Consider the following 288,358-nt stretch of genomic DNA (forward strand, 5'->3'; position numbering starts at 1 on the left):
AATCATTTGGCAGAGAAACATATTTGCATCTCAGGCTCCTTCACCATAAAATATGGAAAGGAATCTCTTCCTCATGGCTCTGTTGTGAGAACTTCATGAATGAATAAGGTCTGTCCTTATTCATTCCTCAGGCAAAATAGACACCTATAATCCTGACCATATTTCACTACTTCTAAGTCACACAGTTGCTTCCATTTAAGAATCTCTGAAACCAGGGACTACTTATAATCTATAGTATCTTAAAATTATAATTGGTGGAATATTTTCTTATTTCTTACCATGAACGACACAAAAATATGTCTTATAATTAGTGCAGTTTCAATTCTATTAAATATAGTAGTTTCTGACTTTCCTCTTTCATATAGTAGGTATGTGTAAATCTAGATTAATCAGTAATGTTATTAGGCTGCTATCTAATCTGTATCGCCAACCCTGAGAAAAGCACTCATAAGAACTTACCTCATTTTAATCAGTCATACCAGCTTTCCTAGAGAAAAAAAATAAATGGGGTTCCCTCCACAGTGGAAGCTTTGGCCCTAGACAGGATGTATCCCTAAAATCAATCATCATACCTTCAACATGTTTTCTGGTTCTCCTGAAAGACTGAAGGTAGGCAAGATAGGCATATCTGAAGAAAGCATTAAGTACACAATAAAGCTGTAAACAAGCCCCAAGCTCATCTTCAGATGTAGTTTCTTAAAAAGCAAGAGAAGTATAGCTAAGCCTTTTTGAGAAATGAGGAACAGTTTGGATAACTTTTGAAACATAAAAAAATGTAACAGGAAAATAAGGTATAAGCCCCAGGAAATGTATATAATAAGAACACATTGTGCTTTATATTTTTTGAAGATTTTTCATCTATTTTATTTGATAGATTATCACGAAAATTCCATGAATTAAAAGAATAAATATTATTCTCCTTTTACACATCAGACAAATTAGGCATGGAAATAAGTGGTTTGTTAAGATCACATAACTAGTATAAATAGGAGTAGAACCCAGATGTTCAAATACTCATTCTTTTTTGTTTGCTTGTTTGTTTAGTTTTGTTTTGTTTTGCTGTAACAGCAACCAAGAAAAAAAAAAACACAAAAAGATTTTATTTGTGTCCTCTTATGGGCTTGCACGCCAAATATTTTATTTATCTTGCTTTTCTGATCACGCTTTCAACCTATCTCATAAGCAACAGCCCTGAATTTCTCTTTTTCTTTCCTTCCAATGTATGGACCCATAAAATCACTCCTTTCAAAAAATCTGACAATCTGCTGTGACAGTAAAAGCCAATGTATTCACTTTTGTCATATCCCAGCCTGGCAATTTGCCTGTGTCTTCTGGCATATTCTAATGAAATTACTGCTCAACTTACAGTGTACTTTCTTACAGCCCTGAGTGAATTCCCCTGCCCCATTAATCTGTATTTTCATCTATCCAAGATGTCAACTTGATATCTTATTTTCCATTCTGCCTAACTCGCTAGTAACACAATCTGTGAAACAACACATCCAGTGGAAATTGCTCCAAGAAAATGTGGTCATAAACCTGTGTCAGGTTTATCATGTGCTAAGGTTTTTTTTTTAATACAGTTCAGATAGGATTAGGATATATGTAATCAAAAAACACATCTGTGTTTTTATTTTCAAACCAAGAGAGATTCCCAGAACTCTTTAAAGTAGTGGTTTTTATCTTCAGCCAACTTGTTGTGGCCCATTGCTAGTCATTCATCCATTATTTTCTTGTGCAGAAATGACAAAAGAGGATTAATTTGTACCCTGTGGAACCTCCAGCCAAAACAGTTGGTCAATAATAATTGCTACTTTTCACTGAATGCCTACTATGCACCAAGTGTTATGCATTACTTGAGGAGATTAAGTATTATTAAACTGGTTTTACAAGTGATGAAGTTGAGATTTAGAGAAGTCAAGTAATTGTCATAGGTCACCTAGCTAATAAGTATAAAGTCAGGATTTGAACTCAAAGCCTATGCCCTTAACTACTCTGATATGAGTTTAATTTGATCTGAACTTCTATCTTTAAAAAAGGGATTGAAGGCTGGGTGTGGTGGCTCACGCCTGTAATCCCAGCACTTTGGGAGGCTGAGGCGGCTGGATCACAAGGTCAGGAGATCGAGACCATCCTGGCTAGCACAGTGAAATCCCATCTCTACTAAAAATACAAAAAATTAGACTGCACTCCAGCTTGGGCGATAGAGCGAGACTCCATCTCAAAAAATATAAAATAAAATAAAATGAAAAGGGATTGAAGATTTAGAAATCTGGAATTCTGACTGAATGTTGAGTAGCTCTTTAATCCTATTAATATTAGTGTGTTTTGGTTTTTACATATTCAGTCAACTGATACCATTTTTCTTTATTCTGCTTGGTCCTGGGGATAACATGGTGAGTAAAAGCAGATATAGTGTCCATCCTTATGGAGTTTACAGCCCAGAGGAGACACCAACACTAATCAAATCACACAGAAAAAGGTAAAATTACACTTTGGCCGGGAGCAGTGGCTCACACCTATAATCCTAGCACTTTAGGGAGCTGAGGTGGGTGGATCACTTGAACCCAGGAGTTCAAGACCACCCTGGGCAACATAGTGAGACCCTATCTACAAAAAATACAAAAATCAGTCAGTCATGGTGGTGTGTGCCAGTAGTCCCAGCTACTCAGGAGGCTGAGGTGAGAAGACCACTTGATCCCGGGAGGTGGAGGTTGGAGTGCACTGAGATCATGCCACTGCACTCCAGGCTGTGTGACAGAGTAAGAACCTGTCAAAAAAAAAAAATACATTTTAACATCCTATACCACATTTAATCCTATGAAGGAGACATCTGGTACCTGTTCAGGGACCCTGACTGAGACCTGGAGGTCAAGGCAAAGCTTTCAGAGTAGGAAATGTTGTGATCCACAATCCATGGAGCAAAGCCTTGGTTGCTGTTTCTAAAGCTGAGGAAACAACAAGAATAAGGATCTTCATCTGAGTCTGTGGTCAGTGCTTTTGAACTGAATCCAAAGTGTCCCCCACTGACTTGGTCTCATAGTAATTTTCTTATCAAAAAAGACACTGTCTCCATCCCTTTTGGCTGAGCGTAAGTATGTTTGCAATAGCACACATCGCATTGATGGCTTGGACATGAAGGATGGCAGGGAGAATAGAGTCAAGGATAACTGCAGTAATATAAACATGGGCAACTAAGAATTGAGGACCATCCCTCACTAGCAGTAGTAGAGCTGAGCAGCAGAAAAGGTTTGGGGGAAACTTGGATTGCAATAATAGGATCCATTTTAGACACAGAGATTTAAATGATGGTAAAATACTAGTAGAAACACTTTGCAAGCGTGGGCAACACAGGGAGACCCTGTCTCTACACAAAGTAAAAAACAATTAGCTGGGCGTGGTAGCACATGCCTACAGTCTCAGCTACTACTAGGGAGGCAGAAGCAGGAAGATCACTTGAGCCCAGGAGTTCAAGGCTGTAATGAGCTGTGATTGCAGCACTGCACCCCAGCCTGGGTAACAGAGCAAGACCCTGGAAAGAAAGAGAGAAGGGAAGGGAAGGGAAGGGGAGGGGAGGGGAGGGGAGGGGAGGGGAGGGGAGGGGAGGGGAGGGGAGGGAAGGGGAGAGGAGGGAAGGGGAGGGGAGGGGAGGAGAGAAGGAAGGGGAAGAGAAGAAGGAAAGAAGAAAAGGACCTTGCAGATTGAGGGGAAAAAAAGATAGCAAAATATAAAAATGGGGATACAATTGGAATTTATCTACAGCCTGTAACAATAACCCTTTATAATTACATGATCATCATCATCATCATTTCCCATGGTGCTTATATAAGTCTACACACCTGTTAACTGTTGAAATCTCAGAACAAGCCTTCGAAGTGAGTATTGTTAACATCCCCATTGAATGGATCAGGAATCTGAGACCCAGAGTGTCTGTGGCACAGCCACAGCAATAATGCTGAGTCAGATCCAAACCCAGGCAAGCTGGTGCCCAAGGTCACATCCCTAACCACCCTAGTGCCTCCCTACATATCATGACAGAGTACAACTCACTTGGACATCTTATTCCACACTTCATCCTCACAGCAGCACCATGCAGGGAAAACTGTTAACTTATCTCTATAGATAGAACAACAAGGCCTTCCTGAGTCACAGAGTTCCAGATCCCAAACCCATGATTTCTGGTTCCAAATTCGGCATTTTTTCTGCTCTACTTCAGCTGCCCCTAAAAACTAAAGAGGTCCTGCTTTAGATAACATGGAGGGAAAAGAAGGAATTTGCACAAGTGTTGAGGGGAAAACAGGTGATGGTAAAGAATGAAAAGTCAGAAGAAAAAAAATCCCAGAGAGCTTAAAACAGATATTTTCCTTGCTAGTAACAATCTGGTCAAATGATAACTGACCACCTGCTGTGGGCAGAACTAACTTTGGTGTTTGATGTTTGCTGAAGGGCAGGTGCAAAGACAATGCTGATTAGACCTGATTCTTGCTCTAGATGAATTGATAATCTTATGGAGGCATAAGTTAGACCTTAAACAAAGATAAGCATTTTACAGGGCAATGCGTGGTCTCAGCCGGAGAACTCAAAGCGAGCAGCAGGATGTCAGCAGAGGCAGAAGTCCCAGCTGAACTGTCAGAAGAGCCTTCGGGAGGGCAGGTGTGGCCTGAGTATTCTATTAAGAGAAGCATTTTGTGCTCTTGCTCTTCTGTTTATTTATACATAATATTTATAAGGCTCCTGAAGCCTTTTCTGACAATTCAGTCTGGGACTTCTGCCTCTGCACATTTAGCTTAATCCTTTCTAGACCAAGATGGGAGAAAACTAATTCAAATCCTTCCCTCCCTCCTACTTTTCACTCTCCAAAATATGAAAGATAATGACAAGGCCACGTGCTCACGCCTGTGATCCCAACACTTTGGGAGGCTGAGGCGGGAGGATCTCGTGAGCCCAGGAATTTGAGACCAGCCTGGGCAACACAGGGAGACCCTGTTTCTACAGAAAATTTAAAAATTAGCCAGGCGTGGTGGCGCACACCTGTAGTCCCAGCTACTCCAGAGGCTAAGGCGGGAGGATAGCTTGGGCCCAGGAAGTCAAGGCTTCAGTGAGCTATGCTTCAGTGAGATATGCACTTCAGCCTGGGTGACAGAGCTAGACTGTCTCAAAAAAATAAAAAAGAGAGATAACAACAAATTATCTAACCACAACACTGAGGCGGTTACTTGAGTGGCCTACCCCAGAGTTAGAAAGTCCTTTGAATGAGTCCAGGGGCCCACACTCCAACTGTTAAACGAAGTCACACAGTCCCTCAAGGAAATAACCTCCCTTTTAGGACTCAGCACGCCTTGCCTGCAGTTAAAGAAACATTAGCCCATCCATGTGATTCCTGGTTCCCAAGAAGAAACTAACCCAACACGGACGTTTGTTAAAGTGGTTTCCTTGTCATGTTACAGGAATCACCAAAAGCTCATCTATAATCAGGAACCTTGGGTTTTATTTATTTTTATTTTTAAATTTTTGTCGTTGTTATTTTTATTTTTTAGAGATGGTGTGGCTCTGTCACCCAGACTGGAGTGCAGTGACTCAGTCATACTCACTGCAACCTTGACCACCTGGGCTCAAGTCATCCTCCCACCTCAGCCTCCCAGGTAGCTGAGATTACAGGTGCATACCACTGCACCCAGCTAATTTTTTATTTTTATTTGGTAAAGACAGGGTCTCACTATGTTCACCAGGCTGGTCTTGAACTCCTGGACTCAAGTGATCCTCCTACCTTGATCTTCCAAAGTTCTGGGATTACAGGCGAGAGTCATCATGCCCAGCCTGAACTTTGGGGTTTTAAAATTCTGCCTATAAGTCCAGCTGTGTCAAAATATATGCCTGAAGTAAAGGTCATAAGTTTTACCAGTTCCTTTCCCCTTAATGTGGAATCCTATTTCTGCTATTGAATGGGATTTGTATACATTGAGTTCATTAAAGGCAATCATATAAGGGACCTAGAATAGGCAAATTCATAGAAACAGCAAGTAGAATAGTGGTTGCCAGGGATGGGAGCAGGGGAATATTGGGAGTTAGTGCTCATTGAGTATGGAGGTTCAATTTGGGATGATGGGAAAGTTCTGGAGATGAATGTTGGTGATGGTTGTATAACAATGTGAATGTACTTAATGCCACAGAGCTGTATGCCTAAAACTGGTTAAAATAGTAAACTTTACATTGTATATATTCACACAATTTCTTTTAAAGAGTGGAATGAAGAGAATTTGTTTCTAAACCAGTTACTAAAATCATCTCCTAAGGTCCATAACAAGACACCTTTTTATGACAGACAAATTTTTAGTAAACTTTTAGAAAATTCCCATAAGGAAGGGAAGGAAGAAATGATGGCTTTGTGCATAACATGAAAAAAGTCAAACTGTTTGCTAGGACCCATAGTATGAGTAATTCAGGTGAATCATGGCTGTTTCCTGGATTACTTAGGGAAAAACTCAGTCCCCAGAATGGTCACTCAGCAGTCTAATAGAAGTGCCTTAAGGCTTCCAGCCAATTGCTATGAGTTTAAGAAACCCAAGTCTTCAAAACTATTAGGTTGGTGCAAACGTAATCGCGGTTTTGCCATTCCTTTTTTTTTTTTTTTTTTTTTTTTTTTGAGACAGAGTTTCACTCTTGTTACCCAGACTGGAGTGCAATGGCCTGATCTCACTCACTGTCACTCACTGCAGCCTCGTCTCCCAGGTTCAAGCGATTCTCCTGCCTCAGTCTCTCAAGTAGCTGAGATTACAGGTGCTCGCCTTCACACCCAGCTAACCTTTTGTATTTTCAGTAGAGACGGGATTTCGCCATGTTGGCCAGGCTGGTCTCAAATTCCTGGCCTCAGGTGATCCACTGGCCTCCCAAAGTACTGGGATTACAGGTGTGAACCACCACGCCCAGCCTTTGCTCTTACTTTTAATGGCAAAAATCACTAATGGCAAAAGCTGTGATTACTTTTGTACCAACCGAATACATTTCGTTACCTAGTACAGGCAACTTCATAGAGACAGAAGTGGAATAGAGGTTACCAAGGGATGGGGGGATATTGTTTAATGGGTACAGAGTTTCCCTTTGGGATAATGAGAAAGTTCTGGAAATAGTGGTGATGGTTGCATAGTATTGTGAATGTACTTGATGTCACTGAACTGTACACTTTAAAATGGTTACATTTTATGTTATGTATATTTTACCATACCTTTTAAAAGAAGGTAGACCACTTCAGCTATTTGCAACAATAAAATAAAGATCCCTTCTGGAAAAAAGAAAAAGTGAATCCTAAGGAAAAAGACCAATAAAGAATTGGCAGACGGCCAGGTGCTGTGGCTCAAGCCTGTAATCCCAGCACTTTGGGAGGCCGAGGCAGGTGGATCATGAGGTCAGGAATTCAAGACTAGCCTGACCAACATGATGAAACCCCGTCTCTACTAAAAATACAAAAATTAGCCAGGTGTGGTGGTGCATGCTTGTAATCCCAGCTACTCAGGAGGCTGAGGCAGGAGAATCACTTGAACCTGGGAGGTGGAGGTTGCAATGAGCCAAGATGGCACTATTGCACTCCAGCCTGGGTGACAGAGCGAGACACCATCTCAAAAAAACAAAAAAAGAATTGACAGACATTGGTGGGGCAGGGGAGGGAGGGTATTATATTTCACAAAACAGGTTGTTATGGACATGAGGCAGCATTTAGTCAGTCAGCTCTGCAGACATGTGTCCCAGGCAACCGACTGGCAAGGCCCTTGTCAGACAGAAGTTTTCCGAGTGGCCCAATCCCTCTCTCGTTGCCCTCCTGTGCCCTTCCTTTTCCTCCTTCTGAACTCTGTTAGAGTCCTAACTGATCATTTTCTGCCTTTTATATTGTCAACCACCCACGTTGAATAAACAAAACACACAGGATGGAGGGGGATGGTGAGGAGGAGGCACATTTCAGAGTTAAGAAAACAAATAACTAGAAAAGCACAGAAGACCACAACTTGATTTAGACAGGTTTAGCTATGGAAATAAGTGTCAGGCGAGTTGATTGTTTCCAGACCTCAACAGGCCAGAGATGGAGAGAGCAAACCGTACCATTTATCACAGCAAGTTCACACGGGGTGGAGTCGAGGTTAAGGAAATGGATGGGAAGAAACAAGAAGGGGAGTTAAGGTCCCTTTTCATTAAGTTGTCACTGAGAAAGCCAAGTGTGTAATAAAGCTCTGTTGGGTACTGATTAGACTCTGTGGGTTTGGGCAGGGAAGGAAAAGGGAAAACCCAGAGAGCCCAGAGAACAGGAGGAACTGCGAAAGGATGACGAAATACCAATCATGACATGATTCTCGATGGAGCAGAGCAGACAGGGTTGACCCAAACCAAACCCAGAGGCCACAGAGCCACACAGCCACTCATGGAGATGTTCCCATGGGCTGCCCAGATGGGAGCATCTCCGGAGGGATGAAGAGGCAAGAGGAAATGTGGACCTTGGGGAAGGTCAACAGGCTCTTCCTCTTTGGCCCTCTTGGCCATCAAGAGATAAAGAAAGACCCAGACGGACCTTTGCTTTCCATGAGCTCTTTACAGTGACACGAGCACAAAGACAACCAGAGCCTTAAAAAAAAAAAAATAGCTGTGGCTGGCTGTATGTAGATGGAATTGATGAAGGCCTTGTTTTCCAAGTCGAATTATTATAACAGAGCTGCAGAATGAGCTACATGCATTGTAAGTCAAGTCTTCTATTTTGAGGGCTATCCATATAAACATTAAGCTCTTTCTTATTGCAGCGGGTCAAAATGCTACATATGCATTCAGACAACACCACTGTTAATCTAGGACAACTCTGCCAATCAAAAGGCCACATGCCTGAGCATCCTGGCCTTTGAAGGGTCTGTTAAACACTGTGAAAGGTGCTGTAGGGGCCATGGCCAGAGAAAGAGAGGGCAGACCAAGCAAATACAAACCAAGCGAACATACTCATGGAGTGCCAATTAGGACAAAGGAATACAGCCCAAAAGGAACCCCAAATTGCTAAAGCAAAAGAAAGTTTAAAGGGAATCAAAAATGGGAGCTTCCTGGAGAACCAGGTTTACAAGTAAAATTGTGAACGTTTGTTATTAAACCAGCAACACTAACATCATTAACCACCATCACGCTGAAAGAAACCTATTTTTGCCACTTCAGAGCAAAGGAACAAAATACCTTCAGCCGAACCAGTCATAGTTTTTTTCCTTCTAGACTTTGTTCCTTTAACTGCCAAATTCTGTACGATTTTTACTGGAGGATTATAATTAACTGTGTTAAAATGAAGACATTTTATTTTAACTTTTTGTGTCCTACATATTATCAAAATGATCGGGAAAGCAGCAGAAAATGAGTCCCCCATCCTTACATATACACACACACACACACACGCTCACACTTCTCAAGTTCATTGAGTACAGTTCTTGCATATGGAAATCATCACTCTCAGTTACCAAGCAACTGCCATGATTCGTTTTTCTATCTTCTGATGGTTCCTTTGTGTCGCCTTTAATGGAGAATTGGACTGGTTAGTGTCCAAGGTCCTTTACAACACCGAGGTGCCGTGAGTCTATGAAGGAGGTGGGGTCATACACTGCCAAATGGGGAGTTCTAACAAAGAGCAGAGGGGCCAGGCAACTCTCACCCTCACCCAATGCTAACACTGGTACGGCCCTCAGGCAATCATGGTGCCAATACTGCAGTGACAGGAAGGGACAGGGCATAGTTGAGGTTTTCTTAATTTTATTTTTTTAAAAAAATGCTCTGCAAGCACAACTTTAAGACATACTCCAGCCACTGTCCACACTGCCCCACTTCTTAGCAGATTGCTGTCCCTAAGGTCCTCCTATATAGATACTCTGTAGCAGTCACGATCTGTGTGCTAGTTTCTCAGCAGTAAACTTGGAATAATAGTAACACCAACCTCTCTTTCCCAGTAGCAGTGGTGTGGGGATTGACTAATTAAGCCCTGTGAAATGCCTGGAAAAGTAGACAATAGGACTATCTGCCTGTCAGAAAGAATTCACACTATTCCCCCAATGCCTGACCCGAGGGTGGCGGCTGTAGTTCATGTCACCCTTTGCTGATATTTTGTCACACTTGGACAAAGGGCTCTGGAGTCAAAGGGCAGCTTAAACCACACACCCCATATCATGCTTAGAGGAATTCCTGGGAACTGGTTTGGTGTTGACAATTGCCCGCTGCTCTGAATCACTTCCTTTCTTCCTATAGATTGGCTCTTTTCCTGATTTTTACTCCCAGATGAACTGGGTGTGCATGTCTGTTGTGGGAGAGGGACCATCGCTCTGACCCCAGGCTTGTATTTCCAGATGACACGAGGCCTCCAATGCTTCTTTTTACTGTGCACCAGGTAGAGATCCCTTCAGAGCTTCCTATTCCTGCCGCTCTCACCTATTTCCTAATCTTGCCTCTGGTTTTCATTGTGATATTGATCAACCTTAGGGAAATCCTTGACTAGCAAGCAGTTCCACCAAGATGAAGCTGGAGAAACCAGAGTGGCTCAGTGCTCACCACCTACATAATTACCCAGGAATGTTGTGTGAGTAATAAGTTGCTGTGGTCTTGGTGCAAACAGGTCCCTGAAAACATCTGGGCTTCCTGCAGATGGTTTACTAATCCACATACATCACTGACAATAAGCTCTTTACAAAACCCCCTCAAAGCATATTGGATGTGACAGGTTTCCAGAATTTTTAGAAGCAGGGATCCTAGGTTTAATGTGCTGATGTTCAGAAAGGCTGGTGGCACTCTGAGCATCTGCATAGCTTCTTCTGAGTAACCTGGTGATGAAGTTATTGCAAAGGAGTGGACTTTTCTTTAAATTTGATGTGACAGAGATTAAAAAAAAAAAACTATGATGAGGAATAAGTTAATGGAGTATATTAAACATGTATGTTCCTGTATTTAAAATGGTAATCTAACTTTTCATTTAGACCAAAGGAAAATAACATAGCCAATTAAATGAGGGCTTAAATTACCTATTTTAGATGGCTGTGTCACAGCTTGGAGTATGAACCTGCCTTGTGTATCTAACACAAGTTGACATGTTCTCTAAATGAATGAAACGCAAATTATATAAACCACTGAATAGATATTTAGTGTAATCAATACCTGAATCCCCCTAATGCTTTCAGTCTTTACGTCATGATGCTAGCTTCTGGGGATACCATGATGAATACACATGGTGTAGGAAGAAGCTACCAGTGCAATGCCTATCTGTCCATTTTCTCTTCTGATTCCTATTGTGACTTACAGACTGTGGAAAGAAGTGACCTTGATAAGGATACGGCAAACGAATTGACTACTTAATACACAAATTCATGACCTTGGCCTCATAAAAGTAGCACTCAATCAAACTAGTAAAGTCCATAAATAGAAAGAAGTAATGCTACTTACTCAGAATTGCTTGTCCAATGTCACATAACTATATATATATATATATATATAACACTAGCCTGAACATACTCATAAACATTATGGAGGGAATATAAAGTGATAAACCTCTCAATTGGAGAAAGTGAGGACAATTTGGCAATGTCCGTCACTTCTATGCACATAACTTTTGACCCAGTGAATTACATTTCTAAGAAGTCCTCCAATAGACATACACATGTGTGTTTGCAAAAACACATATACAAGGCTATCTGTCGGTTTATAGCAGTGAAAAACTACAACAACCTAAATACTCATCCATAGGGAATTGGTTGAATCAATTACAATATCACCACACAATGCAACACCATGCGGTCATTTTTAAAGAATGAAATAGATCTAAATGTAATGATATGGATCAATCTTTTTTGTTTTTTCTGAGACAGAGTCTTGCTCTGTCGCCCAGGCTGGAGTGCAGTGGCGCGATCTCGGCTCACTGCAACCTCCACCTCCCAGGTTCAAGCAATTCTCCTGCCTCAGCCTCCCGGGTAGCTGGGACTACAGGTGCTCTCCACCATGCCCAGCTAATTTTTGTATTTTTAGTAGAGATGGGGTTTCACCACGTTGGACAGGCTGGTCTCGAACTCCTGACCTCGTGATCTGTCTGCCTTGGCCTCTCAGCATGAGCCATCGTGCCTGCCCTGGATCAATCTTTATGAAGTATTATTAACTGAAAAAAAAAAAGGCAAAAATATGGTGCAGGTTGTAATGAATAACATGATACCATTGAGATTTTTAAAGGGATTAAAAGAACTTTTAAAAAAATACACAAATGAGCTTTTAAAAAAATAAAAAGTTTTTAAAAATATATGATACACAAATAAACACATAATATAAGCACATGTATCACAAATATATTATGCATGTGTGCTTGAATATACATAGACGCTTGCAGAAGTAGTAACAGAGGTTGCTTTGAATTTAATGTCAGGGATAACGGGAATCTACTTTTCTCTATATCCCTTTGGTATGGTAATGCTTGAATTTCCTCACCGCCTCCCCCCAGAATTTTAGAATAATTAACAAGATAAAAATGACCTGAAAAGCTTTGTCCCCATGTCCTGTCTCCCACTTCAGTAGCTCCTGGTGCTTATCTGTGCCTACAGCACCCAGTATGTTTGAGTGCCTCAAATAGACTCCAAACAACTTGAGGGCAGGACTATGGCTCATTTGTTTGGACCTTCCTTGGGCAAGCTCTGTAACTTCTGTCAATCTGTTTTCTCATCGGTAAAATGGAAATGAGCCTAATAGTGGTCGCTGATATTTATTAAGTAACTAGCATGGGTCCAGGCTGTGTGCTTAGTGCTTTTAATGTGGATTATTTTATCCAGTCTCAAAACGACCCTGATTAGTTTTGCTATCATCCCCATTTTATAGACAAGAAAAGAGATTTTTTATTTTTATTTTTGGAGACAAAGTCTTGCTGTATTACCCAGGCTGGAGTGCCATGGTGCATTCATAACTCGCTGTCGCTTGAAACTCCTAGATTCAAGTAATCCTCCCACCTCAGCCTCCCTCCCACCTCCCTCTTCCCAAGTAGCTGGGACTAGAGGCATGTACCACCATGCCTGGCTAATTTTTTTAAATTTTGTGTACAGACAGGGTCTCATTATGTTGTACAGGCTGTTCTCGAACTCTGGCCTCAAAGATCCTCCTGCTTCAGCCTCCCAAATCACTGGAGTTACAGGTGAGCCACCACACCTGGACAAGAAGAAAACTTTTATCATCAGACTAACAAGTGGAAGAGTCAGGAAGATGTGTCTGTTTCCACAATGCATGTACATTTATAGGGCTGTGGTAAGAAGTGAGAAAGTACAGGAGAAGTGTCTGGCCCTCAGTAGGTGTTTAGGAAATGCTAGATATGATTACTGGTGTTATTCCTGCCCTACCAAGAAACTCTTCCAGTCATTAAAAACATGCACCTGATTGAACAGAAACAAAGTGGCTTTATCCTGAAATAACATGAAATTTTAGCAGGCACATGGCCACAGCTTGGGCTCAAACATGTGGAAGCATCTCTCTTCTCTTCAGTTGTGAGTGAATCGCCACGGGAGGTCATTAGGGAAAGTACTGTAGCAGGGTGTGTTTTTTTTCCCTTCGGGATATAATGGTTTTACTGCTATTAATAACAGATGTGGCCAGGCAATTACAGACTTAAGATGGGTGATCACATCTTGCATTTTAAAACTTAATCTGATCACCTCCAGGGTCAAGGAATTACATAGCTATCATAATGCATAAAGTCTGTCTTGTGCCACCACTTTGTGGACCAAAGTTCAAGCCTTTGAGATCTGAAACATAGTTTATCTTTGTTCTGCAGTGTGTGTGTTTGGGGGTGGGGGGTGCGGGTGCAGGGGATATGGGGTGAGGGAGAGAGAGAGAGAGAGACAGAGAGAGACAGAGAGAGGAGATTTATTTTCTGTGCATGTGTAAGCTGAGAGAGAGAGAGAGAGAGAGAGAGGAGATTTATTTCCTGTGCTTGTATAAGCTGCTCCAAAGCTCAGCCATGAGGGTGCCCTGTTACCCTGGCTCCCATTCAAGTTTAGCTAGTAAAGCTTCTTTTGGGAAAAATGAGAAGTCAGGAGGCCACAATTCTGCTTTTAGGTCTGCTACAATTCCCTTTGCAATTCTGAGGCTTTTACTCATTTGTGAAATTTGGACAATCTCACAACATTTACTTGTCCTGTCCACAAAACTTAGAGCTCTCTAAAGCAGAAACTCTTCTAGCAACCATTGAATTCTCAGCGTCTAAAATAGTGTCTGGTATATAGCAGACACTCAATAAACACTAAACAAATGAATAAATGACTCTCTGGGTCTCCTTCCAGTTACAACATAACGATTCCATAAAATCATAATCTAGTGCATTGAGTTGACTCCAATGCATGTGGCAGATAACATTTGCTGTCAGCTTTCTTGTTTTTCTCTGCCCACTATTGAGACATCTTCATGAACATTTCCACCAGAATGTAAATAACATGTACAAAAGGAGATGATTTGAGATTTGCCAAATTTTCCTCTTCTCTAGCAGTACTGAAAATGGTTTGGAAAAAGAAGAAAGCATTCATTTGAAGTGTCGGTGATCTGCTGGTTTTATTTACACAGGGTGTGCCTGTCAACCACTCCCATCCATAATTGAGACCAGCCACCCACAGCACCTGTCACCAAGGCCTCTATACTCAGTTCCCCTTAGTGAGATAAGGTGAAGAGAGGCCACTAGCTAACAATGTGTGAAAGCTTCAAGTGACATGACAGTCACTCCAGATCTGGAAGGGGAAAGGACAAAGGAAGACATTCTGGTTTTTTGTTTGTTTTCATGTACATGAGTCAGAGTTCTTGGCTGTAAATAAGACAAACTCACCCTGGTTGATTGAAGTGGAAGAATTTATTGTAAGGATTTCAGGTAAAATGGAATAAGAAGGATACCATCACTGGTTCCACCGTGACTGCTAGGTACTACCAGTCTCTAGAAACCCGACCACGAAGATGAAGTTTAACGTGTCTCTGTCTTTGCACCATTTGATCAAGATTCACAGTTCCCAAAAGGAGAATCTCATTGGCCAGATCACAAGCCACCCTAGCTGTGAGGGGTTGGGAGACCAAGTATCTGGCCCCCTTATGCTTCATGGTGGGAAAGAAGGTCCTAAGACTCTCACAGTGATGGAGTGCCCTAAATATAAAGAATGTTTGCATGCTGGTCAGCCACAGAAAAATGAGAGATGTCCAGTGCATCACAGTTTAATAGTGTAGCGTCATTTATAAAGATGCGTAAAACTCAGTCTGTACAGCCACACATCCAGTGCCCTGAGTGGGGCACATTCATGATTAATGGGCATAGGCTTGTTAGGAATTCTTGCTCTACAGGCTGAAAACTGGCTGGGCATGGTGGCTCACACTTGTAATCCCTGCATTTTGCGAGGCTTAGGTGGGCAGATCACTTGAGGACAGGAGTTTGAGACCACCCTGGCCAATATGGTGAACCCTCGTCTCTGCTAAAAATATAAAGATTAGCTGGGCATGGTGGTGCACGCCTGTAGTCCCAGTTACTCAGCAGGCTGAGGCAGGAGGATTGCTTGAACCCGGGAGGCAGAGGTTACAGTGAGCCAAGATTATACCACTGTACTCCAGCCTGGGCGACAGAGTGAGACTCTGTCAAAAACAAAAATAAAAAAATAAAGGCTGAAAATTTTACCAGCCAAAATTAAATTTAACCAGTTAGCAGTTTCCTGGTACTTTGCCCATAACAATTTTAAAAGTTGTGGTTGAGCACTGCATGCTAGTGGCATATCACAAAACTCCGTGCTGCCATCATAGATGAACTCAGAGGAACTTCTCCTTAACCAAGTTGCCATTTTCCCCTCCTGAGTCCTCGAAAGAGCAAGACGACTTCATGCTTTGCTCCTTCCTAGTCTAGTAGTGACTCAGGAACACAGCTTATAGACTTTAGCCCCAGCTCCCCACAGAAGGGTTTGGAGGCTGAGTATAGGAAGGGCCAGGATCCACGCTGGGAAACTGCTTGGTCCATGATGGTGACCCTCAAGGCAATAAACAGGACTGAGTCCTGCAGAGGAGCTGGCCTGACTGCAGAGGACAAAAGCAGGGGTGTGAGTAGGTAAAGTGGAGGTCACAGCACGAGGCTTCTTCATCCAACCAAGGACATAAAAAGTTGCAGCAATTTCACATCCAGGAATCTAATTCCAGTATTGCGATATAGGAGAAACCAAAGTGTTGTCTCCCACTCTCACACAGCCAGCACACTTTTAACACCAGATGTGTGGGGGATGTTTCCCCATACACCAAGCAATTCTGCAACAGACGCCAGCTGGGTATCCTGTAATTCAATTCAATTCTGGCACTATGTACCTGGAAATAGCAGGGGCTCAGGGTTTGATCCTATGAGACCGCCCCCCGTTTCAGATGCCAATCCCAGGTAGTAGGTTGTCTCCTGTACCTCTGACTGCCCAGCTATAAACTAGAATTCCCACGACCCACTCCTTGTTTGGATTAATTTGCTAGAGTGGATCACAGACTCAGTGAAACACTTTACTTCTGTTTGCCCATTTATGACCAAGGATATTACAAAGCATATAGATGAACAGCAAGATGGAAGAGATGCACAGGGCAAGAAATATGGGAAGGGCTGTGGCACTTCCATACCCTCTCTGGGCACGCCACCGTCTAGGAACCTGATGTTCTGCTCTCCAGAACTCAACAAACCCTGTCCTCTGGGCTTTTATACAGGCTTCATTGCATATGTCTGATTGATAACATCATTGGTCATTGGTGTTCAACTTAACCTTCAGTTCCTCTCCTCTCTGTGGAGGTTTGGGGGGAGGGGGTGGGACTAAAAGTCCCAACCTTCTAATCCTGCCTTGATCTTTCTGGTGACCAGCCCCCATCCTGAAGCTATCTGGGGGCTCCAAGTCACCAACCATCTTATTAGCATACAAAAGGTATTTTCATCACTCTGGAAATTCCAAGGAATTTAAGAGCTTTAGGTCAGGAAATAGGGACTACAATCAAATATATATTTCACAATAGCACACACAGATGTACCTGCACAAGTACATACTGATCTATGTACAGGGATATTCACTGAAGCATTGTTGGCAACCACACAAAAAAACTGGAAATAATCATCCATGGTTATATCAGTTCAATATATTACTGTATAATCATACTATGAGATGTAACACAACTACAAGAAAGATCATATATAAGTGATATGATAATGTTGATACATTAAATTAGAAGAGTATGTGGCAGGACAATTTGCTTACTACTATTCCATTTTTTTATAAGGGAATATACAAATAGTCTTGTATGTGTATAGAAAGCACTGGAAGGGCAACCTAGGAACTGTGGGAACTTTTTGGGCAGGGTGGCAAGGAAAGAGAGACCTTTACTTTTCATTTTCTATCCTATTTCTGTTTGACTATTTGCTGTGTGTATGCAGTCTATTCATAATTAAAACAAACTAATTTAAAATGATGGAAAAGTGAAGCATAGCAGGAAAAAGTAGTCAAGGGTAAAGAAAAATTTTCCCCAAAAGCTCAGTTAAGAACACTTCTTAACTGTACTCAGTGAATGTGGAGACCCAAAGAGAAAACAGTCTCTGTATCTTTTCCTTAATGTCGCTCAGAGCTAGGCCTCTACTTACCTGGTGAGGACCCAGGTCGGTCTCCTGCCCTGGCATTTGGACGTGATCTGAGAGGAGTGAGTCACGGTAAAGGAACCTTCTGGACCACAGACAACAGCCAGGCTCAGCAGGGATCACTGAGGTAGGAATCCCCCCACCCAACCCCTTAAAAAAGAGCCAGCAGTTATTAAAAACACGGGACTAGAGCGGGGCAGACTGGGTTTATGGGCCTGTTACTACGGTGGTGATGCTAACAGTTAAAAGGCCATGGAAGGTTGTTTCAAATTAATTGGCCTGCAGAGTAGGAAAAAAAAAATGACCCTACTAATGATCCTAGGTAATTCTGTCTTCTAAGTTACAGCAAGCAGCCCCCAGAATGGCCTTTATTGAAGCCTGAGTGGTAAGAAGCCTGTAGCGGGGTGAGGGGGACCTGCTTGGAAAAAAGGCCCCGAAAGAGAGGAGCTCTCCCTAACTCTCCAATCACATGGGAAAATTTCACTCATACAAAATTCCCTGGAAACCCAGCCACCCACCCGCTGCAAGAGAAGGCCTAGAGATGCAGAGGCCAGAGCCAGCCTCAGGCCACAGCTCTTCTTCCCCATGCTGGGGGTGCTGCTGCTTGCCTTCACCCCGACCCTGTATCCCCACTTTCCACTGCCCCAGATCGCCCAGGCTGAATGTCTCCTCTTCTCCTCCACTATTCTGAGCTTCGAAGAGCTAACTCCAATGTGTTCAGTATATGGAAAAGTGAGGAACTGAACCCCTTCCACCCCTACCTCCCTAGGCAACCTGTAGAGCTCTTGAGCCCTAATACCAGTGTCTGGGAGGCGCGTAAACGCTCCCATTGTTATCCTTCCACTGCAGAAAATGCCCGGTTTATTCTGGGAGACACTCAGACCCCTCGGGACAAGGGTGGCTAGAGAGAGGTCCAAGCTGCCCTGGGTGGGTGGGGAGTCAAGGCAGGCCAAAGCTTCAGATTTAGACAGTAACCACCAAATCCGACCTGGGCTGCAGGTCCAAGGCCTTTTCCTCTTTCCTGCATGCTCCGCTCTGCCGCTGGCCCATCTTCCAATGTAACCCCTACAACCACCAAAGCAAAAAGGCCTGTCCCAACTCCATCCTCACGGCGCCATCCCCAACCCTCTGAGGATCCCGCTTCATGTCTCCTCTATTTTACAAAGCAGCCCTCCTTACAGCCCTCACGAAAAGTTCTGCAGTGGGGTCCCCCAGCGCGGGGCCCTTCCCCAGACCCTTAAAGAGAACGTTCGTTTGGTGGGCCATACCCAGGCAGCGCGGGCCCTGCCCTGGCCTGGTTCTACTTGTGTTCTGAAGTCCCTGACCACCGCCTTGAGTCCAGCCCTCGTCCAGGGGGCGGCGGTGCAGGGGAGACCGCGCGGCCTGGCCTGAAGTGCGGCCGCTCCCATCCCTTCCCCGGGCCTGGGGTGGGTCCCCCGCCGACAAACTCAGGAGGGGCCGCGCCCCTGTCCCCTACGCGCTCACAAACGCCTTGGTCGCCCGAACCTTCGGCCCCGCAGCGTTCGGCTGCAGGACCGCGACACTGCAGGGCCCCAGCTCTGCGCGCTGCGCTCCGGCCCGTCGGCGCGGGAGGACGCGCGGCCGCGCCTGCCTCGGTGGCCGCGCGGGGTAGGTAGTTGCGGGGACCGGAAGGATGGCGAGGAAGTCGGAGAGGGTTTCCTGAGATGAGAGATTACTTCCGTCCGGGCTGCGGCCTCTCTCTGGAGCCGGCTCGCCGGGGCTCGGGGAGCGGGGTGCGCGTGGCTCCGGGCCGCGCCTTGCCACCTGCAGCGCCCGGGTGGGCCGCGGGGGCCTCGGCGGGACGCGCTCGGCCCTGTCGCAGGAGCTAACGTGGGGGATCCTTGTAGGTGGGAGCATTTCAGAGCGCCCAAGCCATGGTGGCCAAACAGCGGATCCGGATGGCTAACGAGAAGCACAGCAAAAACATCACCCAAAGGGGGAACGTAGCCAAAACCCTGGTAAGGCGGGGTCGGCGCCCGCCGGGCCGAGCCGGGCAGCCGGGCGGGGTGGGGGCGGGGCCGGGCGGGTAGCGGCGCAGGGTCCGGCCTCTCTGCTCCCGGCCCGCCCCTTCTGCGGGGTCCTGCAGAGTGTGGGCTGAGAGCTGGGCTCAGGGCGGCGCGGTCCGCTTGGCGTCCTCGTGGGCGGAGAGGGCCCTGGTTGGTCGTGGCCCCTCTGGGAGTGGCCGCTTGGCTACCAGGGAGGTGCAGAGGAGCCCTCCTCCCCGCCAGGAGACAGCTGAGCCTTGTCCCAGGGAAAGATGGAAAGCCTCATCCTTAGGGGCCACTTAAGTCAACTGCGTGACACAGAGCCTGGAACCTAGTATGTTCTCGACCGTTTGTTGAATGACTGAATGAATGAATCAATGGTTAAATGGAGGCCACTTTTCATCTCCTCCTCCCAGACTCCACTCCTGCTTTCCCTCCCCAACAGACTTGCACCAGGATCAGGTTTCTTTCCAGACCCTTTGTTAGGGTTTCCACGGAGATGTTGAAAGGGCACAAAATGGGGAGTGAGATTTGGACCCATATTCTCTCCAGCCTCCTTTTTCTCTTTTACCTGTCTTCCAGTGAAACCTCCCTCAGCCCCTAGGCTAAAGTCTAAGGGCAGCATTACTATTCCTTCCACTCGGTGAATTCAGACTCATTCTGATGGTATAACTTTAGAGACCAGTTTATTGTCAGGCGTTCGGTGTCCCTAGAACTGTAAATTGAAGGTTTGTAACTGGACTTTTAAGTAAAACCTGTGCGTTACACTCAGGAGTTTCTTTTAGCAAAGCAGATTATCTTCAACAGAAAATGCAAGGCCTGTGACTTTGGACATTCAGAGGCATGAGTCGCATGGGTAATTTGGCGAAGTTGGTCTCCAAGTATATGAGCAAAGGCGCCTGGGATCTGTTACCCCATACAGTTAAGTGGAAATCCAGCTGAAGCTTGGAGTTTGGCTGGGAAAGCTTGCAGATTTGATGAATCAATTCCTTTTAGCCGAAGAAACTATACTGGTTTGATTAACTAAGCAAAAAGCTAGATCTGTAATCACCACACCAGAATTCTTGCAAAACCAAGCAGTATTATGGTAGAGAAACTCTAGGATCAAACTCAACTCTACTTAGAGCTTTATACACAACTCTAGACCTAAGTAATCCTTAAAATTCTCTCATTTAGGAATTAGATCACTTAGTTGTGATTAGGGCAGCAAATGTCAAGATGCCATCAAATTGGAACCATTTTGTTACATTGATTTATGTTTTCCCTATTTTTACTGAGGAAAAAAAATGGCTGCCCAGGTTGACATTGAGAAGCAACTTATAATTGATGTTAAGGCATGCAGGGTTTTATATCCCTAAGAGATCAATTCTTCCTTCTCAAGGGATCAGACCTGCTAACTGACACGGTGAAAAATAACTAGTCACGTGGCTCTTTTTCATGAACTAAAAAAACAGAGTTCAGTTGTCAGATCTCAGTTGACAGCTTATCTGATTACAAAAATAAGAAGAAAACAAGAACTAATTTCTAAGGCTGTTTTATCCATTAGGTTCTGTAGACTCAGTGTCTGCCACCTCAAGTTCTTCCAAAATACTAGAAAACGTTTGGGACCCAAACAAAAATTATTGGCTCCAAAATAAAAGAAGAAAATGGAAAAATTGGGAAAACACTGTTTAAATACCTGGAAAAGGTATTTAATGCCAGTCACCTGCCATTCAACTCAATGTTCAGAGCTACATTTAAATTATATTTAATGTTCAGTGTGAGTTCATTTTAATATGCTCTAATATGTCATGGGATGGCCGCCAAGAAACTCTCATAGTGCCTTGCACCTATAAGAGTTTTTAAATGACCTGGCTAAATTTGTAATGAAAGGTTTCCAGACCAAGTCGCAATCAATGTTTGCTTTGCATTGGTTGGGGGAATTTTGGTTAACTTTATTGTAAATAGATTATTATCCAATAGAAAAATGAAATTTTCTTTCAAAGAGAAACTTGATAAATCCTAAATCTCATTTTCTTAATTACAAGTCAAATATGATTATACTTTGTTAAAAGTAACTTGCAAAAGATCACTATTCAGGATGAAATTCATTAAACGGGAACATATGTATAGATTCCAACTGAAAATTCAGACTAATTATTCAGAAATAAACTTCTTTAATTGTATGCAGATGATTCAGTATTTTATTATTAGCTAATAGCTTATGGATAAATTAATATTATTCTCCCAGATAGCAGACTAATCCAAGAAACAAGGCCGGGCACGATGGCTCATGCCTGTAATCCCAGCACTTTGGGAGGCCGAGGCGGACGGATCACCTGAGGTCAGGAGTCCAAAACCAGCCTGGCCAACATGGTGCAACCCCGTCCCTACTAAAAATACAAAAATTAGCCAGGCATGGTAGCAGGTGCCTGTAATCCCAGCTACTCGGGAGGCTGAGGCATGAGAGTCGCTTGAACCCGGGAGGCAGAGGTTGCAGTTAGCCGAGATCGTGCCACCGTACTCCAGCCTGGGTGACAGGGCAAGACTCCGTCAAAAAAAAAAAAGAAAGAAAGAAAAACAGAGAATTGGAATAATCATTTTGTGATTATACAGTAGTAACTTCTCCAGAATGAAGGGAGAATTTAAATTTCAGAGTTCTGAGTTACTCTACTGGTATCTTAATCACAGGGAAAGCCATTCCCTGACATTTTTGGAGCCTCAAGAAGTAGCAAACTCATGTTTGGAATAAACCATGTCATTTGCAGAACTGCTACTAGTTTTCCCCACCTTTTCCAGCCATAGAGTCAGGTTTATGTGAATTGTCCCAATGGGATTGTGCTGGGCACCCCTTCTAAAAAGCGGTCACCCAAAGCTGTCAAAAAAAGATATATAGGTACTCTGATCAGCCAAAGTCCCCAAATAATGTTGATTCCCTGGAGAATGTCATCCAAAAGGTTTTTGTGTTATATGCTCCAAGCTCTACATGCTGATCATCTGTTTTTTCTGCATATGAAAAATAAAGGACTCTGTTTGGTATCTGTCCTGGGCAAATAATTCATTACAGGCTCCTGAATTCACTTACTAGCTTTACTGGAAATAGAGATAAAATGAATCTTTTTATATAGCATTAGTGGCACAACAGCAACAGAACAGGTTTCTGGACAACTGTGACAAGTTCCTGGGTAGGTGGTGGAAGAGGGTGGGAAGGGCGAATGTCACACTTTGTTCAGGTAGCTTTATGAATGTTGTTTACCGGATCTGATCTTGGCCTGGCCTTAAGGGCCAAAAAATGGCACAGTTACCTTACGCAATTATTTAAGACTGATTTTGTCCTCATCTGATTAAGAGCAGCCACTGATTCCTTTGCAGTGTGACTTGCCGGCATGTGAGTGGTGGTAGATACAGGCTTAGTCAAGAACAGAGAAGTGAATGTCTTAATCCTTAGTCACAGTCTACCTGCAGTTGACACTTTAATCCATATTTCTTGTGTAGGAGAGATACAGGGATAATCCTACACCAATTAGGAAGTATTACTAAAAAGACAATATCCTTCCTAGAACCTGCGTTTACTCTGCCTAACCTAAGAAATCTTATTTAATGAAACTTGTACGTTTATTTGTTTTTCAATGAACGTTTATTATCCCCTATGTTTAACTTCTGTGCCAGGCATTTCTATACATTACTACATGAACAAGACATAGTCCCTGCCCTTGTGGGGTCTACAGTCTCATAGAGAGACAGATATTAAACACACTATCACAGGAATAAATACAGACCTACAAACTGTGGCACATGTTATCAAGAAAAAGTATATGGCCATACAAGTGACAAGTAGACCCAAGTGAGGCAAAATAGAAGGGCTCTTTGGTAAGCTGAAAACTAAAGAACTGTTGCCTTTATCTATGATAAAATAAATTCCTTTTTTAGATGAGAAGCCAGTTTATATTTACATTAGCCTAGAACTTAATTTTATATCTAAATACAACACATCATAGATTTTGCAGTTTTACTATATGATAAATTTTCTAGGAAAGCAACTGCAGTGAAAATCAGAGGAAGATTATCCTTTTTTAAAGAAATTTTTGCCGGGCGCGGTGGCTCAAGCCTGTAATCCCAGCACTTTGGGAGGCCGAGGCGGGTGGATCACAAGGTCAGGAGATCGAGACCACAGTGAAACCCCGTCTCTACTAAAAATACAAAAAAATTAGCCGGGCGCGGTGGCGGGCGCCTGTAGTCCCAGCTACTCAGGAGGCTGAGGCAGGAGAATGGCGTGAACCCAGGAGGCGGAGCTTGCAGTGAGCCGAGATCGCGCCACTGCACTCCAGCCTGGGCAACAGCGTGAGACTCCGTCTCAAAAAAAAAAAAAAAAAAAAAAAAAGAAATTTTTGTTGGAAACATTACTAAAATTTGTTCAACATTTCAAAAACTTACATCCTTGATGATAGCACCACTCATTTTTTTTTGAAACACTATTACATACCTTCAGTCTGAATGTCAAGCTGTCATATTTGTATGGATATGAACATACGTTTTAGCCCGTATTTTACAATGTTGAATATAATGTTTAAATGTCAACAACATTTAATTGAAATCTGGAATTGGGTTTTATGATATCAACCACAAATCAATACTTGTGAACATTCCACTCTACCAACACGTTTTTCTTTGTGTGTTTTGCATGTGAATTATTTAATGTGTATTGAATGCAGCCTATTTTTCAAGCTAATCAGAAAATAATTAGTGAGTTATTTGGGTTGTTTTTTTTTTTTTTTCCAGTCTCCTATTCTGAGAAGTTTACTTCTTTTCTGATGCATCTGTCAGAAAATATTTGTTGTTCTGATTGATTTGGGTTTAAGGACCAAGCCCCACCTGCACATAGACCTGGAGGTGTTTTGTCTGTGCTTTTGGTTTGAAAAAAGCAGGAGGTCTGTAGGGCTTCATTCATGCAGTTTGGACAGTCAGCTTCTGCTTCCCAGAGAATTCAGAGACCTATCCCAATTTCTAGCTTTATTAAGGCTTAGGAGTTTTATTACAAAATACTGCTTCACTCATAACCATTTACGATTGCTGTGGTGCTTCTATTGTTCCAAGGATTTCCACTGTACTGACTTCCTAATTTGGGGGTATGTAAAAGGTTTTGAGAAAATGTCTGTGATCTCTGATCCTGCTTGGAATTCACAGATGCAGAACCTAAATATCGAATCTGTTCATGGAAAACACCCAGTCTTTGTAATGAGGCAGACCTAAATTTGAATCCCAGCTCTTGCTCAAGTTAACAAACTTTGAACCTCAGTTTCTCAACTCCGAAATGGAAATAATAATACTTGCCAGAAATAATGAATACAGACTGCCTAGTATAGTGCCTGGCACGGAGCATACCTTCAGCAGATGCAAAATTATTATTAATATCATTTTGGTTCCTAAATCACCATATTGGTTTATGTATTCATACCATATCTGTCCCCAGTTACAGTTCACTGAGTTACAGGGATGTTAATAAGGTTATTGATGAATTTTTGCAAACCTATCTCAATCCTTTTAATGGAATTCATCCATCTATATCTGTCCACTGAGGGATTGAAATCAAGTCTGTCTCATTCACAGTAGAATCCCTAGCACCTAGCACAATGCCTAGTGATACTCAAATAGTTTCTTGAGTCAATGAACCTAATCTTACTTTTTCCCATTCCCTTTTAGAGGCCGCAAGAGGAGAAATATCCTGTGGGACCATGGCTGTTGGCACTGTTTGTTTTTGTTGTCTGTGGCTCAGGTATGGGAGTTTCACTGAACTTATATCCCATGTTCTCCGCTGGACTTTGAAAAACGTGTTTTCTTCACAAAGCAAATAGATGAAAAACATGTTGGTCTGGGATTCAAGTTTACCACTGCCTTAAACCTTAATCTTAATGGGTTTTGATTTAGTTTCTATTCCAAATATAGGTAGAGACAGAATTGATACACTATCAAATCCCAATCATAAAATGATTACACTGAGTAAAGTGGCTGTATACACTGTAGAGTTCAGTAAGTCTTTTTGTGCAGACATAGCTTTAAAAGGGCGTTGGAACAGAAGGTGAAACACCTGTCTGCCTGTGATAAATCCACATTCCAGAGAAAGGGAGAGGCCTTATGCCTTATGAGAAAGTTCTCCAGAACTCCTAGATACAACTGAGCCTTTGACCCAAGACTTAAGGTGTGGGTCACCTGATACTGTAAGGTGGCAAGTTGAGAGCTTTACTTACACACATGCAGATACACACGCACACACACAAATGCAGGGAAGATGAGCAGAAGCATTGTACCATTGTTTCTAGTTACATGCTGAACTAGCCTTGACATGGTTCCTGATCCCCATATGTTGGGTCTCAGAAGTCCTTGTGAGTGGAGGTCACTTCTTCTAACCACATAGCATATGCCTTTAGGGATTCCCACCCTCCATCAGCTCACTGTTACTGAGGGCAGGAAGGCAGGAGGTCCACATCTTCCTGCTAAGGCTTAGGCCTCCCAGCAAGACAGCGTCTGCCCCAGTGACAGGAGAAGCCCATGACTAAAGATGAATCATGCATTCAAACCTAAAATCATGAAAATTTAAAAAAAAATTTAAGATGGATCAGTTCCTTTTATCTTCAAGAGACCACTCTTCCAAAGAAGCAGAAACTCTTAGGAGGAAGGAAGGATCCAAAGTACTTGGCATTATTGTTGCTTGTGGCTCAAATATTTTAAAGATGATTTGTCATTCCAAGATGAGAAAATCTTCCAAAGAAACACAGTTCTACTCTATTCCCAAAGAAATATCCTTAAGGACGTCTTTTAAACAGCTGTTTACCCAATCCCTGTTTGGATACTTCTGAGGATGGGGTGCTCACTTCTTCAAGAGCCCATTCCATTTCTGCACAGCTGGAATTCTATTAGAAATGTCTCTCTTGTTTTAAATTACACGATGCTTCTTCTCAGTTGTTCAGATTTGAATTCCTAGGATAACACAGAATAGACTCGTTCTTCTCTAAGCACCTTGAATCATCAGATATGTTAAAGATGACTGCCTGGTGGCTCCTTTTGCAAACTAAGCTTCCCTAATTCTCTCAACCTTGCCTCATAAGATGTGGTTTCTAGACTCCTCTTCTGGATCTGCTCAATGACTTTCTTAAAGTATAGCATTTGGCAGCGCATGCCTGTAATCCCAGCTACTTGGGAGGCAGAGGTTGCCATGAACCACGGATCACGCCACAGGCACGGTGGCTCACACCTGTAATCCCAGCACTTTGGGAGGCCGAGGCGGGGAGGATCACGAGGTCTGGAGTTCGAGACCATCCTGGCCAACATGGTGAAACCTTGTCTCTATAAAAATACAAAAAAAATGAGCTGGGTGTGGTGGCACGCACTTGTAGTCGCGGCTACTCAGGAGGCTGAGGCAGGAGAATCGCTTGAACCACTGAGGCGGAGCTTGCAGTGAGCCGAGATGGCACCACCGCACTCCTTCCTGGGCGATCGAGCGAGACTTTGTCTCAATTAAAGAAAAAAAAAGTATAGCATGTACAGTTGCAGAAGGCGGTCTAGAAGCAGCGCGACCACCACAGAAGCAGTAGGATTGTCACTGCTCTTGCTTTTGCTCACCACTCTGCCTCTATTAATGTGACCCAGCCTTGCAGTTACTTTTTAACAGTTGCAGCACATCCTTGACTCACTTCTAGCTGACGGCCAGCCAAGTGCCACCCAGCTCTTCCTTACATAAACTTCCTGCAACCCTGGAGACACGTCTACATACCCCTTTATCCCAGAGTCTCTCCTGCCTCCATCACATGTGATTTTATTTTACTCGTAGCCCTCATTGGCAGTTGCAGCTATTTAGTTTACTTGCTTAGGTTCACTTCCCTCCAGTAGGATATAAGCTCAGGGGAGGCAGTGTTTACTTTTCATTTAATTAGTTTAGTATTTAGCATATAGCACTCAGGATGGATGGATGGATGGATGGATGGATGGATGGATGGATGGATGGATGGATGGATGGATAAGCCAGATGTTCCTCATACTGCAGATATCTAGTTGACCTTTTTGGAGACCTAATATAAAACTCTATTACTTTTTTTTATTCTCAAAGAAGAATGATTACTTCTATTAAAATTTCATTGTTGGTTATCATTTATCTTTTAATGCCATGTCCATAAAGTTCAGAAACATAGATGAACATGTATAATAAATGAATTATTACATTATAATATATAATATGGTCAGTGACATTACATGAGATATTCATGTATTGTCCTTCATTAGTAATGCATAAGTCCAAGCACCGTGCAAAATTGCAGTGAGTATGGTACATTAATGCAGTATTTCCATCAATACCTACATATTCATCTGTGATGCATTGCCTCAGATGATCTGTCTCTGGTATTCAACTAAGAACAAAATAAAAACAAAGCTATGCCTTTATCATACCACAGGAAAATCAAGATAATAAACCTGTACAAAAAAGTTAGCTATGTTTTCAGGCTGTATGACCAGTCTGTAGATTATCAGACCTTGAACTTTGAGCCTCTCATCTACTTACCCTTTTCTCCCAACGTTATGGTCTCTGAAAGTATATTATTCTTCCAAGTCACTGATAAAAGTCTAGACTTGGAGAAACACACAGAACACAATTAGAGATAACCGCTTTCAGGTTGACTTTGAGCCTCTAAGCAAAACTCATGCAAGCAATCATCATGTCTTGAGGGTCCCCCTCTGTGCCCGGCACCGTGCTGGGCTTTGGAAATACAATCCCGTTTGGGTGCTTGCAGGCATTGGGAGAGGCAGATAAGGAAACTGTCAGTTGCAGCCCAGGGAAAGCACACTGCGATAGTGACAGCCGAGTTTACAGGGTGCTTGGCCAGCGTGGATAAGGAACTTCTAAATCGTACTCAGCAGAAGAGAAAGTTTCCAAGGGGAGGTGCTGTTTGAGCGGAGTCTTGAAGAACAGACAGCCAGCCAAAGGGTGTGAGGAAGGTGACTCTGCATGGGAACACTATGTGGCGGTGGCATGGTGGCTTCAGAGAATGTGCTGGGCTCAAGACTATAAGGTGCTCAGAATGGCCGAAGCCTACTCTCAGGCATCCCTGAGCCCAGTGACCATGCCACCTGTGTTGTCAAGGGTCTAAGTAGATAAAGATGTATATCGGCTTCAAGATACACTGTAGCCTTCTCCAGTCTGCCCCCTTAGGCAGCCTATAAGCGAGAAAGCCAGTCAAGTCACTGGCCTGGCTTATTCCTCTCAAACCCATGCCAACTCTCAAAACCCATCTCTTCCTTTTTGAAGGGCTTAAAAAACTATTATATGGCCTAAACTTTTGCCTGGCTTACCAGCCCATACAGGAGGACCTGTATCTTTCCCTCTTGGGTAAATTGGGACATTTGCTAACAAGCATCTTTTGGAACTCTCCTGGTCTCCAGCGGTTTCCCAGGGATTAAGTATGTTAGCTCTGCCTCTCTGGAGGTTTGTGCAGGGCCATGGGATGTGAGCCTGCAGGGCCTGGAGATTTGGATGAAAGAGCCCGAGAGGACCCACTCTTATTGCCATACCACAGCCCCTGCCCTTAGTGCCTAGGGCTCTTTTTGTTTTGTTTTGTTTTGTTTGTTTTTTTGAGACAGAGTCTCGCTCTCACCAGGCTGGAGTGCAGTGGCACAATATTGGCCCACTGCCACCTCCACCTCCCAGGTTCAAGCGATTCTCCTGCCTCAGCCTCCTGAGTAGCTGGAACTACAGGCGCCCGCCACCATGCCCAGCTAATTTTTTTTTTTTTTTTTTTTTCAGTAGGGACGGGGTTTCACCATGTTGGCCAGGATGGTCTTGATCTCTTGAGCTCATGATCCGCCCGCCTAGGCCTCCCAGAGTGCTAGGATTACAGGCGTGAACCACTGCGCCCAGCCGCCCAGGGCTCTTTCAGTGATGCTGATTTAAAGCTTTCTGGTTATAAAGCCATTTTGCTTTTATGGAGAGGTTAGACATGAAACGAGACTTGAGCCATCTTACTTTCTCTGTCTTCTGTTAACATGCTATCATGATCCCTAAGCAATGGGCCTCATGCCTTTTTTAATCATAACTAAAAATAATTACCACCACCGTTTTTTTTTTTCTTGCCAACTTTAGCAATTTTTTTGTAAGCCTCAGCTCAAGTCGGGCACAGTTCTCACAGAAATGTGTCACTCTTCTCAGCTTGTCCTTGGTACCGTGCCCTTCCTTCTATCTTTGTACACGTCCTTTTCTAAACAGAAAATGTCATGAGAAACACAATAGCTCCTTTAGATCCGTCCCTGTTGCCACTTCTCGGGGATTAGTCACGATTCATTTCATCTTGCAGAGCCGACTATTCCCTCTTGAGTTTCTCCCGTTTTAGGGTCACAGGCCGTAAGTGCCTACCCATCTTTTCTCTACATTTAAAAGAATGTACGGTCCTCAAGTCTAGCCCATTTGTCAGCTGCTTTGTTTTAGGTAATGAGCTTTCTGGTAGGTGCTAGGATAGTTGAAGCCCTCATCAGTGGTCTGTCTCACCTCTGTTCCAGCTTTGTAATCTGAAATAGGAAAATTCCCTACATCTCACGTCTGCCTAGCTGTTTGCAGTATGCACACCTGCACCCGCACACCTGCCCTGGCCTGCAACAGTCAGGCCAAATGCACTGGAGTGTCTTGTAGGATCTCCACATCTTTGCAGACAGATAGGCCCTTTTCCTATTCCTTTCTATTAGCTCTCCTTTGAACAAGATACACCCCTATGCCAGGCTCAAGTTCCATTTCACCAAGTTCCAGTGGGACCTTGGAGGTCATATGGCCTTTCTTTGAGTTCATGTGGTTGGTTACTCTTATTTTGTGTGTTTTTATGCAGATGCTAAGGAAAAAGGCGAAATCTTCTAGTATTAATAAAGGCGTTGATCATTGATGTGAGTCTCTTGAAAGTCTCACTTGCTTTCATTACCTTACTCTATTAACCCACTTTTCTCATTGATGATTGGTTGGGCGAAGTGCTCTTTTTAGAAATAGTGCCAGTGTACCTAGGGTAAATAAATATTCAGGTCAGGCAGACAGTAACAAATGCACATTTTATCTGTTTTTCTGGCTGTCTTCTGGGAAAGAGTTAGGACTAGTAAGAAGCTGGCATTTAAGTATGTGCTCACTTATTGGTCAGCCTTTCTACGTTTTATGTGGAAAAACAGCTTAACAAGCCTGTAAAAAGTCTACAGGACCCCTTTCTTATAGAGAGTCGGGGGTCTCTGCGATCACTTGCCTCCTGTTTCTCAGCTTCTCTCCTGTGGCTTCCTCCTCCTCTGCATGTGCTTTTCATGCCTGCCATCCTAGTAAGAGCAAGATAATGAAAAGGAAGGAACAAGGACTGGGAGAGTAGTGAGGGGACGCAGTCCAGGCACCCAGAGACCCCTGGCATAAACACACACTCAGGGAATGCCACCCCTCATTGCAAAGCCAGATGGGAGCAACAGACCTCCCGGGGCCGCCCCACGCCCCCACCCAGATCCGAGCGCAGCCCAGCCCTGTTCTGTCTTAGGCACTTGGTGGCAACCTCTAATACATTGCCCTGGTGAGAGGGAGTTTGGGGAGGTTATCTAAATACACCCTCTTCAGAATAAGCAAATTTCTACTTTCCATGATTGCAAAAGTTCTCTTAGGCAAGGGACTGCTTTGAAAACTGACCAGTTGGCACTCATAGAATAGGAGGCCTCTGAAGGGAGGATAGTTTCAGGATCTGCCAGATGTCAGCTCCGAGCCTAGATTCACTTTTGTCAGCTGAATGACCTTGGACAAGGTGTTTACTCTTGGTATTGATTCCCTTATCAAGAAAATGGGGATAATGAGCAGCCCTCCCAAGGTGTCCTGGCGTTGAGTGGCTCTGGGGATCTAAGTGCAGGCCCATAGCAAGCTCAAAGCCTGCAGCTACAGTCACCACCACCTCTGTCCCTGTAGCCCTCATGGGAAACAGTGGTACCACGGGACTATCGGTTGTGCTGTGGGGTGCTTCAACTTGCACACACCTGTCATCCTTCCAGGCTGTACATTCAGTTGCAGACTCGACCTCTCACATGGGTCTCAGTCTCTCAGCAAGCCATGGGCCCTGCCTCTTCACCCCACAGATGAGTGGAAGCAATGTGAGTGATAACACTTTGGGTGCATGAGACTGTTTTCCCACATGATAAAGCGTCAAGTCTTCCCCACAGAGGGAGAAGGGACACCAACATGCAGATCACAATCAATGAAAAGCAGTTTGTCCTTTAACTTGAATATCAGGGAAAAAAAAACGTGAGTTTCATTTCCTTAAAGCAACCCCAATCCACCACTCTTTTGCTGTAAAAGTTATCTTTATGAGATACAAAAGCTTTGGGAATAGTATATTCTTCTGAGACATGGTATTATCCAATTAGAACATCTCAGGGCTATATCTCGTTTCATTTTGTTTAATTTGATAACCAGTTTTTTTTTTCTTTTTTGAGACAGAGTCTCACTGTTGCCCAGGTGGAGTGCATTGGCACCATCTTAGCTCAATGCAACCTCTGCCTCCTGGGTTCAAGTGATTCTCCTGCCTCAGTCTCCCAAGTAGCTGGGATTACAGGCATGCGCCACCATGCCCAGCTAATTTTTGTGTTTTTAGTAGAGACGGGGTTTCACCCTGTTGTTGAGGCTGGTCTCAAACTCCTGGCCTCAAGTGATCCACCCTCCTCGGCCTCCCAAAGTGCTGGGATTACAGGTGTGAGCCACCACACCCAGACAGTTTTATTAATATATAGATTATGTAAGAAATCAAAAACCTATTTCTTAATCAATACCTGTTATGAGTCTGCTGAGATTATTAACCCAAACAGGCCATAAACTTCTTGTCAAACCTTAGCCTGGGATTTTGTTTTGCTTGAGCCTGTTTAACTGGCTGGATTTGTCTCCACTTGATCTGCTAGGACCCGGATCAACATCAAAGGCCAAGGGATTTCAGTGCCCTCATAAGAGACTTTGTGCTTTTTTTCTCTCCCCCTTTACTAAAAGTATTATCTTCCATTTCTGCAGGCAGTGGGGCCGGTTTCCAGGTAAGCAGCTCATCCTGGCTCTGCCAGTCCCGGGTTTTGAAACCTGCCTCTTTGCAGAGCTGTTTGAGAGCTTCTGAAGAATGCTTGCTTTTATCTCAAGACTCAGAGGCAAGCATTAGCTGGAACGTCTGTCTGAGACTGTTCCCCACAAAGATACTGTCACACAGATAGGTCAACTGCTATCTTCTCAAGGCACTTGCAGACTTGACACGCTTCCCCAGCCCATTCATGGACCTAGTCACTGCTGTTTGTGCTCAGAGCCCTCTCCTCTGGGTGTTTCCTTTCCCTTTTGTCCCCAGCTCTTGCATGAGCCTTACTGAGGACTCTCAGGCTGTACCAATGCTTAGTGGGAAAGTGGGCTGCAGTTAATTGGTAATGTCTGTCCTGAACACGGTATGGCTGACAGCGCCACATTCTCATCTTTGCTATCCTTAGCCTAAATTTTTTATAAGGTTATTGCCACAGTATTCACAAGATAACTGTCTTCGACATTTCCAACTTTCCTCTTTGACCAGAATGCCTCCTGGACTTGGTGAAATGAGGTCTTTTCCTTAATATGCTACCTGTTTGGATAATTTTATTTAGAGTCAGCCTATACATGTTTCTTGTGGTCTTACAGTATCATTTACCCTTTCTGAGTTCTTGGGTGTGATACCCTACGTTGACAGGATGCAGTAATCTGAGATGGCACTCTTTGCAATGCGGTTGTATTTCTCTCTGTCCTGATGCCTCAGTGATAGTTTCAGGCAGCATCAATGGAGTCACCATCTAATTCCCATCATCCTTTGACTCTCAGAGAGAAACTCTTAAATACCAACCATGCCCCAGTTCCCTCCCTCAGACTGTTTCTTCCTCATGTATTCCTAATTTCAATTTTATTTCTCTTTCTCTGGCCAACCCTGATATTCATTTCCTAATTAGAGATTATGAGAATTTTAATGGTGACTAAAGGCTGGCTATTCTTGAAACTGACAAATGTTTATTTCCCATCAAAGGGAAGCCTCTGGGGTAACAGGATTAACTAGTGACTGTTATTTTCTTCACTGTTTCCTATAGTTTCCAAATTTGTCAGTCAGCATATATTACGTTTATAAGCAGGAAAAAAAAATGTGTTTTAAAAAAAATCTAGACTAGTGGTTTTTGGTCTTTTTTTTTTTTTTTTTAAGCTGCAGAACTTTGTTCAAATCTCAGAGAGAAATAAATGAAAGAGCAGCTGTTCTGGTTGAAGTGAAGCCTGTGTATGTTTCTGTTTGCATTTGTGTGTGTGTTTGTATATGTGGGTTTTTTGTGTGTGTTTGTTTCCGTGTGTGTATTTGTGAATGTGTTTGTGTTAGTGTGTTCATGAATGTGTTCATATGTATATGCATGCATATGCATGCTTGCATGTGTGTGTGTGTGTATAGTATACCTCCCTATGTTGCTGGATATTATGACTTTCTCATCCCCAGAAGGGAGCACACATCTGGACTCTCTTTGCCCATCAAATAGGAAATTGTGCCTGGCTCCAGGGCTGGCCTCTGTTATTGCAGTTAATGCCTTTCAACAAAGAGCCTGCGAGGTTTATCAGGCACCATCCGTTGGGAGTCGCTCTGCCGTTTCTGGGCAGGGACATTCCTTTCATCTGTCAGTTAACAGGCGGCACTTTCCCCCTGTATTCTCCAGGGCCTCTGCCTGCTGCGTGGCAGGGGAGGGGAGAGAGAGCATGTCACAGACAGGTCCTTTTTCAGGACAGCCTTTTCAGAACAGATGTGAAGAAGTGATTCTCTGAGATGTCCTTGGCAGGGCCTGAATCCTCCCGTTCTCCCATCCTTGTGTTTTGGATGGTCCAGGTCTCTCCCTGTGTGAATGTGCTGGAGGCCTCTCCATTTCTGGAAGGACCACACCCGAACTTTCCCCAGGACTGGCTGTTCTGTTAAGGATGGTGTGGAAGAAGAAAAGTACAAGTCACAAACATGCCAGGGACATATGAGAGGCCAGAGACATTCTTTTCAGTGCTCTCTCTTCCCACTCCCTGTGTGGCCACCAGTTTTGTGGCAAACTGTCTTTGAGCCCAAAGGTTGAGGAGCCAGAATGGAGCCTTTTGCAACAACTAAGAAACATTTCTCTGTGAACTGTTAGCTGCTCTCTGAAATCTTTTGGGGACACAAAATTTGAGGAAGGTCTGTATTTTGTGGTGTACTGGGTGAAAACCACCACCTTAGCATGTGCACATGCCATAGCGGGGAAGTTAACATGGTTGCTAAGAGCTACAGCTTCAGGGCCAGACTTTGTGGATTTGAAACCACCTACTAGCTATGTAGCCTTGTCTAAGATACTTACACCGAATCTAAGCCTCAGTTCTTCTCTTCTTAAAAGAGAATGGTACTGGTTCCTAACTCCTGGGACCCTCAGGACTATTAATCCTGAGGATTAACTGAGGCAATGCATGTGGAATGTTTAGTAGAGTGAGAGTGTTGGCTTTGTAAGTGTTTGCTGTTCTTGTAATTATGTTTATGGTCTGGCTCACACTGCCTTCCCACCTCTCCATCTCCCTGGGAAGGTCCTCACCAAAGCTCTGAATGCTTAAGAGGGAAGAAATAAAATTTTGCCTATTTTGATAGCTTTGCTTGTTGATGGTGAGAAAATTTGTAGTGGGTGAACATAGCACTGAGATATTGAGGAACCTCCATGAGCCAAGACCAGCGGCCCCCCTGGATAGGTAAAGGATAGGGTTTGTAAATCAGAGTCAGTGGTGTCACCTCTGCAGGGATAGCTAGAACTTCTCTAAGTCTAGAAAGAGTTATTTATAAACTAGCCCATGAGGGTGAGCAAGATCTGTTTGTACAACTGTTTTGGCTACCATTTATTGAGGACTGACTTCTTGTAATGCCAGGCCCTACACATACATCTTCTCCTCTGGTCACACAGTCCCTGCAAAGATGCCATTACACTCATTTTTCCAGATCACGAAACTGCGGCTCATAGAAGAAATTGGCCAATGTCCCATAGCTAAAAAGTGAGAGAGCTAGTCCCCAAATCTAGTTCTTTCAGACTCTAAAACCCATCTGTTTTCCATTACCCTGCATTCCCTCTCTCTTACGGTTTCCCTGAAAGTTCCATGAAGCAAAAGTTTTCCACCAATTTAGGCCTTTAGCATATGACTGTGTATTGAAAAAAGCTCCTGCTAAAACATCCCCTATTTTTCCTGCCAGAAAAAGTGTGTTTTCCAGAGGTTCCTGATGTGCAGCCATCCTGGTTCTTGCTCCCAGATGGAGAAAGACCTGACCCAGCCACAGGCTACCTCTTGGTTGGGCCACCGGTGTCCCCACTCACCCCCCGGACACTTGCTTCAGGACAGACTTGAATTCGCCATATTTGCAGGTCAACCACATAAATTGGCCTTTCCTGGAGACTGCCAGAACTTTCTCAAAACTGTAACATCCAGAGGGAGTCACCCCCACCCAGGACCGGCAAGTGGGATGTTTAAGGAACGGGCCGGCCCTGGACGAAAGACTGAGGCCATTCATCTGCTCTGGAGTTCATCCTCGGGATCTGAGAGGCACAGCCTGGAGAAGACATCTCATCAGCCATCGGCTCCCTTAAGGTGACCTGCGGCCTCCTTTGTGCCCTGGGGGCATTTGGGCTGGTGTAGAGGCTCTCTCTCAGAAGCTCTTTCTGCTATTTTAATGCGGATAGAAAGCTTTACATTCTTTGCTAATAACATCTGGGTTTTAACAGCATCTTGTTGCCCTCGCCTGTCTCTGGCATCTCTCTTTTTTCCCTCTTCTCCATCTCTAGAGAAGCCACCAGAAAATGGCATCTTGCTTTTGACTTTCTTTGTGCTGATTATTTTAGAGAACTTAGTGATCCACTTTGCAATGTCTTGTCTCCTAACATTTCAGCTTGTTTCTTAGAGAACCCATACTTTGCTTTCTACCAGCTCTTTCATCATTTTCATTTTCTTAAATGAAAAATAAGCAAAACGGTATGATTTCTACATTGTCTTCTTCTCCTAAAGGATATTCTTCTTCCGGCCTCTCTTAATCTCTCTTCTCAGCAACTCCCTTGATCTCCTTTAGCATCAATTTATTGTCAATAAAAGTGGCTTTAGGAAGCCTCCTGTTATCTGGCAGGGTTCCAGCTTTCTGACATTTACCTATGGGACCCACTTGTTATGTCATCCCTGTGTCCTTCTGGCACTCCCTCTTAGCTGGGGAGGGTCAGTCCCCAGGGTGAGAGTGGGTTGGGATGGCCCATTCTCAGGCCTTTAGGGGTTTATGGTCTTATACTTCCCCTTCGAAGACTGAGCTTTAGAGACATTTGGATCTAAAGGCAGCCATTTGATGCTGACTCTTTGGGTTTGCAGAGTAGTCATTTGAGGTTTTTAAAATATATTTTCCTCTGTGCTTTTTGCAATCATTCACTTTTCAGTAATTCAATAATATTTACAGAGGACCTACTTTGTGCCATCCCTTGTCCCTGTTATCCTGGAGCTTGTAGTCTAATGGCAAAGAAAGATGAGTTAATCAAGTAATCACACCAAAACACTTTCAATTCAGCCATGAAACTGTACAATTTCAGCCATGAAACTATGTAAAGAAGAGGCACATGGGGCTATGAAATCATATAATGCAAAGGACCTGTGTACTCTCAGGTAAGTGGTTCTCAAAGTGTGGTCCCTGGACCGGCATCTCAACGTCCGCTGTGAACTTGTTAGAAACACAGATTCTCAGTCCCTTAACTCCAGGGCTTGGGGAGAAGGTATCCAGCATTTGCGTTTTAACCTGTCCCCGAGAGACTGTGATGTGTGCTCAAGTCTGAGAACCTCTGCTCCAGGTGATCAAAGAAGGCTTCTCTGAAGACATTAACTTTTGGTTGATGAAGGAAAGTAGGGAATAGGGTAGGGTAGAAGTATTTCAGACAGAAAGAATGGCATGTGTAAAAGCCCTGTGGTCTCACGCCTGTAATCCCAGCACTTTGGGAGGCCGAGGCAGATGGATCACGAGATCAAGAGATCAACAAGATAACAGTTGTGTTTATTTCTTCCTGGCCAACACAGTGAAACCCTGTCTCTACTGAAAATACAAAAAAATTAGCTGGGTGTGCTGGTGCGTGCCTGTAGTCCCAGCTACTCAGGAGGCTGAGGCTGGAGAATCGCTTGAACCCGGAAGGCAGAAGTTGCAGTGAGCCGAGATCGTGCTACTGCACTCTAGGCTGGTGACAGAGCAAGACTCCATCTCCAAAAAAAAAAAAAAAAAAGCCCTGTGGTGAGAACAGGGAGCTTTTGAAAACATGAGGGAGTGCCCCAAGCAAGGAGAAGAGTGATACAAGGTGAGTCTGACAGGTCTGGACAGGGGCCAGGATGTGCAGGTCATGGAGGCCTCATCAGGGACTGGGCAACGGGAAGCTTTTGATGTGCAGTAAACACGGGAGTGACAATATATTATTTGCTTTTATTGAAAGGATAATTCTAGCTACAGTATGGAGAAAGGATGGAAGAAGAACAAGAGTCGAGCACTGGGAGGGCCTCACTGGGGTCTTGGGGAGAATGATGGTAACTTGGACTAGGGTGGCTTCTGAGGAATGGAAAGAAGGGTGCATAATCACAAGATTCCCAGGTGAAATCCACAGGTCTTGGTTATCAATTGGAGGTGTCAGGAAGGACTGTGGTGTTTTGAGTCTACATGCAAGATGGAAGATAATGATGCCAGTTTTAGCAGTGGGAAGAGATCATGACAAGGTCCTGTTGAGTCTGAGGTACCTCTGAGCCACCCAGGTGCAAATATCAAGTAGATAGTGGAAGGTGTGCTGGAGCTCAGAGAAGTTAGGGCTGGAGATACACATTTGTGCATCATCAACAGCTAGGTGGCAATTCAAACTGTGGGCTGGGAGGCATCGCCTAAGGAGGAAGAATGTAATGAGAAGAAAGCTAGTAACGTTCGTTGCAGAATGTCAGCGCCCATGTTTAATGGTCAAGTGGATTGTTTCCTCTAAAATAAGCTTAGAGGAAAGAGCCAAGAGAAGGAGGAAAACTAGAACCTAGAAGACCATGGTTTCACAGAGGCCGAGGGAAGAGAGTTTCCAACAGGAAGTGCCCAGCAGGGGTGAGTAGAGGGTAAGACAAGAGAAGGTGGAAGAACGCCTGTTACACTAAGCGACCCAAAAGTCATTTGTGACTTTAGCAAAAGATGTTCAATGGAGGGAAGAGAGCAGAAGCTAAAATGAGGTGGATTGACACGAGAATAGCAGGTAAGAGAGTGCAGAAAGTGAGCATAGACAGCTCTTTAGAAATGGTTGTGAAGAGGAAGAGAGGGCCCTGTGGATAGGGATGTGGAGTCAGGCACATAGCTTTGGTGTGTTTGATTTTGCAGTGGGAGTGCTCCTAGCATGTTAAAGCCTAAAGACTTCGTTGAAAGGGGGAGGTTGAAAAACGAGAAATGGGATCATCTAAGGTTACCAAGGGCCAGGATCCTTGACACAGGTAGGAGGATGCAGAGGCTTCGTGGGTCTCGTAGCTCCTGCTCTCGCCTGGACTTTTCTGAACCTCTGGGACCTGCCCACGCCCTGATCGCCTGCCCTGGAATGCCTGCTGTCCCTCCCTTTCTTGGCATCTCTCCTCCCCGCTGTCTCGCCTGCCCACAGTTCCTCTCCTGCAGCCTGCTCTGCTGTTTTCTCAGCTTTGTTCACCCACTGTTAAGTTATTAACTTGTCAGGGTCTAGACTCCCCGCTTCCTTTCCCTCTTTTGAACTCACTGCTGGCTCCCTTCCCATTTGCCGCCTCAGAAAGTCAGCATTTGGAAGGCGGAGGTTACTCTGCAGGTCAGTATTGGCAGGTACACAGGATTACAGTTAATATAATTAGTATAAGATGTGTAAGTTTTCTTAAAGACCATGATACAACTGAAAAAGAAATAAACACAACTGTTATCTTGTGGAGGTAAATGGTGAACTTAAAAAATAGACTTTATTCAAAGTAGTGTCTCCAAGAAGGTTCATCTGTGAACATGTTAAGGATCGCTGGACTCTTACACGTTAATTCATGGATTCAATTATGATCAGGAATGATCCTCAGTTTTTAAAGCAAACTCAAAGAACTAGATAAGTTATTTTAACATCAGTATCGCTGTTCTGAGACATACAAACTTTATCTTAGATTTTTTATTATTTTTTTATTTTTATTTTATTTTTATTTTATTTTATTTTTTTGAGATAGTCATGCTCTGTCGCCCAGGCTGGAGTGCAATGGCGCAATCTCGGCTCACTGCAACCTCCCCCTCCCGGGTTCAAGTGATTCTCCTGCCTCCCACGTAGCTGGCACCACCACACCCAGCTAATTTTGTACTTTTAGTAGAGACGGGGTTTCACCGTGTTGGCCAGGATGGTCTCCATCTCTTGACCTCGTGATCTGCCCACCTTGGCCTCCCAAAGTGCTGGGATTACAGGCATGAGCCACCGCACCTGCCCTGTCTTAGATTCTTTAGAGAGATTTGTAACAGTTCCTTAAACAAGAATTGCACGGTTTCTTATTATTACCCAGAACTTTTGAAGTTATGAATTAACTTAATATGGGGGCTATATGGACTGAGACACCGATGGTTTCCTGTTTGTTGACTTACATCCTGCTGATAATTTTTTGTCTAAGGGCAAGAGTAAGTAAGAAGTAATATTTTTGAGCATCTACTTACATCATCCTATTTATTCCTTGCCATCCTTTGAGGTACTTATTATCCACAGTTTTACAGGTAGAGAAAGCAGGCTCAGAACTGTGTAGTAATTTCCCAAAGTTCACAGCTTTGTAGGGTGGCAGATAGTGCTAAGCGCTGGCCTGCATGTGGGACATGGAGAAGCAGCAGTTGTTGAAGTCATGGTAACAGTGATGATAGCAGTAGCTACCAGGCACTGAGTCCTCCATGTGTGAGGACCCTTCCAATACGTCATGTGGTTTAATCCCTATGACAGCCCTGCAGGGGCCATGATCCTCATTTTACAGAACAGGAAGCAGCCTCGAAGAGGTTAATTATTTGTCCAGTCACACAGCTTTTCAGCAAAGAGCTGATATTCAACCCAATTCCATCGGATCCTAACTTTCTGCTCTAAAGTCAACTTGTTGGTCAGGATTAGCAATAGTTCCCTGATCACAAGAACAAAGTCTGAGGCATGGTAGATGTAATTTTTTTTTCTAATGTTGAATATACAGCTGCCTCCTGGCATTCCCATTGAGCCACAATACAGAATGTTTATTTAATTTTTATTCCTTGTGAGCCTTGGTGGGGAGGAAAGGAACATCACATATTTCTGCCAGCTTATAAATTGTTATAGGTACTTTCTCTTCTATCTACCAACTGCCCCTGTTAAGACCTGCCCAAGAACCCAAACTTAGAGCTAAGAAAACATCTGAGCACATCCAGAATTAAATATCACAAGTTGTTGAACCAACAACACCTTCACCATATCTACAGATGAATCCCTGACACTCACATGGAGCTGATTTACTCTGATTTGACTCATAATTCTAACAGTTTCTGTTTTCAGCTTAGTCTATAGCAACAAAATAATAGTAGAGGGCCCACTGCAGATGGGTATAGTAATACCAGAGATGAGAAGAAAGAGACCCAAAAACTGATCAGAAGCAGAAATGAGAGCCCAGAAGTGCAGCTGACCAGAAGCATTTCAGTGTCAGATCAAACGCTGCCTCCTCTGTAGCCAGATCACAGCACATCTCATCAGTTACTGGTTTTCATCATGGTGACACTGAACATTCATGGAAAGTTGGCATTGAAATATGTTGGTATCTATAATTCAGAAAGGTAGTGATGATGGGTGCAGTGGTTTTAGGGGAAAAAAAGCCAAAAAATGCATTCGTGTTTGTCTACCCTTAAAACCCAGCTGTCCAAGAACAATTCCCCAAGGTTCCGTGCATCGTTTCTCTTTGTATCCTCGAAGTGCGGTGTCTGATACATAGAATGTGCTCACTGACGCCAGATGATGAAACGTTGAATGACTTGTTTCCTAGGGTTCTGGATAACTCTGTTTTACCGTGGATCCTGGATGTATTCCAGGATGACTTTATGAAGGCGAGAAGGGGTAAGACCCCTGAGAGCTCAGTGTTTATTCTGTTTTTACACATGGTTAGATGCGATAATACCCACCCTCCTTAAAAAAAAAAAAAATTCAATTTTTTGTTTTGCCAACTTTCCATGAATGTTCAGTGTCACCATGATGAAAACCATGGTAGTTACTCTTATCATTACCGTCATCTTTGTCAGCACTGACCAAGGTTGCTCACTGAGGAAGATGTGAAAAAGAAGTTGGGATCTTCCTCTCCTGGGACACATTTGAAACCCAGTAGCTGGAAGCAGGCCGAAGCTATGTAACCAGCTCTCATCCACATGGGCAGGGGTCCCAGGAGTTCTCTGTGGGCTTACAGGCTACCCAGCCCCTTGACAACCCCAGTTATTAAAGATTGAGCCCTGAATAAATCAGTGCAGCTCTCCATGAGAGACAGCTGCCTTCCAGAGAGTTCCCTGTAGCCGGAAGATACGCACGCATGGAGGGTTCTGGGCAGCCCGAGGCCGGCCCGTGGGCTGCTCAGAGCACCTGGTCTGCCTTCCCAGCACAGGGCTGATTGTTTTACAGGTCACAGCCATTTTGAAAAGGCAGACTCACTGACCTGTTTAATGAGTGCAGTTTCTGCACGAAAGCCCATATCCCTCTCCCAGGCAGCCCCAGAACTTTGCTGGGGAAGGGGGCCAAATCTCCTCTCAATGCCTGAGGGATTTCTGGCCTTAACTGCTGGTGGAATTAGCAGGAGTTATCTATAAATCCCTGAGGCATCCATCAGCCGACTGAGCGAGGCTGCCTTTTTAAAGAAGTTCACTGACCTCTTGTTAACTTAACTCCTTGTTAGGAAATATCTAATCAGCTGTGAACTAACACGTCAGGGCCCGGGGGTCTGCAGAAGCCCGGCTCACTGTGGGCTGGGTTTCCAGCTGTGTGCAGTCTGGTGTCTGAGCTGTTGTGTTTTCCTCTTTCAGCTATCTTTCAGATCATTCAGAGCATAAGGATGGGCATGTGAGAAGGCCAGGGATTTGACACCACCTCCCTCCCACTGGAGAGGGGAGGACCACGGAAGCGGTCAGCCAGTTTCTGCGGGAAGCAACAGGCCACAGGAATAGAAAAAATCGCTCCCCCACTTGTTCCCTGATCACTTCATCGTGGATGTCAGACCAAATTGCCTTCTCACAGGACATCTTGGTGCATCCGTGTTCTCAAGCGGAAAGGACATTTTGCTTTTCTGTTGGCAGGATTAGTAGCCACGCGGGTCGTCCGCAGCAGTGCTGTCTTTTTGGCTTTTCCCTTGGTTTCACTAATGCGTGCATGTGGCCCTCTGAAGGATCACTGGTTTACTTTCTATGGATACAATCTCTCCCCCATTGAGAAGTGGTTTTACAAATAAATGCCTTCGTTCAACCTTATACCATGTGTGGGTTATAGTGAGAAAATGAAAGTGAAGGAAATAGCAGAATAGCTCAAGGAAGGTTGGGAGGTGAAGAGACTTGGTTATGCAGTTGGAGGAGGGGCAGGGAATCTGTGGGAGGGGAACCAGAGCTAGATTTACTCAGCAGGTCCCTGGCCAGACCCTCAAGATCTTTGCCTGAATGAAGCCCTGGGCAGTTCTAATGACCTTGCATTTTCTACACATTTGATTCTTCTTTTTTTTTTTTTCCAATATTTTTGTCTTGTCTTGTTTGTTCTTCTCTTTTTCAGTTCAGAAAAGGCATGTGCAATGTATGCGAAGGTCCGATTAGTCTTTATCTCCTCTGTAGTCGGCCTCGGAGCTTAGCACAGAGCAGACGTCCCAGGCCTCTTGGTGAGAACCATCCAACCCCAGGGCCCAGCCTCAGCCACTCCAGAGCTCTGGGTAAATCAGGAGCCTTGCAGCCCTCTGGGGGATCAGCTGGCAGAATAGGTGGGTGAGGCCCTCTCCCTGGCCGGCCTCCCCCGCAGCTTCTCAAAGCATGGTGTTGCCAAAGGAAGTTACAGGGACAGCCACAGGATCACTGGTAGGATTAGAGGTGGTCACCCTGCAATATGAAGCATGCTTTTGTTTTTATTAATTTCCATCTTTGCATTAGCAATTTTTTTCATTCATTAACTTCATGAGAGCTTTAAAAAGGAAAGTGACAGACATGACCAGCGTCTCTCTAGACCACTTTACAGGTTTTGGTGTTAGTGGCACTGTTTGAATTAGGGGGCTTTTTGTTAATTGGGGTCTTTCACTTCAGACCCTTTAGTGATGTTCTTGAAGGCTTGCTTTTATCCCACCCTTTGAGCTCCCCTCCAAAAGCATCCCTTCCCCCTTCTTCCTTCTTTCTTTCCCACTAAGAAAAGAGTAGTCAGACTGCTCCAAAATCAGCAGCCCTGAGAACAGTCTACCACCCCGTGTTCCCTTGCCACTCCCATTCCCCAGCCCCCAGCCCCTCACAAAGTGGCAGAAGACATTTCCAGCCACTCAAGGGTGGCACACAATAGATGCCCTCCAAACTTGTCCCCTCATCCTGTTGGCTCCGACTATCCTCTTCTAGGTCACCGAGTCAGACCAGTGTGTGGTAAGAGATCAGCCCTAAGGGATCCTGCTTGGGGCCCAGGAGCCCACACTGCCTGCCAAGAGGAGGAAAAAGAAAGGCTCCTTGCCTTCAGGTGACTGGGTCTGTGCTCCCACGTGTCTCTTTCCAACTCCCACATTGCCTAGACTTGATTTGAGTGCAGACTTTCTCTTTCTCCCTTAATGCCCATAAAAGCACACCTCCCAAACCACCAATAGAGGCCATTTCTGACCTGAGCTTTGTGGTTCATCCTTTATTGGACAGAATTTTTTCCCCTAATTTGGCCTTTCCCATAACAGCAATAGTCAAGAGGGTGATTATCCCCATTTCAGGGAAAGGGAAACCGAATCCTGGCCAGAGTCCGTTCCAGATAGACCCTGCTTATCCCCAGGTGACAGGTGCAATGGGCTGAGCGTGGTGGGCTGTTGGCTGCCATCCATAAGACTGTCCAAGATTGATTTCTCTCCCCAGGCTCTGCAATCATCCACAAATTGGTTTTCTGTTAGTTTCCAGGTAGCCTCCCTGAAGTACTTGTATATGGCAGTCTACCCTCCCTGGTGACTTTTTCCATCTGTCCTCTGCAAGCAGAAATGAGAGCTGTCTTAAGGAAGTTAGGGCCATTGTTGATTTATATTGTACTGCAGAGAGGACAGCAGTTTCCCTGTGAAACATAGTAAGAAATACACAGCAGCCCAATGCATAACGTACCCTCCAAAACAAGTTTTACAGAAAGAATTCCACTTATCCCTACCATACGTGATGCATTCTGATTTTTTTCTAGTCTATTTTTTGAATTAAAAATTAAAAATTTCTAGTCTATTTAATGTTTAAATGGTTGCATCCTCAACAATTGATTTTAGAACCCATGAACAGATTTCAACCACAGTTGAAAAAACACTGCTCTTCAGAAGAAAATCAAGCCCTTGGCTGAGGACAGATCAGCAGGGTTCAGAAGGCAGTAAAGTCGGAACCCCACTTTTTATCCTGGTGAGAACTTAAAGTCCCATCTCAGTCACAGCCAATCAAGAGCTCCAGCGGCACAGGATAAGTGACTTCTTGCGGGATTTAAGGCACAATGGCAGATTCTGCAGGGAAAGCTGGGGGGCCAGGTGAGCCTGTGGATCCAGCACCACCTTGAATCCATAGAAAGAGTATGAAATTAATGTTCATTTATTTCATAAATAAATGTCCATGCTGGCAGGTTCAATTTGTCAGCATTCACTTACCGGGAGTCACAATCACTTAGGACGGGCGTGGGGAGTTCTTAAAAGTAGGAATCCACCCCAAGGCTGCTGAAAATCAAACTCTCACAGGAAGACATGCAGAAGTTTTACGTGTTTTTTAAAAGATGTAGACAATTCTGATGCCGCCCATCCACCAATGAACATTTGGGAACCAATTCACCACCAGACTTAGTTTAATTAAACCAAAACAGGGACCCAGAGACAATGTCACACATCTAACCCGCGGCGTTCAACCTGATCTCTGAGAGCGTCTTTCTCCTTTGATGTTCAGAAGCATCTGGGGGTTCCTGGGGGCTCAGTGGTGATGATACCCTTTGTTTGGTTTTGCTCCAGTTCTTGTGTGTATCTGTGGCCCCAGACTGGAGCACAGGGTGCTTACTACTTGACTTGACTTTTGAGGCTCTCTAGAGGAGAAGAATCGTGCCTTATGGGAAGGCTAAGGTCTTTTTCTAGGTCCCCTGCCCCCGGGACATCATCACAGGTCAAACACTGTTTCTGGGAAGACCAGTGCCCCTTGAAGGTGCTCCCTGCTTCGGAAGTGCCTAAACACAAGAAACATGCCCTCAGACGTGGGGGCTGCACTTTGTTATAAGACAGTTCTCATCCTATCCAGACACAAGAACGTTCTAACAGAATATCCCTGCAGTTCTTCCACAATTGTTCCCCAGAGCTTTGGAGGCAAAATGTCATCTGGGTGATGTCCTTTATCCTACAGCCATCATCAGGCTTCAGCTGCAAGCTGTGAACATATATTAATCGCTCTTAGCAGCAGGTCCCTTTCTTTGAGAAATCTTCAGGTCCTGAGGCTTCCATCTGCCAGCCATGGGCCATGACTTTCTCTCCAGGGGTCAGCAAACTTTATCTGTAAAGGGCCAGTAAATATTTTGGGCTTTGCAGGCCATATGGTCTCGAGACTGTTCAGTTCTGCTGTTGTAGCTTGAAAGCAGCCATTGACAATATGTAAATGAATGAGCATGGCTGTTACCCAGTAAAACTCGATTTAAAATACAGGTGAGGCCAGGTGTGGTGGCTCAGGCCTGTAATCCCAGCACTTGGGGAGGCCGAGGCAGGTGGATCGCCTGAGGTCAGGAGTTCAAGACTAGCCTGGCCAATGTGGAGAAACACTATCTCTACTAAAAATACAAAAATTAAGCTGGGCACAGCTGTGGGCACCTGTAATCCCAGTACTTTAGAAGGCTGAGGTGGGTGGATCACCTGAGGTCAGGAGTGCGAGACCAGCCTGGCCAACGTGGTGAGACCCCATCTCTAATAAAAATACAAAATTAGCTGGGGGTGGTGGCACATGCCGTAATCCTAGCTACTCAGGAGGCAAGGCTGGAGAATCACTTGAACCCAGGAGGCAGAGGTTGCAGTGAGCTGAGATTGTACCATTGCACCCCAGCCTGGGCAACAAGAGTGAAAATCCATCTCAAAAAAAAAACAAACAAAAAAATTAGCTGGGCTTGGTGGCACATGCCTGAAATCCCAGCTACTGGGGAGGCTGAAGTGGGAGGATCGCTTAAACCGGGGAGTTTGAGGTTGCAGTGAGCTATGGTAGTGCCACTGCACTCCAGCCTGGGTAACAGAGCAAGACTCTGTCTAAAAAAATAAAAATAAAAAATAAAAAAATTAAAAATAAATTTTTAAAAATCCCCAGGTATAATCCAGATCTAGTGAATCAGAAACTCTGGGGGTGGGGCCAATAGTGTGGGTTTTAGAAGCCTTCCAGGTGATTCTTCTGCAAGCTCAAATTGGAGAACCCTGCTCTCAGTCTGGTGCCAAACCTGTCTGCCCCAGAGAGTTTTCGGTGGTGAGCCATACCTCTGGACAGTCCTCTTCCCCTTCCTCCCTCACAAATTTCACTACACCCTTAGTACTTAATTAACTCTTATGTATCTAGAGATCTGCTCTCTGCTTGTTTCATGTTTCTATATTTGTCTCCCAGTTTGATTGAAACCCCTTGAAGGTAGACTCTGTGTGTGACTCCTTCCATCTCTACCCGGCCACTGATCCATTTTAAGCATTTAATAAAGGCAAGGAAGGCCTTCACCTTTATTAACTTGTTTGAAAAATCCGTGCTTAACTATTTTCAGAATTTTAAGCCCACAATTCACTTTCAAAAATATACATTAAGTGCCTACTCTGTGCGAGGCCCTGTTTTACGGCACAAGTCCTGGCCTTCATGGAACTTACATTCCAGTCAGGGAAACATAATAAGTACATAAATTATCAGTAAATACTGTGAACAAAAATAAAGCAAGGTAATACAATGGTGACTGGCAGGGTGACAGATTTTAAACAGCCTGGTCAGAGCAAGGCCAAGAAAAGAGCACTGCATTTGCAGGACCTGACAGAGAATATGCAGGCCTTTTATGTTCTCCTCTTTATAGATCAAGCCTAGCAGTACTCGTTTCAGTATTAGGCAGGATGGAATGCCCTGTGCTGCAGGAACAACACCAAAAGCTCAGTGGTTTTGCACATAAACGTTCACTTCTGGCCGGGCACGGTGGCTCACGCCTGTAATCCCAGCACTTTGGGAGGCCGAGACGGGCGGATCACGAGGTCAGGAGATCGAGACCATCCTGGCTAACACCGTGAAACCCCATCTCTACTAAAAAAAAAAATACAAAAAAAATTAGCCGGGCGAGGTGGCGGGCGCCTGTAGTCCCAGCTACTCGGGAGGCTGAGGCAGGAGAATGGTGTGAACCTGGGAGGCGGAGCTTGCAGTGAGCTGAGATCCGGCCACTGCATTCCAGCCTGGGCGACAGAGCGAGACTCCGTCTCAAAAAAAAAAAAAAAAGAAATGTTCACTTTTCTCTCATACAAGTCGAATGCAGGCTGGTGAGGGCTTCCCTCCGTGTGTTGGCTCAGTTGTCCACGTTCTGCTGCCATCCCAACACTAGGTCGCCTGTGCACAGAGAAATGCCCGGGGATGACAGCTCCTCCTTTTAGTGATTCACTTTTTCATTCACAAGAAATCTGCAGGTGTGTTTTGCCTCAGCCAGTCCCAGGGTCTGGCAGGTGACACCTCCGACCCTCTCAGAAGTATACCCAGGGCGGAGGGAATGATGTTGGGAGAATAGTAGAAATTTCTTCAGTCCCAAAATCTGTATTGCTTCCTTGTGGGAAAGGACTTATTTTTCCTTGTTTTCCATCTGGCTATTACCATTTTGATAGCCTGTCTTCAGGCTAGATAAGCTGGGGGTGTCAGGGACAGATGAGAGAAGAAAAAAGGTACATTTCTGCTGACAAGGCACAAATAGGATTGTCAGGGAGCGAGACGCACACGCAGGATAAGGGCTGCCCGTGACGTGGAAGGAGCCTGTCTTTGGAGCTCAGTAAGGCAGAAAGCCAGATGGGCAGGAGCCCCACCCTTTCCTGAGCTCCTAGGCTGAGGCTCCTAAGGCTTCAGGGGCACAGCGGCACCTTGTCGACCCGCAGCACCCTGCCTGCTTGGCCGGGTCCCTTCACGCTGCCGCTTAGAGCACAATTGAATTTTCCTCCTGAGGAAGTTGGTGGCTCCTGGAACACACAACAATGTTGTGTGTTGATGAACAAAAAGTATCTGCAATTAGACATACCTCCGCATCACTGGTGTTTGCTGTCTCTTAAAGGAGGTTATTTGGAAAAAAAATGAAGAGGAGCTGATGACATTGTTCCAAGCTCTACATATGGGAACACCTGGACTTTTTACACAGTAGGAAAACATTTCATTTGTCCCCTGCATATACGGCCCAAGCTCCTGTCTGGGTGTTTCTGTCTATTTTTCAGCAAGTGCTGCAAATAGGCTAAGGATGGCAAAGGAACAGCAACCCTCCCCTGTGAATCGGGGCCATTCACGGTCAGAGTCACCAAACCTGTATTTCAGGGGACATCTTTCCAGCTCCCAATCTCCCAGCTTGGCCGGCTGCCCTGAAAAGGGACCGGGACTTGGCTCTTGGAAAGACGTGGATCCCTTTGAGGCTGAGTGAAACCCCTAAGAGTCTCCCCCGTTTTCTAATATCAGGGCTTGCTGCCTGAGCTCATGGTTTGTTAGTGTTGGAAAAGGTTCCTGCTGCTTTCCAACCTGGCCCATCTACCCCGGGGCTGAGAAGGGGAAAAGTCGCTGATGTCATAACCCAGCATGGTTTTGCTGCCAGTGGCAAGGGAGTGGGAGGAAGCCAGCGAGCAGCCTTCCCTGGGGCAGCAGTGATGGCGGCGGGAGGCCAAGGCCGGCCAGCCGTGCAAAATAGGCTGCAAATCTTCATAACAAAAAAGCCACCCTTGACAACATATCCCTAGGGTGCGGGGGGGCGGGGGGGGGCCTCTTTACGCCTTTGTCTATCTGTACGTCTCTCTCTCTGTCTCTCCATTTCTCTGTGTATTTTTCTGCCTCCATCTCTGTCTGTGTGTCTGTTCCTCTCTGTCTCTGTCTCTTGCTAAGGAACAGCTCCTGCCACTTTATAGCTAACACGACTACTTATTCTCTGTTTTGAAATGCAGAATATGCCAGGGATAGGGGTATCTAGCACCATCACCTCTTCAGTCTCCATGCACTGCGCCCACAGGGTCCCTCCGCAGGCCTGTGCTGGGCTGGACGAGCCTTTCCTCTGTCCCTCCCCAGGAGTAGGCAGCCAGCGTGCCCTCCCTGCAGAACCGGCCTCCTTTCCCCTCTGCCTGCACGCTCCCTACTGACCTCTTCCCGCAGCCAGGGAGCCTCTGGGGCAAATGCAAACAGTTCTTGGTCTGCTTATTTGCTTTTCTTAGTGCAAAGGTGGAGGAAGAGTGTGGTTAGTGCAGCCACCATGGCTGCGAGGGACAAAGTCGGTTCTGGGGACGGGGAGCGCCAGATCCTGCCAGCCCAGCCGCCAGCCCTGCCAGAGGGCTCCCCAGCCAGGCTCCTGTCAGTCTCCATCTAGAAACCAGACAGAAAGCACTTCTGTAAATGTTAACCAAAAAGGTCCCCCTGTGATGTCTGTGCTGTAAATCAAAGTAGACAATGTGGGGTGAAGGCGGGGCACACATCTTGTTTCTTTGGAGCCATCACAAAGCAGGGAGGGGGTCTCCTTCAACTCTCAGGTGGGTGCTGGAGCTCCCCACTAGTCCACACTGGGGAAAGGTTCTTAGGGCCTGGAGTCACCCAGGACCCATCTCTGTCCAGGCGGTAGGATTCACCATTAATCCTACACATATGGGAAGCAGTGTTCCTGCTAAAGATAAGATAAAGCCCAAATGATTTGTGCTGGGGGCTGGCTGGGGGGCTGGGGGAGGCCAGGCCTGGAAGGCTGGGCATAGGAGCACCCTAACCAGCAAGCAGGGGACGCAGCCTCCGCGGCAGACTCCCACAGTCCGTCACGTTGCCGGGCAGATTCCCTAAGCATGGTGCACTGAGGTACAGCAGGGAATCCAGAAAATTATTTTGCTTTACACAATGGAGGCTGTGTTATTTAAGTTTAAAATACCATGGGGGAGGAAGGTAAGCATAATCAGCTTTATAAGAGAACAAGCAGGCAGGGGAGCTCTTCCCAGATTCCACCCGTTTGTTAAATCTCTGAGGTTTCCAGAATGTAGTTCTTCCTCCCTCCTGCAGCCTCCCACCTCCCTTCCTCACTCTCCCCTCTCCCTCTCTGCCTTTCTTTGTGTCTGTGCCTCTATAACAATAAAAACCATCAACACAGCCATTGCTGTGAGCAAGGTACTGTTCCAAGTGCTTTTCAGATCATGTCACCCCCAAAACTCTATGAGGAAGGTTCTGCCTGCTTCTCTGCATTGCACTCTCTTTCTCTCCTGCTGCCTCTGCCTCTCTCATACACACACCCACCCCTCCCCCTGACACACACACACACCCTTTAGGCCTCTCTGTATCACCTCCACACACTCACATTCACACTCACACACATACCCACAGTCTTGTCCACACCAGTAAGACGCAGTTCACCTCCACCAGGAGGGACAGCCTCAGAGCCTGAAGAACACCAGCCTTTGCACTCCTGGGCTTGGCAGTTCTCCTGAGCTACCTGGGGCTGCAGCGGCTCTGAAGGCCTCAGTACTCAGACCTCCCTGAACTTGGTTGAAGATTGTGAACAGCAAAGCAAGCTCTACCCCCGCCGACTCTACCTGCCAGGCTGCCCGGCCTAGCAGGGCCTAGGCTGGGTCTACTCTCTCTTCTGTCCTTGGCACTGCTCTGACCTTTGAGGGGAGGGAGAGGCAGCCAGAGGTGAGAGGGAAAACAAAAGAAGACTCTTTTCCAGCAGCAGCACTGACTAGAGAACAGGGAAGCAGGGATTCTGGTCCCGGCCACGCCCCTCACTGCACCTGGACAGCGGGCAGGACATTTAATCTCCTGGAAGAGACTAAATCTTTCATTTCTCTCACAGGAAAATGGATTATCCCCATTTTTATTTTAGGGACAGAGTCTCCTTTCCAACAAAATCAGAGAAGCCCAATGTAAAAACACAAAGGAGGGGCAGGCTCTGTGCAGCCCAGCCTTCACCCTCCTCCTGGGGCAACCCTTTCCAGACATGCTCACTGAATAAATCCTACTGGGACACAGACTGTGCGCTATCCGTGGCATCGGGGGTGCAGTGCCAAGCACCACTCCCTGTTCCCCAGGAACTTACAGTCGAGAGGAGGGAAACAGGTGACCCGATCAACACGGTCCCCCTAACAGTGACATAACTAACAAGGGGCAGCGTGCAAAGCACAGTGGATCAGCTCAAGGAAAAGGGAGCTAAAACTGTCTACTTCTAGGAATGTCCCCAAAAGAACTGAAAGAGGGACTTGGAGAGATTCTTGTACAGCCATGTTCACAGCGGCATTATCCACTCTAGCCAAGGGGCAGAAGCAACCCGGGTGTCCACTGACCGTAGAGAATGAATGGGTAAACCAAACGAGGCCCATCCACACCATGGACCACTATTCATCATTGAAAAGGAAGGACATTCTGACACATGCCCCACATGGATGAACCTGGAGAACATTACGCTTAAACGAAATAAGCCACTCACAAAAAGACAGACACTATGTGATTCCACCTGTGTGAGGTACCCGGAGCAGTCCCATTGACAGAGACAGAAAGGAAACAGTGGCTGCCAGCAGCTCAGGGGAGGAAGGAATGGGGAGCTGCTGTTTCATGGGTACAGAGTTCCGGTTTGGGATTATAAGAACATTCTGGAAATGGGTGATGATGGTGGTTGCGCAATAATAAATATATTTAATGCCGCCAAATTGTACACTTACACATGACTAAGATGTTAAATTGATGCGTATTTCACCACAATTAAAAATAATAATTTTAAAAATTGTTGAGTATGTGTCCAAAGTGGCCAGGGTTTGGCATGGGTTGAGGGGGAGAAGCACAAAGGACGCTGCCCAGACCACTATGATAAGGCCCGAGGCCTGCCTCCACCCCCCAGCATGAGGCCAAAGGGCCTTTGCCCATGCTCTTCCTTTCACCTGATGCTTTTCCCCTCAGTATTTCCATGACTCAAATTCACTCAGCTCTTTCTTCAAATGTCACTCCTCAAAAAGCCCTCACTGACACCACTAACTATAATAAAGCACATACGTGCATGTGCACACACACACACACGCACATTCTGCCCACCACGTACCATAGCAGATTTCTGCACAGCACTAACCACCATCTTCTATGCTGGTATATGTATCTCTATTTATTTCTTTTCTGTTTCCTCAACTAGAATATAAGCTTCAGGAGGACAGGGGCTCTGTTTTGTTCACTGTTCTCTCCCCATGCTTGAAAGATTGTAGGTGCTCGTATGAATTTGAAGGATGATGAGGAAACAAGGAAATGGGGGTGTCTGTCCAGCTTGCCAGGGCTCCCCTTCGAAATTTGAGCCCAATGCCCCCACCTGGCCACAAGTCCACCTACTGAGGCTTACCTTTTTTGCATTTTTCTCTCTCAAGAACCTTGCAGGGAGGTGATGACAGGGTTTGGGAATTTGACTCAGAATCACAGCTACATAATATCTATGATCATCTTCTACCCTTTTAACTTGGCCTTACGGTTTAGATACCAGGAGAATGACAGGGAGTGAATTAAGAGGGGAGATTCCATTTTAGAGAACATATGTAACTCAGTTTTTAAAATAGAATCATACGATTTTTGAGGTGGGCAAGATCACAGACTTCGAATGAGTTTGAAGCACTGAGAGAACATCCAGCTGCAAGTGGATTGCAGAGCCCTGGCGATGTGGACAGGCCTGTGCTGTGCATTCGGTCTAGCCCTGCCCATAACTAGGACACTAAGAAATGTGTTTGCTAAAGAGAAGCTGCTGGTGCCAGCAAGGACACAGGGAAACGCTCCAGAAGCCTGAGGCAAGCTCACCTGATTAGCCTCCACTTCAGGCTCACCCTGAACCCTCACGGGCATGTCTGGCTCTCAGGGCCTGTGGTTCCTAGACACTAATGCTTATGAACCTGATGCTTAAAATTGCTCATGGACATCGGCATGCATTACGAACTCCAGGGCCAGGTGTGGTGGCTCATGCCTGTAATCCCAGCACTTTGGGAAGTCGAGGCACGTGGATTACTTGAGACCAGGAGTTCGAGACCAGCCTGGTCAACGTGGTGAAACTCGGTCTTTACTAAAAATGCAAAAATTAGCCGGGCATGGTGGCAGACATGTAATCCCAGCTACTAGGGAGACTGAGGCAGGAGAATCGCTTGAACCTGGGAGGTGGAGGTTGTGGTGAGCTGAGATCTTACCACTGCACTCTAGCCTGGGTGACAAAGTGAGATCCTATCTAAAATAAAAGAACTCCAACCTCCCCACCTCCCCACTCCCAAATTAGGTTTACCTAAAACAAAGTCAACTTTGAGTAAGAGTTCTATGAAAAACTGAAGATAGAATGGTGAGTTCCTTTGCCTTTTTTTTTTTTTTAAATGGAGTCTTACTCTGTTGCCCAGTCTGGAGTGCAGTGGCACAATTTTGGTTCACTGCAACCTCTGCCTCCCAAGTTCAAGTGATTTTCCTGCCTCAGCCTCCTGAATAGCTGGGACTACAGGTGCGTGCCACCACACTTGGCTAATTTTTTGTATTTTTGGCAATGATGGGGTTTTGCCATGTTGGCCAGGCTGGTCTTGAACTCCTGACCTCAGGTGATCCACCCACCTTGGCCTCTCAAAGTGCTGACTCTACAGGCATGAGCCCCCTTGCCTGGCCTCCTTTGCTTTTTCAAGGCAGTAAAGTTAACTCTCACTAAATGCATCGTCACTGCGACATGACTGCATCCTCATTCATTGCGCCTTCGAATTCTACTTCAGGAATCACAGATTCTCCAACCCAGAGGGAAAGCTAAACATCAGTAGTCTCATGCTTCCTAACCTGTGGGTTGCTATCGTTTCGCGGGCCATGAAGTCAATGCAGTGGACCATAATGAGAATTTCATTTGAAAATTAAAACAGAGCAGAATGAAATAGAAAAGATCACAGAGCATTGCACATACAAAGGTAAGCATTGCTTCATGAAATTTCTTGTTCAGTTATATATAATTGTGATGTGTTTACTGCGTTGCATTATGAAATGTTTCTTACTATAAGACCTGGTCAAAAAAATGTTGAAGGCTACTCCTCTGATCCATTTTCTATAGAGGTCTCAATACTCTCCTATGTTTAATCATTCCATAATCCATGAGCTTATTCAGTGCCTGTGGTGTGGAAGGCACAGAGCTGGATCCTGGGGCAATGAAGATGAACAGGACACTGTGTGTCATAGTCCAGGCAGGACCCAGGGCGGTGGAGGGCACACCCCGATTGGGTCGTCGGAGGAGAGTTTAATAAAGGAGCTATTTATTCAGTGTGGGCAGAGTATAGGGAACCCTAAAGAGATAGTGCAGACTTTCAGAGCCATGAACAGCAGAACAAGGCGGGCAGGGCTGAGGGAAGGGAGCTGCTTCCAGAACCTGAAGCTACGTCGGGGGGACTTCCTGAGAGAGAGGCTGTCGCCTTTAGTCAGGAGGCCACCAGCTCACAGGAACCCTGTAGGGAAGCTGCCAGAGAGACGGAGAACAGCTCTCATCTCCCACTGATGATGAGCTGCATTGGCCAAATGCCCCCAGAAGCCAGAGGGCACAGGACCCCAGGCTGCCATCCACATGGGAGAGCAGCGGGTAGAGGGTAGAGGGTGGATATGGAGGGCAGACAGACAAAATCGCTGCCTACTGAGAACTTGTATTGGATGGATGAGAAGGCACATCATCAGAAAAACCACAGTGGTGCCGTAACTCATCCTGGAAGAGAGGTATTAATGAGAACTTCCAGAAGCACCCAGGAGGAAGCGCTTGACTTCTGGGGAAGGCCAGGGGAGGTTAGGGAAGGCTTGCAAGAAAGAAGTCCAGTGTTCTGTCTCCAAGCATCCTTTCATTTGAAGAGCCGCCTTCCCTGCTTCCCTCCCTCCACGTGGTCCTAGTAGGATCTCAGAACAGTGCGGACCATCTCTGGTACAGGGTAGCAAATCAGAGTATGCGCCTATTCCCTGGCCACAGGTTCTCAGAGTCTTCCCTGGGGATCTTCCACTAGTGACAAAAACTGTCTCTTGCCTCTGAATTCAGGAGACTGAGGGGCTGTACAGTTAGAACTGTTCTGCCGTCTCCTCCCTATCCCAGTAAGCATACATATTCAACTTAGGAAAAATTGCGTTGGGACAGAAATTTTACTGGGCCACGTTTTTCACTGAGGGTTACCTTCTATTGGGCGTATACTACTGTATGCTTGTTGATCGTTTCTCTTTTTGAATGTGAGTTTCTCTCCTTGCAGTCTTGAAGCTGAATTTCTGTCCTAGCACGCCCTGCAGGTGCAGAAGCATGGAAAGGAGAAGGCACTTAGCCTGGTGAGGAACCTGCTGGGCATATGACCTGACCAGAACCCAAGGTGCCTGTGACTGGGGACCTAGGAGGAGGTTGTCACAGTAAGTGTGGGTCAGATCATGAAAGGCTTGGATCAGATGGGGAATGCATGAGTATTTATTAAGGATTTTAACAGAGGGGACACACACAGAGGTGCATCTTAGAAAGCTCCCTCTGAGAGCTGTATGGAAGATGGGTGGAGGTGAGCCAGCCCAGAGGAAGCTGCGGGAGACACAGCAGGCACCAGAACTCAGCTGAGAACACTGGGGAATGGAGAGTGGTGCCTGGATCCCGGAGGAACTGAGTAAAGTACAAGAGTCTACAATTAGTAGCAAGGTTCTGGTTTGGGTGGGAAGGTGGATGGTGGCATGAATGGAATCTTGCTTCCGTTTTTTCCCACATCTCATAACTTTGAGGGTCTTCTCCTTCCTGATCGCCTTCCCTGAAAGCATTCTGAGTTTATCCATGTCCTATAGAAGACACGGCCCACAACAGAACAATACTCCAATGGAGGAAGTCACCATCATACACTTTTATGAACGCAGTCCCTGGGGCCTGAGGATCTTCCTCGAAGTCATCTCACTGTGATGGCTCACATGGAAAACAGTATTGTCTTGAAGTCCTAAGGTTTTTTTTTTTTTTCACGTAGGCTCTGGATCATTTTTTAATTGGCAAAAAAACATTTTTACAAGTGGTAATTTTTGTGTGAGTGGGTAATTTTTTGTTTTGTTTGTTTGTTTGTTTGTTTGGAGACGGAGTCTCACTCTGTTGCCCAGGCTGGAGTGTAGTGGCATGATCACGGATCACTGCAACCTCTGCCTCCAGGGTTCAAGCAATTCTCCTGCCTCCACCTTCAGAGTAGCTGGGATTACAGGCAAGCACCACCACGCCCAGCTAATTTTTGTATTTTTAGTAGAGACAGGGCTTCACCATGTTGGCCAGGCTGGTCTCAAACTCCTGGCCTCAAGTGACCCACCCTCCTCAGCCTCCCAAAGTGCTGGGATTACAGGTGTGAGCCACTACGCCTGGCCAATAATTCTTTTTAAACTACCTGAAATCATGACCTGTATCATTAAATAGCATGTCTTCCCTACATGTGAAAACTACACATCTCCAATCCTTTGAATCCAATTTAATTCAGCAAGTGAGTATGGTGTGAAAATTCTGGAATCATTACTATAGAAGATGCCTGAAAAGGACATGCTCTACTGTCTTGAAGCAGCTCTCTCCAATGTGGCAGAGTAACAGTGAGAGAGAGAGACAGAGACAGAGAGAGAGAGAGAGAGAGAGAGAGAGAGAGGAGACGAAGATCTTTGGAGCACTGTCTAGTTGTGAAATGCTGTGTGGAGTGGTTGCTATGACTTTTCAAGGCTCTGGCGATATTTTACCTTGAGGTTTACCATATATACCATTTTCCCAGCTCAACATGTCTGAAAAGTTTTTACCATGTGAACTTCTGATTTCCTGTTATCTGTCTACACTGTGGATAATTCATGACTAGTCACTGGCCCTTCACCTTTGTGATCTTTGTCTTAAAATGTGTCCCCTCACTCTACGGGTTTGTACTGTCCTCAGCTTTCTCTTTGCTTGGGCTGACCTTTTGTTTACTTCCAAAAACCTCATTAACTTTTACAGATGTACCTTACAGGCAGTGGTCATAGACAGCAGGCTTCCTAATACGCCCTTTGCACGTTTTGTGTAAACTACCTTAAAACTCACCGTTTCCCCCTTCTCCTTTCCCTCCCTGCTTTCAGTAAACTTCCACTTCAGGGCTCATCATCTCAAATTGTTTCTCCACCAGCCTCCTTCGTTCCTCTTAGATCACCATTTTTGCAATCCGAGCAGACAGGCCCTGCGCCAGGCGGTGTGTCCACCACGTCACGTGGCTCCGTCTTTCTGAAGATCCGGGGGGATCCTGACATGCAGATCTCAGGATGGGGAAAACTGTGTACTTTCAGCAGATCCACTCATTCTACCGACATTTCCCAAACGCCTACTCTGTGTCAAGCACCCTGAGAGGGACAGAGTGGTGACTATAGAGAAGACAGGCCCACATTTACAGGCAGGCAAGGGGAGCACACGAGGAAGCCTCCGGAGTGGAGCCGGCGACTGACCCAGGGCGGAGAAGAGTCACAGAGGAAAGGGTTGGTGAGCAGAGCTGGGAATGAAGAATGAGACAGCACGCACACAGCTGGCCCCAGAAATGGAGAAATTTGGTTTCTCCATGCTGTGGAACCGAAGAACTGGCAACAGGAGAGGAGTGTGTGAGACAGAATAAGGGGCTGGGATTTTATCTAAGAGCCACAGGAAGCCGTTGAAACACTCTAAGCCAGAAGCGATAGCATCAGCCTGATCATCTTTCCTTCTTTCTTTCATAGCTTGGAAACAGGAGCTGAATTTGCAGCCCACTGCTGCAACTCTTGGGGGCCATCATTGTGCAGTTTGAAGATGCATTCACCCTGCCTTCATCTTCTGATAACTGACCACTCTGTCCTCATTTATTAACTCTCCTGGTACTGAATGTATCTCCACAAGTCCCGTCAAATACTAATAAATAAACTATATTAGCACATTTACTCTCATAATAGCCCTTGAATTAAACATTTATATCCCATCTTACACGGAAGGAAACTGAGGCCCAGAGAAATTCAGTGACTCGCCTATGGCCTTAGAATTTTTTCATTCATTTCTGGGACTTGTTCACTATCTCGCTTCCTCAACTGACTGGAAACACAAGGGTAGCGACTGTGTTTGCAGTGGTCATGGGAGTGTGCGTGCCTCCAGCACAGGGGCCCTCACGCCGGGTCCCAGGTTGGGCTGCCGACCGAGCGACCCACCGACCCTCCCTTCTGGTAACACTGGGAACCAGCCAGGGTCAGAGTCAGTGTTGCCCTAGACTCCTAGACTTGAGCGCCGCCCACTCCACTGTCCCCTCCCGCCTGCCCTCTATATCCATGCTTTTAAAGAAGACCTGGCATTTAACTTCCAAGTATATCGGGTAACTAAAACCAGGTTCACATTTGGTTGCCCTTAAAGCTAGATCCTGCCAGGAGCGGTGGCTCACGCCTGTAATCCCAGCACTTTGGGAAGCCGAGGCAGGCTGATCGCCTAAGGTCAGGAGTTCGAGACCAGCCTGGCCAACATAGTGATACCCTGTCTCTACTAAAAAATACAAAAATTAGGCCGGCATGGTGGCAGGCATCTGTAATCCCAGCTACTCTGGAGGCTGAGACAAGAGAATCGCTTGAGTCTGGTAGGTGGAGGTTGCAGTGAGCCGAGACCGTGCCATTGCATTCCAGCCTGGGCAACAGAGCAGGACTCCATCTCGAAGAAGAAGAAAAAAAAAGCTAGACCCAGAGCTGAAAGGAACCCAAGCAATGATTCTAATCCAACCGACTCATTTTACAGTGAATACACTCAGGCTCAGAGCGCACAGTGACTCCCCAATGTCACGCAGCTCCTTACCAGCGAGGCGTGGTCTCAGCAGGGTCCCCAGGTGCTTCCAAGTGTCCTGAACAGTGTTTACTGTATCGCTTTATTCATTCAGAAACATCATGAGTAAATGTTTAATTCAGATTGCTTGTAAAACTCAGTTTTTTATATGCTTAGCTATAGGTCTGGTGAGAATTTATTTTAAAGAGATTTTAAACCACAGCCCCTCTGCATCACACTCAAAATCAGAGTGAGAAAACTTTCTTCCCCGCCGAGGCTCATTGCTGTCCTGGGGCCTCTCCCCGCTCACTCACAATTCTCTTCCTGGGCTGTCGCATCCACCTAAGGTTTCAGCCACCACTTACAACCTGTAGAGTCCCAAACGGTCATAACAATAGCTAACACGCACTGAGCGTGGCTCATTCAATCCTCACCAACCTAATGCATTCCACACTACAGAGGAGGAAGCCAGGGCACAGAGAGAGGAAAGGAACTGCCCACAGTTATAGGCAGTGCACTGGGATGCGGCAGGACCCCTTCCCCAGGACAGTGTTATCCGTGAAGCTCAGCAGCAGCCCAGGCTCCTCCCTATCTCCAGCTCTAAATCCCAACGACCAACTGCTGGTTTCCCCACAGGGCTGTCCCATAACCACCTCAAAACTGAACTCAGCTTCGTGACCCGGAACACGCAGGTTGCCCGCACAGTACCAGTCGTTTTTGGCTCTCCCTTCCTTTCCCAACCCATCATATTCCATCCACCCTTTCATTCCTAAATATTTCTCAGACCCGCTCCCTCCTGCCAGTGCACATGGCTACAGCTGTCCAAGTGGCCTCTGTGCTGCAGTATCAGCTGTGGCCCCTGCCCAGGCTCTGGCCTCTAACCCACACTGCCTCACGAACATCAACATGGGATTCCTAAAGGGGAGTCTGGGCGCAGGCTCGCCTGCCTGCCTCAGCTCTCTTGGTGGCCCCGGAGCCTGCCGCCTGCCATGTTGCCAGCCTCTTCTATGGTGAGCAGCCTCGGCTTTGGCTGCAAGACCCAGTTCCCTGACAGGCTGTCCCGATTCACGTGGCTCTGCTTTTACACCTCTCTTCCTTCCTTCCCCTTGGTATTCCCTCCCTCCCCTCATCTCCAGCAGAGCTAGTCACTTCCTCTTTAGCTCCAGCGGGCTGCCCCTTAAACTCACACTCACCCAGGACTTTCTCTAGATGATCATTGTTTACTTGCCTTTCTCTGCTCCCAGGCAGTGGGAACTATGTTATGGTATCTAGAGCTATACAGTATACAGAGTAGTTTCACAGAGATCTCATCACATACAGATGCATGGGTGGAGTGAAGGAAAGAATGAGAGGCGTTGTGATCCTTAATTTGACGGGTCAACTTGACTGGGCTAAGGGATGTCCAGATGGATGGTAAAGCATGATTTCCGGGAGTGTCTGTGAGGGTTTCTGGAAATGATCAGCATTTGAATTGGTGAGCTGAGTAAAGCAGGTGGCCCTCCCCAGTGTCAGTGGGCCTCACCCAGTCCACTGAGGGCCGGAGTAGAACCAAGACAGAGGAAGGAAGAGTTCGCTCTCTCTGCTTGAGCTGATGTATCCATCTTCTCCTGACTTTGGATGTCGGAGCGCCGGGTTTTCAAGCCTTCAGACTCGTGCTGAATTACACCACCAGCTTCTGGGGTCCTCCAGCTTGCAGACAGCAGATCGTGGGATTTCTCAGCCTCTATAATCACATAAGCCACACTCCTGTAATATATCCCCTCTTATTTTCCCCTCTTATGTATGTGTATGTGTATGTGTATGTGTATGTGTATGTGTATGTGTATGTGTATGTGTATGTGTATGTATATGTATCCCATTGGTTCTGTTTCTCTGGAGAACCCTGACTAGCACAGGCGTAAAACCCTACCGATCAGCGCCGCACACAATCGGGCCAGCTCATTTCTGCAGGGCTCTCCGCCTGCCCTGCATGGGCTACTCGTTGCTGCGCCTGTGACAACCACTCCTGACCAACTCCTCCCTCATCAAAACCCAGCTCCCTTCTGCCTCCAGCATCACCCGAGCGGGGCCTCCGCGGAGCCCAGGATCAGTCCCTCCTTCATCCTCACCTGAAGGGCCTCCCTCGGCCACACTGGGAAGAATGGTTGGAATCTGCCTGTTGATGGTGGAGCAGAGAGGGGCCCAGTGGTCCTGGAGGGAGCCACAAATGATTTGCTCTGTCTGATGAAAACGACAGCTGGAGATTTGTATAGTGAAGGCACAAAGGTACCCTAAATATTATTTACAACTGAGATGTGATCAGCCTCTGAAAGGAAAGGTTTGTAAGGCCGAAGCAGAGCATCAGGAATTTCAAACATGTAAAGTTAGTGAATTCCAGAAGGCTACAGTTTTAGCGAGATGAGCCTATATTCCCTGCCGGAGTCACCTGGGTCCTCCTGCTGCCATGCCTGCCTCCTCCAGGTGAGAAGGAGGAAGTGAGAGCTCTGGAGTGTGGAGGGGTCCAATGAGCCCAGTAGTCCTTAAGCCCCAGGAGACACTCATCACTCTCATGTCCACGTCACAGTGCAGATGGCAGCCCAGAAGGCTTGCTTGCTTATAACAACAGTAAATGGGAGAGCTGGGCAGGACCTGCTTCACATCTTGCTGCTCTTATTTAGTGGCAGGAGGAGCCTCAAGACGGGAGCCACCAGGTCAACTCCCATCCAGACCTTTCCAAGTTATCTCATTGAGGATCAAGGATCCTGCCACTGCACTCCAGCCCGGGTGACAGAGGGAGAGTCTGTCTCAAAAACAAACAACCCCACCACCCCCCGCCAAAACCAGGTTGTCTTATTGAATTCACACTGTTAGGAGACAGATGATAGATTTGAATTGAGCTCTAATTTTGTGGAGAAATGATTTTTTGGAGCAAATGCACTGGTCCTTCTTTCAGACACGAACTTAGCATTCATATTCTCAAAAATAAACACATTTAGCTGAGCTACATAATACATGCGCACTGCAAGAACTTTAGAAAACCTAGAAGAACACATGGAGGAAATAATACTCATCAGGAGTCCCACCAGGCAAAGATGACCACTGTTAACATTTCGTGTAAGTGCTTCTAGCATTTTTTATGTATATTTGTTTTAGCTTTCCAAATTGCTGTTGTACTGTAATACTCTTTTGAATCTTGGCAGCATTTGGTTTTGCACTTTTTGTAATATGTTGCAAATGGTTTCTTCTTTTTTTCTTCTTTTGCTTGGATTGTTTGTGTTTTAATATTCTATTTTTTTATTATTGTTTAAAATACCAATAAAAATTTTGTAGACATATCTTTATGAAAAATAATTATTTTCTTAAGAAAACATTGTAGCAGCCGGATTACTAGACCGAAGTGTATGCACAGATTTAAGGTTTGGGGTATACCTTGCCAAACCGCCGTGAAGAAATGTGAAGCCAAATGCGGAAGTCCTGTGTGTTTCCACACACTCTCAATCAACTCGAGGTTTTATTGGTCTTTTCTCCTCATCTCTAATTTGATACACAGCCCAGAAGACAAATAGGCAAACAAACAAAATGCTTCAACTGACTGCTAAGGTGTTTATCCCAGGGTTTCACTGAGCTCTTGTCTGCCGAGGAGAAAGGAGAAAATCCAGAGTTGAGGCCTGATAAAAGCCACCAAGCCAGGAGCCTATTCAACCCATTAGAGCTTCTGAGCCCAGTCATTTTTTTCTGGAGACAAATCCTGCACGGTCTTAGGCAAAGCAAATGACTTGTCTCTACCATTTCCTTCTGCAACCAAAGAACCAAAATTATTCTCAACTCCAGTAACTGGGTTTCCCCACCTGACCTTCCCGCAGTGGTTTCACTCACAGGCTCAGGAGGACCTGGTCTCAGGTACACCTCTTCCTCAGCGACCACGGCCTTTGCAAGAATAGCAGGTAAGGGTGCTGAGGAAGTTCATAACCAGGGATGGAATTCAGCGGCTTCATAAATTTGGATGGGGAAAAATAAAAGGCATCTTTGTTGCACTAATCTTTAGTTGTCACTTAGATGATAAATGGAGCAGGCAATAGGCCATACTAGTGTTAGCAGTTTTGTGACTTTGTCAACAGAAGAAAATCATAGATATTTTTAGATCTATTACAGTTGTTGCAGAGATTTTTAAATGTCATTAAGCTCATCATGGCTTTGAAATTACAGTAATTAATGAGACCTGACAGATCTTGTTATTTAATGTGTTAATGAACAAGTATATCTATGCATTTCTTAAAATATTCAGATAACTGTATTTTAATAGAAATGTTTTCTTTGTGATCCCATACATTCATCTTTTAACATTTAAAACTTCATTCTAAGGGGTTCTATAGGTTTTATCAGACACCAAAGGGGTTTGTGACACACAAAAAAATTAAGAACCTCAGAGAAAGAAGCTAAATGTTGGGCCCTGTAGGTAAACCAAATCTTCTGTTTTATAATCTCAAAGTTACAAAAGATTTCCCTAATAGTGGAAGGATAGAGATATTTTTGCATATCCCTTTTCCATTCATTCATTCATTCATTCATTCAACAGACACTTATTTAGCGTCAACAAAGTGCTAGGGCTGGGCAAAGTGGCTTATGTCTATAATTTCAACACTTAAGCAGGAGTATCGCTTGAGCTCAGGAGTTCGGGACCAGCCTGGGCAACATGGAGAGATCCCTGTCTCTACAAAAATAAAAAATAAAAAAAAAATCAAAAAATTAGCCAGACTTGGTGGTGCATGCCTGTATGCCCAGCTACTCAGCACTGATTGAGCCCAGAAGGTCAAGGTTGCAGTGAGCCAAGATCGCACCACTGCACTCCAGCCTGGGCGACAGGGTGAGACTCTGCCTCGGAAAAAAAAAATTTTAAGTGCCAAACAAAGAGGAAAAACAATACCCACATGCCCTTCTGAATCACTGACTCTGGCAGGTTAGAGAATGAGGGCTGGGCCCACCAGCAGAGCCACAGCTCAAGGAAATGTAGATTTCGGCTGCTCATTGCTTTGAAACCCATGGACGCTCCCTCCCTAAGGAAGAAATTCCATCAGAATAATTAATAGTGTCCCCAGTAGAGAGCTCTTGCCACTCTGTGACTCCCAATCCTCTCTGTCTGTCAAAGGCCCCCGCGGCCCTCAAGACCCCACCTAGGATGCCCCTTCCCAGCTGGAGTGAATCATTCCTCCCTCAGCACGCTCCCTCCTAGATGTTAGCGCTGTCGCTTCTCATTTGCGTTATTTATGAGCCTGACTTGTCTCGGATCCAGAGCCCTCAGTGCTGTTGTGTGGTGGCGTGGGCCGCCCTAGTCCTGAAGCCCAGTAGGTCTGTTCCAAGCTCTGCCTCCCCCACTTCTAGGCTGAGTGACTTGGGTAGCTCACTCCCCTCTCCACTGGCCGATGGGCATCTGCCAGGTCCACCAGGGACAAAACCATGCCACCTGCTACACCCGGAGCTCTCTGAGAGTTGTCTCCTACATTCCCCACCCAACCCAAACATGGCGTCCAAGAAGCATTCATCTGCTCACCTGCTTAATGGAGGGCCACTTTCCTTCTCAAACTGCTCAGACACAATCCCCCTCGCCCACCCGCCAGGCCCGGCATCCCCACTCTCTCTGCTGAGATGGCCTCTTCCACTGAGTCCCCTGCATCTTTCCACACTCAGTTCAGGTGGCTTGTTTTTGTTTTTGAGACAGGGTCTCACTTTGTCACCCAGGCTGGAGTGCAGTGGCACCATCTCGGCTCACAGCAACCTCCGTCTCCCAGGTTCAAGCGATCCTCCCACCTCAGCCTCCCTAGTGGCTGGGACTGTAGGCATGCACCACCACACTCGGTTAATTTTTATAGTTTTAGTAGAGACGGGGTTTCACCATGTTTGCCAGGCTTGTCTCAAACTGCTGACCTCAAGTGATCCACCCACCTCGGCCTCCCAAAGTGCTGGGATTACAGGCGTGAGCCGTGGCGCCTGGCCCAAGTGGCTTCTTTTTGGAAGCTTTTCCTGGTACTCATCTTCCAGCAGCTCAGGCAGAAGTGACCATTTCCTCCTTCACATCCCACACTGTGTGCTGCACACGTGACGTCCCCTCCCTGGCTAGAAGTTCCTTCAAGGCAGATGCCAGGTCATATTTATATTCACGTTTGGGGCCCCAGTGGCTAAAAGGCTGTCCTTACTTGCTGAATGAAGAAGTGGAGGAACGAATGGATGAATGCCCCTCCTCTCTTCTTCCCCCTCTCATGGACTCTTTTCTCTTTCTCCTACAATCACTTGTGGTTCCAATGCTGGCTTGGTCATTAACTCTGTGGTATGGATAAGTGACTTTATGTCCCTGGGGTTCAGTGTCCCTGTAACAGAAGAGAGTGGGTAGAACTAGAGGCGGTTTAGAGACTGCTCTTTTGCTCCTATGTAATGTGATTTTGTTGTGTAATGGTGTGGGTGTCAGCATCTGCTGGGATGGAAGAGTCTCCCAAGGCCACACTTTCTGTCGCAGGTACCCACCCAAGACCAAGGTCCTAACCCTCACATCTAGCTGGCCACTTAGTCTTACTAACAGCTTTCATGTTTTTAAGTTCCACCCCTGCCTGCCCTTAGACCATGGCTGGAATTCAGGCCCCCATTCTCTCTCTGCAAACTACCTCGATCAGCAACTCCGTGATCTCTCATCTCATCCAGGTCCATCCTGCCTTCCGCACAGCCTGGACTGCCAGCCCTAGACCCTGGTCTCCAGGTTACCTTATCTGGGGGCAAAGGCTGCTGTAGAGACTGCGAGGATTCTTCAAGGTCTGAACTTCCTGTTGGAATGAAGATTCTTTGACTTCAACACTGCTTTCCTCAAATCTTGGGTGTGATTCTAGCTTGATTGCTTTTCTCAAACTCCCTTGCAGTCCTTGCCATCTGAACTTTCTGGGCAGATCCCCACTTCCCTGTTCACAGAGGACAAATTTGGTTGGGAGGAGGGATGTTAAGTTTCCCAACACCTGCAGACTGACTTATCTTTTCACCGACCTTCGTTCTCTTGCCCTTTCTCTGAGAAGACCGTGATTCTCCTCCTGTGTGTGACTCCAATTTCCTCTTGCCTCCTCGGGGACGGTCAGCCTTTAGCTCTGTGATTGATAGGCTTGTGTCAATGTCTCCTATCTTCCTATGTTTCTCCTTGATCCTCCATCTAGTTGTTTCTCGATGTCTTTGTCTCGTAGCTGAGTTCCTTCAAATGCCGATTTCCACTGACTCCCCCTCACCTCCTACCCATTGCTCAGGCCTCTAAAACTAGGTTCTGCTCCAGCCCATGGAAGCTCCTCACAACCTGCTACTCACTGACCTGCACGGACACTTTCCTGTTTCGAGTCTGCCTGGCATCTCTCCAGCACGTGATGGCGTGCACCTCCTCTTCCTCCTGGACCTCCCAGGCTTTCAGGGCCCTCCTCCCTCGCCTCTGGCTGGTCTTCCCAGTCTCTTCTGTTGGCTCAGCCTTCAGCGAGCCCTGCCTGGGCTTCCATCCTGGGCCCTCTGCTCCTGGGCTACACTTGTCCTGAGCAGCTCCACCACCCCTTGTGTGGAAACCGCTCTCCGTCACCCTCTGCAGCTGGGTCAGTCCAGGCCGGTGGACCGCGGTCACCAGCCCTGAGTTTCTGTGGCTCAGCACATTTCAACTTTGTTTTTCACTCACTTCGGTGTTCATTATGAGTTGGAGGGAGTAAGGGGAGGAGGTGGCCCCCTCCAGAGTCACTAAGAGAGCCGGCTCCTTCAGTCCTGTGGCACTGTCCTCCCCCACATCCTCCAAGTGCTCCCAGGCAGCTGGTGGATGCAGAGAGTATGTGGGAAGTTTCCCCAGGGCCACGCCTGCAAGCAGCGCAGATCTGTTCTGCTCACATCCCGTGGGCAGACGTGGCTGTGCAGAGCTGCCAGGGAGGCTGGAGACTGTAGTGTAACTGTGCTCTGGACGAAGAGAAAGACACAGAAGGGATGTTGGTCAGTGTCAGAGCCTCTGCCGACCTAACCCAGATCTCTCCCCCAGCCCAGGAGCCTTAGGAGACGTCTCCACTTACGTATCTTACAGGCGCCTCACTCTACATAAGTCAGACTTATTGCTCCTTTATCTTCCTGTCCTGGCAGTGGTACTATCACCCACCCAATTACCTGAGCCAGAAGCCAGAGAAGGGCCCCACGCTCCTCCCCGGCCCCACCCTGACAAGCCTCTCTGTCCTAGTGAGTCTCTGGTTCACCCCTTCCTTGCCCTCGCCCTTACCCCACCGCTGGATTCAAGCCCTCGGTTAGCTGGCCTCTGTTCTATTTCAATAGCTCAACGGCAGATTGCTCTGCAGACCGTCTCATCCTCTTCATCCTTCCTGAAACAGAGTCTGCTGTGGTCCCCCTACAACCTGGTAGCATGGTTGCAGGGCCGGCCAGCCCTGAGCCCTCCCTCTCCCCGCTCCTACCTCGCTGGCCCTCTCTTTCCAGCCTATGGGCCCCAACCACAGGAAACCAGCTGCATTTTCTACTCCTTTCTGCATGTTCACAAGTAGATAGATGTCTCCGACACTCCTCTCCTCTTCCTGTTGGCGGTCTGCATTTTATCGTAGAAGGAGCCGCTTAATTATCACTTGCTCAGGGATCCTTCTAGATTTCCCCTGATAGAGCTGACCACTACCTCCATGTAGATTCCTGTCAGTCATTCACAGAATGGTCTCAACCATGAGGACCAGGTAAACATGTCAGAGAACGCGTCCCTCATCTGTGGTATCAGAGGAATGATAATGAATTCAACCGGACACTCTGGAGGGCAGTTCTAGTTCTTTCTCCATCTCATAACTGGATAATTATACGTATGATTTCTGTAAAACTATGGGAATTCAAAGTAGTATGCAACAGTAATTATTCCTTCTAAAATCCAAAGCATGCAACCATAATTATTTCTGTGTAAAAAATAAACGGAATCCCAATTTGTTGACAAGTAAACAGAGGAAGGACCTGTATTCATTAGGGATCCTCTAGTTTGCAAGCCACAACAAACCTAACTTAAACCAGTTCAGAGAAAATAGCAGTGTGCCTGTAGACCCACAGCTCAGCCCAGCTTTCCTTCAGCTGCCTCTGTCTTTTGGATCATATAATGGCTCCTGCAGGGTCCTCAAGCTTTCTGCTCACAATTGCATCTGTTCCTTCCTTCCTTCTCCCTCCCTCCCTCCCTTCTTTCTTTCCTTCTCCCTCCCTCCCTCCCTTCCTTCTCCCCCCCTCCCTTCCTTCCTTCTCCCTCCCTCCCTCCCTCCCTTCTTTCCTTCCTTCTCCCTCCCTCCCTTCCTTCCTCCTTCCCTCCCTTCCTTCCTTCTCCCTCCCTCCCTTCCTTCCTCTTTCCCTCCCTTCCTTCCTTCGTTCTCCCTCCCTCCCTCCCTTTCTTCCTTCTCCCTCCCTCCTTCCCTCCCTTCCTTCCTTCCTTCTCCCTCCCTCCCTTCCTTCCTCCTTCCCTCCCTTCCTTCCTTCCTTCTCCCTCCCTTCCTCCCTTCCTTCCTCCTTCCCTCCCTCCCTTCCTTCCTTCCTTCCTTTTTCTTTCTGATGGGGTCTCACTCTGTCACCCAGGCTGGAGTGTAGTGGCATGATGACAGCTCACTGCAGCCTCAACCTCTTGGGCTCGTGATTGTCCTGCCTCAGCCTCCCAAGTAGCTGGACTACAGGCATGTGCCAACACACTCAGCTCGTTTTTGTATTTTTTTGTAGAGATGGTGTTTCATCATGTTGCCCAGGCTGGTCTCTATCTCCTGGGCTCAAATTGTCTGCTGCCTCAGCCTCCCAAAGTACTGCAATTACAGGCATGAGACACCATGCTTGACACTTTCAAGTGTTTGATTTTCAAATTGTCGATCCCGAGAAACAGAGAGAGACAGAGAGAGAAACTGGGACAAGAGCCTGGGACAAGATTCGGAATAACACACATAAAGTTCACTCGACCGGACCGGTTCACTCTGACAGGGCTGTGACCAGGTGAGTGACACATGCCAGTCAGGGCCATTTCTGTAGCCACAAGGGGTTTCCCAAAGGAAGGAAGGAGAATTCACGCTGGGCAGCCAACAGCAGATGGTATTATAATACTCTTCCCAAAACAAGTTAGTAATGAGACCAAAACTTCCTCTCTGAAGCTGTGTCTTTTCTTCTCTCAGTTACCCACTTCCCAGACAATTAAATCTTCCCGCTCTTTGTTCCCAGGACGCTTCAATGTATAATGATATTGAGGGAGTGTCATGTGGTCTTATAATAATTCTTAATATATCTTTCTTGGCCTCTAGACTGAGGTATCTCAAAAGCAGAAGAAAAGTGTTTTCATTTTGCACCCACAGCACCTAGGGGACTCCCTAAGCTTGGCACATTGTGGGTGCTTCATAACTATGGAGGGTTTTATGGATGAATAAATAGTAGCATTGTCTATAGAAACATTTAGTCCTCCAGCACTGGTTTTTCTGGGTCAAGTGGCCGTGATATCAGCGTGGGAAACGTAGTTGTCTTATCTATGCTGTGGATCTGTCTGCAGCTGTGCTGGGCAGGGCGAGTGTTGTCAGCACGATTTGCCTTTGTGTGTGTATTCCCCTGGAGACTTCTGACTCCATCTGTACCTACTCTGCCCTTTGTAGTCTCTGGAAAGACACAGAATTCCATTGGATCCCACTGGCCAAGCAACTTGATAGACTGGAAGGATTTGGCAGGATCCAGTCTGTTGCTGTTTTCTGAGGGAGATGGGATTCACATCCCTCTTTGGGGCACACACTAAGGGGATGGGCTGAATGCTAGCTCTGGGGAAGCCACAGATGCCAGACAGGCTCCACATGTCAGAAAGGAGCTGCCTGTCTTTGGGAAGCAGCTAAAACAGTGCTAAGAGCATGGACCTTGATGTTGGGCAAACCTGGTTTGCATCATACTTATCAGCTCTTTCAACTTGACTTGGCAAGTTACTTATTCTCTTTTCTGTAGTATGGGTTAATAATATCTTCTTCACAGGGCTGGTGTGAAGAATAAATGAGACACTGTCTTCAAAGTTCATAACACATAGTAAATCCTCGATAACATGTGATGGTAGCAAATGGATTCCATTTTCCTTTCTCCAGAAGGGGATCACAGGTCTTCATGCATCTAGGAAGGATAATGCAGAACTGCTCATTTCCAACTGCTTGCGTCTATGAAGCAAAATAAAATCCAACAGATACTAGAACAAGATCTAGTTGTCTTCTTTAAGAAATCATTTGAATTTTAAGAGTGGGATTAAAACGAATTAAGCTACAACATTTTTAAAACCAGATATTGTAGTCTGGCTTTGAAACACAACCTCAAATGCCTACCTGAGCCAGGTATGTAGCCAGATAAGTGGGGCATGTCAGCCACTGACAGCATGGGGCCACCATAGGTGTGGTGGGGCCACGGCAGCCGGAAGACCAAGCCGATTCTAAAGTGAGCAGCTTCTGTGACTCAGCACAGCTGATGACTCTCACACAGGAATATAGACTCAAAGCTGCTAGAACTGGGAACAATATCCCAGTTTCAGAAGAGGTATCACTAATTCACATTGTTTTTTAAAACACTGCATTAAAATCATGTCTGAGCAGCAGCTCTGGTTAGTGGGCCTTATGTGGTCTGAGACCCCAGATTGTGACCTCCAATCTCAGCTGACTCCTTGCCAGTGGTGTTTCTCAAAGTGAGTTACAAATTACAGGTTCAGCAGGCCAATGCTCACTGCATTGAAGAATGTTTCTAAACTCTTATATTCCTACCACATGGGAAGGTAATTGCTTTTTATAATTATGCCAAAAATTATTCTTCCCATGTGTTATTTTACAGCGCCTTCAAAGTCAGCCTCAACACTTACCTTTTTGACATATATTCTACTCATCTATTTACTGCCCCTTGGCTCTGACATGCTCAACTTGCATTATGTTAATCGGCAGTTGTATTTCTTTGTAATATTGTTTCAGGTTTTATGCACGTATGTATACCAATGAAGGTAGTAAACTCAAAAATTATGTCTAAAACACAATAGGAATTTGTTCCTTTCTTTCTTATAACAGTCTTGAGCAGTTCCAGGTTGAGGGCATGGCCAAAAACTCTGGTCCACTCAGTCACTCAGGGGCCCAGGCTGATGAGGCTCTGCCATCTGCCAACACGTGGTTTTCAAAGTGGTTGTAGTTGTCTCCAATCAGTTGGCTGAAGGGGAAAGAGCATGGAGGATTGCCCATGGGAAGTTTTTATGAATCAGGCCTGGAAATGATAAAATGACATTTATGCCCACATTTATTTTACTAGAACTTAATCACATGGGTTCACCTAGCTGCAAGAGAACCTGGGAAATGTGGTCTGTGTAACCAGGAAGACAGGAGGCTTTTTGGAAAACACCTACCAGTCTTTGCCAATAGATTCTAATGTATGTTTCATCTTCCTGCCCTCACAGAACACACTCACCCTCTCCAGGGGCAATAACCCAAAGTCCCATTGAGCTACTATATCCAGCTCAAAACTCCAAGATCTCTAGATGAGGCACAGGTCTGAATGTGGCTCCTTAAGGTCTGGTGATCTGTAACCTAAGACAAATTGTCTTCCCCTCCACTGACAATGCACAATGGTGGAGTGCAGCATAATAATTGCAATAAACCTCCCATTGGAAGCATAGGAAACACACAGTAGGCTCCAGTCCTCAGCTATTAGGAAATCCTGCTGGGCGGGCATTGAGAGGATGCCTTTGCTCTGGCAATTCGGGAAGCTCTCCGATTAGACTCTGATTCTACTCTCTGGGAAGAAACCCTTGGTCCATTGTTCTCTAAAACTGTAGGCCTCTTACCTCTGGGAGGCTTTTCCTGTCCAGTATCCCCCAGGGCCATGTATGAAATGGACATTGGACAGAATGCTCTTCCTGGGAGCTAGACAGCCAGTGTGGGGGAGGCCTGAGGGTTGTTTGAAAGTTTCAACAAAGTTTTCTTGCTGTTATTAAGTCTGGGTTGGCTTGTGTTTCACTTGGTAGCAAATGTTCCTCAAAAACTTAGTAGGCTTCTCCCTTCTCTGTTTCCAGTCATTTTAATGTATCAGTAGCAAGACCTAAAATATTTTTCTGCACCTGCCTGTACTTCTGCTCCCCTACCTCTATCCACTGGACAGTGACCATGCAGAAGTCATCTGAAACAAAAGGCATATGTGGGGAATTAATACTCTTTGTCTAACCTTTGCTGAAGGGATAAAGCACCTTAAATGAAAAGGCTTAATGGGCCCTACTGATTTGCAGCTCCTTGGGGTGTAGAAACAATAGGCTTTTCCAGTATCGAATAGCCCCAAATTTCTGCATTTCTTTTTCCCCTTCCTTTGCACTTACAAACTATTTTGTGAGCTCACCTTTTCCTTGAAAAGCATACGAGGGTTAACACCGTGAAGAGTGACAGGTCCTAACATTCTAGTACCAGCTACATGCTCACCAGGCACATGGCCAGCCTCCCAAGTTATTGCCGGCCACAGTTAGAAAACATTTTGTCACTTCACAATACGGGTCTTGATCTCTCTATCCTCCAGTAGTTTCATTGCCATCCACCAGCCAACCATAGTCAATGCCCCATATTTAATGTTTTTTGACAACATCACTCCACTTCAGGTACTGATAACCATATTAGCAAAGGTTAGCCACTGAAGCAAATTTTAAAATGCCTAACGGCGGCAACACTCTTGCTCATCCAACTATGCTGCCTAGTTCCTGGGGCAGGGCACTATACTTCGGTCATTCAGGGATCCATCTGACAAGGGCTCTGTCACTCCCAAGGTTGCTGGGTCTTCTCCATCCCATCAGTGGAAGGGGTAAGAGCCTGGCAGATCACTCAGAACGGTTTTCTCATGGGCCAAGTCTGGGAGGCTTCAGTCACCTCATCGTCACTCATCCACTGACTAAACCTGAATCCCATGGTCACTCCAAACTCCAAGGGGGTGGGGATGTAATTCAGGCATGTGCCCAGGTGGAAGAGAAAGTGGAATCTCAGGCAACCAGTTTGTTTGTTGTTGTTTGCCTGGGACTTTCATAGACTTGGCACTGAAAGTCCCACTAACCAGAACACGCTCAGTCCTGGGTAAATCAGTACAGTTCGTCAGCCTACAAGTCTCCATTGCATTCTCATTCTTTAAGTAGAGACGCTAAGTCTTCTGTTTTCTTGGTCTCTGAGTCTACAGTGACGACAAAGCACTTACCATGGCATGAATTGGATGTACTTATGAGACAACAGGGCAGATTATTTTAACTGAAATATATGTTGTCCCTGGAAATTTGGGTCATGTGTTATATAACCTTGGTGATACACATCACCAAGTGATATGCACCAACCTTGGTGATAAACATGGTCTTTGTTCCTAAGTGAATCAGCTATAAAATGTAGTGGTAGGGGATATACCACATTGAAAAAACACTTCATTTAACAAGAGTTCCTAGAAGAATTCCCAGAAATATTTCTGCCAAAGGGTTCATCGGAGAAGGAACAACAAATGAATAATTTAGATTTTATATTGCATAAGGCAAATTTTGCCAGAAAACAAACTACCTCATTTATCTTAAAGGCAGCTTCTGTGAGCTGTCCTTGGGGACAGGGACTGTGGCTCGTTCACTGTACTATCTCTGGCTTGAGGCAGGTACTCAGTGCGTGTTCTCTGAGTAAGTTAACACATGGTTTTCAACACAAAGTACCAGTTTACTGTGCACCATAGTCGCACAAATAGCCTGTGCCCCCTTTCTCTCATCAAAAAGAAGACATGTTCCTGATTTATTGAGCTGAAGGGTGAGCTGCCATTTAGGGCAGATTCTAGTTCTTGAGATGGTCAGAAGACAGAAGGCAGGGGGGGACACATGCGGCCTGTGGGCCACACCAGCTTAATAGGTGTGCTCTCTTATTTGGTCTGTGCAGTGTCCAAAAGTCAGGCATTTCCAGACAGAACCCTGGATTTACGGAACTTGGAAGAAATTGGAAGATCGAGCAACACAGTGCTTGAATTTCCATATGGCAACTGGATGGAGCTACATAGCACTGTCCCTGTTAGCTGAGCACACTCCCCAAATGCCACAGTCACTACCACGTCCTACTGCTTACCTCACTCACTCAAGAAGCTTCTCCACCATATCCCACAGACACTGGGGTCCTGAACACCTGGTCTAAAGCACAGACCTCTCTTGTAATACTGCACATTTTTAAACGGCTACTGAACCTTCCAAGTAGCTGTTGCCAGAACCTGATCCCCAAGCCTAGCGACTTCAGGCCTGTCTGGTATTCCATAGCACTGGTTTACATAGAACCTTTTTCTGTAATGAAATTAATAATTTAAGATCTATCTACTCCACCTGTAATCATTTACTTCCACCAATATTATTTTTGTAATATTGAAAATATTGGACACTGAAACGTGGACAATTCCCAACGAATCCCTTCTCTGATTCACAGAAATGAAATGGCAGCCTTTTGCTATTATTTCTTTGATACAGAAAAAAATGGTGTGTTTCTATCTGTATTCTAAAGGATATTATTCCCATGTGTTTTCACAGTAAAGTTTAAACAGTCACTACTATTACCAAATACTAAATCAAAAGCTATTAGAAAATAAAGCTGCCACACCTTTATCCCTATGAAAAATACAAAATTAAATACATAAACAAACATAAACAAGCAGATGAATGACTCAGAAATAATAGTAATGGTTAACATTCCTTGAACCCACCTCACTCTGAACCCGTCTCTGTGCTGACAGCTTCCCAGCATGAGCCTCACAAACCCCTATGGAGACAGCATGTCCCCACCGTAAGCATGAGGAAACAGAGAACGAGGAACTTGCCTGAGGTCACTTAGCTAGTAACCAGCAGAGGAGCTAGGAAGAAAACCAAATTAATTTTAGTCATTAAGTTAAATGAACAAACAAAAACAGTGTGCACGCGCGCGCGCACACACACACACACACACACACACACACCCTCCCACCAAAAGTTAGAATAATAAAATAAAGTCATTATCAAATGCAGAGACTGCAGCATCTGTGGCTAGACATGATCTTGGTGACCTGATCCAATCCTTATTTCACAGACGAGAACTCAGGTCTGAAGGATTCCGTTCCTGGTCCAAAGGTCAAATAGCTGATGACTGCAGGGCCAGGCCTGGCAGCCAGAAGCCTGCCTCTCAGCTCAGGGTCCTCCCACACACCAGTGCAGGAACCTATTGCACTGTCTGCTTCCAAGTTCTATCGGTGGGCACAGATCTCCACTTTCAGGCAATTTTAACTAAGAGGGAGAGGAAACTTGATTTTCTCTGCCTCCGTTTCTAATCGTAATGCCACAATTGCTGCCTGAATGGATTTGAGGTTGACATCCAAAAGCAGTCGTCAGGCCCTGGTAGTTTCAACTACTTATTTCACACAAAGCAAGAGCAGAGTAGTGTCTATATAGATTAATTTTCATTCCTAATTTTAGTTATAATTAACTTTTATAGATTTCTTGCATAAATTTAAAGCTGTTCTGGCATTGCATATTTATCCCATGATGAAAAATAAATTTTCTCTTTTAAAGTATGCAAAAAATGCACACAATTACTGAAATATGAACACTGTTCATTTGAAACAGAAAGTAGACGTTCATTAAAATCCATGTAAAATTCCTTCTATTTCTCCTTCACTGAACGGGGGTTTCTCCTGCTGCAACTGATGTCATGAACACTCAGTGCTGCTACAGCACGCCATTCCCCTTAAAAATCTTTCCTTCTCCACAGAACATAAGTGCAACATAATCAGTTCTATAATAACCCACAGGCCAGTAAGACCCATACTCAGGTCTACAAGCAAGTAGCAAAATGCCTTTTTAAATTACCTTAAATACCTTAAATACATAAATAAGTCAATAACTTCAAGTACGTTTAGTAATTACTAAAATGAGGAACATGTATGGAAAGACATCTTTTAATAATTCATATTTCACAAACAACATTCAGCTACCAAAATTTCATGAGTCTCACATTCTTAATAAAAAGACCCAAAGTTCCATTAAATAATGGAGGAAAAAGTTCTCCACCATCTTAATAATACGCTGACATGAGATTTTTCAAATTTGCCACGATTACCACCTATGGTATTTTAAGGATCTTCATTAAAAACATAAAAAATGAAATGGCTAGGGATTTCTATTCACTATGGTTTTCTTTTTCAAGGAAATGTAATTACTACATAAGTATTCCTTTATTAAAGTTGAAGTTATATAACCAACAAGCCAATACGACAAAGATTTTTTTTCAAGTCCTCTTCAAATTCCCCCAAAATATCTTTATGACAACTGCTATCAGCCTATGGCAGTGAGCCATCCATCATTTCAATAGGAGGCCCGTGTCACCACTTTATAATGCATGCACATTATCGAACAATTCTTTTCAGGGAGCTCGGATGTCCTATTCACTTCTCAATCTCCCACCAGCTCTAGATTAGAGAAATGAAGGATTCAGAAAGTTGTCCTTGTCCTGCAAGGACTTAGACAAGCCTTAGAGCTTGGGATTGGCACACTTCCCACTGGGCAGGGGCCACTGCAGAGGTCCCAGGTTGATAGATTGCAGAGCTGGTAAACCCACCCATTCACTTGCTCGCTCACATTACTCCTACTGCAGAGGAGGATCCCTCAGGCTCACTCCTCAGGTGCCAATCTGCTTCAGGATTCCTTTGTGGTTTTAATTGTGGTCTATTTTATAGTCATGCGGAATCAACTGCAAGGACATCCTTACTCATGCGGTCCTACCCCAAATCATCTTTTGCTTACACAAAACCAATTATTATCCCAGGAGCTAGAAACTCATCCTACACTAGGAGAAACACCCCAACCCAGGGTGACAGGGTTCTTAAAGTGGAAATCAGCTTCTCCAATTTCAGTCTTTTGATCCTAGATCTGCTTATTGCAATTATACAAATAAGGCTCCTTCTTCCTCTGTCAGTTCAACAAAAAGTGGAAGATTAAGATTTTCATGGACTCCTAGAATTTTAAAGCCAAAGGGGAATGTAAGAGATTGTCTCTTTCAAACCCCTACATCCGTCCAGGAGTGAAGCAACCTGTCCAAGTCACACAGTAATTAGAATTGAGCTGGACTCCTCCACTGTCTCTTCCCTTACCAGCTGAACAATGCAGTGTCAATTTCCTTTTACTTGATGTAGTCAAATCATGCCCCGACTTTTCCAACCATTCTACTCCCCTTCAGGATTCTACTAGTCAAATTGTTAAACTTTACCTGGAAACAGTTGTGGAAATGACTGCCATTATATTAACAGGGTCAGATGAAAACACTTGTTTATCAACATTTTATATGCTTTATTGAAAGTTGACAAGTGCAACAGTTAAATACAGTGACACCTTACAACTGTGTAGAGAACATGCACAGAAACATATGCATATAACTACTATACAGGTGATATGCAGAAACCCCTACTGGGAAATCCATTTCATTAGCTAGAATTGAGCATTTTTCAAAGTATTCAACCAGCTCAATTGAAAGACTTCAGTGAACAGGGATTTACTTCAGGGTATTCAGCAGCTAGATTTCAGATTACACAAAGTGAGTAACTGTGCCAAATTCTTCAAATTTCTTTAGGTGTGGTTTTTGTCATGTAGCAGTTTTTATGTAGATCGATATATAAAAGTCCACACCTCCTCAGACGGCCAATGGAACATCTAAATTTCAATCTGTACAACCTAAGTAGTAGTTACAGTCCTCTATTGTACAAAATAGTTACACTACATACACAAATATACAATAAGCAAAACAACCTTCATGGTAAGATAGCCTAGGTCCCAGCTACCTGTCACCATTTTGTCACTCTCATAGTTTTGTGTCATCCACTGTTTGAGAAGAGGCACAGTACTATTGTTTTTTATGGATTTTGGTGACAGTCGTCAAATCTGTACAGTGAACTCTGCTCCCCCTCACTTTAGTCTTTTTACCCTCCTTTCAAGCTCCTCCTGGGGGGAGGAGAGAGGCGAGTCCAGTGAGGAGCTCCATCGCTTCACAACCCCATGTAGGACACTAAGCGCAAGCAGGAGAGAGAACCCTTGGACGTGAGGGGTAGGGAGCCGGAAGGGATGGAAAGGCACACAGCTCCTGAGCATGAATTAAACCATTTCTCAGATATCTGCCAAGCTGCATGAGGTCCCAGTACATCCATGCTAATTCTCGGATTAACCTTTAATTCACCCAACTAAGAAATTTCTCCAAGCCATAAGCATATGAGTGTTTAATACTGGAAAAGAGAGAATGGCATATGTCAGTCTCACGTCTCTTTCGCAGTGAGCAATGAAATGGGTGACTGTGGAGGCAGATTCTCCCTAGCACATCTTCTCCGTCTGTTCAGTTCACACGCAGCAGCCAGTTCTGCGGGGGCATAGGCAGCTATGCGGTTGGTCCTGAGCCCTGCGATGCTGGCTGGGCGGGGGGCTGTGTGGTGCCCTGTGGCTGGGTGGTGGCAGGTGGGGAGCCAGTCTGCAGCTGTGCCTGAAACTGGGCAAGCTGCTCAGGACTGGCCAGTGTCTTCAGCAGATTGTTCTCCTGCTCCAGCTGGGAATTTTTCTCTATTAGTTCTTTGATTTGCTCTTTGAGGACCTCCACTTCTTCTCTGACCGCATACATCAAATGGCTTTTCACTAGATCCTGCAAAGAAGAGAGAAAAGGTTTAACTCACTATTTGCTATTTTCTGGACTCTGAGTTTCTAAGACATTATTTTATATGGCTCTCGCTATTTACATATTCCGCCTTTAAAGTTCGTTCAATGACACTTGGGGAATCTGAATACAGCCATGACTGTACAATACTTGAGTTTAACGTATAAATGATCAAGCTTTGTAAAAGTCTGTGCTTCTCTACAGACGTTGGCCAGAAACGCCCAAGTCCGGCTTCCTATCTGAGACTGGGCCAGAGCCGGGCGCTGGGTCCCCGACTGAGACCAGCAGCGGGGATGTTCAGGCCACAGCGCGCCCACCGCGTCCCCGCCCCCAGGCCCCGCCCCACGCTCGCCCGGAGCCGCCTCCTTCAGCACCGGCTGCAGCCAGTTCCTACCGAACATGTTGCCGCATTTTCTTCCCTCCACCCCCCCCCCCCCCCCCGCTTTTCGTGATTAAGCTGACATCACAGAAACCTGGGTAGACGTCGCAGCCAATGGGAGCCCGAGTTATTTATAGCTCCGAATTAAAGGTTCAGAGTTTGCCTAGCAACAGTGGGCAGAGAATCCCGTGAGAAGAGCCACAGGCGCTGCTCCAATAACAAAGAACGGCCAAGGCGGAAATAAAAAATAGGAGAAATCCAGGCGCAGGCTAAGAAAACAAAACTTTTCTCCGATTCTTCTTCATTGTGCAGAAGCCCGCGCCACCGGGGACCCGTTTGTGCACCGTCTAGAAGGCCCTTACCCAGGATCCCGACTTCTGGGGCCCTCCCCACCTCCCGGCTCCCTAGTAAAATGTTAGGATTCCTAGTAAAGCCACATCGCTAAAGATGTGCTCACGACCAGCCGAAGGAGACACTGGGCCAGCGCTTGCTTCCCTAATAAATCCCCAGCAAAAAGGGTCACCGTGAGAAAATCCCCTTGTGTGAAACCAGTCCCGGGAAGGAGACTATTTACTACCCACAGGGCCCCTTTCTCCCTCCACGGCTGCCGTGTTAGGTGGCTCCACGCTGGCCGAATGGAGACAGCGCCGGCATTTCTATGCGCATCAAGAGCAATCGACATCATCTGAACTTAGGGATGCACTGGTTCCACGAAACATCTTATTTTTGTGCTGTGCCCACATTTACTATAAATGATTTTTCATCAGTACATACCATAGCTTGCTCGATTTTGTTGTCAATAGCTACCACACTTGCACCAGAGGAGCTGAAAAAGAGGAGGGAAAAAGGTCATCGATAAATGGTATCTTAAGCGTCCAAGATAAAAAGGATCTTGCAATTTTGTGATATTGCTAGCATCATATTTTGAATATTCTTTAACACTATGTAATGTATCACCCTCCAGGAAATGCCAGCCCCTTTCTTACTAACGAATATCCAGGCATCTCCCTATTTTAGTAAGCCACAAAGGACTAAATTACATAATGTGGGGAAAGCCTGTTCTCTGGCCAGATTTGAAAAAATAAGGTTATTCTAAACATATCGAAAAGCAACATCCATGTCACCATAATCTCTCAGCAATGGACAAAGGAATTCTCCTGGCTATCTTTCACCTGTATTATTGTAAGTATCCCACGAATAAATTTAAAGAAACTATCCTAGCCGACATTTACCTATTATCAAGTCTCACAGAAGCGTTTTCAGTCCCCAGCAAGGATGACAAGAAAGAAATTGAAAAATGTCTCAGTTGGTAAACTCCTAGATCCATCGCCACTGGTCTACACCATTGGGATTTCATGCAATTGCAGCCAAAAACACCCTCGTGGAAAAAAAGAGGGAACACCAGCAGCCTTGTATAAGCTAGATAAAAATCTTCTGGCTTTCCGCAGCCCAGGGAGAAACAGAAAACGGCAGCCCTAATTTAAAGAAACCCAGCTTCTGGGGCTTCGTGATCCCAGGAATATGCAGATCCCAGTGCCGTGCAGAGCCGCTTCCCAGATCCGCAGCCGGGCTCCACTCAGCTCTAGACCAGGACTCCCGGTCTTAGTGCAAAATATATGCAGGAAAGAGCTGCGCCGATTGGCCGGCACGCCACTGGGACCGCCCCCTTCTCCCTTCCCCTTCTCCCTTCCTGGTCCTCCCGCTTCTCTGCTTCCCCGCCTCCCCCCACCCCCACCTCCGCCCCCATTCTCCGGATCCCGCTCGTGGGGTGGGCTGGCCTGGCGAGGGCCGTGCTCAGAGGGAGTGGGGTGCTGGGCCCAGAGGTTTCCAGGGCGGCCTCAGAACACTGGGCCACTGCTTCGGCAGAAAATGTGAAGGGTCCCTGAAAAATACTATAGGGGCCCCCGCACGTGCTTACGTTTAAGGGAGTCAGACCCCGACCCCGGAGCTGTGTCCCGCGGCTGCTGAACGGCGAAAGCTTCCTATTTGCAACCAGAACCGTCTGAGCTACTGGGCATGCCCAGTCCCACCACTGTAAGACTTGCAAGAGCTCGAATGTCTTGATTTCAATTATCTAGTTCTTACCGGCAGCGGTACTGGGAGGATTTTATAGACGGTTTTATTTTTAAGGATAATCATCCTGCGATCATACTATTTTTTTAATTTTAGAGGGAAAAAAATCACATTTACTCTTTGAGAGATACTACCTTTTGTTTTATAGAAACAAAACAAAAAACATTATATATTCTTTGCTAGGCATGAGGGAAAGACTCCAGATAAAATCCAGGATCTTCCCAAAAAGCCCCCAGAGCCACAAACCTTAAAATCATATCTCCCTATTAGCACCTTCTCCCCAGTAATTAAATATGCCTTCTTCTATTTAGACCTAGAAAAGTCAATCCACAGGTTGAATTCCACATAGATCTATTTTTAGTAAGTCCCTAAGGCACGTTTTTGGAAGCTGAGTAACAATTCCTCTAAGACTCAGTCCCTCAATCCAGTGCGCCTTCTTACATCAGAGGGATTGAAATATGGTCAAGTATGTATTCAAAGCACACAAATCCTTGAAGTTAGTCTCTTTGCCCATTTGCGTGTCCAGAACCAGAAAAAGGAGGATATAATCGTGGTTAAAAATAGTTAAGCAGCCAATAGATGCTGTAGGCTCACCTCTGTTTCATCCTCTTGGCCACACTGACCAAATAATTCTCTTCTCCAAACCAAAATCAAGAGATGTGGGAATAAAATAGCTTAACCCTTTCAAAATTTCCTATATTAATTTAAAATACTTTCAGGGATGCATCAATTAAGGCTACAACTTAATATACTAGAAATCTAAGCCCTGAAGTTTACTTGATTATAACATAAACAGTTTGCAAGTCAATACATGCGAGAAAGAAAACTTAACCTCTACAATACTGCCCTCTAATGGCATGATAATATAAAATCCAAAAAATCTACAAAGTACTTGGGGAGACCTCTAATCTGTAGATAAAATTGTCTCATCACAAGTAATTCCAACATAAAATCTGACCGTAGAACATATATATGTAATACACGCACATGCACAAACACACACAGTCTTCTCTCCCAAATAAGCATCTTTCCTCAAGCAGCATCCTTTCCTAAAACTGCCATCAGAGCCATTTAGACAATTTTTAAGTTAACTCAATGCTGATAGTGGGGGTAGGTGGATTTGGTTTTCAGAAACTGTCCAAAGTAATTAGGAACCAGACCAGATCTGGTGAGCGCAGTAGATGATGAAGACCACAATTCTCTTTTGGGTTAAAAACCAAAGTGGGACTAACTATAAAGCGATGAGATTCCCTTTTTACTGAAAGGTTCATATTCTCCAAATTTTAAGGTTTGGCTTTTAAATAACAGTAATTGTTAGCATATTTATAATTTATAAAAATTAAACATATTAACTCATATGATGCTTATTTTTTTAAAAAAAGATATCCATTTCCAATAAAAAGAGACTAAGTATAAGCTTGGAAATCATAATTATTTGGGAAGCAGGCATGTGGCCCCTAAGTCTATGAATGCTAACCAGAATATTATTTACTGCATGATAGTTTCTATATTTTGAAAGTTAAAGCTATACCTAAAACTATTTGTATGCTAAATTCCATGTACATATTTTAACTGAATGCCAACTTCACGAAAAAACGGTATTAAAGCATCATTTAAGCTATAAAAAGAGCTTTAAAAAACAAAACTCTAAGGTCATATAAAAAATTTTTAAATTCCCGCTTGAGTATTAAAAAATTACTAAATTAACTGAATTTATTCATGCTGTTCTTCAACATAAACAGAAAGCTGTTTTTATTTCAATCATTTTAACTGATCATCCATTGTATCAAGCAAGAGAAGCAAATATAAGCAACCATAGTCTAACCCATTTCCCTATTGAAGTACATTACAGTTATTGTTACTACTTGGATATTTTAAATAAAATTGCAAGAAACATCCTTCTACATACATCCTTGAACATGTATGTGTGTGTGCACACTTCTGGAGAATTTGTTGAGCCAAAGGATTTGCAACTAATAAAATGATTAGCAATCTAATCTTTTCATATATTTCACATAAATATGCTAGATTCCTTTAAAACTAGACTTTTGTATGAAAACTGAAAAGATAATTTGAAAAAGAAGGCAAAGGAAATGGAAAGCTACATGGAGGGAAAACCCTTGGATCAGAAATGTCTGTGGCACAAATGGCTAGAATTACGTTCAAAGGCTCTTCTAATTGCAAGACAAACGATCCATATGTCTGGTGCCTCGTCAGAGCTAAGACTTGCTGACAGGGCAGAGAAAAACACTACAAGGCTTCCAGGAGAGATCCTTAAAGTCATGGACCATATAAGTCCATTTCAGGACTGAGCAAAGATCAGGAGGTACCACCCCAGTGGGAACTCATACACATTAAACAGCCTGGACAACTGAGATTGAGGTATTTTCTGTTGTTGTCTGCCTAAGAGCCTTTTTACATAGACTCCAATTCAACCGCCACTGCATATTGGTAGCAAGCATGACAGGATAGGAAAAGAGGAACGGGCCTGAGTGTTTCTGGTTCCTATAACAAGTGCTTTTCTTCCAAACTTGATCTGACTTGGCCAACACAGGTACAGTCAGAGATTCAGCACTCAAGTAGAGTAACCTCTTTCTCCCCCTGTCCAAACTCCTTGCAAATCTAAAACAACTGCCAGGAAAGAAGCAAAGGCACATTACCCTGTACCTGACCAAATCACTCCTGTCTAAGGACTCCCACGTCACCTCCCTTTTTCTAGTTTACTCTCACTAGGCGTGGGAATATACTTACCAGGTTTAACAAATGAAACTACAGGACTATCAGTTAAATGTGAATGGTAGATAAACAACAAATAATGTTTTAGTGTCGGGTCCCACCCACTGTCAAAACAAGAAGAAATGCCAAAGAAATGGCTGTTAAATTCAACCACATTTTACATTTCCTTATCTCCACAGAAAGGCTGGTTGGAAAAAGCTTCCAAAAAGAACAGTGGCCAGGCGCGAGCACAGTGGCTCATGCCTGTAATCCCAGCACTTTGAGAGGGTGAGGTGGGCAGATCACTTGAGGTCAGGAGTTCAAGACCAGCCTTGCCCACATGGTAAACCCCTGTCTATACTTAAAAAAAAAAATAAAAATAAAAATAAATTAGCTGACGTGGTGGCACATGTCTATAATCCCAGTTACTGGGGAGAGGCTGACGAAGAATTGCTTGAACCCGGGAGGCAGAGGTTGCAGTGAGCTGAGATTGCATCATTGCACTCCAGCCTGAGCAACAGGGCAAGGCTCTGTCTCAAAAACAAACAAACAAAGAATCGGAAGAGAAACTTAAGGGATAAATCTAGGAGGTCCAACATCAAAATAGGATGCATTTCTATTTTAGAGAGAGAACAGATGGAAGAGAATTATCAAATAATTTAAGAATTGTTCCAGAACTGAAGGACACAAGTCTCCAGTTAAATGAGATGACCAAATGCCCACCACAAGAAATGAAAAAGCCCTCCACTGAAGCACACCACCCTGAAACCTTAATCACTAGGCAGACAGAGAAAATCCTAAAAGCTTCCAAATGGAAGAAACAAGTTACAAACACAGGGACTAGCAACAGAACCACTTTACTGGCAGCCAGAAAAAGATGAAGGAAATGTCTTTAAAATTCTGAGAGTAAAGAGTTTTTTATCCAGAATTCTTTATTTGGCCAAATCATCATTTGAGGGTAAAGGCAGAATTAAAACATTTTTAGATACTGCAGACACCAAAATGGAGGAGCAAATCAAGATAAAAGGCAGGCATGGGAAATAGGAACCAGGAACTCAGATACTGGAGGAAAGGAAGGGAATCATCAGGCTGAAGTCCAGGGAGATCTCAGGGGGACTCCTGCTGGACAAGCCCAGGCTGCAGCTGGTCTGTACCTGGTCTGCAATGGTAAGGGAAGATGGAGAACTCCAGGAGGGAGAGCTTCCGTGCTAATGAACACACAGATTATCTAACACATCTAAGCATTTGCAGGGCACAGGGGAGCTACTGATAGGTATATGATAGATCTAATGGAACAATTAGATAAGCTCAAAGCAGTTTGAAAACAGAGCAAGGAAGAAAACATGGAATACTCATAAATAAAATCTACATGACCCATATTATTTTTTCATTTTTTTATGGATTTACCTTTAAAAAGTTAACTTTATTGAGGAGGTAACAGGAAGAAAAATTGCATGGCAGGAATGGTTTAGAAGTGCTAAATCCTATTCTACTACAACTTGATTACCTAAAATCTAAAATGGAAAAAGCAAGAAATAGTGTAAGTATAAATATATTACATAGAAATGTGGAGGTAAAGACGAGAAAAAACAACTAAAATTTAAAAGTGGCTGCGTCTAAGGCACCGACTGGATGAGTGAAAAAAGGGAACTGCTATTTTTTTTCCTATTCATTCTATTTGCTCTTTGGGTATGTACATGTATTTTGATTAAAACACACACACACACACACACACACACACTTTAAAAGGTTTATAGAGATCTGCAGCACTTTTCCTGCTTCCAGGCTTCAGCAGAGTCCTTACCACACCTGCATGTAGGAAACTACCAGAGGCTTGGGAGAGAACCACCAAAAAGCAGCAGGCAGAACAATTTTCAGAAATCACATAGGGTAGGCACAGTTGGTATTACCACCCACCAGCCTAAATGAAAAAACTCTGTAAACAGGGACATCAGATATTCAGAAGGATACTGCCTAAGTCTCCTTCTGAATGCTTAGAAGAATTCTAATTCCCTTCAGTCTAGGACTCATTTAAGGGAAAAATGAGTCCTAGACTGAAGGGTGTTTTGGTCCTACATAAAGCAGTTTAAAAGGAAGCCCTGAAAGGTCAAACTGTTTCCAAGTAACTTAATTTTCTCTCAAAACAAAGCTCAAGAATATTTAATAAAGTCTCTAGCATCCAATAATTCACAATGTCTGGCATCCAATAAAAAGTACCAGGCATATAAACAAGCAGGGAAATATGACTCATGAGGAGAAAAATTAATCAAAATGACCCAGATATGACAAAGATGATTTATAGACAGGAACATTAAAAACAGTTATAACTATATTTCATATGTTCAAGAAAGTAGATGAAAACATTAGCATATTAAGGACAGGTGTGAGAAATGTTAGAAAACCTAAATTAAATTATCAAGGTGAAAAATACAATATTTGAGAAGAAAAATACACTAGATGAGATTAACAGTAGATTCGATAGGGCAGAAGTAGTATTAGTGATATATGAGCAATCCAAAATAGAACACAGAAGAAATATTGAATCAAAAGAACAAATCGGCCAGGTGTGGTGGCTCACGCCTGTAATCCCAGCACTTTGGGAGGCCAAGGCAGGTGGATCTCTTTAGGTCAGGAGTTCGAGACAAGCCTGGCCAATATGGTGAAACCCCGTCTCTACTAAAAATATAAAATAGTCAGGTGTGGTGGCACGCACCTGTAATCCCAGCTACTCGGGAGGCTGAGGCTGGAGAATTGCTTGAACCCAGGAGGCGGAGGTTGGAGTGAGCTGAGATTGCACCACTGCACTCCAGCCTGGGCCACAGAGCGAGACTCAAAAAAACAAAAGAAAAACAAATCAAAAAAAGAACAAAGTGTCAATAAGCTGTGGGACAGTTTCAAGCAACCAAATATATCTGTAGCGAAGTCCCTAAAAAAAAAAAAAAAAAAAAAAAAAGGAGAGAAAACATTTTAAGAAATAATGGTAATTTTCCTCACATTTTATTAAAACAATAACCTACAGATCCAAGAAGCTAAACCCCAAATGAGAACTGTGAAGAAGTCTACAAGGTGTATCATAATCAGATTGCTTACTATCAGTGATAAAATCTCAGAAGCAGCCAGAGGAAAAAAACTAGGTTATGTACAGAGCAACAAAGATAAGAATGATAGCTGACTTCTGGTTGGAAACAATGCTAGACAGAAGACAGTGCAGCAACATCTTTAACTGAAAGAAAAAAAACAAAACAAAACCCTGTCAATCTGTAATTCTATGCCCAGTGAAAACATCTTTCAGAAATTTAAGGTGAAATTAAGACTTTTCAGACACACAAAGCTGGAAGGATTCATCACTGTAACTCCTTCAGACAGAAGGAAAATGATACCAGATGAAAAAACTAGATCTATGCAAGAGAATGAAGAGCACCAGAAATGATAACTAATGGTTAAATACAAAAACTTCTCCCCCTTACTATTTACATCTAAGATAACCGACTGTTGCCAGGTGTAGTGCCACATACCTGTAGTCCCAGCTTCTCAAGAGGCTGAGGTGGGAGAACCACTTGAGCCTAGCTAGGAGTTTGAGGCCATCCTGGGCAACATACTGAGGCTCTGTCTATAATAATCATTGACTGTTTAAAGCCAAAAATAACAATGTATGGGAGTATACTACAATATGTAGATGTAAATGTATGACAAAGATAGAACAAGGGCTAAGAAGGGGGAAGGGAAGTATACTGCTGAGTACATTATGATAAGTTAAAGATGTATGCTATAAACTGTAAATCTAACGAGCTAACACAAGAGGATAAAATGGAATCATAAAAAATGTATAATCGGCCGGGCGCGGTGGCTCAAGCCTGTAATCCCAGCACTTTGGGAGGCCGAGACGGGCGGATCACAAGGTCAGGAGATCGAGACCATCCTGGCTGACACGGTGAAACCCCGTCTCTACTAAAAAATAAAAAAAACTAGCCAGGCGAGGTGGCCGGCGCCTGTAGTCCCAGCTACTCAGGAGGCTGAGGCAGGAGAATGGCGTGAACCTGGGAGGCAGAGCTTGCAGTGAGCCGAGATCTGGCCACTGCACTCCAGCCTGGGCGGCAGAGCGAGACTCCGTCTCAAAAAAAAAAAAAATGTATAATCTAAAAGAAAGCAGAATAAGAGGAAAAGGGGAATAAATAATAGAATAAAAAATGAATACCAAGATAGCAGATTTAAACCAACTGTATCAATAATCACATTAGGCTGGGCGTGGTAGCTCACACCTGTAATCCCAGCACTTTGGGAAGCCCAGGTGGGTGGGTCACTTAAGTTCAAGACCAGCCTGGCCAACATGGTAAAAACCCATCTCTACTAAAAATACAAAAATTAGCCGTGCCTGGTGGTGCATGCCTGTAATCCCAGCTACTTGGGAGGGCTGAGGCAGGAGAATTGCTTGAACCCAGGAGGCAGAGGTTGCAGTGAGTTGAGATTGCACTACTGCACTGCAGCCTGGCGAACAGAGCAAGACTTTGTCTCAAAAAAAAAAAAAAAGAAAAAAAAGAAAAGAAAACAATAATCACATTAAATATAAATGGTCTCAATTAAGCACCTCAATTAAAAGGCAGATATTGCCAGTTTGGATGAAAAACCAAGACACAACTATATGCTGCCTATAAGAAATATACTTTAAATATAAAAACACAAATAGGTACAATAAGAATATGGAAGAAGATATGCCATGTTAACAATAAAAGAAAGCTGAGGTGGCTATATTATTCGAAGTAGACTGCAGTGCAAAGAATATTATAAAGAATAAAGGTCATTACATAATAAAAGGTCGATTTTATCATTATGTTCTCTGACTACAATATAATTAAATTAGAAATCAATAACATGAGATTATCTGAAAAATTTCCAAATACTTGGGGAAAAAATACACACATCTAAGTAACCCATGGGTCAAATAAGCAATCAAAAGGAAAATTAGGAAATATTTTGCACTGAATGAAAATAAAAACAAGGCATATCAAAATTTATTTCAATAAATTTAACAATTTAAACAAAAATGGACAAATTCTTATAAAGACACAAACTACCAAAACTCACATGAGAAGAAAAAGGTAACTTGAATAGTCCCGTATGTATTTGCAAAATTGAATTTATAGTTTAAACTCTTTCTATAAAGAGAACCTCAAGCTCAAATGGTTTCACTGGTAAATTCCACTAAATATTTAAAGAAAGAAATAACACCAATTCTATACAAACTCTTCCACAAGACTAAAGAGAGAAAATTTTAAAAAACCACTTTACAACTCATTCTATGAGGCCAGCACTCCCTTAACACTAAAGCCAGATAAAGACATTATAAAAAAGAAAAACTACAGACTAATAGCTCTGATAAACATAGATGCAAAAGTTCTTAACAAAATTTTAGCAAATCAAATCCAACTATATATAAAAAGAGTAATATATTATTAACAAATGGCATTTATCCTGGGAATGCAAAGTAAACATTCAAAAATCATGTAATTCACCCTATCAACAGACTAAAAAGAAAAAATATAATCTCATTATATGCAAAAAAAAAAAAAAGCATTTGACAAAATCACCATCCATTCATGATTTTTTAAAAAGGAAAAGAGAAAAACTTTAAGCAAAATAGGAATTGAAGGAAACTTCCTCAACCTGATAAGGGGCATCTACAAAAAACATTCAGCAGACATCATATGTAACAGTAAAAGAATGAATGGTTTCCCCCTAAGGCTAGAAACAAGGCAATAGTCTACTCTCAGCATTCCTATTCAACATCATACTGAAGATAACAGCCAGGCAATAAGGCAAGAAAAAGAATAAAAGTCATCCAGACTAGAAAGAAAAAAAAAAAAAAACCTATTCACAGATAACATGACTATCTATGTGGACACTCCTCCAAAAATCTGCAAATAAATTATTAGAACTAACAAGATACAAGTTTCTCGAGGTCATGAGCTAGAATTTCAATGTACAAATATCAAATATATTTCTATATACCAGCAATGAACACAAAGTGAAATTTTAAAACAAAAATACATGAAATAGGTATAAATCTAAGAAAATATGTAGAAGAGCTCTATGCTGAAAACTATAAAACATTGCTGAAAGAAATCAAAGAGCACCTGACAAATGACAAGATACTCCATCTGTGGATTAGAAGATAATATCATTAAGCTATCAATTCCACACTTCCCAGCTACCGTATAGATTCAGTATAATCCCTATCAAAATTTTAAGACATTTTATTGAAAATGACAAAGTGATTCTAAAATTTATGTATAAAAGCTAAGAAACTAGAATAATTGAAACAATTTTTGAAAAAGAACAAAGCTGAAGAACTCCCATTACCAGATCTCAAGATTTTCTGTAAAGCTACTTGCATCACCATAGTGTGGTGCTAGTAAAAGGACAGACATAGAGTAACGGAACAAAACAGATTAGTCAAAGATACACACACACACACACACACACACACACACACACACACGCAGCAAATCGATTTTCCACAAATATGTAAAGCAATTCAGAAAAGTCTTCAGCAAATGGTACTGGAACAACTGCAAAGAACAAATACAACTGATCCATTCTTTACACCATATGAAATATTAACTTAAAATAGATCATAGACCTAACTGTAAAATCCCAACCTATAAAACTTCTATAAGAAAACATAAATCTTTTGAACCTGAACCAGTAAAGATTTCTTAGGTAAGACACCAAAAGCACAATCCATGGAAGAAAAAAAATGGATAAAATGTACTTTTACCATAATGAAAACTTGTTTTTTGAAAGATCATGTTACAAGAATGAAAAAACAAACTATAGACCAGAATTAAGTACTGCAAGTCACATATCTGATAAAGGACTTATATCCAGAATATATAAAGAACTCAAAACTCAATAGCAAGAAAGCAAACAACCCAATAAAAGAAAAGGGCAAAAGACATGAACAGTCACTTTATCAAAGATACATGGATGGTAAATAAGTACCTGGAAAAAATGCTGAACACCATTAATTGTTAGAGAAATGCAAATTAAAACCATGATATGCCACTACACACCTATCAGAATAGCTAAAATATAGTTTAAAATTTTAAACCTGAAAATACAAAATGCTGAAAAGAAGGCAGAAAAATTGGAAGACATATATTGATGATGGGAATGCAAAATGGTACAACCACTTTGCAGAAGAGTTTTACACTTATTTATAAAGTTAGACACAGAGTTTCCATAAAAACCAGTAATCACAATGCAAGTTATTTATCCAAGAGAAATGAAAACATGTTACCACAAAAATTTGGACATGAATGCTTAGAGTGACTTTATTTTTAATCATCCCAAACTAGAAACAAACCAAATGTCACTCAACTGGAGAATGGATAACAAACTATAGTACATCTAGACAATGGAATAATACTCAGCAATACAAAGAAACAAACTACTGATACACATAACAACCTGAATGAATCTCAAATATAGTATGGTAAGAGAAAGAAACCGCATTCAAAGATTGCAAATCATATGATTCCATTTATGAGACATTCTGGAGAAGGTAAAACTATAGAGACAAAAACCAGATCAGAATTTCCCAGAAACTTGGGGTAGAGGAGGGGGATTGTTGTGGGTGATGGAACTGTCTCATATCTAAATTGTAGTGGTGATATGCCCACTGTTTTTCCAAACATGTAGAACTCAAAGATGGGAACAGTAAACACTGGAGACTCCAGAAGTGGGGAGGGAGGGGAGCCAGGGCTGAAAGGCTACCTATCAGGTACCATGTTCACCACTTGGGTAACGGGATTATTAGAACCTCAAAACTCAGCATCACGTAACATACCCATATTACAAACCTGTGCGTGTATGCCCTGAACCAAAACAAACAACACTATTGCTGTATACTAAAAAGGGAAACTTTACTATATGTAATTTACATCTTAAAAAATGAAAAGATGACTGCCCCTAAGTAGCAGACTGGGATGAAAAAAAAAAGAAGAAGAAACTGATAATTTTTAAAATTCTATCTAATCTTTATATTTTCATGTATCATTTTTTATTGTAGTAAAAAACACATAACAAAATTTATCACATTAACCATTTTAAAATGTATAGCTCAGTAGTGTTAAGCATATTGTTACTATTGTGAAATAGATCTTCAGAACTTTTTCATCTGCAGATCTGAAACTATCCATTGAATAACTTCCCATTTCCCCCTTCCCCTGCCCCTGGTAACTGCCACTCTAATTTCTATTTCTATGAATTTGGCTGCTTTAGATACCTATCCTTTCTTTTTTTTTTTTTTTTTAAATAGAGACGGTGTCTCGCTATGTTGCCCAGGCTGATCTCGAACTCCTGGGCTCAGGCAGTCCTCCCACCTTGGCCTTCCAGTGTTGAGATTATAGGCGTGAGCCATCATGCCCAGCCTACATGTAGTATTTTGATTTAAAACATTTTAAACTAAAAGAAAAAAAAAGGGAACAAAAGCTATTTTGAAAAATATAATACAAGGACTTAAATATAGTCATCGAAGAGACCTAAAAATGCCTATTTTATAACTAATTGTTCTATCATTATATAAAATGCATTACTAGGCTTGAATTTTTTAACTATAATTTTGCTTTGTTCTTAGACCTGTTGAGTTTGTTGGTGATTAATCATTCCTAAATCCCATATTAGCGTTAAAAGATTTGTAAAAATTAAATACTTGCTTTAAGTGTGAGAATTTTAAAAGTCCTAACAAAATGCTAACAGATTTAAATATAATCTTTTATTTATATATATCTACATATAGCACATGTATTTACCCTCTGTAAATACATTTTTTTTTCTCTCTCTAAACATTTATAATTACTTTTAAATTGTTACAATTCTAGACATGATTTTTAGTTTTCCCATGGCTGTCTTCACCTTATTTAACATAACTACTAGTTCCAAAAGAATATCTATAATGCTAAGAAGACCCAATGCTTTTTTGTTTTGTTTTTTTAAGATGGTAAGGGAGACTTTAAGAGGAACTACTGCAATGGGAGAGAAATGGGTCTCAACTCCCCTCAATGCCCTTCAGCAACAGGACTCAAATGGTTAACATTCTTATTTTACTTTTTATCTTCATGAAAATAATAAGCATTTCAAACCCAAATTTCTTCATAAATTACCACTTCTGCTTAATAGTGGTAGATTATGAAAATCTGGAGCCACAGACAAAAAAGGAATCACAGATTTAGAAGCCAAATGATATTCTATATAAAACATCTGAAGAAGTGAAAAGTTGTCCTGATTATGATTTTCTATTTCGAGAACCTCATGCAAGTGAGGTTCTTGCATGAAGTGAAAAATGAATATTATTTCTCTTTTACTTTTGCACAGCTATGAAAAATAGATGCTTTGAGTGCTTTTTAAAAATAACTAGTTACTTTAAGCTAATTTTCCTGTTAAATTCCAGAAGAAAACAACGATAAGCAGTCCTAAAAGAGCTGGTAGGAACTAGACTAACCGACTAACCACTTTTCTATGCATACAGAGCCACTTAGGGCCATTAGAGGCAGTCTCTTGGTGACCCTAAAACAATCAGATGAAGCTCAATTACACAGTTGTATTTACAAAGGTAAAGATAAATTTAAGGATATTACCCAGCTCCAGAATGTCTAATGTAGTACAGGCCTAGGTAAGCATTAACACATTGGCAAAGTTGACTCTCTGTGCTGGGGACACAGTGTGTGTATAATAAATACCACTGACTGCTTCGATCAAGGGACACATTTCTGTATTATGGCCTCCATGGGCAGCAGCTCTGTGACATAAATGGGGTCTGAGGGTTTCTTTAACCCTCTGATCTATTCAGAATTTTACAGCAAAATGGACCTTGGAGATCATTTAATTTCCTTATTCTGTAGGTTTAGAAGTGGAGGCCCAAAGGCATTATGTGCTTTGTCCAGGGTTTACCTAATCAACTGTTGGATGGAGCATAGAACCAAATGCTGATTCGATATTAGTGTGCCCTAGAAGTGTACACCAGAAATTCGAGATCTGTGTGTGTGTGTGCGCGCGCATAAGATGTTAGAGCTGGAAGAGCAAAGGGATCATAAAGGGAAACGCCCTTCTGCTGATCTCAACAGAGCCACAGTAGTCATCGAAAAACACCCATTTTACAGATGAAGAAACAAGCTGGGAGGCTGTGTGGAAACCAAAGCCAGAGTCCCACGCTGCTTATGAGTCAGGCAGCCTGGCTGCAGGGTCTCTGGGCCTAGTCTAGAGTGGAGATGGTGAGCTCTTGGTGAGACCTACCCCTCCACAGCTTCCTTTCTGAGGGTAGGCAGGCTGGCAGGGGCACTCAGATCAGTCCCAGTGCCAGTGAGGTCTACAGTTTGAGAAGGTGCTCTCCAGGCACTGGGACAAGGTCCCGGCAGAGAAGGGGGCTCACCACAGGCACAGAGCCACACCTGCTGACAGACACATTATTTAGTGAATGTGCATAAAGATGATTTTCAAATTGTGCTTTCATTAATCCTGGCAGTTCCTTGCAAAGCCCTCAAGAGCTGTGAGACGACGAGTTAGAGGAAGTCCAAGTGGATCAAAGAAAATGAAGCTCACTTGTAAAGAAGGCAGGCAGGCTGTGTCCCCCAGGCTCGTGGCCGGGAATAGGAGACATGGCTTTAGCAGCACATCACTGAGAACTTCTGTGGTGTCCCAATATACCCCAAGGATTTTTACTCTAGGTGGTCATCACCTTGGATCTCCTTCCATATCATCTGAGTGTGATTCGGACATTGCCACATTCTCCTTCATCCACGATTAAACAAGGGTAAGAAGACAATATGATGAAAATAATCAAGTGTTGAGTGGGGCCAATGAAGTGGGAAATAAAAATTTACAATGAGAATGAGGGTCACTTTTTAGCATTTAAACCTGCTGCCAACTACTGTCAAAGAAATGGTCAACATAATACATCTTAGCCGGAAAGATATAAACTAGAATTTAAAAACTTTCTATACATTAGCTCTTCAGCCATTTCTTTATTGATTTACCCGCATTTATTTAACAATGAGCACCCATGAAAGGCCAGGAACTTCCGGCTTGGCACCACAGTTATCAAGATGAGTAAGACACAATCCTTGCTTTTAGTGACTTGGGGGCAGTTGCAGGGAACAAGGGGAGAAAGACATACGATATTTCGTATAATGTGAGTGTATATAAAAAATGATGGTTAGCAGAAAGCAGCCTGGGAGTGCTTCTGAGAGCAGAAGACTTACCCTCTGGGTGTTGAAAAACAAATAGGAGTTGTCCAGTTAGACTACAAGGTATGAAGAGAATGAGAACACTCCATGAAAAAACAAGGGCCAGGCAAAAGCCAGGGTCATGAAGCAGCAAGCTGAGTTTGGACACCTCGCAGTAGTTGAGTGTGGCTAGGGAATAGGAGGTTGGGGTTTAGCAGTGGGAGATGAAGAGAAAGGCAGTAAAAGGAAAAAAGGTCAAGACAGGCTGGGGCCTCACAGGCCATGTGATGGGAGACTAGACTTTAGTCTGAGGGCAATGAAGGTTCACACAATAGGGTTTAAAGCAGGCAAATGATGCAACGGGATTTGTGTTTTGGCAAGGTCACTCTGACCACAATGTACAAGACTACAAGAGATGGAACTGGGGGTAAAAGGAAGGAAATAATGAGGGCCCAAAACCAAGGAGCAAAGGGGAGACAGAGAGAAAAGTGGGATGGATTCAAAGACATTGGGACATAGAACTGACAGAACTGGCTGGCGTGAGGTAAGGGAGGCAGGATGACTCACAGGTTTCTGGATTATGTGAACAGGTGGAAGGTGATGCCATTAGCCAGAATAATGCTGTAGGCTAAGGGGAGTAAACCGGTGCTGGGGTATAACACTGATAGGACTTACTAGGCAGTGGGAAATATGGTTTTGGAACTCAGGAGGGGTCGAGCATAAGAAAATACTGGCATAAGAAAAGTTGTTAGGTAGCAGGAAGTCTCCTTGGGAGTGGATGAGATAACCTCAGAAATCCATATAGGAAAGAAATGGAAGAGCTGGGCGGTCGCACACATTGGAGCAGCCATTTGGCATGGCAAAGACACCTGAGTTTTCCGCGGGTCTAGTGGACACTACAGGAGGCGGCCAGGCTTGAGGCATCTGCGAGAACCTCGAATGGGAGAGTAGCCTCTACCTAACGAGGAGACCAAGACAATGAAAGTGATTTAACCGTGGAGGGAGCGGGGAAATGAAGACATCAGGTCAGCTCTCCAATGCCAGGTACCCTACGGAGCCAGCAAATGTGTCCTTCGAGAAACCCCATGTGGGATGGCAGCCTCACAGAATGAGCCAACGGACAGTCCGTTAGACAGAGGGAGACAGACGGCAGCTGCAAGCGTGACAGAAGCGGGACACTGCCACAGTCGACACAGAGACTCTGCCCTCGGTTCTTCCTTCCCACCTCCATGCGAGTGCACTGCTACTGCCAAGACGAGGGATGCATGTGAGAGCCAAAAACAGCCTCCACTCCAGGGTGCCAGTAGCAGGCTGGGTTCTTTTTCTCCTTTTCAGGGAAAGAGTGGGCAGAGAAGAGAGCTTTGATTCTGACATGAGTGTCAAATTTCAAAATGCAAAGAACTGAGTGTTTAAAAAATGGTAAGTAACTGTTTAAATGACCAAAATTAGCTGGAAAGTGATAGAAATGGGTTGACATGCTAGTAAGGAAGCCTGCTACCAGAGTGAAAGGGCGATTCAACTGAGCACAATTAATAGCAGTTATTAGGAGAAAGAAAAACAAACCATGACATGCATCTTTCTCACCAATGAATTGAGACTTTAAGCAAATGGCTCTGGAGGGGATCCAGAAGAATGCGACATGAAGCCACCAGCTGAGGGTCAACTGTGACATGAGGCCATATCGTGGAAGGGCTGAGGAGACCCCAGTGAGCTATAGGGGGCACAGCCCCTTACCTGTGAGGCCTGTTGGGGCCACTGCGTGCCCATATCTATCCCACTGATCACAAATATGACATCCGCCATGGCTGACCGAGGAGAGGACTGCAAGCTCACCAAAGGCTGCCTGGCAAGGACACCTCCGTGCTTTCCCACTTTTGCACTCCCGGCCCCACATCGGGGACTTGTTCAGTCAGGAAAGCGGACAGGGGACAGACATAGATGGAAACAGTCCAGGTCCTCTCATGTCGATTCCAAACTGCTGGAGACACAAGCTTAGTCTGACCTGACAGAAGAGGAGAACTTTGAACAAAACAAGATATAAAGCTATCAAATAACATAACTAAGTCTGAAGTACCCAAATGAGGTTAAGTAACCAGAAGTAACTAACAAGTCATGGAACTAAAGTGAGATGTTGTAAGGCAACCCCAATGTACAGCAGAAAGGAGGGGCAGAGTTGGTGGGAACTACTTGAAAAAGGAAACTGTTGCACACTCATACCCCAGTTAATCTTTACTACTCTCAGGCAGTAGGTACCATTCTTTTCTTCATTTTAAAGTCAAAAAGTCGGTTTGAAGTTGATGGCCTCCTCTGTGCCCACCCCCCTGCCTAATGCGTGGGTGACACGCTACAGTGGGCACCAGGGTGAGGGCACACTGTGCCCCCAGAGCCCGAGCACAGGGAGCCTGGGCCTCTGCACCTCACAGGGCCCCATGCCACCACTGTCCTCATGGCCTGGCTGGGCTACTCATAGGGAGGGGTAAGTATGTCTTATAAAGCAACTTGACTGCACTCTAGGAACATCTGCTTGCCTTCTGACAGCCTGGCGATGCCCCCACAGTACTGCCAGCTGCTGAGTGACTATGGGCCACCATCCGCAGGCTACACCCAGGGAGCTGGGATCAGCCAGGAGCCCCACTGAAGAGTTGGGAAGAGATCAAACCTGCCTACGTGGAGTAAGAACAGAATAAAGAGACTAAATTGAGGCATTATTCACTCTAGGAAGTTAATAAGTGCTTGGCTGAAACCGAACAGAGTGCTATATCTTTGCTGCTTTTGGCTTTAAAGGTTTTCCATCTTTTTACAAGATGAGAAGTTATGGTTCACCTCCCCTGTTCTGATGAAACTCTTGGTTTCAAAATGCTAACAGGTTGGTTCTTCCTCTCACATTTCACCAGGCTCTGAACTACAGTCACAGATTGAAAAAAGATTTTGCAGTTAATTAGAATTTACATTTTCAGTAGTTAGGAACTATCCAGGTTATTTTTTTAAGCCTTGATTTAAAAGGTGCATGTAAAGTTATCTTAGCAAACTGTAGTTTGCCTCCAAGATACCAGTGTTTCCCTTTAACCTTCTCTTTTGAATATGTTTCTGTGACCCAAACTGTTCTCTGTTAAGCTAATACAACTATAAGGATTTTAATGCATACTGACAGCGCACTTAGTAGCCAGTCCTCGTTTCTGCTTAATATAACTTATTTTTTGCATAAACATATGCATGACTATTAGTGCACTGAAGTCAATTTTAAAAATGCACAAGTTATAAACACAGCAGAGCAACGTACCAAACCTAACACGGAACACCCAAAATGTTCGAACTAAGACTACCAGTAGATTTCAGCGAAGCATACTTTATGTTGATCAAAACTGGAAGAAAATAACTGTTTATATCTTTGTATGTATTTATTACTTGATGCAATAAAGTTATTTTCATTAACATAAATAAAGAAATCTGAGAGTGGTCAGACAACTTACCTAAGGAGACATATGTTTAATAAATGGCAGAGCCAAGATCCAAACTCAAGTCAGTTGGCTTTGGTACAGGGCATGACTCAGTAATCTAGCAGAACCAAAAAGTGGGCTATTTCTAGACCCCCCAGAAATAAGCAGTTCAATTAATTTCATAAAAAACTGACACCTGTCCTTAAAATAGTAAATGTTACTTCTAGTCATCATGGCTAGACACCTTCAGACAATTTATATCCAAAATATACAGATTTATCAGAACATTACACATGTGTTTCTAATAAGAAATGCTCTTAATTGAAGATGCTTCACTTTTACTTAATGATTTTGCATTGGTTTGAAGGTAAAGTTAAAACATAAATGATTAATTTAGTCTGGTGTAGAGGGAATGAATTCCTTTGTTCCATTACCCAAATTAAATACTACATATATTTAAAAATTCAGCTGCATTATTTTGAATAAAACAAGATGTTTTGCAAAGGCCATTAAAATGATGTTGGTGACAAAGCATAAGTTCCATCACCTATTACTTAACCCAAGTTAGGGTAATTCTGCACAAACACATAAAACTGAATACCTCAAATACATATTGAGAGTAAAAACAGAGTTAATTATAAAAAAACTTTGTCTTTAATAAATTAGACTGGGGGAGGGGGACAGCAGGGGAAGACCAGTTACGTTATATGAAGAGATTTTCTTTAAAACCAAGCTTCTTACCTAATCAGGATAACTAAATTAAATGAGAGATTAACCTGTTTTAACACTGAAGTATGCTTGGAACAGAAAGCATTTTTAATGCAGTATTTAAATTAAACATATATAACAACATATATGTAAGTTAGGAAGCATAATGGTAGAACAAACACCCACAACCCCCCCCCCAAACTAAGTTATCAACACCATTGAAACCCTTATGCTCCTCCTCATCCTCTACTCCCACACCAGGAGCAATTCTTCTCCAGCCTGAAATCATTCCCATTTACTTAGTATATTTACTATGTTACTATGTTTAGTTACTATGTTTACTGGCTTCCTTCCTCCACTAAAACATACTAGACAAAGGCAGAAGTTTTGTTTTTCCATTTTATCTACCAATGTGTCCCATGCACAAAGTATCCAACAATTATTGTAATAACAGAAAATACTTGATTAGACTTATTACTTGTCAGTCCCTACCCTACACATTATGTATATTAGCTCATTTAATCCTTTCAATAACCACCCCATCTATGTATCATTATTATTCCCATTTATATAGAGGAAGAAACCAAGGCACAAAGGAGTTACGTGACTTGATAAGGTCATACTCATCACCACTATGAAAAGCAAAAAATATTTCTGCACTCTTATCCTAACAGATGCTGTCATGTTTTAGTAATCCTCAGTCCCTTGAAAGACTGGTTATAACTGGAAATAGTTTTTTTTTGAATGATGAAAATTCAACAAATATATATTGAGCACCCATTTTGTGTCAGGCACTGTTCTAGGCACGGGATTCGGTATGAACAGAACGGACGAAAGTCTCTGTCTTCCTGAAACTCACATTCAAATGGGGTTGAAAAGGTAAACAAGACAAATAAGTACATATATAGTACGTGAGATAAGGACAAGTACCTAGGAGACAAATTAAAGAACAGAAGCAGGGATATAAAAGATCAGAGAGGATGAAGTTTTAGCTAGCCTTCAAGGAAGGGCTCCCTGAGAAAGTGAGTTTTGAGTAAAGACCTGAAAGAGATGATGGGATTAGTCATGGAAGAACTCTTCCAGCAGGGAGAACAGCAAGGGGAAATGCTGTATTCTAGAGTCCCAACGAAGTCAGGACAGCATGATGCATCATAGGACCGCGCAGTAACCAATACATGATACAAGAGATCTCTCTCACTTTCGCTCTCTCGGTTTTCTGAAAGACTCCTCTTTTCTTTAAAGCAGCATGCTTACTGAGACCATCATTATGGTACACAGCGCATTCAAGAAACACTGTTCTGCACTTCATAGCAATAGGTATTACATGCCACTTTATATTCTAAACTAGTCTCTTCAAGGATTATTTTGGGATGCTTTTCACCTTCCAGTAAAAACTTTTCCTGTCTGGAAGTACAAATAAGTCAGGTCCTCCTGTAGAATCATCTGCCTACAAAATTTAAGCACTGGATATGCAATGATAGCTCTTTGCTGAGTCTTGCTTTGGATAGTTTCAAGAAGCCATGAGAATTAATCTCATGGGGAATTTACTAGAGAGCCGTTTAAAGCTACTTCTGACTAAATATGGTGGACTGAACACACTCATTTATCTGTATTTCCACCTACACACCACTAAAGAGATGAGAACCCAGTTTTAAACACATAAGGATACAGTAAATATAAGAGAGGTCAATTTCAATAGTTTCTCAAAGCTGGAAAAAAGATGGCAATTCATCAAGTTGAAACGTGAGCAAGCCGTAAAAAAAGTCCAGAGACCATTGATATGCAGTGAAGAACTCAATACTCAAAAAGTGCAAGGTGCAGACAACATAAGATTCTGCATAGAACAGACCCAGTCTTACCCAACTGAATGAGCAATGTCTAACAATTCTCTAGTATAGCCAATACTCAGTCAAAAGGAACCTGGAGGAAACAGAGACAGTGTAGGGAATTGAGGAAACTTGTAAAATCCTAAAGGATTACATGGATAAAATAAGAGGAGGACAACATTCAGAATACCAGAAAGAGCTCTTGGAAACTGAAAAATTGGTATAAGAGCATAAGTGAAAATATGCTAGAATAGTAAGTAAAGTTGAAGAACTATCTCGGGAACTAGAACAAAATACCCAAAAAAGGTTAATACGGAAAGAAAATAAATAATAGCTATTAATATTTAGAAGGGCTAACACCTTAACGAAATAAGTTTCAGAAATGTAACAATATGAACAGGAGAAAAGTGTCATAAAATAATTCAAGAAAACTTCCTAGAACTACAGATCAAGCTTTTTAAAATTAACAGAGCCTATCAAGTACAATCTGTTCTGTTATAAAACTTGTTTGGAACACACCAATTTGTTCCAACACAATTTATATGTTAGAGAACAATTAGAGCATAATGCACATTTCACATTTTCTTCTGTGTGATTTTGTTTGTGAGAAACATCAGGTAAACGCAGGAAACTGCACCCAGCTGAACCAAAACTGCACCTAGCAAAACGCAAACAGCACATATCTCAAACATGTAACAGCTACCTCAGTTCAGCACGTTTGTTATTCTGCAAAATCATGTTTTGCTATTCTTTTGCAAAGGATAACTTTTCTATATAAAAACACTCATTCAACATCTCAAATATGTCTAATCACACTGGTTCAAACACAAGCAGCATGCACAAAACAAAAGCTTTTAAATATTGAGGAGAAGCCAAAAACAAGGCATTTTGAAAGAAATGAGAGAATACGTGATGAGAACATGTGGTATCTCCCAAGCAACAGAAATAAAATTCATGTTGTGGGCCTTCCCAAACAATGCATGGAAATAAAAGAAACGCTTATTGCTAAAGCAATTTTAAGTGCTACAAAGTCAAAAAGAGCAACCCCTAAAGAAACAGAAGAAAAAGAAAGCTTGTTGAATATATGTACTGAAAAGCAAATAGCAAAAAAAAAAAAAAAAAGAGAGAAAGTACTATTTATATAAAAAGGAAATAGCTAAATCCTGCAGAATTTGCTCCTTTTGTGCCAGTAGTAGCTGGCTTAGTAGCTTCAAAAATCTCTAACATTTCCAAAGCCTTCAGTTGTAGGGTGAAGCAGAGAGCTCAGCTAAGAAAACTGCAAAAATAATTTCCAGCAATGATACAGAAGCTAATTGAAGAAGGTGGCTATATATTGGATCAAACTTTCAATTCTGATGAAATAGTTATCTATTACATATACATCAGATCTGTCAACTGACACTGTTTCATATTCTTGGACAGAATTAGAAAACTAAGTTTCCAAGGACTTCAAAGTCTGCTCATATAAAAGTAGAACAAGTTCTAGGATCTACTTTCACTCTCGAAACAGATCGATGAAGTCTTTGAAGCCTTTCCAGTCACTATATTCTATCAAATCTCATCCTCCTAATTTATTACTGTGATTCTATCAGCAAAAATTCTTAATGTTCTCTTAATAGTATGATCCCTTTCCTTTTTAATTCCAACTAAAGTATCGTTTCCAAACAACCTTTGAAAGCATCTATGATGTTGTTTTAGCCATTTAAGTCCATAAATGCAACTATAAAACATCTTCATCAGTACTGATTTTAGTGCAGCTTTTTAAAGAGTCAGATTTTGAGCACTGGAGTTAGATCCTAATTCAAACTTCCAAAAATCACTTCTTCATAGTAAAATGGGAGTGAATAATACATATTTCATAATGATGGTAACAGCAGCCCATCTAGAGGTGCCACTGCAAAGACGCTGGCTGCAGTTGGGGAGGCACGGCGGGCAATGCAGGCTCCAGACAGCCAGCAAGGGCCAGGAACTGGCGGGAGCCCCGCCCCTTACCAAGTTGGCAGGGCAGAAGCCTGCACTCTCAGGCACAGCAGCAGCCGCCCAGCCGCACCTCCGGACCTGGGCATCTGTGTGCTCTCAGGGGCCCAGGAAGCCCCACTTCCCCCACAGGCTTGGGAGGGCCTGCTCCTGCTCTCTCCCCACTCCCAGCGCCCGCTCTGATTTTGCAGGAAAGTTATGGCCAAGCCTGGGCGCTGTCCGGCCAGGTGTGTGCATGCGCTCGGGGCAGCAGCTGACATGCCAGCCACCCCTACTCTGCCTCGGACCCTCTGGACTTTGGGCACCGACAAGTGCAGGAAGGAGGCCAGGGTGGGGCTGAGGGCAGCTCCATGCAAGCCTGCAGGCACCCCCCAGTACAAACAGCCTGGGCACTGTGAATGGCATGTTGATGGCGGGAGGCAGACAGGTTCTTGGAGGCAATGGGGAGGATCCCCGGTGAAACCCCACCTTCAAGCAGTGGATGGCCTAAAGCCTGGGGGCTGGGCTACCAGTTCTGGGTGGAGTCCGTGGGACAGGAGAACTTACGGTGCTTTTTCCAGGCCCACTCATGGTCATCCATGGACCAATCAGCGCATACTTCCTCCCTTTTAAGGCCATAAAACACCCCCGGACTCAGCCAGACTTGCACAGATGTAGGGACTACCAGCTGCAGGAAGGAGCTACCTACTTAGGGTCTGCTCGACTTGTAGGGAATGACCTGCCTATGGAAAGGAGCTGCCCACTATGGGTCTCCTCTCCACTGAGAGCTGGATACTTGCCTGCCTGTGGAAAGGAGCCAACCACTTTGGGTCTCCTGAGAGCTGTTCTGTCACTCAATGAAGCTCCTCTGTGCCTTGCTTACCCTTCAGTTGTCCATGTACCTCATTCTTCCTGGACACGAGACAAGAACCCGGGACCTGCCGAGTGGTGGGACTGAAAGAGTTGTAACAGAAACAGGGCTTGCCACATTGCAGGTGACGAGAAAGAGAGAGAGCTGCAGCCCTTCAAGGAGTCCAGAACTAGGGAGTGCCCAACCCAGGGCTGTGACACCCTCTTAGGGGCTCTGCGGTTCCTGGCATCTGCAAGCTTCCAGGCACCACTGCATTCCCCAGTGCCCACAGTGGAAGCCACTTACAGTATGCCTGGTCCAGCCGCAGCCTTGCACAGAGCCGGTGCCTAGAGCTGCCTATCCCACTGCAGCCAGCATACCTGGCTGTGCGCAGTGGTGAGACCCCACGTTCGTTTCACACACCCCTGGCCACTGACCCCTGGCAGGCATGGGATCCAGGATGGTAGCACAAGCGGAGAGCAGCCAGCCAGGCCAAGTGGGCAGAATTTGCCCAGAGGGCCTGAGCAAAACACCAGCAAAGGCACCATCAGCCACAGAGGTTTCTGGCTGGAAAAGCGACACCAAGGATCCCGTGACAGTAATACTGTTATGACATTTAAAAGAGATAACACAAGAAAAGAACCTGGCACTTTCCACAGTAATTAAGGTGACCAATTAAGATGAAGACCTTGTGTTCTGAACTACTTGGTTTTAGCCATAATTGGGGTTAATCAAAAGAGATCCTCACATTTCTCAAATTACTCCTTAAAATAGAAAGTTGCTTGAGAATGGCCTAATATAAAAAGTATTATTATAGATTACTTCCGAAAGAATTTTTTTTCCAATATGAAAACCACCTTTATACAACTTGATGCCCTTTTCCCTGACACAGAATAATTATCTGGAGAAGCAATGTGTAAGTGACTTCATTGTTTTTGGTAAAAGGGCAACTCAAATTTTGCCTTAATCCCTATGACATGATGAATGAGTTCAGAGGGTGATTCCTAATATTTTTACTTTATGTCTTGAAAGAGAACCAGCTCTTACTTCTTCACCCATTTATTTGATGTCCTAAACTGTGTTAGAGTCCTCGCAGCCCCTTTCATAGAGGCCATCTCTGCCCTCTTAGACTGTCCTCTAGGAAAAGCTATGGAGGGAGGCCCCGACAGCTTCTAGTCTTCTCTTCCCTGGATTTTGGCATATTTGTTGGTCCAGGAGGAAATCAAATGACCTTCTCCCCAGAACAAGGAAGGGGAGATAATCTTTCTTTCCCACCACAGCTCCTTTCCACAAACACTTAATTCACAAACATCTTGTGCCTGGCATTATACTAGTTACTGGGCTTCTTTTGAAGAGTGAAGCAGCCCTCCTTCTAAAAAGCTTTCAAACCAAAAAATGCTAGTAGAAATGTGTAAACAATGGTTTTTCTTAGCAGTAGGAATGATATAATTTATCATCTAGTTTTATCACAGACCAGTAGAACAGAGATGTTTTCAGATAAAAACAGCTTTCTTGTTATAAATTAAAGTTCAAAGAGAAAAGGAAAGGCAAAACAATAATTTTAAAGCAAATTTAACTAGGAGAGTGGAATGTTTATTGAACAGCTAAATCCTAGGTAATATAAGCATGGTACACATTATCTAGCTTAATATTCAATTCACGTCTATTATCATTGCATATACAAATTAGTAGCTAACTGAGACTATGCAAAATTAATTTGTTCACTCTCATACTGCTAGTAAGTATAACAGCTGACCTAGAATATGAACTCAGGTTTTTCTGACTCAAAAATCTACCTTCTTCCCATACACTTAAATATTTATTTAGTGCCTACCTGTGGTAAGCATTGTGATTGGCCCACAGTCCAGAAGGACCGGTAAATTTATAAGCAATAATTAGAGGGCAAAGTAATAAGTGTGATATCTTAGGTATGGCAGGTACCAGGAAGGCGTAAGAGAAGGGAACCGGGTAAAGTACTAGGTGGTAAGGAGTCAGTAAAGGTTTCACCAAGGAATTTTCTCCTGAATTAAATCTTCAAGAATAATCTTAAAATCATTAATTAGAGCAGAGAATGACCATATTAAGGAAAAAGCAGAAAATGTCCAAAACAGAGGCAGAAAGTGAAAGCATCATTATGGAAGGTGCCCAAACAGTAGGGTCCTCTGAAATAATTACAGAATGGTGGGAAATTAAGGCAGATAAATATTCATTCAGAGATCTTCTAATCCCCCCGCAAACACTGAAAACACTGCTAAGGAATCCGAAATTCACCCCACAGCACATGAGCCCCAGCCAATCAGAACAGATACCGGTTGTAAATGACCAGTAACTAACCAGTGCAAACCAGCGAAATATCAACCCTGCCTCTAGGAAACGCGAGCAGCCAGTGGCGTGTTTACTGCAGGGGAGTAGCCTGACCAGCTCTGTATTTTAGGAAGGCAATTCCTAAATATATAGCATGAAGATATAATATGAAGTATGAACAGAAGGAAGGCAAAAGCAGAGACCAGGAATAAATTCTGTTAAAGGGTTTCTGCTGGAGGGAGAGGGGAAATAAATGATTTTAAAAGAAGCCAGGTAATCAAAATGTAATCATCATTTCAAATGAGTCTATTACAATAACAAATAGGATTATGTATTATACAGAAACCATTATACAATAAGAATAATTCAGACTGGTGACTCTGCGATTACCCCCACAAATAGATATGAATGTTATTTCAGCAGAGTAACAAGAAAAATTACTATCATTTAACTAAGCACCTTGTTTTGTTCAAGTTACATAACATCAAACATCTATTTTACAAACATTTTCAGAAAGGTGCTGGGCCATAGAAAATATGGGTCTATAAACTACATCACAATGGCCTCATTTAATCTATTTTATGGAAAAAGAAAGCAGACTCGTTCAACAAAAGAAATAAGTAATGACACATTTCTAATAAGCCTCTGAGTCCTACTCTGTGATCATTTTATTATAGCAAATATTCAAGCTATATATTCTTGCCCACACTACTATGGATCACTACTCCAGTAAATCAGTTACAAGCCTACAAATGGCAATGTGTACAATTACAGCACAAAAATCTAAATAAAAACAAATCTTACACAATATCAAGACATGTAAATAGAATTTAAAAGTCCGTATTATGAGGTACAAGATATTAGAGGTTCCTCTACTTACAGTATTTGTCTGGGTGCTTTAAGTACTTGATATAGGCTCTATTTCCAAATCAATAAGAGAATATAAAAAATTCAGAAAGACCCTCAAGAGAACACAAAATAAGTCATAAAACTAGAGTACAAGAGAATAAGGAACAGAAAGAATCAAGCATGGTATGTCTCAGATCCATTAGGATGATTAACGTGTTTGGGAATTTTTAAAAACTGTTTACTTATTTGTGAAAAGTAAACAGTTACAAGCTAATATATAATTGCAAACTATAAATTATAAAGATTTTAGATGCATACTGCACTTACAAAGAGTTTGAGGAACTTAAACAGTTTAAATCCTGCCAGTCATCAGTGAAAGAGATCACTTAATATTTTCTTTCTTTCCCCTACTAATCCTAGTTCTAAAATAGAAACCAAAGCTGATCATACAAGAAAATATTGCCTATGAGTTTCTCATGTGTTTGATCAGAGGGATCAGTTTTACTTGACAAAGTAACAAAAACAGACGTCACCACTCTGTATAAGCATAGAGAAAAAAAGTAATAAATAGATTTAAAAGCCACATCGTATTTTCTAAAATTATGAATTTTCAGCAAACAGTCCATGGAAATTTCTTTTAAGTGTGGTAATGACCTAACTAACATTCATGCATCAAATTCAACTTATTTGACAAATCCACAAGCTTCTCACATATCTATATTACTCTTTAGTCTATCCAGAATTATAGACTAAATGGCTAAACTGCAGTTTAGTTACAGGTTGACTTTGAATTAGAAGTTAAGGTGGCTAAACAGCCCATATGTTAAACACAAAACACTTAAACTCAGAGGTGGGTCAATGCAAATAAAATCAGATTCACTGCTGAATTTCATTAGGAGGTTAGCACAAAGAGAATAGTTCTTTCAAAATGGCCGTTTTAAACAAATAGCTAACTCCTTAAATGTGTGGCATTTGATTAAAGGATTTCATGAAAAAAATTATATTTGCAAATTAATAGCCATTTGCTCTTAAGATATAATAAAGAAGAAAAGGTTTTACAGAATCCTTACCTATAATCCAATCATGGCAACTGTCAAAGAATGCCAGAATAGATTAAATCATAAGAGAAAAATTAGTCGTTTTCCCATACTGTTTACTGTAACTGTTGTTGAGTTATCTTACATGTATGTACCTAGCTTACATTTTCATATTCAAGCATGAAACCCTCATGCAGGCCTATGGAGAGTTTCACAGTGCTAAGAATTGAGGTGCTTCCTGCCAACAGCCAGCATCAGCTTGCCAGCCATATGAGTGAGCTCTCTTAGGATGGATCTTCTGGCCCCAGTGTCAAGTCTTGGGATGATGGAAGCCCTAGCTGACAGCTTGACTGTAACCTCATAAGAGACCCTGAGCCAGAACCACCTAGCTAAACACTTCCAAATTTCTGGCCCTCAGAAACTAAGATGATCCTCATTGTTTTAAGCCACTGAATTTTAGGGTAACTTGTAATGTAGCAATAGAGACCTAATAAAAGGACATGTAAAAATAATAATAGTATTTCAGTGTGACTGTAATAGAAGAGGACTGGGAGTAATTTCTTCTACTTCTTAAACTTTCTTTAAGGTTATGTCACTTTCATTGTTCCATATGTAATGTTCATATTACTCCCACCATTTTCTTTGTAGAAGCTTTACCTAAGTCATTCACTCATTGAACAAATGCCTGTGAGGATGACAAGTCAGAACAGTCACCATCACTGACCTTATGGAGTTTATAGGAGACTTTAATCAAATTTATCTAGGCTTACAGATAGTGATATAATGATGAGTCTTTTTTTCCCCCTATGTTTCTGGAAGGCAAATTAATTCCTTCTAGAAGGCAAATCAATTAAGCGATTAGTAAATGGGAAAATGATGTTAGCACAACATAAAAGTCGTATTGGTTCACAGAGTTTTTTCCTTCACAAGAGCACTCAGTACAGCCAGAGAATTACAGCCTTTATCAAGAATGGAAAGAGCTCTCAGCTCTGCTGTATAGCAGCAGGAAGAATCTTTTCATTTGTATTTAACAAGACCTAAAAGCAAGCACTTCTACCAGGAGCCCCTACCAGTTTTGTGCTGCTTTCAGCTTATGCCAGGTTACCCTGCCTCTTGCACCCAGCCTTACTGCAGCCCCCCTGGTTTGGAGCTCCACTTCCTTCTGTGTTATATCAGCACCTGCCACCTCTGCTCTAATTAAAAATGTTGCTAGCATTTCACTCTTCTTCTTTGTGTATTTTTAATACCTACCATTAGAGCTTGCTGTTTTACTAAACTGGTACCAACTTTTTGTTTTCTCACTGCTCTGGTTACAATGTTGCACAAGTTGTGAGTAGTTGGCCCCCACCTTGTTTTCTCCATAAGCTGTCTTATTTTTAGCACATAATGCTGCAGAACCAGGTATTTAGGAACATATATGTCGTGGCATAGAAGGAAACTTTCACAGTACTAGGACGATATATAACACAGGACCTTGACCTAATATGGAAATAGCATGTGTGAAGGTTTAAAGCACAGAGAGAGGAATACAAGGAGAGTCTCCCAGGGAAAAAAATGCAGGCTTAAACTTTGTCTTTACCCCCAAAGACTTTGCCAGGCTAAGAAAGCCATATTCACGTCGTATGGCTGAAGCATTCCTTCTTCTAATAGGATGCTATGGGGGGAGAGGTGCATGACAATGGTGAGACTAATTCAGTGGTTCTCAACCTTGGATGAACTTCAGAATCAATGTAGGAAGCTTTTAAAAAAATACAGATGTTCAGGCTCATACCTCAGAGATTCAGACTGCACTCATCTTGTGTGAGTCAGTTCCCCTAGGTGATGTCAATGTGAAGCCAGGGCTACAAACCACTAGACCAGAGAGGGCACTGGCAGCAATCAGAGCATTGAAGAATAGCTCTTAGGAAGAAATTTTCTTAACAACAACAAAGCCCATGACTGATAGTAATTATGTATTAAAAAGTTTGCAATTTGGGCCAGGCACAGTGGCTCATGCCTGTAATCCTAGCACTTTAGGAGGCCGATGTGGGTGGATCACCTGAAGTCAAGAGTTCGAGACCAGCCTGGCCAACATGGCGAAATCCTGTTTCTACTAAAATGACAAAAATTAGCCAGGCGTGCTGGTGGGCACTTGTAACCCCAGCTACTCAGGAGGCTGAAGCAGGAGAATCGCTTGAACCCAGGAGGCGGAGGTTGCAGTGAGCCCAGATTGCGCCATTGCACTCCAGCCTGGGCAACAAGAGCGAAACTCTGTCTCAAGAAAAAAAACGAAAGCAAAAAACTTTGCAATTTTTAATTAGTAAATAAGACTGTATGTTCATTTTTACCAACAAAATTTACAAGGATATTCCTAGGACACAAGGAGGGCTGGAAATGAACATAGCTGCAGTGTGAGGGCCAAGCCCCCAGGAGCACTCATCTAGGCTTCTCAAGAAGGCAGCACATAGGGCTGGCACCCAAGGGCTAGGATTTACGATCCTCAAGAAGCTAGGGAAGGGGTGTGGGGAGAGGGTAGAAGCTTAGAACTGGTACCAGAGGGATTTGGGTAAGCTATTCAGTGCGACTTAGCACATTCAAATAATAGCATGTACCATTTTAAAACATGGCCATCTTTGGAATGTCAAAATAAAAGATAAAAATGTATAAAGTGGTTTAAATACAGTCCTATTACATGGAGGTAGATAAGTGGGTGGCAACAGAAGTTTTCAAACTTGGTAATCAGAATCACAAGAGGGAATATTTTAAAAATACAGATTCCTTGGCCAGGCACAGTGGCTCATGCCTGTAATCCCAGCACTCTGGGAGGCCGTGACAGGCAAATCACTTGAGCTCAGGAGTTCAAGACCAGCCTGGAGAACACAGTAAAACCCTGTTTCTACTAAAAATACAAAAAAATTAGCCTGGTTTGGTGACGCACACCTGTAGCCCCAGCTACTTGGGAGGCTGAGGTAGAAGGATCACCTGAGCCCAGGAGGTCAAGGCTGCAATGAGTTGAGATCATACCACTGCACTCCAGCCTGGGTGACAGAATAAGACCGTGTCTCAAAAAAAAAAAAAAAAAAAAAGAAAAAAATATACAGATTCCTGAGCCCAATGTCAAACCTTATGAATTCGAATCTCCAGAGATATAAAATAATAAATTAGCAACAATAACTGCTATGGCTGGGCATGGTGGCTCATGCCTGTAATCCCAGCACTTTGGGAGGCTGAGGTGGGCAGACCACTTGAGGTCAGGAGTTTGAGACCAGCCTGGCCAACAAGGCGAAACCCCATCTCTACTAAAAATACAAAAAATAGCTGGGCGTGGTGGTGCATGCCTGTAGTCCCAGCTACTCGGGAGACTGAGGCAGGAGAATTGCTTGAACACGGGAGGCAGAGGTTGCAGTCAGCTAAGATCATGCCACTCTACTCCCGCCTGGGCAACAGAGTGAGACTCCTTCTCAAAACAAACAAACAAACAAACAAAAACAATAGCTGCTATGAAGAATGAAACTGAATCCCTCCTTCTCACCATATATAAAAATTAACATGAGATAGATTAAGGACATGGATCTCTGACCTGAAATCATAAATATTCTAGAAGAAAATCCAGGACACACTTTCTGGACACTGGCCTTAGCAAATAATTTATTACTAAGATCCCAAAAGCAAGTGTAACAAAAACAAAAATAAATAAATGGGACTTAATTAAACTAAAACTTCTGCACAAGAAATAACAGAGTTAACAGACAACCTACAGAATGGGAGAAAATATTTGCAAACTATACACCTGACAGAGGACTAACCTCCATAATCTACAAGGAACTCAAACAAATCAGCAAGAAACAAACAAACAAACAAATAACTCCATTAAAAAGTGGACAAAGGATATGAATAGATATTTCTCAAAAGATGATATACAAATGGCCAAGAAACATATGAAAAAATGCTCAACATCACTAATCATCAGGGAAATGCAAATCAAAACCACAATGAGATACCACCTTACCCCAGGCAGAATGGTCATTGTTTAAAGTCAAAAAACAATGGACGCTGGTGCAGATACAGTGAAAAGGGAACTGTTGGTGGGAAATTGGTACAACCTCTGTAGAAAACAGTATGGAGATTTCTCAGAGAAATCCCACTACTGGGTATTTACCAAAAGGAAAAGAGTCATTATATAAAAAAGACACTAGCACTCATATGTTATCACAGCATAATTCATAATTGCAAAGATATGGGATCAACCTACATACATACACACACACACACACACACACGCACACACCATGGAATAAAAACAACACCCATATAAGAACAAAATAATGTCTTCTGCAGCAACTTGGACAGAACTGGAGGCCATCATTCAAAGCAAACTCAACTCAGGAATGGAAAACCAATACCAAATGTTCTCACCTATAAACACGAGCTAAGCCATGGGTATGCAGAGGCATACAGAGCTGTATAAGGGACACTGGAGACTCAGAAGCAGGGTGGGTAGAAAGGGGATGAGGGATAGAAAATCACCTATTGGGTACAATGTACACTATTCGGGTGATGGGTACACTAAAAGCCCAGACTTCACCACTGTACGATTCATCTATGTAACCAAAAACCACTTGTACCTATAAAACTATTGAATTTTTTTTAAAGCTGCTACCATTTATTCAGCATTTACAATATGCCAGGCAATTTTCTAAGCACTTTGTATGTATCATCTTATTTAGTTCCTCTAACAACCCTAACAGTCAGCTGGGATGCAGAGAAATAGCTTGCCCATGGTAGACAGATCCAGGTTTCAAAACAGTCTGTGCTCCTAACCATGACATTCTGCATTATTTAAGATACCTTCCACCCGCAACAAACCAAGTAATTTTTTGAGGCAGCTGGTATTTATCCAGTATTTGGGAACCACTACACTATGGGAGCTTTCAAGTCGCTTTAGCCATTTCACTCTTTGAAATCAGACACAAAATCAATAGTATTTCCCATTATTGGTCTTTATATCAAGAAGTATTATTACCTTTATTATGAAGAATTTACAATATGCTAAATGCATAGAAACAGTTTTCCTGTAGAAGATGGGCTTATGTCTAAGTTTGCTGTTTCTAACAAAAATATAAATTTTATATAACATAGTTTTTTCTTAACCTCACTTAGCAAGTTGCCATGTTTTATCAATTCTGCCCTAATAATATCTTAAAGGCTTTTAAATTTTCTGTATTCCTACCGACATCACACGAATTTAGATTTATATCATACATCTTTCAGATTATTGATTGCCATATCATCTCAACTGGTCAATCTGACTCCAATCTCTCTCCAGCCGGATCCAAGCAAATCCACCCCGTGCTTTCAGGCTAATTCTCTTAAAACATTTCCTGCCTGTCACCCATGCAATTACAAGTCTGTTAATGACTACAGGGTACCTACAGGATAAGCCCCCAATCTTTATAAGCTGGGCATTCAAGATCTATAGCTACCCACCGCCTACCCATCTCTGGCTTCCCTTTTCTAAATTCAAATACAATGCATTTTTAATCCAAAATTCCTTCCGAAAAACAAATATATCTCAAGCTACATTTAAAATGAGAAAGTATTTAAATTGTGGGCTAATTCTTTAAATCCGGTTTAATAAAATTCTAGCTATCTTGGAGTTAAAAATGTTCAAATCTCATACTACTTCAAACGAGCTGCTTTTACTAATAGCTCTTAAACTTTTGGCAGAATATGTAGGAGGATGTTCTTAACACAAATTAAGCTCTTGCATCTGATCTTTCTGGTAATCTTGAGGTTCAGAGTTAGTTTTAGATGTCCAATTACACAAAAACTCTGCCCCAAAGCAACAGGGAGGGTTTAGACTGTGTTTTAAAGCACGAATCTTGTATAATTCACTGAGCTGGTTTGTCAGTCTTGAATCGTATTATTTTTACTTGAAAACACATAGTACCATGCCAAGAGGAAAATGTATCCAATCCTAGAAGTACAAGCTAGTGAAATTTATCTATATATTTAAGTCATGGAAGTTCCACTTACTCGTCTACTATGAAGTTAAAAAAAAAAAAAAAGTTCTACTACCAAGCAGAACTGAGAAGAGTCAAATGACCATGCCCTAATATCCATTTCAGGTGGCACTAATTTATCAGTTATTTCCTGTGGCTTCTCTGGAGCTCTTATAAAAGTTCTCCATTACCGCCTGAGGACTGAATGTAAGATGAGGGGGAAAAAAACCCTCTGTAATTTGATGATTTATGTAGCCATCATGCAAAATCCATATGAGTAAGAAAGTGGCAGACAGGTAGATAAACATTTTAGTGAGCCAGAGAAAGGACTGCTGCTGGAAACCATGCCCTCTCCTCTCCCCTTAACATAAGGCTCAACTGTTGCTTTCTTGTGCTTATGTGAGGTTAAACTGATTCTTCTTTTAAAACATTAGAAAAATATGCAAATAATTAATGAAGGGAACAAATGCGAAAGAAAACTTCACCATAGTCCAATCTTTTATAACAGATTCGCAGAACAACTCCAGACCTGGAAGCCTGTGGAAAGGGAAAGAAAGGTTCTGGAAAAAGCAGTATCCACAAATGAGCAAACCAAGAAGTCCAAAGGATGAAGATTTTACCCACTGCTTGTTCACCAATAAACCCACAAACTGCCTTGAAACAGCTCTCCAATTACCAGAGCAGGTAATTGGATTCAAAAGGAAAACAGATTCGTGTCTGGCCACATCCTTTATAATTAATATTATCTCATTCATACAAATGATGCACAACTCAGAGTCTAAAATTTTTTATAGGAAAGAGTCTTTAAAATTGCTCCATGAGCAGTTAGATTTGTTTTTAATATTCCCCATAACTACAGAACTCATTCCTCATGGTCTGGTGCTACCTTTACCATACTGGTGTTTGAAGAAGAAATTTTAAGGCCTCATAGTTTATTTTCCTTCCCCAAATACCCTGTGTCACAAAAGCTGCTGGGAGAAGGCAGTGTCTGCCTTCATTTGCTATTGAATTTTACAGAAAGTAGCCATGTTGTACCACACCAGAGCCTGGCACTTGACATGATTCACTTCACCTCCAACAGGAAAAAAATGTAGATAAAGCAAAAAGCAAGTTGACATCAGACCCAGCTTTTAAGAGTCAAGGTCCAGAGTCTCTGCTGGGACCAGTCCTTATTCCCTCCACACTACTGTTACTGACCACTCCATCTTAATCACATCCAATAACACATTCAAATGGCTCACTGACAACAGTTGTTATATTCTACTGCTTAAGAAATCAGGAAAGTGAGAAATATAGTTTAGTTTTCTGTCAAAAAAGTTAAAATTTAAAAGTTCTGGCATATAAAATGCGTAATAGCTAACCACCTGGAAAATTAGATTTTAGATAACCAAGGGTTTATCAAAGCAAAAGGAATCTACAAAATACAATCCTGCCACCTTGTGGTACCTATTCAAAAGTACTTCACACTTGACAATAAATTTTCTAATTTTAAAAAAATGTGCTCATTTGAAAAAATATTAATCAAGATAACAAAGTTATTTTAAAATATTAAATATTCATGCTGACATTAGCTAAAATGCACTGAAATTTGTTTGAAATGAAATTATTTCTCAGATCAAAACTAAATTCTCTCTTCCAACGTAAGATGTGGAAATGCAATTGGGTAGCACTTGGATGTCTCTTGATAAACTCTTACCATCACACTTTCCTTTCTGATAGTTAAATAGCCAGAATGTTAAATAAATAGAACTGCACAACTTTTACTAGATAGCATTGCTCGATCAATTTTTAACTATAAGTAGAGATCAAATATGGTAAATTTCTGTATCTTTACTAAACATACAATTTTTAGATTGTTCAGACTCTTCAATGAACCTAAATAGACTTAAGTTTCTTAACATCATATTGACATATAAGAGAATAGTTCTAAAATAGTGAATTAAAATACAGAACCACTGGCAGTTTCACAGCATCATCCACAATAATTACTTTTAGAAAACTGTTGTGATGACTAAGTCTCCTTTGACAAATAAAATATTGAAAGCTTATCCTGTGAAAATATAAACTACCAATTACAGGAGTCCTCCCTTATCTGTGGTTTCATTTTCCATGATTTCAGTTACCCATACTCCAAAAATATGAAGTGGAAAATTCCAGAAATAAGTCATAAATGTTAAATTACGTGCTGAAATCCTCCCTTTGTCCAGCAGATCCACATTGTATACACTACTTGCCCATTCGTCACCCAGTAACTGTCTCAGTTATCAGATCCACTGTCAGCATGTCAAAGTGGTTGGAGGGTTCAAGTAACCCTTATCTTACTTCATAGCCCAAAGTGCAAGATAGTAATGCTGGCATATTGTTATAATTGTTCTATTTTATTACTGTTGTTGTTAATCTCTTACTGTGCCTAATTTATAAATTAGGCTTTACCACAGGTATGTATGTATAGGGAAATAACATAGTGAATATTGGTTTTGATCCTATCCTCAGTTTCAGGCATCCACGGGGAGTCTTAGAATGTGACCCCCGGAATAAAGAAGGGCCACAAATGCAAAGAGAAACTGTGGCATTTTTCTGTTACACAGCATCCTTTGAATTAATTCTTCTATTTAACAAGTACTGGTCATCTCTTTTATCTCACAACTTGAGAATTGTTCCTTCTCTTTTTTCACATAAGCCAGCATGTTTTACCTTGCACACTGGTATCGACTCTTCAGACACTCATAACCACTGACATATCTGATTTCTGTCTCCCCTCTCACCCACTCATTCACACAGCACACATATATGTGTACCAGGTCCTTAGAACAGAAACATGAAAAAGCACAGTCCTCAACTGTAACCCCAGTACTTCGGGAGGCTGAGGTGGGCGGATCACTTGAGTCTAAGAATTTGAGACCACCCTGGACAACATGATGAAACCCAGCTCTACAAACAGTTATTCAGTTGTGGTGGCATGTGCCTGTAGATCCAGCTACCCTGGAGGTTGAGATGGGAGGACTGCCTTTGCCTGAGCCTGGGAGGTCAAAGCTGCAGTGAGCCACGACCTAATCTTGAAGAAAGGCAATTTTTTTTGTTTTCAGGTGTTTATTTTTGAACATACCTTCTATCCCTCAAACTGTTCTCAAAATAAGTTCCACATATAATTGTATAATTGCTTTAGTCCATTTTCACGCTGCAGATAAAGATCTGAGATTGGGCCATTTGAAAAAGAGGTTTACTTGGACTCACAGTTCCACATGGCCGGGGAAGCCCAATTATGACAAAAGTCAAGGAAGAGCAAGTCACGTCTTACATAGATGGCAGCAGGCAAAGAGAGAGAGCTTGTGCAGGGGAATTCCTCTTTTTAAAACCATTAGATCTCATGAGACTTATTCACTATCATGAGAACAGCAGGGGAAAGACCTGCCCCCATGATTCAATTACCTCCCACCAGGTCCCTCTCACAACAAGTGAGAATTCAAGATGAGATCTGGGTGGTGACACGGTCAAACCGTATCAACAACTTTGCTAAGTATTTATTTTTATAGCGTAAGTCTTGCTACAAAGACTCAGGATTGGCATTAACAGAAAAAAGTATAAAACAAAAAGGTTTATCAGGGATAATGATTATGCAAATAATTTTTTAATAATCTTTTATCTTTCCTGTCCATAAGTTAGAATGTCCAAATAATCCACTAAATGGCTACAGGAGATACAAGGATATCAGTATTATCTATAAATCCTTAAGTAAACTCAGAAAAATGTAAGATTAAAGAAAATTCAAGATGCTTTCAGAATGTGGTTTAAAACAAGAAATTAAAAAATAAAATTCAAGAAACAAGATTTGCAAGTTGATTTGCTTTAAATTTCATTGTTTTAATTAAGCATCATATGTGAAAGCTCTATCACAGTCCCTTCTAAAGTTACCCCATTCTCCCTTTCGGCTTTCTTAATAAAATAAATGGCTTTTCTTAGGTTTCTTCTTAAATGTCCCTGCAATTAGATATAATTTCCTCTAGAAAAGTGTCTCTCAGGTAGGGGTATGCTATCAGATTTAAAATATTCACTAAAGCATAATTTTAGTTAAAAGCACACACATTTACATATATACATGTCCATATATACATTATATACTATATGTTTTAAATATACACAGATATAAAACTATATCTATATATATTACAATCACATGCATCTGATATATAATTTCTTTATCCTTCATCCACTGCCTTTGGTACACAGATTTCTTAGGCATTTCTCTTTTAATTTCTCGTATCTTCCAAAGTTTTCATTAAATAAATTTCTAATTAAATCTTTAAGGTGGGAGGATCACCTGAGCCTAGGAGGTGGAGGTTGCAGTGAGCTGAGATCATGCCACCGCACTCCAGCCTGGGCAACAGAGCGAGACCCTGTCTCAAAAAAAAAAAAAAAAAAAGTCTTTTTTTTTTAAAATCATCACAGTCAGTTCTAAAAATTATTTTTATTTTTATTTTTTTTAAGACTAGTCAAGTGCAGTAGTGAGAAGTGGGAAAGAGTAAAACAAGGAGTTTAATCTGTAACTGACTGTGAACAATCAGTTGAGATAACTCACTCCCTTCAGACCAGCCAAAAATTACTCTTAACTCCCGGTTGTCTGTTAAGATCAACAACTAAAATCTAAGTTATTTCAATGTTCTTTTAAAAAAACAATCTTTCCATTTACATCTATATGGTTATAAAAACAAACATCATTTGACTATTAGTAATCAAATGCTATTTTTAGTTCCTTTCTTGCTCTAAAATTTCATGATTATTTTACTAGAAAGTTTACAAATACTTCAGAAACCCATAAATCAAAAAAAATTTTGAATTTTTAAATAATGGACTAATTAGTTTAGTGATAAACTTTTAGTGATAAAAGAATTAGAAAATTTTGCCATCATATGCAAGGGTTAATTTAGGTAAAAAGCTTCTTTTTTTTTTTTTTGGAGACAGTGTCTCACTTTGTCACCCAGGTTGAAGGGCAGTGGCTTGATATCAGCTCACCGCAGGCTCGACCTCCTAGGCTCAACTGATCCTCCCACTTCAGCCTCCCAAGTAGCTGGGACTACAGATGCACACCACCACACACAGCTAATTTTCATATTTTTCGTAGAGACAGGTTTTCGCCATGTTGCCCAGGTGGGTCTTGAACTCCTAACCTCAAGTGATCCTCCTGCCTAGGCCTCCCAAAGTGCTGGAATTACAGGTGTGAGCCACCATGCCCAGCCTTATTTCTCCTTTAAGATTCAAGAATTTTTATTTAAGTATAAAATTTCTCAATTGGAATTTCAGACCCAATGTATATCTTTTATTCAAACTGATTAATGCATTTTTAGATTTATTTAAAATATTAAATTTATTAAATAATATTAAATTTGCCAATCATTCAAGTATTTTACATTCATTTAAAACTATACAACTGGAGGCCATGCACAATGGCTCATGCCTGTAATCCCAGCATGCTGGGAGGCCAAGTCAGGTGGATCACTTGAGGTCAGGAGTTTGAGACCAGCCTGAGCAACATGGTGAAAACCCATCTCTACAAAAAATACAAAAATTAGCCGGGCATGGTGGCACACACCTGTAGTTCCAACTACTTGGAAGGCTGAGGCAGGAGGACTGCTTGAGTCCAGGAGGTCGAGGGTGCAGTGAGCCAAGATCATGCCACTGCACTCCCAGCCTGGGTGACAGGGCAATACCTCTGACTCTAAAAATAAAAAATAAAAATAAAACTGTACAACTGGATGAGTAATTTTGTCAGCATGCAAATCAGTTTAAGTTACAGAAACAGTAGAAGCAGTGCATATGTATGTATGTCTATGTGTATATATTTAGCATAGATGTATATATTTTTAAATCATTAAGCTAGAGTCAGGTCAGCTTTATTAAGCATTCAGAAAAATCCACATTTCAAAAGAACCATGCAACTGATGGTTTACATATAATTTAAGGACCTCTATTCCTAAGACAAACTAAAGTACAGCTAACATCATCTTTAATTATAGACTAACTAAGCTAATGTTTTCTGATAGAAAGGCTCAATATAATACTCAGTCTTTTACAATTTTAAGTCAATGCGTAATGGCTTCAACTGAGGAATCAAACAAATTGAAAAGCTGTTATGCAACTAAATATTTAAAGATCTTAAGCTAAAAAAGGACTATATAATTCATCTCAGTTAACCAGTAAAGGAAAAAATTTCTATCATGATCTCCAAATAATCCTCCAAGGGGTTTTTAAAATAGCTTTAAAATTTTTCTAGCTAGGAAAAACAAAGCAAAAAACTAAAATGGCAGAACTGAACCTAATTTCACCATCCAAAATGGGTATTGAGAAACCAACTGCCTTCCAAGGTACTAGGCAGGACTTAGGACAACTGAGAGACAATTCCTTCCACAATTATTTGAATGACAGTGAAGTACTCACAGCAGGATTATCACTAGACTATAGGAAAAGCTTCATGCTACAGACAATGGTGGCTTTCTTGGGCCTCTCTTCTCACCCAGGCCCAACTGACACTCCTGGTGGACCAACAAGTGCTTCAGGAAGTAGCCCCAAAGTTCCATCGGTCCCCTGAGGCAGTTTCTACTTAAAGGGGCAGTGTCCAATTTATTTATGATGACTCATCACTTCAAAGAGAACAAAAATACTATGAATATAGTGATTTGTTATGTTTTCAGCATTTTAAAAGGCATGGGTGATTTTCTTTAGGTTTTCTTAGAGTGCGACAAGTAAATGACATATGACCTCTACAGATCATTTTGTCTTGATCCCAAAATCAGGAAGATCTAGTGAGGGTTTTCCCAACTTTTGAAACACTTATGTCGGGGTGAAAAAACAATAAGGACGCAAGAATGGAAGGAAGGAGAGGAGGAAAGGAAAGGATGAAGGAAGGGATAAAAATAGGAATGGAGGGAAGAAGGAGGAAGGAGGGAGAGATGAAGAAAGGGAGGTAGGGGAAGGAGGACAGGAGGAGAGTGAAAGGAGGGAGGGAGAGGAAAGGGAAGAAAAACTAACCAGACAAGCAAACCAAAACCCAGGCAAGCAGGTATCAGGAAGTCTCAGAAATGTAGAAATGAGATGTCTGACAACTTTTTCATTCCCAGTACAATAAGGTCTCATCGTATTTCCTGCAATTTATATCTTAGATATTTTACTCTAGCCCTAGAAATATACTATCTTATTGGAGCAGACGTGGGGAAGGGGCGGGAAACAAAAAGAAATCTACAATTCTTTATTTGTTTTTCTATTATTTAAACAGTCTGCAACGTTGTTCCAGAAGGTAGACAAGAGAATGATAAATTCAACCAAAAAAACAAGTGAAAGGAATTAAATAAAAGCAGAATGGTATAAATCATGAGATGGAAAATGTGTATAATTAGTAAGAAAATATACAAGTTGGATCTTTTTTAAAAACTAAACTTTAGAAAATTAAAAGAAATTTTGTAATAGAAAAAGATAATCCAAAGGGTGCAACATCACAAAAGTAGGTTTCTTTTTAATTATAAGAATGAAATGAACAATGACAAATGTAGTATATATCAAAACTGTAGGATGCATCTAAAGTTGCACTTACAGGAAATGTATAGTCTTGAACATTAGAATAAAGGCTAAAGATTATTGGGATAAGGATTTCAAGGAAACTGGTAGGGTGGGCTAGTCAGGGGAGGGAGGTGAAACAAACAAAATAAAAGCAAAAAAAAAAAAAAGTTCAAGAAAGGCGATAAAGACAACAGCAAAAAACATTGAAATAGAAAACAAGCATATATTAGAAGATCAACAAAGCCAAAACTTGGCTGTATGAAAAAGATCATAAACTGGCAAGCCTCCAGTATAATTTAATCAAGAAAAAAGAGAAGGAAGAAATAAGCAATATCAAGATTGAAAAAAATATATATAACCATAATTTAAGAGATATAGATTAAATGGTAAAATAGAAAAAATACAACTTACTGAAACAAAGAGACATAAAATCTGAATAGTCCTATATTGCCATCATATAAAATTAAATCAATATAATAGTGAAAAATATTTCCTCAAATAAAACTCCCAGACTAGACAGCGCCACCAAAAAGTCCTAAAAAGCACTAAGTGATCCAGCTCAGACAGTCCCTCTAAGGAAAGATCAGCAACAAAGCCCAACAAAAGTGGCAGTCTCCAGTGAACATGACATGTGTGCTGTTAGCACATGGCCAGAAGAAAAAAATTAAAATTAATGCCATGTGGTTGACACCCAGACATCTGCATGAACCCATATGATATACTCTGGGGACTCCAAAAACTATTTGGAAGAGGCACTGGTATCCCACATTAGGTGGGGGCTACATGGATTAAAATTAACAAAAACTCATATTCTAATAAAAACTGTTGACATCTTAAGGGATATAGAGTTTTCAAGTATTAGCTGAGATGTGATTATTGACATAATACATAAATTAAGTATTACTCCCAGTCTATCTAACTTTCTACTTTAATAGTTATATAAGCTATATACAAACTGTAGGGAAACTTGTGCTGTATCCAGGAATTTAAATATAAAAAATACATTATGTTTATTACAAAACAATCATTAGTACTGTATCAGTCAACAATTATATAAATTATTTGTAACTTGAAATAAACAGAATAAATAATGAAGTGATTTTTTTTCTTTTTTTGATTATCATCTAATAAAAAGTATCAATATACAAAAACAGGGATGATATGCTCTATTTTATAAAAAGAAAGTCATCAAGAGTATTCATAAACTGCACGATCTGACCCTTGAATTATGAAAAATAAATCTTATGCTTGAAGTCAACCTCTAATTTAAAAATCATAGTCAATTATGAGTCAAAGGGAAATTTTATGATGGCTGTTTTCTATAGTTAGTAATTACAATCTACATTAAAAATCAAATTTCTTTTTATATTTTCTTTTTCTTTTAGAGACAGGGTCTTGCTCTGTCACTCAGGCTGCAGTACAGCGGCATGATCATGGCTCACTGCAGCCTCAACCTCCTGGGCTCATATGATCCTCCTGCCTCAGCAGTCCAAGTAGCTAGGACTACTGGTGTATGCCACCAATTTTTTTATTTTTTGTAGAGATGGGGGTCTTGATATGCTGCCCAGGCTGGTCTCAAAACTCCTGGTCTCAAGCAATCTTCCTGCTTCAGCCTCCCAAAGTGCTGGGATTATAGGCACGAGTTGCCATGCCTGGCTTGTACATTTTTTTTTTTTTTTTAATTTGAGCAGAGTTTTGCTCTGTTGCCCAGGCTGGAGTACAGTGGCACGATCTTAGCTAACTGCAATCTCCACCTCCCAGGTTCAAGTGATTCTCGTGCCTCAGCCTGCCAAGTAGCTGGCTAATTTTTGTATTTTTAGTAGAGACAGGGTTTCACCATGTTGGCCAGGCTGGTCTCCAACTCCTGGCCTCAAGTGATCCACCTGCCTTGGCCTCCCAAAGTGCTGGGATTACAGGCGTGAGCCACCGCGCCTGGCCAACCCGGCCTATATTTTCTTAAACACAAAGATTTTACTAAGACTATATCAGACTCTCCTAGTCACTGATTGATTTTAAAAATTTAAAGGTTGCTGCAGATGGAATATATTTAACAATAAAATACAATCACTGCAAAAATAAGAATCCATTATTCTTCCTGAAACAATGGATATTATTTATATATAATAATGGCACCTTCCATCTCTGCGCACTTAAAGGTCTAATTCTGCATGAAAGGCATGTCCTTCCATGTCACACCTTTTCTAGTTAATAACTCTGATCACTCTTTGGATCTTAGGAAGTTCCTTCCCGAAGTGAGCCTTGCATGAACCCCTAGATCATGTGAGGTTTCCCTATCAAATGTGCTCATAGATTTTTTTTTTTTTTTTTTTTTTTTGCGATGGAGTCTTGCTTTGTTGCCCAGGCTGGAGTGCAGTGGTGTGATCTCAGCTCACTGCAACTTCCGCCTCCTGGGCTCAAGTGATTCTCCTGGCTCAGCCTCCTGAGTAGCTGGGCTCACAGGCACATGCCACCACGCCTGGCTAACTTTTGTATTTTTAGTAGAGACGGGGTTTTGCCTTGTTGGCCAGGCTGGTCTCAAACTCCTGACCTAGTGATCCGCCCACCTCGGCCCCCCAAAATGCTGTGATTACAGGCGTGAGCCACCACGCCTGGTCTGCTAATAGATTTAAATATTACTCCTTAGGAGACAAAAGAAGAGACCATGAAGAATACAGAAATATTAACACTATTTTAAAGTAAATTCCTTATATAAAAAGTAAATAGTAAAATAATAAGTATAATAATAATAATAAAGTAAAATAATTTCTACAGATTCCTTGGGAAAACTAGGAGAAAATTTAAAACCAGAACTATTTTCAAATTACTTACACAGTTAAATCACAACATTCTCTTAGAGATGCCAGAAAATTCTGCAAGCCTTAAGTTACAAGAAATACTAAAATTTACTCACATTTAAAATTTACTTACATTTCTGTATGTTTTATACAGAAAAATAATGCATGTAGAATAATATTACCAATTAGTAATTGATAATTAGTGTGTGAACTCCACACACTAAGTACTTAAGTACTTTATATGTATATTACCTCATGTAATCCTCATAACTCTAACTCTGTTTTACCATTTTATAGGCAGAAAAACTGAGACACGGAAAGACTAAATAACACGCCCAAGTTCGTAGGCATAAGTTAATTTTTTGTCAGGCTTGGAACCTGGGAGTCTGATGCCAGAGTGTATATGCTTTATTGTTTCTACAAAGAATAAAATAAATAAGAAGCTCAAAATTTGGGGTGGGGGAAGGTAAAATAACGGGGTATTTGAATTTTTTCACATTTTTCATGTATAACAATTCTTTACATAATTAAAATGAGCCAATGATAGTAAATTTACACCACATTCCAAAACATAAGCCAACATCAAACTATTTATGGAAAACTCACGATTAGTTTCCCACACTCTACCACGGTATCTGGTTTTCCCACTATGGACTCCACCCATCAAGAGAGCCCAGTATGCACACATGGACACTAATTGTCTTTATAAACAGCACCAGGTAGGGATTTCTGGCAGTGAACCAAAAGAAACAAGATTAATGAATTTTTGCTATGTCTGTATATAAACAAACACACAGGTACTGTCACGTTCTCTATCCTCCATCATCAAAGATTATGGGTCTCTGAATATTACTGAGTGAAAAAATATTAAGCCCTCTTACTTGGTCCTAGATAGCTCTATGCGCAGATCCAATGAAATAAACTACACAAGAGTGACTGATTCTAAAAAACACCAGAACTAGGCTATGAATGGGAAATGCATCTGTGTATCTAGATTCAGCAACCCTAACCTTTAGTACACAGGCTAGAAACTCGAAGAATCAAAACCAACTTCTACACCAAGCTTGCCCAACCCACAGGCATGGCCCAGGACAGCTTTGAATGTGGCCCAACGCAAATTCGCGAACTTTCTTAAAACACTATGAGATTTTTCTGTGATTATTTATTTATTTATTTATTTATTTAGAGCTCACCAGTCATCATTAGTGTTAGTGTATTTTATGTGTGGCCCAAGACAATTCTTCTTCCAGTGTGACCCAGAGAAACCAAAAGATTGGACACCCCTGCTCTAAACAGTTCAAAAAGCTCTCATAAAGCTACTGTACCAAAGCAATATACTCTGCTTTTAAGATCATGTTAGAAAATTATTGACTTGTATATCATATAATCCTTAAAACTTAATTATCTGGTTTCCTGGATTTCAGGAAAGTAAAAGTGACTAAACAAAAATGGCAAGCTGTTACCAGCCACATACACCAGCATTCTTAAGAAGAGATAGCTTTCAACCTAATAAGACAAAAAATAAGTACTGGCCACCAACTGAGACAACTCATCAGTCATATGCTAAATCTGAGTCATTAAGGACACACAGTCTTCTCAGAAGGTTAAAACAAGATTAGATAAAAGTTTAAGCTTCAATTTCTCTGTATCAAATACTCAAACCAATGAAAAATCAGGTAAATAGGTTGTTACTATTCACAATCTACAGCACGCCATCCTCTTATTTATTTAGGACTAAAATGGAAAAAGTCTATGATTCTAGGCTGGCCATATCAAGGACTGCTGTATAAAGTGAAAATTTTCTTTCAAAAATAGCAAATGGAAGACACAGCTCTGTATTTAACAAACATGAAACTATTAAGCCACCATTTGAGAGCATTCAATAAATAAATACTGAGAAACATTAAATTTGAAAAATAGGGTTCATAACAAGACTGATAAGAAGTTTGGATCTTTTTTTAAACTGAATATATAAGATGTGTACAAGTTCCAAAATGTATCAACAGTACCTAAAAAAAAATTTCCTTTACATTGAACAACCGTAAAAGACAAAGATCTTAAAAGTATTTCCTTTTAATACAGCATTAATTTAACATTCATTAACATTAACAAATTAAGATTGGAAAATCAATTGTTTTATGGTTTGGGCAATTTTTTAAAACAACAGGGTAACGCTATTAATTCCTTGGTAATTACTGATTGCTAATAAATTCATTTTTACATATAAAATATTAGTTGAACACAACACTATAAAAATTGTAGGTGCGGCCGGGCACGGTGGCTCAAGGCTGTAGTCCCAGCACTTTGGGAGGCCGAGACGGGCGGATCACAAGGTCAGGAGATCAAGACCATCCTGGCTAACACGGTGAAACCCCGTCTCTACTAAAAAATACAAAAAACTAGCCGGGCGAGGTGGCGGGCACCTGTAGTCCCAGCTACTCGGGAGGCTGAGGCAGGAGAATGGCGTGAACCCAAAAGGCGGAGCTTGCAGTGAGCTGAGATCCGGCCACTGCACTCCAGTTTGGGCGACAGAGCGAGACTCCGTCTCAAAAAAAAAAAAAAAAAAAAAAAAAAATTGTAGGTGCCTGGGACATAAAGATTCTAATGAAAGAAATAGACATGAATCAAATAATTATAATATAGGAAACTCTCTCACAGATGAGCGATTAAGGCAGCAGCCGTCCCAGGACCAGCTGTTGAGAATAAAGTAGAATTTAGGATGATGCAGGGTTTGGGCTTAAGGTAGAGTACATGTTGGTACTAGTAACTGTGAGAGAATACAGGAGGGGTGGATTATATGAAAGCAAGAATAAATAAGAGGCTGTTTGGAGGAGACATCCAAGTAGATATGTGTGCAGGGAAATTGAAGACACTCCGGGCAGCTCCAGAATTTCTACAAAGGAGTCCAGGGACAGGGGTTAGAAGACACTTCTTGAGGCCAAGTTTCCATACTAACCACACTCCTTTTACATAAATGTTTGTTTTTTGGTTGTTTGTTTTACATAGATTGTATGCTTACTCAGTGAAGCTTTCATGCCTAACAGGTGTTAGAGATTATGGGGGGCTGCCGCCTACAACCTTTTCCCCTTGTGTTATCAGTGGCTGAATTGGGTTCCACAGATAAATCTCAAGTGGAGGCACCCAATTATCAGGATAAGGGTAGGGTCGCTGGAGTACAAAGAAAACCTACGGTAAAAAGTAGGAAGGCCAAGCAACAGAACCTAGGGAAACATCAATGTTTAAGAGAGTGGGGGAGAGAATCCAAACAAACAGTAAATGAGACTGAAAAGGAGAAGGCCAAGCAATAGAAGGAGAACCAGGAGACTGGTGCAATGGAGCCAACAGAGGAGCACGTCAGGAAGTAACAGGCAGCAATGTCAAAGATACAGAGAGATCAAATGAGACAAGCAGGATGGAAATGGGCTCCTCAGGACTTGAACCTTTGCAGTTAGGAAGTCATTGGTGACATCTGCAGAAAAAGCTTGGTGTGGGAGGTGGTAAGGAAAAAGGAACAGCCACGCCACAGCAGTGTAGATGAATGCGTAATGAGGAAGACAAGTAACTGGCGAGGGGTGGGTGGTTCTGGTTCACTTAGGTTGTCAATAAAGTGGAAAACGTTAAACAAGAGATGATATATCCTGATGAAGCAAAGTCCCAGAGAACTCAGGAAGGAATAAGCTATTTACCATTTGACACAGAAATTTAAATTAGTGTGTGATGAGAACACTAGCCTCAGTGAGTATAATAACCATGATGCAGACACTTTCATTTGTTCATTCAAATATTTATAAGCATCGACGATGCTCAGGAACAGTACTTGGTGCTGATCATTTACCAACACAGCCCACCTAACTCCACCCACCCTGAAGGCTGGATAGATCTACAGCTGTGGTCCATGATGCTGGTAGATAACATGAAATCAACAAATATTTCTAATAATCCACAAGTAGATTTCATCCTCTTTATGTCCTCCTAGAATGTGCAATAGGCCACACTACCGAAAAAATTATAGCAATAACAAAGTCGGCGGGGGATGTGGAATTGGGTCCAGTGTAGAAAGCATTCCTCCTTTGAATTAAAAAAAAATTCTGTATACTGAGCAATCACATACAAATATTACTGACTGAACCATTATTCCCAGTCAAAAAAAGAACCTTCAAGTTTATATTCCATCTTCAATTATACTTCTTAAGATGTCACAATTCCTTTGTTCCTTCTCAAACTCCATCAGCCCTTCAAATGTAAAGGGTGCCTAATATCTTTTAATTTTAGTATAAGTAATAGAAAGCAAAATTATAGAAACACGTGCATGTTAGTAAATTTGCAGTATGTTATGAAATAATTAACATTTATGCTGTTACTCTAAGTGCCAAGAATGACTTTATACATACATCATATAATTTAACCCTCAAAACAACTCATTTTCAGGCAAAGAGCTGAGCTTTAGAGAGGTTAGCCAGGCGTAGTGGCTCACGCCTATAAATCCAGACACTTCGGGAGGTTGAGGCAAGTGGATCACCTGAGGCCAGGAGTTCGAGACCAGTCTGACCAACATGGCAAAACCCCATCTCTACTAAAAATACAAAAAAAAATTAGCCAGGCATGGTGGCACACGCCTGTAATCCCAGTTCCTCAGAAGGCTGAAGCCGGAGGATCGCTTGAACCTGGGAGGCAGGGGCTGCAGTGAGCCAAGATCACGCCACTGCACTCCAGCCTGGGCAACAAAGTGAGACTCCACCTCAAAACAAAACAACAACAAAAAACCCAGTAGGGAGGTTAAATAATTAACCTCAAGTTACACTGCTAGAAACTGACAGAGCTGAGACTGAAGACTCAACTTTGTTGTTTCTGCTCTACCATACTACCCTTTACTCTAAATGATATGCAGAAACAAACAGTAAACATTTTGAACGTTTATATTCTTAAGCTACATATTTTATGTCAAATATTATAGGTTTCATTACCAAAGAAGTTATTAGTCACTAAGTTAAAAATATAATTACTGAAACATTATGTTCACTTTGGATATGTAAACAATGATTGAAATATTAATGATAGCAACTAACATTCATTGAGTGCTTACTAACATGCCAGATGTTACTCCAAGCGCCTTAGAAAGATAACAGTTATACTTCACAAGTATCCCAAGATCACAAATGCAACAAGTGCTAAAGCCAGTATTTAAACTCAAGAGAGTCTAACTGTAAAGCTTATATTCCTAATCAGTACATTATATAAAACTATTTTTGTAATATTATTTCCATTAAGAAATTAAAAAAAAAAGAAAAAACCTATATCTATTATTTAGATATAGGTTTTCCCCTAAATTACCAATACACTCAATAGTGTACGATACAGAGTTAGACATTCAATGAATTAACAAGCAACATACTGAGATATAGCTTTCTCTAGACAGTCTTTCAGCTACCAATTCGATGTTCAACTTTAATCTCTCAGTCTTTATAACAATTATCAATTAGCAAATTTTAAAACAAGGATGCTTTGTAAAAAGCTAGCACAATCAGCTAGCTTTATTTTAAAATCATGAACTATCAAGAAAATTGTAGGAAATTTGCCGTTGCTACTTTAACAATAATTATGGGCCGGGCGTGGTGGCTCAAGTCTGTAATCCCAGCAGGTTGGGAGGCCGAGGCGGGTGGATCATGAGGTCAGGAGATAGAGACCATCCTGGCTAACACGGTGAAACCCCGTCTCTACTAAAAATACCAAAAGAAAAAAAAGAAAAAAAAGGAAAAAAAAATTATCCGGGCGTGGTGGCAGGCTCCTGTAGCCCCAGCTACAGGTTGAGGCAGGAGAATGACGTGAACCCGGGAGGCGGAGCTTGCAGTGAGCTGAGATCGCGCTACTGCACTCCAGCCTGGGCAACAGAGCGAGACTTCGTCTCAAAGAAAAAATTAATTATGAAACAACATCTACAAAAATTGGCCGACCCTGAACATAGACAGGATATTATTTGAATAACCCGAAACGCCCACATTCTACAGACTGGTCAACTAAGTTAAAGGACCTGCAGAAAGATGCCAGACTTGGAATATGCCACTGGAAAAAATCCAAATGTACACCAGGAAGTAATTATTCTGACCTAACAGTAGATGGCGCTAACACAACGTATCCTTTTTATTAAAAAATGGTCCATTTATCCTTCTAGGATATTTTTACGAATGCAACCAGGGCTCTTAAGTACAATTTTATTCATATAATATTCCATATAATTTCATTTATAACCTAATTTTTCTTAAGCTGAACACACAGGTATACACGAATCTTGGCCCTTTTTAAAAGCATTAAACAGAATAAAAAGCTACAAAATTTGCTAACAAATAAAACAGACATACATACTATCACAAAGTTTGAAATTGAGAAGAGTAGGAACAAGTTTTTTAAAAACCCTCAAAACAAAAAGTATCTGAATGTTTTGAGGTTTGAGTAGCCTAAGAGTTTGAAATTATATCTACAGTTCAACTATGGGAATGCTAAAACAAACAAACAAACAAACAAACAAACAAAAACCCTCGAAAATCTCTAGTCTCTACAGTAACAAGATTTCCATTTCTTACTGTAAAACCCTTTAAGGCTATGAAGAATATACTAATTTCTTGTTGACAAGCAAGGGAACACAGTCCTTCCTCCCTTCCCATACTAGCCCATCCTATATACTTTATAAATAATAGTGCTTCCCAATTCAGAGGTAAATAATGTCTCTGAATGTGAGCACATAAATACACGTTACTTTACTTAGTCTGGAAGAGGAAAAATGCATAGCTGTGTATTATTATCATGTTAGTCTAGAATGGGAGATACGGTTGGAGAAGGCAGGAAATGATGGAAATTATTAAAGGTACAACTAATATTCATGATAAACATATTTAACAATTTATGGCCCAACTCAAACCCTAGAAGTAAATCTAATTATAGGCCACACCACAGAATAATAGCACATATGCAGCACCACAGAATAACAGTACAGCAGTATCATTAGTTGACAGGCTGTTTCCCACATCGAACCTCAAGTCACACAGGTGAGTATCCCATCTGCCTACTGGGCTGCATATAAAGGACTGATTACCAGAAGATATTTTAACTCATAACACTGGAATTGTAGAAAATACATGAGCATCTGTGTTTTGACTCCTAGTCCCAACACTTGTACACTTGTATAACTCAGGAGGTCACTTAACTTTCAAACTCAATTTCCTCATTTACAAAATGAAAGTAAGGTGGGATTATATGTAGTGAGAACTAAAAAAAAAAAAAAAAAAAAATAGATATGTACAGTATGTAAGATGAGTGACACATAAAGAGTCAATGAGTACTGGAGTCCATCCTCTTTCTTTTACCATATTATAGAAGCAATAAGGGGCAGGCAGCAATAATAGTACATATCCACTTAAGCTGACTCCAATCAAGACAATAGTTAGAAAAGAGTTTTAAAGAACAGAATGCACGCTGCCCTCCATCACCAAGAACTAACAAAACACAAGTTTTCTGAAAAATGAGTGCTTAGTATAAGTAAATGAAACTCAAAGCCACAAACAATAGGCCCTATAAATAGTGACTCCAGCTACAAACCTAAAAGCAATCATCATGTGTGTATGGAAAGTTTTTAGTCATATTTCAGTCTTTAAATGTATAGCAGTTCTTTCAGTGTAACACAAACTTTGTACAAGGTTATTAAAAGCGTTTTCAGTAAGATTTTTAAATTAATCCCATACATAACAAATATTAGACCTCTAGATTACCTTTCTCATTAGAAAGTCATTTCAAAAATGTCCTACTAGTTCAGAGAGAACCGATGACTAGAATAACCTGGAAATGGGTACCCAGATATTTCTAGAACTAGAATAAAATAAAGGCATTTTTCAGATAAACATAAAAGTTTACCACCATTTGACATTCACTAAAGGAACTCCCAAAAAAATATTCTTTAGGAAGAAGAAAAATACTCCATTAGAAAGTTACAAGAAAGAATAGTATGCAAAGAAACTGGTAAATGCAAGGGCCGATCTAAACAAACATTAACTATATAAAATAATGTCAAATTTGTAGAATTATTTTTTAAAAAGTTAAAATTATGGATAAGAATATCATATAAATTGTAGGTAGTGGGTAAGGTTAGGGTAATTAGTGTTAAACTGCTGTAAGGCTTCTGTGTTTTTTCAAGGGGGATAGGTTTTAAGATCTGGATTAATTTTAGATTTTGTTAGATGGATTAGACAAAAGTATAAACTAAGGGAACATTAATAAAATACATAGCTCCCCAACCAGAAAAGATGAAAAAGAAAATGTAAATAAACCAAAACAAAAATCTTAATCTAAAAAAATAAGGCAAGAATGGAGGGCAAAGCATAGAAAAAGCAGGACAAACAGGAAGCACAGGGATAGAATAAAGAAATTCAGATCCATAATCAAAATAAATATAAACAGACAAGACTCACCGAATATTTTAAATGTCACCCCCACAAAAAAAAATCCACTATATGATATTTACAAGAAACACACTAAAATATAAGGGCATGCAAATGCTAAACAATGGAAAGTGGAAGTAGAAAAAAAGATACCATTGGCAACATTAACCAAAGAAAGATGTAATAACCTTGTTATGTAAGACAAAATAAATCTAAGCAAAATGCATCATTAGGGTTAAAGAGAATCATGACATAACAGCTTCAATGCACCAAGAAGATATAAGAATTCTAAACTTATATGCACTGAATACATATAAATAGACAAAGCAAAATTTGATAGAACTCTAAGTATCAAATAATCTCTGTATTATTGTTAGGTCTAGCAGACAAAATCAGTTAAGATACTAAAGATCTAATTAAAGCAATTTAAAAGCTTGACTGAATGGACACACAGAGAATCCTCAGCCTCAGAATTAAAGAATTATAAGCATACATGGACGATCTATATAAACTATTCATGTGCTAAACCATACAGCAAGACCAAATACATTTAAAAGAATCAGTTCATACAACTATGTTTGCCGAACACTATGCAGTTAATTAATGTGTAATTCACTAACAAAATGACAAAGCATAAAAGCACCTACACTGGATAATTTCAAAGCACTTTAAATATGTGGATCAAAAAATAAATCTTAATAGAAATTTAAGACACTTAGAATGAAAAAGAAATGCAGATTTCTAAAATATGCTATGAATGTAGTCAGAAGGAATTGTATAGCTTAAATGCTTACATTATTGTAAATGCTTACAATAAGGTAGAGTATTATAAACTTAGGAAATACATAAAAAAAAAAATACCTGTAAGGTTTTAAATGCAAAGTTTCTACCATCTACCAAACTGCCAAGTAACAGAATATGAAACTCTTGTATAAAAACTTTTCTAGAGATTTTACATATATATAAAATTATTTACTCACCAGCTTATTTTAAGAGGCTAGTAAAACCTTTAAACCAAAATCAGAAAAGCTTAGTTAAAAAAAGAAATTACTGGCCAGGTGCGGTGGCTCACACCTGTAATCCTGGCACTTTGGGAGGCCGAGGCAGGTGGAACACCGGAGGTCAGGAGTTCAAGACCAGCCTGTCCAACACGGCAAAATCCCATCTCTACTAAAAATACAAAAATTAGCCGGGCATGGTGATGCATGCCTGTAATTCCAGCTACTCAGGAGGCTGAGGCAGGAGAATCACTTGAACCTGGGAGGCGGAGGATGCAGTGAGCCGAAATCATGCCATTGCACTCCAGCCTGGGCAACAGAGCAAGACTCCGTCTCAAAAAAAAGAAAGAAAAAAGAAGAAGAAAGTACCAGTTATTTCTTCTATGAACAATGCAAAAATTCTTAAAAACAAAATTGAAACAAATCTAATAGTGAATAAAGAGATATCAGGACCAAGTTGACTTTATCCCAGCAATCCAAGAGTAGCTTACCATTAGAAAATCAAGAACGATCACTTCAAGAGGCTAAAAAAATTGATAAATAAATTTCTTGTTAAGAAGAAAACATAGTACACTAAACATATAAAAACACTTCTTGGCCAGGCGTGGTAGCTCACACTTGTAATCCCAGCACTCTGGGAAGCCAAGGCAGGCGGATCACTTCAGGCCAGGAGTTCGAGACCAGCCTGGCCAACAGGGCAAAACCCCCTCTCTACTAAAAATACAAAAGTTAGCTGGGCGTAGTGGTGCAGGCCTGTAATCCCAGTTATTTGGGAGGCTTGAGAGTTGCTTGAGCCTGGGAGATGGAGGTTGCAGTGAGTTGAGATCACGCCACTGCACTCCAGCCTGGGCAACAGATCAAGACTCTGTCTCGAAAGAAAAAAAAAGAAACTTCTTTAATAACATAAAAGATATCCACTAAAATCTACAGAACACATCCTTTTTAATGGTCAAATGTCAGAAGTATTTGTTTCAAAATGAGTAACAAGTATGTGTAGTATCAGCACTCTACTGGAAACTGAAGTCCTGCATTGTCTAATACAATAGCGACTAGCCATACACACATAGCTCTGAGCCCTGGAAATACAGCTAGTAAAAAACTGAGATGTGCTGTAAGTGCAAAATACACACCAGCTTTTTAAGATTTAGTACCCCCCCCCAAAAGTAAAATATCTCATTAATTTTGATTACCTACTGAAATGACAATGTTGAGTTAAATAAAATAAAGCAAATTATTAAAACTAACTTCACCCCTTTTTTTTTTTTTTTTACTGTGACCACTAGCCATTTTTAAATTATACATAAGGCTAACATTATATTTCCATTGGATAGTTCTATCCTAATCAGTTCAGTAAAACAAGAAAAAAGAAGAGAAAGAACTAATATTGGAAAAGAAGAAACAAAGCTGTCATTATTCTTAGATGCTATGGTTATCTACACAGAAAAACAATATATAAAGAATCTGTTAGAATCAATAAGAAGGTTTAGCAAAATGACTAATTGAATTCTGCATATATCAACACTTAGAAAATGTAATTTTCAAAAAGATACCATTTACAAAAGAAACAAAAACATAAAACACCTAGAACTTAACAAAGGATACATAGAATTTTATTGAGCTATATTAAAGAGACTGAAATAAACACAGAAATTCAATATCGAAAATCTCCAAATTCATCTGTAGATTCAGCAGTATTCTTAAATCCAACGGTAGTCACCAAAATCCCAAAATGGTTTTATGAGGAACCATAAAATTTATATGGAAGACCCCACAATAGCATCTTAAAGAAGAAAGTGAAGAAACCTTCCCAGATACCAAAACTTGTCAGCAAAGCAATATTCCATTAAAAGAACAGAATGCAGAAATGAAATTAACCCTAAATATATGGATTTATGACAAAAGCAGCACTGCAAAAAAAGAAAGTCTTTTCAAATATTGGTGCTGAGTCAATTACGTATCCACATGGGGAAAAAATTACTTTTGGGCCTTACCTCATTTCATGAAAAAAAAAAAAAATCAGAAGAATTATAGCTCTAACTGTGAAAGGTAAAACTGTTTCTAGAAGATAAGTAGGAGAATACTTTGGGAATAGGCAAAGATTTTTTAAACAGGATACAAAAACATTAACCATAAAGGAAAAGCTGAACAAAGTAAACTACATCAAAATTAGGAATTTATGATTATTAAAAGACATCAATAAGAGAAAATTTAATTCACACGGGGAGAAGAGATTTTGTTAAACATCAAAGAGCTCATTTTATAAATATTAAAACAAGTCTTAAAATCAATAATAAAAAAAGACAAATAAACCACTAGAAAAATAGGCAACGCTGAGTACACTGGCTCATGCCTATAATTCCAGCACTTTGGGATGCCAAGGTGGGAGGATTGTTGCAGGCCAGGAATTCCAGACCAGCCTGGGCAACATAGCAAGACTTCATCTCTATAAAATTTTTTTTTAAATAAAAATAAATTACATAAATAAAATAAAAAAGAAAAATAGGCCAGAGATTTTAACAGGCATTTTATAAAATAATACATTGATCAATAGCCTGTCTGCCTATTGATCAATCTATGCTCATCTCAATAGCAATAAGGGAAATGCAATTTAAAACCACAATAAGGTACCACTACACACCACCAAGATGGCCAAAATTGGAAAAGACTGACAAGTGGGTTAAACCTAAGAGATGGATGGAATGTGGAACAGCTGGAACATTCACATACACAGCTAGTAGGAGTGAAAACAGGTACAACCACTTTGGAAATGTGGCAGTGTCTACTCAAGACGAACATACACAAACCTATCAGCAGTTCCGCTTCTACGAATATTCCCAACAGAGATGCAACATGCGTACCAAAAGACATGTAAGAGTGGTGATAGCTGCACTACTCATACTAGCCCCCAATTGGAAACAACCCAAATATCTATCAACAGAATAGAGAAAAATATGGCATACTTGTACAAACAAATAGTATATATCTATGAAAATGAACAAACTTCTATTAAGCTCAACATGAATCTCACATAGTATTGAGCAAGGAAGAAACAAAGCAATATACAGTATATAATTTCATTTATATAAATTTCAAAATGGCCAAAACTAACTGATAGTGTTAGAGGTCTGTAGAGGAGGTATCACTAGGGAGAAGAATAGTACTTAGCAGGTGGTTTGAGAGACTGCTAAGTTGTTTTTTTTTTTTTTTTTTCCATGTGGATGGAGGTTCCATACCCATTACTTTGTAATAATTCATCAAGTGATATGATTTGTACATTTTCCTTTCTGTATGCTATACTTCAATTTTTAAAATTCTGGATAATTAAAGATATAAATGTTCAACAAAAAAATCAATATTTTAGAAGAAATTATAGGAAACTCTCTTGATGACACTGAGGTAATAAAAGATGACACTGAGGTAATAAAAGATTCTTAAACCTAAGAATCGCTAACTATAAAGAATATACTCATAGGCTGGGCACAGTGGCTCACGCCTGTAATCCTGGCACTTTGGGAGGCTGAGGTGGGTGGACCACGAGGTCGGGAGTTTGAGACCAGCCTGACCAACATGGAGAAACCCTGTCTCTACTAAAAATACAAAATTAGCCAGGTATGGTGGTGCATGCCTGTAATCCCAGCTACTCAGGAGGCTGAGGCAGGAGAATCACTTGAACCTGGGAGGTGGAGAATCACTTGAACCTGGGAGGTGGAGAATCACTTGAACCAAGATCACACCATTGCACTCCAGCCTGGGCAACAAGAGTGAAACTCTGTCTCATTAAAAAAAAAAAAAAAAAAAAAAAAAGAATATATTCATAAATTTGACTACCTTAAAGTTAAGAACTTCTGTTCAAAGGACATCACAATTAGCCAGGCCTGATGGCACATGCCTGTGGTTCCAGCTACTTGGGAGGCTGAGGCAGAAAGAATCATTTGAACCCAGGAGGCGGAGGTTGCAGTGAGCCGAGATGGTGCCACTGCACTCCAGCCTGGGCGACAGAGCAAGACTCTGTCTCAAAAAAACAAAACCAACAAAGGACATCATAAAGAATGTGAAAAGGCATACCACAAATGAGGCAATAATATCGACAATATATGTAGCCAAAAGATTAGTATCCAGAATACATAAAGAGCTTCCACAAATAAGTACAATCCAAAAAAATCCAATAGAATATTGAGAAAATGAATTTTACAGAAAAGGAAATATGAACGGTTAAACACAGATATAACATGCTTAGCTTGAAATCAAAACCACAATGAACTAATATTTACAAGCATTATATCAGCAAAATTGAAGCAGCCCGACAATACCAAATGTTGGAAAAACAACAATCAGTGGGGTTTTTTATGTGTTGCTGGTAGGAAAGCAAAGCGGAACAATCATTGTAGAAAACCATGTGATATCATCTTGTAAAGCTGAACATGTATGTCTTCCATGATGCAATCATTTCATTTCAGTGGAAGCACTATACCTATCTTCTGAAGCACACACATAAAAATGTTCATACTATCATTGTTCATCTTCACAAAACATAAAAACTGGAAACAACTCTAAATGCCCATCAAGTAGAGAACAGATAAATTGTGGTACATTCATGTCTAAGTTTCATTCATTCATGAAATGAACAACATACAGATGCTCCTTAACCTACAATGGGGTTACGTTCTTATAAACCCATCATATGTTGAAAAATACTGTCAGTCTAAAATATATTTAATTACCTAGCTTACTGAACACCATAGCTTAGCCTAGCCTACCTTAAATGTGCTCAGAACATTTACATTAGCCTACAGTTGGGCAAAATCATCTAACACAAAAACTATTTTATAACAAAGTGTTGAATATCTCATGTAATTTACTGAATACTCAAAGTGAAAGAACAGAATGGCTGTACGGTTTTTACTGAATGTGTATTGCTTTTGCACCATTGTAAAGCTGGAAAATCTTGAGTTGAACCATGGTAAGTCAGAGACCATCTGTACAGCTATACACAACATGGATACTCTTAGATCAATACTGAGTGAAAAATGTAAAACAGACAAGACTGTACAGGATTCCATATAAAGCATAAAACAAAACTAAGCAACACATTGTCTAGGGATATGTACATATCTAGGTAAGCTGCCTTGGAGTCTGCTTTGTTTTAAAACACAGAAACATAAGCTCCCTCACCCCCCCAAAAAAATCACTCTAGTACTTATCTCTGGAGGAATGGTGGAGGAAGGGGCTGGGAGGAATACAACATCGTTTCAAAGTTACTATGATGTGTTAGCTTTAAGTTTGGTATTAGATTCATAGGGGGTTTTTTTTCCTGATAATTTACTTTAAAAGTTATATATTATTTTTACACGAATCCTATAACAAATAACAAAAAAAAAACTTCTTAAAACACATAAATATGAATTCTAATATTTCCCTTGAAAACTGCTCAAGAGATATACCTCCCTTGTAACTCTTGGCATCTACTTCTCTCTCTGACTCAGAAACTCTTCTATCAAATTTATTCTTCAAAACAATCACCCATGGGAGTGATGTCAGCAAAGACAGCAGAGTACCAACGGCTCTTTCCTCCAGAAAAACACACAAACAAAAAAATGAGAAGAAACTATCAGAATCAACTTCATTTGAACGCTGGAAAACAGTCAAAGGTTTACAGCAACTAAGTGAATACTGACTCAAGAAAAGAGGAAACATGAAATCTTGGTGACATTTTTACTTGCCCTTGCCCCAGTGCCCTCCCTGATTTAGTGGCCATCTTGACCATGGCAGCCCACATTTCCAGTGTGGGACTCCAGTTCTGCAGAAGGCACAGCAGATCTTATTTTCAAAGAACTGTGTTTGTCTGTTTTGACCTATCTGGGAACAACTTTCAGGCCTGACAAAAGACACTTGCCTTTCTTTCACCTAACTTAAGACTCTCTCAAGGCAGAAAAGTGGCTATATAGAGGGCATTCTTTGAAAACACTGAAACGCAAATGAACAACCCACTGTCACCCGAAGCAAAAGATTACTATTAAGGCACACAAAAGATACGCTGCAGCCTGGGAAGAAAGATTCTTTGGAGATTTAGTGCATTGAAAAGCTGCCATGTGTCACTGGGGAATTTCGAAAGCCACATGCATGCCCGTGGTAGGATGCATATTCAGAAAAGACCTGAGAAGACCCTAAACTTTCACATCTTGCTGATCTTTCGGCTCAGTTTAAGCAGGCTATGAGAGGACTGTAAATAGCCTGTCTAAGCTTTGAAAAAGTACCCCAGTGCAGAGCCAATCAGCAAAGATTAGAAGAATCCGTTGTGTTGTTTATTTATTTTTATTTTGGAAGTGGTGGTGAGGTGGGTGGTGAGGCTCCAGGTATTCAAGGCCATCTGTCAAAACAATTGCTAACCACAAAGCTAATGGAACAGACACTTCAGACATCATACATGACCAAGGTACAGTCTTTACAAAAATAGTTTAAGAAAGTTGGCCGGGTGCAGTGGCTCAGGCCTGTAATCCCAGCACTTTGGGAGGATGAGGAGGGAAGATTGCTTACGTCCAGGAATTCAAGACCAGTCTGTGCAACACAGCACAACATCATCTCTACAAACAATTTAAAAATTAGCCAAGCATGGTCAGGCATGGTCAGGCATGGTGGGAGAAAATATTTGTGAATTGTATGTTATAAGGGACTTGTATCTAGAATACATAAAGGACTCTTACAACTCAACAAAAATGCAACTCAATTAAAAAATGTGCAAAGAATTTGAAAAGACCTTTTGGGTATACACCTGGGAGTGGAATTAAGAAGATATACAAACGGCTGACAAGCACATGAAAGATGCTCATCACTAGACATTAGGGAAATGGAAATCAAAGCCACAAGAGGCCAGTGTAGTGGCTCATGCCCATAATCCCAGCACTTTGGGAGGCTACTGCTTAGGCAGGAGTTTGAGACTAGCCTGGGCAACATAGAGAGACCCTGTCTCTACAAATTTTTTTTTTTTAAATTAGTGGGGTGGCCGGGCGTGGTGGCTCATGCCTGTAATCCCAGCACTTTGGGAGGCCAAGGCGGGTGGATCACCTGAGGGCAGGAGTTCGAGACAGCCTGGCCAACACTGCAAAACCCCGTCTCTACTAAAAATACAAAAAAATTAGCCAGGCATGGTGGCAAGTGCCTGTAGTCCCAGCTACTTGGGAGGCTGAGACAGGAGAATCACTGGAACCCAAGAGGTGGAGGTTGCAGTGAGCCAAGATCACGCCGCCATTGCATTCCTGCCTGGGCAACAAGAGCGAGACTCTGTCTCAAAAAAAAATAGTAATAATAATAATAATAAAATAATTAGTGGGGCGTAGTGGTATACACCTGCAGTCTCAGTTATTCAGGAGGCAGAGGTAGGGGGATTGCTTGAGCCCAGGAGTTTGAGGCTACCACTGTGCTCCAGCCTGGACAACAAAGTGAGACTCTGTCTCAAAAAACAAAGCCACAAGATACCACTTCACACCCACTAGGATAGCTACAATGAAAAATATGGAAAATAACAAGTGTTGCTGAGGATGAGAAGAAACTGGACCCCTCATACAATGGTGGGAGTGTAAAGTGGTACAGCTGCTGTGCAAAACAGTTTAGTAGTTTCTCAAAAAATTAAACAAGGAATTATAAGTCACTCTTCCACTCTTAGATAGTATCAAAATATTTGAAAATGGGTAGTCAGATGCTACCCATTATAATGTTCACAGGAGCTTTCACAATAGCCAAAAGGTGAAAACACCCCAAATGTCCATCAGCACATAAACAAACAAAACGTGGTGAATACATACATGAAATATTATTCAGCCATATCAAGAAATTACTGGTTCATATTATAATATGGATGCTAAGTGAAAGAGGCCAGATACAAGGTCACATAGTATATGATGTCATTCATATGAAATATTCAGGGCCGGGCGTGGTGGCTCAAGCCTGTAATCCCACCACTTTGGGAGGCCGAGGCAGGTGGATCACGAGGTCAGGAGATCAAGACCATCCTGGCTAACACGGTGAAACCCCGTCTCTACTAAAAATACAAAAAACTAGCCGGGCGCGGTAGTGGGCGCCTGTAGTCCCAGCTACCCGGAGGCTGAGGCGGGAGAATGGCGTGAACCCAGGAGGCGGAGCTTGCAGTGAGCCGAGATCGCACCACTGAACTCCAGCCTGGGCGACAGAGCGAGACTCCGTCTCAAAAAAAAAAAAAAAAAGAAAAGAAATATTCAGAATAGGTTAATTCATAGAAATAGAAAGCATATTGGTGGGTGCCAAGGGCTGGGGGCAGGAGTGAACTGGGAATTGCCACTTTCTTTTGGGGTGATGAAAATGTTTTGAGACTTGATAAAGGTGACAGTTATACAACACTGTGAATTCACCAAATACTACTGAATTATATAGTTTAAATGACTAATCTTATGTTGTTTATAAATTAAATGTCACCTCAATTTAAAAAGGAAACAAGAACAACAACAACGAAACACCTGTGGCCTTAATCAGAAAGCCACAAATTATCTTCAATTTCTTTTTTCCATCATCACTTATATCCCACCTGTCACTGAGCTAAGACAGATTCTACTTCCACTTTAAAAGGTGATTCTCCCCCTTTTTCCTTTGCAACTGTCCCTGCCCTTCATTCAGAACTATCACTTCTCATCCACTAATTACAACAGTTTCATAGATTGTCTAGTTGTCAACAGCACTGTTCCCACATTTAATCCCTTCTGAAGTTGCTGCCAGATTCACCTTTCTAAAAATGCAAATCTAATCTACAGGTTTCCTACTCAAAATCTTTCCTTGTTCCCTGATAGCTTTCAGGATAATATGAAGCTCCTTATCCTAGCACAAAAGGCCATTCCTATTCTAGCCCCTTCCTATCCCTCTGGGCTCACTTCCTGTCACTCCTCCCTTTCCTCTACTATACAGAAGATGTAGTCTTCCCACTTCCAAGATCTATGCTCAGCCTGGGCAACATGACAAACCCCCGCCCTCCCCCCCAAAAAAAGTCTCTACAAAAAAAAATACAAAATTAGCTGGGCAAGGTGGCATGCACCTGTGGTCTCAGCTACTCTGGAGGCTGAGGTGGGAAGATCACCTGAGGACTGGGAGGTTGAGGCTACAATGAGCTGTGATGGTGCCACTGCCCTTCAGCCTGGGCAACAAAGTGAGATTCTGTCTCAAAAACAAACAAAACCAAAACCAAAAAACCAAAAACCATGCTGTTTGATTAAGTTCTCTACTTCTGCCTGGGATACTCTTTCCCAAGTGAGCAACTTCCCTAAAAATTCAACTAAACGTCTCATTCAGTTTCCAATTCTCTATTTTCACAGCATACCAACCATTCCACAGCATACCAACCATTTATACCATGCTTGGATAATGGTTGGTATATAGTTACGCCACACTGTAGTATAACTGGCTTATTTTCTAATAAACTAGATAATCCCCCAGTAGACTCTCAGAGCAGGGGCCATGACTTTATCATATACTTCTATCTCAAGAACCTAGTTCAGCAAATGTCCAACCATTCAGTCATTCAGTCAAGCATAAAATAATTCAGGGATCCGCTCATCCTTCACTACTTGATCCTTAGTAGTCAGGATCACTATTTGTCATTCCCCATTCACCGTTGCCCTCACCCTTCATGGCTAGCCAGTATCTGAGAATAATTAGTAACTCGATTGTGTAATGTTTCTGTTTAGTACTCCATCCTCAAACTAATCAAAACAAGAGTTTTTGACATGATTAACACATTTAAAACATGAAAGAATACTTTCTAATCCTTCTTATTAAAAAACTGAAAACTAGTCTAAATCAATCTAAGGAAATGTAAAAAAAAACAAAAACAAAAACAAAAACGCAAAGTTTCATTAAATAAGACTGCAGTCAAGGTAAGTTTTGAAATTAAAAAAAAATCCTAAATACAAAAATTTAACTAACTGTTCTCTCCCTCACTGGAAATACAATTCAATTTCAGTCTTATAGTTTGACATAGTTATACTCACTCCTGTACCACTATCTACCAATACCCTAAGGCATACTGCCAAGTTCTCAGGCTTGCCAAATCATTTGGTTGGCATTAGATAATATGCTGGAAACTAGATTCTTTCAGAATATTTTTCAAAGAAAGTATTCTCTACTCTTTCCTTTTGTTTGTGCTGACACACTTGATATCTGAGAATGTTTTGACAATCTGAATGTACCCAGGTGAGTCCAAGAAAAGCCAGAATATCTCTCAGGATTTCCTTGATGACTAGAGATAAATTAGTATTTTTAAATGTCTAAAATATATAAATATTTCCTATAAAATTACATTTGTGTGACACATTACAGTTAAGTGCTTTGTTAATGACGTCAGTTTTACTCTAGTTGTTCGAATCCAATCTAATTCTGCCTACTTTACAACATGTATAGATTTCAAACCCTGGAAAAAATGAAGCACAACTATAAACTTTCTTATCATCAAGGCTGATTCTTCCTAGGGCTATTTCTGCTGGACCCAAAGCATTTCCCCCAAGTTAATATTTGATAAATTCCCAGAAAAGACCTCAGGCAAACATTTTCTCAATGCCAGCAATTCTTGTGCTTTGCCTAAGTAATTAATTTGTTTTATATCTTACAGGCTTGGGATCACTTGATTATTATTTCCATCTTTGCAATTGACTACTAAAAAGCTCACAGCTAGCTGGGTACAGTGGCTCACATGTGTAATCACAGCACTTTGGGAGACCTAGGCAGGCAGGTCACTTGAAGTCAGGAGTTTGAGACCAGCCTGGCCAACATGGTGAAACCCTGTCTCTACTAAAAATACAAAAATTAGCCAGGCATGGTGGCACGTGCCTGTAATCCCAGCTACTGGGGAGGCTGACGCAGGAGAATCACTTGAACCCGGGAGTGGAGGTTTCAGTGAGCTGAGATGGCGCCCACTGCACTCCAGCCTGGGTGACAAGAGTGAAAGTCCATCTCAAAAAAGAAAAAGAGAAAGAAAAAGCTCATGGCTAATTTATGGCCCATTTCTAAACTTCCTCACATGCAATCTGGTTATTATCCTCATTCTGAACTCCATCTTATTAAACTTTTTTCTCCTTTGCCATTATATATATTTAATTTTGTCATGCTGGATATATTTTTGTAAACTGCCTTTAATCCCTTCTGGAAGAAATCCTTTAATAAAATCTCATATACACACTTGGCTAATTATTAGCCAGTCTGTTTCTAGGCCTCCAAATGTTACAGAAGCCAGACATAAAATTATTTCACAGCTGTTCAACAATCCTTGTGTTCATTCTTAGTTGACTATGTATCCGTTCCCCCATATAAACCATTATAGGGCTTTTTCATTCTCTTTGAGCCATCACAATTTATCTCACTCTCAATAATGTCTCTGCCTACATTTCAGAGATGATAGAACCAATCAGTTAAGCTCCCTCACTTTCCTCACCACACCCCATCTTAAAATTTCTAAATTATAATCTCGACCAAAAGAAAGGCCTTCATCTAACATTTTTCAGTTTCTTTCTATGGACATGCTTCATTTTTGATTAGAGACAGGATCTCGCTCTGCCACCCAGGCTGGAGTGCAGCGGTGCAATCATAGCTCACTGCAGCCTCAAATTCCTGGGCTCAAGCAATCCTCCTACCTCAATCTCCTGAGTAGCTGGGACTACAGATGCACGCCACCATGCCTGGCTAATTTTTTTATTTTTTGTTAAGATGAGCATCTCACTGTATTGCCCAGGCTAGTTTCAAATCCTGGCCTCCAGCAATCCTCCTGTCTCAGCCTCCCAAAGTGCTGGGATTACAGGCATGAGCCACCATGCGTGGTCCAACTGGTATATTTAATGGCACTGATTCTGCTGGCTCCTTCATGTGCCAGAGAAGTTTTATAAAGAACACTACATTCTCTGCTGTTGTCATTTTCCAGGTAGTACCAGAGGTTCCTGCCACGGACCGAAAAGAATAATGATTTGGGACTAGAAACTGCGAGGTGGTAAACCAACAGCAAGCAGTGAGGGACAATTTAGAAGGTACAATAGAAAACAGATAAAACCCTGACAGGCAATAGTTAATAATTAGGCAAGTGGTTGGTTTGAGGGAAGTTCAGCAGGCATTAACAGATATCCCAATGATAGGAAATTGCAAATGTCACACATCAGAGAGACCCCTCTCCAAAGGCTTAGGGTTATCAAACCAAGGACTCTTCAAAGAGAAATGTAAGTAGCCCAGGTACCTGAATTGAGAGTGCAAGGTGGGGAACCAATCGCTGGAATAAGGTAGCATACCAATTATAAATACTGAATAAAGCATCGATCTAGCAACAACTACCCTTACTGCTGAATCCCCTGGCTTTGAAATGGAACTCTAAATCCTTCCTAAGGGCACACTTGGTCCCAGAGGCTAGGCTGGGTGGAGGGGGTAACATATTAGTGGGAATCAAGTGGAACCGATGAAAGAAAATGATCACAGCAGTGACATGCAGAACAAACTGCCAGGAAGAGGAACCCTAAAAGTAGGATAATGAGCTAAGAGTCCACTGTAATAAACACATGAAAAACTAAACTTCTTAAGAAGCATATTACCTGTATCAAAGCCTCATAAATTTACTAATATCTTATTGAAACTAATGTATGTATGTCAGAGAGAGAAAACATGAGTGCTAACACATGTGCTGTGGGCTGATTGTCCATTAAAATGGCTCTTTTCCAAAGTCACCAAACGATCTTTATACTTAACAGCCAGTTCTTCACACTTAACCTACCTAAAATTGTACTCATATGGCACTGAAGACCAAGTGAAATAATTTGTCTTTATACATAGCAACAAAACGTGTATCAGTTCACACAGCTTATCCTATATGGTTAATTTCCATTTGCCATCTCTTTCTTATTAGAAGTTTTTATGGCTTACTCTTATGTGTACTCTCTCTCCTATCGTTTCAATATATTTGCAAATTTTGATGATTCTGATACAGATAATATGCTTATTAAGAATCTTTTTTCTATGTGTGAGCCTCCTTCCAAATGTTGGATGCTTTTCTGATTGGTGAGTATGTTGTTGATTTTCCCAGTCCCATTTGGTCCCAGAGACACAAAGTAATTGGATATTTGCTTAAGATGAAAAACATTTTCACATAACCCTTGATTTCTCTCAGCCTGAAAACGCTCACCTCTGATTAATTAAACTGTCTTCATTTTTTGGAGTCCAACAATACTAGTTTTAACACTTCCAGGCCTCGTTTTCTGTTATTTATTATATGTTAACTCATTTAATCCTTAACTAAGATTCCTTCATTGGAACCACCGCACACAGAAAATGATCTGAGTGCCTGTTTTGTCAAATCTCCCAAGGATGGTTGATGACCAATGCTATTCCAGAACCACAAAATCTGTTGTATTCATTCATACAACAAATGCTTAGTTCATTAGGGCTTAATTTTCTCAGTAAAGGAAGGCCACAAGTCACAACTATACAGTAGGTAGGTTATATTATCATAACCATTTGACAGATGAGAAAACTGTTGACAGATGAGGAAACTGTGGCAGAGGCTGAGTTGCTTGACTAAGTTTACATAGCTAGTCAGTGGTGGATCAAAGATTCAAATCCAGGCTAGCTTCAAAATCTAACCATGTTATTCTGAGTCAACTTAGCTCTTCTTCCATGTACAGACTACACCTTATGACCTAATCTTTAATGATCTGCTCTTTTAAAATCTGTATATTTCACATGCATACATTTGTATACACAATAAAACTGCAAACTATTTAAAGTAAGAACCACAATAAACTTCCCCTGTATTTCCACAGTGCGAGACTCACAAAAGGTATTCAAAATTTGTTTGATTGTTGCCAACTAATAATAGCCAGAAGAAATCAAGAAACTAAGTGAATTCAAATAGGTGTGACTAGCTTACATGATATAAGCCTCTCGAGCCAAACTATAGTCATCAGTTGTTAGAGACATGCTAATATGTGCATATTAAACATTCTGAAAGATAAAAATACTAACAAGGTTTCCATAACATAAACATATCACCAATAATTTTCAAGTTATCATAATACTAATATGAAGGTTGCTATTTCAGCAATTTTACTTCCTAGTTCCTTCCGATAGTTTCTTATGTTCCCACACAGATATCCTAAAGTACACAGAAAAAAAAAAAAACAGAGAAGAGAGAGACAACATAGTTAAAGATGAAAGTCTCCAGAAATCTGTTGGGATACTATTTTGGAATCTACACATTGAGACTAAAGTTGACATGGCAGAAGTGAAAGGAAAAAAAAATGATTTCCACCCAAACTACAGGATGCCATACATAAACACCTTCAAATTTTCATATTGTTGCCATTGCTAATAGATTTCTAAATCATCCAGTTGTCCCAATAGTTTTCTTCAATTTGGGTTGGGGCTGGGGGGAAAAGATATAATCTAGAAAATAAAAGTCTTTCTATACTCTATACTATTTCCAATTCTAAAGCAGAGAAAACAGAAGTTTACAAAATAAACTTCTTAAAAGGTTGTAAAGACAAATGAAACAGAAACAGGTTAGACCTGGCAAGTTGATGAGTAGGTCATTTTACATTTGATGAATATTTCATCATGACTACTTAATAGCTTTCCTCCTTTTACTTGAATACCGATCAATTACAAAACCTAATTTTATAACTTCTTGAATATATCTACATTTTTATTGCAACTAGAAATACTTAAAATACTTTAATATTAAAAAATATTTGAAATAAACTCATAACAAAATAAGAATACAGTAAATAAACCTTAGAGAATATTAACATTAAAAGATAAAAATTACATTCTTAACTCTGAAATATGCAAGATTATATAGCTGGACTCTATTTTAAGTCATGATTACTTAATGGGAATTTGAGCTATGTGTTAATTGTCATAACAGAAACCCCAAAACATTGCAAGTGGTTCTTTGTCAGACTCATCAAAGCCCCTGTGAAATCTACAGATGAAAAAAAAAAACTACTTTATTTGACATTATCAAATGATTATATCTTAGGGTATTTAGTTAGATTTTGGCTTACTGGTGAAAATTCAATTTTTACCCCCCTGAAGCCAGAAGAAGTAAGCCTGTATTTAATAAATATTTCTTCCTTTTTCCCCCACCCCTGGAAACCAAATATCACTCTACATTTCACCTGTAGTCTAGTTTTAGAGCATTCTTAAGTCTCTCTTAAAAGTCTCAAGTGACTCTCTTAAAAGTCACTGGGTGGGCCCATGCCTGTAATCCCAGCACTCTGAGAGGCCAAGGAAAGAGAATCACAGTTCAAGAACAGCCTGAGAAACATGATGAAACCCTGTCTCTACAAAAAATATAAAAATTAGGTGGACATGGTGGCTCTCAGCTGTGTTCCCAGCTACTTGAGAGGCTCAGTGGGAGGATCACCTGAGCCTGGGAGGTGGAGGTTGCAGTGAGCAGTGATTGTACCACTGCACTCCAGCCTGGGTGACAGAGGGAGACTGTCTCAAAAAAAAAAAAAAAAAGTTTCAAGCAAATTGACAGAAGTAATTTGAATGAAATGTCTGCCCCAATGATAATGTTTTTCATTTCTTTAAAATCATAAAACCAACACCCCAAACAATGTCAAATACTTAAAAGTTGAAACATCGGATTACCACAATCTACAATGCATTAAAGTTCAACATATCAAGAGCAACAGCAAATTTTAATCCTGGACATCTCTTAATTCTAAGAGGTACTAAAAAGCTCTATTAAATATATCTTAAAGGCAAAATGCATACATAAGCTAAAATCCCAGAATCGTGCTTAAAACTAGTGTTCTTGAAAGAAAATTAAACATCATGACTGGATCGACTCTGGGATCTTTCTACTCCGGGATGCTTTCATTTAGAAGGTTATCTCCATTGCAGGCAAATTTTTGCCCAATGTGAATCGTAGTGTTCTTTTCCTTTCCTTTAATGCCAAAGCCTGTGTCTCGTATTTTAGTACTCACAGGTTTGCCATTTCATCATCCTTGTATGATTTGGTCAAAATATATATTTTTGGGTCAAGCACAGTGGCTCATGCCTGCAATCCCAGAACTTTGGGAGGCCAAGGCAGGATGATCACTTGAAGCCAGGAGCTTGAGTGAGCCTGAGCAACAAAACAAGACCTCATCTCCAAAAAAAATTTAAAATAAGGGTGGGTACAGCAGCTCCTGCCTGTAACCTCAGGAGGCTGAGGCAGGCAGATCATTTGAGCTCAGGAGCTCGAGACCGGCCTGAGCAATACGGCAAGACCCTGTCTCCACAAAAACACAAAAAATTAGCCAGGCGTGGTGGTGCGTGCCTATGATCCCAGCTACTTGGGAGGCTGAGGTGGGAGGATTGCTTGATCCCTGGAGGTTGAGGCTGCAGTAAGCCAAGATTGCACCACTGCACTCCAGCCTGGGGCAGAATGAGACCCTGTCTCAAAAAATAAAATAAATAAATAAATATATTTAAACTATTTAGTTTTTAAAAATCCAAATCGTGCAATTAAACAAGGAAACAACATATTCTGCTATTAAATTATCCCAGAAAAACTCTGTGGTTTTACTTTAGGATCAACACCAAAAATCATTGTTATTGAACTACTAGACTTTTCAATAAATTTACATTTCATTAAGTACTTACTTACTGAATGCTTACTATGTATAAGGCACCATGCTAGATTCTGTGAGGGCATCCAAAGAAGAATAAGACATTTCTTACCCTAAAGGGGCTTATGGAACAGAAGAAATCTTTTTTAACATGTAATGATAACAGCAGAAATCTCTCCAGTAGTGGGCAGTGTTTTCAGTATTTTAAACATACATTAACTCATTTTATTCCTCCTAACAGCCCTGTGAAATAGGTAGGAAAATGAGACTCAGAGAGGTTAAGTAACCAGAGCAAGGTGGGGAGTAATAAGAGGTGAACTGGGATGTGAATGCAGGCAGTGTGGCTCCAGAGTCCATGCTTCTAACCACTCTGCCCTGCTGACTCTCAAGCACTGATGAAGGTATAATGAAATAATAACGATGGCAGTTTCTTAAAACTACAAAAAAAAAAAAAAAAAATTATGGAGTTTCCAAAATTAGATTACATTCCATCAAGCAGAAATTTAAATATGGTCCCAGAAGGGTAGGTGAGTTTCAGGGGAACAGTTGAGTAGGAATTCTGGGAAAGGGAGATGCATAAGAAAAAGCAAGATGCTGTGTAAAAGCAGTCTACCTTTGCAGGGTCATGGATAGAGCCAGAAGCCATTATCCTCAGCAAACTAACACAGGAACAGGAAACCAAATGCCACATGTTCTCGCTTACAAGTGGGAGTTGAACAATGACGTCATACGAACACTTCAGGGGTTATAACACACACTGGGACCTGTTGCGGGGGTGGGGAGGGAGAGCATCAGCAAGAATAGCTAATGGATGCTGGGCTTAATACCTAGGGTTGATCTGTGCAGCAAATCACCATGGCACACGTCTACGTATGTAACAAAACTACACATCCTGCACATGTATCCCAGAACTTAAAAAGTGGATGGGAAAAAAAATAAAAAGTATGTAAGAAGACAGCTAGAAGGCAACCGGAAAAGTATTCTACCACTAAAGATTTCTTTTTTTTTTTTTTTTCCTTTTTTTTGAGACGGAGTCTCGCTCTGCCGCCCAGGCTGGAGTGCAGTGGCCGGATCTCAGCTCACTGCAAGCTCCGCCCCCCGGGTTCCCGCCATTCTCCTGCCTCAGCCTCCCCAGTAGCTGGGACTACAGGCGCCCACCACCTCGCCCGGCTAGTTTTTTTTTTGTATTTTTTAGTAGAGACGGGGTTTCACCATGTTAGCCAGGATGGTCTCGATCTCCCGACCTCGTGATCCGCCCGTCTCGGCCTCCCAAAGTGCTGGGATTACAGGCTTGAGCCGCCGCGCCCGGCCCTACCACTAAAGATTTCTGAGCTGGGTATTGAGAGAGTATGGAAAGGACGGAAGTGGGCTCGGACGCTGGGTGACCAGTAAGATGTCTCCACAGATCATTTAAAGAAGTCATACAGCCTGGACTATGGTGGTGATAAGGGGGATAGAGAGGAGAAGAACAAAAAGGCAAGACACTACAGAATCTGAGATTTCACAACAGGAAGAATGTGTACACAGTGCCTGCTGCGTATCTGGGGACTCAGGAACAAGCATGTCAGAGGCATGAGAAAATGGGAGTCAAAGGTTCTAGGCTTTTAGCCTGGAGTACTGGAATATTGGAACAATCATCAATAGAAGCTACAAGCTGAGGAGAGGGAGCGCATATAAATATGAGGCAGCTATCTCAGGACAGGGCAATGGGAAAGAGGCCCAGGTTGAAGATAAAAGATTTGGAGTCAATTGCAGAGTTTAGATTTTAAGAACTACAGCAAATGCTTCAGGAGTAAGTAGACAGAAAGGAACAGAACTAAGGAGATAACTTTTTATACTTAGAGTTACCTCATGGGAGGAAGGGTTAACAGTCAAGTAAGGAGATAAAAGCAGCAGAGGTAAGAATAACACTACAGTAGCGCAAGGGTCAAAATGAGGAAGGCTCAAAAAGGAGCAAAAGGCCAAGCTTAGGGAGGTCTAAGAAGGCATCAGAGTAATACATTATACTGAAGGACTAAGGAAGCTGAAATGTTTTCAAAGTTTTGCAAAGCATATATCTTACTTTTTTTTTTTAATGTGCAAAGACTAGCATGTATTGATGCTAGCCCCCTATAGCTAACACAGGAGACAGATTTAAAGTACACAAAATACTATAGAACTGAAACCCCTCAGACTGAAGAAGATACTGAAAATAGATGAAGCTGCAATATAAACAAAATTTACAGCTTGCTGTAATGTCAATTTTATTCATTAGGTAAAGTATTTCATATGAAAACAAAATCGCATTAAGTAGAAGATTCACAAGACTTCAAATAATTTTCACTCTTGCCTCAAGTCCCTTCAGTTTTGCTTCCCCAACTCCCCATGTTCGCATTCATTCTCCCGAATCTTTGGCTCTGTCCTCAGAGTGCCATATAATTCAGCATGATAAATGCCTACCATAGGGGAAGATATAAGGCACTACGACAGCACACAGAGGGACCCTTCCTGAGCCCTGGGAAATCACAGGCAGCTTCCTAGAGGAATTATACAAATTCTAACTTGGCACAGCAGTTATGTGTGGGAATAATTTAACTGGTGTCCTAAGAATAATATATCCCAGAACTCTCAAGTCTCATCTATACACTGAAGTTATAATAGATTTGGAGGGAATTAAACTTAAAGCATGTTGTTGATAAAATGGTGCTTGCAGCTAGGAGAAACTGACAAGTGTTTTGCTTTTTATTTCAGTACTATAAATGACCAGAATTCCTACTCTTCATATGTAAAATAGCAATATTAGTATCTTCTGAATTCAATCATTTATAATTAAAGGTCAGTTAACTTCACAGGGATGTTCAAAGACAGCTGAGAGTAAATGTTTGAGATTCACATACATAGAAACTATATTTAGCCAGGGGATGGTTAGCTTGGTTAAAGTATGATACTAATGAACCCATGGTTCCAATGTTTATACATTCTATAAGCTTAACTTGTCCATGGAGTAAACTTGGCCAGTTATCTTCAGTTGTGCTGCAGATGGTCACAATATGAATTTTGTTTTTTTTAAAAAGGAAACGAATCAGTTTAACACTGCCACCTGGATAACATAAATCATGTCCCAACACACCTCCCAGCTTCCACTCTTATTCCTCTATAATCCGTTTCTCCATCCAACAGCCAGGATGATTTTTTTAAAGGCACATGAGACTATGTTTACCGCCACCCAGTTCCAGTTAAAAATCTTTCAATAGAGCTCTATTCACAGCACAACAGGAATCTAACTCTTACAGGGCCCTACAGCATCTGGCCCCGCTTACCTCTGCAGCTTCATCTCACACCACTGTCCCCTTGCTCCCCATGCTCCGGCCACCCAAGCCTCCCTGCTGTTCCTCGAGCAAATCAAGGCTCCTTCCCACAGCAGACAGAGCCTTTGTAACTCCTGCGTCCTCAGCCAATACACACAGTCAGACACAGGCCCAAGCTCATCGGTAAGAACTGAGGAGGGAAATGTCCAAGCAAAAACAACAAACTATGTAAAAAGCACATGAGGCCCCATGTGATAAGCATGAAGTGGCAAATAAGCAACAATCTTGACAGGAAAAAATAACAACTTTAGGGAAAATTATAATTAATGCTAATAAGCCATACTCATTGAATGAAGAACTCTAAATTATTATCAAACAACCCAAGACCCAATATAAAGTGAAAATCTCAGCTTTACCCAGTGTGCTTCCACACTCAGATGGCCCAATAAAATTATTAGAAACAAAACAGTACCCCCCAAAAACGGTGCACTAACACTAACAATACTACAGGCAATACCAGTGAATTCTGAAGCCAAGATTATTATGCTGGAGGAGTAATCAAAATGATGAAGAAGGTAGGACGGTGGTGATGGTTGTACAACAATGTGAATATACTTAATGCCAGCGAACTGTAAACTTAAGAAATGTGTAAGGCAGGGTCTGGTGTCTCACACCTGTAATCCTAGCACTTTGAGAGGCCAAGGCGGACAGATCACTTGATGTCAGGAGTTTGAGACCAGCCTGGCCAACATGGTGAAACCCCATCTCTACTAAAAATACAAAAAATGAGCCAGGCGTGGTGGCAGGTGCCTGTAGTCCCAGCTACTCGGGAGGCTGAAGCAGGAGAATCACTTGAACCCAGGAGGTGGACGTTGCAGTGAGCCAACATCGCGCCACTGTACTCCAGCCTGGGCGACAGAGCGAGACTCCATCTCAAAAAAAATAAAAAATTAAAATTAAAAAAAGAAGTGTATAAATGGTTTTATACACTTAAAAATGGTTAAGATGGTGAATTTTATGTTATGCGTATTTTACCCGGATTTTTTTCAAGGAATAGGAAAATTTCAACACATCTGTAAGACAAGAAAAATTGTAAGATAATTTTTCACCATGAAAAACCGTAAAAGCTAAGAAAGATACCTTCTAAATCTATTAAATCATTAAAGACACAGTAAGAATATGTAATTGCTCACTAAAAGAAAAAAGACAGTTGAAAGAAATATATTTTTAACATGTTTAGCTTCACTAATAAACTCACATTATTAAAACAAGATATTATTTTTACCTGTCAAACTAGAAAATAAGCAAAAAAAAAAAAAAAAAAAAAAAAGGTTAAAAAAATTACCTGGGCAAGGAAAATGAGTTCTCATGTACGTTGTTAGTGGAGCTATAGACAAGGTCCTTTGGAAAAGGAACTTGCCAGCATATATTAGGAGCCTTAAAAATGTTTACACTCGGCTGGGCACAGTGGCTCACATCTGTAATCCCAGCACTTTGGGAGGCTGGGGCAGGCGGATCACCTGAGGTCGGGAGTTCGAGACCAGCCTGACCAACACGGAGAAACTCTGTCTGCTAAAAAAAAAAAAAAAAAATTAGCCAGGTGTGGTGGCACGTGTCTGTAATCCCAGCTATTCAGGAGGATGAGGCAGGAGAATCACTTGAACCCGGGAGGCGGGGGTTGCAATGAGCCGAGATCACACCATTGCACTCCAGCCTGAGCAACAAGAGCGAAACTCCGTCTCAAAAAAAAAAAAAAAGTTTATACTCTTTGGCCCTACAATTTCACTTCTGTGAATTAACTCTAACGAAATAACCCTAACTGTCTAAAAAGATTAATGCACAAATATGAATGTTCATCATAGCACTATTTATAAATATCTTAGAAAATGAAATGAACATCAAGCAATAAGAATAAAGCTCTGGTACAGCCATATGTTTTGTTTTGTTTTGAGACAGGGTCTCTCTGTTGCCCAGGCTGAAGTGAAGTGACACGATTTCGGCTCACTACAACCTCCATCTCCCAGGTTCAAGGGATTCTCCTGCCTCAGCCTCCCAAGTAGCTGGGACTACAGGAACGCGCCACCACACCCAGCTAACTCTTGTATTTTTTTTTTTTTTTTGGTACAGACAGGGTTTCCCCATGTTGGCCAGGCTGGTCTCAAACTCCTGACCTCACGTGATCCGCTCACCTTGGCCTCCCAAGTGCTGGAATTACAGGCACGGGCCACTGTGTCCAGCCCAGCCATATGTTGTTATAGGCAAATGAAAATGTTTCTGAAGAATTTGTGAAAAAGTTATGCAAAACTGTAAATACCAAGTAGAATTTCAAACATTTTCAGGCCGATCTTGGTTCACCGCAACCTCCGCCTCATGGGTTGGTGGTGCACACCTGTAGTCCCAGCACTTTGGGAGGCAGAGGTGGGAGGATGGCTTGAGCCCAGGAGTTGGAGACCAGCCTGGGCAACATGGCAAAACCCCATCTCTACAAAAAAATACAAAATATTCGCTGGGCATGGTGGTGAGCACCTATAATCCCAGCTACTCAGGAGGCTGAGAGGCTGGAGGATCAGTTGAGCCTGGGAGGTTGCAGCTGCAGTGAGCCATGATTGCACTACTGCACTTCAGACTGGGCAACAAAGCAAGAATCTGTTTCGAAAAAACAAAACAAAACAAAAAACAACATTTTCAAACAACATAAACAAAAACCTTTGCCTGTAATTCTGCTTTTCTATAGCTGAGCTCATGTCACAGTAATAGTGGGAAAGGAAGAAGGTTAATTTAACAATAATTCTAACTTATATGTGGGAAAAGCAAGCTATGAATGCATAAAACATCCACCCAGCTGTCTATCATTCCAATTAAGTTGTTGGTACTCTCAGATCAGGAGCTAAGTTTTATTTATTGCTAACATCTAGCATGTAACTAATTGACATATAGTAGTAATTGTTCAATATGACAATCTGAAAACACCTATCCACCTAAATGTCAGCTTTCTGAATAAAAAGAAATCTACACACACACACCCCTTCTTTTTGTTGTTAAACAATCAGGAATCAGACAACCAAGTCAAAAAACCTGTGAATCTCTGAAGTAGTATTTATGATTTTTTTAAAATGCTGCCACCAATTAATGCATTTAAAAAAAATCTTTAGAGCAAGTAGTAGAAATGGATTCACGAAGTGTTAAGACACTGAAGGAGGGCCTGATCATATTTGGTTAGGTGAAGAGGCTGGAGAGCAATTTAGATAAACTGGAACTACCCAAGCAAAGGGCAGAATTAGGATCTTCCATCCCCCTTAAATGCCCATGCTCCCAAAAGTTGTACCTTCAACCTTCTGCTCTTCTCATTCTACACACATTTCCAGGGCAATCGCATCTATTCTTACAGCTTTAATTATCACTTAACATGACAGCTCCCACCATCAACATCTTCATCTTAGAATGGTATCCCAATCTTCAAACTCATATTTGAATGCCCATGGCCATCTCTACCTGGATACTTATTTCAAACTCAACATACCTTAAACTTACTGTTACTTCTGTAAACCTGTTTCTCCTATATTCCCTATTACTGTGAAACATAACCACTTCCCATCTAGAAAATCAGATTACCTTTAATTTATCCCTTTCTCTACACCTACATCCATAAATTAACAAGTCTTCGGAATTCCTTAGTAAAAGCAATCTCTTTTATTTTACCTCTGCCTCCCAGGTTCAAGCGATTCTCTTGCCTCAGCCTCCCAAGTAGCGGGGACTACCAACGTGCAGCACCACACCGGCTAATTTTTTTTTTTTTTTTTTTTTTGAGACGGAGTCTCACTCTGTCGCCCAGGCTGGAGTGCAGTGGCGTGATCTTGGCTCACTGCAAGCTCTGCCTCCCGGGTTCACGCCATTCTCCTGCCTCAGCCTCCCAAGTAGCTGGGACTACAGGCACCCGTCACCACGCCCGGCTAATGTTTTTTGTATTTTTTTAGTAGAGACAGGGTTTCACTGTGTTAGCCAGGATGGTCTCGATCTCCTGACCTCGTCATCCGCCCGCCTCGGCCTCCCAAAGTGCTGGATTACAGGTGTGAGCCACCGCGCCTGGCCTCTTCATTCTTATCTCTAAAGCCTGTGTCCTAATTCAGGATCAGGTTAGCCCCTTCCTAAATCCTGAAGTGGCTGCCTAGTTGACTTTCTCACCTCCAGTCTGAACTTTCACCAATTCTCTTCAGAAATCAGCTTAAATGTTGCCTCCTCAGGCAGGTCTTGCCCACTCTCCAGGCCAGGTTAGATGTAACTGTGATTGATCACATAGTACTCCTCTACTACTCCTAACACTTAAAAATGTCCTTGTGATGGTTGTCTTTATCCTATTAAGTCAGCTTCTGCATGACAGAAGGGATTGTCTCTGAGACCACTTTGCTTTACTGCATCTAGGAGTTGATTAAAATCACTTACTTAGAATCTAACATGTGACTAATAATTGCCTCATGCTTTATATCTCAAACATGAACACACTTTTCCAAACATACATACATGTTTTTGGTGATCAATACTATACCAATTTAAATCTCACTGCTAGAAACGATAGGTTTTTGTCACGTATTTTCAAAAGTCACAATACACAAAACACACAACCTGTGACTTTTTTTGATAACAGAAATAGGTCTTCATACTTGAAAATGTGGAGATAACTAGATTGGGAAGAAAATGGCCTAACAAAATAGAGTGAAATATTGAGCAATAGAAAACACTCCAGAAATAAAGTGAATTGACTAGGGCAGAGATCCACTTATAAATTCTGGCTATGTTTTTTCATTCAGATTCAGAGTTTGTGTAAACCACTGGAAACTCTTATAACAGGAGACATATCCAACTACAGTCACCATGGGAAGTATCAACCAGGGCAAGGCTGAACCACAGCAGAGAACCTTCTCTCTCCTACCTTCTTTTAACTGTGTTCTCGGCTAATTAAGGCCTTTGGGAAAAGAGAATTCAGATGACAAGTTACTTCAGTAAGCACAAATAACCTCAGACACCAATTAAAAACAGTTTTGATAGATAAACCTTGAGGATAACCCACACCAAACTCTAACAATGTAGTAGAAAAGTTGCGAAAAGTTCCTTTCAACTTGCAGGTGTAGACAACTAAAGTTTTGGCAACTCAACAAGGAAACTGAGAATAGAAAATGTTACCTTTTCTATTACTCATTTATTTTATCACCCTTATATGCACATTTGAAGGACATTCCAATTAAAACTCATTCTGAATATGATCAGAAGATCTAGAGAAAATATAAATTATTCATTAAGTGTTATTAGAAAAACTAGAAGCCATCTGCAACAAAAATACAATTGAATCCACTCAGTGCATCAAAATCAATTTCAAAGGAGTTGAAGATTTATGTAGGAAAAAAAATCAATAAAGTAAATGTAAAATAATTCCTTTATTGCATTGAAGTAAACAAGATCTTCCCTACTCAAAATTCTAGTCATAAAAGGAAACTTTGATGAATTTGACTACATTAAAAAAAAAAAAAACCTATGCATGCCCGACACCGCAAAAAAAAAAAAAAAAAAAAAAAAAAAAAAAATCCACCATGAACAAAATCAAAAGATAAATGTCAAACTGAGAAAAACATTTACTACTCATATCACTGACAAAGGGCTAATCCACAACACACACATACACACACACACACACGATGATACACATTGGCAGTACATGGAAACACAAATTTTTTTTTTTTTTTTTTTTGAGACGGAGTCTCGCTCTGCCGCCCAGGCTGGAGTGCAGTGGCAGGATCTCAGCTCACTGCAGGCTCCGCCTCCCGGGTTCTCCCATTCTCCTGCCTCAGCCTCCCGAGTAGCTGGGACTACAGGTGCCGCCACCTCGGAAACACAAATATTTATAAAAAGAGGTTTAGGCCAGGCACCGTGACTCACACCTGTAATCCCGACACTTTCGGAGGCCAAAGGGGGCAGATCACTTGAGGTCAGGAGTTCAAGACCAGCCTGGCCAACATGGCGAAACCCCGCCTCTACAAAAAATACAAAAATTAGCTGGACATGGTGGTATGCACCTGTAATTCCAACTACTCAGGAGGCTGAGGCAGGAGAATCGCTTGAACCCAGGAGGCAGAGGTTGCAGTGAACTGAGATCACACCACTGCACTTCAACCTGGGTAACAGAACAAGATCCTGTCTCAAAGGAAAAAAAAAAAAGAAGAAGTTCATTCATTAAAAACATGCAAATTAAAATTACTCTGAGATACAGTATTCACCTAATAGATAAGCAAAACTCCAGACATTTAATAGCCTACTCTAAAGACAAGGCAGCAGGAAAACAGGCATTCTCGTCCATTGCTAGTAGGAAGGTAATCTGGTACAAATCCTACAGAGGGCATTTTGACAACAGTCATCAAAATTATAAAATCATACCCTTTGTCCCAGCAATTCTTCCTCTGGGAATTTAACTTATGAACATATACATGCAGATAGACAGGAATGACACCTGTACAAGGTTACTCACTACAGTATTATATTTAGTAGCAAAAGATAATAAACTACCTAAAATAAGCATTGATTAGAGACTGGTAAAGTAAAATGTGATACATCCATGAGATGCAATCCTCTACAACTATTCTTTTAAAAAAATAATAATAAAGTAGTCATCTATTCACTCTATGGAAAGATAGCCAAGAAATATTAAGTGAAAAAAAAGCAAAGAGCAGAACAGTGTGTATAGTGTACAAGATTTTGTGTAAATTTTTAAGTGAAAATTTAAGTGAAAAAAAAATTTTTTTTTTTTTTTTTTGGAGATAGAGTTCTTTCTTTCACCCAGGCTGGAATGCAGTGGTGCAATCTTGGCTCTCTGCAGCCTCCACCTCCCGGGTTCCAGTGATTCTCCTGCCTCAGACTCCCGAGTAGCTGGACATGTGCCACCACACTCGGCTAATTTTTGTATTTTTAATAGAGACGGGATTTCACCATGTTGGCCAAGCTGGCCTCGAACTCCTGGCCTCAAGTGATCCACCTGCCTTGGCCTCCCAAAGTGCTGGGATTCCAGGTGTGAGCTACCACACCCAGCCTAAGTGAAAAAATTCTTAATTGCATGAATATGTATATATCTGAAAGAACATATAAAAAACGTAACAGTGGTTGCCTAGGGCTAGGAAGGTGATAAGTATTTTGGTGAATTTAAAACAGGTAAGAGCAAAACTTTGCAATATGTGCCATTTTAAACCTACTAAAATTTTTCAAAAGAAAAATCACCTCATTTCAAATAAGCAGTAAAACTTCGCAGAGGGAGAAATAAGGATATTAATATGAACAAAATCCATACTTCTAGTATACTATTTTCAAGAGTAGGTAAACTTTTCATGTTTTCTAATACTTTTTGAAATGAACAGCTGAAACAGAAAGTGGGGTTGATTTTAATAAAAACATATCCAATTTGCAAAAAGTGGTTTCAAGTGTTTTAGCTATTAGCAGTATGCAATAGCCCTGAAATAATACATTACTTGATCTGCAGAACGTTAGCATCTATGCTACTAAAAAAAAAAAGTTCTCTTGTTGAACATCATTAGTTTACTTGAGACTCTGGGGGCACTAGAAATTGATGCTGAATGGTGAAAAAGCACCTCCCCTTACCAGCTCCCCTCTACCACAGGGGATGACCCTGCTAATTCTGATGACCCTGCTTTTAAAAAACAAATTCTCTTAATAGTCTTTTTCAAATCTCTTAATAAATAAAAGTTCCTGAAGACTTAAATCAGGCTCTCATAGGGGACCTTAGTATAAAGGCTTATGGAAACTAGCCACTAGTCTGATGGTAGCCATCAGACAGAAAAGAAACCCAGGACACCCCAACACATCAAAGACACCCAGGCTATTTTCAAAGCACACCAGTGACTGCATTATACCAATAAAGAAATATCCCTTTTATGGGGGGGGGGCAAACTCATATTACAAGTGAATACCCACTTGATTTACCTTTGTTAAAATTAGCAAAATGTATAAAGACACGTTTTTTAAAGCACTCCATCAAAAATCCATTAAGCAGATGAGGCTGAGGCACTTACAGTTTTCTTCCCTCAAAGGCAGGATTTTTAAAAGTTAAATTTTCCCTCTATAATTCCCTTCATTTCTCCTCCTATTTCTGGAAACAGCAACACTACTAACAACAGAAGCTTATCAAAGCAGAAAACATTTCAGCAAAAGCAGATCAATTACCTATAAGATGGAGGAAGAAAGGGATAGCAGTCTCTTTCTAAGTCCTGCCCAGTTAGTCACCCCGTCTTCTTCCTGCCACCTGCTGATCTCAGCTCTGCACCATGGCAACAATTCTAAAAAAGCAACCTGGAATTACAGCTGCCTGATCCATCATGTTCCCCTTCTGGTCTGAGATCAATGAAAGGTTTACACAGAGATATATACATGTGTATGTTTGTGTGTATACACATGTATACTTATATATAAAAATTTGATCTAGATTGTATGTGTATATGCATTTTAAAGGAAATAACTGAAACGGACCTATTTCTCAAAAACCTCTCTATTCATCCGATACTACAACCTATTTCACAAACTAATATTTATTTTTGTACACAATTTGCTCTTATGTATGACCATTACTTCTAAAACAACAGAGAGCAATGATAACCATCGTTACCATAAAAACAAAATACACACACACATACACAAATGTACTCCCTCCTCACAAAAGTTGGGTAAAGATTAGAAAAAATAAACCGTAAGCATAAATTAGAAAATTTCCCACAAGAAATTATCCCCTACAATTGGCAAGACGTATCAATAACAACAGAATGTAATTGTTAAATTTTCAAACTGAAAATGTGCAGGATTACTATCCATTGATCAATCAAAACCTGAGCATTTTGAAGTATTTTCCAGGCCGGGTGCGGTGGCTTGTGCCTATAATCCCAGCACTTTGGGAGACTGAGGTGGGTGGACCACTTGAGGTCACGAGTTCAAGACCAGGCTGGACAACATGGTGAAACCCTGTTTCTATTAAAAAAATTAAAACAAAACAAAAAAAAGTTTAAGTATTTTCCAGCTTAATATTTAAAAATAAATAAATAAATAAAAATAAAGCAGGGTCTCACTAAGCCCAGGCTGAGTGCACTGGCAGGATCACAGCTCACTACAGACACGGACCTCCCAGGCTCAAGTGACCCTCCCACCTTAGCCTCCAGAGTAGCTGGGGCTATAGGCATGCACTGCCATGCCCAGCTAACTTTTTATTTTTTGTAGAGACAGGTCTCTATGTTGTTCAGGCTGGTCTCAAACTCCTGGACTCAAGTGATCCTCCAGCGTCAGCCTCCCAAAGTGTTGGGATTACAGGAGTGAGCCACTGCCCCTAGCCCCTTATTTTCTTTAAATGTCTAGGAATTAAATCTCAGATATGTCAGCACGCTCAAAATAATTTTGATGAAAAAAGAAGTTAAAAATCTCAGAAGTGCGATGCCGCAAAGTAAACAAATGACATTCACAAAAGGTATTTCTAATTAGGCAAATTGTGTCATCCCTCAAAAAAAGGAAAAATTAAAAACAGATTTATTTTGTTCAGTTATAATTATAGTACCTAGCTTGCAAAGTATCATGAATGTAGTATTACTTTCATCGAATTTTGCTTTAATATTTATCTAAGATTGTACAATTATTTTATTCAGAAAAAGTTCAAAGATGTTGGAAATGAAAAAAAAATGTGGAAATTAAGGTGGTGGAAAACCCTATTAAGGCTGGAATTTATTTTAATTAACATGCATATTGTTTTAATTTTAAAGGCCTATGAGAGAAAAAAATGTTAAACCATACTCTAAGCCAGTAACTTCCAACACAGGTGTGAAAAACAGTCTCCTTGATGCGGAATGAAAATATTATCCAAATTACTGGTTTTTTATCTTAAAAGGAAAGACTTTGTGCTTTGATTGTATTTAATAGCTAAACTGACACTGGTACACTTACTTAGTCCATCCCTTAGTCAGATGGTCTCCCAGTGTTCAAGTTGAGGTTTTTAAAATTCAGGCTATCACTAAATATCCCTTCCCAGAGATGATCAGAAGTCAAAATCATCTGAGAGTTCTGAAAGTAGTCAAACCTTCTATGCTCATATCCAAATTAATTAAAACTATCTTGAAACTTTACTTTCAATGTTAGAAACACATGCAATTTTTCAGTTTTGAAAGGTCTGAAATAGTGGATTTTTTTTTTTTTGAGATGGAGTCTTGCTGTCGCCCAGGCTGGAATGCAGTGGCGGGATCACCGCTCATTGCAAGCTCCGCCTTCCAGGTTCACACCATTCTCCTGGCTCAGCCTCCCGAGTAGCTGGGACTACAGGCACCCACCACCACACCCAGCTAATTTTGTGTGTGTGTATTTTTTTAGTAGAGATGGGTTTCACCATGTTAGCCAGGATGGTCTCGATCTCCTGATCTCGTGATCCGCCTGTCTCGGTCTTCTAAAGTGCTGGGATTACAGGCGTGAGCCACTGCACCCGGCCTGAAATAGTGGAATTATTAACTGCCAATTATTTTCTTAAGGTGTCAGAATCTAGAATCAGTCTAATTTTTTTTTCTTCAATAGCATTTACTTTACCATTACAGAAAAGCAAGGGGCTGGGAGAGGATGTTATAGTTCAAGTTAGTTAAGCCTTTACAGAAAATTATTTCAACAGTATCATTGTGATCTTATCTTTCACTGATTCAAAGCAATATGTTTTACATCTCTCACATTAGGTTTCTTCTTTCACTGATTACTTTCCTTCCCTTTTTTTCATAGTAAATGAAAAATAAGGGTGACATCTTAAAATTCAATGAATGAAGTGGTATAAGCCAATTAGCTCTGCTAATAAGCAATGGCAAATGGTAAGCAAAAGTAAACAGGATCCTGGTCTCTCACAGGATTTTAGCTAGAGGGAGAAATGGCATGCAAAAATGTAAAACCAGGAGTATACGAAATGTAGTCTACATGGCACAATGACAGCAAACAAAATTACCTCACCTATTCAAGAGCATCACAGGAGACATCCCTGAAGTAAGTAAATGGACAAGAGAAACAGCCAAAAAGTGGTCAAAGGTGAGACTGGCAAGGTAAATGGCAACTCTCAGGTTTTCACAAATTACAGGAATAATTTTTGTCTCTACCCTACCCATGAATCCCAAAATTAATAGGAAGCCAATATTATGTTTTAATTAAAGGACTAACATCACTTCAGTCAAACTGTGGAGAATGAATTTGATTAGCACAGGGGTATATACAAGGAGAACTCTTGTGTCCAAGTTAGGAAATCATGGATTGAGACAAGGTAATGACAACAGGATACACAGCTGAGCTATTTCAGCCCCCAACCCCGTAAAAAAAATCAACAGAACTAGATGATAGATTACGGTGTAAGGACTACAGATATATTGAAATATGACACCCAGGTTTCCAGCATACATAACACCACATGCGGGTGACAGTCACTAAAATAAGGAATCCCAAAAGAAACCCAGATTTGAAGATGAAGATCATAAATTCATAAAGCATACTTGAAGAGCTCCTGGGACACCCAAAAAGAGATGTCAAATAGGTAGATCTATGAAGTTGATCAGTGTTATAAACGCGAATCATCTGTGTGAAGGTATTCAATCTGTGGTATTGGTAGAAATGCCCAGAGAATTGATACACGATAACCAAGGACTATGCCTAAGAAACTCCCATATATAAAGTCCAAGTAGAGTGAGAATGAGTCTGTGAATCAGACTAATAACTGGCCAAAAAGACAGAAGGAAATCAGAGAACTAAAGATTGATAGCATCTGAAGTGTGAAAAGAGAATGTAGTCTATTGTTTCAAATGCTGCTGAGGGTACACATATGACTAGATACAAACCGGCCACTCGATTTAGTGATCAAGCTACTAATAACCTCAATAGTATTATTTCAGTGAGGTTATCAGAGGTGGAAGCAAGATTCAAGTGGGCTGATTGAGTAGGGGAGGAACGGAGAGATTATAGTTTTTAAGTTTGGGTACACAGAGGAAGGGTGGGGAAGTAGCTAGATATAAATCAATGAAAGTTTTAGAGAAACTTTAACATGCTTCTATGCATAGGAGAATGACCTAGTTGAAAGGAAAAAGTTAAATATGAGAAGTAATTTTTAAAAAATCGTAAGATCTCAGATAGCAAAGGCGATGAGATATAGAGCATAGCTGAAGCTGAAAGAATGGGTGTTGAACATGTCAGATTTATGTTTGGTAGCAGAATGACGGATATCCCATCTGATGGTTTCTAATTTCTCTGTAAAGTTGAAATGAAGTATCCATTGAAAAAGCTGTATATTACTCAATGTAAGTGTAGTAGAATGTAATAAAATTTTGGCTAAACGAGAAGCCCTTTATGCAGTAACAGAGACTACTTTCACATCTATTGCAGTGTCTGGCACATAATAAATGCTTTACATATATTAGCCAATTTATTCCTCAAAACCACCCCAGGAGGTATGTTTATCACCCCCTTTGCAGATGAGGAAATTGAGACATGCAGTTTAAATGACTTGCCCAAGGTGAGGGGCAGTGCTGGATATTCAAATCCAAACACTGACCCTAGGAGCAAAAGCTTAGTGTGCTAAAAGACCTCTTATTGGGCTTAAGACTGCCCCTAGAGCACTCATATTGTCAATACAGATTGATGGTTTCTTAGGACAATTGAGAACCTAAGACTGGGACTTCTAGAACACTAACCCCACATTATCAAATAATAAAAAATACAAACTTACTTTTAGCTAAGAAACCTAGGCAATAAGACTTCATAAACTGACAGCTATAAAGTTCACACACTTGAGGAAGAATCCAAAAGATTTTTCTTTACCTTTCATGACTTGTTTTCCAATACTACAACTTTCTAACAGCACTAAAATGGCACTATAATTTACCTTCTTACATATGGGTCTTCCTCACTAAATTTGGGCATCTCAAAGGCTGCCTATGTCTTCTTCATTAAAATATTTGTTGGGTGCCTACTGTGTAGCAGCTGCTAAAAAACAACAGCAAACAAGACAGCCATAATCTCTGGTCTCAGGAAGTCAGATAATAAATAGACCAACAATATATGCTTTTAAATTCCGCAAAATAGTAGGAAAGAATCGATGTAATGTTAGAGAGTAAAAGTCAAGGAATAGAACTAAATGTTTAGATATAATGACTAGAAAAGGCATCCCTGAAGAGGAAACATTTAAGCTGAGACTTAAAAGGGGCATTCCAGTCATTAGGAATCCCCTAAGGTAGGAGAAAGTAACACATCCAGAGACTAAATGAGCCAAAGGTGGCTGGAGAGCAAGAATGAGGGTAAAGTTGGAGGAAAAGGTAGGGCCTGATCATTTAGGGTCTCACAGGCCATGATAAAGAATTTGGATGTTGTTGTTTGCATAAAGGAAAGCAATTAGATATTAAACAGAAAAGGCATTTTATTTATGCCTTAAAAATCACAAATCATATTCTGTGAATAAAACAGAGATCAAGAGATAAAACAAGACCAGTAAGGACTATTGCAATAATTAGGCAAGAGACGATGGTGGCTTGAGGAGATTGAAAATGGAGATGGTGAGAAGTGGACAGGTTTGACAAAGATTTAAGAGGTAAATCTGATCTTTGGCAAAAGTGCAAAGACAATTCAGTGGAGAAGGAAGAGTCTTCTCAATAAATGGTGCTGGACATCCATATGCAAAAGGAAAAAGAATCTATCCAACACTGACCTTATATCTTTCACAAAAGTTAACTCAAAATGTATCACAGGCCTATACGTACAATTCAAAACTGTAAAACTTGTACCAAATGTGGAAGAAAATCTTGTTTGGCAATAAATTTGTAAACACAGCACCAAAATATAAACACTGATAAGGCAGACTTCATTAAGATTGAAAATTTTTCTTCTCTGTAAAATACTGTTAAAAAAAATGAAAAGACAAGCCACAGACTAGGAGAAAATATTTGTCAAACACATTATCTGATAAAGAACCAGTATGTAAAATATACCAAGAACACTTAACACACAATAAAAAAACCAAATCTTAAAAAAGGGCAAAAAATGTGAGCAGACATATCACCAAAGATAATAGAGAGGAAGAAAAAAAAAATGAAGTGGAACTCAACACCCTATATCCCTAGAGAAATGCTAATTAAAACAACGGATAGTACAACACCCTTATTAGACAGGCTACAATCACTGACCATACCAAATGCTGCTAAGAATGTGGAGCAAACGAATTCACATTCATTGCTGGTGGAAACGCAAAAACAGTACAGTCGCGTTGAGACAGTTTGCAATCTCTTACAGAGCTAAGCATAGGCTTACTACATGACTCAGCAATTGCACACGTAGGTATTTTCCCAAATGAGTTGAAAACAAGTCCACATAAAAACCTGCACGGAATGTCTGCAGCAGCTTTATTCAGAACTGCTAAAAACAGCAAGCAACCAAGCTGTCCTTCATTGGGTGATGGATAAACTGTGGTAGGTATATACAATAATAAGAAATGAGCTCCCAAGTCACAAAAAGACAAGAAAAAAACTTTCATATTGCTAAGTGAAAGCCAGTCTGAAAAGGCTACACACTGCATGACTCCAACACTATGACATTCCAGGAAAGGCAAAACTAGAGATAGTAAGATCTGTGGCTGCCAGAACCTGGGGTGGGGAGGTAAGAGTATGTAGCACACAGAAAAGGATTTTGCAACAGGGACGACCTTGATGACAGAGTATTCACAGTGGTATCAGAAGCAACAGCCAGAATGGAACAGATTGAAAAGTAAATTAAATTTGAGAAATTATAACAATATAAGTAGACAACTCTTGATAATGAAAGTGAACAGAGATTGCAGAAGTTAGGGGGTGTGGAAAAGCTCAAGATGGTTTCCTTTTCTTAAGATGATGTATGAAAGCACAGACACTCATGAAAATGAGCTAGTAGAGAAAAAAATTTGCTAATAGAAGGAAAGAGAAAATACCAAAAGCAACAAATCTTTAACAAAATACAACAGATAGACCCATCCTCTAGAGAACAATGAGAAAAAGCCTTTGAAAAAAGAAGTATGGGGATAGAAGCATCTTAATACTTCCAGTGCATGAAATACTATATATTATAAAAGATGCATGAAACTTAGTAGATCCTCAATAGAGATTAAATGAATTGTATTATTTAAATAACTATAATGGTTTAGAAAGCTCATAGAAAAACATACTTTTAAGTGGTGGGACTCAAACTAAATTGAAGGCAAATTCAGACATTGAAAAATTCATACTACTTCCAGTTTCGAGTTCAACTAGTGAAGTTGTCACTCCTATCGACAAAATAGAAAAAAAAAAAAAAAAAAAAAAAAACCTGAACTGGAATCAATAGCTTCTCTTAGATCCATCAGAGAACTGAGATCACAGGACAATCTGCTGCCTCCTCCAAAACTAAAGAAACCAGCAAATACAGAAAATCACAGCTTACCAGAAGCAGCAACTATTGCGGAAGCCAACAACTGGAAGAAAAACTTAAAGGATAACAGATCAATTAAGAGAATCTAAATATGGACTAGTTTGACAGATGGAAACTCCTAGCAAACCAGCCTTAAGGGGCTCCCCACACTTGCATGATTTTTTGTTTGTTTGAGATGGAGTTTTGCTCTTGTCACCCAGGCTGGAGTACAGTGGCGCGATCTCGGCTTACTGTAACCTCCGCTTTCCAGATTCAAGCAATTCTCCTGCCTCGGCCTCCTGAGTATTAATAGCACCCGCCATAACGCCCAGCTGATTTTTGTATTTTTTTAGTAGATATGAGGTTTCACCATGTTGGCTAGGCTGGTCTCGAATCCCTGACGTCAAGTGATCCACCTGCCTAGGCCTCCCAAAGTGCTGGGATTACAGACATGAGCCACCGTGCCCAGCTACTTCCATGATTTTTAATTCCAAAAGCCCCATCAGGTTAAAGAGAAAAAAAATCCCTGTGCTTCTGGAAGGAGAAAGAAAAACAGGAAAAAGTAACCATATTCAAATATTCCCAGAACATTCTGTTGTCCTTAACAAAGGACTGACCTTAAGGAAAATTATTTTACCAGAGGCTAACCAACAACAGGTATATCAAAGCCTGACCAAGTGGGTAGGGAAAATATCCAACTAGGGTTCTTTCTCTAGCTTTCTTGTTTCACCTACAGTGGGTTAAAAAGGTGAGAAGCATTTGTGAAGGTGAAAGCCCAGGGGCACTGTCCCACAAAAAACCTGAGGCCTAATCACAGGACTACAGGCTACTCTCCCCGCCCCACAACACATATCTTACTACAATCAACAGATCTCTTGTAAAATAGGAAATCACAACGGAAAGAATGGTAAGGCTCAGGCTCTATTTAAAAAGGGGTCTCATGCCTGTAATCATAGCACTTTGGGAGACCAAGGCAGGAGGATCACTTGAGCCCAGAATTCAAGACCAGCCTGGCAACCCAGTGAGACCACACCTCTATAAAAATAAAAAGATAAATTAGCCAAGCATGGAGGCGCCTGCCTGTAGGCCCATCTTCTCAAGAGCCTGAGGCAGGAGGATCAGTTGAGCCCAGGAGTTGAAGGCTGCAGTAAGCCATGACTGTGCCACTGCGCTGCAGCCTGGGTAACATAGCAAGACCCTGTCTCTCAAAAAGTAAAAATAAAAGGGAGTCTGTAGGGAAACCCAAATACCACAGAGTAGATAAAATCAAGGACACTATAGGAAATTTTAGCCTCTGACATCAACAGCAAATAAACACAGATTGACCCCTAGCCAGATCAACATGAAACTTCATACTCAAGGCCTACTGATCTTAGTTCCTTTTACCCAATACATCATATCTAGCTTTCAACAAAAAAACAAAACAAACATAGCCAGGCTCAGTGGCTCACACCTGTAATCCCAGCATTTTGGCAGGCTAAGGTGAGCAGACCGCCTTGATCTCAGGAGTTCGAACCCAATCTGGAGAACATGGCAAAAACCCGTCTCTACAAAAATACAAAAATTAGCCAGGTGTTGGTGGCTTGCGCCTGCAGTCCCAGCTCCTTAGGAGGTTGAGGCTGGAGAATCACTTGAGACCGGGAAGTGGAGGTTGCAGTTAGCTGAGACTGCACCACTGCACTCCAGCCTGGATAACAGAGTGAGACCCTGCCTCAAAAACAAACAAACGAACAAACAAAAAACACCATGAGACATGCTAAAAGGTTAGGAAAAATAAAAGTCTGAGGATCCAAAGCAAGTGTCAGAATCAGATTCAGATATGGCAGATATTTTGCAATTATAAGGCCAACAATTGCAAATAACTTACTAACATGCTAAGGGCTCTAGTGGAAAAAGTAGACAACACGTTAAGAACGGATGGGTAATATAAGCAGAGAGATGAAAATTCTGAGGATCAAAAGGAAATGCTAGAAATAAAAAACACAGCAACAGAAAAAAGAATGCATGTTACCAGATCATCTGCACATGGCCTAAGAATCAGTGAGCTCAAAGATATGTCAATAAAAACTTCCAAAACTGAAAAGCAAAGAAAAAAAAAAAAAAGGAATAAAAATATCCTAAGACTGTAGGACAATTGTAAAAGGTAAAATGTATGCATAATAGGAATCCAATACAGAAAAGAGAGAAGGAAACAGAATACAGATGCTCCTCCACTTAAGTCCCAATAAGTCCATCCTGAGTGAAAATACTGTCAGTCAAAAAGGCAAGCGGACTGGAAGCTGAGGCTTGCTGCTGCCCAGCATAGCAAGAGAAGTATTGTTTCTACTGAATGCATATTGCTTTTGCACCATCGTAAAGCTGAAAAATCATTAAAATCGTAATCGAAGAAATAATGGCTGAAAATTTTCCAACATTTATGACAGACACCAAATCACAGATGCAGAAAGTTTGGAGAACATGAAGTAAGATAAATACCAAAAATCTACACTTAGGCATGTCATATTCAATCTGCAGAAAATCAAAGACAACGAAAAAATACTTAAGACACAGATGGTAGTTAAGAGAAACCTTACCTATTGAGGAACAAGGATAAGAATTACATCAGACATTTCTTCAGAAACCATGAAAGCAAGAGATTGAAGTGAAATATTTAGTGCTGAAAGAAAAAACTATCAACCTACAATTCTGCATGCAGAAAAATTCTTAAAAATTATAACAGAAAAAAGACTTTCTCAGATAAAAATAATTTGTCACTACTAGAGTTGTCTTGAAAAAAATGTTAAAAGTTCTTCCGAAAGAAGGACAATATAGGTTACAAATCTACACAAAGAAAGGAAAGCATTAAAGAATAAAAGATAAAAACAAAACATTTATTTTAAAAATTCCTAACTGATCTAACATGTTTGTTCAATATAATGACAGCAACAATATATTGAATAATTATAGTTTATGGAAAGGCAAAATAAAAAACAGCATTTTATAAGAAATGGGAAAAATAATTGGGAATACTATGTTATAAGGTACCAGCACTGCCCATAAAACAGTTTTAATGTTAACTGAAGGTGGATTAGTCGTAAATGTACACTGCCAACTCTAAGAGCAGACAGAAAATGGAATTATTTAAAATGTTCAATTAGTAATAGAGAAGGCAGAAAAAGAGTGGAAGGCAAAATAAAGTTTTTTAAAAAGAACAAGAGCAATGAACGGAAAAGCTGCAAACCTAGACCAGATAATTAATCCAACTAAATCAATAATCATTTTAAATGTGACAGCTTAAATATACCAATTAAGACAGAGACTTTCAAAGTGGATTTAAAAAAACAAGACCCAACTGTACACTATATGTTGTCTACAAGAAACTCACTTTAAATATAAAAACACATAGAGGTTAAAAGTAAAAGGATAGGGACAGATATACTATGCTAACACTAATCAAAACAGTTGGAATAGCTGCATTAATTTTAAAGCAGATCTCAGAAGAAGGAAAATTATCAACGATAAAGAAAGGGCATTTCATCATGATAAAGGGGCCAATACTCCAAGAAGATATAACCATTCTTAATATGTATGTGCCTAGCAATAGAGCATCAAAATATGAGGCAAAAACTGAAAGAAATGTAAGGAGGACCAGTCAAATCCACTATCATAGTTAAAGACTTAAACAACCCTCAATCAGGAATTGACAGATCCAGAAGGCAGAAAATCGGTAAAGACATAATTGAATTAAACAGCACCATCAATTAACAGGAGCTAACTGGCATCTACAGGCTACTTCATCCAACAACAAACAAAATACACATTCTTCTCAAGCTCACATAAACGTTCACCAAAACAGACCATATTCTGGGCAATAAAAACATAACAAATGTAAAAGAATATAAAACTAAAAATCAATAACACATATCAAATATTTACAGATAGTTGCAAACCCACAAAATACTTAGAAATTTAAAAACACGGCCGGGCGCGGTGGCTCAAGCCTGTAATCCCAGCACTTTGGGAGGCCGAGACGGGCGGATCACGAGGTCAGGAGATCGAGACCATCCTGGCTAACACCGTGAAACCCCGTCTCTACTAAAAATACAAAAAACTAGCTGGGCGAGGTGGCGGGCGCCTGTAGTCCCAGCTACTCCGGAGGCTGAGGCAGGAGAATGGCGTAAACCCGGGAGGCGGAGCTTGCAGTGAGCTGAGATCCGGCCACTGCACTCCAGCCCGGGCTACAGAGCAAGACTCCGTCTCAAAAAAAAAAAAAAAAAAAAAAAAATTTAAAAACACTTCTAAATATAACATGGGTCAAAGAAGCCTCAAATTGTTTTTGTTTCAAACTAAATGAAAATAAAAATAGTTTATCAAAATTTTTGGAATGCAGCAGAAACCGTGCAAGAGGGAAATTTATAACAATGCATATAAAAGAAGACTAAAAACCAATAATCTAGGAAAACTGAGACAGAAGAGCAATATAAATCTAAAGCAAACAGAAAAAAAAAATTAGAAATCAATGAAACTGAAAACATGGTAATGCAGAAAAATCAACAAAATCAAAATCTAGTTCTTTAATAAATAAAACTGATAAACTTAGGGCCAGGCTAGCCAATAAAAGACACCAAAAAATACTACCACAAATCAAAGAGGGGCCATGACTTCTGATCCCATGGGCATTAAAAGAATAGTAAGTGTTATGAGCAGTTCTGTCTCCACAAATCTGGTAAGTTAAATGAAACGGGCAAATTCCTTGAATAATACAATCTATCAAAACTCACGGGAAGAAACAGATAAACTGAACAGGCCCATATCTATTAAAGAAATTGAATCAATCATTAATAACTTCCCCATGTAGAGTTCTACCAGGTATCTGATGATATGATACCAATTCTCTATAATCTCTTTAAAAAGCAGAGACAGTAAACAATTCCTAGCTCATTCTGTGAGGCCTTTGTAACAGAACTAGACAAAGATAATACTAGAAAGGAAAATTACAGACCAACCTCTCATTAACATTGATGCAACAATCCTTGACAAAATACGAATCAAATTCAACAATGTATTAAAAAAAATTCTACACCATGACCAAGTGAGATTTTCCCATATATACAAGGCTGGTTTGACATTCAAAAGTCGGTTTATAAAATCTACTACATCAGTAGGCTAAAGAAAGATCATGTGATCCTATCAATGAATGCAGAAAAAGCATATGACAAAAATCCAACATCCATTCACAAAAACTCTGAGCAAACTCGGAAGAGAGGGAAACTCCCTCAACCTGATAAGAGTATCAACAACAAAAAAAAACCTACAGTTAACATCTCACTCACTGTTGAGAAATGTCTTTCTTGTTGGTGAAAAAGGATGCTTTCCCCTAATATTGGGAATAAGACAAGGATGTCTCCTCTCACCACCCCAATTCAACATTATACTGGGAAGTCCTAGCTAGTGCAATAAGCAAACAGAATGAAAAGTATGCAGACTGAAAAGGAACAAATAAAACTTGTTTGCAGATGATATGATTGTGTATGTTGAAAACCCCTAGGAATCAAGGAAAAGATTCCTGCAACTAACAACTAACAGCAAGGTTGAAGAATATAAGGTTAATATACAAGTCAATTGCTTTCCCATACACCAGCAATGAACAATTGGAATTTGAAATTAAAATGCCATTTACATTAACACCAAGAAATTAAACACTTTGGTATAAATCTAACAAAACAGGATCTCATATAAGGTCTATATAAGGAAAAAGCTAAAAAATGCTAATCAAAAAATCAAAGATCTGAAAAAATGGAGAGATGTTCCATGTTTATAGATAGGAATACTCAATAATGCTAAGATGCCAATTCTTCCCAACTTGATCTTTAGATTAAGTGCAATCCCAGCCAAAATCCTGGCACGGTGGACACAGGCAAACTGATTTGAAAGTCTACATGGAAAAGCAAAAGGTCCAGAATGGCCAACACAATATTCAAGAACCAAGTCAGAGGATTTACACTCTCCAGACTTCAAGACTTACTAAAAAGCTTCAGTATTCAACACAGCATGATATTGGCAAAAGAAAAGATCAGTGGAATGGAATAAAGAGTCCAGATTTAGAACCACATATAGTCAACTGATCTTTGAAAAGAGAGCAAAGGCAATTCATGGAGAAAGAACAGTCTTCAACGAATGGTGCTGAACAACTGGACATCACACGTCCCTCATCCCCTCAAAAATCAATGTAAACACAAACCTTACTCCTTTCCGAAAACCTGAGAACAAGTCATAGATCTAAATGTAAACCACAAAACTTTAAAAAAAAAAAATCTGTAGAATATAAAACAGGGGAAAGTCTAGGTGGCCTTAAACTTTTAGATACACCACCAAAATCCTGCCCCAGTAAAGGCAGACTTTATTAAAATTTCAACTCTGCAAAAGACAGTATTAACAGAATGAGAAGACAAGCCACAGATTGGGAGAAAACATTTACCAAACACCTGATAAAGGGCTGGTATCCAAAATACATCAAGAACTCTTAAAACTCAAAAAAAAGAAAACAAACAACTTATTTTTAAAATGAGTAAATAATGTAAGCAGACACTCAGCAGATTGAGTTGAAAGTGTATGAGAAGATGTTCAACATCATATATCATTAGGGAATTGCAAAATAAAACAATGAGATACCACTACACACCTATTAGAGTAGCTACAATCACATGATAATATCAAACGCTGGTGAGAATGTGGAGCAACAGAAATCACATTCATTGCTGATGGGAATGCAAAATGGAAAAGCCACTTTGGAAGACAGTTTGACAGTCTCTGTACTGCAAAGCTAAGCATTAACTTACCATATGATCCAGCGATCACACAAATAAGGGAGCAAAGGACATTTCTAGGTCAAACTATTCTGTATGATACTAATGGTGAATACATGACATGTATTTGACAGAACCCATAGAACTGCATGACAGAAAGCATGAACCCCAATGTAAACTATGGACTTTAATTAATAATTGATCAATAATGGTTCATCAATTATAACAAATGTAACACACTAACAAAAGATGGTAACAGGGGAAACTGGGAGGGAGGAGGAGGTAAATGTGAACTCTCTATACTTACTGGTCAATTATTCCATAAATGTAAAACTGCCCTTTTTTAAAAAAGTCTATTAAAAAATACTAAAATAACCCTTTAATTCAGACCCTGAGGTTCTATATGAAATTCTCCTGAGAATATGCAAATGCATGATCAATGGTGTAATAGATCAACAGATCTGCCTTTGAATGCCATCTTCACTGCTTATTGATTATATGTCCTTGGCCAGGTCTTGTAACCCAACCTCTGAGCTTCAACATTTTTATGTGTAAAATGAAAAAATTATCACCTTTCTCACAGGTTAACTAAATTAAATTAGGTAAATATACGTGAAGCACCTAGCAAAGGTACACTGAGTAGGTATGTAAATGTTTGTTCTTTTCTTATTTTCCCCCAAATTCTTTCTAACTGAGGCAAGACAGGATATATCCTAACTCAATCAGTGTTTCTCAAATCGGGGTACCTATACCCTTAGATATACATGCAACCATTAAATAAATAAAACACCTCATGTCTTCCAGGAGTTCAAGATTTGAGGGATGAAAGATAAATATTTTAAATGGTAATTAAAAGCACTACTAAAATAATGTTGCTATAGCAGAATGTTTATACTGTATTTCAATATGCAATACAAGACTGTACCTCAATTAGAACTTAGGCCATATTCTCAAACTTCCAGGACTACTACTTCACCATCTTCTGCCATTTGATATATTTCCCACACTTTTCCACTAATTTTAATTATGTTACTAAACTCAAGTTTATTTTCTTCTCAATACCAGTCATATGACAAGTGTCTCCAACAAGCCTGGTTATCTTTAAATTAGTAAATACAACCTGAAAAATAACATTTTATACTTACACAACTTAATATACAATTTAAAGTCAGAATTAAGAAAGTAAACCGAAAATAACTTAAATTGAGACTGTACTTTTCCATGATTTCCCAAGGTTGTGGCTATAACATTGAGTCAATTCCTTTGATAAGCTGTGCAAAATACACATACTTTGCATATACAGACTACTAGCCTAATTTTTAGAAACAAAATACTTTTTCATATCACTATAATTTCTCTGCCTAGGAGAATCTCAACATGCATAAAATCAAGCACTTTACTGGATAAATATTTAAGGAGAAAGTGGTATGAGTATTCCAGGCCAAAGGTAACAGAAGGTCATGTGTTATAATAGCCCAGACAGAGCACATCTGTAATGTGCTGGTTTGGTGTCACACACTTACAGAAACTGCAGTACGCTCACAGATCTACAAAAATTTTTTTTTTTTTTTTTTTTTTTTTTTTTTTTTTTTTCCTGAGACGGAGTCTTGCTCGAGACGTACTCGCCCAGGCTAGAGTACAGTGGCACGATTTCAGCTGACTGCAAGCTCCGCCTCCCGGGTTCTCACCATTCTCCTGCCTCTGCCTCCCTAGTATCTGGGACTACAGGCGGCCGCCACTACGCCCGGCTGGGTTTTTTTTTATTTTTAGTAGAGACGGGGTTTTACCGTGTTAGCCAGGATGGTCTCAATCTCCTGATCTGTGATCTGCCTGCCTCAGCCTCCCAAAGCGCTAGGATTACAGGTGCGAGCCACTGTACCCAGCCCATCTACAAAATCTTTAAGGATCTCAAAAGCATGCTACATGAATAAGAGGTAAGAATATGGGGATACTTAATATGTAGAAGACTTGGGCTTGGAATTGATGGAAAAGTAATAGCTATCTTGAAGGCTGTCACATTTGAAAGGGATCAGACTTGCTCTGTCGTCCCAAACTAGGATCAACAAGAAGCAGCAAGTAGTAAAGTGGTACATCTGGTAGTGAAGAGACTTGAGTACTACAATTTGTTTAAAAATAGTATATTAGAAATGTATGTGGTATTTCTGGATACTAATTATCTTGTATGTAAAATAAAGGTGCTAAGCTAGGTAATTCTAAAGTAATTTTCAAGTAAAAATGGTATGGGAGGGGGGGGCTAGGCGTAGTGGTTCACTTGAGGGCATGATTAGCCAGGCATGATGGCTGATGCCTGTAATCCCAGTACTTTGGGAGGGTGAGGCAGATGGATCACTTGAGGTCAGGAGTTGGAGACCAGCCTGGCCAACATGGTGAAACCTCATCTCTACTAAAAGTACAAAAAATTAGCTGGGTGTGGTGGTCCATGCCTATAATCCCAGCTACTCATGAGGCTGAGGCAAGAGAACCACTTGAACCCAGGAGGCAGATGTTGCAGTGAGTCGAGATCATGCCACTGCACTCCAGCTTAGGCGAGAGTAAAACTCCGTATCAAATTAAAAAAAAAAAAAAAAAAAAGGCATGGAAGCAAATTCTGAATCAACTTCTTAGCAAAGAGTGTCCCTTCCCAGCACTTTGGGAGGCCGAGGCGGGTGGATCACCTGAGGTCAAGAGTTCAAGACCACCCTGGCCACCATGGTGAAACCCGGTCTCTACAAAAATAGAAAAATCAGCCGAGCATGATGGCAGGTGCCTGTAATCCCAGGTACTCAGGAGGCTGAGGTGGGAGAATCACTTGAACCCAGAAGGCGGTGGCTGCAGCAAGCTGAGATTGCGCCACTGCACTTCAGCCTGGGCAACAGAGCAAGACTGTCTCCAAAAAAACAAACAAACAAAAACAGTATCCTGAATGTACATGGAATCAGCTATGAAATGCTAAGTTCTATAACAAAGAACTTAGCAAAGATAATGGTGGCATATTGATTCACATTATCACTTTTTCTACATCAAAGTAAAATGGAATAAATAGCAAATTATTTTAATAAAGGCCAGGCCAGGAGCAGTAACCCATGCCTGTAATCTCAACATTTTAGGAGACTGAGGAGGGAGGATCACTTCTCAGCCTGGGCAACATAAACTCCAACTCTGCAAAAAGATACCAAAAATAGCTGGGTACAGTGGTGCATACCTATAGTCCCAGCTTGAGAGGCTGAGGTAGGAGGATCACCAGAACCTGGGGAGGTTGAGGCTGCAGTGAGCCATGATCGAGCCACTACACTCCAGCCTGGGCAACAGAATAAGACCCCGTCTCAAGGGGGAAAAAAAAAAAAAAAAAGGCAGACATGGCAGTGCATGCCTATAGCAGAGAAGGCTGAGGCAACAGGATCACTTGAGGCTAAGAGTTCCAGGCTCCAGTGAACTACAGTGGTGCTACTGCACTCCAACCTAGGTGACACTGTGAGACCTTGTCTCAATAAAAAAATAAATAAATAAAAAAAGCCAAAAATGTCCACTAGCAGTTGTTTTTAAAGAACTCAAAAACGGCCGGGCGCAGTGGCTCAAGCCTGTAATCCCAGCACTTTGGGAGGCCGAGACGGGCGGATCACGAGGTCAGGAGATCGAGACCATCCTGGCTAACACCGTGAAACCCCATCTCTACTAAAAAATACCAAAAAAAACTAGCCGGGCGAGGTGGCGGGCGCCTGTAGTCCCAGCTACTCGGGAGGCTGAGGCAGGAGAATGGCGTGAACCCGGGAGGCGGAGCTTGCAGTGAGCTGAGATCCGGCCACAGCACTCCAGCCTGGGTGACAGAGCGAGACTCTGTCTCAAAAAAAAAAAAAAAAAAAAAAAAAAAGAACTCAAAAACATGATGAAGGATTATTGCATTTTTCGATGTTATCCTCTATTGAGTAAATTACACTAGTAATTTAATTGTAGCGGGAAAAGTCCTATTTTCCTACCTTGTCCATATTCAATATTGCATTTTGCTTCGTTTCTAGATATACTGATTATTCTAACATAACCCTTTGAACCTACTTATTCCCTAGAGAATAATAGTATATCACTTTCTCCCGTCAATTATTTTATATACCAGGCAACAATGTTATTTCTTGATCCTCAGGACAAGATTTCTGAGTTACAGTGTTGAGTAAACGTTTACAGAATTCCTTAATTTCTCAAACCAAAATAAAAGTTACTAAGTTGAGCAATTGTTTTCTAAGTTCTAGGTATTATTTAATAGAAACGGGCAAAACGAAACCGTACTTTCCTTTTGCTTTGCCAAAACCTGCAAAAACTTTTGCCAAAAATATTCCAGGCAATAATCTCATGAAATATGTACTCAACTTACCAAAGTACAATATTTTTATAGTGCTCAAGCTTGAGAAATTAAATATGAGTCATAAATACTAAGAGAGCAGGGGTAAGAAATGCCTTGGAATATAGGAGGCTACATATACAAACAGTACAATGTCTGTGGACATGTTTCTAAATGCACTCCAAAAACATACAAAAACAAATTTGTGGTTTATCAATTTCTCTTGAGAGTTTTAAGAAAAATTACTTTCCTAATTCTACATCTGTCTGAAAACCCATGGATACCTGTTGTTTACATTATAATTCAAACATTAAACATATTTTGAATATTTTTCTTCCTATGCCATACCTTACCTCTTGAGCAAAGATCCCTTTGATCATAATTCCTGAAAACTCCAGTGAATACTTCAAAGTTCACTAACATTTTTACTGAAGTAATCTAATTACCTTAGATGTATACATTAGTGGAAAAATCACTCCAGAATACCTAAGTACTTAATTTTGAAACAATCTTTCACATTTCAGGACTAAAGTACTATGAAATATTATTGTTAAAGGGAAACAAAAATACCTGGATAAAAATAAAGCAAAAAATTGCTTAGGACATCTAAGCACTGACATTTGTCAGACTACTTCAACATGGCAAAGAAAATAAGATCTGTGTACATATTTACAATAACCTATAAAGTCAGGATTTTGCAGTCACACTGCTTGTCATGTTTACTTTTTTTTAACAGAAGCTACAAAAAAAAAACTTTGTTTCCTTACTAAAGAACAATCAAAACAGATTTTTATACTAATCTAGTCAGTGATGGTTAAACCATAAGCCTATGTTCCTACACCTTGAAAATACAATGGTAAGCCAAATTCAACATTCTGTAATATTTTTATTTTGAAGGTTACTGATGATGTAGAGAAGAGTCTATGTTTTAAAAATTATTTTTAAAAACTCATGTCACCATTATCTTTGCAATATTTTTCAGGTTTCTAATACAGGGTGTATTTTAACTTCCATGCCTACCCTACCCTTTCATACACATATAGGAAAAGTTATGGATTTCTTTTATATTCAAATAAAATACAGCCTTTCATTGACATATACTGTGTCTGTAAACCTTTTAAAAGCTTTAATTCTGAAAACAAAATTTTGTCCACAGAATCTTTACATTTTTTTCCAAACTTACCAGGTTAATAAAGCCAAGAATGTTAGCTTCCTTTCTTTCCCCCACCCCCAATACAACAGCTATTCTAAATCATAACTGCCTTTTAGAAATTTGATTTTTTTCAGAGTATAATTTCTTTTGGGAGCCAAATTATTACATTTTAATCCACCAACTGTCACTAATTCAATCTTTATTTCTTGCCTAGGACCCCATCTTAACATTATTTTTAATTTTGGGGGTCTACTTCTTCAGTAACTTTTCTTCAACTCTGAAAGGAAATCCTCTAGCTTCTAAGCAAATCCTGCATAGAAAAGGTAAATTGTTCCTGTGGCTTCAATTAAGTTAAATTATATAGCTATAAAAACAAGAATCAATAAAAGTAAATATTACCCTTTCCATGCTGTCTTGATAAGATTTAAAAACAAGAGACTATGAGATCAAGATTTCTCCTTCTACAATTATTTGTGCAAGTAGAACACTAAAATACAAAACATTTTTCACTTCAACAGTTCTTATGAATTGCATAGTCCCTAATCAGCCATTATTTTCAAATGTTCTTCTGGGTAAAGGAACTGTTTTTGGATGCTATTCTATAAGAGTTATATTTTGATCAATCTAGCATCAAAAGACTTGGCCAAATTACTCTTGATATTTACAGTATCAACTCAAGAGAGTTTTAATGGTTTGCAAAATTGATGTACAAAAATTGCATCTAAAAAAATCCAATTCTGGAAACAAAGGTAAGATGATGCTAATCAGGAAAATGCAAAAACATACAAAACAAATCACCTATTTCATACATTCACTGGTGACCCCCACGAAGAATCACTTTAACAGTTCAAAAAAGTTTTTTCTGGGGAAAAAAAAAATGTAACATACAGAAAGGTAGAATATATATTCAGAAATACTTAGAGAAAGACACTTAAAATTAAAATACATTTAAAAACACTGTTGCAGTTTTCAGTTTCTACTCCTGAAACAGAAATAAGCCATTATCAGTAAGTGCATTTTTTTCATGGAGAAAATATTTATTAGATTTTAAATTATCACATAATACAGATATTACACAATTAGTCATTCTAGAAAAAAGTTTATATTAATATTCATAAAGTAAACACTGAAAAATATAGGACTTCATTTTGTGACATAAAATATAAAAAAATTCAAAGGTAAATTCACCAAAAGTTTAAATAAACAAATCAGTTCACAATAATATACAAAAAGTTTCACTTTTAAATAAATAGCTTGTAGTGGCATGAGGTGACTAGAAATGCACTTACATTTCTTTTTGCATATTTTAAGGAACAGAGCTAAAATTCAATCAAAGCATGAGATTAAGAGATTAAATCACTTTTCATCTTCAAAGCTGAAACAAGAAGCTTATAATCTCACAGGCCACACAAAGTGGTTTGTACTTTGGTTCAAAGAATTCAACTAACTTAATTTCCAAGCAAATCTCATTTTTAGTTCCTTCAGTTCTTCCTAAAATGATTAACAGTTGTTTTTAAATTTATATGTGCTTGTAAACCAATTGTCTTATTAACATTTACTAAAAACAAGTCAGGAGTAAAAAGCTGTAATCATTTATGGGAATTCAAAGCTCTCTGGGGAAATTTCAGTTCAAATTGATCCTTTAAACTTACTTTTAAGTACCATACTTACAAAAATTTATTTATAATGATAAAAAAATACAGAGAGCCAAGAAAGACTAAGTGCAGGTTATGCTTTAGCAAACGTGGCTTCTAAAACTTTTGAGATTTCCTAAAACATTTTAGCTGCTTCCATATTAATAACTCTAGAATATCTGTTCTTAAAATGTATAACAAATTTAACAAACTGGCAGCATTATGTGACTTTAAAAATTTTCTTTAATAGCTTTTGACTGACCAGTTAATAGATACCAAAGAAAGAGAGAAACAGAAACATTTTGATAACTACTTCAATCAATTAATTGATGGCTTGGATAAATAACTATTTTGCAACACTTATTCCTTCACACCTACAGGCTTATTCTAATACTAAGTGCCTCTGCTCTGTAAACTACTGTTTTGTGTATTATTCAAACTTTAGTATGCCTTTAGTGTGAAAAAAAAATACCTCAAGTTTAACAGGTAGCTATTACTTTAGAGGACAGACCAAGCTACTTCCATCTCAAGAGATATTTCTTCTACTTCTCTGTTAGAAACGTTGATTTGACAATTATAATAAGGCTCAAGACCACCAAAGATGAGCTAAAAGAGTATATCCTAATATTAAAAGCAGTTTTCAAATAATTAAGAAGTTCACCCTTTATTTACTAGTTACTTTCAGTGTCAAGCAACAAAAACAACCATTTCATTAAGTTTTCTGGACTTCCTCTACTACTTAAAAAAACGTTTGCCTACTTCGTTAAGGTGATTTTCAATCCCACAAATCTTTTAAATGAAACAGATACAGAGAGCTGCTTTTAAAAGAAAGGAGTCTCTCAAGCTTCCTCTATTTCAGTCTTCTGAATAGAAAGAAATATTTTCATGGCCATGTAAAATTCCAATCTGAAAAGATTATTTCATTATTTGAGCCTTTCCATTTTCAGACCAAAAGTAATTCTTAAAAGTTTATAAATGACAAGATCAGGTGGCTGGCTCATCCTTGTGTCTTCTAGACATATTGCATGGATCCATTCACCACTGCCTTCCAAACTGCAGGTGCTGGCATGTGTGACAGATATCATCCATGAAGGCTCTGCTAGAAGAATTCCTTTTGCTGAAGAAGTATGATGTTTTACCAGTTGAAAGAAATCTGGGCAATTAGAGAACAAATAAACCAGTCTCCCATTATCAAGATACCTGGAGTCACAGAAGGAATCCACCAAGGAAAAATGAAAACTTGCCAAAAGGTAACAAGTTCACATTCTACCCATTGTAGGTGATAAGAACTTCCTGGAATCAAATCCTACCCTTGGCATCAAAGAAACTAAGAGAAAACCATCTTAATGCCATGGGTGAAATCTAGGAAAGGGTTCTTTTACCACAAATATTTATTCCTAGGGACTAAAAAATGACTTTTGAGTATATTAAACATAGCTTTCAGGGATATTGTATCCTGAAACTTACATTCATTCATACTTATCTTTTATTAAAGAATGAAGCCTAGAATTGACAGTAAAACCGTAATAGTACTATCATTGCATCTTTTAAAAGATCTAATATGAAGTCCTAACATTTGAGGTAGGAAGAAGACCAAAAGGTTCTCACTAACAGGGTAGGATAACACCTGGACATCTGACTGTATAAATTAGACTTCAAATGTCCAGTTTGCCCAAAGATGAAATACAGAACCTTTTAAATTACTGGAATATAAAGAGCACTTAGAAGTCCACTAATACCATAAAGGCCAAAATGGGTAGATATTCCCTTTTTAAAATTCCTGTGGACTACATAGGCATTCGTCAAATCATGTGCCCCAAATCATCCACTGCTTTAATTATCTGGAGAGAAAATTAAATTTTAGGTCTCATTTTTGAATGAGTACTAGTTAGCATTCTTAGAAAAACAAACAGATTGCAGTCCCACCTGGTTCTTAAATGAACCCAAGGAGTTTACCATAGAATTAAATGGGCAATGGAAGGACACTCCAATCTATAAATTAACCCAAGTAAATAATGGAAAGCACCCACTTGTTTATTATCCTTTCCCACTCTCTCCAGAAGCTGGATATTCTGTCTCCAAGGGTTCAGTGGAGAAAGTGGACCCCTGACGTCAAAAGCTCTCCGTGGTCTTGGCTGTATCTGTGGTTCTAGGATCACTCCTTGCACCTCTGGTAGGAGAGAAGCACTGAAATAGAGAGCTGAATATAGATTTAAGAAAAAATTCTTATTAAGAAATTACATTCTCTGGTCATTTGAGTTTGTAATGGCTTATCCTCAGGATAAAAAGAGCTACCTTTGGGCATACTTTCTTTAGTGCCTTCTTCATTTGAATTTTAGAAGTCTGTCACCACAAATGATTAATTCCTCAGTAACTATTAAGAAAGGACCTGTATTGGTCTAAGCCATAACACACTCTGTGATAAACCACTCAACTTTGAGTGGAAGACCAAATCAAAAATGATAAATTATGACTGGAAACAAGATCATAGTTGTCTTTAAGGGACAGGGAAAAGGCACGCAACCTCAGATATATCAAAGGAGGAGTCCCAGTTAATTCTTCTGTCAAAGAAAAGAAGATGGACTGAAAAGTAGAAACAGAAAAAAATCAAGCATATTAACAGGAATACTACTAAACTTTGGGAAAGTCTAAGAAGCTGAATTTCTTCTCTGAGTTCAAGTCTTCATTAACTTAAAGAATTAATCACACTATAGGCCCGTATTACAGCAATACAAAGCTAAGCCTGTATTTTATCAAAACTTATGACTACTGTCACTGAAAAGATTTATTCTTCAAGCACTCAGCTTTAAAACTGGGAAGGCAGAATAGTGAATATAGGTAATACAGACTCAAAATCTTTTTTAAAATGCATAATCATTTTCTTTTGGGTCAAGAAGAACCAGGAATAATCATTAATGGCTATAACATAGAAATTAAGGCAGTAAGATATACCCAAATTACAGATGATGGCAAAGATACTAGAAAATAGTTAGCTTTATTATAGGAATAAGGTAAATAAGAGAAGGAAGTTCAAAGCACATAGCATCTGATCAAGGAAAAGCTGAAAGGAGAACAAGATAGGCAGATACATATTTAAAGTTACAGGGACTGCAGGATAAATTTTAACAGTGTTGCCTTTGGAAAACAGATCAATTATGCTTTGTGGTACAGAGTAATACATCCCTATTAAATTTCAGATCTTATTCTAAATATAATGGTGCTGCATATCCTTGTTCTATGAAATACAGTCAGTCACAGTATCCTATTTCTGGGACATGTTATATTTTGGGATAAAGTTTTTATAAAATGCTATCAAGTAATCTCCCTCTCATACCAACTGTTTATCACAAGGGTTCCTTACCTGTTAGTGGAACGAGGATTGTGTTCTCTTGTTCTCTATCAATCAACCAACAAAGGTTATAGTCTCAGCACTAAGAATGTAGCAACCAACCAAAGTTAGTGTTTTTAATGCCTTCACTTCCTCCTGGCTCTGCCAGCCAGTTTGGAAATGTATCAAAAGCTGAAAAGGAATGGTTATTCCATTACCTAACAACATTCAGACTAAGTATTTTTAAAAGCTTAAAGATGAAAAGAATGAGCTAACCCTTCTGCAGAGGAACATACCCAATTCCGTACAAATGAGAAATGAAGACAGTTTGACCTAAGTAAAGAAAATCTATTAATTTAACCATCAAATCTGCAATTACCAAATATTAAAGAAAAGAAAAAAGAAATTGGAAAGAAGGTGAAACTGCCACCTAACAAGAGGTATCAAATAATTATGAAAGTACTTTATGCACCTAAGTGGCAGCTATTGTTTCAATTTAAGTTTCCAATAGATTTTAAGTCCAAAAGTCTTTTAGTATTTAAAAGAGTGTATTCTTTAGATCAGCAGGCTTTAAAAAGTATTTTACAGTATAATCACAATGAGGAGGTATATGACGGATGGTAAGAAGAAAGGAATACAAATTAAAAAAGGATCTGAATACTGAATCTTAATAAATGCAATCTAATTAAGTGGTTTCAAGAGCCTAAAAAACTCCCGAGTAGATTAACAAAGCATTCCACAGCTGGAGTTGTTAAGGAGTGGCACTTTAACAGATGAAAAAGGCTTAAAATCAGTACATTGGAGCTATCTACATACATTTTCACTGTACCTATATGGTGCAAATAGGTGCTACAAAAGTGCTTTAAACAGTCATCCTCTAGTCTTTTCTAATCAATTTCCTTGACAAATTATTCTTTTTCATATAGTAATAGCTCAGTATTAACAGTGAAAATTATCTAAGATTTCTAAATTAATGAAATCTAAGTAAAACTTAACTACTTTAAAATAGTTTAAAACCTATTCAGAGATTATAATTAAGATATGATTTTCCAAATTTCCTTTAGTTTCCAATAGTTAACTTTTCAATAGTTTTCCTTTGGTTCTTGAATACTAATCAATAATAACATATAAGTGAGTGAAAATACAGGCAAAAAGAAAGAGGTACATTTTGAAATAGAAAATATACCTGGTAACTTTCATTTTTAAGTTTACAGGCCTACTTCACTTTGAAAATGAAAAACAACTCCCAAAAAACCAGATCTTGCTCAGATTAATATTAGTCTAAATTTAGAATTTCTCCTACAGCAGGAACTTTACATTAAATGCATCCAAATCTTTATCATACACCACAGTATAATATAGATTAAAAGTACAACAAACTTAGATTTTAAAAAACCAAATGTCGTTAGGTTAGGTTACACAGCAAGTTAAATATGAGAGCTCGCCGGAGAAAATGAATCTTTACAAACTTCCCCTAAGTCAGAACACTTTCAGAATATAACTTATTTATTTTGCCTGAAGTACCAAAACATCCTAATTCAACACTCATACTCAGAAATGAATAAACAGATTTCTCTAAGTAGAAATTATTTTGAAATCACTGAGGAGAGGCGGTATCTCTTCTGCTTTAAGAGTTAATAATTTATGAAGACTCTGAATTTGATAATGTATCATTTATATAAAAAACGTAAAGATGCTTTCAAAATGACGTCATTATTTGAACAAGAAAGAGCAGCCTTTGTGAGATTATTATTGATGGAAACTCCTAAAAATGATACAGGAAGCCCTTACCTAATTCTATTTTAGTGGACAACATTCTTCTATGTGATATTTTAAGAGGGAGAAATATTTTTTCCACTGCAAGACTTACATTTCAACCACTAGAGAAAAAATTTCAAACCAAAGCTAACAAAATGAGCAATGCTGAGCTGCTACCTCAAATGGCTGTCATAGATCTATTAACCTACCAGTACATCAATGAAATCATTTTAACATTTTCTGTAAATAATGAAATTTTTAAAGATTCTTACTGAAAATCCATGTATATTCAAATCAGAAACAGTATTTTATATATAAATACCACTGAGAAAATGTTATGAGAAGTACATCAAATTAGGCTGTTTGCAATATTTGTTCTCAATATTAAATTATTAAATGAGTATACGCAGCTTATTAGTTTTAAGCATTTCTAATATCTAAGCATAAGGGAAGGCTACACCTCTTTAAGCTATGAAATAGAAGGTACTATGTTTCTACAAAGACCAATTTCTACTCAAACGTGCTACAACTGACCGATCTAAAGTTGAACTTAATGGTTTATAAATTTACCGATTATTCATTAACCTGGACATTCTACATACATTGGAAGCATCTTTTTATTCTTTACCTATTATTACCCATTCATACTGGTTCTAAGGCACTTCTACAAAGAGAACAAATTTTTCACAAATTCCTCTAAGTATCCAAAACAGTCCTAGCTGGCAGTAAGAAGAAAAGGAAAGAACATGCTTAACAGAAGCAGTGTGTCTTTTATCTCCAGCCCCTAGAAAAGTGCTTGGCACATGGAATAGGTAACTCAGTAAATGCTTTACAAATAAGTTACTGATCAAAAAACAAAGAAGAATTTTGTCAAGTGGTTGATATCTAAAGTAGACACTGAAAAGTTCAACTTTCTAATCCTACAGAAAACAAAAAATTTATCAAAAGTATAAACTTTCAGCCAGGCACCACGGCTCACACTCACAATCCCAGCAATTTGTGAAGCTGAGGCGGGCCAATCACCTGAGGTCAGGAGTTCGAGACCAGACTGGCCCACATGGTGAAACCTGTCTCTACTAAAAATACAAAAAATTAGCTGGACATGGTGGCGCTCGCCTGTAGTCCCACTACTTGGGAGGCTGAAGGAGGATAATCGCTTGAGCCTGGGAGGCGGAGGTTGCAGTGGGCTGAGATCGAGACACTGCACTCCAGCCTGGGCGACAGAGCAAGACTCCGCCAATCTCAAAAAATAAAAAATTAAAAAAAAAAAAACTTTCGTGGATCCATCTCTTTTTGGGGTTGTCAACTTCTAAGGATTAATTTTTTAGTATAGTTAGCAGAATTTCAAAGGTATTATCCTGAGATGACACAAATGTTACCCAAATTGCAACAATGATTACAGATTTCTGATATTATTTTTCAGAGATTTAATAGTATGAAAACCAGATACTGCCAGAATATCCAATTTCAAAAAGGGAGATATCTTACCCCATAACAAAACAAAATGGTGGGGGAAAAAAAAAAACCTAACCAAGTTCTTTGGAATTAGTTAACTAAGGTATTGTATTGGAGGTAAAGATTATTTCTTAACCATAAAGCTTATGTGTATTATCAAATGGAATATACATTTAAAAAAAAAATAGGGAAGACTCTGAGCAAAGTTGTGTGTTAAAAATAATTTTTTTAATTAAAAAAAAATGGGAAGGAAGTCTGAACTTAAGGGGCTGAATACCATCATGAGGATATGTGCCTAATCAAGGACATCAATTTCCTAAAAGAGAAGAAAACTGTAATGAAAATAGAAAAACCTAACTATTAAAGCATTTTTGGAACTCAACATCTCGCCAAATTCTATTATCAGTATATTTTCTCTTCATCCCTTTTGGAAAATATACCATCCAAAAATGTTACTGGTATTCAAGTTAGTCCACTAGATATAAGTATCAAATATTTGTGAAAAGACAAGCAACAGATAACCCAAATGTGTTCATGCTCCACTAAGGTAGAAGATGAAGTAAAACAGATGAAAAAGAAACGATCTACAATATATATATTTTAGAGTAGTTAATCCACTACAGAACAAAAAATAAAAGGCAATCATAGAAACACAGTTGCATAAACCACATTGACCATAAAAAAGGATAAGGCAACCTAAGGGTCAAGAAAACTAAATATAAAAATGGTTAAATTTGGCCGGGCACAGTGGCTCACACCTGAAATCTCAGCACTTTAGGAGGCCAAGGCAGGCGGATCACCTGAAGTCAGGAGTTCAAGACCAGCCTGGCCAACATGGTGAAACCCATCTCTAATAAAAAATACAAAAATTAGCCAGGTGTGATGGCACACGCCTGTAGTCCCAGCTACTTGAGAGGCTGAGGCAAGAGAATCGCTTGAACCTGGGAGGCGGAGGTTGCAATGAGCCGCGATCACACCACTGCACTCCAGCCTGGGCAACGAGGGATATTCCGTCTCAAAACAAATAAATAAATAAAGCTTAAATTTGCCACTGACTCCTTTAAATGAAAAAGGCTAGTATATGTCAAAAAAAAAAAACCGCTGGGCGCGGTGGCTCACGCCTGTAATCCCAGCACTTTGGGAGGCCGAGGTGGGCGGATCACAAGGTCGGGCGGATCACAAGGTCAGGAGATCGAGACCACGGTGAAACCCCGTCTCTACTAAAAATACAAAAAATTAGCCGGGCGCGGTGGCGGGCGCCTGTAGTCCCAGCTACTCAGGAGGCTGAGGCAGGAGAATGGCGTGAACCCGGGAGGCGGAGCTTGCAGTAAGCCAAGATCACGCCACTGCACTCCAGCCTGGGGGACAGAGCGAGACTCGAGACTCCGTCTCAAAAAAAAAAAAAAAAAACGCTTAGTAAAAGTAATTTTAACAACAATCTCTAAATTACTCTAACAAATACTTTTATCATAACTAACCTATCCATTACTTTTACCTCTCTAGTGTTTTCTTCATTTTGCTAGCATGAAATATTTAGCTTGATCCTTAAGATGAAAAAAATTTGAAAGATCTATAAGGTATTGGGGAAAAAAAAAAAAAAGGATAATCTTCCTACAACATTTTTTCATTCTAGGATCTTGGGTTGTGTTACATTCTTAAGAGTGAACTCAGAAAAAGATAAACATGAAAGGCCAGGCCAGGCGTGGTGGTTCATGTCTGTAATCTCAGCATTTTGAGAGGCCAAGGCAGGCGGATCACTTGAGGCCAGGAGTTCAAGACCAGCCTGGCCAACATGGTGAAATTCTGTCTCTACTAAAAATATAAAAATTAGCCGGGTATGATGTTATGTACCTGTAATCCCAGCTACTTGGGAGGCTGAAGCACAAGAATCACTTGAACCCAGGAGGCAAAGGTTGCAGTGAGCCAAGATCATGCCACTGCACTCCAGCCTGGGTGACAGTGCGAGACTCCATCTCAAAAAAAAAACACAAAAAACAAAAAACAAATAAAAATAAAAATAAATAGAAAAGAAAGACCATAGCAACAAAAACACGTTTTGCGAGTTAGGTTGCCTTTACATTAATTCCTTTGGGGTCTTTATCCATTTATGACAAGGAAAATAATATATCAGTCAACAATGAAACAAAAAAAGATGTTAAATAATTAAATGTAAAAGATTATCAAGCAAGAATCATCAATGGATGCTAAAATTAATGGAAGTATGAGAAACAAGATTATTTACATAGTCTCAAAATATTCCCCCCAAGACACTTGTTAATTACAAAGTGAAAAAATAGTAACTTCATAGTTTAGAAACCTGGCAGGCACCTCCTTAATCAAATGATCAAGATGACATCACCAATAATGGGATGGATCATAATCATGTACCTCCTTATTTACTGATAAGAATACAGCATCACTTCTGTCATAGCCTTGCCAAAAATGCACAAACACAGATTGAGGACCAATCATACCAACTAGTATTCTTCAAAAGTGTCAAAGTCATGAAAGGAAAGAAAGAATGAAGAGCAGGCCTAGATTGAAGGAGATTAAGGAGATATGACAACCAAGTACAATATGAACTCCTAAACTGGATCCTGGACCAGAAAAAGATCATTTAATAGACAATGTCAAAATTCAAAAATGTTTAGAGTAGTTGGTATTAATTTCCTGACTTCTGTACTATGGTTATACATGATTCGAACATTAAGGAAAGCTGGGTGACAGGTATATGGGAATTCTGTGTGAAATACGTATGTATAGATGTGTGTGTATGTATGTGTATGTATGTGTGTGTGTATATATGTAGGTATGTATGTATATATTTAGATAGGGTGTGTGGCTCTGTCGCCCAGGCTGGAATACACTGGCACAACTGTGGCTCACTGCAACCTCCACTTCCCTGACTCGAGCGAACTTCCCACCTCAGACTCACTAATAGCTGGGACTACAGGGACACACCACCATGCTTGGCTAATTTTTGTAAAGACAGAGTTTCATCATGTTGCCCAGGCTGGTCTTGAACTCCTGGGCTCAAGTAATCTGCCTGCCTCAGTCTCCCAAAATGGTGAGATTACAGGCATGAGCCACCACACCGAGCCTGTGTACTAAATTTTTGCAACTTTTGGTGAGTCTAAAATTATTTCCAAAAAGAAAGTTGAAAATAAAAAATAGAAGAAAACATCCTGAATACGGTTCCATACTCAACACTCCTATGGAATACCCACTGAGAAACTAAGAAACATAAATCTCCAATTTTTCATTCAGATGAAAAATTTAGTCCAATCTTTCTTTAAAAGCTAATCCTAATGGAAATGATGGCATTATGTCATGTTCTGTACTAATAGCAGAAAAGTAACCAGATGTTAATAGGCTTTTTCTTTCCCTTTGATAAACAGTTCTTTAGATAGAGAACTTTAATTCAGAAGACAATTATTTGAGAGATCAAAAGAGAAAAATCTCTCCTACAAAGAGAAAAACAATGTTTACATTAAATAGCAAGTGTGGAAATTAACTCCAGACTACAGCAAGCTTATCATAGAACAGGTGAATAAAAAAGCAAAAGTTCTTTCCAATTTACATGATCATGTATGTTTATTCCTGCATTATTAAAATTGAAGACTTTCTGCTCATTTCTTTCTTCAAAAATTTTCACAGGAAATACAGTTTAGTGCCATAAATACCCTTCTTCCTTTTTTTAAATTAAAATTCAAGAGATAAACTCCCAAATAATTTATTAATACCTTCACTTACAAAGTTGGTTACAGGTAAATATTCATAACTTTTGTTTTAATTTTTAATTTACTGAGAGCTTAGTATATGGCAGGTAGTGTATTATGCTTTTTAAAAAAGAGAGACAAGGTCTTCCTATGATGCCCAGGCTGGAATGCAGTGGCTATTTACAGGTACAATCATGGCACACTACAGCCTCAAACTCCTGGGCTCAAGCAATCCTCCTGTTTCAGCTACCCAAGTAGCCGGAACTACAGGAACTCACCACTGCGTGCAGTATTATTATGCATTGTATTATGCATTTTATATATACTGCCTCACTCAATCATTACAATAACCCTATAATATATGAAATATTATTATCATCACAACTTTACTTGATAAGGAAACTGAGGCACAAAGAGGTGAACTAACTCACCTAAGATCACATGCCTAGTGAAGAACAGGAAATTCAAAATCAGTTTGACTTTAGGGCTCTGAGGTTTAATTTACATTTTTCCAAATCATATTATTGTGATTAACAACTGAGTACTTCTTTTTAAATACTCAGTATATGGACTGGGGCTGGGCACAGTGGCACATGTCTGTAATCCCAGCACTTTGGGAGGCCGAGGCGGGCAGATCACTTAAGGTCAGGAGTTCGAGACCAGCCTGGCCAACATGGCGAAACCCCGTCTCTACTAAAAATATGAAAATTAGCCGGGAGTGGTGGCACAGGTCTGTAGTCCCAGCTACTTGGGAGGCTGAAGCAGGAGAATTGCTTGAACCCGGGAGGCAGAGGTTGCAGTGACTCAAGATCATATCACTGCACTCCAGCCTGGGTGACAGAGTGAGACTCCGTCTCAAATAAATAAATAAATACTTAGTATAGGATAAAAGCTAGAATAAATATACTGTTTTAAGTAGAATTCTGAAACAACTTCAAATTCATTTAAACATACATCAATTGACAGTTAAGCAAGCTAAGCTTAAGTCACGCAAGTTAACTTGTTTTGCCATTTCTATCAACCTATGAAATACGGAATTTTACAAGACAGTAAAACTATATAAAACTATGGAGTTTTACAAGACAATAAAACTTTGAAATAAAGTATAGCATAATTTAACAATATCAGCAAGATAATCTAGGAAAAGATGTTTCTATTGAAACTAAAAAGCCCATATCTAAACATGTTAAAATGATAATCAGAAATTCCTTTCACCTTTTAAGAATCTGCAAAAACCAAGACACAAAAAGGATTTTTTTCTAACTAGAATTTCTAGTTTACCTGATCCATATCTATCGATTTGCATAATATGTAAGACAGACTTTTAAATGTATAAGAACTTCGTAATTTAATGAGTTTTTTATCCTAACATAATATAAACATTATAGCAACAGTTTAAGTCACCATTTCTGTTATAAGCATGATTAAAATGATAATCTGAAAATAATAAATTGGATTCAGAGCTCAATTCTGTCTAAAGACCCAGAGAAACAGTCTTTAGTTTATTACAAAATAGATAATAATCTGTATGAATGCTGTAGCTGACCTGAATTTTAATATATTTTAAGTATTACTTATGATAGCTTACAATGTATCTATTCAAGTTCCTCCATATATAAGACGAAAGGTCATTACCTTATCTCAATTTGAATTTAATAAAAAATAAATATAATATTAGACATCTGCAGAAGCAATCAACATTTTAGTTAAAACAGGGCGCTTTCCAATTCTTTACCAATCAAGTGGGGTAGGTTTTGTAAAAGAACGCATCTACTTACAAATAAATCCTTTTATCTACTCTATCGTATTATAACTTACAAAGCAATTGAGCCTAAAGTGACAAGGAAATATCAGTAGCTTCCACCAATCTCAGAAGGCATCCTCGACCTTAGGGCCCATGTCAGCAAACTGTCAGAAATTAAGAAAGCCTGAGCTGGGCACAGCGGATCAGGCTTGTAATCCCAGCACATTGGGAGGCTGAGGAGAGAGGATCTCTTGAGCTCAGGAGTTCAAGACCAGCCTAAGCAACATGGTGAAATCCTATCTCTACAAAAAATTAGCCAGGCGTGGTTGCACACACCTGTAGTTGTAGCTACGTGGGGAGGCTGAGGTGGGAGGATGGCTTGAGCCCAAAGAGGCAGAGGTTGCAGTGAGCCGAGATCACACCATTGCACTCCAGCCTGGGGAACAGGGCCAGATCCTGTCTCAAAAAAAAAAAAAAAAAAAAAAAAAAAAAAGGCAAGAAAAGCAAACAAGCAACCAAGCTAGCTGTGTTTGTTAACTACTCATCAGGTAGTTGATTTCTATACAGTAATGAGGCTACAAACCAGAAAAATTGTAAATGTCCAACATGATATTCTAAATTTAAATCCTGGAAAAAATAATTTGAATCCTGCTACCTTACTGACTATTCACAGTTTCCACAGTTACTTCCACTTTCCAAACATTTTAGTAATAAAATTTTGATAGTGACTAATCCACATCTGGAAAGTAAAATGTTGCCAAAAAGAAAATGAAACGGTATTAAGAAAGAAGAATGCCACCCCACCATCAAATTAACAATTTTAAAAATATGCTTTAAGTATGTGGAGTCTAGTTCACATTGTAATAACTATCAGTAAAACTTCGCAAAAGCCACAAAGGATCTTAGTTTATGTCTTTGAAAGTGCTAATATTACTAGAACTCAAGTTCTTTATTTGGCAAGCTCCATTAAGAAATAAAGCAGCCAGGCACGGTGCCTCACGCCTGTAATCCCAGCACTTTGGGAGGCCAGGGTGGGTGGATCACCTGAGGTCAGGAGTTCGAGACCAGCCTGACATGGTGAAACCCCATCTCTACTAAAAACACAAAAATTAGCCAGGCGTGGTGGTGCATGCCTGTAATCTCAGCTACTTGGGGGACTGACGAAGGAGAATTGCCTGAAACTGGGAGACAGAGGTTGCAGTGAGTCGAGATTGTGCCATTACACTCCAGCCTGGGCAACAAGAATGAAATTTTGTCTCGGAGGGAAAAAAAAAGAAGTAAAGCTAGTGTACATTCCTTCAGTTTTTAATAAGCCACTTCTTAAAATATTATTCAGAATACCAGATTATAGTATTTCTAAATAGAAGAAAAGTTTATTTCCATACTTCCTTCAAAACCAATCAGCCCAGCCTGGGCAACATAGTGAGACTCCATCTCTACAAAAATTTAATATTAGCCAAGTGTGGTGGCACGCATCTGTAGTCCCAGCCACTTGGGAGGCTAAGGTAGGAGAATCACTTGAGCCCTGGAGGTTGAGGATGCAATGAGCTATGACTGCCACTGTACTCCAGCCTGGGTGACAAAGTGAGATCTAGTCTCAAAAAAAAAAATAATAAACTGGGTAAGGTGGCACCCGCCTGTTATCTCAGCTACTCAAGATGCTGAGGTGGAAGGATCACCTGAGCTTGGGGAAAGTTGAGGCTGCAGTGAGCTGTAATTGCACCACTGCACTCCAGCATGGGCAACAGAATGGAATCCCATCTCAAAAAACAAAAACAAGAATTAGGCATGGTGGCATGTACCTGCAGTCCTGGCTACTCAGGGAAACTGAAGTAGAAGAATTGTGATCCGAGATCTCGCCACTACACTCCAGCCTGGGTGACAGAGCAAGACCCTGTCTCACACACTAAAACAAAAACCCAAAACCCCAATCAGCTAGTACTGTTTTGTTTTGTTTTGTTTTGTTTGTCTGAGACTGAGTCTCACTCTGTTGCCCAGGCTGGAGTGCAGCCCAGGCTGCAGTACAGTGGCACATTCTTAGCTCATTGCAAACTCTGCCTCCTAGATTGAAACAATTCTCGTGCCTCAGCCTCCCAAGTAGCTGGGATTACAGAAGTGTGCCACCACGCCTGGCTAATTTTTGTGCTTTTAGTAGAGACGAGGTTTCACCATTTTGGGCAGGCTGGTCTTGAACTTCTAGGCTCAAGCAATCCACTTGCTTCAGTCTCTCAAAGTGGTGGGATTACAGGTGTGAGCCATTGTGCCTGGCCCCCATCAGCTAGTACTTTACAGATTTTGACACAGGCTGGGTACAGTGGTTCAGACCTGTAATCCCAACACTTTGGGAGGCTGAATCGGGAGGACTGCTTGAGGTCAGGTGTTCGAGCCTGCAGTGAGCTATGAGAGCGCCACTATACTCTAGCCTGGGCAACAGGGTAAGGTCCTGTGTCTAAAAATTAAAAGAAAAGAAAAAAAAAAAGACCAAGACTTTCAATCACTCTTATTTGGCACAGTAGTAAGAGCAGACACCATTTACAGAACCAAGAACTTCACTAGGTGCATTATACACCTCTCTCCTTTACAAGGGTAGCTGTTACCCCCACATGAAGTGTATGCTGGCCATCTTAAAGGCATTCCCAAAAGAGCCATGAATTCATTCCCTAATTTACCTGTATATCTTCAGAAACATCTCCCAATAACCATCTTTTAGCCCCAAATCTTTTAGCAAATCTTAATCCCAAAATGACTTCAAGGTTTCTCCAGTTTTTGACAACCCTTTTTGTACTTCTTTCATATTTTGTTTTTCTGATAAGCATAACCTAGGAAATGGATAAATAATAGACAAGAATGTTCAATCGGCTGCTTTACTGAGCTAACACCATCAAGGTTTAACTCTCCAACATGAGGAACAGAGAACATAAAGCTATTAAAATACCCCATACTGATGGCAATTGAAGCATGTAACAAACTGATAGTTTCCCTACATTTATGAAGTTAATTAGCTCTTTCTAACTTATGTACAAGATTTCCATCAGGAATATACTACCACATAGAAAGTCTATTCCCCTGCTAAGGTCTGCAAACCATTTACAAAGACAGAGCCAAATAAAAGAGCCTGCAAATATGTCAGTGCTGCACTTCTCAAAATGTGTTCTTTAACGTCTGCCAGATGTCTACTTGTTACACTCTCACATGACAACAATTATACTTTTATTTCTAATATGAATTGAATACTAATAGAAAATAAGGTGGTAAACAGAAAGGGAACTGTTAGAGCAGAATAATAAATGTAGAGATGGGCTCCAGTTGAGGCCTGCCATCACTCGGATATACATGACCAATGACATTTCTCATATATAAAATGAAGCAAACTAACATTTCTCAATCTGTATTTCAAAGAACGTTCTCCAGGTCAGTAACAGGTATTACATGATGAAAGAGCTGGATTTCAATAAAATCGTCTTTTTTCTTCAGAATGTATCGGTCTTCAATAAACGAAAATGCAATGTCAGTTTCCAAAATATATATAACAAAAAGCATTCCCCCAAATTCCTGGGCTCTAATACTAATTTTTTTTTTTTACTTTTAGAATCAGTATTACAAAAAAACTAGTTTTGAAACTTTACAGATTTCAAAATCCAGTTCAATGAATGTTTGAAACTTAAAAAACCAGATACTGACTTACAATCTTAAAACAAACAGATTAATCCCATTCATTCTAAGGAGATAGTTTTCAGGCCCATATGGGACTGAGCATGGAACAGATGGTCTTCAGGGCATAATGCCCATCTAAAACAATCTTTCAGAATGAAAAAGTTTGCGAATCACTTAATTAGGGTAATGGTTCTATTTTAGAGTATTAACTAACTGCTACATGACGCTGTATTTCTTCCAAGTATTCCCCCATTTAAAAAAAAAGGAAAGGGTGCTTTTACAACAACTTATGTTTTTGTGAATTTAGGAATTTCAAAGCACTTCTCAATAATCACATCTAGTACTGAACTGGTAGCATGAGAGTCAGCAAAAGAATTAATCCCTGATGCCTCCACTGTATGTAATGAATTCACTATTCTCTTATATATTTAGAATGATGGTGCTAGATATATGCCATTCTTAGAATTAAGAAAGTAGGCACTCTTTTTCCCGTAGGGATTGTCTTATGGACCCCTGGTGAGAAAGACTGCACCACAACCGTCACAAAGCTACAGAACTGCTGCTTTAGAAAATTATGTATAAAGTCTCTGAACAAGTAAACAAGCATTCCATTTTAACTTACAGCGCTTAAGAAAGGAATCACTCTTACTTAGCACAGTAATAAGAACAGCCACCAATTTACAGAACTATCAGGAACTGAGCCAGGTGCATTATATGCCTATCTCCTTTTATCCTCACAACAGCACAGGTAGCTATTACCTGCACATAACAGGTATGGAAATTGGGCTTAAAAAAGTTAACTCATTTGCAAAGGTCATACAATGAAGAGGTAGCAGAAACAAGATTTGATGCCAAGACTAATGTTCATTAAACTCTACCTCATGATGCTCATTCTTCGATAGTCCAGATGCATCAATTCATTTGAATAGAAATCCTGTCATGTATACCATATACAGAATAACAACTGAGCACAATATAAACTTATTTGGATAATTAAGAAGATAAGCTAAGATCTTACGATGCTTCTTCAGTGTACTAGACGAAACTGCTGAAGACCAAAACCATGTCTTTTTTTTTCTTCATACCCTTAGTATCTTTGCTCAGTGCTAGGTACGTAACAAGCATTCAATAAATACTGAATGAGTATTTCTGAAGTAAATAAATCATCCCAGTACCAGGGGAAAAAAAAAGAGGTACTATTAAAAACCTTCTAGGCTAAAAGACAATTGCTTAAACTAGCTTAGGTAATTTTTCTAAAATAATTTTTATATAGATAAATTCACTGACGTAGGCAATGAGGACACAGTGCCCCCTAACTGCAAACTGCACCAAATGTTTACTAAATTATCAATTATCACCAAATCCCCTCTTTCTCTTCCACTCCTTCTAAGGGTCTTCAATTCCATATTTCTCTTGTCTCCTCTCCCCTTCTCATGTGTTAAGCCTAATTCAGATTACTGAATGAATGGTACTAATGGCATTTATAAACTCAAATATAGTATAACTTGGTTTTTGTTAGGCCAATGTGTCCACCTGGTAAAAGCTTTTGGTTCTACATATTGAATTAATTTCCCAATAAGCTACTTGTATATCCTTAAGAGCTAAGAATAGGAGTACAACTGGAAAGATAACTAGACCTCTAAATTTAAAAAAAAAAAATCCAAAGTTGATCTTAGCCTGCCCATTTTATAAAAGGTAACCTCACTTTTTAAACATTATCTCTTAAGAAGATTCAACAATCACAAGTGTCTTGCAAAAATGCCTGAATGTTATTCTTAGGCCCTTATGAATTTTTTTTTCCCAGAAAACTTAAGCAAACAACAACAACAAAAGACTTAATAAGAAATACGTAGGCCGGGCATGGTGGGTCATGCCTGTAATCCCAGCACTTTGGGAGGCCAAGGAGGACCGATCGCCTGAGCTCAGGAGTTTGAGACCAGCCTGGCCAACAATGAACTCAGTTTCTACTAAAAAACACAAAAATTAGCCGGGCGTTGTGGTGTAATCCCAGCTACTCAGGAGGCTGAGGCAGGAGAACGACTTGAACCCACAAGGTGGAGGTTGCAGTGAGCCGAGACTGTGCCACTGCACTCCAGCGTGGGCGACAGCAAAAGATTCCATCTCCAAAAAAAAAAAAAAAAAAATACGTACAGCCATCCTTGTCTTCAGGCACTCTGAGAATATTTTAGCCAGTGATGTTTACATGTGGCATCAGCCCATGCAAGATACGTTTCTGTATTTATACATTAAAATTTTTTTTAAAAGTATGAAATGCCTTCAAAAACGTTCAAAGCTTGAGAGAAAAGCTTTTTTCATTAGTCAAGGTGTTTTGATATGGTATTAATATCTAACAAAAGGAAAAAATTCTCTCTTCCCCACGAATGCTGACATGGATTGGGGAGAATGGCAATTTTAGGCTGTCAAGAGCATACCAAATAAGTAAAATATCTAGAAATGAAATCGACTCATACAGGATGTGAAAATTACTGGCTTTCAGTCACTTTTGGCTATTTCATACTAGCAGAAAGTAAAAATTATGGAACATGCAAGTAAGGCTTATATTACATTACTATTAAATGATAAATCAAGCTACTATATCTTTTAAGATAGATCTTTACTACTGTTAACTACAATTCAAAAAAATTCCAATTGCTTCGGTAGCTCCAACATTTATAAGTGAATCAGAAAATAAATAACGAAAATGAAAAAAAAAAAAGTTCTACTGTTAAAAAAAACAAAACAAAAAACCACCACCACCACCACCTCTGGGGGCCGGGCACAGTGACTCAACGCCTGTAATCCCCGCACTTTGGGAGGCCAAGGCAGATGGATCACAAGGTCAGGAGTTCAAGACCAGCCTGACCAATATGGTGAAACCCTGTCTCTTAAAAAAATACAAAAATTAGCTGGGCGCAGTGGTGCATGCCTGTAGTTCCAGCTAGTAGGGACACTGAGGCAGGAGAATCACTTGAACCCAGGAAGCGGAGGTTGCAGTGAGCCAAGATCATGCAAGTGCACTCCAGTTGGGGCAAGAGTGAGACTCCATCTCAAAAAAAAAATCTCTGAATACTTTTAAAAACTTTTGTGGCCAGGTGCAGTGGCTCATGCCTGTAATCCCAGCATTTTGGAAGGCTGAGGCGAGCAGATCACTTGGGGTCAGGAGTTTAAGACCAGCCTAGCCAACATGGCAAAACTCCGTCTCTACTAAAAATACAAAAACTAATTGGACAGGGTGGTGCACGCCTGTAATCCCAGCTACTCAGGAGGCTGAGGGAGGAGAATCCCTTAAACCCATGAGGCGGAGGTTGCAGTGAGCCAAGATCATGCAACTGCACTCCAGTCTAGGCAACAAAGCAAGACTCTATCTCAAAAAAAACAAAAAAAAAATTTGTTACATGGGGGAAAAAAACCTTTGAAGACCTAATTCAGATGCCTAAGATTCAAGGCCGGGCATGGTGGCTCACGCCTGTTATCCCAGCACTTTGGGAGGCCAAGGCAGGTGGATCACCTGAGGTCAGGAGTTTGAGACCAGCCTGGCCAACATGGAGAAACCCCACCTCCACTAAAAATACAAAAATAGACAGGCATGGTGGTGTATGCCTGTAATCCCAGCTACTCGGGAGGCTGAGGCAAGAGAATCGCTTGAACCCGGGAATCAGAGGTTGCAGTGGGCCAAGATCGCGCCATTGCACTCCAGCCTAGGCAACAAGGTAGAAACTCCATCTCAAAGGAAAAAAATAATAATAATAAAAAAATTTTTTAAAAGTGGCCAGGCACGGTGGAGCACACCTGTAATCCCAGCACTTTGGGAGGCCAAGGTGGATGGATCACAAGGTCAAGAGATTGAGACCATCCTGGCCAATGTGGTGAAACCCCGTCTCTACTAAAAATACAAAAATTAGCTGGGCGTGGTGGTGCGCGCCTGTAATCCCAGCTACTTGGGAGGCTGAGGCAGGAGAATCGCTTGAACCCAGGAGGTGGAGGTTGCAGTAAGCTGAGATCACACCACTGCACTCTAGCCAGGCGACAGAGCGAGACTCCATCTCAAAAAAAGAAAAGTTAATTCTACCTTCTAGAATAAGCAAAAGGACAAGCTAAATCCTATTTTTGAAACAAATATTAAAGCATTCATATAAACTATCATTTTTTATACTTCCCCAAGTGAGTTCACAGGAAAATTATCACTTTCTCTTGTTTCAATAATAAATGTGATGTGAAGATAAGCTGTAACCACTCAAAACCAAAAATCTGAATCATAAAATGTGCTATTATTATTCAACTGATTAAAATTAGGTTTCTATTTTAAAAGCATTTTAATAAAATTTTAATTTGATTGCATTAAGCTTATAAAAAATGTCCTAAGTATCAACAGCGTATAGAATCTCACTGAGACCACTAGAAGGCTAGTAATCTAATTTATTGAAATATTTATGTCATGCAACTGGGTGTCTCCATATTCACCTACTTTTCTGAAATTGCAATTTACTTAAGCAAATTTTCCAAATTTAAAGTTTACTTTTTAGCAATAAATTTGGAGAATTTAACCACTGAGGTAGAAACTATACTTTTTAAATGTACTAAGAGAAAATAAAATTAAGATTGAAGGAATTATTAGGAACACTCATTAATGGACAACTCCATAAAATAGTGACTGAAAGAACCAGGAAAGTCTATAGTGTCAAATGCCTCTACACTGAATAGGCTAAGGACTCCTTTTTATAGTTGTCAGCTGTCACCTTTTGTCGCTTCTCAATGCACGTAAGAAACCTCCAGAACGTGGCTGAGTGCAAGTTTTGGAATGAAATCACCTAATGGAATACTGACTAGGCTCCATCACCTTAATAGTTATGTGACCCAGGCCCTTAACTTCACAATATTTTATCTGTAGTAACATATCAGTCAATAACATTTTAGAATCATTTCCCTGTCATATAATCCTCAGGTCTCCTATGAATTTATTATCCATCTTATACAAGTTCACAAAAAAGAGAAGCTACACAGTTGCCAATTTAAATGTTATGTACCTTCAGGCGGTGCATGGTGGCTCATGCCTGTAATCCCAGCACTTTGGGATGCTGATGCGGGGGGATAGCCTGAGCTCAGAAGTTCAAGACAAGCCTGGCCAACATGACGAAACCCCATCTTTACCAAAAATACAAAAATCAGCCGGGCGTGGTGCCACATGCCTGTAATCCTAGCTACTCAGGAAGCTGAGGCAGGAGAATCACTTGAACCCAGGAGGCGGAGGCTGCAGTGAACCAAGATAGTGCCACTGCACTCCAGTCTAGGCAACAGAGCAAGACTCCATCTCAAAAAATAAATAAATAAAATAAAATAAAATAAACGTTATGTACCTTCAACAAGCATTAAATATACTTGTTCCTACAAGGATTAGGATATGATATCATGATCATTATTAGGGGATTCAGAGATGGAAGTAGGAAACCACTAAGGTTATCTAGGGTGAAATTCTCATTTCTATCTCCTCTTTCTGTATCCACCCTTCCTGCCTGGAACCTCAAAATAGGTAAAATTCCTAATAATAAAACATAACCAACTGTACAAATGTATAAATCCTGCTATCCATCATTTCAGAGAATAACTGATGAATGTTTGGTGGATCCTCATAGAGGAAAATAACACATAGAAAACGAAGAACAGTTTAAAACTTTTATTCCAAAATTCTACAGTAAAATGAACCATCAACCAAAGACAACACTTGGCTCCATGTTTGACTCTCAAAGAGAAGTTTAGGTGAACTACAGCAACAAAAACCTTTTAAAAGAGGAAGAAAAGCAAAGACTCAGGTATCTGAGCACCTAAGCAGTGGACAGCACTACAGCCCAAACCACGGATTTTCTCAATTCACACATCTCACACCACCTTGTACTCAAAGGAACAACCTTGAAGAACCAAAAATAAAGCAAAAGACGCAACTTACAAAGTAGCATTTTTTCCTAAATTCACGAAGACGAATTTCACTAAATACCACCTTTTTTAAAAACTAATTTTTAAAACATGGGAGTATATTCCCTCAACAGGAAGATGTACTGGTCACTGTCAAAAGTACCACAACAAATCTGTTTAGAGGACACAACCAAGAAAAAAAATTAACTTTTTTTTTTTTCTTGGGACAGGGTCTCACTTGGTCACCCAGTCTAGAGTACAGTGGTGCCATCATAGCTCACTGCAGCCTCGAACTCCTGGGCTCAAGCAATTGTTCAGCCTCCCTAAGTGCTGGGATTACTGGTGTAAGCCACTGTGCCCAGCCCAAAAATGTATTCTTTTCTTATTTTTTTGAGACAAGAGTCTCATTCTGTTGCCGCAGGCTGGAGTACAGTGGTGTGATCTCAGTTCACTGCAACCTCTGCCTTCTAAGTTCAAGCGATTCTCATACCTCAGCCTCTCCAAGAATCTGGGACTGCAGGTGTGTGCCACCATGACTGGCTCATTTTTGTATTTTTAGTAGAGATGAGGTTTCACCATGTTGGCCAGGCTGGTCTTGAACTCCTGACCTCAAGTGATCCACCCACCTTGGCTTCCCACAGTGCTGGGATTACAGGTGTGAGCCACCATGCCCGGCCTCTAAAAATTAATTTAATATTAAGCACAAACAAAAGCTTCCTTATGAAAGAAACCAAGTTGGCTTGGTTGTCAATTTCTAGAAAAGGAAATAAAAACATATACAACAAGAAAAGTCAGTTTTCCTTGGTACAGTATTAGACTTACTGTGGTAATTAGGCCGGGCACAGTGGCTCACGCCTGTAAGAGGCCAAGGTGGGAAGATCACTTGAGCTCAGGAGTTTGAGACCAACCTAGGCAACATAGTGAAACTCGTCTCTTTTTTAAAAAATTAAAAAGGTAATTAATAAAAATATTTCAAAGAGAAAAACTGGGGGGGGGGATCTTCATTATACCTAAACATCTAAATCATTATATATCTACAAAATACCTTATGCAGACTTAGTACCTAATATGTCATTCACGGATTTAACTAAAAATAAAAATTATCACTACCAATTACTTACATCTCAGCATCTATTAGGATCTTTTAATTTTACTGCTGAATGTTACTACAAATATTCTTCATAATTTCTCTATGTAGAGGTCTAGCTTTTATTTCTGTAACATATTTGTAACATATGTTAAGAATGTCTTAGAGAATAACCTTGCTGCACTAAAAGGTAAAAAGTATAAAGCATCTTGTCCTATTTTAGAATGGGAAAAAAGCAATATAGAGGAGTAAAATGATTTGCCCATGCTTAAATGATACAGTGGAGGCAATACAACTAAAACATGGTTTCTTTATACTTGTCCATAGCTCAGTAATTAACATCATTTGGAATTTATTCTTACATCCATGATTCCTTAAAACAATATACCAAACATAATCTAACTTTCAACTAGCAAATATTCAATACCCTATCACAGTTCTTTGGGGTTTTCTTAAAATTTCTAACTCCTACCTTCATGTCAGGCTATAAATTGCTAACTTTCCTGATGTCAACTTACATGCCTCAGAATCCCATTGCTTTCCCCCCCCCCATTCTTATCTGCTTTAAGATAATAAAGCTAGTAAACGTAAGACTTATTAAAAGTCCAAAAAAAAGGATCAGAAATGCTATGCAAAAATACCCCCCAGGGGGCAGGGGACGAGGGAGAGGAGGGGACATGGCTTTGATAGCAATTTCAAGCAGTTTTGGGGCTCCTTACATTCCAGAGCTGGTTTAACCTTTGGATTAAGTGGAGTGTTAACACATGTGGACTGGGTCCTCCTTACTTTTCCTAATGAGGCCAAAGGGACAGATTCAAACCATTATCTCAGATCACAATGACACAGAATATGCCTCCATTTCCACCACTGAGGAAAAAGGAATTACTGAGTTTCTCATACTCAATTAAGGAAGGAAGCAACTAGACATCCCAAGTAAAGCCAGCACCCTCCTAAAAGATCAGGCCACTGCATGGTACAAAAACAAAAAAGAGCCCTCCATTCCATGTCCAATTAAATCCAGACTTCTCAATCTTACATTTAAGGCTTTTCAAAGTTAGCCTTATGTATACAAAGCCCATCTGATACCAACTTGGACTATGTCTTATATTCTTTTCTATAAACATCTGTGTACTTTGAACCTCTTTGCTTAATGTTTTCTTTACTAAAATGACTAAGCCCAGCAGCTATCAAACTCCTCCTCAAGCATGTGATCTTAACTTCTCTGACTCCCAATACTCCTTTATTAGTACCTCTCCTAAACATCGTTTTCTACCCTGTCATACTTTTCCCAAATGCAATTAGATTTCCATCTCAAGCCATTTCTTGAAATATTTAAAGCAGCTTACAAAGACAGAAATGTTTTGAGATAAAATAAATTTAAAATAGGTGAAAAAAAGTTGAAGGACCAAAAATTGCAGGAGAGTAATAGAAGGAACCTTTTGTCATTTTTCTTAAACACACATTTATTCTTGAATTCAACTACTGCCTCTCCTTAAGAAGAGAGATAGAGCTATACATATACTTATTAAATAAATTACATTCTTTCAGATACCTAAGAGATTTTATTTTATTTTTTTATTATACTTTATGTTCTAAGGTACATGTGCACAACATGCAGGTTTGTTATGCTGCTTTTCTGGAATGTAGTTTTGTTCTTGTTGCCCAGGCTGGAGTACAGTGGCACAATCTTGGCTCATTGCAACCTCCGCCTCCCAGATTCAAGCGATTCTCCTGCCTCAGCCTCCCAAGTAACTGGGATTACAGGAATGTACCACCATGCCCAGCTAATTTTTTGTATTTAGTAGAGATGGGGTTTCACCATGTTGGTCAGGCTGGTCTCGAACTCCTGACCTCAGGTGGTCCACCCACCTGGGCCCCCAAAGTGCTGGGATTACAGGCGTAAGTCACCACGCCCAGCTATATTTTCAAGACAGGGTCTCACTCTGTCACTCAGGCTGGAGTACAGTGGCGCCATCTCAGCTCACTGCAACCTCCACCTCCCAGGTTCAATCATTCCTTCCACCTCAACCTCCCACGCAGCTGGGACAACAGGTGTGCACACCACCATGCCCAGCTAATTTCTGTATTTTTTTTGTAGAGACAGGGTTTTACCATGTTGCCCAGACTGGTCTCGAACTCCTGGACTCCAGCAATCAACCCGCCTCAGCCTCCCAAAGTACTGGGACTACAGGCGCAAGCCATTAAGCCCAGACCAAAAAATTGTATTTCTTTATACGTGTATCTACATACATGTGTATATATATATCCTTATACTTTGAAAATGGCAACGTGAAAAGGCGCACCAACAAGGAACCGAATAAACATTACTACTGTGGCTCTTTAAACATCAAAATGCTCAAAATAATCAAAATGCTCACATTTAGTATCAACGGTAGCACGGATGTTTTTCACATTTTAAATAATTTAAGATGTACACCACTTCCTTTTTGGTAGAGACCCAGGAGTCCCCAGCAGACAGAAAAAAAAGAATTCCTCCTCTCTACTGCCTGGAAGAGACTGACAGTGGAAATCTATGTAGTACGAAAAGGAAGCCAGCAAAGGTCTCTACAATCACTGATATAAAGAAGTAGTTCTAAATATTTGTGTTAGTTCACATTTACCTGGATTTTTCACCACTAAATATATTTGGGACAGCCCAGGTGGGTGGACCACCTGAGGTCAGGAGTTCGAGACCAGCCTGACCAACATGGTGAAACCCCATCTCTACTAAATACAAAAAATTAGCTGGGCATGGTGGTACATTCCTGTAATCCCAGTTACTTGGGAGGCTGAGGCAGGAGAATCGCTTGAATCTGGGAGGCGGAGGTTGCAATGAGCCAAGATTGTGCCACTGCACTCCAGCCTGGGCAACAAGAACAAAACTACATCCCAAAAAAAAAAAAAAAAATTAAATTGCAGAAAACCCTGTCTTAAGGTTATAACCACTTACCCTTCAAATATTTAAAATGGAGGCTGGGTCATCAATTTTTTGGGAAAATGGGTTTTGGGGATTTTTTTTCCCCTTTTTCAAAATGAGAAGAGTAACATATTGCTTTGAGAGAGAAGACAGGAAAGTGAATACAGAGTTTTGTTAAATTGTGGACTCTGCTAAGCAAAGAAACCCTGTACTGAATCATTTTGCAATGAAATTCACTATCCCCCTCATTTATTTCCTTCATTCATTAACAAATTATATAAATGTATAACGTCCAACATGGTTCTTCCTGCTTCCCACTTCAATCCAAACTACAGATTCCCTTTACGCTAATCTTCCCGGAACACCATTTAGTCAACAAGTATTGAGGGCCAACCATTCCGCAATTCAACCTTCAGTCACTTCCTATCACTTCCTGGACAGTGACGAGACTTATTAACTCTAGTAAATCCAACTGTTGCCTCACTGCTGCCCAGGTGTTTTTCTTATTTCCCCCCATTTTTATTAATATTCTCCCACTTGAAACATTTTCCTTCACCCTAAAACTTGTGAAAAGTCACTTTAAATAACACTGCTTTTCTGACCTACCAAAGGTCAAATCCATACCATCTGTGAACTTTGCTTATGTCTTTTGAAAACCCATGTTCCAGGTACAGTCTAAGAAACAATTTGTAAAACTGTCTCGGCCGGGCGCGGTGGCTCACACCTGTAATCCCAGCACTTTGGGAAGCTGAGACGGGCGGATCACGAGGTCAGGAGATAGAGACCATCCTGGCTAACACGGTGAAACCCCATCTCTACTAAAAATACAAAAAAAATTAGCCGGGCATAGTGGTGGGCGCCTGTAGTCCCAGCTACTCAGGAGGCTGAGGCAGGAGAATGGCGTGAACCCAGGAGGCAGAGCTTGCAGTGAGCCGAGATCACGCCACTGCACTCCAGCCTGGGCGACTGAGCGAGACTCTGTCTCAAAAAAATAAATAAAATAAATAAACAAATAAATAAATAAATAAATAATAAAAAATGTCTCAGCGAATTCACCTAATCAAAACTTGTTCCTTCATGGGTTGAATGAGATCAAGATTTCCAACTCTTAAGTTTCTGATTCTTTGATTTAATATTTCATGTTGCTTAAAACTATTACTTAGTCCTTATATTGCCAAATAACTGCCACATGCATATATATCTTATTATACTATTATACACTCCCTGGGGACAAGGACCATATTTGATTATACCTAAGCATTGGTTTTTTTGGCTCACACACACAGCAAAAAGTAAATCAGTTAATTCTCTCTTAAAGGAGAAAACAGTTTTATCACCTGATCATAAAGAACTTTATCTTTCTGTTTTTAGAAATGTAAGTTCTCCTTGGTTTTTCTTATGCCAATATTAACAGTATATTTTCTTGATTAAGCAGATTTTATCTAATAGGCACTCAAATAGGCTTTGAATACATGGAGCACATCAAACATCCCCATTTCTATTCATGAAGCTTAAAATAATCAGATAATCATGAAAACAAAATCTAAATACAAACTGTAATAAGCATTATAAAAGAAAAGAACAAGGTGCTATTAAACAGTTATTAACAAAGAACCTAAGTTTAGATTGGCACGTCAGAGGCGGCCTCTCAAAAAGTGAGTTCAGCTTTAAAGCTGAATGAAAGTGAGATGGCATAGGGGATATTCAGGCTAAAATAACAGCATGTGCAAAGGCCTAGAAGAATGGATGAAAACTGAAAAACTTTCTGAAAGGTCAAGTACAACTGGAATGAAGAAAGTTGGGGGAAAGAAGCATGATGAAGCCAGCAGTAAGCAAAGACAGAAAGAAATAACCTTAAAATAAATGGAAAGGCTTAAAAGGGGTTCTGGGCAAGTGAGTTACCTGAGCAGACTTCCATTTTAAGAATAAGATACAATATCAGAAAAAGACAAGACATATGCAGGAGGCTCTGTGAGGAAGCTACTACATGCAGTGCATTAAATGAGAGCTGATGTTATCTTAGAGCAATGGCAGTAAGGATAGAAAAAAAAAAGATGAAGATATATCTTAAAGAAATGATCAAGATGTAGAGAGCGAGGAAAAGAAACTATCAGGAATGACTCTCAAGTTTCTAAAGTGAAGAACTGCATTAAGAAATGATATTTATCAAAATAAAGACAACTAAAAGAGGAAATTTGAGGGGCTAGTTAATCAAGAGTTATGTTTATGACCTGTTGAGACTGATAAGCCTATAAGAATGCAAGCAGAGATGTTATGAAGGCAGATGACTTTAGCAGTGTAAGGCTAAGAAGAGAAGTCTGGACTAGTGATAGGCATTCAGGAGCCAATAGCATACAAACTGTCTTTACAGCCATGGGGACAAATGATTACCTAGGGAAAAGGCAGTAAGTATAAAGAAGACTCAGAAAAACCTAGGAAACAGAGTCTGACAGAAGAGAGAAATCTGAAAGAGAGACTGAAAAGCAATGGCCAGAAGAGTGGGAAGAAAATGGAAGAGTATCACAAAAAGCAAAATAGAGTGTTTCGAGGAGGGCAAACAAAGGTCAAGTAGGCCTAATTGTGCTGAAAGGTCAAGATTTCCTGGTCAAATTGACTGGTAAAGAAGAAATGGGGTGGTGGAGGGCAGCTTTTGAATATATGTGACACTAGGAAAAAAGTTAACCTAGAATCTAAAAAGTTGTTATAATTTTTTAAAAATCAGTATAAAGATACTCTAAAATTTTTCAACCCGCGTAGTTTTTCTTAATGAGCCAGTAAAGCATGTTCTTACCATGACATATTCAACTTTAACAACAGTGAGAAGGCAAAAACCACCAAAGTTCTAATACTGCAGCACCAGAACAGGTCATGCTTAACAGCTTCATATTTTAAATTAAACTTTCTCTTTTATCTAATTTTTTAAATTGAGATGGGGACTATGTTGCCTAGGTTGGTCTTGAACTCCTGAGTTCAAGTGATCCTCCTATCTTGGCCTCCCAAAGTGCTGGGATTACAGGTGTGAAATTGAACTTTCTAAACAAGAAATAGAATTTATGTGTTTTGTAATTCTGAAGCCAATGTTGCAAAGGCTGAATCTAAATTATTAAAAAATTAAAATGGTTTTCCTAAAATTTCCACATAAGTTTCAAAAGAAAAAAAAAACCCTGTCCACCTTAACATTTAACATTTGAATGTCTAATGCATTCCAGGCACACCACTGTTATGACTTTATCCACTTTTTTCTCACCAAGGACTTGCAAGGAAATGTTACGTTCTATGGCAATTCCATCAGTTACACAAATGCACAAAGCAATGAAGCAACGAAGCCTGCCTTTTTTTTTTAGGTTTTCAGACACTCTTCAGAATTCCTTATGGGCACTAGCCTTACCTCTTACTAGCTCTGTTAGAAGTAAAACGGCACTAGATTTTGAAATGAAAAAACAGCCTTGAATCCTAGCTCTGCTTTACTGTTATGCATGTAACCTTAGACAACTCACCCTCTCTAAACACTCAGCAAGTTTCAGTTTATTCACCAATAAAATAGAAAAAAAATTAATTCACAAGTTTAGAGTGGTTAAATATGGTCGATATTAACTGAATCTAATACTAACACTTTTCATCACTTCTATGAACTGAAATTCTGAATTACATACTATTCTTACTTCTAATGAATATAAACCAAGTAATTCCACTCTTAAAATTTATGTATTCATTAGAGAACTAACTTGGAGCAATGACTTTATTAAAATTAGCATCATTCTTTACACTTAATAGTATTCTACCATCGAAACAGATGTGTAATAATACTAAACACACACATCTATTTTTTCACTCCTTCCCTAAAACCCCATTAAAATGACAGAAAAGCAATTTGTTAAGATATAAAGACATAAGCCCACAAAAACTGAGGCAGATGAAAAGACAATAGCAAAAAACATTTGAAAGCTGGAAAGCAGACAGTTGAGTGACAAATGACTTAGCAAACACTAGAAAATTAAATCTTTAGCAAACAATGGAGAATGCCAAGAACAAACCCAATTTAAACTGCAAAATCCCCAAAAGACTCAGGAATTGGCAGTACCACATCTATGTAAGTGGGATGTGGGGGGAAAGGGTGCTAAAATTAAAAAGATTGTTTAGAAGTCAGTTTAAGAAGCAGCCAGTCCTACAGATTCCCAACTGTCCCTCCCTAATCCCAAGAAAAAAAAAAGTATATTGTCTGAAGAAGGTAAAACACAAGATCACAGGACTAAGGAAATCAGGCACAGCAAAATGCGGAACATACTGAAAACAGGGTTGAGTGAAGAAATGTATCTGGGGATCCCCCGAAAACCTCTCATTCCACATCCCCCTCACTGCCCACCCCACAGAATGCTTGTTGAAAGGCCTTCAATTCCAAGCAAGAAATCAGGAGAGCCTTCTTATAGGGACCTAACCAGCTAGGAGGATACAGAAGAAGAAACCAACACTAGAAGTCCTCCAATCAAACAGCCCAGCCAGGTTACCATATAGGAAAGCTAACAATTGACAAGCCACACTCAGAATTTCTAATTAGCGTTTTAATTCCTTACTCTTACACATGACTACCAACTATCTTAGGAACAGCTATAAGATGAAAGAAAAAGACCAAAGCAAACAAAAAGTAAGAAAATAAAAACCGGAGGAAATAGACCACACAGAAAGGAAAAAAAAAAAAAAAAACTTAAAAAAAAAGCTAACATTTTATATATTCAGATAGCTAAGAAAACAATACTATCATTACTAAAATAGAATAGTATACTATTAACAAGGAGCAAAAAAAAAAAAAAGCACTTGGAAATTAAATATGTGATAAGGGAAATGGAAACTCAATAGAGCAAAAAGAAAAACAGGTGAAAAATAGTTGAGAAAACAAAAGGAAATTAGAAGACCAGTCAAGAAGGTCCATTATCCAAAAAAGAGGAGTTTGAGAAAGAGAGAAAAAATGGAAAGACATAATCAACAACCTGACTCAAGAAAAAGTCCCAGAATGAAAAGATGTTTCCAAACTGAAACGGTTCACCAAGTACTCAGCACAGTGGATGAAAAACGACCCACACAAAGATCCATCATGGCAAAACTTCAGAACACTGGAAACATAAAATCTTATAATGCTTTTAGATGTTTTAAAAATGAGGGGAGGAAAAGGAAGGAGAAAGAAAAGGGAAGGAAAAACAAAATACACAGGTCACATACAATATATGAGAAATCAGAATGGCTTCAGATTTCTCAAAAGCAATATGGATGTTAGAAAGTAATGGCACAAAATATAAGAGAACATAACTTCCCCTCCCTTGGTTTTCTTCACCTAAGAAAGTGTCAGAGTAAACTAAAGCCGTTTTAAAACAAGTAAACTAAGAATAAAGACACTAGTCTCTGGAAAATGGAGATCCAACACAAGAGAAAGTGAAAGGAATCCCAGAATAATGGTTGTGTACCAAGCCAAGAAGGCAACCAGTCAAGAATGGAGGTCAGGGGGTATGAAACTTCCTAAGATAAAATTGTTAACAGTATCTGATATTGGAACATCTTAAAAGGCATCTGATGAAAAGTAGAATTAGTGATAAATATTGAGAACACTAGGCAAAGAGGTAAAAAAAAGATAATGAACTCCAGCCAGATTACTCTGTGGTAAAGAGTAAACAAGCCACATGGAAAAAGAATTAAAAATACGTATATATATACATACACATATATATATAGTAGAGACAGGATCTTGCTATATTGCCCAAACTAATCTCAAACTCCTGGCCTCAAGCAATCCTCTCACCTTGGTCTCCCAGTGCTGGAATTATAGGCATGAGCCACCATGGCCAGCCCCACACTGCAAATTTCTAATCAGCAATTTAGTCCTTTAACACTTATTTGCAAGCAGATAATCAAGACTTACCAGACATCTAAGGAAAGGTTCTACAGGAAAGGTAGAGCCCAAAACATACAAAAATGGGAAGAGGGTGGGGAAAGGAGGGGCAACTTGGAGAAAACAGACAATGCTGACAGATGAAAACTTGGGAGTGGAGGAAAACCCATTTCTATTACAGACAGGTGGAGACAGAAAAGGGAAACAGCCACAAAACACTGTACAGGATAGGAAAAGTAGTATTTGACAATACTGAATAATCAATAGTGATAACTACTGGGAGGAAGGGTACCGGGAAAAAAGGAGACCAGGTAGATAGATGGTAACAACAAAATTAAATCTTCATTTTCTATCCAGGAAGTTAATAAAGACAAAAACAAATGAAAGGTGTATTTTATTTAACAAATATTTACATAGGGCATGTGAGTTAGACAGAGTTCTAGGGAATTTCCAAATTAATTCAATTCTTATGTCAACCCTATGAGGTAACTACTATTGTCATCATTTTTTTAATGAGAAAATTGAGGCATAAAGAGGATAAATAGCCCAATGTTACTTAAAACTAGTAAATGACAAGAAAATTCAAATCTAGGCAATCTAACTCCACAGTCCATGCTCCTAACCAGCAGGCTATGTTACAAATCTAGTAGTAAGACAAGCAAGTTATTTAGAGACTGGGAGGTAAATACCACAATAATCATCTAAAAGAGATGAAAGTGATTATTTCTAGGAAAGGAAAACTGGAAAGTAAGGCTGCAGGAAGCTCTTCCATGTATTTCTTGGACAACCATTTAAACTATCTTTAAACTGTGCATGTATATCTTGAAAAAAAACTTTAAAAATTATAATTCGGTATTTTAGTTAAAGTATTTTAACTGATAACTACTGCCATCCTCAGAAGTAGGCAAAATGAGTATTACCCCTATTTTATAAGTAACATGCATGCCTCTTAAATATTTGAGGACCTACTATAAAACAGGCACTGTACTTAGAAGACAGACATCAATTCACTTAAAAATGTTGAAGAGAGGTACAAAAAAAGCAAGTCTTTTTATCCATTTCCTTTCCATTTGTTGCATAAATTATATGATCCTGCATCTCTCACAGTTGTGCTTAAGATAAGGGACAATATAAACTTCAAATCATGACAAAAAAAACAAAATCAGAGAAATGTCTGCTAATTAATTCAAAAAAATACTTTGTCCCTGCCCTTGAGGAACTTCTAGTCTTGTGGGAAAGACTGGTAAACATAATTATAATTGAATGTATATAGTGCTTAAATAGAGGAATATTAAAAAGTGCTAAGGAAACAACATCCCCTGAGTGAAAACAATGCTTTGAAGAGAACATCTGAGCTAAGTCTTGAAGGATGTATGGAAGTTTGACCCATTTCACATTAAGAGGCTGTGCTAATAATAACGGTCACAAAACATAAAAGATGAAATATCTGTATTTTCCCATTCTTGTAAAGGAGAATTCACGGTTCATGTTATAGTCTAAGACATTAAGACTTTTTTTTTTTTTTGAGACAGGGTCCTGCTGTGCCACCCAGGCTGGAGTACACTGGCGTGACCCCAGCTCACTGCAGCCTTAACCTCCAGGGCTCCAGTGATCCTACCACCTCAGCCTTCCAGGTAGCTGGGAACTACACACATGCGCCACCATGCCTGGCTAATTTTTGTTATTTTTTTTGTAGAGACAGGGTTTTGCCATGTTGCCCAGGCTGGTCTCAAATTTCTGGGCACAAGTAATTCACCCACCTCAGCCTCCCAAAGTGCTAGGATTACAGGTGTGAGCCACCGCACATGGCCTGACATTAAGACCTTTTAAATAAGAATGATTTTTTTCAAAACAAGATACATAATCTTAACACCCTGATCCATGTTTATAGTCTCTCCCAGTGATCAAGTGAAGGCACTTTCCACATGTCTAAACATTTTATAATCTAAAGTGTTAGAGTATTATTTCAAAAGATGACTAAAAGATAACCATCCTCATTTGTCCTACTACCCAAGTTATATTGTTAACACATTTCCTGATTCACAATATTAAAATTATATATGTAGTCTCTCTCTCCTGAGACAAATGGTGACCAAGCCCACAAGATGCAAGTGACACAGAGGCTACCATGGGAAGAAAGGTTTTAAAAGTTTTTAAATCATATCATTGTTTTCTCTTGTAGTTATTCTTAATTTATCTTTCAAGGGCAAATTTAAATGAAATTAATTTCTTTTTCCAAACTGTAGTGATAAAATAAATAATCTTCAGTAAAACACAATGAAGAATATAATATATATATTTTCTGATCTTACGAGTTGTTTTAGGGCTACATTCCGATTTTACAGAATTTAAGATATGGCTAAAACAAAAATTTTCTGGTTTTTAATCACAAAACTTTGATGTTAACTAACCAAGGCCCAAATAGGTAGTAAATTCAAAACAGTCCCTGCTCTTGAGGAACTCCTGGTCTTGTGGGAGAGACTGGTAAACATAATTATAATTGAATGTGTACAGTGTCTGAAGACAACTTGTTATATTAGATCAGTATTTCCTTATTTCTCATTATGTCTTCTTGTTCCTTTTTAGAATTCCATAATTTCCATAATTGGCTTATTAATCCTTTTAGCAATTATTATCTGGAAAAATTAATTTTATATTAATATCTTAAACTGGGACCCTATTCCTATAATTAAAAATCTAGTTGAAAGTAGCATCATCTGACTTTGTCTGGAACAGCAAGCTGTGGAAAATCCTATCATGTCCTACCAATAGGAGGAAAAAGAGGGGAAAGACAAGCCAGGGGACCACAAATGGTAATTACAAAATCAAGGCAAGTTTGAATTCAAAATGAGTGTTTTCGTTTGTGTATTTTACCCATCTTTTATTTCTCTAAACTTAGCATCCACATAATATAGCTGTTTTTATAAAGGCTTCACTCAAATCATAAATTTGACTTAAAAAACATTAATAATTGTGGTAAATAATTCTTTTAAAATTACAGGTATTAATATGAGAAAATTAAAGGTTTAACAATAATAATGGAACAATTAAAGAAAGTACCTCCTAAAAGTTTATCTTTTAGACTACAGTTTTGTACAAATAATACAGAATACATTTGGTTAGGTAACAAGGTTTTAATTACATGACTATTAGAAAAATAATAAAAATCCTGAAAGACAAGACTTTATCAATTTAACCATGTCTTTACCTTATCTTTTAAACAACTAAATAACAAAAACCTCACTGAAACATTTGACCTTTCTTTTTCTAAAATTACAATTATTTTGCAATATGCTCAATTTTTCCAAAGCAAAACCCACAAACATACATATAAAATATAAATGCTTATATTAGCTTGATGAAAGTTTACTCACAAAACCCTCCAATACTAAAATAAGTAAATATCTTGCATGCTTAACTCCAAATTCCACAGTGAAAATGATGTCTTTTCATAACTCCTATAATAGTATTTTAATCAAGGTTAGTAACAGACTGGCAAATTTGTGAAAGAACATTACTTTAAAAATCAAGTAGGGTTTAAAACGATGTAGAAACATGAAAGATTTCTCAACTTTTCTAGCCAGTCAGCTTCAAAGACACAATTTGATTCAGTAAGAGTTACTGGCATATTATTTTCAGTCTGTGGAAAAACGCTTGGTTTAATAATGTACTTTAGGCTTTCTGTATCTTTTTGGTAAGGAAAAAAAGGAAGAGGTGGAGATTAGCTGGAGACCAAGGTCTTATTTTCATGCCTCTACAAATTCAATCCTCCAAGACTTACTTTCTTCTATTCTTTAAAATGGCTACCACCTTGATCTACCATGCAAAAGAAAAAATGTACAGCATACTATCAAGATAAATCTGGTTATTTTGATAGTTTATGTCCTCCTTTCCCGCAAAATACTTTAAGATTCCCATTCCTTTACTGTTCAGATAAAATGACCATTAAATAAGCAGACAAAAGTTGGTCAGTTGCGGTATGAGGGCAACCTATATAACCCAGATTAAGTCATCTTTCATACCGTATCTGACTAGGAAAAGCAGGCAACAATATCTTTCACAGACTAAGATCAAACAGTAGAAATGAAAAAAGGATGTCTAGTAAAGGAGAACAAACGTGGGAACCACAACCCCCCAAGAGATTATTTTAGCAGCTCAAAATAGATTAACTATTATGTGGGCTAGCAAAAATTAAGCTTTCCATAATTAATATTTCTAAAAAGCATTTTATAGATAATAAAACCACTTGGTGCCCCCAAACCTATTTTTAATGTGAACACATGCTCAACAACTATTCTGAAAATATTGTTTACATATTACTATTTCCTACCCACTCTGAAACCATTCCATAACTCTTGCTCTATAAAACTTCCCATAAAAATGCATTCTTCACAAAAATGAAAATATACAATGCTTTGAACTAATTTTGTGCATACATGTAGCTACTAAATAGATAACTTCAAATCTGTTGAATGTCTCCAGAAATATGACATGATCTTACCTCTCATCCTCGCCATCCACCAGGGGTGTCGTCAGCGGTAGCACCTTCAACGGGAAAAGAGAAGCAGAGGCTGCTAGGCTGCTGCTACTCCCATCTGAAACTGCTGACATTCCCCCACTGTCACCACTGATAGTCTGAGGTAAGCCAACTAAGGAGGGCTCCGCTGGGCGCCTGGCATCTTCAATTTGGCTTCCAATTGCCTGAGCTAATGATTGTGCAGAGAACTGGGTAGAACTTAGTGGTATCTGTTGTGCCAAAGGCAAATTTATATTAGTTGCTATCAAGGGAGATTGACTAACACTTTGAACCAAATTACCATTTTGGGTAGCAGGGGTTTGTGCTATATTTTGTGGTGGAACCAAGTTTGCTGGGGCAGAAGGCATTCCAGAAGGACCAGTTGAACTAACCTGACTTGTAACAGAAATACTGCTAGCAGAGGGCAAAGGACTAACTGCAGGCAACTGCTGTGAAACAACTCCTTGAGCTACTGGTTCTACTCCTTGTGGCTGGGGAGGCACAGTTAACAAGGTACTTTGGGATGCAATAACCAATTGTTGAGGAAGGCTTGCAGCGCTAGTTTGAACTCCCTGATGAATAATCCCAGTTTGAGCAGGTGGAACCACTTGCGAAGATGGAGGAGCACCTTGCTGAATAACTGAAGGTGGAACCTGGGTAGAGGGCTGCTGCACTGCAGTAGGTATGTTTGCTTGCTGACCAATATTTGCAATCTGACTGCCAGTAGGTACAGCAGACACTGCTGCCTGAGCCTGGCCAACAGGCTGGACAGATGCCCCTGCAGGTTGTGCTGGGACTGCTGTGGGCTGCACTGGCAGCTGGATACCCTGTGGCTGAGCCACAGGAATCACTGTTGTTCCTGCTCCCACTCCTGCAGAACTGGGCTGTCCGGACGACATTGCTGTTTGAAGAATTGGCTGCTGTTGTACATACTCTGAAGCAGGATTTTGAGTCACTGATTTGACATGGCCTGGGGCCATCTGTGTAGAAACCATTGGTTGCTGTTGTCCATACTGTAACTGTTGGGGTGGTGGTGCCCCTGGAAGGGGAGTTTGCACTGGAGGAGCCGCCTGAGAATATGGGAGCTGGGGTTGAGCCAAACTGGAAATGGAAGGCTGCTGACCTAAAGCTGAAGTTACACCAACCACATTTACAGGCGATGGCTGGATACCAGTTGCAGCACTCATAGTGGCTTGCAGAGGTACTGGCTGAAGACTTTGCTTTTGCTGATAGCTCAGTTCTTGAGACTGCAACTGTACTTGTGAGATCTGTGACTGAGAAATACTCTGTGGTATACTAACTGCTGGAATACTCTGTGGACCAGTGCTACCAAAATCCATCTGTTGGAGGGTCACACCTTGGAGAGCTGGTTGTTGCTGTTGTTGCTGCTGCTGCACCACCACAGTAGGAGCTCCCATCTCTCCACTTCCCACACTCTCTGTATAGTGACTCAGTGTGCTGACACTACTGCTCACTGAACTCCCACTAGTGCTCTCCCTTTCAGAAGTCACTTCTATCGGATTTTGCTTTACAGTCTCCACCACTTTATTTATCAGCACACCTTCTGTAGCAGGTACAGCATTTTCTTTTTCATAGAACTCAGTGCAAGTCCATCTACCTTTTTTAAAGGGCTCAGAACTAGAATCTAACTTCACAACTCTGAACCTCGAAGTGTTAACTGTTGGTTGTTGCTGCTGACTTGAAACCGATCCCCCAGTCATCCCTGCAGCTGCATTAGGGACACTGCTAACGGCAGCGGAGGAAGAAATAGTACCATTGCCCATGCCACTCAAGATATTCACATTAACACCACTGGTAACTCCAGGCCCAACACTCACACTAGCAGCACTAGGAATATTGCTTGTACTTATATTAGCATTACCAAGCATGCTGCTTGTCATATTAGGATTCAAACTACCCACAGCAGTAATATTAACATTATTTACTGTACTAGTGCCAGTAACAGAACTTATACCTATTCCACCTGTAGTACTTGGAGCACGTATATTAGTCATTACAGATGCAGGTGAACCACTGGATGATACAGCAGAAGTTGGTGCAACTGGTGTGATACTGTCAGAGCTTCCAGTTGTAGAGAGTTTTCTAGATACTGGGCTTGAGGGCGGCCCACCAGGAATGGATGCACTGGCCACAGCAACATGAGATGGATGGTGGTGCCCATGTTGGAGGTGGTGCCCATGATGAATGTGATGGTGGTGATGGAGGTGGTGTGGATGAGCATTCCCATTGATCACAACATTCTGTTGTGGAAGGTGAGGCAAATGAGGCTGAGGAAGGTGGGGCTGGTTGGGAGAGACTGCCCCAGGTGTCTCGGCTTCCTGGAAGTTATTTAGGGTCTCTTCTGAGGAGCTGCGTTCGGGCTCCCCTAAGTCAGTAGCCCTGGAAAGTGACACATCAAGGATCTCCGAAGAAGAGAGATCTTCTGTGTGAGATTCATCCAAATCATCATAGCTCTCAGTGTCCTCTGCTATACTGTTGTTAGAGCTGATACTAGCGGAGATCTGAGCAGGAGTAACGCTAGTTATCTGGAAGCCACTTTTCTTTTTCATTTGAGTTCCGCCTGGCGCAAGAGGCTGTGCCTGCAGCTGAGCCTGCGAAAGGAGGTTCAGGCTTTGTGGAGGCGGAGGCTGTGGTCCCGACGTAGAAGATGCTGCAGGGGGCGGCGGCTGAAGCAGCGACGGAGGCGGAAAATCCTCGGAAGATGTGGCACTACTACCGACGCCGGTACCTGCTGCATTGAGAGCAGAGGCGCTGCCACTACCGCTGCCCCTTCGAGGGAACACTGCCGGGTGCGCCATCTTCCTAGCGCTAATGTCTGCAGCGGCGGCGGCCGCGGCGGTGGACTCAGGCGGCTGGTGCATTGTGTTGGGTACTGGGGGGGGGGGCCTAGGAGGCGAGTGCAATTTCCTTCTGCACCGTAATCTTTGTATTCGAGACGCCGGAGAGGAAAACGGGACCTGACGCTCCGCCTGGCGCGATTCCTCCTTCTCCTCCTCCTCAGCCGAAGGCGCCGGTCGCTCCTGCCTTCGAGAGCGAGCTTCGGAAAGGAGGATGAACGAGGGTGAACAGGGCGGCCGGGGACCCGAAGGGGGGACCCCTTCAGTCCTTCGCCATTCACTTTCCCCTGTAGCCTCACACCCCCCTTTATATTCCGTTTCACGTGGGGTGCGGGGCAGGAGGGAGGTGGAGAGCGCAGGAGGGGGAGGAAAAGCGAGAAATGCCCACCTTCTCCGGCCAACTCCGAAGCCGCCTCAGCCCCCTCCTCCCGCCGCGGCGGCGGCCGCTGCAAAGCCCTCCCGGCCGCTCTGCACGGAGGCAGCGCCGAGCAAGTGTCGCCTTCCCCTCGCCACCCCCGGGGCCGCCGCCGCAGGCGAGCCCCGAGCTCAGTGTCGCTCAAACCTCCCCTCCCGGCCCCGCTCGGCCCTCCCCCCGCGCCCCGCAGACCCTTTCAAACCCCCTGGGCTCGCGGCGGCTGCTCGGTGAGGAAACGCTGGCCGCGGCTGGGGCCGGGGCGACGCGGCTGCGAGCGGGGCGGCGGCGGGGCGCCCGGTACGGTGAGCCCAGCAACGAGGCGCGGGCGGGCGCGCAGAGACGCCGGGTCCTCGCGGAGCACGGCCGGGGCGCGGCGGCGGCGGTGGCAGCGGGAGCCCAGGGACCGCTCCATCACTGGCAGCCATGGAGCCCGAGCATTTTCCTCCCTCAGGGCAGGCGCCTCGGCTCGGCACACGTCCTCGGGGAGGAAGGGGCCGGCGCCCGAGCCTCCCCGGAGGGCGGCGGGACGTGCGCTAGGGCGGAGGGTGCGACCCTCTCTTGTCCTCTTCCTCCGCAGCCGGCTCTTCCTCACCCCGCTGCTCCCGCGACCGAGCGGGAGGGGGCCACAGGCGGCGGCGGCTCCTTTCTCGGCGGCGTTGGTGGCCAGACGGGCTGGTGCAGCGACTGCAGCCGACGCCGTTCAAAGGAACGAGAGGTGGGGTTGGTCGGTGTCGGCAAACGGGGCGGGGGAGTGGGTGGGTGCCGAGGGAGGGTGTCGGGCGGGGAGGGGGCTATGGTGGTTGTTACTAGTGCTCTTCTTCGGCTCCCCCGGCTCTACCGTATCCCCCAGTCTCTCGCGGCATCGGGAGGGGAGGGACCAGCGCGGAGCGCAGGAGGAGGAGGGGCGACCGCCGGCGAGAGGAGGCGGTGGTGGAGGGGGAGGGGGCAGGCGGAGGAGGAGGAGGGAAGATGGCGTCTGCGCATGCGCCTCGGCGCCGCAGACATAAAGCCGGGTCTGGCGGGGCAGGAGGCGGCGGATCTTCGGGCCTGTGCGAGCGCCGGGTCTCCCGACGGAAATTGCCGAAGGCTGGCGGAGGCGCCGAAGCCGGGAGTGGTGGAACCGGAGGGGATAGTGGGGGTGGGGAATTTCGGCCAAAGGAGCGAATCCGGGTCGGACTGCCTGCTTCGGCCCGGTGGGGGTGGGCAGGGTGCGCGCCTGCCGCGCGCGCAGGCTAGGTGTGTCCGCTCTTTTCACACTCGCGGCCGGCGCGCGCGGGCACGCGGCAGAGGAGGGGGCGCGGCGCGGAAGGGCCGGCGGAGGCGGCGGGAGCGCCGGCGCTTGGTGTGCGCGCCCTGGGTGGTGTCCCCCGCCTGCGGAATGGGTAATGAGGCTTTTCTCCGCAGCAACAGCATCACGAGTTTCAGTTCCCAGGAGCCCGCCGCCGCCGCCGCCGCTGCCACGACATGAGTCAGGCTTTCTTCCCCGGCGCGTGGCGGAAACCTCCTCCCCCTCGCCGCACCTGGGCTCGCCCCCGGCCCTCGCCTCCTCGGGGGATGCCCCAGCGCCGGGAGCTGCGGGGTCTACGGAAGGCCGGTGGCTCCCAGTGATAGGTGTTGTCTTTTGTGCAGTGCAGTTGCTGCCATGCGGTCTCCTCGCCCTTCCACGGGCAGGGGCGAGGCAACCGGACAGATGTTGCAGCTGTTTCCAGTTAACTGCCTTAGCTCCTCTGGGGTAGGCTCTTCTCTAACGAGGAGTGGTTGCAATGCATCCTTAACTGGAGGACACAGGCAGGCCGGCCCTGTAAACGACTGATCTCAACAGGTGTCTCCAAGCAGCGACGCCTTTTTCGTTCATTGTCCTGGCTATATCCCCATTGGTTTGACTCAAGAGGCAAGGTGGCCCGGACATGTGAGCAACACAAATGATAAGCATGCCTTTTAGGGCTAGAAAAGAAAAAGCCATCCGAAATTCCAGTTTTAAAACACACACCCACACATATTACATTTCATGGGTCCGACTATAGTTCTACAGAAGCAATGTTAGGTTTGATTGGGGGCAATTTACTGGCAGTTACTTTATTGGCATTTCATGTCAAAACCTAGTTCTAAGCATTTCTTACCAATAATCGAGAATGTCCGTCTCTCCCAGGAATTTAAAAATGATAAAGCAAGCCCAAAAGCTGTAGGGAGGAATTTTCATTTTGTTAAATTTAGGTTAGGGGAATCGGCGCTTATGGTTAGACCTCTGATTCAGGAAATCTCACGGATTTACATTCCTATTTCAGAAGATTGTTAAAGCAAAAACGATTGTCATTTGCAGTTTTGATACACCTCTAGTTGTCAATTCAACTTTTTACCTTTAGTTTTCGCTGAACTCTTCCCCTTGCTCCAAGGGGAAGCCTTCAAAAAGTGAATTATATCACCTTTTGCATGTTATTGAATAGAAGTGCACCCTCAACATCGCGTCTATCCGCTATCAAAGCTATGATACATTGTTGCTTTATCTGGGGTCTCCTACACTGAAAAGAAAAACTGGGGCTTAATATATTTTTTTTTTTACTTTATATTGCTAATGTAAACCTCTGCTAGAAGTAAATAGGCTCTCACAAATATTCAAAGTGATACAGTAATAAAAATCAAATATGAGAAGACTGTACTTGTTCTCTGATATTAATTCATTAATATGTGAATGGTTGTGTTTTTATAGAGTCATGGCTATTTGTGTTTTCACAAAAATAATTATTTCTTTTTTCTCCAACAGCTTTTGTTGCAAGTGATATGCCTGGTTAATCGCTGCCATCCATTGTTGAAATGCAAATCTGACATTCTTTTTCAATAGTTTTTGAATGGAAAATGGAAACTACCCTAACCGATTGAAACTGCAATGGATGTAAATGGGTGGAATGTCCTTTCTTTGGACTGCAGTATGAAAGAAAATGCTCTTGATCTCTCAAACTGCAGCCTTAAGTCAAAGGTTTCTTGTTTTGTTTTGTTTTTTTAAGTCAAAGTTTTAAATTACCCCAAACAGCAGCTCTACACCCCTTGGGCCACCTAAATAACTCACTATTATTGTGCTGATACGGCTTGATGCTTAATAAACACATGTATTAAAGTCTTACCCAAAGCTAACAGAATAAAAGAGCTGTTGAGATAGCCCTATGGAAGCGGATACTTATTCTAATGACCAGTAGCAAAGGGTACTGTTTGAGCTGTTTTGATGGGGGAGGAAGAGTTGGGGTGTTACTCCTTTTAAAAGAAAGGTTTAAAAAACAAAATCCAGAATTAACACAAGACATAAGAAAATAAGATCTTTTGAAGCGTATTAATTTTTGCCTGCTAAGGCTGCATCAAGTCCCACTAAGATATAAAGAGCAACTGGGCCGGGTGCGGTGGCTCACGCCTGTAATCCCAGCACTTCGGGAGGCTGAGGCGGGCGAATCAGGAGGTCAGGAGATCCAGACCATCCTGGCTAACGCGGTGAAACCTTGTCTCTACTAAAAATGCAAAAAATTAGCTGGGCGTGGTGGCGGGCGCCTGTAGTCCCAGGTATGCGGGAGGCTGAGGCAGGAGAATGGTGTGAACCTGGAAGGCGGAGCTTGCAGTGAGCCGAGATCGGGCCATTACACTCCAGCCTGGGTGATAGAGCGAGACTCCGTCTCAAAAAAAGGATATAAAGGGGAACTCTATAGTTAGGGAAATCCTAGTTTCAAAAATCTGGGTCTCTCTTCCCCCTTCCAAAATTCTTACGACCAGCAATTTATGAACACAAATACATTTAAAAAAAGGAGAAGGCACCTGAAGACTAGATTTTGTTATGCTATCATCTTTTAATTAAAAAGGTCTGGATTTTTATTGCATAAACATTAAATGCCTACTGCTATGTATAATAAAGTCATTAAATCCTTTTAACCAAGTACTTAGAGCTATCCTTTGCCTTTTGAAAGGCCGAATTTTAGCTGTTTTCATTCTGAGGCTATACGTCTGAATTACTGTTCTGTTGTTTTTTGAGACAGTCTTTCTCTGTCGCCCGGGCTGTAGTACAATGACACAGTCTCAACTCACTGCAACCTCTGCCTCCCGGGTTCAAGCGATTCCCGTACCTCAGCCTCTCGAGTAGCTGGGATTACAGGCATGTGCCACCACTCCCGGCTAATTTTTGTATTTTTAGTAGAGACGGGGTTTTACCATGTTGGCCAGGCTGGTCTCGAACTCCTGACCTCAGGTGATCCATGCACCTCAGCCTCCCAAAGTGCTGGGATTACAGGCATGAGCCACCGCGCCCAGCCTCTGAATTACTTTTCTGCTGACTCAAAGATTAGCCTTTATTGTGGTGATCACTTAAATCCAGTTGCAACATTATAAACCAACCTTATATATTTTGACATGTTCAGTGTTTACTGTACCATAAAAATAGAAAATTTGGGCTGGGTGCGGTGGCATATGCCTGTAACCCCAGCACTTTGGGAGGCCTAGGCAGGCGGATCACCTGAGGTGAGGAGTTCAAGACCAGCCTGGCCAACATGGTGAAACGCCTCTCCACTAAAAATACAAGGATTAGCCAGACAACATGGTGCACGCCTATAATCCCAGCTACTTGGGAGGCTGAGGCAGGTGACTCGCTTGAACCTGGGAGGCGGAGGTTGCCGTGAGCTGAGATCGCAGTACTGCACTCCAGCCTGGGTGACAGAGTGAGACCCCGTCTCAAAAAAAAAAAAAAAAGAAAAAAGAAAATATGCGGCCGGGCGCAGTGGCTCACGCCTATAATCCCAACACCTTGGGAAGTCGAGGCAGGCGGATCCCGAGGTCAGGAGATCGAGACCATCCTGGCTAACACGGTGAAACCCCGTCTCTAGTAAAAATGCAAAAAATTAGCCGGGCATGGTGGTCGGCACCTGTAGTCCCAGCTACTCGGGAGGCTGAGGCGGGAGAATGGCGTGAACCTGGGAGGCGGAGCTTGCAGTGAACCGAGATCGCACCACTGCACTCCAGCCTGGGCACAGAGCGAGACTCCGTCTCAAAAAAAAAAAGAAAATTTGCTGAACATTGTACACAATTTATCTATTTGTGAGTACTGCGAAATAGATCAATTAAAATCAAGTAATTCTCTAAAAGCAATGCCCTTGAAGAGCAGGAAGGGAATACCTATACTCTAAATGGCTGAGCTACAAAAATAGATACTATTAAAGAGAAATGTGTACAGAAAATATGCCACTGTTCCACTCCAGTAATTATTCTGGCTAACCAGTGCTTTAGTCATGTAATATTATTAATACTTATTTACAGCTTTTAGATGTCATCTGGGAAAATAAAGTCAGATGTTTATGACATAAACTCAAAAAATCACACATTTTTACATATGAAGAACCTAATGCAAGGGGATATTGCAGTATGTTTATTAATCAATTTGCTCTCTGACAAATTTTAATGAGACCAGGAGTGTGCCATCACTATCAATATCACAAAATGCATATTTCAAAACTTTAATTCCAATTTTAATGAGTACAGTTTAGCTTATAACTGATTAATTTCAGCAGCATTTGTTAAGTTTTTCAATAGTATATTTCAGTTCAGCTAAACAATTTTATATCCTCAAAGGAGATAATGCTTACAAAACAGAAAAGTATAGTTATTTGAATGTATGGTTCAGAAGGTACACTGATACACATTAGCTCATTTAATTCTACCCTTTGAGGGAGAAGACATTATCATTCTCATTTTAGAAGTGAGTAATCACAGGGAAGTTAAATAACTTTTCCAAGATTCATGCCTAAATCTGGATACTCATGTCCTCTTAATATCAGATTCTATGCCTCTGTATTTAAGGATTTTTCTGAAAAAGTCTGAGCATTAGAGACAAGTGTTTTTCAAAAATCTCTTGAAATTAATAAATGTTCCTTCAGTGCTTTTGAGTGCCAAAGAAGATATGCCATTAATTTGAAACAGCATTTCTTCTGTATGAAGAGGATAAAAGACTTTTTCCCTCTTTGAACCAATGTAAATGTTATAGATTCTTTTACACTCTTCTGATTTATGAATGTGTTAATTTGGAGACTGTTCTCACAACCTAATGTCTGCTACAGTACTGTGAAGTGACATTGAAAAAAGAATTTATTAATTTATATTTTTAAAGGCTATAATCAAATAGCCCTCCAAATCTCTCCAGTGTTAGCTAATTTTATTTAATGCCTACTATATACTGCACATTGGTTTTCAATGCTGTAAGTGTTCTATCCCACTCAGTCCTCACAGTTATACAAAGAGCTGAAATTGCCCCATGTTGCAAGTGAGGAAAGTGAGGTGCCAGTAGGTTTCAGTCTTACAACTTGACTAGAGTGGTAGGGCTAAAATGAAAATCCTGGCAGTCTAACCACCCCTTCACAGCTGCTTCCAAGGCATATTGTTAATTCAGGCTACTGCCAACTCATGCTCCCAAGTTAAGTTTCTACAGAATACTCATGTTTTAATTTTTCTAATTAGGCATCTCCAAAAAATCTATAAGCACCATTTTCTCCTATGCAGAGATATTCTAAGAATGTACATTTTAGAGACTACCGTGGCCATGTAGGAGTTAGACATAAAGGAACAGAACAATGATTTCAGTAGGAGGATTCTTCACTGATTGAAACAGATGCCAAATGCTTGAAAAAAGGCATCAATCACATGTAATTGAGAAATGCTATCTATATAGGACAAGATAAATGTTTTCCTGTTTTAGCAATTAGTCTTTATTGAACATAAGAGCCTGTAGAATAGAGAGAGTAATAAGAGAGTAATAACCTAATCTTTTCAACGTGTTCTAAGGGCCCATTTGTATTTATATATTTTTTGAATATGTAAAATTATAGAAATAAACACATTTGTCACATTTGTTTATATCATGATTCTAATAAGACCTTTGTCCATCCACTGTCAACAAAAATAAGGTCAAGTTATACAAACAAACAAAAGCAGCTGGATGCGGTGGTTCACACCTGTAATCCCAGCGCTTTGGGAGGCTGAGGCAGACAGATTGCTTGAGCCCAGGAGTTTGAGACCAGACTGGGCAACATGGCAAGACCCCATCTCTACAAAAGATACAAAAATTAGCTGGGTGTGGTGGTGTGCGCCTGTGGTCCCAGCTACTTGGGAGGCTGAGGTGGGAAGATTGGTTGAGCCCTGGAGGTCAAGGCTGCAGTGAGCCCAGTAAGCATCATGCCTAGGCAGCCTAGAGAAAGACCCTGCCTCAAAAGAAATTAAATGAAATTTTAAAATGAAAGCAACCGATATTCCTTTGTATTTAAAGATTACATTCACAAACATTTAGGTATATCTCAAATCTTCAAGCTCAAAGAAAAAAGAATTTACTGGGGTCATTCCTTAGTCTGGAAATTTCCTTTGATCATTTATTTTCTCCCTCTGCTCTAACTTATCTTTTAAGGTAAGAACATTAATAAAATAGTTTTTAAATAATTTTTAATAACACATTCAAATAGACATTTCCAGTTATTTTCATTGTAGAAAACGGGAAATCAGTAGTCTTAAAGGCCAACATCTTTTCTGATTTTAATACCATGAATAAAAGAAGAAAAGAAAATCCTAAATGTATACACTCTAAATTGGAGTCAGAGACACAAAATAAAATCCCAAAAATATTATGACCACAAAAATTTAAATGCAACAGCACAATTTACATACGGTAGATGTTTACAAACCCTTTCTATATGAATGATAAATTAGAATGATTAAAGAGGAAATTAATAGAGTTTTTAGACAAAATCGTGAGATGGGATTTAGGAGAAAAAGCCCAGCAAAATGATTTGTTTTATATGCAATATATACACACTTATCACACTCAAGAAAATTTAAAATATGACTGGTTCAGCCCCTTCACTGAGTTAAACATAAAGTTAATTGCACAGATACCAACAAAGTTTTCCATCAGAAACTAGAAAGGTCCAGGTACTTTCTTGCCACAGTTATTTATAGACAGGAATGATAATGCCAACTTAGTGGTTTACCTTCAGTGTTTCAAAAGAATGTCTTTATTCAGGAGACATACTGACATAACTGACATACAAAATGGTTAGTAGATGTACAACTATATTACAACTCAAGGTATATTTCGAGTAAAATGGGAGTAATACTCTGTTTTACCCCAATGTTGATCCCAAATTATTTGATAATAAAAACAAGAGCTTTGAAAGAAATACTTCCAATTAAACTCATCTTGAGAAAGGTGCTAAGTTTTCTTTGTTCTTTTAAGTATATAGCAGAAACTTAAAAGTGCTTATAAAAAATTTTCTAAATCCTATACTATGTAGTAACATTGTCAACATAATTGATCACTTGAACTTTACTACTGAACTTTTCACAAGGTGTTTCTGAAGAACATAAAGTTCAGACATTATGGCGTTAAAAAACAAGCTCATTATTAAAATTTTGGTCAAGGGCATCCAATGGTATTAAATTTCCTTCTCTGTTCTTTTACTTGATCTCTGTAAAATTCTCCTTACCCAAGCTAAGCCAACAACAAGTTGCTAACTACTCTTTTTCATTAAGCATCATGCCCAAAGCATTTTCTTTTTTTCTTTTTGTAAGAAGATATGAGTTGAATCTGTATCTCCTTTTCTGATAGCTTTGCATTTGTGTAGGGACAATGCATTATGTCAAATACTGACTACAAGTATAATCCTTAGCTTTTGTGTTCTATTCTGGAAATGAATTGCTTACATCCTGGCCTAAAAATAGGGGAGATTCATGAACATCTTCTAGTCAAATGAGCTCCAGAACTGTTTTCTAAGAAACTTAGTTGGTAATTTTTGGCATGACAAGTCACAGAAATCATACAAAACCTATGATAATTTCAGATGCAATGATCCATTTTTACAATTTTGACTTAGTCAATGTGTCTAAAACATTTACTAAGTGTTTATTGGTCAAAACTTCCATTTTAGGTAAAGCACGGTGGTTGATGCCTGTAATCCCAGTACTTTTGGGAGGCCAAGGCAGGAGGATTGTTTGAGGCCAGGAGTTTGAGACCAGAGGGGGCAATATAGTAAGATCTCTCTACAAGCAATTTAAAAATTAGCTAGTCATGGTGGCATGCACCCATAGTCCTAGCTACTCAGGAGGCTGAGGCAGGAATATTACTTGAGCCCAGGAGGTAAAGTTATAGTGAGCTGTGATCGCACCAGTGCATTGCAGCCTAAAGGACAAAGAAAGAGCCTGTCTCAAAAAAAATTAAAAATTAGAAAAGGCTTTCCTTTTGAAGTGTTAATATTAAATGAAGGTTCTGCTATTATTTTGCATTTCTCCCAACATGAAACATATTTTCTTTCATTTATGATTGTCAGTACAATAAAAACCACATTCTGTTATATAACTAAGGTTAGAATAAACCACCTTGCTGATTATGATGGATATGTTTTTAAAATTAAGTACATAATGAGTACAGTATACAAATGTTTCATAAATTAGTTTTAATGATAATTATTCTGTAGCTGAAATATATTCCCAGTGAATACATATTAATTGACTGAAAGCAGGACCTCTTTGTGCCACCCTTTTCTTTGGAAGAACAGGGAGATTTTGGCCCTAGAGCCTCTCAGATCTGTAGGATCTTCAGAGGAGGCAAATCATTTCCACCTAGCTCTACATTAACGTTTTTTTGTTTTTTTTTTTGAGATGGAGTCTCACACTGTCACCCAGGCTGGAGTGCAGTGGCCCTATCTTGGCTCACTGCAACCTCTGCCTCCCAGGTTCTAGCGATTCTCCTGCCTTAGCCTCCTGAGTAGCTGGGACTACAGGCGTGCACCACCATGCCCAGCTAATTTTTGTATTTTTAGTAGAGATGGGGTTTCACCATGTTGGCCAGGCTGGTCTCAAACTCCTGACCTTGTGATCTGCCTGTCTCAGCCTCCCAAAGTGCTGGGATCACAGGTGTGAGCCACTGCGCCCGGCCAGCTCTACATTATAAAAATGTCCAAGGAGGATAGCCTTTGGCAGTGTGTTCAATAATTCTCTTCTAATAAAACATTAATTTAACATTCATCTTATTACTAGTTGTGCCAGATGAGTCACTTGTTTAAGACTCAGGTGTTAACATATAATCAAAATGGCTTTGATATACAAGTCAAGTTTTTTGAATGCCAAATACATTGTGTACTGGACACCAGTCCCCAACCCTTCTTCCCTTCCCTTCCCATTCACTGCTCCACTGTACTTTTCCCTCCGCTCCCATTTTCCTTACCATAACTCAGAAATTGAAATTACAGCCATTTTCATGTTGATGAAACCCCCAAATAGTAATATTTTTATTTTCTTCTTTGTAATAATTGTGCAGCAGCAGTCAGCTAATAACACTATTCATCATTCTGCTCATCCTAAGTACATAATGAGTGTATTTCATGAATAGTACTGCTACAGAAACTGGATAAAAATAAGTAAAGGGGGCCAGGTGCAATGGCTAAGGCCTGTAATCCCAACACTTTGGGAGGCTGAGATGGGCGGATCACCTGAGATCAGGAGTTCAAGACCAGCCTGGCCAACATGGTGAAAGCACATCTCTACTAAAAATACAAAAATTAGCTGGACATGGTGGTTTGCACCTGTAATCGCAGCTACTTGGGAGGCTGAGGCAAGAGGATTGCTTGAACCTGGGAGGCAGAGGTTGCAGTAAACCGAGATTAGGCCACTGCGCTCCAGCCTGGGCAACAGAGTGAAACTGTGTCTCAGGAAAAAAGTATATGATAATTTATGGGCTGCTACATTGTTAAGGACTAGAAGATGGGAAATACGGGATTTTGTCTCCTTAGAAAAACAAGGAACAGGGACCAGGTGCAGTGGTTCACACCTGTAAACCCAGCACTTTAGGAGGCAGAGAGGGGAAGATGGCTTGAGCCCAGGAGTTCACAACAAGCCTAGGCAACTTAGTGAGACCCGGTCACTGTTGTGAAACGAAAACATCTGAGACAGGTCTCAGTCAATTTAGAAAGGTTATTTGGCCAAGGTTAGGGATGCACCTGTGACACAGCCTCAGGAGGTCCCGATGACATGTACTCACGGTTGTTGGGGTGCAGCTTGCTTTTGTACATTTTAGGGAGACATAATACATCAATCAATACATGTAAGGTTTACATTGGTTTGATCTGGACGGGCAGGACAACTCAAAGGTGTGAGGGAGGGGGTGTGGCTTCCAGGTCATAGGTAGATTTAAAAATCTCCTGATTGGCAATTGATTAAAAGAGTTATTATCAGTAGAAAGGAATGTCTGGGTTATGATAAGGGTTTGCGGATAAGGGGTTGCAGAGACCTACATTTCATCGTGCAGATGAAGTCTCCCATTAACAGGCTTTGGAGAGAATAGACTACTATATAAAGGTCTGTGTTGATGTTAATTCTAGAGAGGTATAATGAGGCATGTCCAACCCCTTCTTCTTTCATGGCCTGAACTAGATTTTCAGATGACTCTGGCATGTCCTTGACTGAGAGGAGGGGTCCATTCAGATGGTTGGGGTCCTTCAAATTTTACTTTTGGTTTAGACTATTAATTTTTTTCTTTTTTTTTTTTTTTCTGAGACAAGGTCTTGCACTGCTGACCAGGCTGGAGTGCAGTGGCGTGATCTTGGCTCACTGCAGCCTCCGCCTCCTGGGTTCAAGTGATTCTTGTGCCTCAGCTTCCCAAGTAGCTGGGATTACAGGCGTGTGCCACCATGCCTGGCTAATTTTTGTATATTTTGTAGAGGGGAGGTTTTGCCACATTGGCCAGGTTGGTCTCGAACCTCTGGCCTCGAGTGATGCACCTCAGCCTCCCAAAGTGCTGGGATTACAGGTGTAAGCCACTGCACACAGCCTACGCTATTAATTTTATATATATGTATGTATATATTTATGTATATAATAAAAAGAAAAACTACAAACATATAAGGTTGGTCCAACTTTGGTGTCATTAATTAAATATCTACTTCCTGTTCTTTAGGAGACAAAAATGCCATGCAGTGGTGTTTTTACATATCAATGAGGGCACAAACTGAGACAACTTCCCCAAACCTCATCCCCAGCTCAGAGGTGTATTTACATAATCTTATTCTAAACAAAGGACAAATGGGAAGTAGGCGAACAATTTGGTTCATGTTTCACCAAAGATATATTTTCTTCAGGTTAAAGGCAATCAGAGACTTCCAAATTATTGTGAGACAGCCAAGTATAAAGGGGTCCCAGGAGAAACTCCAACTGGCCTGCGCACCGGGAGAATGGGGTGAGCCGTGGAAGTTCGCACCCTTTGCATGGGAGAGGAGTCTGGGATTCCAGCCTGTCCTCTCCTGTTCTGGGGTGGAACCTGGGATTCAATCTGTGATGGCGGAAACCAGCTAGGAAGCGAGAGGCCCCCATTTCCCTTTTTTTCCTTTTCACCCAATAAATTCCATTTTTCTTACCTTTCAAAGTGTCTGTGAGCCTAATTTCTCATGGCCATGTGACAAGAACCTGGCTTTTACCTGAACTAAGAAGCCCTACAACAATTGTAAATACCTGTTAATCCACCAATTACATGTAGGCACAATATGGATCTTTGGAAATCAGATAAGAATGATTTTAATGTGAAATAATGACAGCAAAATAGTTTAGAAACCATGATGGTGAGGCCTCATTGATGCATACATCTGCTGGGGACCGAGCATATGGTTAGTGCCTGGTACATATGTAAAAACTGCAATTACGGCTTCTTAGTAAGATAATTGATTCTGAGTAAACGTTTGAGTTTTCCTGGTTGTCTTAATTTTTTGTGTGTGTAATTGAGCTTTTGCTGTTTGTTTGGCTGGTTGGTTGGTTGGTTCGTTTTTCATGACAGACATTTAGGAAGAGAAAAGCCTACCAAAAAAAAACAAGCAAAAGCCTACAAAAGATTGTGTTTGCAATATAACTAAATATAGTAATATTACTAGTAAGACCAGGAAAATACACAAAACTTAATGGAAAACAGGGACAATAACAACACACTTAAAGGACTATTTGAGGCTACTCGTTCCCTGATAAATGTGATAATAGCAAATGAGCATGCATATTAGAATAAAATTGTGTTTCTATCTTATATATTTAGCATTCACCAATTTTATTCCATCGCAGGCCATTGTCTACATAGTGACAGATAGAATATTCCATGAAGAGAAGGACTAGAAAGTGGGTTTTATTTTTTTGATAATTATAATAAATTATCAACTTTAAAGCACTGAACCGAAGATTTAAAATGTAAGTTTAAATTCCATTCTCAAGAAGGAACATGGGGATCATTTTAAAAGCTTGTCCTCTGCAGGAAAGGCCTCAGAAGAACAGAGACTGAAGTCTCTACACAGATTGAATAGCATTTTGATCGCTATTTCAGGTACAACCACCACTTCATTATCTGCATGTGAACTTCCCATGGGCCGTTTCCATTCCCAGACCATCTTGAACCTCTCACCCATCACCAATCAGGTCTCCCATGGCCACACCACAATATGTGCACAGGGGATGTGAAATCATTTAAAATTCAGACTAAAAGAGTTTAGTCAGTCAAATCCATTGAGTGGGAAGAAATCCATTAAATTTAATTTAAAGTATATTATAGTTTATCCACTATTTTGGGAGAATTCTATTATTGCTTGCTTCTAATAGCAAAGTTAATGAAGAATTGATTGCTGTTTCAATGAGATCCCTCTGCACACAAACATTTACTAAGAACTCACCTAAATTGCAGCTCATTTTTAATGTGGAACAAAAAACTTGGCTTGTGCCTATGTATCTCATAACGGGTCATTCTAGAATGATTCTAACAATACATTTCAGTAAACTGTATTATACTTAGACCACCAGCAGAAATCTGGGATAATTGGGTCGTTGAAGAATAAACACTAAAGGCAGGACAAGGGGTCAATCGTGGAGCAAGAACTTCATTCAGGAAACTGGGGTAATGTCCAGATTTCTTCAAAGGCTGCATTGGGGAGACTGTTTAACATTAACACAGAATTCTCCAGTTGGCTGGAGAGCAGCTGGGAGAGGTCTCTGTAAGAGTAAGAAGCCTGCTTTCTATTTATTTATTTTGGGGGGCAGGCATGCCTCCTTCAAACAAAAAGAAAGCCTAGGCATGCAGAACCTGGATCTCATACAGACAGGGTCTCATTCTGTTGCCCAGGTTGGAGTGCAGTGGTGCGATCACGGCTCACTGCAGCCTGGACCTCTGGGCTCAATGGATCCTCCCACCTCAGCCTCCTGAGTAGTTGGGACTACAGGTGCCAGCCACCAAGCCTGGCAAAATGATAGAGACAGGATTTCACCATGTTGACCAAGCTGATCTCTAACTCCCGGACTCAGGTGATCCACCAGCCTCCCAAAGTGCTGGGATTACAGGCTTGAGCCACTATGCCTGGCCTGAATATCATTTTACATTGTTTATTATTATTATTACTATTATTATTGAGACAGAGTCTCGCTCTGTTGCCCAGGTTGGAGTTCAGTGGTGTGATCTCAGCTCACTGCAACCTCCACCTCCCGGTTTCAAGTGATTCTCCTGCCTCAGCCTCCTGAATAGCTGGGATTACAGGTGCATGCCACCATGTCAAACTAATTTTTGTATTTTTGGTTGAGATGGGAGTTTCTCCATGTTGGCCAGACTGGTCTCCAACTCCTGGCCTCAAGTGTTCTGCCCGCCTTGGCCTCCCAAAGTGCTGGGATTACGGGCATGAGGCACCGCAACCCGGCCCTATATTGTTATTATACTGTTGATGGCAGCAGTGGGCCATCTGGTGTGCCGCTGCCATCACGCTAGCCACTGCAGGGAGGGTGCAGGGAGGACGCAGACAGCCCGCACCCCTCTACCCCCCATTCCTCCACCCCTCCACCCCACTGCAAACCCCCCACCCCCAGCCTGCCACCCTGGGGGCCGCCACAGTGGGGCCTGCCCAAGTCGCCCGCCTGGCGAGGGGGAGCTCCAGGCCAACCCTGAGCACCAGGACCACAGCAGGAGCTTTCAGCAGTATCACCCTACACCAGATGCTGGTCCAGGCCCAGTGAGGACCTGGAGCCCCTGCCCCAGGCTTCGAGGGGGCGCTGCCGGTTGCTGGTGAGAGGCACTGGGAACCAGGGACAAGCAGGAACTCTGCCCCTTACAAGTTGGTGGGGCGGGACCTCCCCAGGTACAACTGCAGCTACCTAGGCTACAGCTGCAACTTCAGCATCTCTGTGTTCTTGGGAGCCGGGAGTAGGCAGGAGCTCTGCCTTCCTGGGCGGGGCTACAGCCGCCCAATCTTGGCTGTGGATCAGGGCCTCCAGCTCCACGCAACAGGCAGGAGCCCCACCCCACCCCACTGAAAACTGGGGCTGCAGCGCAAGGTATCCTGCAGGCTTGGGAGTCCTGGAAAGGACCCCCCATGCCCTTGCAGACTCAGAGGTGTCTGCTCCCACTGCCTAGCATCTCCCCACTCTCAGGGCCTGCTCTGATCTTGGAGGCACACAAGCCAGGCCAGGTGTGCGTAGGCTTGGGCCAGTGCTGATATGCCATCCCTCTGCCACCTCGGCCCCCTCTGGATTTTGGGAGCTGAGGAGCACAGGAGGGGAAGCTGAGGGTGGCTGGGTGGTGGCCTGCAGGTGCCCTTTGGTGCCAGCACCCTGCCATGGATGGCCGAGGGAGGCAGACAGGCTCCTGGGCAGAAGGGGGCTGATTCCCAGTAAGGCCCAACTTCAGGCCAGGGAGTGCCTAAAGGCTGAGCACTGGGCTACCAGTTCACGAACTGGAGTGGGGACTTGTGGTGCCTCCTTTGGGCTGCCCATGGCCACCCATGGACCAATTGGCTGGCACTTCCTCCCCTCTGAGGTCCATAAAAGCCTCGGGCTCAGCCAGAGCAGGGCAGAGGGCAGAAGATGGAGAGACAACAGGAGGACCAGCTGCAAAGAGGAGCTACCCTCTCTGCTGAGCGCTTCAGAGGCCTGCAGAGATGTGTGCACGGCCTGCGGAGAGGAGCCACCCTTTCCAGGGCCTCCTCTCTGCCACCCTTTCCAGGGCCTTCTCTCTGCTGAGAGCTGAATATTCAATAGGTGGACTTGCCTGCAGAAAGGAGTTATCCACTGCGGGTCTCCTCTGAACTGTTCTAACACTAAATAAAACTCCTCTTCGTCTTCTTCACCCTTCACTTGTCTGCGTACCTCATTCTTCCTGGATGCAGGACAAGAACTCAGGCAAAAGTGCCACCAGCCACAGAGGTTTCCAGGAAGAAAACTGACACCCCAGAGATCCTGTAACATTGCTATTTTCTTCCACTGTGGCCTAAGCTGATTTTCAATGACAATGACCCTGATATACTGTTGAGTGGTTTGAATGACAGATGTAATCAGAACTATGCTCTGAAGATTTTGCCATCAAATGTGCATGAGGGACTTATTTCCTATCAGATTAGGCACATATTTTATATAAGATTCATGCTACCTGAATGATCCAAGTAAAGTGAGTAATGCAAATATTATTGGCACAACATTGTCATTTAAGCAACAAAAATTTACTATCAAGTACTATATATTGCATATATCAAATATCCCATATATCTTAGTCTGAGTTCCTCAAAATAAGAGACAAAGCTCACATGCAGAGTGTATTTGAAAAAATGGAGCCAGTGGGCATGAATGTCAGCAGGGGCAGTGAAACAGGGAAGGAAGGAAGACTGTAAGATGAGTACTGAGTTGCTATCACTGAGGAGCCTTTACAAATGTTTTCCAGGGCCAGCACGGTGGGTCACGCCTGGAATCCCAGCACTCTGGAAGGCCGAGACAGGTGACTCACCTGAGGTCAGAAGTTTGAGACCAGCCTGGCTAACATGGTGAAACCGGCCAAGGCGGACGGATCACCTGAGGTCAGGAGTTCGAGCCAGCCTTGCCAACATGGTAAAACCCTGTCTCTACTAAAAATACAAATATTAGCTGGGCATGGTGGTGCACACCTGTAATCCCAGACACTTGGAAGGCTGAGGCAGGAGAATCACTTGAACCTGGGAGGTGGAGGTTGCAGTGAGCTGAGATTGTGCCATTGCACTCCAGCCTGGATGACAAGAGCGAGACTGTCTCAAAAATAAATAAATAAAATAAAAATAAAAATGTTTTCCAGGAGGCCAGGTGTGAAGGTTCACTCCTGTAATCCCAGCACTTTGAAAGCCAAGGTGGGCAGAGCAGTGAGCCGAGATCACACCACTGTACCTCAGCCTGGATGAGACTTTGTCTCAAAAAAAAAAAAAAAGTGTCCTGCTATCACTGTGCTTTAGAATTGATTGCCACAATTTGAATTTGAATATTAATCTAATTCTGATTAAATACCTTTTAATTAATATCTTATAGAGTTGTTTAGATTTACTGAGCACAACCTCATTAATACATGTGAAAATGTGTCCGGAATTAGTTCCTTCCAGTGGGTTCTTGGTCTCACTGACTTCAAAAATGAAGCCGCGGACCCTTGCAGTGAGTGTTACAGTTCTTAAAGATGGTGTGTCCGGAGTTTGATCCTTCAGATGTTCAGATGTGTCCAGAGTTTCTTCCTTCCAGTGGGTTCATGGTCTTGCTCACTTCAGCAGTGAAGCCGCAGACCTTTGCAGTGAGTGTTACAGCTCTTAAAGGTGGTGCATCCAGAGTTGTTTGTTCCTCCCTCCTGGTAGGTTCGTGGTCTCACTGACTTCAGGAGTGAAGCTGCAGACCTTGGCAGTGAGCGTTACAGCTCATAAAGGTAGTGTGGACCCAAAGAGTGAGCGGCAGCAAGATTTATTGTGAAAAGTGAAAGAATAAAGATTCCACAGCATGGAAGGGGACTGGAGTGGGTTGCCATGAGTGGCCAGCTTTTATTCCCTTATTTGGCCCCACCCACATCCTGCTGATTAGTCCATTTTACAGAGCGCTGATTGGTCCATTTTACAGAGTGTTGATTGGGCTGTTTTTACAGAGTGCTGATTGGTGCGTTTACATACCTTTAGTTAGACACAGAGTGCTGATTGGTGCATTTTTACAGAGTGCTGATTGGTGCGTTTACAAACCTTTAACTAGGCACAGAGGGCTGATTGGTGCATTTTTACAGAGTGCTGACTGGTGCATTTACAAACCTTTAGCTAGACACAGAGTGCTGATTGGTGTGTTTACAATCCTTTGGCTATACAGAAAAGTTCTCCAAGTCCCCTCCTGACCCAGACGCCCAGCTGGCTTCGCCTTTCGAAAGCACAGTAAGATCTCACAAATTCAGACTGCATTAACCACCAGGATTCATGGACTGAGAGTAAATTTACATTTGTATTACCTTTTTTTTTTTTTTAAACGGTCTGCTTAGAAATTAAGCATGTAAAGGGAAGTGAAGCCAGAGTTGTAGACACTTTTTCTGCCCATGGTGTCTCAGATTCATTCTTAAGGAACTGAGAACTTAATCTTCCAAAATGTCAAAAAAGACCATCTTATGCCCCACCTCCCACCCCAGCTCCTGCAACACAAATGCCCAGCACACCAGGGTGTGCGGGATACAGTCCATACAGTCATCTTGCCAACAACAACTACAGCCTGGGAGGAAACCCGGCCACCAACAGCTGGGTTACGGCATCCTCTGCTATTACGATTCCAAACCCTGAAAGTCACCAGAAAAGCTGCTGATGCCCTACATGAGGTACAGCAGAAAGGTCTGGGACCAAGTAAATTTTCCAACCCTGACCTAAAGTTGTGTGAGATTGGCTAGATTATTGGTGGCATCCGGCAAGATCTTGCTGATGAAAAACAAGAATATTTAAGTGAATACAAAGCAGAAAAGATAGAGTACAATGAATCTATGAAGGCCTGTCGTAATTCCCCCATGTACCTTGCTTACATAAATGCAAAAAGTCATGCAGCAGGGAGAAAGTCAGCAGAGACAGTCTCGCTTGGAGAAAGGAGAACCATACATGTGCATTGAGCCTGCCCAAGATCCGGATGATTATGATGATGGCTTTTCAAGCATCCAGTCACCGCCCGTTTCCAGAGGGACCACTGCCTCATTAGTGAAATCCTTAGTGGGAGTGTGGTGCCAGACGTTTGGTCAGTTGTCAGAACAGCTAGAATGCAGGTCCTCAAACGACAGGTCCAATGACAGGTCTAGTCCTTAATGGTTCATCAGTGAAAACCAGAAGCTGAAATTCTTCAAATAGAGGAAAGACACCAGGAGAAAAAGAGGAAATTCCTGGAAAGCATAGATTCACTTAACAATGAACTTAAAAGGTTATGCTGTCTGAAAGTAGAAGTGGATATGGAGAAAATTGCAGCTGAGATTGCACAGGCAGAGGAACCGGCCCACAAAGGGCAAGAGGAAAGGGAGAAGGAGGCAGCAGAGCAAGCTGAGTGCAGTCAGAGCAACATCCTTCCTGAGGAATAACAAGCAGCCAACAAAGGCGAGGAGAAGAAAGATGACGACAACATTCCAATGGAGACAGAGGAGACACAGCTTGAAGAAATAACAGAGAGCCAACACAATGGTGAAGAAGGCACGTCTACTCCTGAGGATAAGGAGAGTGGCAGGAGGGGTCGACAGTATGGCAGAGGAAGGAACCAGTGACAGTAACACTGGCTCAGAGAGCAACAGCACAACAGGGGAGGAGCCACCAACAGATTCCATACCAGAAGATGAGAAAAAAGAATCAATGTTGCCTTGTTTTATGTGTTCTAAATACTTTTTTAAATGAAAAAAATTTTTTTGGTTTAAAAAAAAAAAAGAAATTAAGCATGTAGGTGAGGCGCAGTGGCTCACTCCTGTAATCCCAACACTTTGGGAGGCCGAGGTGGGTGGACCACTTGAGGTCAGGAATTCAAGACTATCCCGGCCAACATGGTGAAACCCTGTCTCTACTAAAAATACAAAAATTATCTGGGCATGGTGGCGCACGCCTGTAGTCCCAGCTACTCGGGAGGCTAAGCAGGAGAATTGCTTGAACCCGGGCAGTGGAAGTTACAGTGACTCAAGATCGTGCCACTGCACTCTTGCCTGAGTGACAAAATAAGAGAAAGAAAGAAAGAAAGAAAGAGAGAAAGAAAGAGAGAAAGAAAGAGAGAGAGAGAGAGAGAGAGAAAGAGAGAAAGAAAGAAAGAAAGAAAGAAAGAAAGAAAGAAAGAAAGAAAGAAAGAAAGAAAGAAAGAAAGAAAGAAGAGAGAAAGAGCAAGCAGGGAGGGAGGGAGGGAGGGAAGGAAGAAAGGAGGGAGGGAGGGGGAGGGAGGAAAAATTCGAGAAATGAAGCATGTAAAACCTGGCTCCAAATAGTATTTTAAAATATTTATATCTATCATTAGCTAAATACAATTATATCTTGGCAGTTATCTCTAAAACTGGCCATAATATGAGCTGGCTACAGTAGCTGGTAATCCCAGCTACTCAGGTGGCTGAGTATGGGAGGATTGCTTGAGCCCAAGAGCGGGAGACCAGCCTGGGAAAAATAGTGAGACCCCGTCTTTGAAAAAAAAAAACAAACAAAAAAAAACTAAAACTGGCCTTAATAAACATTCAATACTCATTTGCTGAAGGAATTAACATTTTAAATTGTAGTTACAGCGCAACTTAATAATTAAGGAGGGGGTCTTCTCTGATCCTCTACTAGCTTGATTCTAGTCATTGTGTATACTTTACATTTATTAAAGTATGTTTTAGAGAATAATTCTGTAAATCAAATGTTCCTCTACATCTAAATGCCTCCAGGCAGTCTGAATTTATGATGCTTCTTTTGGTAAAAATGCGGAAAATCTAAGCATAGAACAATAAGATTCTACTGAATATTTCACAAGTAGTTACAATAGACTTCTTATACCTTTAAGTCTCTTCAGATTGAGATTGTATGTTTCATCTGGCTAACGTCTTTTAATCTACATACCTTCTTTTAACATCGGAGATACTTATATACTATAAAATGCACCCATTCTGAAGCAGGACGTTTTCCTGACCCTTTCACTGGCAGGAACTGGAGTGCCCGGATGCTAGAACTAGCTGGCTGCTTCAGTGCTGGCAGGGGTGGACTCTACTCACTGGGTACCACTGCATTCCACCTCTCACAGGAGGGGGAGCTGAAAAGGGGTCAAATGGGAAGGTGATCTTCCCCTGGAGGCTGGCCGTCCCTGGCCTGACTCCTCTCCGAAGCTATGCTATCAAACTCTCCCTCTGAAGTCAGGAACTGCTTCTCTCCAACGTCCAACTGTAGTCTCTGATATCCAGCTGCTTCTCTTTTCTGCTGGCTGAATTCTGGGGTTTTTATAGGTATAGGATGGGTGGACAGGGTGGGCCATGGGTGCTTTTGGAAAAGGCAACATTTGAGCAGGAAAACAGGAATGTAAGTTCTCACTTTGGGCCATGGCATTAGGCTTTTTGGCTTGAGGGTGGGGCCACTGCCAGGCACCTGCCCTCTTCTTCCTAGAATTTCCCTGCCTCCTGTCTCTATCAATTCTAAGTATACAATTCAATGAATTTTATTATATTTACAGAGTTGTGTACCACAATCCCAAGCTAATTTTGGGACATTTCCATTACCCAAAAAAGAAACCTCATGTCCATTTACAGTTATCCCCATTGCCAACCCTAGGCACCACTAAACTTTCTGACTTTATATATTTGCCTTTCTTAGACATTTAATATAATAAACATAATGCTTTAAGGATCATCCATGTTGTTAACTTGTGTCTTTTAAAACCAACATACATGGTGGTTCTGAATGATATCTCCTAATCATCTCATTTCAATTTCAAGGCAAAATTTCTGCCATGTACAAAGTTAAATAAAGTTGTTTAAAGAATTTATAGAATCAGGTACACAAAACTAAAATGGATATTCCTAATAAAAAATAATCTGTCATTTTTTCTTTATTTTATTTTTATTTTTTTGAGGCAGAGTTTTGCTCTTTTGCCTAGGCTGGAATGCAATGGCTTGATCTCGGCTCACTGCAACCTCCAACCCCGGTGTTCAAGCCATCCTCCTGCCTCAGCCTCCTGAGTAGCTGGGATAATAAGCACCCACCACCATGTCCAGCTAATTTTTGTATTTTTAGTAGAGATGGGTTTTTGCTATATTTGCCAGGCTGGTCTCAAACTCCTGACCTCAGGTGATCCACCCACCTCAGCCTCCTAAAGTGCTGAGATTACAGGCGTGAGCCACTGCTCCCAGCCTTTTTTCTATCTTTAATTATTTGCCAATAATAAAAACAGGCTCAACATGCTAAAATACTGAAAATACAGAACTGCAGAAAAGGGTAGTTTAAGTGATTATCCTGCCTCAGCCTCCCAAGCAGCTGGGACTGCAGGTGCAGGCCACCTCACCCAGCTGATTTTCTATTTTTCGGCGGAGACAGGGTTTCACCATGTTGGCCAGGCTGGTCTCAAAGTGCTGACCTCAGTGATCCAGCCACCTCAGCCTCCCAAAGTGATTACAGGTGTGAGTCATTGCACCTGGCCAAAAAGTGTAAAAATGTATCTTAATTTTACAATAAAATAAAGCTATGCTTAATACCTCAATTCCTTCTATTCTTGCATTTACTGTTAAGATGATTTTCTCAACTTTCAAATCACTTGAAAAGTTGTAATACTAGGATAAACAGCTTATACTCTTCACCTAGATTCACCAATTATTAATATATTACTACATTTATTTTTTCTCTGTGTAGCCCTCTCTTTCTGTCTGACTGACACACACGTATGCACGCACACACACACACACTCTCTTGAGAGTTGGTCTCATGACCCTTTAATCCTACAGCTTTCAATATGTATTTCCTAAGAATGATAGCATTCTTTCCCATAATCACAATACTCTGATCACACTTGAGGAATTTAACATTGATACAATCCTATTATCTAATATAAAGTCCACATTCAAATTTTCCCAATTAGTGTTCTCTTTTAAAAAACTTTTTCTTTAATTTTTTTAAATTTAAATTTTTTTTTAAAAAAATGGGGTCTTGTTATGTTGCCCAGCCACCGTGGCTGGCCTTGTTTGCTGGTCTTGAACCCCTGGCCCCAAGAGATCCTCCCACCCCAGCCTTCCAAAACTGGGAAATACAGGTGTGAGCCACCACACCTGGGCTCCAATTCTGTTCTAGTCATGTCTTTTATAACTTTAAAAAAAAAAAAAAAAAATCCAGAGTCAATGGAAGAAAATCCATTGCATTTTGTTACATGTCCCTTTACTGTTCTTTAATCTAGAACAATCTCTACTCTCTTTAGTTCTTTCCCTATACTGACAGTTTTAAAGATTGCAGGCCAGTTGTTTTGTAGTATGTCCCACAAGCTAGAATTTTTTTTTTTTTTTTTTTTTTTGAGACAGAGTCTCACACTGTTGCACAGGCTAGAGTGCAGTGGTGTGATCTTGGCTCACAGCAACCTCTGCCTCCTGGTTCCAGTGATTCTTCTGCCTCAGCCTCCCAAGCAGCTGGGACTACAGGTGCATGCCACCACATCTGGCTAATTTTTGTATTTTTAGCAGAGACAAGGTTTTACCATGTTGGCCAGGCTGGTCTCGAACTCCTGACCTTGTGATCTGCCTACCTCGGCCTCCCAAAGTGCTGGGATTACAGACGTGAGCCACTGTGCCTGGCCTTGTTTGTTCTTTATAATCAGATTCAGGTTAAATTTTTTTTGAGGAGGAGACTGCAGACAGGAATACTAGATATGTGCTGTTTTATCTTCTGAATGCTTAACCTCAGGGTGCACTCAGTCTTTTTTTTTTAACATAATTATATATACATTTTAATTTTTACATGATTGGTATATTATATACAAATGTTTTTGCCCAACCTTTAAAAATAATCATTATAAAATTAGCCTGGCATGCTGGCATGCACCTGTAGTCTCAGCTACTCGGGAGGCTGAAGCAGGAGGATTTCTTGAGCTCAGGAGTTTGAGGCTGTAGTGAGCTATGATGGCACCAGCTTGGGCTGACAGATATTGGGATAAATCTTATTTGATTACAATGTTGTTATTGTTGTCGTTTGAGACAGGGTCTCACTCTGTCACCCAGGCTGGAATGCAGTGGTGCAATCATGGCTCACTGCAGCCTCAACCTCCCTGGGCTCAGGTGATCCTCCCACCTCAGCCTCTAGATTAGCTGGGATTACAAGCATATGCCACTGTGCCTGACTAATTTGTGTATTTTTTGTAGAGATGGGGTTTCACCATGTTGCCCAGGCTGGTCTCGAACTCCTAGGCTCAAGGGATCCTCCCACCTTGACCTCCCAAAATGCTGGGACTACAGGCATGAACCACTGCTCCTAGTCCTTGTAATGTATTTTTAATGCATTATTGAATATGATTTGTTAGTAAATTAGAAATTTTGCATCTAAATTCATAAGTGAAATTAGCCTATAATTTTCTTTCCACAAATTACCTTGTCTGGATTATTTCCCAAAAATAGCTTTTGGTTTTGTTGGTTATATCTATATTTTTATTATTTTTTTCTATTTCGTTAATTTCCATTGCTAATTTTATTTTCTTCTTCTACTTTTATTTGTTTCTTATTAGCTTTTGAATTGCACATTTAGTTCAATTATTCTCAATCTGTCTTATATTTTGAATAAATTCATTTCTATTTATGCATTTCATTCTAATTGACACTAATTCCCATTATCTTTCTAGTTGTCCACAAGTTTTGATATGTTGTACACATAAAAATAGTTCATAATTTCCATTTTGATGTTCTCTTGAACCCATGAATTTTTTTAGAAGAGTATTTTTTCAGTTTGCTACCCCTAAATTCTGTTTTACAGACAAAGTAAATAAAGTCCAGGAAAATTAAATGTCTTGCTCAAAATTTTATAGCAAATTCATGGCCGGAAGATAAAGTCTCCTAATTACTATTTCACTCTGACTTTCCAATTTCTTAATTCATATTCTTCCCCTATCAGAAAACTTCTTGAAATTAAATCAAAATTGTCTTTAACTCATGACACACCTAGCATTCCACTTTTTATTAGCCCTATCTGTTACACATTTAAAAAATATTTGCCTAAGCCTTTTCCTAAATGTATCCAGACAGTTTTCTCCAGTCAGGATTTATAAATTTCTAGATATATCATTTGGCATAATCCTCAGTACATAATGCTTAGCACATAGGCTCTCAATAAAAAAATTACTGAGGAAATTTTTATTTGATGAATGTTTGAAGAACATTATCAGTGCCACCTAAGAGTTTTATTAAACATCAAATGACAAGTCCCGGGCTAGGAGGAATCTGTCTGGGTTGTCATAGAACTAGTCCAGTAGATTAATGATAAGGATGAAATGAGCAAAGGCAAGCAACGAGAACCACTGTTGAAATGGGCTGCAATTCCATGGTCAAATAAGTAAGGGGCAAGTAGAAATACATGAAATAATATAAATGAATTATAAATGACAATAAACAAACTTTCAAGAAACATTTACTACTATGAAAAGTAGGTTTTATTGTCCCTACTGTATAAAAGGGGAAAGGGAACCCCAGACAGTGCGGGTCACTTACCCAGGTGATACAGAAGGAACAACCCTTGGGTTGGAATGCAGCTAATCGCAGCCCATAATCACCTTTGCAACCAGCCACAGTCTTCTCTTAGGGCCCTTACTTTAGCTCCTTCCTCCTAGCTCTAGCCCAGGTCTAGCCCTCCCCTCTGGCTGTGATTGGGAAATTGGAGATAGCTCTGAAGCAAAGGGAGAGGCTGGTGCTATCAGAATCAGTAGCCTAACAAAATTCTTTGCTAGAGGTTAAACTCATTGTTTTTTTCTTGTCCTTGAGAATACTTTTTTTTCTTTTCGAGACAGAGCCTACCTCTGTCACCCAGGCTGGAGTGCAATAGCATGATCTCGGCTCACTGCAACTTCTGCCTCCTGGGTTCAAGCGATTCTCCTGCCTCAGCCTCCCGACTAGCTGGGATTACAGGCGCCTGCCACCGCGCACAGCTAATTTTGTTGTATTTTTTTTTAGTAGAGATGGGGTTTCACCATGTTCGCTATGTTGGTCTCAAACTCCTGGCCTTAAGTGATCCACCCGCCTCGGCCCCCCAAAGTGCTGGGATTTACAGACGTGAGCCACTGCACCCAGCCAACAATATTTTTTGTTTTGGTGGAGAATGGAAGAATTGTCTAAGCAATGGACAGAATTGCCATCATCATACTGCTTACCTCATTAAAGCTGTTACCTCAGTAAAGCTGTTAATAAAAAGAGTCTAATGTCAGAAACTGCAATGTCATATTCAGAAAATTATACTTAGTGGCCATATGCAGTGGCTCACACTTGTAATCCCAGCATGTTGGGAGGCCAAGGCAAGAGGATCACTTGAGCCCGGGAGTCTGAGAACAGCCTGGGCAACAAAGGCAGACCCCGTCTCTATTTAAAAAAAAAAAAAAATATATATATATATATAGAGAGAGAGAGAGAGAGAGAGATAATTACAGTGTGAGTATGAACTGCTTCATGCGTATTTTCTCTAGGCATCTTTTTAAAAAATATATATTATTTTTTAAAATGGAGTCTTGCTCTATTGCCCAGACTGGAGTGCAGTGGCATGATCTTGGCTTACCACAACCTCTACCTCCCGGATTCGAGTTATTCTCCTGCCTCAGCCTCCCAAGTAGCTGGGATTATAGGCACACACCACCACACCCAGCTAGTTTTTGTATTTTCAGTAGAGTTGGGGTTTTACCATGTTGGCCAGGCTGGTCTCGAACTCCTGACCTCAAGTGATCTGCCCACCTTGGCCTCCCAAAGTGCTGGGATTACAGGTGTGAGCCACTGCTTCCCGCCTCCCTAGGCATCTTTTAAAAATGTATAGGTTTCTGACCGGGCGCCGTGGCTCACACCTGTAATCCCAGCACTTTGGGAGGCTGGTGGATCACGAGATCAGAAGTTCAAGACCAGCCTGGCCAACACGGTGAAATCCTATCTCTACTAAAAATACAAAAAATTAGCCAAGCATAGTGGTGGGCACCTGTAATCCCAGCTACTGGGGAGGCTGAGGCAGAGAATTGCTTGGACCCAGGAGGCAGAGGTTACAGTGAGCTGAGATCGCACCACTGCACTCCAGCCTGGACAGGGTGAGACTCCATCTCAAAAAATAGATGGATAGATAGATAGATAGATAGATAGATAGATAGATAGATAGATAGATTGATTGATTTTCCTTTTATTATTTAATAAACAACATTAATTAGTCTTACCAATATAATTTGGTGTTGCAGCTGACATGGTGGCTCATGTCTGTAATCCCAGCATTTTGGGAGGCTAAGGTAGCGGGGTTGCTTGAAGAGTTTGAGACCAGCCTAGGTTACATAGCAAGACCCTGTCTCTATAAAAATAAATTGAGGCCGGGCGCGGTGGCTTACGCCTGTAATCCCAGCACTTTGGGAAGCCGAGGCAGGCGGATCACTAGGTCAGGAATTCTAGACCAGCTTGCCCAACGCGGTAAAAACCTGTCTCTACTAAAAATACAAAAATTAGCTGAGTGTGGTGGCGCACTCCAGCCTGGGAGACAGAGAGAGACTCTGTCTCAAAAAAAACAAAAAAAAAGTGTCTCCTGTTCACTTTGTCACTTAGAATATGGCTCTTTGCCACTAAATAATGTGGCATCTCTAGGTTAGAAAGACTCATGTACATATCTGTGTATGTGCCTGTGTGTGCACGTGTGTGTATGTGTATGTGTGTGTGTCTGTATGCATTCCTTTTTCTTTTCCTTTTAACTCTGAAGACTTTATGCCATATTTTTCTTCCTGGGAAATGAGACAGAAGAACTGAATTCCTGTCATCTTGAAAGTTTTAATGACCATCCCATGTGGACATATGCAGTCTTAGCTGATGACTGTTGTAACTGTGTAGGCCCATAAGACTGAATAATTCATCAAATATGAAAGAGTCATTTCACAGAATGACCTTTTTTCCAATCACTTTTCAATAGGATTGAAGCTTGAGCAGTTACAATAAAAGCAGAGGACTCTAAGGTTTCTTTACTGAAGGTTCATCTAACCTTTTGGGAGATCTGACACAATAACCTAAGTGATTTTACCCCAAGCTAAGTTTTCTCGCACTGAACAAAACGGATGTCATTTCCCATGCAAAGAAGCATAAAGAAAAGACATTTTCAAGGGGCTATTTTATAAGCGCTAATATTTAGAGCTCAGTTCTTGTTCACTGTATCAGATCTCCCCAAATCCAGTCTCAGGCTCCTCACAGTTTTTGGATTCATACACTGAACGGCCAACTACAATTGAGATGGTACCTTTCTGATAATACATCACTCTTCTATAATCCTCCTTATCATCATGTCTAAATCAATTTAGTTTGGCACAACTTATGACTCCACCCACCCATGTCAGTATGTAAAATTATTATATTTCATATATGAGGGTGGAGAGATTAAGGACTGATAAAAGAACAATAGTGAAGAATTTCACTACGTACTGTGGGTCCTTTTTATTTGTACTCATCACATTTGATGTTTGCATGTCACTAGTGGCATGATGCCTTTCATGTATGTGACTTGAGGGGCGGGTATTGGATCTGTACAACTGTGGGGCTGTGGGGTCATTTTCTAACTATCAAGATATGACCCAATAAAACCAGCACTTGCAGCAGGATTAGGACTCAATTCTAACTCAGCATTTTACCTTGAATTACTCAACTGCCAACACAGAACTGGTGAAACTGGGCTGTTCTGAACGGCTGGCATGCTTGCAACTAGCTTCACATGGGGAGAAAGATCTATAACTTAGTTAAATTACAGGTGGTTTGCCGTTCTAAAACGTTTAGACATTTGGTTAAATTATGTTTATTACCGATATTCAAAGAATCTGATATGTGATGATGTGCTTTAGGTACAAGATCAGTTTGCATTCCTGGGCACACCAGATATTGACAGCAAGTCATTTTCTGTGGAAATGTTTGGTATTTAAAACATACAAAACTTTGCATGATAACAAGCTGAGTGCAGTGGTGGCCCATGCCAGCACTTTGAGAGGCTGAGGCAGGAGGATTGTTTGAGACTAGGAGTTTGACACTAGCTTGGAAAACATACAGAAACTCGATCTCTACAAAAAATAGAAAAAAAAAAGTTAGCCAGGCATGATGGCCCAGCTATTTGGGAGGCTGAGGTGGGAGAATCACTTGCGCCTGAAAAGTTGAGGCTGCAGTGAGCTGTGATCACATCACCGCACTCCAGCCTTGGCAACAAAGTGGGATTCTGTCTAAAAAAATAAATAAAGTTTCTTTTTAACATCAATTATAATTCTTTTTATGACCAAAAAAAAAAAAAAAAAAAAACTCGGTTTGAAACCAGACATTTTCCCAATATGCATAAGCATTCAATTATTTTCTCACATAAGCTTTGAGGTTGCTTCATTCTTTCTGGATAGTTTTGTATCTCATTTCCAGTACAGATGTTTATTGCCTTCAAGGCTTTCACAGATAATTTAATCCGTGGCAGTGAAAAGAAAGAATCCCACAGGGGTAAATTGGTGGGGGGAAGGGAGGGACTAGCCAAGTTGAAGGAGTTTAATTTGAATAGAAAATTCTTTAGTCATGCCAAAGATGTAAAATTATTAAAGAAACGAAGATTGTAAAAACAGAGGCAAACCTCTGCCTTGCATTCTCTTTTCAATTCTAAACATTATTACATCAATCCTATAGTAGGTTAGCCTTGTAAAAGACTATTACCCTCATCTTTTTTTTTTTTTTTAACTTTTATTTTAGGTTTGGGGTTACATGTGAAGGTTTGTTACATAGGTAACTGTGTGTCAATAATATGTTGTACATATTATTTCATCACCCAGGTATTAAGCCCAGTTCCCAATAGTTACCTTTTCTGCTCCTTTCCCTCCTCTCACCCTCCTGCTTCAAGTAGACCCCAGTGTTTTCTTCTTTGTGTTCATAAGCTCTTATCACTTAGCTACTACTTGTAAGTGAGAACATGCAGTATTTGGTTTTCTGTTCTTTCGTTAGTTTACTAAGGATAATAGCCTCCAGCTCCATCCATGTTCCCACAAAAGTCATGATCTCATTCTTTTTTATGGCTGCATAGTATTCTGTGGTGTATATGTACCACATTTTCTTTATCCAATCTGTCATTGATGGGCATTTAGATTGATTCCCTGTCTTTGCTATTGTGAATAGTGCTGCAATGAACACTTTTGTGCCTGTGTCTTTATGGCAGAATGATTTATATTCCTCTGGGTATATACCTAGTAATGCAATTGCTGGGTTGAATGGTAGTTCTGCTTTTAACTCTTTGTACTCACACCTTTGGAAAGCTCTTTGCTACTTTACGGTGTAATTACATTTGCTCCTAGAGATGTACTAAGATGATTGAACACTAATTTGCACTTTGATTCAGATTTAAACTAGAATTGTTTGTCTCCAATAGCTACTATTTTAGGAAGTGAAAATATGTTTTTAATGGGTCTCATTCCAGGCCTTGATTTCAGCATTTATTTCCACTTATTTTCTTCTTCCTTGGCTGTATCAGAGTTCTTTGGCTGACAGCAATAATAGTTACTGCTGGCCAACTTAAGTAATAAGGGAATTCATTGGACAAATTGGGGAAACATCAAAGGATTGAGAAGACAGCCCTGGCAGCTCACGTGAGTCTCCAAAGCATGCACATCTAAACAACCCCATCTAGCACTAACGATGCCAATTCCAGGAAGAGAGTATTTGATTTAACAGGGTCCTAGAGTCAGTTCCTCTTTCCTTGACTGGGAGAAGGCAGAGTATGTGAGAAACAGTCCCACAAGATTTATCCAGGTAGTAATTAGTAATTCTCAAATAGTAAGTGGGGAGGCTACTGCTGCAAGAAGGTGGACTGAAAGCTAGAAAGGCAAAAATAACCAAAAAAAATGAATGGGTACCATCCCCATCCCTTTTCCACTTCACTGTGCTTTCTCCTTTTGTATATCTCCTCTCTTCCTTTGTCTGTCTCTTTTTAAATCTCCCCTTTTCTTGCCTTTTAAAATTTATCTCAGCTGAGTTCTGTGGCTCACGCCTGTAACCTCAGCACTTTGGGAGGCCAAAGAGTAAGGACTGTTTGAGGCCAGGAGTTCAAGACCAGCCTGGGTAACGTAGTGAAATTCTGTCTCAATTTTTAAAAGTTAAATAAATAGAAATAGAATTTACCTGTTGTCTTGGTTGGAATTTTTGTCATTGCTCCAGCTTCTTTACTAGTAACTCTAATATCAAAATTGTATCACGTAAACAACTGATCCTTATGGGCAATTGGTGTTGGCTAAATAGGCAAATGTCTACATAGCATATTATTTGAAGAAATATTCCTGAATTCATCCCTTCCAAACTACCAACTCATTCAATTGCCTGTCATTATGCCTACAATTTAATTGTTACAAATTCATTCCTTTGGTTAAAGCAACGAGACTTCAGGAATTTACCACTGAAAGATACTAATTCATTACTAATTTTTTTCCATCTTATAAAATCAGTCAACCTATGTTATCATAGGAAGCCAGGTATCAACCCACCTGCCCATGGGTGAGTGAAATTGTGGCAGAGTGAAATTAGCATTTTCTATGGAGGCAGAGCTCACAGGACTGACCTTAGATCTACTTCTTTCTGGTTGTGTGGGCTTGATGAAATTATTCATCTTCCTTAAGTTCCATTTACCTCAGCTGTGAAATGGGGATAAAATTCTTATAACATTTGGTTGTGAAAAGTCAATAACATTGGCAGGGCACTGTGACTCATGCATTTAGTCCCAGCTCTTTGGGAGGCTGAGGTGGGCAGATAGCTTGAGGCAAGGAATTTAAGACCAACCTGGGCAACATAACAAAACCCAGTCTCTACAAAAAATACAAAAATTAGCCAGGCATGGTGGTTCACTCCTGTAGATCCAGCTACCCAGGAGGCTGAGGTGAGAGGATCACCTGAGCCTTGGAAGTCAAGGCTGCAGTGAACCGAGAACATACCACTGCACTGCAGCCTGTGCAACAGATTGGGACCTTGTCTCAAAAAAAAAAAGTCAATAAAATAGTATTTACAAAGTAGTTACTATATTGTCTGGCACATAGAGGGTATTTGGTAAGTGTTAAAATTCCTTTTTTTAAACAAATATTTATTGAGCACATGTGGTTTCCCTCTATGCTATGCTACACAGTAGGAATAAAATGGGAACAGACATACTTCCTACCTTCTTGGAGGTTTACATTGTCAGGGGAAAGACACACATTAGTCAAATCTAATGTAGACAATATTGGTATCAAAAGACATATTAATTAGAGGTTCACAAATGGTCACACTCACACTACATAAGTTAAATATATATATGAATTAATTAAGGGAAATATTCACATTCTGCAGATGCCAGGTGAACTCACTGGAGAAATACGATTGGTAACTCCGGGTGTTCAGGGGAAATTGTCCCATCTCTCACTCAGTCAAAGAGGATTTCACTAAAGAGATAATATTTCTATATTTGTGTAAGGAAGAGAAGAGAGATTGGCTTCCTTGGTAGAGAAGTTTCAACTGTAGGAATTTGCATGGAGAATCTTTGGGAAATTGAAATAGTGCATTTGAACGAGGTGGGTAGTGAATGAATGAGTCTATGAGCAGTAGTTGAGGAGGTCAAGATCAAGGAAAAAGACACTAAGAAACCCCAATTTCAGAAAACCATGCTTAGGGTTTGTGGAACAGATTGCTAGTTGCATACCAGTATCTGATTTCTCCTTTAATAAAAGTATGCCAATTTTTTAGCTAGGCACAATGCACTCCTCCAAAAGACTACATTTCCCAGCTGCCCTTGCAGCTAGATGAATCCATGTGACTAAGTTTTAGGTAAAGAGAATGAAAGCAGAGGAGGCATGTAGTACTTGTGAAAGGTCTCCTAAAATGTAGGAGCACCCTTTTACTTCCCTCTTTCTTCTTACTGCTACCTAGCGGGAGCTTTAGCAGCCATCTTAGACCACAGATGGCCTGCCATGTACAGTAAAGCAGAGAGATAGAAAGAGCCTGGATTCCCAATACGTGCTGCTTTCATGTCAGCCTTGAATTACCAATCTCTGGATTTCTTCCCTGTAAGCAAAAAGTACCTTTTCTAGTTGAAGCCACTATTTGGGGGATCTTTATTTTTTAAAGTAGTCAAATTTAATCATATTGATTATATTGCTTTGAAAATAATCTAAATGCTATAAACATATCACATGTTCTCTTTAGGAGTTTATATTGTATTGATCCTTAGATTTATAGAAAGCCACTCGAGAGTCTTAAAAGGAGAGACTGTCGTATTTATTGTTATATCCTTCCACCAAAGCATAGTGTAGGCAACCAACAATATTTATTGGTGAAGAACTGCTCTATGTTCACACAAACTGGCTTGCTAAATATAAATGAAAAGGAATAGAATTTCCTTTAATTTGCAGAAGACATTAAGAGAATTTTTGCCATCCTGGCTAACACGGTGAAACCCCGTCTCTACTAAAAATACAAGAAAATTAGCCGGGCGAGGTGGTGGGCGCCTGTAGTCCCAGCTACTCGGGAGGCTGAGGCAGGAGAATGGCGTGAACCCGGGGGGGCGGAGCTTGCAGTGAGCCGAGATCGCGCCACTGCACTCCTGCCTGGGGCACAGAGCAAGACTCCGTCTCAAAAAAAAAAAAAAAAGAGAATTTTTGGATGCTAAGACACTTGGAGATCTCTTAACCAACTACAAGTTGCCAAAATTCAGGTATTTCTACAAGGCAATATTGGTTACTATATTTTTGTTTATTTGTTCAACACTTACTGAGTGTTTGCAATAATCAAAGCACTGTTCTAAGTGTCAGATACAGCCAAATAAAAGTCATCTTTACAGGGAAGCATATATTCAAATAGAATGAGGCAAATCAAAACTAATTTATACATATAAAAATAATATATATATTTATACATATTATAAATATATTTATATTTATACATTTATATATTATATATAAATGTATATATTATACATTTATATTATACATATTATATATTTATACATATTATAAGAGCTGGAGCTGGAACTCAGAGGCTCTTCTGGACCATTGTAATATGTGTATGTGTGTGTCTATATATCCTGGCTGACAGAGCAAGACTTCATCTTAAAAAGAAAATAAAATAAAAGAAAAGAGGCTGGTCACGGAGGCTCACGCCTGTAATCCCAGCACTTTGGGAGGCCAAGGTGGGTGGATCACGAGGTCAGGAGATTGAGACCATCCTGGCTAACACGGTGAAACCCATCTCTACTAAAAACACAAAAAATTAGCTGGCCATGGTGGCACGTGCCTGTAGTCCCAGCTACTTGGGAGGCTGAGGCAGAAGAATCACTTGAACCCGGGAGGTGGAGGTTGCATTGAGCCAAGATCGCACCACTGCACTCCAGCCTAGGCAACACAGCGAGACTTTGTCTCAAACAAAAGAAAAGGAAAAGAAAAGAAAAGAACCATCAAACTAGAATTATTTACCCAATGACAATATCCTTCAAGAATGAAGCTGAAATAAATATACAGGCAAATCAAAATTGGTAAAATACATTATTAGCAGATTCACCATAAAGAAAACACTAAGTGTGTTCTTTAGGCAGAAAGAAAATGACCCTATGTGGAAGCCCAGAGACATCAGAAAGAATAAAGAGCAATGAGAAAGGCAAATATGTGAATAAATATAGATAAATATGGACTGTATAACATAATAATGTAGAATCCTTAATAAATGTAAAATTAAAATATAACAACAATGTTATCTAAGTCATAAAGAGTATAAATGGCATTAAATGTTCTAAGGCACTTTCATTAGAGCCTTGGGTAAGAGAGTGAAAATACCAATTAATACTAGATTTAGGGTCAGGCACAGAGGCTCATGCCTGTAATCCCAGCACTTTGGAGGGCTGAGGTAGGCAGACCACTTGAGACCAGGAATTTAAGACCAGCCTAGGCAACATAGAGAGACCCTGTCTCTACAAAAAATTAAAAATAAATAAATAAATAAATTAGCTGGATCTGGTGGCATGCACCTGTTGTCTCAGCTACTTATGAAGCTGAGGTGGGAGGATCATTTGAGCCCAGGAGTTTGAGGCTGCAGTGATTTGTGATTGCGCCACTGCACTCTAGCCTAGGTGACAGAGTGAGAACCTGCCTCTTAAAAAAAAAATGGACTTTGATTTTTTTTTTTTTTGAGACAGGATCTTGCTTGTTGCCCAGGCTAGAGTGCAGTGGTACAAACACAGCTTATTGCAGCCTCAACCTTCCAGGCTTAAGCAATCTTCTCGCTTCAGCCCCTCAAGTAGCTGGGACTACAGGCAGGGGCCACCATGCCTGGCTAATTTTTGTATTTTTTGTAGAGATGGGGTTTTGTCATGTTGCCCAGGCTGGTCCTGAACTCCTGAGCTCAAGAGATCTACCTGCCTTGGCCTTCCAAAGTGCTGGGATTACAGGTGTGAACCACTGTGCCCAGTCTGAGACTTTGATAAATTAATAATCTCTGCAGTAAGAGAAAAATACGTGTATAACTTCTAAACTAATAGAGCGGGAAAATTGGAATTAACAATTTTTTCTTTCAGAGACAAGTTCTGTCTGTGTTGCTCAGTCTGACCTCAATGCCTGGGTTCAAGTGATCCTCCCACCTCATTCTCCCTGGTAGTTGTGGCTACAAGTATATGCCACTATGTCCAGTAAAAAACTGGAATATTAATAATAATAAAATAAGTTCAAAAGTTGACAGAAATAGGAGAAAATAGAACATGGAATAGAAGAACAAACAGAAAGCAAACACTATTATGGTAGATTTAAAATGAAACATTTCAATACATATATTAAATGTAAGTGGACTAAATGTTCTAATTAAAATGTGAAAATTGTCAAACTGGATAAGAAAACAAAACCCAGTTATATGTTGCTTACAAGAAGCATATCCTAAACATAAGGCTACAGAAAGGTTGAGAGTGAGATGATACAAAATGTTATGCCACTAAAATGTTTTGAAAGAATCGTTGTGGGCTGGGCACGGTGGCTCATGCCTGTAATCCCAGCATTTTGGGAGGCCAAGGCAGGCGGATCACCTGAGGTCGGGAGTTTGAGACCAGCCTGACCAACATGGAGAAATCCTGTCTCTATCAAAAGTACAAAAAAATTAGCCGGGTGTGGAGTTGCATGCCTATAATCCCAGCTTCTTGGGAGGCTAAGGCAGGAGAAATCACTTGAACCCAGGAGGCAGAGGTTGTGGTGAGCCCGATTGCGCCATTGCACTCCAACCTGGGCAACAAGAGCAAAACTCTGTCTCAGAAAAAAAAAAAATCATTGTGGCTGTCATGAGGTTAATAAATCAGAACTATACTCAAGAAAGACAATTAGATGAGATTTATTTGAAGTGGGAAGTTATAGAGGCAAGAGGTTGAGATAACTTTAGATGCACTATAAGGTGCACTTAGATACACTAAAGCACTATAGAAAGACTACTAATATAAATAGAAAGGGAAGGGATGTATTGCTAAGAATACTAGGTGTAAGAATTAACATCTCCTCTATCATACTTCCCCTTTTGTTATCTGATATCTGTATTCTATTATTAGGATCAAACTAGGAACAAAAGAGTCCTGGAAAAAGGACAGAGGACTCCTAAGACTCATTCAAAGGGGCCCTATATAGGATGTAAGATCCTCTAGGCTAGAGGCCATCCCACTTCACTTTATTATGCAAACCTGCCACAGGCTATGCTCATTGTAGTGGTGCTCTCACCTTGCTATTCTAAAAGGTCAAAATTTAAACCATGATTTTCTTTCTGAAAGACCTGTAATTTTTCAGTTTTAGAAATATTGGTTTACAGATTCCAGAAATAATAGGATTCTTTTATTTTTTTTTTTCCCCTGAGACAGAGTCTTGCTTTGTTGCCCAGGCTGGAGTGCAGTGAAACAATCTCAGCTCACTGCAACCTCCACCTCCCAGGTTCAAGCAATTCTCCTGCCTCAGCCTCCCGAGTAGCTGGGATTACAGGCACATGCCACCACACCTGGCTAATTTTTGTATTTTTAGTAGAGATGGGGTTTCATCATGACAATAGGGTTTCATCATGTTGGCCAGGCTGGTCTCGAACTCCTGACCTCGTGATCTGTCTGCTTCGGCCTCCCAAAGTGCTGGCATTACAGGTGTGAGCCACCGTGCCTGGCCAGGATTCTTCTTTAATACTGATTATTCCTCATCCCAGCAATGTGAACATGGATATTCATAGTGAATGCTTAGCTCTCTCAATTGTCAGCATAGAATGGAGAACATACGGCTAAGCACAGTGGCTAACACCTGTAATCCAAGCACTTTGGGAGGCTGAGTTGGGAAGATCACTTGAACCCAAGACTTCAAGACCAGCCTGGGCAACATAGTAAGACCCTGTTTCTACAAAAAAGTTTCTAAAAAAGGAAATTAGCTGGGCATGCTAGTGCATGCCTGTGGTCTCAGCTACTCAGTAGGCTGAGATGGGAGGATAACTTGAGCCCAGGAGGTTGAGGCTGCAGTGAGCCGTGATTATGCCACTGCACTCCAGCCTGGAGGACAGAGTGAGATCCCATTTCAAAAAAAAAGAATGGAGAACATACTAAGTCATAAATAAGATAATCATCAGATGGTGGAAGTGTTAGGGGAAGAATAAATTCTGTATAAATTCTTTTTTGTTGTTTTTTTTTTTTTTTTTTGAGAGAAAATTCTCACTCTATTGCCCAGGCTGGAGTGCAGTGGTGCAATCTCTTTTTTTTTTTTTTTTTTTTGAGACGGAGTCTTGCTCTGTCGCCCAGGCTGGAGTGCAGTGGCGCAATCTCGGCTCACTGCAAGCTCCGCCTCCCGGGTTCACGCCATTCTCCTGCCTCAGCCTCCCGAGTAGCTGGGACTACAGGCGCCCACAACCGCGCCCGGCTAATTTTTTGTATTTTTAGTAGAGACAGGGTTTCACCGTGGTCTCGATCTCCTGACCTTGTGATCCGCCCGCCTCGGCCTCCCAAAGTGCTGGGATTACAGGCGTGAGCCACCGCGCCCGGCAACAGTGGTGCAATCTCGACTCACTGCAACCTCCACCTCTCAGGTTCAAGCAATTCTCCTGCCTCAGCCTCCTAAGTAGCTGTGATTACAGGTGCACCACCATGCCCAGCTAATTTTTGTATTTTTAGTAGAAGTGGGGTTTCACCATGTTGGCCAGGCTGGTCTTGAACTCCTGACCTCAGGTGATCTGCCCGCCTCAGCCTCCCAAAGTGCTGGGATTACAGACATGGGCCACTGCGCCCGACCATTCTGTATAAATTCTACAAATGTTTCTGTTCCCATTATTAGGAATATCAAGTATGCCCATTTTGTTATATAATCTAGAAAGGATAACATGTGACACCTGCATAGATGCTTCAAGTGTTATTCTACCAGTGATGCTGCTTGTTTGTCTTCCAGTTTTGAACACCAAAATCCTGGTTGCAAACCGTTAAAGTCAATTCATCAATTATCTTTCTTTTTTTTTTTGAGATGGAGTCTTGCTCTGTTGCCCAGGCTGGAGTACAGTGGCACAATCTTGGCTCAGTGCAACCTCTGCCTCCTGGGTTCAAGTGATTCTCCTGCCTCAGCCTCCTGAGTAGCTGGGACTACAGGCACGTGCCACCATGTCTGGCTAATTTTTGTATTTTTAGAAGAGACAGGATTTCACCATATTGGCCAGACTGGTCTTGAACTCCTGACCTCAGGTGATCCATCCACCTTAGCTTCCCGAAGTGCTGGGATTACAGGTGTGAGCCACCATGCCCAGCCATCAGTTATCTTTCTATTAACATGTAAAGTTTTTTTTGTTTTTTTTTTCTTAGAGACATTGTCTCACTCTGTCACCCAGGCTAGAGTTGTAGTTCAATGGCACAAATTATAGCTCACTGCAACCTTGAATGCCTACTCTGAAACATTCCTCTTGCCTCGGCCTCCCAAAGTACTGGGATTACAGGTGTGAGCCTCTGTGCCTTGCCCTAAAGTGATTTTTTTTTTTGGAAACAGAGCCTCACTCTATCACCCATGCTGGAGTGCCGAAGTGAAACCTCAGTTCACTGCTGCAACCTCCACTTCCTGGGTTCAAGTGATTCTCCTACCTCAGCCTCCCAAGAAGCTGAGACTACAGGCACCTGCCACCACACCCAGCTAATTTTTGTATATTTGTAGAGATGGGATATCGCCATGTTGGCCAGGCTAGCTTTTGAACTCCTGACCTCAGGTGATCCACCTGCCTTGGACTCCCAAAATGCTGGTATTACAGGCATGAGCCACTGCGCTTGGCCTAAAGTGCTTTTTTTTTTTTTTTTTTTCTTTTTTTTTTTTTTCTGAGACGGAGTCTCACTCTGTCACCCAGGCTGGAGTTCAGTGGCTCGATCTCAGCTCACTGCAACCTCTGCCTCCCAGGCTCAGGTGATTCTCCTGCCTCAGCCTCCTGAGTAGCTGGGATTACAGGCATGCGCCACCACGCCCAGCTATAAAAAGTTCTTGAGTTAGGATTTAAGAAAGAGAATTTAGACTTCAGAAGTCAGAAGAGAACCCAAATTGTGGAATAAAGTAGGTGCAATTAACTTAATTATAAGTGCATATAATGAAAGTCATATTTAAAATATAACCATGGGCCGGGCATGGTGGCTCACTCCTGTAATCCCAGCACTTTGGGAGGCTGAGGCAAGCAGATCACCTGAGGTCGGGAGTTCAAGACCAGCCTGACAAACATGGAGAAACCCTGTCTCTATTAAAAATACAAAATTAGCTGGACCTGGGGGTGGCACATGCTTGTAATCCCAGCTACTCAGGAGGCTGAGGCAGGAGAATCGCTTGAACCTGAGAGGTTGAGGTTGCGGTGAGCCGAGATCACGCCATTGCACTCCAGTCTGGGCAACAAGAGCGAAACTCCATCTCAAAAAATAATATATATATATAAAACCATGAAAGAATGTTGATAAAATATCTAATCTTTCCCATTAATTATAACAATTAGAATACTCCTGGTTAATCGTTAATAGAAAACCTTGATTTCAACTGGCTTAAACATTGGGAAACATTATTTTACCCAAATGAAAGTCCATAGTTATAGAAGAATTCAAGATTGGTTGATTTACTAATTTAAAAATGTCATCAGATAGTGAAGTTCTTTCTACTCTGCCAACTTCTGGGTATAGATTTGGTTCCCAGAGAAGGAAGAAATTTCATTTTCTCCTCTCTTTCATGGTAGTGAGGAAATCTTTTCTAAACCCCTCCCCCTAGCCGACTGTTTCTCATTGAGTCACATTCCCATTCCTACCCCAATCACTGGCAAGACAAATGGGATGATCACAATTGACCTGTACCAATCACCTGCTGAGTGGAATGGATAATGAGGAGTCAACCATAATAAACATTATATAGCACCAAGGAACTGCTGTAGAGGCAACGCTTCCTCACCAGGTCTTGCTCATGTCCTCTGCTTCCTTTGCCCTCAGATTCTGAGTTACTCACATTCATCCCTTAATTCCAAACCAGCCCATGCTAAAAAGTTTACTTCTTTTTTTTTTTTTTTTTTTTTAAGACAGTCTCCCTCTGTCGCCCAGGCTGCAGTGCAGTGGCACAATCTCAGCTCGCTGGAACCTCCACCTCCCGGGTTCAAGTGATTCTCATGCTTCAGCCTTCTGAGTAACCGGGACTACAGGTATGCACCACCATGCCCGGGTAATTTTTGTATTTTTAGTAGAGATGGGGATTTCACCATGTTGGCCAGCCTGGACTGGAACTCCTGACCTCAAGTGATCTGCCTGCCTTGGCCTCCCAAATTGCTAAGATTACAGGCATGAGCCACTGTGCCTGGCTAGAGTGTTTTCTTAATATGATATTTGTAGCACATTCTCATTCTTTCATTCTCTATCTGCAATTATTAAAAATATAAATTTCAGATAAGAGTATCTTTATCAGCTTAAATTCTGTACATCATTGCTTCTGTTCCTAGTAGCTGTTAAAAATATGTGTGCAGCACCAGACCTCAAGGAAGGGAAACTCTGTTTTCATGCCTTCTTTGCAAAAACAGGCCATTTAAAAAAAGATTTTCTTTGCCCTGCTGCGGAATTTGGAAGAAAGGGTAAGTGCTACCTCAAGGACTTCATTACCCCTAAAACATGTTTTCTATGGTTATTTTGTGTATACCACTAGCAAATGTACTCTTTGGCCTCAGTAAATATGGTTACAGCTGTCCAGTGGCTGCCTCACTGACGTTTTGTAGTTTAACTCTTTTATGTCCAGTATGTGTGGGTGTTTTTTTAAACTTTTTTAAAATAGAGATGGGATTTCGCTGGATTGCCCAACCTATGCGGGTTTTAAAGACAAAGTAAGTACATTTAAAATTTTCTTAATAAATTATAATTCTAAAGAACTATCAAATTATGTGACTTAGGCCAGATACACTGGCTCATGCTTATAATCCCAGCACTTTGGGAGGCTGAGGAGGGTGGATCATTTGAGGTCAGGAGTTCAAGACCAGCCTGGACAACATGGTGAAACCCTGTCTCTACTAAAAATAAAAAAATTAGCTAGGCGTGGTGGCGCATGCCTGTAACCCCAGCTACTAGGGAGGCTGAGGCAAGAGAACTGCTTGCACCCAGGAGGTGGAGGTTGCAGTGTGCCAAGATTGCACCCCCCCTGCACTACAGCCTGGGTGACAGGACGAGACTCTGTCTCAAAGAAAAAAAAATTATGTGACTTGAAGATCAAGTAGTCAAATTATAATCATTTAATCTAATTATAAGTGAATTTTATCTAAATATGATAAATAATATTTTATTATTTAATAGTAAATGTTTAATGTTTAACAGTAAATAATAAAAATAATTTTTTATCTAAGCAAATCAGCTAAAAGTGTAAAATTTTTTCTTATATTTTGTATTTTAATTTATATATAATGTTGCATCTAAAAGGAATTCGTTAATAAAATTTTTTCTCATAATTTGAAATAGAACACAATGCCTTTTAATCCCCTCAAGGAAACAAATTTTTCCGAAATGCTTGATAATGTGAATTTAGATCTAAAGAAAGGCAGAAAAGCTTCTAAACTCTGATTAAGTCAGGAGAGCTTCTTTTTTATTGTCCCTTCCCACTTTTACTGGCTGTATCCCTTATTCCATTTTCATTGTCCCCTTCTGGAAAGCAGGAAAACAGTGCTTCTTTGTTGGTGCTCAGGGAGACCAGGTTTAATTAAAGTCTGAAAAGCACATTTGGAAATGAGGAATGTTAAGCCAGAAATAATTTGTGAAGTGTTTTACCCCAATCTGCATATCACCAGTAATTGAAAGAGAAGAAAAAAGTAAAAAAATTAAGGTAAAGGAATTAGGAAAATATGAAACCTAAGTCAGTTATCAACCCCAATCAGGAAGAGGATTCGCTGGACACCACTTGGTGGGAAGGAAGGTAAGGTCCTGTCGGCCATTAGACTGTTGTTCTGGAATGTCCTATAGATGCTGCTTTGGAAAAAAAAAATGTGGTCATCACATATAATTGAGTGAATTCTGCATAGACAGCAGTAAAAATCATCACGAACAAACAGCCTTTGCACTCACATCATGTGCACGGTTCAGTTCAAGGCAGCATTCCATGCCACTTAGCCACTTGAGGCAAGGTAATAAGTCATCTTGTGTCATGTGCCATGTTTTCAGGAATGTCTATTTCTCCTTGTCCTCTTCTATACAAGAGGCTACAGGCCATTTCTTTGAAATGTATATCTACTTGTGTTTTTATTTTGGTTTTCTTTTTGGTTTTCTAATTGTTTTCCACATTGCATAGATTGTAAGCCTCAGAATTAATTTATCAAGCATAATATCCATTAGTGGGATTATCACTTGAGAACTGCCAATTTTTCAATAAATTCATCAAACAATCTGTTAATTGATGAGTTGGCAGCCATTGCACTTGAAGTCATTGTAGTATTGAATCCATGAAAGATGTTGTTATTGGATGAAATTTTTGAACCCTAGAGGTTGATATTCAGTATTACTTTCATATGTAATCACTGGTATCTAGAGTATACTAGAGGGTCTTGGGAACTTGGTTTCTTGGTTTATGGGTCCTTTTTTGGATATGACTTTCTTATTTTAAGAAGACTCTCTCTTTTTTTTTTTTCTTATTATAGAGACAGTGTCTTGCTATGTTGCTTGGGCTGGTCTCAAACTCCTGAACTCAAACAATCATTCTGCTTCAGCCTCCTAAAGTGCTAGGATTACAGGCATGAGCCGCTGTGCCCTGTCCTTATTTTAAGAACATTCTCAACCTGTAGTTGGCAACTTTTCATTGGCAACATGTCCTTGTCTACTATTCAGGACTTTGGTATCATGAGATTTAAGCAGGGACAGTATGTTTAAATTAACGAAGATATCAAAAAACAAGAAAGTAATTAGAAATAAAGGGCAGTCATGGGTTAATATTTAGATTATAAGAATTTATCTCAAATACAGACTAAGCTGTGCTCTAATTGTTCCTGAAATATTGTATGCAATAGTATTTGGCTTGAAAGGAAGAACACAGGAACAGGAATGAGCAATTGAAATTAAAGGGTAAGACTTACATGCCCATTACTCAACTAAATGGCTTCTACTTTATCCTTCCTTAAAGCCAAGGGAAAAAGGTTCTCAAAACTTAACTTGAGGGTTTTCCATTTTTCTGTTTTGCATTAAAATGTATCTCACTTTATTGTTCATATCTAAAGAAATGAATACAGCTCACATAAAACAGCCCTTCACAAATTACCCTGTGAGGAAAGAGAATCTTCCTAGTACCCACAAATGCACAACTTACAGCAACTGATCTATTATCATACGCCTTAAGGACACTTATAAAGTGTCAGCAAATGTCAACAAAATATTGATGGCAAGGATAATAAATAATGAAACGCTGGTGAATTTGTGTAAGATTTTGGATAGTCTATCTGAATTCAACTTAGAATGAAAGAAAGAAGATAATATTATCCCTCCTCTTTGAGACTACAAAAGAAAATCTTACAAAATGATTTATGAAATTCATAAAATTATGAAATGTTATGATCATTTTAAGCAATCAAGAGCAATTAACACTATTCTCATATTACTGTTTACTTCCTATATACACTAGAGACCACAAGTCTGTAAGAGGTTAGAAAAGAAGCAAGGATGTCCTATGGCACATAAATGTCATCAGAGATAGATTAGCAAGATTCATAAAAACAAAATTTCCATTTCTGTTCAAGGAACTCTTCTATCTATGATTGTGAAATTAGAAATGAGGCGGGGCGCGGTGGCTCAAGCCTGTAATCCCAGCACTTTGGGAGGCCGAGACGGGCGGATCACGAGGTCAGGAGATCGAGACCATCCTGGCTGACACGGTGAAACCCCGTCTCTACTAAAAAATACAAAAAACTAGCCGGGCGAGGTGGCGGGCGCCTGTAGTCCCAGCTACTTGGGAGGCTGAGGCAGGAGAATGGCGTAAACCCGGGAGGCGGAGCTTGCAGTGAGCTGAGATCCGGCCACTGCACTCCAGCTCAGGTGACAGAGCGAGACTCCGTCTCAAAAAAAAAAAAAAAAAAAAAAAAGAAATTAGAAATGATTGTGAAGTTGACCGATGCTTATGATTTACCAAAGTTAATTTACTTACTTTTCATTGGTTGAATCTTTTTTTAGGCTAGAATTTACTCCTTTTTATATTCTAGTGAATTATCTCTCTGTCTAATAAAATAATTGACTAACAATTTATTTATAAAATTAAAGCCTTTATTTTTTTAAAACACTACAAGTAAAAAGTTAGTAGGTTTTTCCCATTTTATAAATTATGCCACAGGAGAGAAAGGGAAAAGAGTATCTCCCTGGTTTACAAAATGAATTGCTCCCTGATCACCTGGAAAAAACGAAAACGGAAATATGCAGTGTCAGCAGTAGCAAAGATTAGTTTGTAACAGAGACATGAAAAATCTTGGCTTCCATTTCCGGTTCAAGCACTGACCTATCTCACAAGAATCCTACCCTCTCCCTACTCCATATCCTTGTCTCAATAGAATGGGGTTATTACCGCTTGTTCAGATGTAGTGGCATAAGCTTAAGTCCTAGAAGCACCAAGAAAATATTTCAAACAGGAACCATGGCAACCTGAGCAATGACAAGATTAACACGTCTTGAACAAAAATGGAACTCCTCCTTTCAGCTTTTAGCCCCCTAGAGGAAATATTTACATCTTGGATTTTGATCCTATGAATGCAAATACTGTCTAGTTATTTACAGGGTGTAACACATTTCATTTCCATTGTTATTTCAACCAAATAGGTTGGTGAATAGGAAAACAAACAATTGCACAAGCAATAGTGAGGAGGCAGTTTGAAAAAACATCATGTATTTCAGAAAGGATGAGAACTGCCTGGTCTAAGTCTGGAGTTTCTCTAGGAAAGTAATAAGACATGAGGTTGAAAAAGCAGATTGGAGAGGGGATTACAAAGAGCCTTGAATGTCAGCCTGATAATAGCAAAACTAGTGAAAGTTTACACAACACTAACTGTGTGTCAGGCATAATGCTTAGACTCCACAGGGTTTTTTAATTCATTCTTCACAACTAGGGCTGCTGATCAGTCAGTATGCACCGTTACCATGAGAACTATTCTTCTTCTCTTTTCACAGAATTTAGGAAGCTTAGATAACTAGACCAAGCTTACATAGCTGGTACTCTGATCCTATAAGCTGAGCTCTTAGACTGCCAGGATTTTGGGTTTTTTCCTACAGGTATGGGAAGTTTTTTTAAAGGAAAGTTTATATTTTTAATCAAAATTATGTATGCAAGAAGGGTAAACAGTTGTGCAATGCTTAGTACAAAAAACAGTAGTCATCTTTTCTCCCTGTTTCCACCATTTTTTCCTTCCAAAGACAAGTCCTTTTAAATCTTTATTTTTTGGCTGGACGTGGTGGCTTACGCCTGTAATCACAGCGCTTTGGGAGGCCGAGGTGGGCAGCTCACTTGAGCTCAGGAGTTTGAGACTAGCCTGGCCAACATGATGAAACCCCCATCTCTACTAAAAATATAAACATTAGCTGGACATGGTGGTGGGTGCCTGTAATCCCAGCTACTCGGGAGGCTGAGGCAGGAGAAACACTTGAACCTGGGAGGTGGAGGTTGCAGTGAACTGAGATCATGCCACCGCTCTCCAGCCTGGGTGACAGTGCAAGATGCTGTCTCAAAAATAAAATAAAATAAAATAAAATAAAATAAATTAATTAAAATATCAAATCTTTGTTTTTGTTATTATTTACCCCTAAATCTTTACACAACCCTCCTGAACCCGTGTTTCTTAATTTTGTGGTATTATATATTACCTATTTTCATCATAAATGATAAAATGATTAACTCTCTTTTTCCACTTCTTTGCCTTCACCACAAATATTATCCTTCATACAAATATGTAATTTTGGGCCAGGCACAGTGGCTCACATCTGTAATTCCAGCACTTTGGGAGGCTGAGGTAGGAGGATTGCTTGAGCCCAGGAGTTCAAGACCAGCTAGGGCAATAAAGTGAGACCCCAGTCTCTTTTTTAAAAATTTAAAAAATTAGTCAGGTATAATGATATGCACAAATTGCCGCAGCTACTTGGGAAACTGAGGTAGAAGGATCCCTTGAACCCAGGAAGTTGAGGTTGCAGTGAGCTCTGATCATGCCACTGCACTCCAACCTGGGCAACACAGTGAGATCCCTGTCTCAAAAAAAAGGTAATTTTGTTAAACAATATTCACTATTTACATTATTTTAACTAGGTAAATATTATTCATAACTGACCCAAGTAATATGAACCCACATTATTACTTTTCCATTCTTGAATAAACTTTTGCTTCTCTTAGGTTTAATACTTTTCTGGTTTCTTTTTGTTTTTGTTTTTGTTTTTGAGAGACTGTGTTTCGCTCTTTTTGCCCAGGCTGGAGGGCAATGGCGTGATCTCGGCTCACTGCAACCTCTGCCTCCCAGGTTCAAGCAATTCTCCCGCCTCAGCGTCCTGAGTAGCTGGGATTACAGGCACGCACCACTACCCTGGCTAATTTTGTATTTTTAGTAGAGACGGGGTTTCTCCATGTTGGTCAGGCTGGTCTTGAACTCCTGACATCAGGTGATCCACCTGCCTCGGCCTCCCAAAGTGCTGGGATTACAGGCATGAGCCACCGCACCTGGCTTTTCTTGTGTCTTTAAAAAAATTTTGCTTAGTTTTCTAGCCCCAAATTGTCCTCAAGAGGTATACATCTCCTCTTACTGTTTGAAACATGTCAGGTGCCCTATAAATTCCATATTCTTGAAGTCTTCTCTCCCAGAATCCTCTGACCTCATCCAGTTTGGACCAACTGCTATCTATGTCTAATGCTGTATCCTGGGATCTCCCTTTTTTTTTTTTGAGATGGAGTTTTACTCCTGTTGCCTAGGCTAGATTGCAGTGGTGCAATCTCAGCTCACTGAAACCTCCGCCTCCCAGGTTCAAGCGATTCTTCTGCCTCAGCCTCCCAAATAGCTGGGATTACAGGCATCTGCCACCATGTCCAGCTAATTTTTTATATTTTTAGTAGAGATGGGGTTTCATGATGTTGGCCACACTGGTCTCAAACTCCTGACCTCAGGTGATCCACCCTTCTCAGCCTCCCAAAGTGCTGGGATTACAGGAGTGAGCCACCGCACGTGGCCTCAGATTCTCTTGATTCCTGACTGTTTTGTCCTCCTCTTTCTTTGGTTTCTCCTTTTTTTAGAGGAAAACTTCCACTATCACTTGCTGATAAAAAGTACTTGGGAAGTAAATTTTTGGAGAATTTTCATTTTGTTTATTTTTTATTTATTTTTGATTTTCATATTTTTTATACATAATATTTTAAATTTAGAGACAGGGTCTTACTATATTGGCCAGGCTGGTCTCAAACTCCTGAGGTCAAGTGATCCTCCTGCCTTGGCCTCCCAAAGTGCTAGGATTACAGGCTTGAGTCACCATGCCTGGCCAAGAATTTTCATTTCTGAAAAGATCATCCTTAAATTTGCTATGTTTCGTTGGAAATAGAATCCTGGGTCAAAATGTCATTTTTCCTTAGAGTTTTGAAGGCATGTTCCATTGCCCTCTCCTGATACCTGAAGTCAGTCTGATTCTTGATCATTTCTGTGTCATCTGTCCCTCTCATGGACACAAAACTTTACTATCTTATCTTGGCTTTCTTTAATTTCTTCAATGATGAAGTGGTTTGGTGTGGATATGTAGTCAACCACTGTGCTGGGAACTTGGTAAACCTTTTTATTCTGGAAACTCATGATTGATAATGCTTAAACAATTTTGAGTTATTACTTAGACAATTTCCCCTCCTTCATTTTCTCCATTCTCTTTCTGGAAACTTTATTCAGATGCTAATCCTCCTAAACTGATATTTTCCTTCTCTTTTCTTTTTTCTGTGTCTTTACCATTTCGTTTAACTTTCTTGAAGATTTTCTTACCTTTAATTTATAATCCTTGTTACCGAGTTTTTCATTCATGTTATCATATTTGTAATTTCCAAGAGTTTCTTTTTATTCTCTGAAATCTTTTCCCCTCACTAGCTTCTTTCTTTCATGATTGAATTATCTTCTCTTATCTCTCTGAAGGTATTAATACTTTTTGTCACTTTCTTCTTCCTGAATTGTTTTCATTTCCTCCTAGTGACTTTCCACATATGTCTATTTATTTTTGGATCCCTGCTCTTTCTTTAGGATGGGGCAGTTAGAAGACTGACTGGGATTTCTGTGCTATGAGTGGACCTTGTTGATTGAGAGTGGACTTTGACATTGGGAGGCTCTAGCTGGGCAGTTTCACTGGGGAGTGTAAAACTAAATTGTATGCATCAACTTGACTAAGCTATGGAGCCTTGTTGTTTGGTCAAATACTAGGCTAGACGTTGCTGTGAAGGTGTTTTGTTGATATGACTGACATCAACAGTCAGTTGACTTTAAGTAAAAGAGATTACCCTCAGTAATGTGAGTGGGCCTCTTTTAATCAGTTGAAGACCTTAAAATAAACAAAACAAAACAAAACGAAGCCTTCCCAGAGAAAAGGAAATTTGCTTCAAGACTGTAACAAAGAAATGCTGCCTCAGTTCCCAGCCTCTTGGCCTGCCCTACATGTTTCAGACTCAAGACTACTTGAGGAGTCAACTCTTACATGAGTTTCTAACCTGCTGGACAGCCCTACAGATTTTGGACTTTCCAGTTCCCATAATCACATGAGCCAATTCTTTAAAGTAAATCTCTTAATATAAATACACGTATAGCCTGTTGGTTCTGGTTCTCTGACAGCCCTGACAAAAGGAGTCCCAGCTGTCTGTATATTTAGGCTGTTCCTCCTGAGCTGGCCAGATTTCTTTTCTTTTCTTTTTTCTTTTCTTTTCTTTTCTTTTCTTTTCTTTTCTTTTCTTTTCTTTTCTTTTCTTTTCTTTTCTTTTCTTTTCTTCCTTCCTTCCTTCTTTCTTTCTTTCTTTTTTTTTTTTTAGATTGAGTCTCACTCTGTTGTAAAGGCTGGAGTGCAGTGGTGCAATGTCGGCTCACTGCAGCCTCCACCTCCCTGGTTCAAACAATTCTTGAGCCTCAGCCTCCCAAGTAGCAGGAATTACAGGCCCACACCACCACACCACACCAGTCTAATTGTTTTGTATTTTTTGTAGAGATGGAGGTTTTGCCATGTTGCCCAGGCTGGTCTCAAACTCCTGGGCTTAAGTGATCCGCCCACATCAGCCTCCATAACGCACTCTCAACAATCACTATTATAAAAACGCAACCATGACCTGTCCCCAAATCCTCTTCCCTTACTCTTCATTACTTTTCATAAATTCCCTAGAATTATCTCAGTCATTCTGTTTCAAACCAATAGCACTATAGAACCCTCTTTGTCTTAGTCGATTGGTCCACAGGATTTTTTTCTTTTCTTTCTTTTGAAAAGTCGTGTTCTTCATTTTTATCCCCTTTGTCACCATCATATTTTGGTCCTTTTATTGTCTCCTTTCTGGATTTTTGTGTGTCTTCCTGACCTCATGGCTTTAGTTTCTTCCCTTTTAATTTATTCTGCATTTTACGGATGATCTCAACTTCCTAAAATAAGGTTTCTTCCATGTTGTTCTCCTTTGCAGATACTTTCATGTTAGCCTCTTGTTTAAGATGATGGACTGAGCACATATTGACTTCAAATTCCTTTCTTAAACCCCTGAAAATGACAGTAAAATGTTTAAAATAAATAAACCCATAAAGACAAACATCATCAACATTTTGAAAACTGTAAAGCAGATGGATGAGGGATAACTGACTCACTAGACTTGTGAAAATTGAATTCTAAACCAGTGAGGGAAGTCTGTAAGTGACCTGATTTATACCACAAAGTCTCTGAAATGCTTAAAAATTGGAATCACAGGACGCTTGGGCACTCACTGGCAATGAACATGCAGCTGAAAACTAGCAGATAGGTTAAAAGTCTGCATAAAAAGTCATTAGATCTTTAAATTCCCACCCCTACTGCACACGGCCCCTTCTCCATCACAGCAAACTTTCCAGTCTTTTGTAGGACTAATATGGTTTGAATATATGTCCGTGCCAAATGTCATGTTGAATTGTAATCCCCAATGTTGGAGGTGGAGCCTGGACCGAGGTGTTTGGATTATGGGGGCAGATCCTTCATGTCTTGCTGCTGTCCTTGAAATAGTGAGTGGAGCTCCTGGGAGATCTGGTTGCTTAAAAGTATGTGGCACTTGTCTCTCTTGCTCCTGCTCTGGTCATGTGGCATGCCTGCTCCCACTGCACCTTCTGCCATGAGTACAAGCTGAGCCATAATGCAAGCAAGAGCTGGTTCCAAGGTGTGTAGTTAGGCAATTGGAGTGAAAAGAGCAACTAGCCAAGGATTCACGTGGAGTCACTTTCAAGAACCAGAACTCCAGAGGGTCTTAGGTCACACTTGTAACTTTTCTGTTTTTTTTTTTCAGGTCAGGCAGGTAATATGCTGACATTGTAACAAGGTTTGAGGGTGGCACATTTCACACACATGTGTGAAATACCCAATCATCATCCTCATGAACTACAAAAGGATCCTTTTTTTTTTTTTTTTGAGACAGGAGCTCACTCAGTTGCCCAGGCTGGAATGCAGTGGTATGATTGCAGCTCACTGCAGCTTCAACCTCCCCAGGCTCAGGTGATTCTCCCACGTCAACCTTCTGAGTAACTTGGACTACAGGCTTGAGCCACCATGCCTGGCTAATTTTTGTATTTTTTATAGAAACAGGGTTTCACCATGTTGCCCAGGCTGGTCTTGAACTCCTGGGCTCAAGAGATCTGCTTGCCTTAGCTTCCCGAAGTGTTGTGATTACAGACATGAGCCACTGCACCCAGCCCACACTTACATCTTTAAGTAATTTAGCATCTGGACTGGTTGTAACAAAGCCCAGTTAGAGTCACACTCTGATATCTGGTTGGTGTGATTTGAACGTCCCCTCCAACACTCATGTTGAAATTTATTTATTTTATTTATTTATTTATTGAGACAGAGCCTTCCTCTGTCACTCAGGTTGGAGTACAGTGTCATGATCTTGGCTCACTACAACCTCCGCCTCCCAGGTTCAAGTGATTATTCTGCCTCAGCCTCCCCAGTAGCCCTGATTATAGGCACATGCCCCCACACCCGGCTAATTTTTCTATTTTTAGTAGAGACGGGGTTTCACCATGTTGGCCAGGCTGGTCTTGAAACTCCTGAACTTGTCATCTGCCTACCTCGGCCTCCCAAAGTTCTGGTATTAGGGCGTGAGCCACCTCGCTGGGCCTTATGTTGAAATTTAATTGCCACTGTGACAGAATTAAGAGGTAGGACTTTTCAAAGGTGATTAGGTCATGGGGGGCTCCACCCTTAGGAACAGATTCATGTTGTTATCATGGGAATGGGTTCCTGGTTAAAGTGAGTTTACCCTCCGCTTGCCCTTTCTTGCTTTCTTGTGCTCTCTTACCCTTCCACCTTCCCCCATGAGATGATACATCAAGACCAGTACGAGATGCCAGGCCCATGCTTTTGGATGTTCCAACCTCCAGAACCATGAGCCAAGTATATTTCTATTGTTTATAAATTATCCAGTCTGTGGTATTCTGTTACGGTAACGCGAAATGGGTAAGATAGAAAATTGTTATGGAGAAATGGGGCTGTTGCTATAACAAACACCTGAAAATGTGGAAGCAGTGTGAACTGGTAATGGGTAGAGGCTGGAAGAATTTAGACGAAAAGCCTAGAAAAAGTCCTTGTCTTGATGGAGCATTAAAAGCAATTCTGGTGAAAGCTCAGAAGAAGACAAGGGATGTAGGAAAAGTCTGGAATTTCTTAGAGATTACCTATGTTGTCATGATCAGAATGTTGGCACAAATGTGGATAGTAAGGGCTGAAACTGAGGAATGAGTACTGGAAACTAGAGTAAAGGCCATCCTTGGTATAAATTGGTAAAGAACCTGGCTGAATTTTATCTATGCCCTAAGCCTCTATGGAAGGTGGAATTTGAGTGATAAACTAAGATACGCGGTGGAAGAAATTTCTAATTAAAACATTAAAGGAGATATGTGGCCACTTTTAACCACATACAGTAAGATATGAGAGGAAAAAAATGATGTGAAGTTGGAATTTATAATTAAAAGAAAAGCATAAGTCACCATAGTGTCTGCAGAAAAGAGAGAGAGAGAGAGACAGGAGAGAGACAGAAGCAGAATAAAAAGACTGAAGAAATTCAGCCTGGCTACATAAAGAATGAAAAAACATGTTGGGAGAGCAAACCAAGCATGTAGCCAAGTGACTGTTTGCTAAGTAGATTAATACATGGATGGAAGAGATCATCAAGACAATGGGAGAAAGACACTGAAGGCATTTCAGAGATCTTGGAGACAGCCTCTCCCATTACAGCCCCAGAGATCTAGGAGGGCAGAATGGTTTCAGGAGATAGGCCTGGGGTACCTTCCATGGACTTGCTGCTCAGAGCTGCCTCAGATCTCTGCTCCCTGCATTCTGGTGCAGTGCTCCTGGACGGCCCCAACGGTGGCTCAAGCGGGCCCAGATACGTTTTGACCTGCTGCCCTGGAAGGAACAAGCCGGAAACCTTGGCAGCGTCCATGTGGTTCTACTTCCGCAGACAAGCAGAATGCTAGAGTTGTGGGGGCGTGGCGTCCTCCACCTTGATTTCAAAGGATGTTGCAGATAGTCTGGGGACCTTGGGAGACACTTGTTGCAGGGGTGGAGTCACCACAGAAAGCTTCCACTAGAGCATCGTGAAACGGAAATGTGGGGTCAGAGCTGCCACAGAGAGTCTCCACTAGGGTAGTGCCTACTAGGGCCATGAAAGCGGGGCCAGTCCTAAAACCCTAGAACTGTAGAGCTACCAGCTTGCAGCACCAGCTTCAGAGAGCTATGGGCACAAGACTCCAACCTATGAGAACTGCTGGGCAGACTGAGTCCAACAAAGCCACAGGAGTTGGACTGCCTGTGGCATTGGGAGGCCCATCCCCCACCCCAGTGTGCCCAGGATTCAGGGCATGGAGTCAAAGGAAATTATGCTGGAGCTTTAAGAAGACTTGATGTTGTTCCCCTTGTTAGCTTTTGGACTTACATGGGACCTGTTGGGTCCATGTAACTTGTTAATTTTACAGGCTCACAGCTAGAGAGTAATTTGTCTCAGGATGAATTGTGCTTTTAGGCTCACCCATATCTAACTTAGATGAGACCCCGGACTTTGGCTTTTTGAGTTAATGCTGGAATGAGTGAAAAATTTGAGGGCTGTTTTGATGGAATGAATGTATTTTGTATGTGAGAAAGGCCTAAGTTTTGGGAGACCAACGAAGAATGCTAGTGTTTGAATGTCTCCTCCAAAACTCATGTTGACATTTAATCGCTCTTGTAATGGTATTTTTTTTATTTTTTTTGAGACGGAATCTCTCTGTGTTGCCCAGGCTGGAGTGCCATGGTGCGATCTCAGCTCACTGCAACCTCCACCTCCCAGGTTCAAGTGATTGTCACACCTCAGCCTCCTGAGTTGCTAGGATTACAGGCGCCCACCACCATGCCTGGCTAATTTTTTTTTGTATTTTTAGCAGAGACAGGGTTTCACAATGTTGGTCAGGCTGGTCTTGAACTTCTGACCTCAAGTAATCCACCCACTTCGCCTCCCAAAGTGCTGGGATTACAAGCATGAGCCACCATGCCCAGCCAGGAGTGGGTTCTTGATAAAAGCATGTTTGGTCCCCTCTTGTCCTCTCTTCCTCTCTTGCCCATCCACCCTCCAGCATGGGATGAGGTAGCATGAAGGCCACTTGACTTCGGACTTTTCATCCTCCAGAAATGTAAGAAATAAATTATTTTTCTTTATCAACTACCCAGAATACTACCCAGTGGTAGTCTGTTATAGCAACACAAAACAGACTGACACTCGCAGAATTTCTACAAGATCTTTTTAATTTTGCTTCCATTGCAATTTCATTTTGGCTTTTGACCCTTGCATCTAGAATAGGCTTGGCCTTGCTCCAGGGAACATGCCATCCTGGCCTGACATACTTCACCTTCCCAACTTCTGTCTTCTTTGTCAACTACCCACTCCGAAGTATCCCTGACTTGTCTCCCTTGTCTTTGTTTCTCCTAGTGTGTTTTGTTTTGCTTTTTGATGCATGGGCCATGACAGAAATCTACTGAGGTGAAGGGGAATTGAGGAGAGACTCATTGTTTTCAGCAAGATGGGTAGTTATCGAGGAGAAATTAGAAAGCATCAACTAACTGAATGTGATAGGATCCACATTCCCACCACACGAAATGAGACAGATTTTTAAATATGGCTAAGCAGTGTAAGTATTCAGGCAAAGTCTGACAACTAAATATGTAGTGGGCTCTAATTAGATGCTTCTTCATTTGTCTCTAGGAAAAGGACTGAAGAAAACAGACAGTGAGACTGATCCAAAAACTCCCATGTATATACAAACACATGAAAAATGTCACCAAAATGTTAATGGCAGTTACATTACAGTTGCATCAGGGATGGGCTTTCAGGTGAGTTTTTACTTTCTTCTTATAAATTTATGCATTGTTTAAATTTTTAAAATATGAAAATACATATAATTAGGAAAATAAGCTATTTTCATTGAGAGGGAGGAAAGTTTATTAATATAGAAAGAGGAAAAAAAGAGATCCAAGACTGAGGATAGGCACAATAAGCCCTTCAATCAGGTATTCAAGAAAATGAAAGTAGAGGTAAAAGCAGATTGGATTATTCCACATAGGCAATCAGATATCAGCAATAGAAACTGATGGATTGAAAATTTGGGAATCCCAGTTATGGCAGCCACTAAGTTGTATAACACTTTTTTTTTTTTTTTTGAGATGGAGTCCCGCCCGCTCTGTTGCCCAGGCTGGAATGCAGTGGTGCGATCTCGGCTCACTGCAACCTCCACCTCCAAGGTTCAGGCAATTCTCCTGCTTCTGCCTCCTGAGTAGCTGGGACTACAAGCATGCAACACTATGCCTAGCTAATGTTTGTATTTTTAGTAGAGATGGGGTTTCACCATGTTGGCCAGGCTGATCTCGAACTCTTGACTTCAGGTGATCCACCCGCCTAGGCCTCCCAAAGTGCTGGGATTACAGGCTTAAGCCACCGTGCCTGGCCTAACACATTTATGGACTTAAAAAAAGACACCCCTGGCTGGGCGCAGTGGCTCACGCCTGTAATCCAGCACTTTGGGAGGCTGAGGCGGGCGGATGACCTGAGGTCAGGAGTTTGAGACCAGCCTGGCAAACATGGTGAAACCTCATCTCTACTAAAAATACAAAAAAATTAGCTGATCCTGGTGGCACACCTGTAATCTCAACTACACGGGAGGCTGAGGCAGGAGAATCTCTTGAACCTGGGAGGCAGAGGTTGCAGTGTGCCAAGATCACGCCACTGCACTCCAGCCCGGGCGACAGAGTGAGATTCTGTCTCAAAAACAAACAAACAAACAAAAACAAAAAATGACACCCCCATCAGCCACCACTCAACTCACTGGCCTGATATTTTGTGCAGTGCATGACATCTACAAGTGTACAAGATGGTACTGGATCCAGTGAGGAAGACAAAAAGTCTGGCAGGAATGTGAGAGAGACTGGGAAGAATTGGCTCAATATGATGATGGAGTTCAGAGAGCTAAATGAAGTTCTGAGAAGTCACTGTTTTAAATGGCTTAGCCATGTGGAGGTGAGAAACCCCAAGGATGTTCCAGTTATCTTTTGTTGCATTACAAACCATCCTGAAATTTAGTGGCATAAAATAACAAACATTTTATTGCACTCATGATTTGGGCAGTCAGGAACTTGGGTGCGGCACAGCAGAAATGGCTGGCTTATCTCTTCTCCATGATATCTGGGTCCTCCACTAGCGTGGCCTGAATGGTTGGAGATGACTGAGATATCTTTACTGGGGCCATATGTCTGAAACCTCCTTTCTTCTTTTTGGGATATCTGATGGGCCTAAGAAGTCTAAGTTGTCTCTTTCACTCAGGTATAGTGCCTGGGCTGGGATGGCTGGAATGGTTGAGGGCTGGCCAGCCTCACTCTGTCTCTCTCTGTCTACAAAGGTGGTTTCATGGTGGCCATAGTTCTTACATGGTAGGTGGTTTCCCCCAGAGTGCAAGAGAATCCCAACAGAGAGCATGCCCATGGGTGTTAGGAGAAGCTGCAAGGCTTCTTATGACTGTGTCAACAGTCACGGTGTCACTTCTGCCATATTTATTGGTCCATGAAGTCACCAAGACTATTCCAGATTCAGGAGGAGGATAGGAACAGATTGATCTCTTTCTTGATATAAAAAATACTATGAGCACACATGAAGAAAAAGAATTTATTGTGGCCATCTTGAAAACAAGCAACCAGGCCGGGCGTGGGGGCTCACGCCTGTAATCCCAGCACTTTGGGAGGCTGAGGCGGGTGGATCACGAGGTCAGGAGATCGAGACCATCCTGGCTCACACGGTGAAACCCCGTCTCTACTAAAAATACAAAAAAAAACTAGCAGGGCGAGGTGGTGGGCGCCTGTAGTCCCAGCTACTCAGGAGGCTGAGGCAGGAGAATGGTGTGAACCCGGGAGGCGGAGCTTGCAATGAGCTGAGATCACACCACTGCACTCCAGCCTGGACGACAGAGGAGACTCCGTCTCGAAAAAACAAAAACGAAAACAGAACAAAACAAACAAAAAAAACAAGCAACCAAACTGGTGCTGATAGGAATTATCCAGAAAGGTAGGAGTGGATTTTGGGGATTGATCCAGAGGGAATGAGGAGTCTAGACTCTAAAAAATGGCGAGATTGGATACAATATACACTACTTGGGTGACAAGTACACTGAAAGCCCAGACATCACCACCGTACAATTCATCCGTGTGCAACCCGGAACCACTTGTACCCTTATAGCTATTGACATTTAAAGAAAATTTTTTCTTAGTGGCAAGAATTTTAAATGTAGGAAAGCTGAGAGAGGCCGATAAATAAGGGGCTTGAATGTTGTGGTTTGGATATGGTGATATGGTGTGTTTGTTTCCACCAAAGCTCGTGTTGAAACCTGATCCCCAAGGTAGCAGTGTTGGGAGGTGAGGCTTAGTGGGAGGGGTTTGGGCCATGGGGGTGGAGTGGTCATGAATGACTTGGTGGTGAGTTCTCCATCTTACAGGGCAGGGTTAGTTATGAGGCAATGGATTAGTTTCTAAGAGAGTGAGTTGTTATAAAGCCAGGATGCCACTCGGGTTTGGTCTCTCTTTTCTCGTGCCCACTTCCCCTTTGACCTTCTCTACCATGTTTCCTTTTTTTTTTTTTTTTTTTTTTTACGGCGTTTCCCTCTGTCATCCAGGCTGGAGTGCAGTGGTGCGATCTTGGCTCACTGTAAGCTCCAATTCCTGGGTTCAAGCAATTCTCCTGCCTCAGCCTCCCGAGTAGCTGGGATTACAGGCACCCACCACTACGCTCAGCTAATTTTTTGTATTTTTAGTAGAAACAGGGTTTCACCATGTTGGCCAGGTTGGTCTCAAACTCCTCGCCTCGTGATTCGCCCGCCTTGGCCTCCCAAAGTGCTGGGATTACAGACATGAGCCACTGCACCCAGCCCCCTCTATCATGTTTCGATGCAGCACAAAAGCCCTCACCAACAGCTAAGCAGACGTTGGGGCTATGCTTCTTGTACAGCTTGCAGAACCGTAAACTAAATAAACCTTTTTAAAATAAACTACCTAGACTCAGGTATTCCTTTATAGAAACACAAAATGGACTAATACAAGCCCTCTTTTGCTTCATGCTTCAATCAGGCTGAGCGTCTTCTGGTTTCCTAGGTTAGATTATGTTCCTACCGAATCTAGCCAGGAGTATTGTGTTAGATTGGGTTCTTCAAGAAGTAGACTTCAAGAAAAGATTAGGCATACAAGAGATTTATCAGGAGAAATCCCCATGAAGGATAAAGAAGAGGAAAAAAGAGAAGGCAAGGAGAGCTTTCAGATCATAAGTGAATCTAATATCTAATGCTTGTGAAGAAGAGGGGCAAGGAAGGAGAATTAGAGAAAACAGCCTCACATGCAGATTTTTTTTTTTTTTTTTTTTTGAGACAGAGTCTTGCTCTGTCACCCAGGTTGGAGTGCAGTGGCGTGATCTCTGCTCACTTCAAACTCTGCCTCCTGGGTTCATGCCATTCTCCTCTCTCAGCCTCCCGACTAGCTGGGACTACAGGTGTGCGCCACCACGCCCAGCTAATTTTTTGTATTTATTAGTAGAGATGGAGTTTCACCATGTTAACCAGGATGGTCTCGATCTCCTGACCATGTGATCTGCCCACCTTGGCCCCAAAGTGCTTGGATTACAGGCGTGAGCCACCATGCCCGGCCTCATGCGGGATAATTTTTTAAAATTTCAGCAAGGTTGACAGGGAGTCGTTGAGCCAAAGTTGCCCATTAAAGGAGTCCTTCATCTTGCAGGAATGGGCCTGCATTAGTCTCCCTGCCTTGCTCAGTCACAGACTCAGAGCATCTCCCAAGAAGGATGGTCTTGGCATGAACCCAGGGCTGGGTCCCCACTGGCAGTGACTGGAGCCATCAGTCAGTTGTACTCCCTGAAGCAGGAGATCTGAGCTATGTATTATAATGGCCACCTCAAATACAGAATCTCAGCAGATAAGACATTGCCTCATGGAGAAGGCGTAAATGGCCTCTCTGCATACATTATGTACCATGATGCTCTGTATCAATCAGGATTGCTTTTAGCTGCAAGTAATAGAACACTTAGTCAAAAGTGGCTCAAATGAACTGGTACAGCTTTTTTCCACCGAAGTTTAGTGATAAACAGTTGAGGTCCTTGATTTTGCAGCTCAACCATGACAAGATTGCTATGTATAATTCCCTTGGTTTTTCCCTTATACTTGCCTCTTCATAGTTGCATGATGTCTGTAGCATCTCTAAATGTCATATCCACACTGAAAGTAGCAATAAGGGGGAAGCATGCTGGTAGTAGAGCCACATCAGTTTCCCTTTATTGAGAGATAAAAGTCTTCACAGAAACGCTGTCCTCCTTAGAGTTCTACTTAGATCTCATCTGGCAAATATGGATTATATGGCCATGCTCGCTCAAGGAGAGAATGGGAACACTGGAATAAAACTGCCAAGTGGGTATAGAAAAATCTTCATCCACTGCCCTGGCTGGGGACATGACTGTCTTGAATAATATTGTATGAACATTATCAGAATCAAACTAGAGTTGCTTTTGTTAAAATAAAAATAAAACAAAAAAAAAGACCAGACAAGGTGGCTCACACCTGTAATCCCAGCACTTTGAGAGGCTGAGGTAGGCGGATCACCTGAGGTCAGGAGTTCAAGACCAGCCTGGCCAACATGGTGAAACCCTGTCCCTACTAAAAATACAAAAATTAGCTGGGCGTGGTGGTGTGCACCTGTAATCCCAGCTTCCCAGGAAGCTGAGGAAGGAGAATGACTTGAACCCTAGAGGTGGAGGTTGCAGTAAGCTGAGATTGCACCATTGCACTCCAGCCTGGGCAACAAGAGTGAAAATCCATCTCAAAATAATAATAATAATAAAGCAAAAAATAAAACAAAGCAAAAAAACCTGAAGGCCAAGGAAGGCCATGCATGAAGAGGGGTTTCTCATGCATAAATACCTGATAACAAAAACTATTACAAAAGACTGCAAAAACCACGACTTTGCACAAAGCCCATTGCAATCTTACACAAAAAATACTTGTGACAAAAAAATATTTCTGTGACTGGAACGCTTATTCTGTTTTATAGAATGAAGTGTTGCCTCATAAAAATTTTTCTTTCTTTTTTTTTTTTTTTTTGAGATAGTGTCTAGCTCTGTCATGAGGCTGAAGTACAGTGGCATGATCTCAGCTCACTGCAATCTCCACCTCCTGTGTTCAATTGATTCTCCTGCCTCAGCTTCCTGAGTAGCTGGGATTACAGGCACACACCACCATACCCAACTAATTTTTATATTTTTAGTAGAGACAGGGTTTCACCATGTGGGCCAGGATGGTCTCGAACTTCTGACCTCATAATCCGCCCACCTCGGCCTCCCAAAGTGTTGGGATTACAGGCATGAGCCACCGCGCCAGGCCTTTGTTTTATTTTTCAATTTGAGATGGGATCTCACTCTGTCATCCAGGCTGTAGTGCAGTGACACAGTCACAGCTCATTGCAGCCTGGAACTCCTAGGCTCAAGTGATCCTCCCACCTCAGTCTACTGAATAGCTGGGACTACAAGCATGTGCCACCATGCCTGATTAATTTTTTAATTTGTAGAGATGGGGTTTTACTTTGTTGCCCAGGCTGGTCTCGAACTCCTGGGCGCAAGTGATCCTCCTGCTTCAGCCTCTCAAAGTGCTAGGATTACAGATGTGAGTCACTTCACCTAGCCAACCAATAAAATGTTTCTATAAAAAGTGAAAATATGTAATAAACAAACAAACAAAAAATATTTCTTTGAGGACATTTGTCCAGCAACTGCCTGTACCTCCTAGGACTGGCATCACAGTCTTTATTGGTCCTTATAGCCAAGGATAGTTATCTCAAAACAATTATGTAATCCTCATTTTTCCTTTAAAATCCTTTGTCCTTACCTCCCTGAATATGCACATAGTTTACTATGATATGTGTACTTCCATTGCAATGCCTTATTCCTACATAAATATAATTTCCTCTAGAAAACCTCTCTCTGTTTGTTATTTAGGTTGATAATTGGGAGTCTATCAGTAAGGATAGAAGAAGGGAAGAAATATTAGATAGGTGACTAAGAATTTGCCTTCTCAGACTGGGGGCAGTGGCTCATGCCTGTAATCCCAGCATTTTGGGAGGCTAAGGCGGGCAAATGCTCCTGAGGTCAGGAGTTTGAGACCAGCCTGACCAACATGGTTCAAACCTGTCTCTACAAAAATACAAAAAATTAGCCAACTGTGGTGGTGCAAACCTGTACTCCCAGCTACTTGGGAGGCTGAGGCAGGAGAATTGCTTGAACCCAGGAGGCGGAAATTGCAGTGAGCCAAGGTCACATCACTACATTCCAACCTGGGCAACAGAGCAAGACTCTGTCTCAAAAAAAAAAAAAAAAAAAAAGTAAAAGAATTTGTCTTCTGCAATGGAGCTTCTAGTCTCACTCCTGACCTGTTTAACAGCAGCAGAAGTCTTAAGGTCTGCAGTGTTCCTCAGAGCCATTCAGTCAATCAGTAATTATTCAATAGAACTATTTTCCTAAACAGTGTTAGGTGCTAGATTCTGGGAGAAACAACTGCCAATTCCTAGCAGAACTTAAATTGTACATTTATACAGCTTTTAATATAATACCTAGTGAGGTGCAAATGTTTTAAATAATGAATGAACAAGGCAACTCTGATGCAATAATTATGCAAAGCAATGAGAAGTGTTATAAGGAGGACTCCACATTTTTCCCATTTTCTTTTTTTCTTTTTCTTTTTCTTTCTTTCTTTCTTTCTTTCTTTTTTTTTTTTTTTTTTTTTGAGACGGAGTTTCGCTCTTGTTGCCCAGGCTAAAGTGCAGTGGCGCGATTGTGGCTCACCACAACCTCCAACTCCTGGGTTCAAGCGATTCTCCTGCCGCAGCCTTCCTGAGTAGCTGGGATTACAGGCATGTGCACCATGCCCGGCTAATTTTGTATTTTTAGTAGAAACGGGGTTTCTCCATGTTGGTCAGGCTCGTCTCGAACTCCCAGTCTCAGATGATCTGCCTGCCTCGACCTTCCAAAGTGCTGGGATTACAGGCGTGAGCCACTGCACCTGGCTACCCATTTTCTTTTAAAAAATTATTTTCTCTTCGCCACAATAGCCTCTCATTTGCCAGGATCTACAGCAGCATTGTCTAGTAGAACTTCTGCAAAGATGATAATGTTCTATATTTGCATGGTCCAATATGATAGCAGTAACCACATGTGACTATTGAGAACATGAAATGTGGCTAGTGCAACTGAAGAACAAAATTTTACATTTTATTTATTTATTTTTAAAGACAGGATCTCACTCTGTCGCCCAGGCTGGGATGCAGTGGCTCAATCACACAGCTTATGTATCCTGTATCTCTTGGGCTCAAGCAATCCTCCCATCTCAACCTTCTGAGTAGCTGGGACTGCAGGCATGCACCACCTGTGTGGCAACTTTTATTTTATTTTTTGTAGAGATGGAGTCTTGTTGTGCTACCCAGGTTGGTCTTGAACTCTTGGCCTCAAGTTATCCTACTGCCTCAGCCTCCCTTTGCCTCAGCCTCCCCTTACTTTTTTCACTTTTTTTTTTTTTTTTTTGAGACAGAGTTTCACTTTCCTCATCCAGGCTGGAGTGCAATGGTGTGATCTCAGCTCACTTCAACCTCTGCCACCAGAATCAAATGATTCAAATGATCCTCCTTCCTCAGCCTCTCAAATAGCTGGGACTATGGGTGAGCACCAGCAATGCTTGGCTATTTTTTTTTTTTTTAAATTTTTATTTTTAGTAGAGATGGGACTTCACCATGTTGTCCAGGCTGGTCTTGAACTCCTGAGCTCAAGTGATCCACCTGCCTTGGCCTCCCAAAATGCTGGGATTACAGGCATGAGCCACAGTGCCCAGCTTTTATTAAAATTTAAACAGCCACAGTACCTAGTAGCTACTGGCTAATGAATCAGGCAATGCTGTTGTAGCGTGCTTGAGTATTACTAATTCCATGAAGTTAGTAAAAATAAGAATCTAATGTTAATCTGTTTCATTCACTTCAGTTATTATTGGGGCAAATCAAGATTACCTTAAATCCTTTTTTCCAATATTCTTAATATCTACACGTTAATGCTTTTCAAATGAAGTTATTTTATCAAGTTCCTTCAAGCTTAACTATTCTTTTCTATAAATAGAATTAACTATTTATAGGTGACAAAGTAGGTGACAAAAATCTGATAAGAAATATGAGTCTAGTTTATGCATTTTTTTACTTGTTTGAAGTTAACAATAGTTTTTATATGATTATGTCAGATTCCAAACATGAGCTGTTAGTGCTTGTATGGGAAATACTATTTTCCATTTGCAATGAGCACAAAATCTGCTTCTCCATCAACAGTACTAAGTTCCTTTTGAACAGTGCTTATTCTCTCCCTTACCAGTTTGATCCTTAACTACTTACTACCCTGTAAAATTTCCTGAATAAGTATTTGTTTTGCTATCTAAATCTTGTTTGTTATTTAATTTTAAATATATGCATACCCTAGATCCCAACTTTTATACCTTAAGCTTCCTGAGGGCAACATGCAATTTGGGTTTGGTGGAAAATAAACCCTGAACTTAAAGTCAGGTTATGGAAATTTGGACATCTTTTTAGCCTCACATTTCTCATAGATAAAATAAGAATAATAATAATACTGGTTTCGCTGGGTTCTTCAGGGCATCAAATGAGGTGTATGTGAAGTTCTTGGGGGATGCTAAAGTACGAAGGTACTGCTAGATACTCCTGGTGTCCTTTACAGCAAAACCATAGGAAGAGCTCACTGAATATTCACTTAATGAGTGAATGAATGTATATAGAGGACTAAGGAGCTACAGTTTTTAGTGATTTTTTTAGTGATTTAAATGAGCGACTGAATCCAGGTGGCTGGGACAACATATTTGCCTGGGTCTATGGTTCCTTTACCACCTTCAGAGCTCTCATCCCTGATTGTCTGATCACAAGCCTGGGATATTATAAAAGATGTGTCTGTTGGAAAGCTTTTGCCTGTGAGTCACAGAAGACTTGCCAATCTTGAAGTGCTTTAAACATAACAGCCTTCTCTGTGTGTATGTGTTTGGAGACAGGGTCTCATTCTGTGGCCCAGGCTGGAGTGCAGTAGTACAATCAGGGCTCACTGCAACCTCGACCACCTGCCTCAGCCTCCCAAAATGCTGGGATTACAAGTGTAAGCCACCATGCCCGTCCTAGGCGGCTTCTTCTTCTTCCTCTTCCTCTTCCTCCTCCTCCTTCTCTTCCTCCTCCTCCTCTTCTTCTTCTTCCTCTCCTTCCTCTTCCTCTTCCTCTTCCTCTTCCTCTCCTTCTCCTTCTCCTTCTCCTTCTCCTTCTCCTTCTTCTTGACAGGGTCTTGCTCTGTCACCCAGGCTGGAGTGCAGTGGTGCCATCTCGGCTCACTGCAACCTCTGCCTCCCAGCTTCAAGTGATTCTCCTGCCTCAGCCTCCTGAGTAGCTGGCAATACAGGCACACACCACAATACCTGGCTAATTTTTGTATTTTTAGTAGAGACAGAGTTTCAACATGTTGGCCAGGCTGGTCTCCAACTCCTGACCTCAAGTGATCCACCTGCCTCGGCCTCCCAAAGGCGTGAGCCATAGCACTCGCCCATAACGGGCTTCTTATCTCACATAACTAGAAGTCCAGGGGGAGGGTAGTTCTAGGTTTGCTTACTACTGCGGGTCCCTGATGCCGTGAAGGACCCGGGTGCTTTCCTCTTTCTGATTCAGCAGCTCAACATCCCCAGTGTGTTGCCGATGTCTCCTCTCATGGGCTCCACGGGCTTCAGCACTTCCAGGCATCATATGCGGGTATGAAGGCATCCAGCAAAGGAGAGAAGTGTGTTCTCCTGTGCATCTTTTTGTATTTATTTATTTAGATGGAGTCTCACTCTATCGCCCAGGCTGGAGTGCAGTGGCGCCATCTTGGCTCACTGCAACCTCTGCCTCCTGGGCTCGAGTGATTCTCTTGCTCAGCCTCCTGAGGCGCGCGCCACCACGCCCGGCTAATTTTTGTATTTTTAGTAGAGACAGGGTTTCACCATGTTGGCCAGGCTGCTCTCGAACTCCTGACCTCAGGTAATCCGTCCTCTTTGGCCTCCCAAAGTGCTGGAATTACAGGTGTGGGCCACCACGCCCTGCATCTTTTTGTTTTTATTGTTTTGTTTTGTT

At 41.1% G+C, this 288,358-nt stretch overlaps 3 protein-coding genes, 2 long non-coding RNA genes, 1 other non-coding gene and 1 pseudogene across 22 annotated transcripts; 4 read left to right on the forward strand and 3 right to left on the reverse strand.

The window, feature by feature from the left end:
- The first annotated feature begins 19,186 nt into the window (after positions 1 to 19,186).
- On the forward strand, positions 19,187 to 43,121 carry SERP2 (stress associated endoplasmic reticulum protein family member 2). Of its 5 annotated transcripts, XR_012426922.1 has the most exons (6): positions 19,187 to 19,252; positions 19,492 to 19,602; positions 25,309 to 25,381; positions 35,859 to 36,250; positions 37,228 to 37,300; positions 42,681 to 43,121. XR_012426922.1 is itself a non-coding variant. In XM_015439238.3 (5 exons), the coding sequence occupies exons 2-5, from the start codon at positions 19,519 to 19,521 to the stop codon at positions 42,736 to 42,738; spliced, it is 438 nt and encodes a 145-aa protein (XP_015294724.1). In that variant the 5' UTR covers positions 19,187 to 19,252; positions 19,492 to 19,518; the 3' UTR covers positions 42,739 to 43,121. The 5 variants fall into 5 exon arrangements, 2 of the variants coding, with proteins under 2 accessions (XP_015294724.1, XP_045233545.1); XR_012426921.1 differs by lacking the exon at positions 37,228 to 37,300; XM_015439238.3 differs by lacking the exon at positions 37,228 to 37,300 and having other exon boundaries at positions 36,028 to 36,250.
- Positions 43,122 to 54,760: 11,639 nt separating this feature from the next.
- LOC141408976 (uncharacterized) lies at positions 54,761 to 60,245 on the forward strand. Its single transcript, XR_012426924.1, has 3 exons — positions 54,761 to 54,946; positions 56,252 to 56,402; positions 58,142 to 60,245. It is a non-coding gene; the product is annotated as an uncharacterized lncRNA (long non-coding RNA).
- Positions 59,893 to 67,116, reverse strand: LOC123569881 (uncharacterized). Its single transcript, XR_012426923.1, has 3 exons — positions 66,775 to 67,116; positions 66,502 to 66,692; positions 59,893 to 61,495 (listed from the first exon to the last, which is right to left on the reverse strand). It is a non-coding gene; the product is annotated as an uncharacterized lncRNA (long non-coding RNA).
- A 10,945-nt stretch (positions 67,117 to 78,061) lies between these two features.
- Positions 78,062 to 223,703, reverse strand: TSC22D1 (TSC22 domain family member 1). Of its 9 annotated transcripts, none has more exons than XM_015439241.4 (4): positions 223,194 to 223,703; positions 219,714 to 222,786; positions 80,581 to 80,632; positions 78,062 to 79,415 (listed from the first exon to the last, which is right to left on the reverse strand). In XM_015439241.4, the coding sequence occupies exons 2-4, from the start codon at positions 222,608 to 222,610 to the stop codon at positions 79,158 to 79,160; spliced, it is 3,207 nt and encodes a 1,068-aa protein (XP_015294727.3). In that variant the 5' UTR covers positions 222,611 to 222,786; positions 223,194 to 223,703; the 3' UTR covers positions 78,062 to 79,157. The 9 variants fall into 9 exon arrangements, 7 of the variants coding, with proteins under 7 accessions (XP_015294727.3, XP_065389274.1, XP_005585830.1 ...); XR_012426925.1 differs by lacking the exons at positions 78,062 to 79,415; positions 80,581 to 80,632 and adding exons at positions 183,148 to 184,918; positions 185,796 to 185,965; XM_074021937.1 differs by lacking the exons at positions 78,062 to 79,415; positions 80,581 to 80,632 and adding exons at positions 183,148 to 184,918; positions 185,796 to 185,952.
- On the forward strand, positions 222,390 to 239,880 carry LOC141408977 (uncharacterized). 5 transcript variants are annotated; one of them, XM_074021942.1, is made up of 3 exons: positions 222,390 to 222,810; positions 223,579 to 223,716; positions 224,406 to 225,657. In XM_074021942.1, exons 1-3 carry the CDS (start codon positions 222,801 to 222,803, stop codon positions 224,735 to 224,737), a joined length of 480 nt encoding a protein of 159 aa, XP_073878043.1. In that variant the 5' UTR covers positions 222,390 to 222,800; the 3' UTR covers positions 224,738 to 225,657. The 5 variants fall into 5 exon arrangements, with proteins under 5 accessions (XP_073878043.1, XP_073878041.1, XP_073878042.1 ...); XM_074021940.1 differs by lacking the exon at positions 224,406 to 225,657 and adding an exon at positions 239,722 to 239,880 and having other exon boundaries at positions 222,390 to 223,716; XM_074021941.1 differs by lacking the exon at positions 224,406 to 225,657 and adding an exon at positions 225,763 to 226,156 and having other exon boundaries at positions 222,390 to 223,716.
- Positions 239,881 to 241,347: 1,467 nt separating this feature from the next.
- Positions 241,348 to 243,131, forward strand: LOC102119306 (SWI/SNF-related matrix-associated actin-dependent regulator of chromatin subfamily E member 1 pseudogene; annotated as a pseudogene).
- A 30,767-nt stretch (positions 243,132 to 273,898) lies between these two features.
- Positions 273,899 to 274,003, reverse strand: LOC123569909 (small nucleolar RNA U13). The gene has a single exon (XR_006693792.1). It is a non-coding gene; the product is annotated as a small nucleolar RNA U13 (small nucleolar RNA).
- Between the last annotated feature and the right edge of the window lie 14,355 nt (positions 274,004 to 288,358).

The sequence above is a fragment of the Macaca fascicularis genome, chromosome 17, assembly GCF_037993035.2.
Source record: "Macaca fascicularis isolate 582-1 chromosome 17, T2T-MFA8v1.1".
NCBI lineage: Eukaryota > Metazoa > Chordata > Mammalia > Primates > Cercopithecidae > Macaca > Macaca fascicularis.

Bases quoted from the DNA above. Each gene is read 5' to 3' on its own strand.
- LOC141408977 (XM_074021938.1), top strand. From the start codon at position 222,967: ATGCCCACCTTCTCCGGCCAACTCCGAAGCCGCCTCAGCCCCCTCCTC. The intron at 223,717-224,405 runs GTGGGGTTGGTC...TTTTCTCCGCAG, and splicing joins GCCGTTCAAAGGAACGAGAG to CAACAGCATCACGAGTTTCA.
- TSC22D1 (XM_015439241.4), bottom strand. From the start codon at position 222,610: ATGCACCAGCCGCCTGAGTCCACCGCCGCGGCCGCCGCCGCTGCAGAC. The intron at 80,633-219,713 runs GTAAGATCATGT...CCTCTTTTTCAG, and splicing joins GTGGATGGCGAGGATGAGAG to CTCCTCTGGTGCAAGTGTGG. The intron at 79,416-80,580 runs GTATGTACTGAT...TCTTCTTTGCAG, and splicing joins ACAAAATCGAGCAAGCTATG to GATCTAGTGAAAAGCCATTT.
- SERP2 (XM_015439238.3), top strand. From the start codon at position 19,519: ATGGTGGCCAAACAGCGGATCCGGATGGCTAACGAGAAGCACAGCAAA. The intron at 19,603-25,308 runs GTAAGGCGGGGT...ATTCCCTTTTAG, and splicing joins GGAACGTAGCCAAAACCCTG to AGGCCGCAAGAGGAGAAATA. The intron at 25,382-36,027 runs GTATGGGAGTTT...CCATATTTGCAG, and splicing joins TTTTGTTGTCTGTGGCTCAG to GTCAACCACATAAATTGGCC.